The sequence below is a fragment of the Peromyscus californicus genome, unplaced genomic scaffold (assembly GCF_007827085.1).
Source record: "Peromyscus californicus insignis strain IS unplaced genomic scaffold, ASM782708v3 Scaffold_11__1_contigs__length_118956290, whole genome shotgun sequence".
Classification (NCBI taxonomy): Eukaryota; Metazoa; Chordata; class Mammalia; order Rodentia; family Cricetidae; genus Peromyscus; species Peromyscus californicus.
Genome location: NW_026294402.1, coordinates 100,206,886 through 100,448,543, shown reverse-complemented (window position 1 = coordinate 100,448,543; position 241,658 = coordinate 100,206,886). Strand labels below are relative to the sequence as shown.

The window sequence follows — 241,658 nt, the reverse complement described above, 5'->3', positions numbered from 1 at the left end:
CCTGACCACCCAGCCTAGCCTTTTTGGTGAGCTCCAGGCCAGTACAAAAACAACAAACACAAAGCAACAACAACAACAAAAATAAAAAAAAGGAAAACAAAAATTGAGTGGATAGCATCCAAGGAATAATGCCTGAGGTATCCTCTGGCCTTCACATACACGGCACACATGTGCATACACACCTGCACACACACACACATGCACAGCACACATGTGCATACACACCTGCACACACACATGCACACAAGAGCATGATAATGTGCACATTGTTTCATCGGACAAACATTCCACTGTAATTGTGAGGAGCTTCCTGAATAAGTAATTATATATTTTGGTTATTTAAGCCAAAAATAAAATCTGTTTTAAAATTATTTATGTGTGTGTGTGTGTGAGTGTACACTCCCATGAATATGTGGAAGGGATTATTGTAGCTTACACTTTAAGGGTACCATTTATCATGGAAGGGAACACATGTTGGTAAGAGTTGAAGCTGTCACACCGAATCTGTAGTCACGAAGCAGAGAGAGGTCAATGCTGTTGCTCATCTTTTTTTTTTTTCATTCGGTCTGGGACCCCAGCCCATCTGCCTTCAGGGTGTGTCTTCCCACCTCAGCTAAGCCTCTCTGGAGACATACAGACACACCTGGAGGTGGGTAGTTCTAAACCCAGTGAAGCTGACAACAAAGATTAGCCACCATAGCAGAGTAACCCCCGCCGACTCTATATTTCTTGGTCCCTGGGCCACTCCCTCTGGGCTCTCACCAGTTTTATAAGGCCCCATTGCACTTGTGGATGTTGCCAGGGGCATCGCTGCCGGGTTCATTACATTCCCAGGACAGTGCCTGGCACTTACAAGAAATCCAGTGAAAGGATGTCAGGACAGCTCCATCGTAAAAGATAAAAGATCAACACGATTTAGTGGCAAGGAGGAGAGTTGGCCTGAGTGATGACAAACCCCCGAAGTCAGCACTGTGCATCTGTGTACGAGAGAGACCGGAAGTTGGCAGTGTGTGAGCCGGGCTTGCCTGGCCGCCAGTGTGGCTGGCCTGGGAATTTGATGTTGCAGAAAGTATGGTGAGTTGTTTTGACTTTAAAAAGAGCAAACTGTTTTTAAAAATCTTAAACATTCCACAAAATATGATCGATTTGAATTCCCTCAAAAGGAATCATGGTATGTTTATTAAGCACCCATTTTACCAGAAGGTTTTTTTTTTTTCAGAAATGACCCGTGAAGCCCCTGCAACCTTACAGGACATGAGATGATGCACTTAGAACAGCTGGTCAGAATTATAGATGACTAAGAGTCCTGTGATATCTCTGGAAAACCTCATTCGACAGGCTGAATGCAATTCCCAACTCTTTGATCTGAGTGTGAACAGCATGGGTAAAATGCTGGTGTAGTTGGAAGTTTGTACAGGCCCTGCTCAGTCTTTCCAAATGGAGCCCCTTCCCACCTCTCTAGAGTAACCCATCCGCTCCAGCACCCCTCACCTGCTGCTGGGACCTTGGAGATCTGACCCCAGAACTCTGGTATTATTATTGTCTGCATTTCTTCCCTGGCTCTCTGTGAGAACGCCATACTAATCATTAGGAACGCGTGCCTTAAACATAATGGAGACCTAACAACCGTCTGTCTTCACACAAAAGGGACTAAATGAGGGAGCCTCTATCTTGTGGATCATAACCCTGTTGACCTTGGGAGAAGAGAGCTTCTCCCACGATTCTAGTTCCCAAACTGAATATGGATTCTGCGTTGAGAAAAGCTTTTTTGTTTTGTTTTGTTTTTTAACACCTAACACGTGGCCTTCACAAAAGGCTGCTGATAAGGAAGTTCTCATTGTTTTTGATGATGCTGTAGTTGGGAATTGGATATTTCCCCAAAGATCCATGTATTTTAGGCTTGGGTCCCAGTTGTTACCATAGAAAAGTGGAAGCAGCTTTAGGAGGTGGGGGCCTCCTGGGAGGATGTTAGGGCAGTCCTTAAAGGGGATATTGGGGCATTGGCATCTTCCTCTTTCTCTTTACCTCTTAGCTGCCACAGGGTGAGCCGTTTCCTCTGACACAGCACCTGTTGTGATGTCCTGCTTTGTCACAGGGCCAAAAGCAACACAGCCAACTGCTAACGAACTGAAACCTCCAACAATTTTAAGTTGCTTTATCTTGGATATTTATTCCAGCACCAGAAAGCTCATGAACACAGATGGGGACGCAGCTGTGCAGGGGACTGGCTCACAAGTGGACTGATTATGGTCTCTTTTAAACAAATGAGCAAAAAATAGATTAAGCTCCAGGATGATGACTGTTATGAGAATAGATTAATAAACAGCATAACTCAACTCTTACCAGTTCCTGGCATTCCTGTAAAACAAAATGAATTAACATACCAATGTCCTGGTCATGGTCCTAACCACCCAAAGCATATCTGGTGGCCCATGGACCAGCATGTCAGACTATCTGGGAGCCTGGCAGAAATGCAAAACTTCTGGACTCTACCTCATGTCTATTCTACTAGACTCTGTGCTATAACCAGATCCCCAAGTCATTGGTGTGATCATGTAGGACTGAGATGTGTTGGTATAGACATCATTTGCTTGAAGTTCTGTGGAGGACAGATGCATCCTGTAGCTCTCTAGTTCTGCATGGCATGGGGTGTGTTGTAGAATATTATTTTAAGGTGTGTTACTTTTGTTTATGTTGCATTTGTTTAACTCTGTGAAGCTGTGTTACTTTGCCTATCTAAAACACCTGATGGTCTAATAAAGAGCTGAATGGTCAATGGCGAGGCAGGAGAAAGGATAGGTGGGACTGGTAGGCAGAGAGGATAATAAATAGGAGAAATCTGGGAGGAGAAAAGAAGTAGCCAGAGAAGAAGGAGGACTTCAGGGGCCAGCTACCCAGCTACCCAGTAAGCCACGGAGTAAGAAACAAAGAAAGGTATACAGGAATAGAAGGAGAAAATCCCTGAGGCCAAAGGTAGACGGGGTAATTTAAGGAAAGCTGGCTAGCAATAAGCCAAGCTAAGGCCAGACATTTATAATTAAGAATAAGCCTCCATGTCTGATTTATTTGGGAGCTGGGTGGTGGGCCCCCAAGAGACAAAGAGTAAGAAAACAACCAACAACAGGGTGTGAGCATCTATCATGGAGCATGCACTGTGCTGGTGACATAGGATTCATGAGCTAACCAGGAATATTGAATCAGGAAGGGATGGTTGCACTTTAGCATGGTGATGCTGATGGTGAAGGTGGCATTCATGGGACCATGAAGCAAGAAACTTCATCTGGAGCCTGAATACCCAGGAAGGGGTCCTTTGGGCTGAATGAAAATGACTAGACATAACCAGGAAAAGCAGAAATTTGAAAGGAATTCGAGAATAGTTTTTCCTAGCTCTTTGTCCTCCAAAAGGATTTTGTCTGAACCACAAACACAATGTTTTGAAGGGGAAGGGGTGAGGAGAAGGAAGGTGATGGGAGAGGAAGATGTGGACATAAGCGTAGGGCAGTCAGTGAGAACCTTGTGCTGTATGCAGATTCTGCTTTGGAAGTATGAAGTGCTCTGAGGATAGGAAGGGGGCGTGGTTAGACTTGTTTTGAGGTTGGCATTGCCTGCTGCAGGGATAGGGAATTGTAGAGGGAGAGAACTAGTCATGGGGTTATCAGTTACTCAGACAGGAATGTGTAATGATCCTTAGGATAGAGACGGCTGAACATATAAGGGACATGTTTAAATGGTAAAATTATTGGGATATATTGGTTTGGACAGCAGAGAGAAGACTGGATGGGTAGACAATAATGTCCTTGTTCCTGCATCAGAGTGTCATGGACTACTTGGTCCAACACAGGTTGCTGGCCCTACCCCCCAAGAGATTTTGATTCAGAAAGTCTGGGAGCAGCCTGAGCATCTCCATTTCTAACAAGTTTGAAGAGGATTCTGATGTGGCTGCTCCCTGGCCCAACCTTGGACCATTTCATTTCATTAACCATTTCATTATTAGCTAAATGGCTCTCACTTTTCACAGCTTACTAGAGGCCCCTGAGGAGTTCTTTAAACCATGGATATCCGGTCCTCATCCCAGGGATCCTGAATGAATTGATGTGGGAGCAGCTTGATCATGGGCATTTTTAATGCTCCCAATGATTCTAATGTGCAGCTAAGCACCAGCTGAATCCAATGTACTATAGTAGGGATCCAGGCAAAGGAGAGATTTTTGTGTTTCTTAAGTTTATTAGAATTGTTTCTTAATAATCTCCTCACTTGTGTGTGTGAATGTATGGTGGATAAATCTCAGATTAGCATAATATGCACTGGTTATCATCTCAAAGGACAGATCCTAAAAAGAGTAAATGGACACCATTTCTACACTTTGGACAAGAGGAAAGAGAAAAAGAAAAACAAACGAACCCACACTTGTTGAGTTCCTACTATGTACCAGAGAGTGTAATAAGTACTTTATATACATTTTATTATTGATTGATTGATTGTGTGTGAGTGTATGAGTGCATGTGTATGTATGCACGTGCTCACTTGTGAACACACGACCTTTCATGGATGGGACTTACTTGTGGAGGTCAGAAGACAACTTGTAGGAATCAATTCTCTCCTTCCATTCTGTGAGTCATGAGGGCTAGAACTCAGGTCATCAGGATCGGCAGCCAGTGTTTTCCCCATCAAGCCATTTCGCCAGCCTGTGCGCCATTTACTTGAGTGCCAACCAGCAATGATAAGATATCATCACCTCCATAAATGACAGGACGCGGGAGGAGAAGGCCACACAGCACATGGTTAAGAAGGATTTAGATCTGGATTTGCCTGGTTCTCCCAAAGATTGTGGTTTTTTTCCATACACAGAAAAATCTCCGGAATCAGGCTCCCCCTGTCTTGAGGGAATCGCTATGTCATCCATGAAATAGGGATAAAAGCTTGGCATAGCTGGTGGAACGGTGTGAAGAAGTACCCACCACAGTGCCGGGCATATGCAAGAGTCTCCAACAACACGTGCTCTTAGGGCCGATCGATCGCTCTCTCATCATTGTCAATAAGCTGATGGGTGTGCACTAACACACATCACCGTTAGGAACTTGCCGCCTTCTTCAGCGTCTGCAACTACTTTCTGAAATTCTCCAACCAGTGGCTTCATCTTGTTTTGGTCCTCACTTAAAAAGAGCCCCTCTCTTTCTACTTCTCCCCAACCCCACGCCCACAACAACAACCAGGGTTGATCCCCAGCCATCCACTGCGGCTGCTGAGCTACGCTCCACCCCGTGGTGTCTGCACGTGAGAGTCCTTCTGCTGGGCCAGCAGGGTTTCTGTCTGGTGAACACATTTTCTGTGATAAATGGATCCCTCTGCATTTTTAGTGCTAATGATCTTTCTCTGTTATTTGACGCCCTATAATGATGTGTCCAAGGTGCAGTCTGGAGCCACCAAAAGGGTGCAACTTGTTCTAGGAGTTGGTTAGACGATACCGGCCTTGTGGCTGAACTTACTGGAGCCTCCACTTTTCTCATCTGTGAAATGGGTTTTGTGAGCCTCGGCTTGTGGAAAGTGTTTTCTACAGCGTCTGGCTCAGGACAGGGTGTCTCTTCAGAAGCTGGGAACCAGCCTTCATGACTCTCTCTGTGACGCTAATGACAGATAACCTTCATGGCGGGCCGAGGAACTTTGGGACGGCTGATCACGGCGTTTTAGACTTTGACAGTAGGTTTTGTCATTCTTATACTTCTGTCATTAGCAGATTTCAGTGGCACATTTCACTCGAGCACTGCTTTTTTTTAGTTTTAAAACTTTTTGAGAAATTTCTTATATGAGTACTGTATTTATATCATTTCACCCACCCTTTCCCCCTCCAACTTTTGCCATAGTACCCCACTCCCTTTCATTTTTTTACCTCTTCTTTAATTATTATTATGTGTATAGGCATATTTATGTTATAAATACAGCCTGTTGGGTTCATTTGGTGTTGCTCATATGTGTATGTGTTCAGTGCCGACCTCTTGGGATTGAATAACTGATCAGGGAAACATCCCTAGAGAAGATGATGGCCATGCTCTGTCCATGACGTTCCTTTCAGAAGGTGCCTCACAGCACCCGGCAGGTGGTTCAGCCTCTTCCAGACACGAGGGTGACATTCATGTCTGCCTGTGTACCCGGGTGGAAGGTGTTTTCCAATCGCTTGAAGACTCATGCATTCTCAGCCTCTTTCTTTCTCTCTCCTCTCTCTCCCTACATCTCTCTCTTTCTCTCTTTCTTCTTCTTTGGACATGTATACATGATCCGCATTCATGTGTGTATGTTTATCAGCACACATGTTTACATGTGTGGTGTCCTCTGTGATCATTGTCACTTTAATGTACTACAGTAGAGTCTCTTACTGAACCCAGTACTCACCAATTCTGGTTAGCCTAGCATGTTAGCTTGCTCTGGGATCTCTGGGTCTCTGGGGTCTCTAGGTCTCTGGGATCTCCTGGTCTCTGGGATCTCTGAGTCTCAGGTGTCTCTGCCCGTGTCTCAGGTGCTGAGATTGCAGGTAACCGACATACCTGCCTGCCTTTTATGTGGGTTCCAGGGGTCCTAACTCCTCATGCTTGCCCGGGGAGTAGTTTCTCCAGTGAGTCCTCTCCCCAGGTCCCTTCAGTCTCTTAGTGAAGGAAGAGGCTTTAATTCGGCTCATGGCTTGCGGGTGCAGTCTATCATGGCACAGAAGGAACGGGAGGCGATCTGGTCACATTTGAAGACATTTTCTGATGTTGGCATTGAAGTCTCTAGTTTCATCCCTTGCTCTTACAGTTTAAGTAATTTTAATTGAGGATGATTATTCCTGACAAGCCTTTCTGATACCCACAGTTTATAAATTTCTCCATTTTGCTAAGAAATATAGCACTCTCTGTGAGATGCTTCTCTTCAAAATAATTGTGTCGATTCTCACCCATGGTTGTGTATCTTCTCATTCTTTTTTTCTTGTGCATTAATGTTTTGTCATTTGTTTAAAAACTTTTTGGAGCCGGGCGGTGGTGGCGCACGCCTTTAATCCCAGCACTCGGGAGGCAGAGCCAGGCGGATCTCTGTGAGTTCGAGGCCAGCCTGGGCTACCAAGTGAGTTCCAGGACAGGCGCAAAGCTACACAGAGAAACCCTGTCTCGAAAAACCAAAAAAAAAAAAAAAAAAAAAAAAAAAACTTTTTGGTAAGGGAGTAATAGGTAACATTTCACAGGTGAGGTTTGGATCAGGTCATACTAAATTAGGATGGCTCCTACATCCCACAACTAGTGCCCATATTAGAAGGCTGGGTAAAGACCTAGAGACACATAGAGCGCAAGGAAGTACATGTGAAGACAGAAGCAGAGGCTGGAAGATGAGTCTAGAACACGTGGTCTGCTGAGAATCGTGGACAACTACCAGGAGCCAGGAAAGAGACCTGGGGTCTCTTTCCTGAGGGAATCTACCTTTGATCCTTGCTGCTACTTTGAGTTTGGACTTAGGTCTCCTCAGAGGTAATATAATGACTCTCTGTGGTGCTTTGTTATGGAAGCCCTGGCACACTAATACATGACTTGAGTATAAAATGTCAGGTTGAGCATCAGCTAGCTGCCTTTACTTTATGACAGTGGTGCTCCATGGCATTAGCATTTCCGGTATGTTCTGTAAAGTCTAATGCTCTTTTCTGTGCATACGTGTGTGTGTATGTGTGTGTGTCTGTGTGTGTGCCCATCCATGTGTGCCTGAGGGGTTATATAAGTGTGTGCCTGTGGAAGCCAGAGATCTATATCAAGTATCTTCTTTGATTGTTCTCTAACTTAAGTTTTGAGACAGGGTCTCTCACTGAACTTGAAGTTGACCAATTCAGCAAGACTACCTGGCCAGCAAGCTCCAGGGATCCTCCTGTCTCCATCTCCCAAGTGCTAGGATCTTGGGTGTGTACTACTGTGCCTGGCTTTTTATGTGAGTGCTGGGGATCCAAACTCATGCTTGCTCTGCTGACTAAAAGCCATCTGTCCAGTCCCTAATGGCACTTTATTCCTTGTTCCCTTGTACCACACATCTCAAACGTCTCTTCCTTTTATCCTTTAGGTGCTGGGGAGCAAAGCTAGAGCTCCAGGCATGCTAGGCAAGTGCTCTACCACTGAGCCACTCTCAACCTTCAAGAATTTGTCATTTTTTTACTATAGCGCCCTAAAACTCAATAAATGTAGTTCACAAAGGGAACCCAGATCTCTCCAGTATCTGTCTTAGGTTAGCAGGGTGGGAAAACTCAGCCTAAATGTTGGCGATGAAGAGAAAGGGAACTGAGTGTTGGTGTTCATCACTCCAGGCTCCCTGGCTGGTGACACAATGTGACCAGCCCCCTCCCCCTCCCCCTCCTATGATGGACTGCACTTCCCCAGCTGTGAGCCAAAATCAACTCTTCCTCTCTTAAATTGCTTCTTATCAAGTATCTTGTCAAAGGAGAGAGAGAAATAACTAGTATATTCTTTCATTTTCTTCCAATTTGGCAACCTATGTCCTTTATTTTGGAGAAAATTTCATTTCATTGTGCAGATGTTTCTTGCAGATTTCAATATTCCCTCCTGGGAGGGGAGCTTGGGAGACAGGAGACAATATATATATATATATATATATACACACACACACACACATATATATGATCTAGGGGACTCAGAAACTTCCCAGTCCCACGTGATGAGAATGGAAGGGAGAGAGACTGAGGAGACAGTTTAGGGTAAAAAGACCCCAGAGAAGAGTGACCAGCTTCTTTCTTGGCTAAAAGACAGGAATGTCCTTAGGCCTGCCAGCAGCAGCTCTGCAGCTGGAGGCAAGATATGCCAGAAGCCTCTAAGTTAAAAATGTTCCTTGTTCCACCATGGCCGGAGGCTGGAGATACCAAGAGTCTGGATTGTTCTTATCTCTTCTCCTTTCTGAGAAAGCCCGCAAGCACATGATTGGAACTGCCAAGTATTTCTGAATGGAAACTGAACAGATCTGCTTACTCTGTCCCATCTCCTCACCCCCGCCCTGAGGCTCAGTGGTATTCCACTCTCGGGGACCCTTCTGCTCAGGCTCCCTATAACAAAGTATTTCTTTCTGTGGTCCATGAATTTCATTCTTAAAATCTGTGACACAAGACCCTGAACGCCTCTGGCTTTGGTGGCCACTGAGTTTCCAGGACCCTAGCCCTCTTAAACAATGGAGTGAAGTCCTGTCCGTGTCACAGACAGGCTCATATCAGAGGAGAAACTATAGGCAGTAGATAGTCACTGAGGGGCAGGTGGCTCTCCTGTGTAAACTTCCTGCAAGCTGGGTTCCAGCAAGGCAGGTTTTGTGAGTCTTCGCCTGAGCTAGGGTGAGACTTTTCAGTGTTCTAGCTGGCTTTGAGTCACCATTGTTCTGTAAGCCGCACCCTCCCCCTCAAACTCATTTTGGACTTGGATGAGTTATTTCTTTACTGTTGTTTCCTTCTCCATCTGGTCTGGATGAATTCACTAATATATATATAGCTAGCATATATATTAGTGAAGAAAAAATATATAATATATATATTTATAACAGATAATATATTATATAATAATAATTAATATATATCTATCTCCTCTTTGGTAATTTTTTCTTTCTCTACCGGGGAAGATGTTATCTGCCAAACTGACCTTGCTAAGTTTCTGTCCTCTGTTTCTTATGCTCTACCCTTTTTATTCTCCCCTTTAGAGATTTCTGTGACTTCACTTACATATTCATTTTTCTCTGCAGTTGCTCATTCTGTTGGTTTAGGGCTTTCTCACACTGGAATCTTTATTCCAAAGTCCCTGATCTGTAACTGTCTGTGTCTAGAATATGGAGGAAATGTCTGACAGGAGACTGAGTGGAGGAAAATGGCCGACAGGAAACAGAGTGGAGGAGCAGGGAGGAAAATGGCTGACAGGAAACAGAGTGGAGGAGCAGGGAGGAAAATGGCAGATAGGAAACAGTAGAGGAGCAGGGAGGAAAATGGCTGATAGGAGGAGACTGAGTGGAGGAACAGGGAGGAAAATGCTGACAAGAGACTGAGTGGAGGAGCAGGGAGGAGAATGGCTGACAGGAAATAGAGTGGAGGAGCAGGGAGGAAAATGGCCGACAGGAAACAGTAGAGGAGCAGGGAGGAAAATGGCTGACAGGAAACTGAGTGGAGGAGCAGGGAGGAGAATGGCTGATGGGAGGAAACGGAGTGGAGGAGGATGGAGCTTCAAGGAAAGAAGAGAAATTTAAGAGAGTAACCAGTCTTCAGGCAAGATTTCACCCCCCTCAATTGGCTCCATAGTTCAAGCCATAAGTTTCATGGTGCCTGATGCTTTAAATACCAAGATTTCCAAAGGTTTTGAAGAAAGAATGATTTACATTCTATATCTTTTTTTTTTTTTTGGACACACAGTTTGCAGCTTTCTCCATTCTGCTAAGAAAATTGCCACTCTGAAGAGATTTTTCCCTCATCAATTCTTGTTCCTAGGTATATGGTCTCTGTATGAATGAATGCTTTATGTCATTTAAAAGTACTTCAAAAAGAGCTAGCTATGTGTGATTATTTGTCCCATTGAAGCAGACATTTCCTTCATTATTAAACCTACAACTTACAACAAAATTCTATTAAAATTTTGTATTTAGTCAGACTCTCCTCATAGTTAGGTTTCCTTTGCTGTGATAGAATTCCCTGACAAAAGTAGCTTAGGAAACAGAGGGCTTATTGTGGTTCACAGTTCAAGGTACAGACCATCATGGCAGGAAAGTCAAGGCAGCAGGACCTTGATGCAGCTGGTCATGCTAGACCTACAGTCATGAAGAGAGTGATGAATGCTTGTGCTCAGCTCAGCTCCATTTCTCCCTTCTGTACTGTCTGGAATCCTAGCCCAGGGAATGGTACCGCCCATGGTGGTTAGATCTTCTTATCTCCATTAAACTTAATCAAGAAAATCCCCCAAGAGGCTAACCTATGCTAAATAATCCCTCACAGGTGGGCCCAGGGGTTTGTTTCTATGTTCTGTCAAATTAATAATTGACATCAGTCATCATAATCATGATGCATGACAGACCTCTTTACTTATTCCTCTATCTGACTGAAAATTCTTTCACCAACATCTCCCGGGCTGCACCTGCCCATTAACCATCACTTTCTGCTTTTTAAAAAGGTTCGTTTTTATATATGTATATGTCTGTATGTGCATATGTGTACAGTGTCCTCAGAGTCCGGAAGAGGGTGTCAGATCCCCTGGAACTGGAGTTAAGGGTAGTTGTGGGCCATCAACTTGGGTGCTGGGAATTTCATTCCTATCCTCTGAGAGAACAGAATGTGCTCTTAACTTCTGAGCCATCTCTCCAGTCCCACTTCCTGTTTCCATGAGTTTGACATTTTAGATTCCACATATAAGTGAGAATGATCATTCTGTGTGTGTGTCTGGCTTCATATAACATCCTGTAGGCTTAAGCATGTTGTAAACAGTAAGAGACCCTCTTTAAAGGCTGAGTTGCATTCCTGTGTGTGTATATGCATATGCCATATTTTTTAAGTCCATTCATCACTAGTGGATGTTTGGGTTGATTTTATATCTTGACTATTATGAGTAGAGCTGCCTTGAACACAGGAATGAAGGTATCTCATCAACATAACTGATTTCATACCATTTGGCTCTACACCCCAGGTGGGATTACTAGATCATAGAGTATCTGTTCTTCTATGTTTTTGAGGAACCCCTATGTTTTATCTTTTCTTTTCTTTTGGATGAAGAACTGGCTAGCTTTTTCTCTTTAAACAGACATAGAAATGGAAGGCATCATTGCTGGCACATAGTGGCTCATACTTTCCATCGTGGTCAGTACCTAGCATGAACTGGATATGAAAAAGGAAGAAAGTCACAACTAGCTCAGACCCCACAGAGCCTCCTCACATGTTGCCCACGGACAGGATGGAAGATGGCTGAGAATGATTGTTTAGCTAATTCATCAGCTGGTTCAGTTTCAGGAAGTCTTCAATGGAGGATAATCCTGGACAACCACCAACTGTTCCACTGCAAAGGAAAGAAAAATGGGGTGCCCACGGGAGTCACAACCTCTCTCTTCCTCCAGGCAAAGTAACTTCTCTACAAGAGTGGGCGGATTGGAAATGAGTCTTTTCCGTGGTTTTCAAAGACACTTTATCTCTTTGATATCTAACTAGAAAGTCCCCCAGGAATAAGAAAACATGAACTCAGAGCCAGAATTCAGAGAGATAGGGACAAATTATTTGTGGCTCAAGAAAAGAATTCCATAAAATGTGTGAATAATTGCATTTGAAATGCTAACCGATGTTTTTGCATTCCCACGTTGCAGATCCAGCTGCCTGGTGTCTCTTGCAGAGGTACCGCCTGATAAAATGTTATTTCCTCAGTAGCCTAGGAACAATTGTTCCTGAAAAGCAGAAAATTCATTTAAAAGCACATTTGGGAACATTTTCAGTATTTCTTTCTGGTAAAGATGAATTTACACGTTCTTTTTGAAATAATATTGTCCCTTATAAAATACGGTGTCTATTATAGACGACTCCTTTTCTCTCCCCTCTATCCTTTCCTTCCACCCCACTCCCTTCTGCCCCCCCCCCCCCCCGGGGCCTGAGATAGCAAATCTATAACCTGTAGGGTAGGCCAGCAGCATCGAGATTTGGAGAAGAGCTGATGGAGCATTTAAAGTTTGGAGTCAGTCGGGAGGATTTCCTCTTCCTCCTGGAATCAGTCATTTTATTTAGCCACATTAGAAGAGGTCCATTCACATCACATCGTCAGAACTCTGCCTTACTCAGACTCTACTGATTTAAATGGTAATTGCATCGAAAAATACTTTCGTAGAAATAAGGGAAGGTGGTGTGAGCTTCCTCGCAGGGAGGATGGCCAAGCCAGCACAGGCTGGTTCGTGTTAAGGGCTCTCCCCAAGGAGTTCTAAAATAGTTGCCTCCCAAAGCTTAGCCATAAAGGGAGCAACTCTTCCTTTGTCCCATTCACCAACACTTGCTTCCTGTTATTTTCAGATCATATGATTACATAGAAAACTGTGCGAACTTTATTTTGTTTTTGTCAACTAGGATTATCTGGGAAGACAGAACCTTAATTGAGAAAATGCTATTCCCAGTTGGGCATGTAGGCAAGTCTGTGGGGCATTTTCTTGATTGATGTTTGATGTGGGAGGGCCCAGCTCACTGCGGGAGGTGCCATCCCCAGGTAGGTAGTCCTGGGTTCTGTAAGAAAGCAAGCTGGGCAGGCCATGAGGAGCAAGACAGTAAGCAGCACTCCATCATGGCCTCTTCATGAGCTCTGCCTCCAGGTTCCTGCCCTGACGTCCCTCGTGACGGGCTGTGCCAAGTAAGTGTGAGCTGAAATAGATGCTTCCCTCTTGACAGTTGCTTTGGTGCTGATGTTTATCACAGTGGTAGAGGGCAAAGTAGGACAAACACTCGAAGTCAGGGTAATGGGTTCTGACTGTAGCTGGTTGTACCATTATAAAAAAGACTACAACCTTCGATGTAGCAATAATCTTATTCGCATGGCAGTGTGAAATGTGTAGACGTAAGTGTAAGAAGAGATGCAGAGAAGCACAGAATCCCACAGAATAATGGAAAAGTAGGCAAAGCTCACGTTCTTAGAAGACAGAATGGGAGAAGGGTCCTTCCTCCTGAGAGCTGTATTGAACGTGTTGAGGAGGGTGGAGTAGAACTTGAGAACATTATTATAAATTTCACCTGGAGTGATGGGAACACTGCTATTAGGGACTGGTGAGATGACCCAGTGGGTAGAGGTGCTTGGTGCCAAGCCAGGTGAACTGAATCCAATTCCCAGTGTTTCAAGGTAAGCCCATCAGAGACCCCCACATAGACACTTTTAAAGCCAAATAGAAAGTCTTTATTGCTGCCTGGGGTGTGCCCAAATCATGCAGCTGCAATTCTCACAGTTTTTTGTCTTTTTGTGCACAAAACTCATATCATGGTTCACCCCATTCAGTTAGCAAGAGCAGTTAGCAAGAAGCAGAACTGTAGAAGCCAAAAATCTAGGCTGGTCCATTTAGGGATTTTCCTGGACCCTGGAACTATGGACCAGGTCTTTGACTGATTAGGTCTTAGTTCCCGCTTTGGCAGGTGTTGGGGTCTGTGTGTTGGATTTTAAGGTCAGAATGGTGACTTTAACATGATATCAGTTGTGCTAAGGTCTGGGACCTATTACACCAGGACCCACATGATATAACTGATTCTTGAACATGATGAGAACTGACTCTTGAAAAATCATCTGACCTGTATAGGTGCGCTGTGGGACAAGCATGCCAGTGTTCTTCCCTCCCCCTCCCTTCCCCCAACACACACAATAAAAATAGATAGATAGATGATAGATAGATAGATAGATAGATAGATAGATAGATAGATAGATGACAGATAGATGCATTAAGATATTTAAAAACTCCAAGTCACCTGTGTCCATGCTCTGGGTCCAGTTTCTCCCACAGTGCTTGTATTTATTTTGTTGACTTGTAAGAGATCTATGAATCAGGAGGATTTTCCTTGTAGACTTCTCCACTTCTTTTAACTGACAAAAGTCGGGGTCCCACTCCCGTGAAGAGTTTTATTGTCACTTGTTAATTGTTTGGTGAATTGTAACTCATATATGTTAAGGTGGCATGGGGCTGGCTCTTCCCCTTGTCTCTCACTGGAATAGTTTTAATAGCGATATGAACTATAAGTCTCATACTCGGACTGGGTTAAAAATGGTTTAAAAACCCAGCCTTCCTTGCTGGGTGGTGATTGTGCACACTTTTAATCCCAGCGCTCTGGAGGCAGGCAGGCAGATCTCTGAGTTTGAGGCCAGCCTGGTCTACAGAGCAAGTTCCAGAACAGTCAAGGCTACACAAAGAAACCCTGTCTCGAAAAACTCCCCTAAAACCAAAAAACAAAAATTCAAAGCAAATCTTTAAGCATACTTAATGGAAAATGAGATGTAGGCCTCATCACTTTGAACCTGGGCTCCATGGTGTCTTGATCAGTAAATAATGGCAGGTGTGAAATTGTGTTTGATTCTAGACTCAGACTTCAAAAAGCTGTTAGCTTCTTTGTCTTTTAGGATATTTCTTCTTTGAACTCAGCACTGTGTCAAGGAGAGGCTGAGAATCACATGATGAGGCCAGAATGGAGAGGCCCAGTCTTCTGGCCCCCAGTCCTGGCTGGCTAAGCTCAAGGCTGTCAGTCAGCCACACATATAATTGCTGTGAAAGTGGGTCCCGCAGCCCTCACTGAAGCAACGGGGTGCAGAAGGTGATTGCCCCTGCAGAGTCCTACCCAGATTAAAGTTTTATAGGTGAAATAAGTGACTACTGTTGTGAAAACACACAGCATTCCCTCTCGTTTAGCCCTTTGGGATCTACAATAACAAATGATCAATAGTCACCTGGGTTCCTTTTCTCATTGCTGCAAGTGACTACTGTCATCCCAAGCCTCCCAGTTTGGGGGTGGTTTATTCCATAGCCATAGATATAAATACACAAAAACATAGTAAAGTTTTCTTTCTTGCTTACACATCCATGTTTTTGTAATAGAAATGGACTCAGCCTCGATGTTCATCAACATGTAAATGCATTAGGACAATGTGGTTCAAAAACACAATGGAATTTTATTCCTCTGTTCGGGAAAATGAAATCACAACATTTGCAAGAAAAGGAATAGAACTAGAAATAATTGTGTTACATGTTCAGAGAGGGCTTGGCAAGGAGGAAAGTGGGAAAAGGATGTATGTGACTTGAAGGGAGCTGCTGAGGGGAGGGGACCAGTGGGATGGAGGTGATGAGAGAAGATGAGAGAGAGAAATGAGAGAAAAGATGATCAACCAAAGCAAACTGAATGAAAAGGCCATCATGAAATTCATTGCTTTGTATATTGATTTAAAACAACTAGTTAAAAAGCAAAGTTTGTTTCCTTTTCATGGTTCAGTACTGATGCAATTGTTAGGGAGCACACTTCTGAATGGTCATTAGAGGCATAAAGAGGATGTTTCTCCTTTTTCTGATGCTGCCCGTCTAGATGCAGCCACTCTATGCAGAAAGGGTAAGGGACAGACAAGGGTGACAAGCAAACTTCTTGAGCTGAGTTCTTGGGTCGGGAAGAACTCACACTCTGTATTTCTTTTGCTCTCACCATCACTCACGTACTCAGTCTTAGAAAGGAGCCTGGGCTCTGTGCTTCCTTGCTTCCCCGCAAGACCGCACTCTGGAAGGTGCAGCACCAATCATGGGTGGAGCACCTAGCTGAAAGGCACCCATCAAAGAAATAATGAACCATTGTCTACTATGTCATGTTTAGATAAATGTATGTATTGCATGATGTCTAAGTGAAACATGTCCACCACTCACATGCCATTCCTTCGTTGTGAAAACACACAGCATTCCCTCTCGTTTAGCCCTTTGGGATCTACAATAACAAATGATCAATAGTCACCTGGGTTCCTTTTCTCATTGCTGCAACAAAACACTTGATGAAAGCAGCTCAAGGAAGGAAACGAGAGCCATTAGCTAGTCTAAGGCTGATCTTGGCTCACAGTTAGAGGCTGCAGTCACGTGGCCGGGAAAGCATAGCATCGGGAGCTTGAGGCAGCTGCTCACGTTGCATCCCAAGTCAGAAAGCTGAGCAGCACCAATGCGCATGCTCAGTTAACGTTCTCCTTCCTGTTCTTTCCAAGTCCAAGAATAGGGCCGTACATGTCTAAGGTGGGTCTTCCCACATCAAACTAACCTAGACACTCCCTCACCGACATGTTCAAAGAGTTGTCTCCTAGGAGACTCTAGACTTGACAAGCTAATGATGCTCACTATCACATTATCTTATGCCGTTCTGTAACAGAGTCTCACATACAGGCTTATGGTTTTATGAATCAGTTAAGGTAATTTTTAAAACACAATAAAGCATGCCAGAATTTGAAAACTTAATATAAACATATGATTGTAAAATGTTTCTATTTATTTGTATGTTTTCAAGTTGAAATAATATTTTAGATATATTGTCTTACATAACATATTTGGTCAAAATCAGAAAAATGATAGCTAAATCTGTATCTTTCTAGGGCATGTATCTGATAATGAGGAGTTAAGTAATTTCCCAATAGGAAATCCATCATAGATAATTTACAGGGAAGCTTCCCAGGATGGCAAGTGACATGGAGAAAGCCCAGATCTTTGCTCTGTCACCAACTGAGGTGGCCTTTTTTGCCTCTTCCAGACTGTATTACTTAAGGTGGAAAAGAAAAGAGACTAGATAAATTTGAAGTTTATAAAAAGTATCATTTATGAGTTTGGACACAAGTAGAGAGAATGTTCCAGTATTAGAAAATGGAAAATATACCATGCTATGCATCACTGATGGCCAAGTAATAGTCTCCTCTGTGGAGCAGTACTTTTCCTCAAAGACATCAGTGGGAACTTTGGGCTCCCACACCTTCCCGTAGTGGTCTGGACTATCCTTGGAGCCAAACTTGGCTGAACCTGCTGGCCAGAGGTCATTGCAGCTGGACTTGCTGGCCTGGGACTTTCTTTTCTTGGAACAAGGGTGTGGGGAGGATCATGGGATTCCCCACCTGAGTATCGAGCTGCCCTCCCAACCAGCTGGAAGCAATTCTGCCCTAACTACATGTGGCCTCAAGTTCTCTGGGAAAGGCTGGATGATACAGGTAGGGAAGGATTAGGGCAGGCAGAGCCATCTACACAGCCAAGGGAAAGTCATTATCCACGCTGGGTGTGGACTTCAGTGTGGCTGTTTTATGGTCATCCATGCCCTTGCCCTTAACTCCTCATCCATTGATCTACAAGTAGACCTAATAAATTCATTGGTTTCCTTGAATGAACTTGAACTTTGATGGACTCACACCTTGGTGTGTCATTGGAGCAGTCGGAGGAAGGAGTAAGTTGTTTCTGTTTCCCCCAGGGAAGGAATATTAGCCACAGCAGTGTGGTGATGTATTGTGTCCCCCGATATACCGTGTCTCCCAATAAAATTTGCCTGGAGATCAGAGAAAAAAGCCAGCTACTATATAAAAGTCAGACAATTGTAGCACACGCCTTTAATCCTATCACTTGGCAGGCAGAGATCTGTCTGGATCTCTGTGAGTTCAAGGCCACACTGGGAACAGAGCCAGGCGTGGTGGCACATGCCTTAAATTTCAACACCAGTTAACCATGGAGGTCTGGAGGTCTGTACAGACAGACAGGAAGTGACAGCTGGGCAAGAAGAGGAAGTGATGTAGCTGGACAGAGAGAGCAAATCAGAGGGCAGAACAGCAAGGCACATAGGTGTGGGTAGACAGGAAGTAGCTCGCTTTTGGAAGCTGCGGAGTTGGTGAGGTAAGGTTAACTGTGACTTTCCCTATTTCCCTGATCTCTCAGGTTTTCACCCCTATATCTGGCTCTGTGTTTTTTATTTAATAAGACCATTTAGAAATTCATCTACATAGAAGCAACAGAAACTGTCCCAGACATTAGTAACAAGAAATAGAGACACACCTTAGGATAGTTTCCTAGGAATAGGACTTATTTCTAGATTATTTTCACCTCAGTTCAGCAGTCATATGAAGTCATGATTTCAGCAAAGAAAATGAAGACGAAAAGCACCACTTCCGCCCCGTGGGTGTGCAGGAGGGAAGTCCAGCAAGCATACTCAGCTCCGTTCTCAAGTGGCGCTAGTGAGAATACTCTAGCTTGCTACCTGCAAACAGCTAGGGAAGCTCGGGTCCTAGGAAATGAAGCTTTCCATCTTGGATCCATTGAACGAGTGTCTCAGGCCTTAGGAAACCATCTCATAAATGGCCATGACTTCTACAATGGCTCCACACAAGAATTCTGTTTTTCTTCCTCAGAACCTGCAGCCTCAGCAGTTTGGAAGAACACATATACATCTATGCATGGAGTGTGCATGTGTGTGCCTATACCTGTTGCTTCTCCACCAGGAGTCCCAGGATATGGGTGATGAACTAAGTATCTCTGAACATCTTCAAAGCTTTTAGAGAGCAGGTTGTGGGAAGAATTCTGCATCCAGTGCCAATAACAAGGCTAACAGGAGAAGTCGTAGAATGGAAAAAGCATTCAAGATGCAATGAGTTTTGTGGGACTGGGATATTTTTCTGTGGAGCAGAACCATGCACATTATGTAAAAGAATTTTCCTGAAATAAATAAAACCTGAGGTATACACACACACACACACACACACAGAGAGAGAGAGAGAGAGAGAGAGAGAGAGAGAGAGAGAGAGAGAGAGTCAATAATCTTCCTTAGAGAAAATGGCTGATTGGAGAAACATTGATCACTATAACTCAACCTCAGTCCTATAATAATATTCATTGATAGTTTCAGTGTCTCAATTATCCTCCTTAGTTCACTCCAGTTTATTGTAGAGACCAGTGAAAGCCATTAGAAGGGCTGGGGATTTAGCTCAGTAGTAGGGCACTGCCTAGCAAGCACATGTACAGACCCTCTCCACCAAAAGACTCTGGCTGATTATTAAGTGGATGAACCACATCCTTCAGAAATCCTGACTAACTTGTGATTATTTCAGCAATAGAGATTTGTTGTTGTTTCCTTGGAAGCCTGGAATTTAGCTCGGGCAGTTGAGATAAGCCCATCTCCTCTGCCGAGCAGATGATGGAGGAGAGCTTCTTCCGGGCAGGGCTTCCACCTCTGACTTTATGGGAAAATCTCACAAGTCTAATGACCCTTATCTGAGCTCTTATGACCATGTGCTCATCACAACACACTTCTCTCTAGACTCAATATTTTTCTTTTTCATGCTTCAGGAATGGCTGCAGAGTGGTGTGATCAGGAAGTTGGGGGGAGAGCTTTCCTGTGCTGTTCATTGTGCTTCCTAAAGCCTGTATCATGGGGGTCCTCTAGTTTCTTAAAGAATGCTTACACAGCACATGTATGCCTCCAGGGGAGGTCACACAGCCCAGGGATTTCATAGCTAAGCTAATCTATTGAAGTTTCATTATTTCAGTGTGAAACTATACACTCAAAAAAATGTGGTATCTGTACTTGTATAGGCATAACATGCCTTAGTTTAAAATCATGAATATTTAGAAAGTGATCGAAGATACTCAAATAAATTTTGCCTCCAAGTGGAGCCGGAAAGCTGGGTCCATGGTTAAGAACACTGGCTGCTCTTCCAGAGGATCTGGGCTCCATTCCTAGCACCCACATGGTAGCTCATAACCATTTGTAATTCCAGTCCCAGGAGATCTGGTGCCCCCTTCTGGCCTCTGCAGGTACCAGGCATGTACTTGGCACATAGACACAGGAGCAGGCAAAAGACTGACACACATAGAAAAGAAAAAAAATTGCCTCCAAGGAGTGCCATGCATTTTACCAAGGGATTTCCTTACAAATCCCTGAGAACCTCAGAATCACAATAAGCTGCTCCAACTTATTGGTGCTTTGCACTATACTAAGAAAAGTAAATTCAAGAAAGACAGTGTGCATATGGTATCGTTTATAGGTGGAGTATGGGGGTAAATGTCAAACTTGGAAGTAGAGTGGAATAGTGATCACTGGGGACTGAGGAAGGTAGGTGGGGTGAGATGTAGGTCAGAATGCACAAAGAATTGTAATATGAATAAGATTCAGCATGTAAATAGCATGGCGGGTACAGCCTAACAGTACTGCATTTTAGACATGGAATTTTATACACAGAAGAATGATCTTAAGCATTCTCACACAAAAATGATACCTATTTGAAGTGATTCATGAATTAGTTAGCTTGACTGTAATAATCGTTTCTCAATACATACATACACCAAATCATACTATATACTTCAAATGTATACAATTTTATATGTCAACAACTCTTCAATTAAGCTGAAAGAAAAAAAAAACTAAGGGGAACAAAAATGAGGTGATTGTGGCAGCGCACGCCTTTAATTTCAGCACTTGGGAGGCAGAGGCAGGTGGATCTCTGTGAGTTTGAGGCCAGCCTGGGCTACATAGGTAGCCAGGGTGATGTAGTGAGAGCTTGTTTTAAAAAAAAAATGAGGTAAAAATTAAAATGGGGTCCTTAGGGTGAGCTCTGATCCAGCAGTCCTTTTAGAAGAGGAGATGGGGGCACAGGGGCAAAGGGAAGAAGACCCTGTGAACACCGAGGAAGAGGAAGACCATGTGTAAACCAGAGAGCAGGAGCCTCGAAGAGATGATCGCATGAGTTAGCTTTTAAATGTCAATTTCTTCTGCGTAAGCACTAGGAAAACTTAGAAAATTGCAGTCTACGAGATTAACCTGACTCTTGGTGAAAAGAAAATACAACTAAGGCACTCACATTAGAGTTTAAACTTTCCTCATAGATTTTCTGTAACTTCTGAGACAGAGGGACTTGTAACGTGTATTAGATACTCAATCAAAATATCAAATCATTGAAGATTTATCCAGAAAAAACAGCACTTGTCAGATTAAGGTTAATCACATTCTAAACCAGCTTTTGATGTATTTTTCAATAATTTTTAATTAAATTCATTGTCAGCTCATGTTTGGATTTTATTTTAACACAGATAACTCCCAACCAACCCTATGCATATGGCTCAACTTCTCTGACCAGCAGAGGGATTCTTCTGCCATGCCCATTTCCCTGAAATATAGATGTAAGTGCTTTACAAGGGTAGATAAATGTTGGCCTGCCTCCATCATGAACACCAGGGGACCAGCAGGGTCAGCAACACTGAGTGACACAGTTTGCTCCCAGCTTCCCTGCATATAACCTCAAGAGGAGTTTGCATTCTGCTAGGTCCCAGGAATGCGGACCTCAATTGGGTCATTATTTCCCTTGCTGTTTGGCTGTTCCATAGTCCCAGGGGCTTGTCCAGGCACACAGACTGGAACATTATCTCCAGCAGATGTTGTCACTGTGCCCCTTTCCTGCCTCTTCTCTCCAAACTGGATTCCATATCTGCAGACTCTGCTGCCTGCTCCCAGGCCTGGCCACACTGAGTGCCAGAGAGTTCAACCTTCTGAGCTCTCAGCCAACAGCACACCAGGACTTGGCAGAGAAGTAGAGCTGGAGTATACTCTGCAGTTACCAAGCATTCCCCAGCGGGGCTGAGCTCCAGCTGTCCACTGACCGGTGGTCTCCTGATCACACATCCTGAGCTGGCTGCCTTGCCTTTTACTGTCGCTCTTCTCTTCTCCCCTAGAAGTACTGAATGCCTGCACACAAATCCTTGTCTTGGGTTCTGCTTTTGGGTGGGAGTGTGTGGGGGGGAACAGGGATGAGACAGTCTCCGTGCCGAGCACGTAGGAGACAGTAAAACTATTTAGCTGAATTGTACAAAACGAGAGAGGCTGAGAAATTGCACCTTTCTTTGGAAGTTCAATCCATCATGCATGCCTTGCATGCCAGCATGCTTTGTTTCTTACTGCCATGTTGGCTTCCTGCTTCATTCCAAGTTCCAATCTTGGCTTCAAGTTAGCAGCTGTGTTGGATGGCCTTCTTGGTGTGTGTTTGTGCACACACACATGCGTGTGCACATGTACGTGAGCCTGCCTATTTTATCCGTAAAACATATCTACGACATGGAGGCAACTCATTATTTCTCTATTATCACCCTGGGTCTTCAGATGGGGCTTTCTAGTACTTTGTGATGACTCAGAAATTAAGTCAAGGGAAAGATTTTGAGTCCCCTCTTGAGGCCAAATGGTCAAGGTGATGTATCTGAGGCCAACAGCAGCATCAACAAGGGAAAGTTGCCATGAACAAAATAAATCCAGGGGTCAGTGTTCAGAGTCACAAAGTCCAGTTCCCTCCCTTAGCCATCCTGGAGTGTTAAAGCTGGGCTGATTACAGCAAGGTTCTGTGATGGAAGGTCTGAGAAATCCTACCCTTCTCCTGGGTTATGTTTGCTTTCTGTTTCTTTAACTATGGAGCACTTGCCTTTCAGCCTTAAGAAGGGAATTTAGAAATTTCCTATTGAACATAATTACTCCCTAATGGCCTTTGAAAGTGAATTGACCACTCATAAATTATACAAGTGGAATAGATCACCCAGTGAGGGAATTTGGCTCAGTGTCTCTAGCTTCTTGCTGTTTCTGTGAGTGAACAGAGAAGCAACTCCACGGCCCTGCTTGTTTCCCAGCTGACCTCTGCAGCCTTCCCGCCCACAGCAGGAGCTTCAGCCTGTCTGGATTAGTTACTTTTTGTGCTGCCATGACAAATATCTGACCAAAGCCACCTCAGGAGGGAGGGGTTTGTTGTGGCTGATGGGAAGGCGTGGTGGCAGGAGGGTGAGGTGGCTGGTCACATTGCATCCAGTCAGGAGCACAGAGGGACAAAGGCTGGCACTCAGCTTGCTTCTCCTTTTTATTCAGTCTGGGACTCTGGTCTGTTCAGGGTGGGTCTTCCTGCTCTGTTAAACCTTTCTGGGAACTCACTTTGGACATATCCAGAGGTGTTTCCAGGGTGACTCTAAATCTGGTCAAGTTGACAGTGATTAAGTCATGTCACCTCTATCTTAATGAGGGTTAGTGGCAGGTGGGAGTCAATCTCCTGTGGTGAGTGGTCCAAATCCACCTGATCTTTGGCTTTCCTGTACCACTTGAGCATCCCATGTATGGAATATATAAGACTGCCCTAGAACTCTCCCTGTTTCCCAACTACTGGCTGTAAGACTCTTTCTACAAGCTGTCCAACAGAGATCTCTGGGCTGGGCTGTTTCCTGGTCTCTCCTCCCCTGGCCATTCCTTCATCACGAGTTGTCCTGTGCTGGAGTCTTAAGTTCTCTGGTCATCCTTAAATGACCTGTATTTGACCTCCACCAACCTCCCTTCTGCCCTCTTCTCTTCATCACTTAAATGTCAGCTAGTCCCAGGACTGTTACCTTCATCGTAAAAACATCATCATCAACAGAAGTCACACCATGTCACTCTGTTTCAAACCTCCATTTCTCACCACAACCTACCTCCTCTCATCTGCCACCTGCTTGACGTCATGTCCTCCTATATCTGCCTCATTACTGTCCTGCTTCAGCCACAGTGACCTTTTCTTTTTGCCCCAGTGCACAGAGCTGCTCCTGCCACACACAGGGTCTTCACATGGACTGTTCTCACTGCCTCTTCTGCTCCAGCTGTCTCCAGAGCTTACCTCCTATGTCTATTTAAAGCTTTCCAGAGCTGTGGAGCTTAATCCCTAGCTCTACAAAAGAATAAAACCAGTTATTTCCCCTACCTTCCAATAAGGTACTACTAGTCCCCCCAAGAATCCCAACAGAGTGATTTTCTTTACTTCGTTCTCTGGTGTGTATCATTGGGGTTTGGAACAGTGTCTCCCACAGACTGGATCTCGGTGTATCTCTTCAATGACTGAATGCTGAGGGGATGAATGCTCCCGGCACCACTGCACACACCTGTGGCTTTAGTTACCCAGGTCATCATGAACCCGAATCCACATCTCCAGTTCAGGACTTATACCAAGCCTGGACCTATCCCTGTCCACCTGGCTGCTGAGCATCATCACTTGAGCAGTTCCCAGACATGGGAAACACAGCATCCCAAATAGAATTCCTCTCTCCCACCTTCTTCCCTAGACCTCTCCCTCCTCCTGTGCTCATTGTCTCAGTAGGCGGAGTTGCTCATGCACAGCCATAATCACACAACTTTGGAGTGTCCAGACTCCTGTCACCTGCCCTGTGACGTTCAGTTTGTCACCTACCCCCACCCCTCTAACCTCATTGTATATCACACCCCTCCTGTCACCACTGGCTCCCTTAATTGTGTCTCATTCTGTCTTACTGTTCCTCTCCTCTCTACCTTTCTCATGCAACTCCAGGTCAAATGTTTATTTCAAGTACCATGTTCTTACTGGAGCCTCTGCCATATTTCCAGTGCACATAGCCCTTTATTAAACTGATGATTAGCTGATTAACCCATCTCCAACACTGGTTCTTAGGTCCCAAAGGCAGAATTTATTCAATCTGATTGTATTATTTTTATTGTCCTCATGGGAACCGAGGTATCTAGTATTTACCACATAGTAAGTATTTAACAAAGGGATGGATTCTAATAACCCAGTAAGATACCTGACTTAAGTATGCTACGTTTTTGAGCTTTAAACTCACCATGTAGCTGAGTATGACCTTGAACTTCTGCTCTTCCTGCTTCCACTTCCTAAATGCTGAGATTACAGGCAAGTGCAATCAAGTATTGTGTGTGTGTAAAGGGTTCATTACCTCAGATTTTACAATGGATTATTATTCATAATATAAAAATGATAAGCAAAAGAAAAAAATAGATAATTGTCCCCCATCAAATTGAAAATGTGCTTCAAAGGACACTGTCATGGAAGTAAAAAGAGCACATAATGGGAGAAACACTGATGTGGCATTGATGTAAAGGACTGGAAACTATGTGGGAAGCACTTAAACGTAATAATACAAAACCAGCCTAATTCATGTGGACCAAGTTTGGGCTGAGGAGAGAGATGGCTCCATGGTTAAGAGGACTTGTTCCTCTTTCAGAGGACCAGGCATTGGTTCCCAGCACCCACGTAGTCATTCACAACTATCTTTCAATCTAGTTCCAGGGGATCTGACACCCTCTTCCGACCTCCATAGGCACCATGCACAAACATGGTATGCATATATACTTGCAGAAAAATCACACAGATAAAGTAAAGGAACCTAAAAAGAAACTGAAATGGGCCAAGTCTCCAAATAGGGCATGGGAAGTTTCCCACACCACCAGAGACAGTCAAATCTAAACCACACCGTGATGGCTGTCATTAAAATGTCAGCTAACAACTGTGGAGGTGACAGCTAAGCAAGAAGGTGACAAAATCAAAACCCTTGTACACTGCTGGTGGGGAGGGTAAATGAGTAGCTCCCTGGGAAAAGTCCAGTTGTCCCTGAAAAGTGAAACCACGGAGGTTCCATCTCAAACACCCAGCAATGCCCTCCGAGGCATGTTCCGAAGAGCAAAGAAAACATATGCCGGCACAAAAAAATATAGCATGGTTACAGCAGTGCTCTTAATAAGAAAGAAGTGGGATTGTCCCAGAGGTCTACCAGTTGAAGATGTAACAGCCACATAGAGGCTATTATTGCCCACAAAAGAACCAAGTACCAACCCATGCTACAACAGGGATAATCCTGAAGCATACATAGAGGGCAAGATGCCAGCTAGAGTCACATGTGATTCCTTTTTTCTGAAATACCCAGAACAGGCAAATGCTTGAGAGACAGCGAACAGGTGACTAGGAGCCACGAGCCTGGGGGGATAAAGGATTGAGGACTGACAACCGGGAGGAGGGGTTCCCTTTGAGAAGAGATGTTGTAGCATTTCTAGCAGTCACATATATCTAAGAACATACTAAAATCATTGAAATTGCTGGATCATATAAGAATTATAGCTTAAGAAGGCCATTAGGAAAAATACATGTACATATGTAGGTGTGCAGATAGGTTATTACCGTAAAATGATTCTACTCTTCACAATGCTTGGCCTGTAGTAATTTTATATTTAATTTAATATAAAATATTTAATGTACAGACAGTTCCTGGCTTATGGTCAACCTGGCATTTTCTTTTGACTTTGACTTTGATATGCAAAAGCTATGTATGTTTGATAGATACTTTATTTTGAAATTTAAATTTAGGGTTTTTCAGGTCTGTCAGTACTGTCTTGCCATGCTAGGTATTGGCAGTGAGCCACAGCACACAGCTTAGCTCATTAAGGCCAGCAGAGTGATTAATCAGGGAGATGGCTTACAAAGATGTTCACCAGAATGAAGGATGAATTGGCAGGGCTTGCATGGGATGAAAGGGAAGAAGATTGGATTCTGGAAGATCCAAGGGAAGGTGATCTGGGTAGCTTGTGGATTTAAAGGGGGAGATCCAGCTGGGTTGAGGTCTGAAGACAGTTTGAAAGTCAGTATGGCTCATCCCAGGCTAATGGTAGCTGGCTTTCCCACAGCCCTGATTTATGAACTCACTGGTTCTTGAGTCCCACACTGTCAATGGCATGGCAGCTTGTCCTCTGATATAATTTATCTCTAGTCGGATGAGGTTGTCGTAGACTCCAAAAGTGCAGCCAAACACATATATCGCCCACACTTTCCCTTCAGTCACAGATGTTCCTGAGAAGGCTTGGAAGTGCAGCAGAGATCCACTGGCTGTTGTCTCATTGGGTCCAGAAATCATGAGCTGCACAATGGTGAAAACTTGGGGTCAGTTTAGGCAACTGCTTTCCTTTACAAAACTCATGAACTTCTCTTCTTTTTAATCCGAAATGGGTGATAAGACGCTCAGGTCTTTGAATGCTGGTCTCCATTGGATCCAGGTATGAAATCAGTTTGAACAGCCTAAGATCCAAAGCATGAGATCTGACATCAAAATACTTCAAAACAATACGTCACAAAGATCTGCAAGCCTTCCCGTACAGCTGACTAGCAGAGCAATGAGTTACAGGTCCTTGACTTCCATGAACCTTCTTGCCACACTGAACTCTTTATGAGGAGACTACAGAATGGGCAGTGTTCGAGTGTGTGGGACATTTTCGCAAGTGACTTTGGGTGGCTGGCGATTGATGAGAAACCCTGCCATTCAGAAATCTCAAATCTTCCTCTTTCAATATTGATCTTGGGGTCGGGGAGTGTACTCAGGTTCTAAAGTGCACTGTCACAAATAATAACCATAAAAGAATATAAGGACATGGGCTGCTTGATTTTAATCATTTAAGGTACAAGCAAGCATTTGAGACCTGCTACTGTTGATTTGTGATTCTAATGTCCTCTCAGCTGCCCTATCTCCAAACCATGGGAGGTAAAGAACCATCATTTTGAAGCCACCTGTCCTGATGTGGAGTCTCTATAACAGAACACAAAGTCTATATGATCCAGGACACGCAGTGAGGGACATTAATATGAGTCTTTATGTTCCATTAAGAAAGAGCCAGCCAGGCGGTTGTGGCACATGCCTTTAATCCCAGCACTTGGGAGGCAGAGGCAGGCGGATCTCTATGAGTTCAAGGCCAACCTGCTCTACAGAGCGAGTTCCAGAATAGGCTCCAAAGCTACACAGAGAAACCCTGTCTCGAAAATCAAAAAAAAAAAAAAAAAAAAAAAAAAGAGCCTAAGGGCCTGGCCAAAGGCCACAGTTGATTAAGTCACATGCTGCCAAACTTGGAGAACTGAGTTCGATTCCCTGGGACACGTAAGTAGAAGGAGAGAATCAACTCCCGAAAGTCATGTTCCACCACCACAATATGTAAGTGTAACTTTAACAACAACAAAAAGAAAAAAAGAAAAGAAAGAAAGAAAAAGTGAGGTTGAGGGTGTGGCCAAAGTTGCAGCTGGTGAATAGCCTGGCAGAGACTTAAGTTAATTGTCTGTGACAAACCGCTTCTAGCTTGAACTTGCCCTCTGGGAAGCCGACACTGTGCAGCACGGAGACTAACAGGTGGAGCGCATGGCAGAGTTAGGCCACTCCTACTCCAGCCCTGTTCTCCCACACACGAGTTCACCACCTCTTCATGCCTTTTTTCACTTAAGGTGACCACACAGCACGCTCTGAGAGGCAAATTCCAGTTCTCCTGAAGCAGGCTCATGGCCCCCTCTGTCTTTCCGGCTGCTGTTCATGTGTTTGGGACCCTCTTTTCCTAGCTTCCCCCACCTAGCTTAGCCTTTGGAATTCCTTTGGGAATTGGGCGGCTCTCCTGATCTCCAAACTTGAGATAGAATTAATTGCCTTTTGAGTTCTCACCCAGCAACTGCCTCTCATGCTCTGTTTCCAAGTTTGTCTCTGCAAGGAGACAGCGAGCAGAGGTCTCACAAGAAAGAGAGCAAGCAGGGTAGCTGTTTTCAGGACTCAATCAGCCAGCGCTTGCCCAGCGTGGAGAAGGGAGAAGTCCCCGCCACTCAAAGCCTCTTGGGCTACCTCGCTAGACCCCAAACTTCTTCAAGAAGTCTCCGGAGCACAGGCGAAGCTTCCTGGGACAGCGGTTAGCAAGGAGCCCAGAGATAGTTCTGGCGCCCCTGGCGCAGAGAGTGAAGGCAAGCCCCAAGCACGCCCCAACTTCCCCGCCCTCCGGGTTCCTCCAGGGTCTGCAGCCCAGGGGGGCGGTCCACATCGCAGAGAAGTGGGAAGGGATAGTGCCAGCCTCCAAGAACCCCTTCACACTTGCACTTTGTTCACCTCCCCAAGACTGGAGACACATTCTGGGCCCTGGGGACCCCCAGGGTGGGGAAAGCAACATTCATAAGCGGAGCTGGGGGCGTGAGAGCTACAGCCCGCGGGGACCCCGAGGCCAGAGGCTTTCCCGCTGCGCCTAGAATCACTTCCAGGATCGCCTGCTCTCCAGCGGCGTGCCGGGGACTGTGCGCTCTGGTTGTGCGCTCTGCAAATCCACCTCAGGCTGGGTAGAAGTTTCCCAGAGGTAAGTCAGTCCAGGAGCCAAGATCCTTTGGGAAAGCAAGAGACAGAACAAAGTGAACAAATGATCAGTGGTGGGAGGCAGGGATCAGCCAGATGAGAGAGGTTACAGAGGCCTGGGGTGAAGGAAAACATTCTGTTTAAAGGGCTTAAAAGCGCCTCTTTGGAGTTTTTCATCACCTCCGGACAGAGCGAGCCGCAGCATTCCCTGGGCTCCGTTAGTTTTTTTCTGCCTCAGGCCGTTGGAGACTCAGCAGCAGGAACAAGTCATTTCTCTGCTTGTGTTGGGAGTTCCCCACCACACACCCAGGGTTCCCCAGGGGTGAGAAGTGCCTCACCCAATAAATACTGTGTCCCCACAGCCGGCACAGGGCCTGGCTCAGGGCCTGGCGCCTGGCAGGCACATAGGGCCACTTAACCAGGAAAAGTCACTGCCAAGCTTGCAGGTACCCAGCTTCTAAATTTCCCCGTTCCATGTCACACAAAGCGATTAAAGACGACGTTGGGGTTTTGTTGGTGGTGCAGGGGTCAAGGGAGGCAGGCAAAGTGTGTCTTTTTAAAATTAATTCCCAGTGACACTCTGCTGTGAGTGGAGCCCAGGCTGCCTGGCTCACACTCAACCTTACAAGAGGTTCTGACCAGAGGAGGTAGAGGAGGAAGGGAATCTTGGAAGTAGGAAGTAATGTTCTTCGCTGTGTGGCCTCTTGTGATAGGATTTCTTGTGGCTGCGTTTTAGAAATCTCTAGTATGGAGATGTTTAAAGAGAACTTTTGTGAATGCCGGGGAGTCAGCAGAGAGACCGGGGGAGTGTTGAGGAGTTGCTGAATACCTAAGACTTAGGGTGGATCAGTAGAAGGCTTTTCTTAAGGACTTTTATTGCTTCAGAGTACAGATGTCACACTGCCCATTTAATTTTTAAAGATTTATTTATTTATTTTTTGTGTGTGTGCGCGCGCACGCACAGAAATCTGCTGTACCTAAGAGTGCTCGTGACTGGGGACCCTAGAAGAGGGCGTCAGATCCCCTGGAGTGGGACAAGTGGTTGGCGAGCTGCTGAAAGCAGGTGTGGGGGAACCAACGCAGTCCTGTGTAAGAGAGCTGAACACTCTCTTAAGGGCTGAGCCGTGTCTCTGGCTGGGCATCGCCCCTTTAAACGATCTAGTTGATGAGCACCGCTTTCTGTTTTATATTTTTCTTTGCGTTTATTCCCGTATGTAAGGCTTTGCTCTGGCGGTTTCTTCTGGAATAGCTTCCCGTCTAGGCAGCCTCTGAGTCTGGTGTTGGCACAGCTGGTTCCTTATGAGTAAGTCTTGCCTTCACACAACAGGGGCACTGAGGTGTGGGATAGTCCTGCTGTGAGCTCTGTAGGTGTGACAGGTGCTTTGTTTACCTGGAGATGCTGCAAGACCCAAGAACCCAAATCCAGCTCCTTCACTTCTCAGAGAGTTCTCCTCAATTTTAAGTGAGTTCAGCCAGACACGTGTAGCGCTTGTTGGGGACATCTTGAATCTTGCTGCTCCCCTGACATCTGCCTGTTCGTATGTTTGTACTGCTAGGATGGAACACATGCTCTTAGTTTTTAAATTAATTATGTGTATACCTGTGTGTCTTTGGATGCAGAAGATGTGCACTCAGGTCCTTAGGCTTGCGCTCCAAAGGCTTTACTCACTGAGTCAGTTCTCCAGCCTTGAGGTATTGTTTTTAATGTTAAATCCCAAGTATGGCAGTGTGAAGTTAAACTGTAATGCTTGTCGTTCAGTATCTTCACGGTCAGGGCCACGTTCACAAGAATCCGGAAACTTAATAGTTTGAAATAGAAAGCCTTACACATTCTCATCATTCTAAGAAAAACTGTTGTTTCCTTCCACCCTTTCCTAATATTAGAAATGCAGAGGTGGGATGCTCAGTGGGTAAAGACACTTGCCCCAAGCTTGGAGACCTGAGTTCTGTCCCTGAGACCTACAAGATAGAAGGGGAAAATCTTCACGCTCAAGTTGTTCTCTGACCTCTGCATATGTGTATATATATCATGGCATGTTCACGCAAGATAGATAGACAGACAGACAGACAGACACACACACACACACACACACACACACACACACACACACACACACACACACACACTGATGGGATGTAAAAGGAAGGGAGGGAAGAAGGGAGGAGAGAACCTGGATTAAGGGTTCCCTCCCACTTATAAGTTTGATATACTTAAATGCTCTGCTATAAGAAGTCAAATTTTATGATATTTACAAAGTTTTTGTTACGCATTCAAAAAAATGAACTTTTGCTTCAGGAAGAGAATCCTTTGGTTTTGCTAAGTCTTCTAGTGACATAATTCTGCAAGAATATTGTTGTTAAATGTAAAATACAATTGACTTGTCTCAATCCCTTCAGTCTGTGTTTTTAAGTTTCAGTATTTGCAATACTAATGCAGAGGATGTTTATTTAGTCACGTGGCAGTACTGACATGAGCTAATTAAGTCACCAACTAGGGACCAGGCTACAAGAACTGTGACTAGAAATGGGTGCTTTACCTATTCATCTGTATGCACTGTGTGCCACATAGTCCTGCTAATACAAAGGTCTTAAAAATGACAGTTGAACCCTCAGTAAATATGCCCTGCCTCACAACTTCTCAAACACTAAACATGATGTTGTTAGCAATATTCCAAGGTAAATAAACAGGGTCCGAGCTAACAATTATGCATTTGAAAACGATAAACGCTCACTCTGGCAGTCCCACGAAACCAGTATGATGACTACTACATTTTCCATGCTTTTCCTTACTCTTCTTGTTTTGTTTTGTTTTTTATTTGGAGACAGAGTCTTACCATGTAGCCCTGGCCTGGTTGCCGGGTGGTGGTGGTGCACACCTTTAATCCCAGCACTTGGGAGACAGCCCGGTCTACAAAGCTAGTTCCAGGACAGCCAGAGCTGTTACACAGAGAAACCTTATCTCAAAAAGCCAAAACAAAACAAAACAAAAACCATGGAGCCCTGGCCAACCTGAAACTTACTATATAGACTGGGCTGGCCTCAAGCTCATAGAAATCCTCCTGCCTCCTGAATGCTGGGATGACATGTGTGCATCACCACTCCCAGACTATTTATTCTTTTTTTATATGTGGCAGAAACATGACTTTTTCTTGGTAATTAAATGTTGAATAAAGCATTTTTAAAAGATTTATTTATTTATTATGTATACAGTGTTCTGCCTAAATGCTGGAAGAGGGAACTGGACCTCATTATAGATGGTTAGGAGCCATCACGTGGTTGCTGGGAATTGAACTCAGGACCTCTGGAAGAGCAGCCAATGCTCTTAACCTCTGAGCCATCTATCTCTCCAGCCTCTGAATAAAGCATTTTTAAGTTTCTTATTACATTTTATTTATTTTATGTGTTGGGGGGGGATGGGGGGTATACACAAGCCACGGCATGTAAGTAGAGATCAGAGACAACTTACTGAAGTCGGTCCTCTCTTTTCACAGTATCTTTCTGGGGATGGAACTCAGGTTGCCAGGCTCACCGGGTGCCTACTAAACCATGTCCCCAGCCCCCAAAACATCTTTTCTCTCCTTCTTTGACTTTTGTTTTTTACAGTAGGGAGTGGCCTAGTTTTGAGTGACAGATGAGCCGCTGAGTCCCTTTGACCTCCTGGAGCCTCGCTCTGCTCACCTGTCCCGAGGAACGTCGAGGCGTTAGGGAAGAAGGAGAAAATAGGAGAAAATGCGCCAGCACGAGTGCTCCTCTGCAGGAGGCTGGCGGGAAGGGGACCAGGCAGATACAACTATAGGGACAGCTCTGTCAGTGTTCAACCCGATGTTACTCGGTGTCACCAGCCCAGAGAACGATTCATTTCTGTGGACCACAACACATGATGAGCAGGAACTTGCCAAGGGCAATCTTGCTTTTTTTCTTGGACGTGTTCCAGTTCATAAAGATTACTTAAGAAAAAGCCTGTCACTAAGGCATGCAGCTATCCTGGAAGAGATGTTGCCCAGAGGGAGGGGGAAAGGTGGGGGGTTGGGTGTCTGTACTGAACTCATCATAGATGGGTTCTTGTATCTTAAGCTTTATGGTTTGAGGAAACTTTTCCCAGAGAAATCAGATTATTCCCGTAGGTAGGTGACTATAAAAAGCCCACTTGAGAGGCAGGAGAGATGGCTCAGTGGTTAAGATCACTGGCTGCTCTAGCAAAGGACCTGGGTTCAATTCTCAGAACCCACACTGTAGCTCACAACCGCCTGTAATTCCGGTTTCAGGAACTCTGACACCTCATATGGCCTCGGCTGGCTCCAGGCAAACACGTGGTGCCCAGACTCACATGCAGCTGAAACCCTCATACACATAAAAAAGGAAATCAATAAAGCATGTTTGCTGTTTTTGATTCCGTAGAGCATGGTTCTGTGATGCTGGAAATACCTTTCTAGTCTACCCCCCACCCCCATGTGTAGTTGATGTCGGGTATCTCCCTCAACCCCTATCTAGTCTCTCACTGAACCTCGAGCTCTGACTGACCAGCAAGGCTCAGGGAACCCCATCTCTGCCTCCCCAGCACTGAGACTGCAGTCATGTGTCCCAGCACCTGACTTTTTATGCGGAGGCCAAGCATCCCAACTCAGGTCTTCATCCTAGCCCTGCAGGCTCTTGAGCCTCTCAGCCCTTCCCCAGCTCCTCCTCTGACTGTCAGAAGAAGGGTGTGACTGTTGAAATGTAAACCTCTGTGCTGGGGTGGTGATAAACACCCCAAATCCCTTCCCTTGGAAGGCAGAGGCAGGAGGATCAGGAGTTCAAGGCTAACCTCAACTACATACTGAGGTTGTGGACAGCTAGAGCTACATGGGACACTGGCTAAATAGACAGACAGACAGACAGACAGACAGACAGACAGATAGATAGATAGATAGATAGATAGATAGATAGATAGATAGATTCTCCCCTACGTATGAAATATAGCAGCAGCATTCAGAATGTCTATTGAGGTGCACAGTGTGAGAGTACATTAAAAAAAATTCCATAATGTGAACCTACATTTTCAAGATTTTAAAGTAATCTTCCATAGCAACCCAAGGTTTTCAAGGGAAAGAGAGCAAAGATACAGAGATCCTTTGTCACATGGTGCCTAGTTAGGCACACCTAGTGAAGAAATAATAATTTCGTCTCAGTCACTCTCCTGGTTTCTCACACTCCTTCTAAATCTGGTCTTGGAGTGAGCTCACAGCCCTGGCATGGGAATTTGGAAGAGATACCCAGGGGCAGATGTGGATACTGTTTAGCCAACACAAACCATATGCCAAAGGAAACTATGTCCTGTGCCTTCCTTATCCCTAATGTTTCCCACAGTACCTGTCACTTAGCAGGTAGTCAACAAATATTTAGTAAATAAACAGCTGTTAAGATGGCTAGAGTATGTGTTTCCTTGAAAGTGGGGGCAGATGCTCTCAGGAAATTCAGTAATGTGCAAAACTCCATGAGGCTCTGAAGATCCTTAAGGTGTACAATCTCACAGAAAAATCTGTTAGCATGCAGAATCTCAGGCAGGATAAAGGAGGCCATATTAACACCATTCACAGCCCTGCTGCTGAAGGTTGGTCTTACCAAGCAAGAAGCAGATGGTCTATCATTCTGACTCTGAATCTCACCTTTGCCTGTTATTTTGATCAGCTAAGATAATGCTAACACTTAAGGTTTTTTACTTTGTTTTTGGTTCCAAATAACAAGTCTGTGGACATTTTCTGCTTTGCTTTTGGCACTGAGAGAAAACTTTTTCTCCCAATGTTCGAATGGTAGAGGAAAGAGAAGAAAAATAGAGCATAAAAATGAGTTTAGTTTAATGAATATGGGCCTCAAAATTCTCCTTAGCTTATGAGGTGTTAAATATGGACTTAGCATGTGCAGATGGGCTGTTAGTACTACATGCACTCTACCTTTAGAGGGCAGACGGTTTTGCCAGAAATCGTTGACAAAGGCATTTGTGTTGGCTTGAAAAATCATAAGCTAGTCAAACAGTTTGATTAATGTTTGGCAAGAAATTCTGACCCCAAGTCTCCATTAAGTGAGTCCAAACACAACTGAACTTTGAAGCTCGTAGCAAGTCATGATATCGGGTTATTATTGTTTAGTGAGGAAAAAAATTGTACAGAGCAACAAATGGTCCACGAACATCTTTTCGTACTTCCAACTCACACCAAGCTAGCATGTACAGGCGAGTGTGTAATCCATTTACTTCTGCATTTTCTCTGGGGGTAGTTAGAATTTGGAATGCTAAGATGGCATGCTTTCAAGCAGAGTTCAGACCTCAGGGTCCAGCCTTGCTCTGCCAGCTGGCAGATGACGTCAGAGCCCCAGCCATGTTCTCTTTGTTCATGTTCAGTGCATTCTGCAGACTTCTTCTCCAACTCGTGTGGGGCACAGCTGGGGCATTGAGAACACTGGGAGTAATGCTGTACCTAACATCAGGTTAAGGTTGGTGAGGAAATGCCCCATAACTCCTGAGGTCTGGTCTAGTCACTTTTCTCAGGTGGCCAAGGGACCAGAATTCCAGGTGCACATGGTGGTAGATTACTTGTATATTAACGATGGTTTCCTTACCTCCTCTGTCTCCTTTCCCCACTTCCATGCTTCTAAGAGTCCCTCCCCAAAAAACTCAGTATCTTGGTTTGTTTTTATTGTCAATGTGAACACAATCTAGAGTGATCTCAGTTCAAGAATTGCCTTCATAGGATTGGCTTTAGGCCATCTCTGTGAGAGGTTATCTTGATTTATGATTGATGTGGAAGGACCCAGTCCACTGCAGGTATCACCAATCCCTAGGTAGGTGGGCTGGGCTGTATAAGAAAGCTATCTGAGCATAAGTCAGTGACCGAACTGGTAAGCAGTGTTCTTCTCTGGTTCTTGCTTCAGTGTCTGCCCTGACTTCCTTCAATGATGAACTATGACCTGGAAATGTAAACCAAACAAACCCAATCATCCTCTAAGCTGCTTTTGATCAGAGTGTTTTTATCACAGAAACAGAAAGCAAACCTTTCTTGTCCGGGTCTGCTTGTGAGGAAACTGTTGTTCTGTTTTGGTGCACACAGTTGATGATGTAATTTAGCTAGCTTAAATATACTTATCTATAATCATAACTTTAATACCACTGGAGCAAAATATTAAGAATGAAATTCTTGCTTTTCACACTAGAGAACAGAATTCTGGGCCTAGCTAAAGCTGTTTTACTTGATTGGCTTCTTGGTCCTGAATTGCTCCTAAATTACCGTCAGCATTTTGGAAACTGTGTCATGGGACATGGAGGGAGGCTGTAAGGATTCATCATGATCTCAGAGTTGAAGGGAGCTTGCTGCAAGTCCATAATTAGAGAAATAGCACAAAACACTGTACTGTTCATGAGGTGGTTCCGATGTGCTCGTGAAGGTGAAACTGGCGGGTGGTCACCATTTGCTAACAATGAGTTCCTAGCCTCCCCCCTCAGGCCAGACTTCTCCTGAGCACTCAGCTGTTTTTTCAGTTTTTGCTCTCAGGGGGGCCACCATCCAGCTCCCAAATAAATACATGGAGGCTTATTCTTACTTATAAATACCTGGCCTTAGCTTGGCTTATTTCTAGCCAGCTTTCCTTAACTAATTATCCTACCTACCTTTTGCTTCTGTGGTTTTTCCTTTCCTTACTTCTGTGAATCTTACTTTCACTCCGTGGCTTGCTGTGTGGCTGTGTGGCTGTGTGGCTGTGTGGCTGTGTGGCTGTGTGGCTGGGTGGCTGGGTGGCTGGGTGGCTGGGTGGCTGGGTGGCTGGCCCCTTGAGTCCTCCTCTCCTTGTTCTCTTGCTCTTCCTTCTTCCTTTTTCTCCTTCTATTTATTCTCTCTGCCTGTCAGCCCTGCCCATCCTTTCTCCTGCCTTGCATTCAGCTCTTTATTAGACCAATCAGGTGTTTTAGACAGGCACCACAACACAGCTTCACAGAGTTAAATAGACAGGCACCACAACACAGCTTCACAGAGTTAAACAAACACAGCATAAGGGAAGGCAACACATCTTTGCATCATTAAACAAATGTTCCCCAGCGTAAACAAATGTAACACATTTTAAAATAATGTCTTACAACACTCAGCTCCAGATCTCTGATTGCCCACAAAGAACTTGAACCATACACACTGCAACCCCAACAACCCCACAGAGTGTTCAACTCCTTCCCCTCTTCCTACAAATGGCACAATCCAGTGGCCTCACCAGAAAGGCTCGAAGTAGCCTTGCAGCCCTGCGCTTTCTCCAGCCCTCGTGAATGATCCCATCTGATCAGTTTTCAGTTCCTAACAGTCTAATTTGATCCCAGTGATCTTTGCAAGCCCTGCCTTGTCCCTTGTAGAGTGGCTCCTGGTTCTAACAGTGACCCTGTGACACTTTGAGATGGGGTAGGGCATGTTCCCAGAGATGTAGGCTGTTCCATGTTGATATAGTTAGTACCTTTGGATGAAACCCAGAGGCAGAAAGGCATTGGTAATGCAGCTAAAATACCTGGCTTTTCTGATGTCTTTTTGAGCCCAGTGTGGGCTTTTGGGAAAGCAAGGACTGCCATAACTCTTGCACAGTTTCCTCAAAATGATCCTTCCTCCCAGCTGTCAACTTCTGCATTCCCTGAATCACAGCCAGGAATAGAGCTTTTTCCGAGAGTTTTTGCCTCAGTAAACTCCTCCCCCTGAGAATGCTGCCCGACTTTCCCCTTTCTCCCAGATTACTGTCAGCATCCGGAAGTGGGGCCATTAAGCATCTAATTGTCGGGCCTCCAGGGAACTGTTACCAGGGGGTTCCTAAAATGTTAGGCACATTTGCAGGTGATTTAACTGTCTGGGGACACACGGAAAATGGATTCCCAGGTTTATACCACTGGGTGAGGAAGATAAACTCAGATCTGTGAAGTGGGCAGCCCAGTGACATACATAATTGAGATAAGGGCCCTGTAGGGAAGTGTCAGGCTCTGGAGACTTTTAGGTATATTCTGCAAGTTGCTGCCTTGGTGACTTACTTAGGAGCTATAACAAGACCGTTTTCAAGCTGGCATGGCCAGAGGTGCCACAGACATACAAAGTTTGCAAACACCCCATATCCATAGATCCCAATAATTTTGGGACACAAATCACTTGTAATGAATAGTCACTATAAAGAAAATAGGTAAAACAATGATTAATGATGTTTACATTAGAGTCTCACACCATTTTCTCAGATAGACCTGACTAGATAAGTCCACAAATATTGTAATCTGTGGTGCAAAATACTTTATATAATTGCTCCCTCACTCCCCATGCCTGAAGGTTTTCATTTCTCTGTTAACTTCCTTCTTCCTTGGTGCTTCAGCAGGCCTTTCCACTGTTCTTCTTCTCTTCTTTTTACTTGGATGTGTGTATGTGTGGGCTGTGTATGGGTAGGTGTGTTTTCATGTTTATAGACACATGGATGGATGAGTGTACATGCATGTGTGTACACATGTGTGTAGAGGGCTGAAGTTGACATTGAGTGCCCTCCTCAATTACGCTCCTCTTTATTTATTGAGGTGGGGTCTCTTCTTAACCCCAAGCTCACCTCATTGTCTAGTCTTAGCTAGCCAGCTTTATGAGGGATCCCTTGTCTCTGCTTCCTGAATTCTGGGATTACGAGCATGCTAGTGCCTGCTCAGCTTTCACACGGGCACTGACAAGTGTTGAGCTGGGCCGTGCACTGAGTGTGCAGAGGGCATCTGGGCCGTGCACTGGGTGTGCAGAGGGCATCTGGGCTGTGCACTGGGTGTGCAGAGGGCATCTTGCTCTCCCAGCCCCATACCTGACAAACAACCTACTGGAAAGACAGTTTGCTGAGATATAGAGTTTCAGTGAGAGGGATGGCCTGGACCTCCCCTAGGGAAGGAGCTGGGGGTCTTTAGATCTTCACAAAGATCTTCTACCCATGGAGTTTTCTGTCAGTGAACTCAGAGCCTACAAAGAACTATGTGTACCAGCATTATCCCCCATTCCCAAATAAAGAAAACTAGGTTAATTGATGATTTATGACATGTATGTAGGGTCTCAAAGAGTCACTGTTCTAAGACCACAGCTGGTCAGTGGGAAAGATTTGAATTCAGGATGCAGCCAGACACCGGCCTCGACCACTGCTTTTCTACCCCGAAGCAAACAGTGGAAAACACGCCTCAGAAGCCTCGAAGCTTTATGCTGACACTTGAGTTACATCCTTACAGAACAGAACAGAAGTTCAGACCTCATTCTTTTATGGTAAGGGAAGTTTCCAATCAGTGGGCCTTTTATTTGCTTGTTTTGTAGAAGAGGGAAGAGAGAGAGAATGATCAACTTAGCCGGGATATAAAGCTTCCAAGTGGTTGGTGATGAGTGAGTGAGAAGCCACAGAACTCAGCAGCTCAGGGCCTGGGATGCCGTACAGCTGTAGAACACTTGCTTAGTGTGTGCAAGGGCCTGGGTTTGATCCCCCAGCTCTGGGGACAGAAGCCTCAGTGGCTTGAATCTCTGCCACTGAAACCAACTATGGTTAATATTTTCAGAATTCTTTTCTCCTTTTACTGTCTGGCTTAAAGCAATGGCCTAACAAATCTTTTCAAATATTTTTTGGTAAGTAAAAATGATTGGTTCTATCCCTAACTCCCCCAGGTTAAAATCCTTTCATAACCTAGTAATAAAGACACAACTCGTGAATGGGTCCTGTGCAGCCATGAGCAGTCTGGCCACTTCCTTGTATCCAGCTTCATTCATGGCTGTGCTGGCCAATTTTATGTCAACTTGACCCAAGTAGAGTCATTCTCAAAGAAGAAGCCTCCAATGAGAAAATGCTGGCACCTGACTGGCCTGCAGCAAGACAGTAATGCATTCTCTTGATTGCTGATTGATGTACGTGTGTAGGGGGCACAGCTCACTGTGAGCAGTGTCCCTACCTGGCTAGTTGTCTGGGGGGTGTATAAGAAAGGCTGAGCAATCCATGGGGAGCAAGCCAGTAAAGAGCATTACTCCATGGTCTCTGCATTAGTTCCTGCCCTCAGGTTCCTGCCCTGACTTCTCTCAGTGATGGAGTATTATCTGGAAGTGAAAGCAAAATTCTTTCTTCCCCAAGTTGTTTTTGGTCATGGTGTTTCATCACAGCAGTAAAAACCCTAGCACCTTCTGCTGTGTTCTGCTCATGTAGATATTCTTTTATACGCCCACCCTCGTGTGTGTGTGTGTGTGTGTGTGCGCGTGTGTGTGTGTGTGTGTGTGTGTGTATGTGTGTGTGTGTGTGTGTTCAGCTGTACTGAGTGTATGCACGTGTGTGCGGAGGCCAAAGGACATCCCTGAGAACCGTTTTAGGAGCTGTGCAGCATTCTTTGTTTTTCTAGGAAGCCATCTCTCATTGGCTTACAATTTGGCAAGTAGGCTGGACTGTCTAGCAAGCCCCGGGGATCTTCCTATCTCCTTCCTAGCCCTGAAATTACAAGTGCAGGCCACTGTGCCCAGGTCTTTTGTTTGTTTGTTTTATTTTTGTGAGGTCTCCGAGGATCAAACTCAGCTTCTAATGCTCGCGCAGAAACACTTTACCACTGGAGGCATCGCCCCTGCTCATCTTCCAATTTCTTGACTAGACAGTTTTCTTCCCACCTCAGAGCCTTTGTTTGAGCAATCCCTGTTCCTCGGCCAACGCCACACACCTCTTGGGCCTGGTAAACTCCAACCACTCTTTGAGCATTGTGTTCTCCTCCAAGCAAGCCTTCCCAGGTCTCCCTGAAATAAGTAATTCTCATTGTGTCAGTTTAGAATAACAGTAAATATTTATTCAACATCCACTCCTGTCCAAAGTCTATTACAGATGTTTGAAAATGATCTGAACAAAGTCCTACTTCCAGATAGGAAAGAAACAACAGAGAAGTCAACAAATAACTTCCAAGTGGAATTAAACTCCATCTTAGGTAAAGGATGAATTAAGGGGCTGGTAACTGATGCTATGGGCTGGGGAGGTGATGCTCAGTGAGCAGGAAGGACTCTCTGGAAAGGCAACATATGACAGAGGTCAAGGTCTCTGTGTATCTGTATCAGCATCTTTAAGTGAATATGGGAGCAAATTAAGCTAGCTGGGGCCATACCCAGGTGCATTTGTGTATGGGTCCCTTCAAGATCATGACTGAGAGGGAAATGATTTAGGTAGGGTAAGAATGAAACCCAGTTCAGAGCAACTTAGTTATCCAGTGCTGGGTCAAAATTCTGGAGTCTGATGCCGGGTGGCTTATTTTAGTTATATTTAAGTACAGTACAATTTTGGAAAAAAAAGTTTCCTAATGGCAGTTAACTCAGTCCCATGTGTACAACTAAGCTTAAGACTTGTTTACACTGAAACTCTTTACAAAGTACATATGGCTTCTTCCATAAAGAAGGGTTCTGTTGATTCAAAAACAGTGTTCAAGATAAGGGTCTAGGGAAGAGGACTGAGTTAAACATGCCTGTGGGAGTCAGGATTGGCCTGGCCCTGAGATAACACAGACATTACTTAAGTTGTTGAAAGCCCAAGTGCCATCTCTTACAAGGATGGGCTTATGGACTGAGAAGCAATGCTCATGATTTGGGGGTTGGAGTATGGGATAAACAAACATAATATTCTGGAAGATTGGAGTGAAGCCAGGACCTACATATAGCAAAGGATCACCAGGTTGTAAACTGCATCCTTTCCCAGCATTCTGGATGGAAGACAGGCAAACATCTCCTTCCTTTGAAGAGACAAGCCTGGGTGCTTAACTTTCCTGGGTTCTCCAGTGCTTACCTGTGCGCACAAGGACCTCTTACTATACATTGGCATGCTCAGGGAGTAAGGATATCTGAGTGACTGGAGTAGAGGGCTGGAAGGAGAGCTCCAGTAGATGAGATCAGGGCCCACATGGCCTGCACCATGCAGATCCTCCTAAGCCTTCTCTTCTCTTCTCTCTAGAACTACACTTTAGTCTAAGCATGATGGAAAGTCACCAGGGACTTCACACATAGCGCTTATCGATCTGATTTATAGTCTTCAAAGAATTGATTTCTGTGTGAAGAATAGATTAGGTCGGGGGGTTGTGCTGGTGCACTAATCCAGCTAGAAGCAATGGTGGCATGGGCATAGTTGGGAAATGGTGTTTGGAATGTATTTTGGAGGTATGGACAAAAAGAGATATTGATGGGTTAACTGCGGGGTGTCAGAGGGACTCTTTCTCTAAGGTATGCACCATAATTGTAACTTCATATTTAGTGCCCCCCTCCACAAACACAAACACTTCATTTCTTCAGTTGGCTGCAAGCTTCATAAGGGCAGAGCTCATGTGTGATTTTGCTTTGGGTATGTATCTTCTGCCTAGCACCTTCCTGCTATTTAGTACACGTTTAAAAAAAATCACTTGAATGCGAGAATGAATGAGTGGATAAAGATGTGAACTAACACTCATTTCATTTTGCAGATGGGAAAATGAGTCTCTGAGAGTTTAAGCGAAGGTGGTAACCTAGGACCTCTCAGTGTAGACCAGAGCCTGTGCCTCCACACCCTGCTTTCTAGAGGCTTTCTCTCTTTCACTTGAGTTCCTTTGAGCCCCATTCTCCTTTATCAGCAGGAGGGAGGGCTTACTAAGATGCACTTAGAATATTCCCCCTGGATAACCAGTCTGTTTAGCCAGGTGCCTACCTGATGTTGATAGCATCATTATTCCAATCACTTTGAGATGTCCATCCTGGAATGTCTTCCTCAGTGACTCTCCCCTTATTTTTTGAGACAGGCTCTCTTGTTTATGTAGATCCCACCAATTTGACCAGCCTGGCTGGCCAGGGAGCTCCAGGGATCCTCCTGTCTCTACCTGCCCAGTGTGGAGATTATAGACATATACCGCTGAGTCCAGCTTTTTTTCCCGTGGGTGCTGGGGATCAGAACTCAGGTCCTCATGCTTCTGTGGCAAGCACTTTACCAACTGAGCCATCTCCCCAGCCCTTATTTGTTGGAAGCTTGTTTTCTTCTAAGTAAAGGTCATCAGTGCTAGCTCTCCAAGGGTAGATGTGATCCAAGGACCTGAGGGAAGTCAGCCTAACCCATCTGACTCGAGTCGAGTCCTATTTTGAAAAGACACTACGAATCTCTTGCCAGGAGCCGCCGGGGTACTTAATCTCCACACAATAAGTTAGTCTTTCAAAATTGCCAGGCCCACAAGGGCATTTTGGACAAAATCAGTTGAAGAGAGCTCTCATCAAGAGGGAGAGGAGCAGAGAATTCAGTCACAGCTCCCCTCTGGTCTCTGGGGGTGAAGCAGCTGCCTGCAATGTAACTTTCCCAGGCAGGATCCCATTCTGAGCTTTCTAATTAAATTCCTGATATAGATGGCTATTTCATGAACAGCTGGTGAAATTGGATCCTCGCTCTGCAGAGGTTTCCCAAAGCACTTGAAAATCTCTGTGTGATTGAATAGTAATACTTAGCCCCAGAATGCAAAGGGAGGGAATTAAAGCTAACCTACCCGCTCATCATCCCAGGCCTCCGGGGCACAGTCCTCACTGGTCTAACAGCTTCCTAATAACTTACTTAGTTTATTACCTTTCCTCTTGGTTGTTTCCTACTTACTATTAAGTCAGTGTGGTTTACACTTCTATGCTTGTGTGTTGCACCTATGTGTGTATGTGTGTTATACATGTGTGAATGTGTTATACATGTTTGTGCATATGTGTATTGCATATTATGTGTGCATGCATGTGTTGTATGTGTGCTTGTGTGTCTGTATGTGTGTTATAGATATGTGTGTAATGTGTGTTTTGTACACAACTGTGCATATGTGTATGGATGTGTTTTGCATGTGTATGTGTACATATGTTTCCATGTGTTGTACATGTGTATACATATGTTTATGCATGTTGTACATATGTGTGTTGTACATATGTTTGCATGTGTGCACATGGGAAGGCCATGTGTCCTCTCCTATTGCTCTGCCTTATGTTTTTGAGACAGGGTCTCTCATTGAACCGAAGCTCGCCATTTGTGGTAACTGACTGGCCAGGGAGCCCTTGGATCCGCCTGTCTCTCTTCTCCTGTAGCCCCGCTGCTGGGGTTCAGCTGTGCGCTGGTATGTGTTGTGCTTTCCTGGCAAACACTTTACCCACGGAGCCATCTCTCCAGCCCAGTTTTGTACTTTGTTTGCTTCTGAAGTGGAGTGTCATGTAGCCCAGGTTGGCCTCAAGTTCCCTACATAGTTGAGTATAACCTTGAACTCCCGATCCTCGGCTTCCCCCTTGGAGTACTAGGATGGCAAGCATGCATCACCATGGCCAGGCTTACAGAGGCTAGAGCTCTTTTACATGCTCCAGCCTCGTGGAGGGACAGACATCAAAGAGGAAAACATTCCAATGAATGGTGCTGAGGAAAAATAATAAGATGCTGGGAAGGAAAACTCAGAGAGAAAGCCTTATTTAATGGAGAAGCGCCAACCGGGAGCAAGGAGGGATAAAAATGACAGTGTGGGGTCAGTGAGACCCCAGTCAGTGAGAGCTCAGCCAGTAAATACATTTGCCACCAGGATTGACGACCCCGGCCGGTTCAATCCCTGCAACTCACATGGTGGAAGGCAAGATCTGACTTCTGCAGATTGTCCTCTGACCTCTACATGCATACCATGGCGTTTGCATACACATCCTAGCACTTATGTGCCCCCCACACACATACATGCACACAAAAATAAACAAATGTAATCAAACCACTTTTAAAGCTGGAGAGGGTGGCAGTAGCCCGATGGGCACAGGGCAGGACTCCTCAAGCCTTGCCAGGCCTGTCTACCACTGGGGGCTTCTGTTAAACTGCAGATTCTGGTGCAGGGTCTACGCTGGACAATCTGTATTTTTAACAGCTCTTCAGAGATGCTGGTGATGCTGACCGGGGACCACACTTAGAGGGCAATGGAGGAGGGAAAAGTTGGCTGTTTCTGGAAAGAGCTACATAATAAGCGCTTTAATTCCGCAGTCTCTCAAGTGTGCCACTGTGATGGCATTGCAACTGTAGCTGGTTCACAAATAATCAGGTAAGGCTGTGCTCCAGTAAAACTTCAATTAGCAAAGCAGACACAGGCGTTAGACTGGCCTTGCAGGCTGCGGTGATTGACTCCAGCTCGGGAGAATCACGTGGCACCTGGTCCCGTTTCAGCTGAAACTTCTGAGTTTAAAAGAAAAAAATCCATCCACCCAGACCTTTCAGATCAGTCAAATTAGGCTTTCTAGGGTGAGGCCAGCTGTCTGGTGAGAGGTAAATTAGCTCCAGTGTGAGGACCGCAGGTTAGGGTACCTACCGGGATTCAAGACGCCTCACTCCACATCCTGGATCTTTGGCGTGTAATCTGTTTATCTAGTTCTGGGTACCCTGTACTGCATCTCTGTACCCCAGCATCTGACCTATGAGATGAAAATTGAGAAAAATTGCAGTGAATGTTGTAGTTGGGTGAGAAGAGAGAAAACAGTAAGGCAATTTCCACTCTGTGTCTGCACAAGGTAAGTCTTCAAAATGGAGAAGCCGCTAGCGTCCTGAAGGTGGGCCGAGCACGAAGTCTTTAACGTCTCCATGTTTTACAGCCTCCATCTTTAAACAAGTATAAACTCTGCCTCATAGCTTTTTTTGTGAATTAGATGATTGTCATGATAGTTTTCAGAAGTTATTAGTATTTAATTCAGGAGATGGTGGCAGGCTTCTTTCAGTCAGTGGAACTCTAAGCAAAAGCCAGAGGTTGCCCCCCAAAAGACAAGAATTCTCTTTGCAGATTGCCTCTGCCCTGGAGGCTGAACTTCAGCCCCAGTTGCCACTTCCAATTTGTAAATCTGGGACCTGCTAGGCCTTATGTGAACCAGTTCCTTAAATCTTTCCCACTCCAACCACACTCTGTTCTCCAGAAGAAGCCACTGTGCTCAAAATGCTCAGGTTCCTCTGTCTGAATCATTTATCAGTCATTGGCCTTTGTGCATAATGATGCTTTGTTACAGGGAACTGTCCCATCAACTGTCCTGTGGGGGTTTGAGCATCATCCTTTGTCTCTGTGCACTGGATGCCACTATTGTCTCCAGTCCCGGCTGTAAAAACCAAAGCTGTCTCCAAGTGTTCTGTAAGGGTGGAAAATTGTCCCCAGTCCAGACTCTGGCACCAACAGTGACAAAATTCAAGGCCCTTTTCTTCCTACTTCACCTCTGTGGAACCCAGAACTACATTGCTGCCTGTGGACACCACGGGCTCTTCCTCATCTGTATTTTCTCTCTGGCATCAGACTGTACCTGGGGCTCAGGTTACTTTCATGGATTACACATGCTTTCATGGTGAAGGACCCCACAGTAAATTAGAAGAGTGATGGTCAAAATACAGTGTCTAGACTAGACCACATCAGCATCTCCTGGACGCCATTAGATATGTAAACCCTAGCCAGAGCAACTCATACAACAAACTTACCACTTTCTACAAAACACAGCTCAAAACCCCTACCATCAAAGCGGGCCTTGGAACCCTTCCAGCTCCCACTTTCCCACCTGGTCATCAGCTTTCTAGGGGCTTTTCACAGCCCTGGAGACAGACTAGTGCTGCATTTACTCATCTCTGTAGAACCTTCTGGGAGGCAGGGGTGGTATTGAAAGAGAAGGGAATCATTTGAGTTCAAATCCTGCTGCTTTTCCACTTATGACTCAGAGTGTCCTTTGTAAGTTCCAGTCTTAGCATCTATAAGATGGGAGTGGTGGGTATACTTTATAGGATTTCTGGAGTCAGGATGGAGAGCACAGTCTTTCTGTATGGACACTAGCCTGTGGGGGACTATGTGCTTAGAACGTGTGACCTCAAAAAAATACCATATGAATGAATTTACATGTTGTATTTTGCATTTTAATTTATTTTGTTTGAATCACATTTGAAGTAATATGTAGAATCTTGCCTGTATCTTTGAGACTAACATACAAATTACCCAAGTGGAACTGTTGCCAATGCAAAGCAGTTTGCTTAGTTCTTGATTTCAAGTCAAGAACTCATAACTATCCCTCCCTGTCCCCAGTTGCCTCGGTCTTTATGCCCTCTGTGGACACGACTCGGTTCTTTCTTTAGAGCAGGGGTTCTCAATCTTCCTAATTCTGAGACCCTTTAATACAGTTCCTCATGTTGTGGTGACCCCCAACCATGAAATTATTTTCATTGCTACTTCATAACTGTAATTTTGCTACTGTTATGAAGCATAATGTAAATATCTGCTATGCAACCCTCATCACAGCAGTTGCAACCCTCAGGTTGCAAACCACTGCTTGGAAGCATTGAGCCGCTTTAGTCCTGATCTACTTCCCCTCCCCCACCCACCTGCATCATATCGTGTCAGGTCCATGTGCTTCACCCCAGCACACTGTGAGTTCCTTAGATCCAGGGCTGTGTTGATTGGGTTTGCATTTCCAGGGGCTCTAGACCAGGGCAGCCAACCATACTCATACAAGCAATGATGATTCTCTAAGCTCCAGTACTGCAGCTGCCTCCTGTCTCTGGGATGTCCCCACTCCATGATCTGTGGATGCCTCCAACTCAGCACCTCAAAGAACCAGACTTGGGGTTCTTCTGTATGTGCCAGTGACCTGTATTTGTAGAAGAATGCATTTCAAAAGCCAGTGGCTTAAAGTAATAGGTATTCCTTATGCTTCTGTGGCTGGCGAAAGTCTTGTGTGGGGTCTTGGTCAGCTGGTGGCCAAGGCTGTAGCCGTTGAGATCTTTTTCAATTACGTGCCTAACACCTGGGCTTGGCCGTCTGGTGCCTGGTAAGGGCCCTCTCCTGAGCTCTCTGAGCTCTCTGCATGGAGCTGGTTTGTGTTTCTTCAGGACATGATGGACTGGGCACCATCTCTTACATGATGGCTGGCTTTACCCAGCATAGGTGATCCTAGAGCCTGGTGTATTATAACACAGTTTTTATATTATAACACACATCATAACCACTAGGAGTGGAGCCCGTCCCGTGCCTACTAGCCATTTATATTACTCTCTGCTGTGAGTTTCAGGCTCATAACCATTGTCTGTCTGTCTGTCGGGATTGGTGGTGTCTATGGGTTTGTCAAAATACTTCGTATGTTCTGATAGTGCTGCTTCTCCTGTTTGGTCTAAACCCGACTGTTTCCTTGAGAATTTCTTCCAAAGACAAGATGCTTTTGGTTTGTCTTTTAGCAGGTTGCCTTTGGAATGGCTCTCCTGCGACATATCAGTTTAGTCTTAGCATCTAGACATCTCTTAAATAATATCCAAACCCCAAAGTTATCTTCCTTAATTGCTTTCTCCCATCTTTTCTTGATAATGCCAAGAACTCTTAGCGATGCTTTCTTTTAAAACATCCCGAATTTTCATGTTCTCAATTAGTTCTCAGACTGTCCCAACTAGTTCTTAGATTTATCTCTGTGCTTTCAAATTCTTTTTCTGTTGTTTCCTGCATTCCATTTTTTTTTTCCGACTGGTTTTAATTTTCTTCTCATTCAAATATATCCTTTAGTAGTGTTTTGGGTAAAAATCTAGAAGCAGTTTCTGTCATGAGTGAGGGTGACAGAGACACAGCTCCACCTTGTCAGATTTGGCAGCCTGGGGACTTCCTCAGCCTTTCAAGACCTGACTCAGGCCAAATATGGTTTTGTTGGTTCAACAAAGGAAAGAATTTTAGGACTAGCTGGTGTGAAGTGCAGTTATGGTTTTATAGGAAGAAAGGAGTTCATAAACAATAAAAGCATCGTCGAGAGCATGGGTGTGGGCTTCTCTAAGACGGAATTGTAGAGAGTAAGACACACCCCCATGTGGGTTTGGGTTCCTCAAAAGAGCCACAACTAACTATAACATTAGCCATAGAGAACATTTGGTGGCTTTCAAGTTGTATCTCGAAACCTTGCTGAGGAACTGTCTCTGCCTCCCCTTCTTTTCTGTGTTAGGTGAGACTGTAGGGCAGCTCCACAGACGCCATGCATGGATTATCGGATCACCTCAAACCAAGAGCCAGGAGGCTTCCCCAAGGGGTTTAGTTCCCATCCTTTCCCTGTAAATTAATGGGCTTTCTGGTGAGATTCCTAGATAACGGGCAGGTTTACGGCTCCGAAGAGAGGAAGTCTGGAAGCACTGTTTAATGTGCTGAGCTTCGTCCTTCATGGCTGGCAAGAGTTTGCACCAGGCTCCAGGGTGGGGAACCCTTCTTCTCTCAAGTCATCATTTTCCTGCTCTGTCTGTCCTGCCTCATTGCAAATCTTTTCCACATTTGTTTCTGATTATAAATGGTCTCAATATAAAAGTTTTCCTATGACAGAGATAGTTACGTTATTTTTCTGACATTGGTTGACGTGAATAAGAAGCCTTACAGTATATCCCCTTCATTGCTGATATATTTTACCACCTCAGAACTATTTATATTTCCTTGACATTTTGGTTGTGAGCCTAGCCTTTAATGGCTGAGCCATCTCTCCAGCCCCAACAATTTGTATTTCCCAGGATAAAACATTCTTATCTACAACCTCTTCAAAAATGATCCCCTCTTCCCAATCTCTTCCCCTGCTTTTCTAGTAGACCTGTGCCAGCTCTCACACCTCGTCCTTCACGCCATGTTAGATAATTGTAAACATCTCCTTGTCTTTGCTCCACTCTGGGAGCCCAGTCGTTTGCTTTCAGCTCCCTATATAAAGCAAGATCTTTACCAAACCCACTGGGTTTCCAGTGGACACTCTTTGCATGGGCTGGTGTTTTGATGTTTGCTTTCAAAGTCTGTTTTCTATTCTTGGGTTCCAATAGCTTTATGTCCTGTGATGGTTGCCGTGTGATCTCTGTGTTTTCCACAGTCTCTTTAAGTACCTTTCATGTCGTTTACAGCTGCATTCAGACGGTCTTATTGCCTCATGCCTGTGAGTGCTGCATCTCTTTGTGTTACATCCTGCCTCATCTTCCTGGGGTTCTTGCTTTTATAGTTAGATATTTTTATCCTGGTATTACTTCGATGGTGGTTCTTTTCAAGTGTATGAGAGATTCTCATGCACCTAAAGATGTCCCTGAGGAGTGGCTTTGCCTTTCCTTCTTGAAAAAAATTATTTATATATATATATATATATATATATATATATATAAATTCTTTGTATATACAGTGTGTTATGTATGATGCATGTTTGTGGGGTGTGTGTGTGTGTGTGTGTGTGTGTGTGTGTGTGTGTGTGTGTGTGTATGAATACAGGCATGCATGTGCCTGACACGGGATGCATGTGGAGGTCACAGGACAACTCAGGAGTCAGTACTCTCCTGCTGTGGCATGTTCATGGCAGTAACAGTAATCCTAAGACAATGGGTTCCAGGGATTGAACTCGGGCCATCAGGCTTGTGCAGCGAGTGCTTTTAGCCACTGAGCCGTCTGGCCAGGTCATTTTGTTGCAGTTCCTTGCTTTTTTTGTTTTTTCATAGAGTCTCACTTGGTAGTTTAGGCTGTCCTGAAACTCACTATATAGCCCAGGCTGATTTTTCTAAAACTAAAATCAACAGTAAAGCCCAGGAACATGGAAAAAAGAGATGACATAGTAGTTACTTCTGAGTTGCTGCCTGGACAGAGTGCTGAAAGGCAGTACTAGTTCATGTGTGCTTTTGGCTGTGATGAATTCAGTAGTTAATTGTTACCGTGTGTATTTGCTACAGCTCAGAATTAGACTGTAGGTGTCCTGTTTCCCACAGCATGGGCAAGCAAAGCTATCCACATTTGACTGACAGACTGCAGAGAGATCGTTGATAGCACCATGGCTCCTGGCAGCCTACTTAACCATTGGATTCAGTATCAGCTGTAGTACAGGTTGGATACTTTTTAATACTCTGTTGGATGGATAATTTTTAATACTCCATTGGATTGTTGAATTGTGTGGCCCCTAGAACAATGTCTGTCATATAAGTAAGTATTGAGTATTAGTTGGTCTTTCATTTTCTTTGATTTTTAGAGACAGGGTCTCACGCAGGCCAAGTTAGCCTAGAAATCACTGTCTAGCAAAGATGACTTTCACCACTGATCCTCCTGTCTCAGCCTCCCAAGTTCTGAGATCACAGGTGTTGACGGCACCTGGTTTGTGGGATCCTGTAGCTCACACCCAAGACTTTGTGCTTTCTAGGCAAGCACTGTGCCAACTGAGCCATATCCTTAGCTCGCTCTTCCTCATTTCAGGAATGGCCCTGTATCCCACCCATCATGGTTGCTCAAGCCAAGGGATCTCACACATCATTCCATGCTATTTTAGCTCAATGCAAGGTCAGAATGTGTTTTCCTTGGTTCCCCACTCCCATCTTACTATTGCTGGTGATACTCAGTATGTCAGCTCATGAAGGAAGCTCACCCAGCCTTGTGAGGCTTCTCTCTGTGTGTAATTCTTTTTCATGAAACCTTGCTTTTCTGAACTTGGATCTTAAGAAGTCAACCATTAGCAGATGTTTGGTGAACGTCTATTTTGTGCTTGACTGCTGGCTGATAAACAGGACCCGTTAACCTTGACTATACTTCCTACCATACTAACCCAGGCATGCTTTTGATTTAGCTACAGCTAATAAATATCACTGACGAATATTTTTTATTGCCTCGCTGGTCCTCCTGGGTTTTGTTGGACAGATTTCAGCCTCGCTGATGTCATTATTGGCTTTTGTGAATTGTATTGGTTTGGCTTTTGTGTATTTGGTGAAATACAGAAAACAGCAAATTGGAGAGAGGTCGCCTCTTTCCAGACTTAGTGGGATCAGCTGGAGTCAGAAGAGATCGCCTGGGTTGGTTCCCGTTCACTGATGCAGAAGACAACTTAAAGAAATGATTTCAAGTAAGATTAAAAAAAAAAACCCTTCGATCCTAGATAACCTAGGGCTTTCAGACACATTAGGTAAGAACCCTTCCTCTACAGAGAACAGGGCATTGGACCGAGCTTTGCCTGGAGGGCAGCAATGGCGCAGTGGAGGAAGCGCTGGACTAGGGCCTCTGGGGCTGGAAGCGCTCACCCTTGCCAGGCTTCAGACATTCCTCTGTGAGAGGGGATGGGAGTACTGTGAGCTTCACGCATATGTTATGAGGAGTTGGAGAACCAGTGGCCGTGAAAAGACCTCAAGGGGTGCAAAACTGTTGGACCCAGACAAGCCTGTACATGTGCTGAGGTTAGGAAGCATGCTGCTAACACTGCGTAAATACATCAAGAGTAACAGTTTCAGGGCTCTTCACACAAACCCCTTTACATTCATTCAGTGATGCGTTGGCTTCACTGCCGGTCTTTTTCTTTGCTCTAATAGTATTTATTTTTTCAATGTATGTATCATATCTACACATGTTATTGAGTCTTGGGTATACAGAACAGAATCACCTTACCGCCACCCAATCCACATTCTCATTCATGAGTCCTTGCAAGAAGTTGTTTATTAATAAATAAGTCCTACAATCTACTCATGAAAACTGGAATTTTAATAAATTCCCTCCTAACCCCACTCTCTCTTAGACCTGTTCTGGTTCATGCACAGACCCTCGCAGTATCTCTTCAGAACAGAACATTTGTTACGACTGATGAACCCAACTACCATGGTACTTCATCACTCAAAATTCATAGTTTGCACTAGGACTTGCTCTTGGGTTATACATTCCATAGGTCTGGCCAGGTTTGGAGTGACATTTGTCTGCTACCACAGCATCATCAAACTCAACATCTGTAAAACATCCCCTATGGTCATCCTGTTCATCCTTTGCCTCTAGCTGATGGCAGCCACTGATCTTTTAACCATCTTTATGATTTTCCAGAATATCATACAGTTAGAACAGCATATTGTGTTGCCTTTTTCAGATTGGGCTTTTTCTTGCTGGCAATAAACATTGATTTTTCTCTCTGTCTTTTCCTGACTTGATTGCTTGTTTCTTTTGCATAGTGAATAATGTTCCCTTATCTGAAGGTACCAGTTTTGCTGCTCCTTTGCCGGATGCCCCAGTTGCTTCTGGGTTTGACAATTGTGCCTGAAGTGGCTGTAGCACCCAGGGACAGGTTTTCCTGATGGCATTTCCATTTATATTGGTGCAAATGCTGCAGCATTAACTGGTTCTTATTATAGGAGTGCTTTTAGTTTTACATGAAACTACTAACTGGACCTGCAAGGGCTGTGCCACTCAAGAGTCTTCTTTTCACTTGAGCATTTCCCTGATTTATTCTTGTTAACATATTTGAGAACACTGAAATGTCTGTGCCTGTGTGTGTGTGTGTGTGTGTGTGTGTGTGTGTGTGTGTGTGTGTTTTACTATTTTAAAGGAAGTTGATGTTGTGCTTTTGTGTTATTTATTTCTAATATATCATTAATTCTTAATTAAAAACGATTCCTTCACATCATCTACTGCCATAAATTAATAAGCAAAGAGATACTGTTGTACATACCCCTTATTGTCGTAAGTTTCAAATAGTGATAAGTGTCAGATAGGGCTCAGCACTGAAACTCTGTCACCTTGTGGTGGGGAGGAACAACAGCACCTTGCTGTGGGATGGGCTGTATGTCAAATGTGTTGCTCAGATTGGTCAATAAATAAAACACTGATTGGCCAGTAGCCAGACAGGAAGTATAGGCAGGACTAACAGAGAGGAGAAATGAGAGAACAGGAAGGCAGAGGGAGACACTGCCAGCCGCCGCCATAACAAGCAGCGTGTGAAGATGCCAGTAAGCCACGAGCCACATGGCAAGGTACAGATTTATAGAAATGGTTAATTTAAGATGTAAGAACTAGATAGCTAGAAGCCTGAGCCATTAGGCCAAACAGTTTAAATAATATAAGAGTCGTGTGTTTATTTTATAAGTGGGCTGTCGGACTGCCGGGCCTTGGCGGGACCCAGAGAGAAAACTCTCCAGCTACAGCACCTCCAGAAAGTGAAGACACCCCCCCAGACTCCCTCTACCATTGGTAGACACATATCTAACAGAGATACACACCCCAGACTCCCTCACCACTGGTAGACACATATCTAACAGAGATACACACCCCCAGACTCCCTCTACCACTGGTAGACACATATCTAACAGAGATACACACCCCCAGACTCCCTCTACCACTGGTAGACACATATCTAACAGAGATACACACCCCAGACTTCCTCTACCATTGGTAGACACATATCTAACAGAGATACACACCCCAGACTCCCTCACCACTGGTAGACACATATCTAACAGAGATATACACCCCAGACTCCCTCACCACTGGTAGACACATATCTAACAGAGATACACACCTCAGACTCTCTCTACCACTGGTAGACACATATCAAACAGAGATACACACTAAGAGGCTCACACAACAGTGTGTAAGCTAATGTTGTTTATAATAGAAAAAAACTAATATAACCCAAATTATTCTCACAAAAGGGATTAACGAACTATTTTGTGTAAATACATAGACTAACACACAATAATGTAAAATGAGCAATTACAGCTTTTGAACTATAAATCAATCCCCAAAATCTGTAATAATGAAAAAAATATAAAATAGCACACATGGCATAAACCTATTCATTTACAGGTGGAGACCAAATGCTTAGTACATTTTTACATGATTTACACACATGCCTCTCCATCTACTGAGATAGAAAACACTAACAACTGGCTATCTAGATGAAGAATACACATAGTGAAGCATCGGTTCCTGGTTCTGGGCTGGGGAGATGGCTTGGGGGTAAAATGCTTGCTATACATGCATGAAGAACTAAGTTCTGATTCAAGAGTCCATGTAAAGCCAGGAACGGGTATTTCACGCCTTCATTCCAGGACTGGGAGGTAGAGAAAGGAGGATTCAGGGGCCTGCTGGACAGCAGCCTGGTCAGTCAGTGAGCTCCAGGTTCAGTTAGAGACCTGACTCATAACATGGAGAGCCATGGAAGACGATACCTACTGTTGACTTCTGGCCTCCACATGTGCGCACACACATACACACATGTGTACACACACGTACACAAGTACACGTACACATGTCCACACAGACATGGTTCGTTGCTTTATCTTGCTACTTTTCTGTAATTTTGAGACTTTCCAAAACAAAAAGACAAAAAAAGAGGTCAATGGTCAGCCAACATTAATGTATGTTGTTTCAAAGTACAAGCATACAGCATTTTTAAAAAATGATTAACAATTTTAGGTGGTGCTGCCTGAAAAGGGAGATGCTTGGAGGGAGAGAAGGCTTCATGGAAGCTTCTGAGGGTGATGAACTCTTCACCAAGGTGAACATATGTGACTTTCTCTTTCTTAAATTCTACTGGTAAATTCTACACATTTTCCTGGATATCTATTTCACAAGAGAAAAAAGGTATAGACATTGTGTGAGGTATACAAATTCTTTCAAAGAAAAATTGCTATTCACATGCTGAAATGGTTATTTTTAAAAAATTGGTTTGAGGCTAGCAAGATGGCTCAGCAGGTAAAGGCACTTGCCTGATGTTCTATCCCCAAGACCCACATGGTGGAAGAGAACCAACTGCCCCAGACTGTCTTCTGACCTCCACCTTCATGACATAGTATCCCTCTCCACATACACAAATGAATAAAAAAAAATATAAAACTAGCAGGGCAGTGGTGGCACATGCCTTTAATCTCAGCACTTAGGAGGCAGAGGCAGGCAGATCTCAGTGTGTTTGAAACCAGCCTGGTCTGCAGTGAGTTCCAGGACAGCCAAGGCTGTTGCACAGAGAAACCTCTCTCTCTCTCTCTCTCTCTCTCTCTCTCTCTCTATATATATATATATATATATATATATATATATATAAAACAAATTTTGCTTTGTAACAAGAAGCAAAAAGGAGCTTTTTTTTTTTTTTTACCAAGTAAGTCATTTACATGAACTCAATTGGGCAGAAGGCACCTGCCATAGACAAAATCTTACCAGTACTTTACACTTTGCTTCTCATGGAGGCGGCTGGCAGCGTCTCCTGACTCAGTCTTCCACTTCTCAGAATCCTCCTCTCTGCTTATCCCGCCTATTCTGGCCAATCAGCGTTTAATTTATCAAACAATCAGAGCAACACATTCACCACATACGGAAAGACATTCCCAGCACTTCACTATTGAGGAATGTTGTTCAATGTTTTTGATGAAACTTTCAAAGGCAAGAAAAAAGTAGTCAGATTTCACATTCTCAAACTGACTTTTAAAAATTGATATTTGGTGTGTGTGTGTGTGTGTGTGTGTGTGTGTGTGTGTGTGTGTGTGTAACATCACTACGTGTGGACAGTTTTACTTTTCTTTAACCGTTTTTAGTAGTTGTCCTAAAGTTTATAAAATTTATTTACAACCAACCCAAACCACTTTTAGATAGCACTGTACTGCTTCATGAGTAACGGAATACCTTATAAAACAAAATAATCCTAATCCTTTCCTGTGCCCATTCTAACATTACATCATTCATTTTACATTTATATAAGCACACTGTGTTTATATCTGAGTTTATTTAATCAAATGCATCATGGTTATTGTTACTTTGAGCAAACTGTCGTCTGTTAGAACAATTCTCTGGTGCTTCTTTTTTTGTTTTGTTTTTTCATATAGATCAGAACAATGCTATTTGCTTGCTGTCCTAAGAAATTCTTTTAATATTTCTTCAAAGCAGAAACTGACAGCTAATCTCTTACCACTAACAACACTTTCCTTCACTTCTTGTCTGAGAATCTTTTTTTACCTCTGCGTGTATAGTGAAATGATTGATAACCAAGTTAACACACCCGAGGTCTTCCACGGCTAGCCATTCTGTGTGCAAAGAGGATAAAAGTCGTCGATATATTAACCACAGTCATCGAGCTGTACATTAAACATCTCGACTCGCCCATTCTTCCCATGTGTGGATTTATATTCTAAGCTTAGGTTTTCCTGTCCCTCGCCAAGTACCCTCATCAGCATTTCCCTCTTCCCCCTCCCCTCCTTTTCTTTTTCTTTTTTTCTTAAGATTCCTCATATAAATGAGATCATGCAGTGTTTTTCTTTCTGTGTCTGGTTATTTAATGTAATCATCCACTGACAGAGTCTTTCCACACCCCCTTTTTTGAAGGATAACTAGTATTCCTCTATATAACATTATATATAAATCCATCACACTTAAAAAAAAAGTCCACCCATTGGCCACAGCCTAAGCTGCTCCTGTATCCTGAGCTATTAGGAATAATGCTGGAGTGAGCACGCGAGGGAAGATATGCCCAGGTGGTGACCGCACTCCCTTGGCTGTGTCCCGAAAGGGGCGTCTCTGGGCTTTTATGTTTAACTCCCTAGGTGTCCCTGCACTGCTTTCCACAATGGCTGTGCCGATGCGTGTTCCCAACAACAATATATATGTTTCTTTGATCACCCAACATTTACTTCTTGCTTTGGTAACAACCACCCTAACAGGTGGGAGGTGACATCTCTTTGAGTTTTGATTTGCATGTCCCTGAAAATTAGTGATTTTTTCCCCACATACCTGATGGCCATTTTTATCATCGGAGAAATTTCTACCCAGTACCCCGGTTCTTTTGACCCATTTTATAATCAGGTTGTTCATTCCGCTGTCACCACCAGCCTTCAGGCTCTCGGAGAGTGAACTGTGAGTTCTTTATTTTTATATTAACCCCTTACAGGCATGTAATTGACAAATGCTTCTTCCGCTCCATATGAAAGCTGTCTTTGTGTCCTGCTGGCTGCTGCTTTAGTTTGAAGTACTCCAATTAATTTGTTTCTGCCTTTGAAGGTTGAACTTTGATGGGATAGCTAAACGCCATTGCCAAGGCCACTGTCATAATAACTGTCCCCTGTTTTCATCTGGCCTTGTGGCTTCAGGTCTGCTACTTAGATGTATCATTTCAAGTTGACTTGTGTATGTAGTGTGAGTAAAAGGTCCAATTTCATTGTTTATGATGTGGATGCCCCATTTCCCCAGTTTATTAGAGAGTCAATCCTTTCTTGTTCTGTCTTCTTGGTGCATTCTCCTTAACATTTTTGTGGGGAGAAAGGATTTGAAAGCGATAGTCTCACACTGTGGCTCAGGCTGGCAATGAAGTCACTGTGTGTGCAGCCCAGGCTGACCTCAAACTTGTGGCAATTTTCCGGCCTCGTCTTCCCACAGTGATGGGATTGTAGGTGTGAGCCATCATGCCCAGCTATTTTCTTCCTTCTTTTGTTGTTTTTTTGTTTTGTTTTGTTTGTTTGGTGTGGGGTGTATAAATTGTGTGTGTGTGTGTGTGTGTGTGTGTGTGTGTATGCATGAAAGAGCAATTTATATGTACATGGGTATGCACACATGTGTGTGAGGATGCAGCAGAGGTCACAGGCGACATCAGGTCCCACTCTTACTCTCCACCTATTCCTTTGAGACATGGTCTCTCATTGAGCCTGAAGCTGTGCTGGTGGCTAGTAAGTCTCCAAAATCCCAATTCTTGTGTGGATTTTGCAAGGACCTCATGCAAGGATTGCGGACATGCAGGTGGCCATGGGTGGCCAGGATAGCAATCATGTGGGTAGCCACGAGTAGCCATGTCTGTTTCATTTGTTTGTTTGGTGCTGGGGTTTAAATTTAGGTCATCATGTTTGTGTGTCAAGAACACTCACCCACCGGGCCATCTCTCTGGTCCCTTCTTCATTTTTGAAGGACAACTTTGCAGGATGGAGCATCCTCTCAACTCGAGATATTTTATTTGTGCTCTTCTTGCTTTCATGGTGTACTGGCTGGTTTTATGTCAACTTGCCATAAGCTAGAGCCATCTGAGTGGAGGAAGCCTCAACTGAGAAAATGCTTCCTTCTAGTAGGCAAGATGGTATTTTCTTAATTAGTGATGGATGGGGGAGAACCCAGACCATTGTGGGTGGTACCACCTCTGGGCTGGTGGTCCTGGGTTCTATAAATAAAGCAGGTTGAGCAAGCCATGGGGAGCAAGCCTGTAAGCAACACTCCTCCATGGCCTTTGCTTCAGCTCCTGCCTCCAAGTTCCTGTCTTGCTTGAGTTCCTGTCCTGACTTCCTTTGATGATGTGGAAGCCACATAAACCCTTTCCTCCCCAAGCTGCTTTGGTCATGGTGTTTATCACAGCAATAGGAACCCTAACTAAGACACATGTTTTGAAAGAAAGTTACATGTGTGTTTTAATCTTTCCTCTTCTGTGAGTGAAAAAAATTATCCCTTTGGTTTCTTTCAAGGTATCTTCTTTATCTTTGATTTTCCTGAAGTTTGAGAAATAACATTCTAGTGTGATGTTTGGCATTTAATCTGCTTGGTGTGTTCTCTGTGGTTCCTGTGATATTTGTCACTAATTTGGGGAACATTTCACCATTTCTTTAAATATTTTTCTGTTTCTCATTCTCCTGGTATTGTTCCCCTTTCTGCAGTCATGTAGTTCTTCAACCTCTCGTCTTCTCCTTCCTCCTCCTCCTCCTCCTCCTCTTCCTCTTCTTTCTCAGTTTGGGAGGTTTCTGCTGAGATAACTGCATGCTCAGAGGTTGGACTAGTCTAGCAAGCCCACCCACGGCATCCTCCACTTCCGTTGCAGCGTCCCATTTCCGGGTGGAGACACTTCTGGTCCTTCACTGGCCTTGAAGTGTCTGATGTGTTCCTTGGCTTTTCTTGCTGCTATCTGTACTTTCAAATTCCTGGGCTAACTCCATCATCTCAGCTGTGTCTGAGTCTGGTTTAAATGTTTGCTGAGTCTCTTCAAGTTGTGATTTTGACCTTTTTATTTTGACCTGTAATGTTCTTGATAGTTGGATATGATACATGGGGTAAAATGAATTTCCATAAATAGGCATTCAGCAATTTGGTGGTCGATGGGGATGGAGGGGGCGTTCCATAGTCCTGTGGTTATCTCTTAGACCTGTAGAGAGCCTGAGCCTCCAGATGGCGAATTTAACTCATATTCTCAGCCCTACCTCTGTAGGGAGGGACTGACTAGCAGGAGTGGGCAGGTACTGGGGCCTTCCCATCTCCTGTGTGGATGGCTAACAAACGAAGGCTCAAGGGGCTGTGGATGGATATTTCCTTTTCCCCAAATGATTAGGCTTGGGGAAAATCCTAGGAGGTGAGAAGATCTAAAGATGAGCAAAATGCTCTTTTTATTGACCAGTCCTCTGAGATTTAGCCCAACTAAATTTTTCAATACTTTTTTAGTTGACTGATTCTGATCTGAACATTTTGTGCCTGTGTTCCTCTCGGACTGCTTCTGTGTTTCCAGTTTCGCAGTGGACAGTTACTATCTAATGGATTTGTGTTTTGATAATTCAGTCCCTGGTGCTTCACGTAGTCAAGCCCTAAAGGATTCCCAAAGTCTTTGTTATTGCTGCTGACGTCTGCCTGCCTGTGAGTCCGTCTGTCTGCTGTAGTCCTGCAAATATTCTACCACTGAGCTATATCCCCAACCTCCCTGCTCTTTAATTTACCTTTTGTTTTTGAGACAGGTTTCTTGTTAAATTGCCTAGGCTGGCCTTAAACTTACTCTGTAGTCTAGGCAGGCCTTGAACTTGCCTCAGTGTCCCGGAGAGTTGAGATTATTGACCTACACTACCAGGTCTGCCACTGTTTTTGGCTTTTCTTTGTTTTCTTTATTGGATTATAGAGGTTAGATGAAAGAACACTAAACTGTGGGCCTTCTGGACGCGAGGCTAGAATCCCTGCTTCGTATTGGACACCTAGGGAAGTGGGCAGCATTGTCTAGCATCGCGTAGCCATTTAGATATGAGCAGAGCCTCAATCACAAAGCTTTGGAGTTCACATTCTTTCCTCTCGGCCAAACACCTTAACACAGAAAAGTATGGATTTTACAAAGTGACAAGGTCACCTGATGACTTTGCTTGAGTATGATCAGCTTAGGAAACTTTATGAGATTCTGAAAAGTGTGACGTTAACAATTAACTTGCTCGAGCATTTTCTTTAGCATCCCTGAGGCCATATTCATTTATCTCGTCATGTGCCAAGGATTTATCCTGAAGCATCTTAACATAGACCCAAGGCCCCTTAGAACTTTCCCTTTGAGTGGGGTAGGAGTAGAACCACTTGAAGAAGGGAAATGGCAGCGCTGCTGGGGGTTAAGGAGGAAACAGCCACTTATCTTTAACACCCTGGCAAAGAGCCAAGGTTTCTTCCAGTGAAGGCGCTGATGATGCACTTCTGAAGAAAAAGAAAACCAGTGCTTAGAACTGAGATGTCCTGCATGCCTCAGTTAAAAAAAAAAAAAACAAAAACAACCCAGAAATGACGGTTGTCTTAATGTTGCCAGTGTTGCTTCTCCATTCCCCTGGGCTCTAAATTATCTTATTTTGTAGATGTGGCCTGGATTATGAATTGGCTCATGTTTGGCAGAAGTCTCTCTTCGACCTCTGATTCCCAAAACCTCAAGAGAAGGCTTGGTCAGGTTCTGAATACTCTGGGCTTGGAGCCAACGCTTGGGTGACCGAGCTAGCTTCGCAGCTATAGCATAAGTAAGACACACTCATACCATCACTGTAGAAATTTTACAAAGACTAGAATTTTTAAAAAACTATTTCATATCACATAACTTCCAAAAGAGCCACATTAACCTTGGCTTGCTTGATTCTGAATGGATGTAACAGAGCAGAATACGGATTAAAGAGACCCACATTTTTTGTGAGGCAATCAGCGCTATAGCAGTATGGTGAACCGTGCTGGAAATTCAAATTTTATGCTAATTACTCTGTCTTTCTCATTCTTTCTTCATATATACTTAAGCAATCAGATATTTTCAAAAAACCCATGAGAGAATCTGGTCATCTTTGGTGGCACACCAACATATTAATCATGGGCTACAATAAAAATAAACCCATTATCTTTGCCTTTTTTACTTGGGACTGAAGGCAGAGGTGAGCCCAAGCTTGGACTTGAAGATCCTTTCCATTGCTTGTTTTATCATAGTCCTACACACACACACACACACACACACACACACACTTGCTTCTTACATACACTAGTAATTCATATGCAGATGATACTTACTGTGGGCATTCTATTTTAAGGTATAGCTCCTTTAAAATGAAAAGGTTGGCTTAAAATCACCTCTTAGGAGCCCAATTCCAGCCCACTCATTTCCACTTGGCTAGGGCTGATGATTGACAGAGCTTCCAAAGTGTGAATTGTCTAGACTCTTGTGAAGGATTGAAACAGAGTCCCATAGTGGAGAATGTCAAGGGAGAATGGAGCAGGCGGGGAAACAAGGATAGAATTCCTCAGTCAAGAGTCCTTTTTCTGAACACGTGAGATGTTAAGCTTGAGGGAAACCCTGAAGTGGAGTGGAGTGAAGTGAAGTGGCCATAGCTGGTATTGTGAATACACATTTGGGTAGCAATTTAAGCTGGACACAGAAATATTATTCGCAGCTAAAAATGCATCAGCTCAATTTTTTAAGTGGGAAAATGATGAAAAGGCCCTCCATGTGCTCATATTTGTAATGTATTTAATTCGGTTTAACTCCATGATCGGTGTTCTAGGGTGGCTTTAGGCCAAGCTGGGATTGAGACCCTTGCTCTGTGTGGATCTAGGTAGATGGACACAAATTAAGTTCCTCATTCTAAGGAGTGAGACTTCCATCTTCCATCAAAACATAGCTCATGTTTCTTCTTCTCTCAGATTTAAGAATAAAGCACAAATCATTGGAATCCACTTAACTGTCCATCAACAGATGAGTGGATAATGAAAATTAAATTTATAAGATATATTATATATAGAAATACTATTCAGGTCTATAGAAAAATGAAATCACAAAATTCACAGGAAAATGGATGGACTTAAAATGTATAATATTAAGCAAGGTCACACATTCTTAGAAAAATAACTTCATGCTCTCTTTGTATGCAGAATCTAGCCAATAATGTATGTATATGTATAAACAAATGTACTTATGGGTACAGTTTAACATGAAGAAAAGAAAACAAGAAAGACAGATAATAAGGGGTTGAAGGACTGAATGCAGGTTATGGACACGTTATGAAAGGATATAATTGTTTTCCTAGTTCTAATTTTGTCATGAGTTTTTGTTTTTGGTTGTAGGTAAGTGTACAAAATACATTCAATAGTGAAAGTACAGACTCCAGTATGAAGTTGCAAAGCTTCTGTTCCAAATGTCTAACTGTATTGAGTTGTATAGTCTTTGGGTCTGGTTAATTGCAGTGCGTGATTTTATTTGCAAATTTTTAAATATATAATCTAAAATTAAAAATTAAAAAAAGAATATATAGAGAAAAAATAGCTGCACATGGCAGTACATATAATCTCTGGAGGCAGAGGCAGGGAGATCTCTGAGTTCAAGGTCTGTCTGGTTTACATAGTGAAACCCTGTTTCAAAAATAAAAATAAAAATAAAAATAAATAAATAAATGGCAATCGTTATCTATCTAACTAGGGAGGGAGGAAGGCTCAGTCATACCACAAGGGCACATGCTCATTTATGTTCATAGCAGCATTATTTGTGATAGCCAGAACTTGGAAACAACCTAGATGCCCTTCAACTGAAGAATGGATAAACAAAATGTGGTACGTATACACAATGAGGTATTGCTCAGCAGAGAAAAATAATGACATCATGAGGTTTGCGGGAAAATGGATAGAACTAGAAAAAATCATCCTGAGTGAGGTAACCCAGACTCAGAAAGACAAACATGGTATGTACTCACTCATAAGTGGATACTAGATATAAAGCAAAGGACAATCAGACTACAACCTGCAACTCCAAGGAGGCTGCCTAGTAAAGAGGACCCTAAGAAAGACACAGGGATCGCCCAATGACAGAGAAATAGATGATGAGATCTACATGAGCAAACTGGGGGTGGGGTAATGGAGGGCAAGGGTCAGGGGAAAAGAGAGCTTAGGGGAGAGGGAGGTCCCAGCTGGATCAGGAGCAGTGTGGGAGAACGGAGAGGGAGACACCATGATGAATGAAGACCCCAGGGGAATAGGAAGAAGCAGAGTGCTAGAGAGCTCCCCAGAAATCCACAAAGATACCTCCACTGTAGACTACTGGCAATGGTCGAGAGAGTGCCTGAGCTGACCTGCTCTGGTGATCAGATGGCCGAACACCCTAACTGTCATGATAGAACTCTCATCCAGTGTCTGATGGAAGCAGATGCAGAGATCCACGGCCAAGCCCCAGGTGGAGCTCTGGGAGTCCAATCGGCAAGAGAGAGGAGGGATTGTATGAGCAAGAGATGTTGAGACCGTGGTTGGAGGAAGCACAGGGACAAGTAGCCAAACTAGTGGAAGCCCATGAACTGTGAACCAATGGCGGAGGAGCCTCCATGGAACTGGACAGGGCTCTCTGGATAAGTGGGACAGTTGATTAGCTTGAACTGTTTGGGAGGCCGCCAGGCTGTGGAGCCAGGACCTGTCCTTGGTGCATGGGCTGGCTTTTTGGAGCCTGGGGCCTATGCTGAGACACTTTGCTCAGCCTTGGTGTAGGGAGGAGGGGACTGGACCTGCCTTGGCTGAGTCTGCCAGGCTGGACTGACTCCCCAGGGGAGACCTTGCCTTGGAGGAGGTAGGATTGGGTTGGGGGGGAGGGCTGGGTGGTGGGAGGAGGGAGAACGGGGGAATCCGTGGCCGATATGTGAAATTAAGTTAATTATAAAAATACTATAAAAAATAAAAATATAAATAAATAAATGGCAATCATTATTTAGGGAGGGAGAGGGGAAATCAGGATTTTTAACCCATACCCAGAATACAAAGGGTTTACTATGAAACACACCTGTACATTCATGTTGGGAGGTTTAGCAGTTTTAGACCGTATCACAATGAACAGTGCCCTGTCATGGCAGGAGCAGACAGGGTCCACTGGGACATGGGCAACAATGTATCCGCTGACTGTTCAATGTCTCGTTTCCGCAAGGTCTGAGGGCCAGGATAGCACATCTCTAAGCAAGCTTCATTTTCCTCCAAGGCACCTCACAGACTAGACGGCCAGTGAACCTTACTTATCCCTCACACCCTTTTCACACCGAGTTTATTATATAATTTTGTCTGTGGTCATCTCTGTGAGTCCTGATTCACAAATAACGTTCAAATGATTTTCCATGTTTTCCTTTTTTAGCTTTAATGTTGGGGATTTTTCAGCCTAGGACCTGAAAATCTGAAAATGCTGCTGATTTTGTTGCTGACAGTGATTTGTTTCCGTGTTTGTGTGAACCAAGATGATTCTGGTAAGAAAAAATGGAAATAGTTCCTTTCCATTATACACACACACACACACACACACACACACACACACACACACACACACACACGCATGCACTCAACAGCTGGTAAAGAGTGTAAGCTGTTTAAGTGAGGATATTTGCTTCACAGTGCTTGATTTCAGTGGTAGTGAGGATGGGGGCCAAGGTTTTGTCTTTTTGTGTTACCCTGTATTCTTTGGAGATCTTGAGCTACTGATACAATCTATGAAAGCTATCATTCTGTCCTTAATTCCGCCTACTCTAGGGAATTCTGTTGTTAGGTTAAGCACTGGAAAATTCACTATGTCTTTAATTATCTTGACTTGAAATGTTGCTTTGGCTAAATGTGCAAATTTTGCTGCAGTTGCAGCATGTTGGACTGTTACTTATAAAGGCATGCCTGTGTTTATCCTGGAGAAAGAGCTCCTAGCTGTCACTGTCAGTAATTTTGGTCAGTAACTCAGGTCCAGTGAAATGAAGTTCAAAACATCCTCTACCGCCTCCTCCAGCCCTGCTTAAGAAGTTGATGTATGTGGGCCAGCTCACATCCAGGACCCACCTACACTGGCTTTCATAGCTTTCACTAGGATCCTGACCTTGAAACAAGTTTAGTGGATATAAACTAGACTTAGCCCCTTAAAATATCATCATTTGATGCCTCTCTGAGCCTTAAGCTTTTAAAGAAGAGTCGATCTCCACCCCCTACCCACAATTTCATGGCTTAGACATAATAAAGGACCTGGAACTGTCGATTGCTAATCAGCCACATGTCTTTCCGACACAAGATAAAGGAGCTTCTGCATGAATAGAAAGGTCACTGATAGTCATACATCAAGCTGTCCCGAGCAGGGCTCTCTGAACTACCCAGCCTTCCCTTGGAAGCAGATCCTGACTGGCCCTCTGCTCATTCTCCCCCTGGATGTTGCTGGCTGTGTGATCAAGGGTAGAGTCTCAGATTGCTGGGAGTGAGGTCACTTAAAGGGTGAGAAAGGACCGATTGATTTATCTTCTGAGCTTTAGTCAGATGCTCACAGAGATCGAATGATGGAGGCCAGGGCTAGTTTCCTAGCAATGGAAGAAAAACCCCAGGAGTTATTATGACTTGATAGCAATTTATCTAGTAACCATTTGTGATGAAATCTTAAACTGAGGAGATAGCCTGGGCATTTGCTAATCAAGCCTCTTTATTTTGAAGTAGAGGAGACAGGCTCGTGCATATTGACTGACTTGATAATGCTCATAGAATTAGCTGATGATTGGCAGGCTTATCACTTAATTCAACTGCACTGCATTTTCTCTGATAACACACACACACAACTTCTCCATCTGCCTTTATGATAAAGTAGTGGAAGTTCAGAGATCAGACAAGCAGCTATCAGTAAATGAAACTAGTTTGGACTCTGATTTTCTAGAAAATAAAAATATAATTCCAGAGCCTAGCATAGTGATGGGCACATGCCTGTAATTCTAGCACTTGGGAGGTGCTGGTAGGAGATCAAGAGTTCAAAGCCAACCTGGGATACATAAAACTATGCCATTCATATATATGTATGTATATACACATATACACACATATATGTTTGTATGTGTGCATAATATATATTATAGACATATAATTTATGTGCTATTTATATATAGTTGATTGTATATTATAATGATAGCACATGATATATATAGATATATAATACTAAAGTCCTATACAGCTAGCAAACAAATTGTTAAAGGTTTTTATATTCCAACACAAAATATGTTTTTAATTGAAACCAAGATTAATCCCATTTCTCACCTCAAATTCTTTGCTGCTATCATATTTCATGTATGAGAAAATAAATTTGTCAATCTTAATGCTCATTCATATGACTTGCTGAATATATTATAAATAACTTTCCCACAGATTAAGCAAATCCTGTGTATTTGTGATATCTTAAACTTCATCAATTCAACACTTTATAATACAAAAACGATGTTTACAAATCGATCAGATAACCTAAGGCATTGCTTAAGTGAGAATCACAAGGAAAGACTTTCAGGTTTCGTCATTCAAACCAATTTAAAGGAGTCTGATGTTTTTACTCTTTACTCTTTGGGGGTACACTACCCAGCTCCCAAATAAATACATAGAGTCTTATTCTTACTTCAGAATGCCCGGCCTGTGCTTGGCTTATTTCTAGCCAGCTTTTCTTAAATTATCCCATCTATTTCTATATACCTTTCTTTCCTTCTTACTCTATGGCTGGTTGTGTAGCTCAGTGGCTGGCCCCTTGAGTCCTCCTCCTCTTGCTCCTTGATCTTTTTTCTCTCTTTCTCCTATTTATCCTCTCTGCCTGCCAGCCCTGCCTATCCTCTGTCTTGCCTTGCTATTGGCCATTCAGCTCTTTATTAGACCAGTCAGGTGTTTCAGACAGGCAAAGTAGCACAGCTTCACAGAGTTAAACAAATGCAACATAAAAGAACAAAATACATCTTAGAATCATTAATGTTCCACAGCATAAACAAATATAACACATCTTCAACTAATATTCTACAACAGTCTGATTCAAATGAAAACTTTCAGTGTATGCGTGTGTATGTTTAATGCCAACTGTGTGTGTATATATGTGTATGTGTGTATATACACAGTTGGCATTAAACACACACACACACATCCCCAGTTATCTAATTCTTTGCCAAATGATGCTCCTTATTGCAAAACTTAGCAATGAGAGGTTGTATAAAGCACTCACACCATGAAGCAAACACTTCTTTTTCCTGAGAGATTGTGTATTGTTAAGCTATTCTGTTCAGGAAGGCACTTAAACAGAATTCAAAGAAAAAACTAAGTTTCTGTTCACACACACACACACACACACACACACACACACACACACACACTCTCTCTCTCTCTCTCTCTCTCTCTCTCTCTCACACACACACACACACACACACACACACACACACACACACACACACACACACAGTTGGCATTAAACAGGGCAGACAATTTCTAAAACTTTTTGCTATGTTTATGACTTTATAGGCCCCAAGTATGCAGATGTGGTGTTTCTGGTGGACAGCTCTGATCACCTAGGGATGAAGTCCTTTCCTCTTGTGAGAACTTTCCTCAACAAGCTGATCAGCAGCCTCCCCATAGAGGCTGACAAGTACCGTGTGGCCCTGGCCCAGTACAGCGATGCTCTCCACAACGAGTTCCAGCTGGGCACCTTCAAGAACAGGAACCCCATGCTGAACCACCTGAAGAAGAACTTCGGGTTCATTGGTGGGTCCCTGAAGATAGGGAACGCCCTGCGAGAGGCTCACAGGACCTATTTCTCTGCATCCACAAATGGAAGAGACAGGAAACAGTTCCCCCCAATCCTGGTGGTGCTGGCTTCAGCCGAGTCTGAGGATGAAGTGGAAGAGGCTTCGAAGGCCCTGCGGGAAGATGGGGTGAAAGTCATCTCAGTAGGGATGCAGGAGGCTTCTGAGGAAAACCTGAAGGCCATGGCCACATCCCAGTTCCATTTCAACCTCAGGACTGTCAGAGACCTCAGTTTGTTTGCCCCAAACATGACACAGATCATCAAGGACGTGACTAAGTACAGGGAAGGAATGGCTGATGACATTATTGTAGAAGGTGGGTGTCCTTGCTTTATGCTGCTGTGATAAAACACCAAAAGTAACTTGGGGAGAAAGGGTTTATTTTAGTTTTCAGGTTTACAGTCCATTGTGGAGAGATGCCAGGATGAGCATTCAGTCAAGAACTGAAGCAGAGACCATGGATGAACACTGCTTGCTGGCTTGCTCTCTCTGGCTTATTCATCTACCTCTCTTAATACTCCTACTTGGCTAGGGGTGGTACCTACCACAGTGGGCTGGACCCTCCTACATCAATTAGTGATCAAGAAAACGCTTCATAGACAAGCCTACAGGCCAATCTGATAGAGGTGGTTCTTCGAAGTGTGTCAAATTGATCACAAATCTTAATCAGGACAGCAGGCTGAAGCTGCATGCGTAGGACCAATATCAAATGATTTTGAAAAAAAATATGGGAAGAGGGTTAAAATCCTGTGAATATCCCTTTCCTCCAATGGGTGGCATTTTCGGGTATTAAATATCTCAGTATGTTCAAGAAGATCCAGTGATTGTGGCTAATTTAAAAAAACCAAACAATAAATCCCACAGGGCTTAGTTTTCTATGGCATACTTAGCCCCAGACCTTTTAAAATCCTACAGCACCCTCTCCTTGCCACCCAGATTCCCCTCAGCCACCTCCCTGCGTTCTTGCTGCCATTTTATTACTGGCTCACTAAAAACAAATTTGTTTCTGGAGAAACTCAGCTTCTGAAACCACATAAAGAAACAAATGGCAAGGCTAAAGCCAGCCTCTGACAATCCAAATCCTATTCTGAAGCAAAGAACTAAAACGATATGGCTGCTCCAGTGCCAAGCAGCCTTGTGTAGCCAGAGTGGGGTCAAGTCTCCTGATTTCCAGTCAGGTAACATACACCCCCACATTGCCTATCCTACTGTTTGATTCTGAACTAGCTTCTGAGTTCTTCAGTCTGTCCTCTTGGTTAAATCAGTTTGAGATGACCTACTGATAATACAGAATAGGTTTTTTTGGTGGTAACTTATAAAAATATCAATCTTTACTACTAGTGTGTTTCCCAAATAATTGAAAATACAAGTGTGCACATTATCATCCTTTGCATTATTTAGAGCTGTTGAACATAGTGGAGATGATACTTAAATGTTTTTCACATTTAAAGCTGGTCTTCATTGGATGAATTTTATGTACTAATCTCCATGTTAAGTATATTGTATCATTTAATACCTATGCCGACTCTAAGGTAAACATGATGTCTCATGTTATAGATGAGGGAACTGAAGCTAGGAGCTTAGCTGAGATCTAGTCTTTGAACCGGGTCCCTTTCCTTTCAGCCTCACAATCATGCCATACCTTCTTTAAGTACACAGCTGAGTTCTGGTGTGTGTTCTGCATGTCTTATGATGCTCAGCCGAAGTGCCGACCCTCCTGTTACAATCATGCTCATTCATTCCTTTCCCTACACAGCTTGCCAAGGCCCTTCTGTAGCTGATGTCGTATTCCTGTTGGATATGGCCATTAATGGCAGCCAGGAGAACCTTGACCATCTCAAAGCATTCCTGGAAGAAAGTGTCTCTGCCCTCGACATCAAGGAAAACTGTATGAGGGTTGGTCTGGTGGCCTACAGCAACGAGACGAGAGTGATCAGTTCCCTGAGCATGGGTATCAATAAGACAGAGGTCCTGCAGCACATACAGGACCTGTCTCCCCGTGTAGGGCAGGCCTACACCGGGGCTGCCCTCAGAAAGACCAGGAAGGAAGTCTTCAGTGCACAGAGGGGCAGCCGGAAGAACCAAGGGGTGCCTCAGATTGCTGTACTGGTGACCCACAGAGCTTCAGAGGACAATGTGACCAAGGCAGCTGTCAACCTCAGGCGTGAGGGAGTGACCATCTTTACCATGGGCATCGAGGGGGCCAACCCAGACCAACTGGAGAAAATTGCATCCTACCCTGCAGAGCGGTTTGCCTCCAAACTGAGCGACTTCTCCGAGCTGGCCACCCACAATCAGACATTCCTGAAGAAGCTGCGGAAGCAAATCACACACACCGTCTCTGTCTTCTCAGAACGGACCGAGACCCTCAAATCTGGTAAAGCCTTACTCAGAGAAGGCTACTCTACAGCCTTCTTTATTCTCGCCTTTTGAGTGTTGTCTATAAAGAAGGGACTCGGGGGCTCTGAGGTAGGTGAGCAGAATGAATTCCTAATTTTAAGTTTAGGTAGGTACTGGGAAGTACAGCTTGGAGGACACTAAAATCTACTGAAGTGTGAGCATGGGCCCGCAAAGAGGGGTTTCCTCTTTAGCATGGCTTTAATTGGGCTGGTTACTTCAACATGTCCTGGAGTCATCATTTCTGTCTCCTCCTCCTCTGCTGATTTTCACTCTGCCTCACCAGGTCCCCTGATCTCTCCTGTACTGTATTCTTATTTACTTTGCTCTTCCTTTAACCCCCAGGGCCAAATTAGAGAATAAATGGTAAACATGACTTGTGTGGAAGACAAATTAAGTGACAATCTATTGCCTTCAAGTTTAGAGAGAGAAGGGTCTGCATATTTACATGTACATGATGGTTGTTTTATACATGTGCACATATATACCCATGGATGCTCTATAAATATTTTCATATCTGTGTATATGTAAGCATATTTGTATATATTGTGCAACAATTATTTATAGTTTATTTACTGTGTCACTGTATCTCACATTCAAGGTCATTGACAACATCCCTCCTGGATCTCAGGACTAGGAGTGGGCAAGAAGTAAACAGTTTTTTTCTAGATGATAGGAAAGAGAACTCGCATGCTCACAGTACCTTGTTACAAGCCATCTATTCCACAGCATATCACTTTCCTCTGAGTATTACTAATGGAGAAAAGCAGCTTGCAAAGAACAATTTCTAGTTTTCCTACACATAAGTATTTATCCTTATCCACGGCAGAGAATTAGGGTTCAGTCTCAAACTGTCAGAAGCAATTCATTTCCCCTGACTAATGCTGAGCCCCCATCCCAAGCTAGGAAAGCAAGTCTTTGGTGCCCAGAAACCATCCCCATCTTTCTTCTGAAGGAGCTTCTCCTTCCTATCTGCACTCGTTTCTCTTTTACATTTGCCCTGAATGATACATTCAACTTTCTGGTTCTGTTTTAGCCTGTGTGGACACAGAGGAAGCTGATATCTATCTGCTCATTGATGGTTCAGGGAACACCCAGCCCACAGACTTCCATGAAATGAAGACCTTCCTGTCAGAGGTGGTGGGCATGTTCAACATTGCTCCTCACAAAGTACGGGTCGGGGCCGTGCAGTACGCCGACACCTGGGACTTGGAATTTGAGATCAGTAAATACACCAGCAAGCCTGACTTGGGAAAGGCCATCGAGAACATTAGGCAGTTGGGCGGGAACCCCAACACAGGTGCAGCCCTGAACTTCACCCTGAAGCTGTTGCAAAAAGCAAAGAAGCAGCGAGGAAACAAAGTGCCATGTCACCTTGTCGTTCTGACCAACGGTATGTCCCGGGACAGTGTCCTGGAGCCTGCGCACAGGCTGAGAGAGGAAAACATCCGTGTTTACGCTATCGGAGTCAAGGAAGCCAACCAAACCCAGCTTCGGGAGATAGCGGGAGAGGAAAGGCGAGTTTACTACGTGCATGAGTTCGATGCCTTGAGGGACATAAGGAACCAGGTGGTTCAAGAGATCTGTGCTGAAGAAGGTAGGGATGATTCGGCTTGACCTTCAGACGGCAGCTCGCAGAGGGACACTGTTAGTCGGGGGTGACACACATTTCTAAGTTGGGATTATTGACCTGTGTGATTATATTTTCTCTCCAGAACACAGCAAAAACCCCATGGTAGTGTAAGTTAATATCTGAAGAGTGACAGAGGTATTTGGAGGGATTCTCTCTAATGAAGCCCTGCTAGGTTATATGATTAGGTGTCGTGTGTATAATATAAGCAAAGGTGTTCTGACATAGAGGAGCATGGCCATTTGATTGACATTTCATTTTATTAATGAACTTGTACGAGTTTCTCTAGAGCACTAAATCAGTAGCTTCTAATCAGGGTTTTCACTCTCTGAGGATATTTGGTACTTTGTAGAGACATTTTTGGTGTCTCAAGCAGGGAGCTTTCTTGGCATCTACTGAGTGAATGAAAACCAAGCTCTTTGCTAGCCATCTTACAGATCGACATTCAGAGCACTACTACAGTAAAAATGACCTGACCCCTGATGGTGCTGATGTTGAGATCCTTAATTACCAAGGAACAGAATAGTCTTGGCTTTTATTGCTTGTAATGCTTTATTTACCTATCTTTATGATGCACACACTGAGCTTGAACATAGAATTATTTGTGATTTGGGTTTTCCTGTGAATTCTTAATTTTTTTATATGCAACAATGCGAATAAACATCCCATTTCCTCCCACACAGCCTGCAGAGACATGAAAGCGGACATCATGTTTCTGGTAGACAGTTCTGGCAGCATAGGACCTGAAAACTTCAGTAAGATGAAGATGTTTATGAAGAACCTAGTGAGCAAATCCCAGATTGGGCCAGACCGAGTCCAAATTGGCGTGGTCCAGTTCAGCCATGAGAACAAGGAGGAGTTTCAGCTCAACACATTCAAGTCCCAAAGTGACATTTCTGACGCCATCGACCGAATGACTCTCATTGGAGAAACAACCTTGACAGGCAGTGCCCTGACCTTTGTGTCCCAGTACTTCAGTCCCAACAAGGGGGCCCGGCCCAATGTCAGGAAGTTCCTCATTCTCATTACCGACGGTGAGGCTCAGGACATAGTAAGGGACCCAGCAGTCGCACTTCGGAGAGAAGGTGTGATCATCTACTCTGTGGGAGTATTTGGCTCCAATGTCACCCAGCTCGAGGAGATCAGTGGGAAACGAGAGATGGTTTTCTATGTTGAGAATTTTGACATTCTGCAGCATATTGAGGATGCCCTCGTTCTGGGAATATGCAGTCCCCGTGAAGGTAAGCATGGGCACAGTCACAACAGGGCCAACCAAGTACTTGAACTAAATAGAGCTGTATTCAAATACCGTAAGTTGCTTAATTGAAATGTTTGTTTTAGTGTCTTTGACTTTTTGAGTTAAATGGTAGAAGCTGGGTGTGGTAGTTCATGCCTGTAATCCCAGTATGCAAGCTAAGACAGGAAAATGGCTGTGAGTTCAAAGCCAGCCTGGGCTATATAATGAGTTCCAGGCTAGTCTGGAGTACAGAGCAAGATCTTGGCTCAGTGCTTCCTGACCCCTCACAAAGAAAATAAATAAATCCACAAAGGAATGATTTTGGCCTACCTAACTTTCCTATTTGCAGAATAATAATAGTCCTAATGTGATTAACTATTCCTTTAAGAGAAGCGATCACCAGGTCTTATGTCAGGGTCTCTGGAAGGAGTGGACTTGTCAAGAGCTCTTGTGGAAGTGATCTCCTGAGGAAGTGCTTCCAGGAAGGGAGGAAGGAAAGAAAAACAGAAGAGGTGGGAGCTACACAAGGCAGTCACTTCAGCTGTGAGCTTAGTTTCAGTGCAACCCCATGCACAATGTCAGAACATGAGTCCTCCCACTGTTGGCCCAGCGTTCCAATGAGGGGCCCAGCCTTGTATGTCCTGTGCCATTAGGCCACATGTGGGCTGCTGACGAAACTGGGAGAGGAACATCACCTCCTGAGCAGAAAGACATGTTTGGCTTAGCATCTATTGATCAAATGAAGTGTTTATAAAAAACTGTCTACTAAATCCCACAAAACATGACTGTACTAAGTGAACTTGAGCAATAGATGCTTCCAGAGAAGTAAATGGCATACTCTTCCTATAATACTGCAGAGTAATGGGCAAACCAAAGCTCCAGGGTGTAGATGCAGCTTAGTGGTAGAGCTCTCTCAAGGTTATGGACTGAACCCCAGTATCTCAGCTACCCCCAAAACTAACAGAAGACCAACAAATATAAGCAGCTAAATTGTTCTGTGACCCCTGGATTTAATGACAGAAGCATTCTGAAAATTCACTCTGAAAAACAGATATTTTCAGACTTTCAAGGGAGAAGAGACATTGTCTTGTTGTTCTAGCAGTGGTTATGTTCAAATCCCTTTGTGGGGTTTGGTGGCTGTCATCTGTATTTGGTAGAAGGAGGACTACATCTGGTCATCTGGTTTTTGTTCTCTGGCAATGCCATCCATAATAAGTATAAGCTCTTTGAAGGGCTCCAATGCTGAGCAAACTTCCCCCCAAGTTCCTGAGTAATTTAAGTAATCTTCACAGCCAGCAGGCAGCTGGAGGGAACCAGTTCTTCAGTGGAGTCAGCTTTCCCGGGAATTTGATTTTGGCTCTGTACACATGGCCTCCAGTCAGTGTTGAGTACATTGGCTCTTGTGTTTTCAACAGTCCACCACACGGCTGGCAAGTGGCTCACAAAAGATGGAACTGTGAAAGCCAACTGGGCATTGGGGGAGTACTTTCTCACGGTTCTGTTTCTCAAGAATGGATGAGCTAACAAACATTTGGATTGTACTTTTTCTAAGACCCAGAGACAGCGTGTACTACCAATATAAAGTCCGAATGACCATCTTAAGACTCTACTTCTCCAGAAAGGATGAGTTAAGCCCTAGAACTCACAGTTGGATGTGATCCTTTAGATGAATTAGAAATTAGGTCTCTCCTGCTCTTCTTTGCCCTAGCGCTGACCTCAGGCTTCACAAGTTCACTGGAGTGTCATATTAAGACAACTCACTTGAGCTAAACGAGAACTGGCCTACTTTTTGTGATGAGACCCAATAATGGAACTAAATATTTCAAGGAAGTCAAAAAGGAAGAAACCGTAGGCTCAGAAACCAGCCTACATGGAGTCATGATGAAAATGTAGAGTAACTAAATTGTTTTTTTCTCTTGTCTTGTCCTTTCCCCAGGGATCCTAAGAAGATCTCAAGATCCCCATAACTTAAAAATAAACTTGGATAAGTAAAAGCATATGCGGAAGGGACCATTTATATGAGAAAATTTATACAGAGTTCTATTTTTTTAGTCTAAAGGTTGAGATTCTACTCCTGATGGTCTTGGTGGTCCTGGGATGGCCATTCCATCTCCTCCTCTCTCTGTAGTAGGTTTTACTCCATGCTTGCCTTGCTCTAAGAGCTCACCTGAGTGTTGCTAAGTACTGGCAGCACAAGCATGCAGGTATCTCTGTTATCCAGAGAGTCAACCATCTGATGCATAGTGTGTTCCTACAGAGAGAAAACTCCAGCCATGTAAATGGAAGTTGGGGGACCCAACTTCCCACCCTGAATCTCAAATGTTTTCTTTTCTTTTCAGAATGCAAGCGGATTGAAGTTTTGGATGTTGTGTTTGTCATCGATAGCTCTGGCAGCATTGACTATCAAGAATATAACATCATGAAGGACTTCATGATCGGCCTGGTGAAAAAAGCTGATGTGGGCAAGAATCAGGTCCGGTTCGGAGCTCTGAAATATGCTGATGACCCGGAAGTGCTGTTTTATCTGGATGAACTTGGCACAAAGTGGGAGGTGATTTCAGTGCTCCAGAATGACCAGCCCATGGGGGGTAACACTTACACTGCTGAGGCCCTTGCCTTCTCAGATCACATGTTCACCGAAGCCCGGGGCAGCCGTCTGCACAAGGGAGTCCCCCAAGTCCTCATTGTGATCACTGATGGAGAGTCTCATGATGCAGAGAAGCTCAATGCCACCGCCAAGGCCCTGAGGGACAAAGGCATCCTCGTCCTGGCTGTGGGGATTGCCGGTGCCAACAGCTGGGAGCTGTTAGCCATGGCAGGGTCAAGTGACAAGTATTACTTCGTAGAGACGTTTGGAGGCCTGAAGGGGATATTTTCTGACGTGTCAGCCAGTGTCTGTAACTCTTCAAAAGTTGGTAAGGGCTATCAATTAAGTTTTTCCTAATTTTTAAAAATAGAACCAAATGAGACACCAACCAGTCACATTTGGGAGCAAGTTTTCCTGGGAGAAGAGAAGGAACCAAAATTATGAAGTGGCTTTCCTACTGTATAGACTCTCAGAGTCTGACAGGCCTTCAAAGTATTTCATTTATCCTCTCCCCTAAGAGAAAAACATTTGGAAACACTTTGGCTTTCTCCCACCTGGACTCTTCTGACACTGAGAACTCAGCTGTTTTTGAAAAGACTTTATTTATTAGAACATGGGTTTACTTAGACGTCCTTTTAGGAAGTCAAACTCTGCCTCTTTGTAAGGGCCATCATCCATTACCTGAAGTTGTTCTCATCTTCAGGCCAAACAGCCCTGGTTTCTCCTTGCTTTTGTTTATGGTCCAAGTTCACTGAAAAAGCAGACTTAGGTATTCAACATTTCAGTCCAGTCTCTGAGGGCTCTATGCCAGAGCAGCTGGCTTTCCTTTGCCCGGCTTTCCATAGGGCAGCTAGAGATGACGTGACTGTGTGCGCGTGTGCACGCTCATTGTTTGTTCGTTCAGCTGTCATTGACACTTTTTATTGAGCTAGGCATGGTGCTGCTTACCTACACTCCTAGCACTTGGCAGGCTGAGGCAGTTTGAGGCCATCCTAGGCTACACTGAGTTCCAGGCTAGTCCTGCTATATCATGTGACCCTGCTTGCCTCCTTCCCCCAAAAAAAGTATGAAAGAAAGTCTTAGCCTTTTTTTTAAAAGATCTTTATTAGGAAGAGACAGAATTTGCTTTTCAAAAAGAAAGGCTAATGGGTGGAAAAACATAAGTAATTTCGTGCTTAAAAAAATTTTTTTTTATTAGAGGAATTGCTGTTGGTCCACAATTCCAATATGTGAATGCAGTTCTTTTTCAAAATTATTTAACTTTTCTGGGTTTGTTTGTTGGTTTGTAGAATGTAGCCACTAGCCTTTTTTTCTGGCAAACTAACAATCTTTCTATCTGTTATTAGGAACAAGGACAAATCTTTGCTTCCTTGTTGGCGAATGCTTAAAATTTGATCTGTCCTTCTCTTATTCTCTGTGAAAGTTGACAACTGCATTTTTGGACTGAAACTTCTCCACTGAGCCAGAAAGGCCACTAGATATGAATCTGAAGTGGAGGAGTGTAATGAGTTCATCCATTCCTGAAGGGTCTATTTGCCATATCTGCTTTTCCCCCTCTAGTCTGTAGGAAATCTGCCCTCGTTAGCCTTTTCTGAGACTACACTGAGAATTAGGTTGACGCTGAGGAGAGAGATGGCTTAGGGAATGAGAACACTTGGTGTGCAAGCCTGAGAAACTGAGTTCAAATCTCCAGCACCCATGTAAAAAGCTGGTTGTGCCTGTAAGCCTAGCTCCCTGGGGGAGTTGAGACATGGGGGTTGCTGGGGCTTCGATGGCTGCCAGCCTAGCTCCAGTTGCAGTGAGAGCCTGTCTTAAGAGATGAATGTGGAGAGAATAAATCAGAACAGCTGGTATCCCCTCTGGCCTTCATGCATGGGTGTACACACCTACACACCTATGCACTAATGTACATACACCCTACACACACACACACACACGCACGCACGCACGCATGCACACACACACACAAACACACACACACAATTTAAAAAATTAAGTTGGGTCAGTGTTGAGAACCCTGGGAATTCAAGGAAGTGACAGGACTTAGCAGAAAACTGACAGATACAGATGAGTGTGTGCTAGGCATTACATATCTACTAGCTGTAGTGCAAATTCTAATTGGTCTTAATAATAAAAACCCTGAGCCCTACAGTTAGCAATGGCCTCTTTTGTTGTTTGTTTTGTATTTGTTACAATAATGCAATGGAATAATCTGATTATATTGTATTATGTGCTCAAAACCACTTTTTCTTAAGTTAGTGTTTTTGCCTACATGCACCAGAGAGGGGAGGCTGATAGAAGAGGAAAGGCAGATGGAGAGCAGAAAGCATACTTTTAACAATTCGCCCTAATAAACCAGAAAAAAATTTATTGGACCAACTGGACCAGAGAGACCAAGTCAATAATATAGACCATCTGTGTCTATTGAATCTCTGTGCGAATATGTGTTAATGTTGTTTGCTGTGCTACTGCTGTCCCCAGCCTTCTGGAAAGGTTAGGCTGAGACCGCAGATGATGAGAGAAACTTTCATGTGGCTCTGCTGTCACTTCTCTGGCATGTCCAAACAGAAAATGGCACGAGACCAAATGGACAGAGCCAAGAGAAACATGGAAACGATGGCTTAGTGGGGCATGACTCCTGCTGCCTTTATGAAAGGATCATTTGTATTTATTTATTCACCAATTGGTGTGACCACAGAGTAGCGTGAGATAAGAGACCACTTTTCAAATACTCTTTCTGTAGAGCTGCAGATGTTTAATTTATTCCTGGCAGGTTAAAGAAAGAATAGTCTCCTGGTCTTAACTCATTTCCTTTCCTCTCTGTAGATTGTGAAATTGAAAAGGTTGACCTTGTTTTCCTCATGGATGGTTCAAACAGCATCCATCCGAATGACTTCCAGAAGATGAAGGAGTTTCTGGCATCAGTCGTTCAAGACTTTGATGTCAGCCTCAACAGAGTGCGCATAGGAGTGGCCCAGTTCAGCGACAGCTACAGATCAGAGTTTCTGCTGGGGACGTTCACAGGGGAGAAGGAGATATCCACACAGATTGAGAGCATCCAGCAGATATTTGGGTACACCCACATTGGGGAGGCACTCAGGAAGGTGAGGAACTACTTCCTGCCAGACACGGGCAGCAGGATCAACGCAGGTACCCCTCAGGTGCTGCTGGTCCTCACAGATGGCCAATCCCAAGACGAGGTGGCTCAGGCCGCTGAGGAGCTGAGACACAAAGGTGTGGACATCTACTCAGTGGGCATTGGGGACGTGGATGACCAGCAGCTGATCCAGATCACAGGGACAGCTGAGAAAAAACTCACGGTCCATAACTTTGACGAGCTGAAAAAGGTGAAGAAAAGGATCGTTCGTAACATCTGTACCTCAGGCGGTGAGAGCAGTAAGTATTGAGTGAGTTCTTCATTTCGATTTTCCCCACCGTCTTCGCTGACATTTTCCTCCAACTATTTACCTCCCTTGGGGCTGCGGGGAGAATTTAGATTTGTGCCTCTGGATTTCAAGTTGAACTTTTACACAGCTATGAAGTATATGTATTTTGTGAGCCATGGAATGAGAAACAGGGTGTTTGAGACCCTGTGTCTTCTATTCACACTGCTTCCCAGGGGAAACATGACTCTTCTGTGAATAGAGATGCTTGACTTCAGAAGGTGTGAGGGGGAGGCCATTGTTCACAATCCAGCTGCTTTCTGAGGTTGCAGAATGTGTCACAGAGAAAATGAGCTGCCTGATGGATTTTGGTTGCCTAGCAATAGGCCTACAGTGCAGGCGATGCTTCCATGTAGAGAACATCTCTAGGTCTATACCTTTACTATAAAAATTTACCACAGAGGTTATTAATATCTTCTTAAGAATGGCCATATCTGGGGACTGAAGAGCTCAGTCAGTCAGTGAAGAGCTTTCTATGCAATCACGAGGACTTGAGTTTGATCCCCAAGACCCATAGAAAACAGCCAGATATGGTGATGTGTGCCCGTAATTCCAGGCCTGGAGAGACAGTGGCAGGAAGATCCCTGGGGCTTGCTGGAAAGCCAACCCAGCCTAGTAAATTAGTTCCAGGTCGTGTGAGACTCTGTCTCCAAAAATATGGTCTGTGGTCCCCAAGGGAATGACATGAGGTTGACCTCTGGCCTCCAGGCACACATGTACATGCACACACATACACACACACACACACACACACACACACACACACACACACACACACACACACACGAGAGAGAGAGAGAGAGAGAGAGAGAGAGAGAGAGAGAGAGAGAGAGAGAGAGAGACATTTTAACATTTTCCTGGTAGGCTGAGTGTCTTGAAAGAATAGCTTTTCTTTTTCTTACAAAGACACCCTATGGATTGGTGATCACTCCATCTCAGTACCCATGGTAGACATCAACTGCAGACTTCTACCAAGGAAAGAAAAGCCACAGGATCCTTCAGAGGAAGACGTGACTGCAGAGACCTGCTCTATGCCATCTTTTCTTGTACAAGTTGCTTGTTTTTTTTGTTGTTGTTGTTTTAGGAGTTGAATGTTTTCGTTTGTGGAATGGGACTGAACAATACCAGGTTCATCTTTTTGAGGGTTATGTGAGAAATTGCCTAGTTCAACCTGACTCTCAATAAGTCTAACACTTGCCGTGGAACCATGAAGTCCCTCTCTATTAGTCAGGGTTCTCCAGAGGAACAGAACTGATGGAATGAATCTCTCTTTATATAAAAAGGGGATATATTTGAAGGGGTTACAGGCTGTGGTCCAGCTAGTTCAACAATGGCCATCTACTGACAAAGTCCAAGAATCCAGTTGGACTTTGTTGAGTTGTGGACTGAACAGTGGATGTCTCAGCTGGTCTTCAGTACATGACAGAATCCTGAAGAAGTAGGCTGTAAGGCCAGTGAAGGAATGGACTTGCTAGCAAGGGTGAGAGCTAGCAGGCAAAGAAAGAGCTTCCTTCTTCCCTGTCCTGTATATAGGCTGCCACCAGAAGGTATGGCCCAGATTAAAGGTGGCTCTTCCCACATCAAAAGACCTGGATTAAAAGAAGATCTTCCCACTTCAAATGATTTAATTAAAAAAATTCCTCACAGGTGTACCCAGTAGCTTGGGTTTTAGTGAATTCCTGATGTAGTCAAGTGGACAGCCAAGAATGGCCATCACACCCTCTATTTTTGCCTATCACTAACCCATTAAATGCATTCGTAAGGGCTGGCTGTTCCCCTTAGTCACCTTATTGGAAGGAATGAGCCTCCTTTTAGTGATTAATATGCCTACCCCACTGTAGCTACAGAAACCTTAAACTCTATCCAAGGTTTTACTTTTCCAGCCTGCCACAGACTGCTCACCTGCCATAAGAGACAAGGCCACATGTAGTTGACATTTCTTCCTTTGTTCCTGTTCCTTCTTTTCACATTATCCTTTCTCTCAGGCCTGTTTCCCTACTTGCTAGCTTTGGTCTCTGGCAATTCCAGAATGGGCTTGAGAGAAGAGTGGGAACAGAAACATTTCACTCAGAGGCACTTGGCAGGCACTGGTTTCCTAGTAGCCCACTCCTAAAGCTGGGTCCTGGGGTAAGAGCATCCTTGAAGATCTTCCTATTTCCCATCACCTGCATCCTTACAAAAGCCAAATTTTAGGGGAATATCTCTACTATTGCTCCTTTGAGAAGATGTTGTAGAATGATCTTTTTGTGCACAGTGAAGATTTTTCAGTTGGATTGGTTTAATAAAAAGCTGAATGGTCAATAACTAAGCAGGATTTTTGGAGCAAAGAGGATCCTGGGAGGAAGAAGGCACAGTCACCAGCAGACACATACAGGAAAAAGAGGTAAATGCCACGAGTCACGTGGCAACATGTAAATGAATAGAAACGGATCAATTTAAGTTATAAGAGCTGGTTAGAAACAAGCCTAAGCTATTGGCCAAGCTTTCACAATTAGGGAGCTAGCAGGCGAGACAGAAAAGTTCGCCTACAAGAAGAGATAGGTATGTCTGGATTCTAGATGGTCCCTGTTCCTTCCTCAGCCCCTGATATCTGGAGATCCCTCTGGCATTATTCTGCTGAGCTCTTTCTGTCCCTCCTCTTGAGTGGAGAGTCTGGGGACCCTGAAACAGTTTCTTTTACTGCTTGCTTATACCAGTTCCATGAGCCTCAATGGCAAGTCAGCCATGCCCATAAACACCAGAACTCACAGTCCTGGAAATGTCTGTTTCTCCTTTGCAGGAACCCTGGGTCTTATTCCTCAAATTTCCAGGCTAGGTTAACTAGAAGCTACTTTTTCAAGAGGAAATTTCTTCTCTTCTTGTGTGTGAGAAAGCTCAGAGTACATCAACAGCTCTCTCCAAAAGTACTTTCCCAAGCAAGCTCCAGCCTCACATCTTTTATGAGAACTCAATGGGTAGGTCAAAGGTTAAAGGTCGTGAAGTTGGTTAGGGACTACGGTCTTCCTGCATCTTGCTTTAGACACTGTTCTGACTTCGGAATGTGTCTGATTATTCCAGCCAAATCTTCTACATTAATTTTCTATTTCACAAGAGATACTCGTTTTGAATTATTAGGTAGAAAATTATCTTCAAACACTTTAGTTTTTACTTGAGTGCATGAGAAAGTTTAAAAAAATGGGAATCTTAACTCCAAGTAGTGTGATATTTTTAAAAGAAGCAGTTGCTATGCCAACGAGATGGCTCTGCCAGGAGAGGCACTTGCCCCCACACTGGCATCCTGAGCTCCATTCTGGAACCCACGGGGCTCAAGGAGAAAAATGGCTGCTGCAAGTTTCCTCGGACCTCAGCCCCATGCGGCGCCCCCATGAATAAATATTTTTAAAGCTTTTTTTTAAATTAAGGAAAAATCATGAATACAAAATGATAAAGTGCTCTTATGATAAACTTGAAGTCATTAGTCCAGCAAACAAGAATGTAAGGCTTTGTAGCCAAGCTGTGAGCTGAGGGCCGATGAGGCCAGAATGTGCATTGACTGATAAAGCTTCAAAGGCATGCACAAGGGTATTATGGGATGCCTGTTCTGAAATTATAAAATCCTCCAACCACAGAGGTCAGACAGTCGTTTGGTGTATTTCAAAATTAAGCAGGTTTTGATCTGGACATTTGCTTGGCTTGTTTTTTTTTTTTTTTTTTTTTTTTTTTTTTTTTTTTTTTTTTTTTTTTTAAGTGTTTCAGTATGGTTTGGGGGGCAGGGGATTGAATTCATGCATGGCAGGCAAGTACCCCTGAGCTACACCCCAGCTTTGTCTCAGTAACACATGCTGAGCACTGGAGCACAATTACCATTTGAGTCTTATTTCCCCATTCATAAAGCCTGGGCATGCCTAAAGAGTCTCTCTCACCATGCACAGTGATTCAGAATGCAGAGGAGGAGCAGCTGTGTGGAAACGCCCCACACAAATGTCTTTCTCCCCCCCCCCCACACACACACAACTGCCAACCAGCCCATCAACCAGCCCGTTTTTCCCACCGAGATACTTTCTTTACGACCACAGCTGCCTAATCTTATTTATGTACCTCAGCCTGTCAACACTGCCTCTTGATTTTTCCCCATTTATTTATTTATTGTGTGGGGGTGGGGGTGGGGCACATGTACCACACCACGCATGTGGAGGCCAGAGGACGACTTGCAGGGCTCAGTTCTCTTCTTCTGATGTGTGGGTTGTGGGAATTGAACTTGGATTGTCAGGCTTGGCAGGACCTTTCCCTTTCCCACCGTCTCACTGGCCTGCAACAGTATTTCTTAATACTAAGAATACGCTAAATAAAGACCTTGACAAATAAAGGAATCAGATAATTAGAATCAGCTTTTGGGACGGGCAGGGCAGGCGCAGCGAGACTATCATCTAATCTGCTCTTTTGTGTTCTTATTTTGAGACATACAATCTCTTGATTTTTGTGGTTAAGAAAAGTAATTTTCCAAGAGGGTAAGAGATTGACCCAATCCTGGAAAACTGAAGCTCAGCCTCCCACACCCCAGCTCTGCTCTGGCTCCACACGGCTGTGAAGAATGAAGTGAAGGAGTGAGAAGTGCACTCTCCTTGGCCACCCCCACCCTCACTGTTGCCTCCGCTTCTGCTGTCATTGTCCCTTTCCTGTTCTCAGCCTTGTGACCCTCGTTTAATTCTTCAAGACCTCTGTTTGAAACGCAACCTTATCCTTCTCCCTAGCTCACTTCTCAAACTATCCCTGCCTCCCGTGAATTTGAGTCACCACCGGCTTATTCCCTGTGAAGCGCAGCCTCTTCATAGAAGATTCTAGTTTCCCAAATTTCTCAGGCATGTCTGTCCATAGAGCTTTCTGGGCCAACACATGAGAATTCTCTTCTCCAATTTCTCCTCATTCCCCACTCTGCACTTAGGCATGTGGCTGCTCGGCCTGGACTTGTTCACCGAGTTCTGTTCCTTTGATCATGTTATTATGGAATCATTTGCCAATTTTTAATTAGACATGAGGGATTTCAACTGTTTTGGTCATAGTAGATGCCAGATATATGGACACACATACACACACACACACACACCCTCCCCCCTCTACAGACACCCCCCACTGATACACAGACACCACACACACACACACACACACACACACACCGTCTGAAAACTGCTGATTTAAGCAAAGCATACAAACATTTTATTTTACCAAATTTCATGTGTTGAGGAGGCAGTCAAAGGTAGGGGTGAGTTTAGCAGCTTAAACATTCTTGAAAGAAACGTGTATGTGCAGTTAGATTTTTATCCTTCTCAAACTATCCACCTTTAGGGAGCCCAGCTTAAAATACCAAGTCCATCCAATGTTTTCAATGCTGAAACTTCCCTGGAGTTAATAACAGCAAAGACCTTTAAATGCAATACCTCTCCAAGTCTCTAGAACCCCGAATGGCAGTGTCTTAGCTCCCCAAATGGCTGACTCCTGAAGACGGAGCCATCTTAGACATGGACAAGTTGGATAATGTGATTCCTGGTCTTTTTACCTGTAGGTCTGAAGCAAAATCTCATGGATTCTTTCCTTTTTTTCTCTTTCTCTCTTTCTCTCTTTCTCTCTTTCTTTCTTTCTTTCTTTCTTTCTTTCTTTCTTTCTTTCTTTCTTTCTTTCTCTCTCTCTTTCTCTCTCTCTTTCTCTCTCTTTCTTTCTTTCTCTCTCTCTTTCTTTCTTTCTCTCTTTTTTTCATATTGACTTTCTCTCTGGGTGGATATTAAAGATGGTCAAAATTGACCCAATGCTTCTAGAAAAATAAATGATCAAAACTTTTCTGTGACTTTTTGTTGTTGATCTTAGTGACTTTCTCTGCTCAAATGTTTTTACTTTTCTCTCACTCCTCTTATAATTTAATAGTTGTCAATGATCTCAGTTGTTAAGTAGTGCTATAGGAATGTGTTTTAAATAATTGCCATTTCCACATGATGCCTTAGAGTTACTTAAGAGACTGAGCGTATTACAATGTATTTTTAATGGCTAGAATAAAATCATTTAGCAATTTAGTTGTCAGAGAATCATCTAGATTCAATTCCAACTGGAAAAAAAATACATTTATACTTCTACAGGTCACAGAAGAATGAGTCTGTGGCTCTTCCCTGATCCGTGCTTTTCCTTGCTTTCCTGCTTTTTTTTTTTTTTTTTTTTTTTTTGGTTTTTCGAGACAGGGTTTCTCTGTGTAGCTTTGCGCCTTTCCTGGAACTCACTTGGTAGTCCAGGCTGGCCTCGAACTCACAGAGATCTGCCTGGCTCTGCCTCCCGAGTGCTGGGATTAAAGTCGTGCGCCACCACCGCCCAGCTGCTTTCCTGCTTTATAGCTAGAATGTAAATAAGACTTCTTGGTCCCTAGAGTTGGACGTGTGTCAGAATAACATTAGTGTGGTGTTAATCTAACAAGATGCTCTTCCCCTTGAATCCTAGATTGTTTTGTGGATGTTGTGGTTGGATTTGATACCTCAAGTCAACAGAGGGGGCAGACTTTGCTCGAAGGTCAGCCTTGGATAGAAACCTACCTCCAAGGCATCTTACGTGCCATCAGCTCGCTCAATGGGGTAAGCTGTGAGGTGGGCACGGAGACCCAGGTGAGCATAGCTTTTCAAGTGACAAATGCTATGGAAAGATACCCTTCGAAGTTTGAGATCTACAGTGAGAACATACTGAGCAGCCTACAAGGTGTGACAGTGAATGGCCCATCTCGTCTCAACGCAAATCTGCTGAATTCACTGTGGGATACATTTCAGAATAAGTCCGCTGCGCGAGGGAAGGTAAATGGCTTTAGTTTGTGTGCTGGTCTGTTGTTTTCAGTGAACTTTTTGCTAACTTCTTTTTTCTAAAAACCACCCTAGGTAGTCCTTCTATTTTCAGATGGATTGGATGATGACATTGAAAAACTTGAACAGAAATCTGATGAACTCAGAAAGGAAGGTAGGAATGGGGTTGACTATTTTCACTTATGTAGGCAGGCTTTTATTTTGTAGCCCAGGCTAGTCTGGAGCATCTTACGGAACCCAAGTTGGTCTCAAACTTGGGGTAGTCCTCGGCCCCTTGAGTATTGGGATTATAGGTGTGGACCACTCTGCCTGGCTGTTTGTTCATTTTGTAATCTCAGAACTCGACGCTGGCTCTTTTGTTTCCAGGTACCTTACTGACCCTGACTTTGCACTCTTTCTCTTCCGTATGGGCACGGTAGGGCAAACGTCCTCTCAGAACATTTTGATTTCTCACTGCCTGTCATGCTCCATGTATATAAAACAGCACACTGACCAGGGCCCCATGCTTCATCTCCTCTTACTGTGTTTGATCTTCCAAGCCTTTCCTGGAGTCTGTTCCTTTCCATCATGCCCCACAGTGTTTAATACTGCTACTCTGTTACATGGAAGTGAACAGGAACCGGTGACCAAGTAACATGAGTGTTGGATGACTTCCTTCTGACACTAACCATTTCCAGACTTGCAAGCTTTTTTGGACAAGTTTCCTCATGTGCTGGGGTTTTATAATTCTTTCCTTCAGCCCGCAGAAGGGCCAGCCATGATGCTTATGCAGCCTCAAGGCTCTGGAGTCAGGCATCTGGCTTGTTAGAACCAATGGCCTGCTGGACTTGTTCTTTGGCCCATTTAAAATGTGGGTCAGTAGAGGGAAAAAGTAACCACGTATTCTGAAGCAGGACCAGTCTCCTGTAAGTGGGCACTGCTGCTCTACCACCCACATCTCCTTTGCTGGCAGGATCACCCGGTCAGAGCTGTGCATTCTCTGAAGAATTGCCATTGGCCTGTAGGAGTCCCATCACCCAGAATGTTGCTACCCACTTTGCCCCTGGGCAGTAAAAAAAGTTGGACCTTGGCCTCAAGTGACATCAGGGCTCTAGAACTCTCTGAGGTCAAGTCAAAGCCAGGGTATTGCTTAGGTCCTGCCTACCCTTCTTTCTTCACCCCCTTTCTTCTGAGGACTTTTCAACACATTGTGTGTATGTGTCTGAACTGTTACCTCAGGTTCTGCTTCCAGGGAGCCTGGTCTAGTACAGGGCCGGCCTCTCAGGTTCACTAAGGTTAGTTGGTCAGAATCTCTTTTCTGCTAAGTTCTCTCCTTAACCTTACATTGCAGAGTATGGATTTACAGCCATACAGTAAGGGCTTTTATTTTACCCTTTATTTATATTTATTTATTTATCTTATATATTTATTTATATTTATAAAGCTGTCTTCTCTTTATTCTACCCAATCTTGGTCTTTGTTTGTGATCTCTAAACAGGTTTTAGTTAAGATTAAGGACAAGACTTTGGGGCACCTAGTTTGAGGTGACAGTGTTGTAATTTTGTGATTTTAAATATCTTGGCCCTCCTTTTGTGTGGTGTATGTGGAGCGGGGATATGTCTCTTGCCTGTAGTGTTAAAGTGTCCTCTAGGAAGCACTTAGGAATGTCCAGAACTCTACGACCGTTCTGTCTCCATCTCCCAGAGAAAACCTAGGAAATTTGTATCTGTTGTGGAATATTGCTTTAACTAGGCAAAGATGTGCTACATTTATTTATGTTTCATTTGTTTAACAATGTAAAATGTGTTATATTTGTTTATGCTGCATTTATTTAATTATGTAGAGATGTGTTGCTGTTTCATCCTTGCCTGCCTAAGGCACCTGATTAATTTTAATAAAAAGTCAAATGACCAATAGCTAGGCAAGAGAGGGATAGGTGGGGCTGGCGGGCAGAGAGAATAAATAGGAGAGATCTATGCTCGGAAGAATGAGGAGAACAAGGAAGAAAGAAAGGGAGATGCCCAGGACCAGCCAGCCAGACACCAGACAGGCATACAGAATGTACAGAATAAAAGGTAAAAAAAAACCCCAAGACAAAACATAGATTAAGAGAAACAGGTTAAATTGAGTTATAAGAGCTAACTAGAAACAAGCATAAGGTAAAGCTGAGCATTCATAACTAATAATAAGTCTTTGTGTATGATTTGGGAGCTGGTTGGTAGCCCAAAAGAAAGCCTGTTACATGTATCAACTTCAGATGATACATATATATATATATATATATATATATATATATATATATATATTATATCTTAAGAAATTTAGACTCTTTGAGAAAGTAACAAAGGAATGGTAGTGGTAGTATTCTCTTAAGAGCATCACATGGCTCTCAAATGGATAAAGAATACCTGTCCCTGGCTTCCCGTACACACACACACACACACACACACACACACACACACACACACACACACACACACACACACAGCTTCTATTGATGATCTGTTGACCTAGGAGACTGCTTTAGTTCAAGATCACATATTGGCATGTAGACTAGGCAGTCACCATGCAACAAGAGAGGAGAAAAGAATTAATGACAGTGGGCGTGGCTCTACAATTTATGCATGTAGATTGTGTAGCAGTAATCTTAAATGGTCTTATTAATAAAATCAAACCCAATGCCAGTTATTGGGGTGAATGCTAGAAGATCAGAGAAGCAGAACAAGCCACAGCCACCTCACCTTGCCAATTCCTCAGCTGATCCTGTTTCCTCAGACTGGGAGCCTCTGAGTCCTCGTCCGAATGGGTCTCAGTTTCTCAAAAGCCTAAAAGCTTAACCAGCTCTAGTTCCTGGTCCTCACGCCTTATATACCTTTCTGCTTTCTGTCATCACTTCCTGGGATTAAAGGCGTGAGTCACCACGCCTGGCTGTTTCCAGTTTGGCCTTGAACTCACAGAAATCCAGATGGATCTCTGCCTCTGAAATGCTAGGATTAAAGGTGTGTGTGCCACCATTTTCTGGCCTCTATATCTAGTGGCTGTTCTGTTCTCTCACCCCAGATAAATTTATTAGGGTGCACAATATTTTGGGGAACACAATACCACCACAAGATTGGGGTTTGAATTAGTTTAAGATTTAAAAGTCAAATGCCCTAGAATTTCCTCTGTGATTCCTTATTCTCACAACATTTAAAGCGTTTTCTTTCTTGATTCATTTTTAGCAACTGAGACATTGTTTTGAAAGTTGTGTGATTCATTTATTGAATGAGTCTGAAGGGAGCAGGATTGAATACTCCAATTCTGAGAATATTCACAAATAATAGTTCTGTGCATATTTCCTACATGTCAGTATCCCATGGATCTCATAACACTCACACTTTTACATTTCCTGAACTTGTAAGGAAAAACAGATGTGAATACACTTTCTTTTAACTAGTTCCATAAGCATGCCTTCCCTCACCACTAACACCCAATTCAGCTGCACAGCATTATCCCAGTTCACCCTACAGACTCTCTCCTTTTTGCTCATTCTTAGTCTAGAAGGGTGACCGGTTACCCTAGTTTTTTTGGGCCAGGCCAGGAATTTACAGGACTAACTAACCAGAAAAGTCCCAGGCAAACGGGAACAAGCTGGCCATCCACGTCTTCAGCCTTCCGTCCTTTCTTCCTGCCATTAACCACTGTAGCAGCCTGGCCTCAAATCCGGGCCACGCCCATGGCCCTGGGAGTACTCCCTCCCTCCTCTTCATTCAAACCACATAGTATGGGCTTTTCGAAGAAGGCACCTTGACTCAATGAAGCCCTTGGATATTTCTTTTTCTACTCTGGTATTTTGGTCTCCAGATCCCATCTGGAGAGTGCCTCACACACCCGCTGGAGAGTGAGAAAGTGCAGAGTTGCGCTTTATGCCATGATTATTTCCTCAGTCCATTTTGGTTAAAATGTCCTTGAGTGTAAGGCTTTGGAATTAGGCTCTGGATGAAAACCTAAACAGTCCAGTAAGTTAGGAACTGAACTACTTTAAGCCTTAGTTTTCTTGTCCATAAAATATGGTTCTAATCATATCTGAGTACCTATAGGGTATGAATAAGATAATGCATATAAATTATTTAACTGTCTTCTAGGCACATAGCAACTATTTAAGAAAGCTAACATAACTGTTAGCCAGGATGATTGCCAGGGTTACTTAATTCTTCGTTTTGAAAACCAGTCATTGGCAACCCTACACTCTAGCCCTAAAGTTTTATTTGAGATATTCTGATCTGTATAATTCTAAGGCTTATGAGATACTGCTCCAAGTGGCTGTCATCTGTTCCCACTTAAAGTTACAGCTGGAGCATCAGTTCCGGATGAGGTCATTGAAAGCATCCATTTTATTATCTGCATACGTGTGTGCCTGCTTTAGTTCATGTGTACCACATGTGTGCAGGGTCCTTCAAGACCGGAGGGGAACTGGAGTTACAGGTGCTTTGAAGGCACTATGTGGGTTCTAGGAAGCAGACCCAGGTCCTCTGCAAGAGCAGCCAGTGCTCTTGACTGCTGAGTCGTCTCTCTTGCCCTTCAACAGCCATTTCTGTTTATTGGTTGGTTTGTTTTGCTTTGCTTTTTTGAACAGACCTGGGGCTTGACCCTGGGGCACCACACATGCTAAGCAACTGCTCTCCCTGGGGGTTTTGCTTAAATGCAGATTTGAGTTCAGTAGATACAGATTAAGACCTAAGAGCCTGTATTTTTTTTTTTAATAGATCATTTTCACATGCAATTCTGTATTTGATTGAAAGATACTAGCCAATGTGGGTATATATCTCAGGAAAGTCTGTATTTCTGAGATGCTCCTGGGTGATTCTGACATTGTGGCGCTGAGAATCTTCCACGTAGGATAAAAAATGTAGCGCATTTGCTCTCCTGATGCATGAACCCCTCTGTATTTTAGCAAGCTGTGTGGACCTTTGGTTAACTCACTGGCTTACTTCAATAAGTCCTGTTACAACCTGCCACATCATCGCCAGTTCGCTTCACTTAACTACTGTGCTGTTGTTTACTAGCATCATATCATGGGGTTCAAGGATGTAGACCATTGAACGCAGCTGTTGGCTGAGGCTAGCGATTCAAATATGCTGAATGATTTAAGTGACCCCAGCCCACCTCACCTGGAGAATATGTTGAACAGGCCTGAATGCCCTCATAACTATTGCTGTGGATGGAGCTGCCGACACCAGCAACCTGGCTGACCTTCTCTACATTGAATTTGGGAAAGGATTTGAGTACAGAACACAGTTCACAATTGGTATGAGGAACCTTGGGAGTCAGCTGTCAAAGCAACTAGTAAGTTGAATCAGAAAAGGTTGGAGGGTTTAAGCAAATGTCCAACCACCACATAAGGCTATAGCCTTACCCTAATAGTTTCAGCCTTCACTTATCTCATATATAGGTGTAATATTGATGAGTATGGGTGTGAACTAATACTGACCTTTTAAGTAAAGACGAGATGGGCCTTTATGAGCCAGCCTAAGTAAGAACATGTTTGAAGTGTCACATAGTAGAGTAGGTCAAAGCATGTTCAGTAGACACACTTGGAACAAAAGAAGTAGTGAGAGGAAGAGCAACGAGAAAAATGAGATATGTAAACAGCACTGACTGTGCTGGCTGGATCATAACCCGTGAGTGCTGGGGCACTAAGATGAGCCTGAGTTGTGAAGAGGCCCGGGCTGTTCCCTCAACCAGCAGCTTCTCAGGTCCTGTGCTGCTCTGAGCATGACAGTATATGGTGACACTAGTGTTCAAGGTGTACTTTCTCTGCAGCATACCCTGTAAGTGACAGCCCATGGCATGTGAAGTTCAAGCAGAGAAACAGCAGCCTGCTCTGAGTGTGGGGGAGGGGTTAGAGGTACTAGGCCTCCCTGGTGGACTTTCGGAGGGAGGGACTTTGTTGGGTTGTCTCCACACTGCCAGACCCTTGCGCTCTGTTCTGTTTTTACAATCTTACACCTAGATATGATGCATCTTTACCATGCTATGTCAGAAATATATAGAAAATCAAACTTGAGTGTGAGTGTTCCCAAGTCTGTAGCGCATTACTGATCTTTAATGAGTGATTAATTATTTGGAATTAATTTGTTTATAATTTATAGAATCTTTACAAATTATATCAGAATACTTTCCAATGAAGGGATAGGTTGGTTGTTTTTTTTTTTTTTTTTTTTTTTTTTTTTTTTTTTACCCATGAAAATGAAGTACAGCATTTACTGCAAACTGAATTTTCCTAAAAATGAATCTGCTGGACCAATTGCAAAATAAATAAATAAACTAACACAGTGTTAGCTATTCAGGAGATGTCAAAATAAGTCCAGGGTGAAATTCACTCACATTTTAAATATATAATAATTTTGTTTTGGCTGTCACATAAAGGGAATATTCTCATACTCACACACTCTGGAGCAAATGCTTCTAAAATGGCATGAAGCTGATACTTCCAAAGTCACATCAAAGCTCTCCTGGATATATTTCCAGGGAACTCTGTTCCAAGCAGTGTTTCAGAGTACACTGTCAACTCTCTTAACAAGCTGAGATTTCACAAATGGAGCCAGGAGAAAAGAGCGTGCATTCATTTTGCTGAGCAAAGCATGTGGGGCAGAATATACAGAGCAGTCAGCAATTGGCAAAGCTCGGGTAAGGTGTGTTGACAAGAGGCAGCCCCACTGACCACTTAGTATGCAGTAAACGGGCCATGGCCAAGTCAAACACGTTCTGTTGGTCAGGAATTCCTCATATGGTAAAGATGTCAGGACTCAAAGGAGCGGTAGGAGGCTCCTGCCACCATGGACTCCACAGTGGAGTGCGTGTGTGGGACTGGGGAATCAATGTCACTAAATACAATTATCCTCATGTTCCCCCAGATCAACGTTGCAGAAAGAACCTGCTGCTGTTTGCTGTGCAGGTGCACAGGAGGGGACGGCGCCATGGGGGATCCAGGCTCAGCAGGGAAAAAGGTGACTTTACCTCAGACTTATGGTTCCCATCATTTGACCTGTAGCATGCCTTTCAGATGTGAGTTGGGGTAGAAATAGAGAGGCTTTATCTGCCAGCCTGAGCCTCTGGAGGATGCGGACAATTATGCTACTCTTTGCCTGTGTCAGATTAGATAGTTACCATTTTCCTTGGTCTTCTAAATTAGCATTGGTTGGAAGTTCTTTGAGAGGGGGTTTCAGGAGACACAGTCATCGGGATCTTTGATGGACCCAGTGTTCAAGCAGCAATGATAATGCAGAAAAATCGAGAGATCCTCATGCTGAATGATGAGGCTTCGTCCACACCACTAACTCATTTCACTTTCTCTTTTGAACCTTGGCAGTGATATGAAAATCAAGTCAATATTGTGTATAGTCTGCTGAAAATCAAACTGACTCAGGTCACTCTGCCATAGCAAAGGATGGGACAGCATTGATGGCCCTAGCTGTATATACAGAAATGGGCCAGATAGGTTTTTTTTTTTTCATAACCAGCACCACTAATTCATGGACTTCCTAAACAAGAAATACTTATGCATCCTTGCATAAAAATACTATTTTAGACATTAGGACATGTTCAAATATGTACACACACACTATGGGAAACATTTAATGATTTCAATACTGCTACTTGACATATGGTTTGGATGTTTGGCCACCATGCATAGCAGTATGGCTCCCCCATCACCAGAATCATGTCACTGAAGAAAACTTTGAATTAATTATTTCTAGAATGCTTGAACTTCATGGAAGGAAAATGGTAGAATTTAAAAATATATCAGAAACCAGAATAGAAGGAAATGTGTGTGGTCTGGTGTTCTATGTGTAGCAGCAAGTCCTAAAAAGGAGGGAAAGTCATTTTAATAAACAGAGAATAATTCTGGGCTGTCAAGAACAAATATATTTGTCTAGAGAAGAATGCCAGTTCTGTTGGTATTCCTGGAAACAGTGTGCTGGCACAGGTGTACACATGTGCACATGCATGTGCACACACTCATGCATACACATACACAGCTACCATCCCACATACATACATGCACAGATTCATATACATGGATGTATTCATGCACTCACACCTACATCCACAATTCCCTCCCCCATGTATATACACATGCACAAATATGTACACACACCCTTGAATAACTGGATACTTGTATGAAAGTTCTCATTCTTCTTGTTTGTCTAAACACCACTGGCTTGAGGTGGAAAACCAGGGGCATTTTCAAACTCTTGAAGTCTAACTTCAAAGTGGTGGATCTGCCTTGACGTCTCTCATTGTGCAGTCTGTAAAGTGCTCATGTTTTCTCCTCTTTCCTTTTTTCCAGGGACCCCCGGGTTTTAAAGGCAGTGACGGCTACCTGGGAGAAGAGGGCATTGCTGTAAGTAAAGACCTGTTACAGCTCACTTATTCCTACAAACACGAGAAGAGAAACAAAGGCCAGAGTCTGAGGGTTCCGAGGCGGCATCCGGGGTCTTTCCCGAGCCTCCTTGTGCTTGGGTAACACTTCTCCTTTAGGGTTATTACTCCACCACCTTCCTCACCTACATGGCACGATGAACTGGGTGTGAAAGGTAACGTCTTCACCATAGGCGCCACATCCCTGCCATGTGCCCAGGCCATTTGGTAAGAACTTAACCAATTCACCACATCATTTAGCAGGAACCCTTCCCTCCTCCCTCCCTCCTTCCTCGTTTCTCCCTCCCTTCTCCTCTCCCCATTTTCCTTCCTTCTCTGTCTTTCTTTTTTCCTTCCATGCATCCAGTCATACATTCGTTTGACAATACATATTGAAGCTCCTTACTATTCACTTCATTATTTACCAAAGATGTTGATACACATATCCATTATATATATATATATGCACATATATACACACACATATATATATACACATACACACACATATATATATACACATACACACACACACATACACACACACACACACACACACACACACACACACTCCATATGAGCACCCCGGAAATGAGAGAAACACAAAACAAGCACATGTAGTTCCTAAAGGCCCTTCCACACTAGTGAGAAGACAAACAAGATAACTGTGTCCAGCTGCTCTGCACATGGCTGTGTAGAGGCCAGGGGGTTGGGGTGGGGGGGGGGGGGGGGGGGGGGCGGCGACGCGACAGTATTGAGCAAGAATGGGAGCTTAATGGCTTAAAGACCACCAAAGTGAGAGTTGGGCCTGGGAGGAAAAGGCTGCAAAAAAGGGGGTAACAGTTGGGCAGACACTTGAAGGATGACAGTGAGTTTCTCCGGGTAAAGCATTTGGGAAATTGCATTACTGCAAAGGGGAGCCATGAGCTCAAGGACAGTAATGAAGTCACAGGATTGGGAGTTAGCAAAATGGCACGTGGTCAGCATGGCTGGAACCCGGGACACTGCAGAAGTCCCCTGGAGAAGACTGGCTTGTGTTGAGATAACGGACAGTGAGTGATGGTAAGCGTAGGAGTGGGAAGGATGGGGATGGTCTGCTCAGGCAGCATCATGGGTGATGCTCAGACCGAGGTCATGGGTCAAAGTCTTAAAGTCGTAGGGACCGGGCAAAGAGTCCTGAATCTCAGCTTAGGGCAGAATGGACACACATGCGAAGGAGGTTAAAAGGGAGCAATGTGGTGGCCATGTGGGGAGAGGGAAGCTCCACCCAGGCAATATGCAGGTGGCATCCAAAGCAAAGGGCTGTCATCATTGTAGCTCTGATTTACTTCCATTCTCTATTTTCATAGGCTTGAGTCCTGGAATGTAAGTCATGACTAGCCAGATGTTTCCTTAAAAATAAAATAAACTTGTCAAGTATCCAGGACAGATCCCAGATCATAATAGCACACACTCATCTGGGTTTGTGCCTTTCCTCTTTTCCTCAGGGAGAAAGAGGAGCCTCTGGACCAATGGGAGAGCAAGGTAGTAAGGGATGCTTCGGCACCAAAGGGCCTAAGGTAAGGATTATACAAGACCTCCTGATGTCATCTTAGCAGTTCATTGCACTTCCCATACTCATGCTGCTTCCTTTCTGTTACCAGGGAACCAGAGGACTCAGTGGAGAAGAGGTATGGTGCCAGGCCCATGTATTTTATTTATCCTTCAGTTATCCACTGAAAAAAATGTTACTTTTGAAATCATTAGTTATCAGTAGTTGCTACAAGTCAAGTCACTGTTGGCCTTCCTTCCTTACTTCCTTTTTTTTTTGTACCAGCCATTTTATTTAATTATAATATTTCTCTTTTCCCTCTCCTCCTTCCAAACCCTCTCATATTCTCCTCCTTTTTCTCTTTCAAATCCATGCCCTCTTTTTTCACTAACTGTTATTGCATGCACATATGTACATGTATATAAATGTAACCTGCTCGATCTATATAAGGTTACTTGTATACATGTTTTCGGGGCTGAGCATTTGGTGTTGGATTGCCAATTGCTGTGCTTTGCCCTGGGGAAGACTATTTCTCCTGCTCAGCATTCCTTAGTTGACTGTAGCTCTTTGTGTAGGATTGTGGGCTTTTCCCATCCACCTTGACATTTTTATTGTTGTTGTCCTTGTTCCTCTCATGTTTAGGCAGTCATACTGGTGAGATTTTTCTGAGTGTAGATTCTGACATTACTAGGAGACACTGTCTCACAGCAAACTCCCTGATCTTCCAGCTAGGTTTTCAAGTACTATGTTTTCACTCTTGTTGAGTGGGTCTCAAGTCCAATTAGAGAGTGGTTGGTTATCGCCAAGGTGTTCATGACACGATGCATGCTCATGGTTATCGTGCCGTACTGGTCATTGTGGTTGACAGGTGTCACAGCTGGGAAGGACTGTTGGTTGCCTCCCTCCTTTGGAAGCTTGCATGGTGCCTTCTGGTACCAAGAAAGTTAATCCTAAGGGAGGAGGCATTCAGGTCAGTTCCAGGTCTGGGATCTGGGTCTGAAGTGCAAGATGTCTTCAGCAGTGGGGACTTAGCTTCCACCTCTGTAGGGCAAGTAAGTGAACAAGGGCAGTAACAATAGGCTGTATGTTTTGAGAGTCTCTTAGACAGCCCTGGTCAACACTTCAAAGAAGGGCTTCTCATGTCTGATACTGAGGCTATTTTTAGGCAATCTTTGGCTCTTAGAAGAAGCATTGTCAGCCCAGGTGAGAAAAGTTCATTAAAACTATATATGTATGTTTATATGCTGAATTACTTGTATTATAGGTTTTTTGAAAGTAGTTAATAATGATTCATCACAGAGTTGTCAGACATCATTGTTATGTTACCTACTTCCTCCTCCTTCTGTATTTCCTCCCCTCCCCCTTCCTAAAGAGCCTCTCCTTTTCCCATTTCCCCTATTAGGTCCTATTCCTCTTTACCCTCTTCCTGCCTTCTGTATTTCCTCTCTCCCCCTCCCTAAGGAGCACTTTCCCTTTTCCCAAATCAGATTGCTGTACTCAGCTATTCCCCTCTCTATCGCTCCCTAGCCTCCCTATCCTGGCAATGGTCCCGTTTTACTTTCCTGGTTTCTGCAGTTGCTCCGGGCTATGTCCTAACGTGAAGATTTGGATCAAGAGCCCCCAATGAGAGTGAACATGCAACATTTGCTTTTCTGGATCTGGGTTACCTCACTCAATATGATCTTCTCTAGCCCCATCCACTTACCTGCGCAGTTCCTGATTTCATTTTCCTTTAGATGAATAGTATTCCATAGTGTGTAGATACCACAGTTTCATTACCAATTCATTGGCTGAAGGACATTTAGGTTGTTTCCATTTCCTAGCTATTGTGAAAAGAGCAGGCATGAACATGGCTGAGCAAGTACCTGTGGAGTACGATGTTGAGTCCTTTGGGAATACACTAGAGAGTGGTATAGCTGGGTCATGTGGTAGATTTACTTTTAGCCTTTTGATAATTCTCCACATGGATTTCCATAGTGGCTGCATCAGTTTGGAATCCCCCCAACAGTGAATTGAGGGTTCTGTTTTCCTTGCATCCCTTCTAGCATTTGCCATCCATCGTTTTGTTGGCATTTGCCTTCTGACTGGGCTAAGATGAAATCCACAGTTGTCCTGAGTTGCATTTTATTTCGGCTTCTCGTTGCAGGCTCTGTTTATTATGACAGTTTCTATTACTGAAAGTGATCTTTGACATTACCCAGGTGTCAGCTAATGAAGAGGCTGTTGCTCAGCACAAAACCCTTGAGACTGTTTCTGTTTGGTGTCTAACAGATGTGCTCTATGTTCTAATTGCATCTGTCTTTGCAGGGAGAAGTTGGGGAACATGGGATTGATGGATTAAATGGAGAACAGGTACAATGTTTGCCTTGTGTCCCAGATACCTTTCTCAGCTGGTTCTCTTGGAGAAAATGAGAATTTGAGCCTTTCCTCCTCCATTTTTTTAGGGTGACAACGGGATTCCTGGAAGAAGAGGAGAAAAAGGGGATGAGGGGTCTCAGGTAGGGATCCAAGACTCAGAAACTGTAAACCTCACTTGAGGTAAAGGAATGGTTTATGAAGTAAAACAACTGCCCCAGATGTGTCTACCAGCTATGGCTACAGACTTGTTTAGGGACAAGTATTCATGAAACCTGGTCCACATATGACAGTAAATAATAATTTCTCCTGTGTCTGATGGGTTCTGCTGTTCAAGGCTGAGCATGGCTAAGCTTGACTTGGGTCTATATAATATACATGTGTTTCTTAGCACATGGGCCATGCCTTTTCTGTGGAGGGCAACCACAAATGATAAGGCCTCTCGCAGCAACACTCCTTTCCCTTTCTCTTGATCCCTGTGGAGTCATACAGTACTCAGCAAAGGGGAAGGGCACTTACCTTTGATCCCAGCACTCCTCAGGAGGCAGAGACAGGTAGCTCTCTGTTTGAGGCCAACTTGGTCTGCATAGTGAGTTCCAAGACAGCCAAGGCTACAGTGAAACCCTATATAAACAACACACACACACACACACACACACACACACACACACACACACACACACACACACACACACGGTGGAGGGGTGGAGAGAGAGAGAGAGAGAGAGAGAGAGAGAGAGAGAGAGAGAGAGAGGAGAGAATCTTGATCACTATGATTGGATATCACTTCACAGTTATGTGAGAAAGGACCAGATACAAGGAGAAAAAAAAGTATTGGGACCACAGAAGCAGCACATTAAGAACATGAGGCAGATATTGACGGGGGTCTCTGGTATGAGGCAGCTGGGGAGGGAGAGTACATGACATTCCTTTCTATCTGGGACACAATGATAGCCGCCCCTCAGGTTTCTGCTTGGTCTTCACGGTGTGAGCAATTGATTTTGAAGCCACATTTTAGTAGTTATGAGATGTCTTTGGGCAAGTAGCATGAACTTCGAGTCTCTGATGCCTCATTAAAACAAAATATTTTTTAAATCCTTTGTAGAATAGTGACAGACAAGGTGACAAGTGTATTTGGAACACAGAGTTCACGAGTGCAGTAAATAACCGAGGTCATCACTGAGTTTCTTATTTGATGCCAAGAACTTTCTTTTTTGTAGTTCCTTTTTCCAAATTAAAAACAATCTCAGTGGAAAAATATTTAATTATTCAAACCAGAGAGAATCTAAGCCCTTTATGCTTATTAAGTTTATTAAAACCTCCCCTCTTGTTCTTATTCTGGTCTGCATTAATTTCAGGGAAGCCCAGGCACGAGAGGGGCTTCTGGTGACCGTGGAGCAAAGGGTCTACGAGGAGATCCAGTAAGTGCGCGGGGCTGCGCGGGGCTGCGCGGGGCTGCATGCCTTAGTTAGGGCACCCTTCCATAGAGGGGGAATGTTCCGTTTTAAGGCACTGTGGACATACTCTTGAGCTTGAAGTCCTAACTGGAGAAGTTAACTGTAGTTTCTTTGCCTATATCCTCTTCTTATTCATTTTTGTCCTTAAGAGTGAAGAAGGAATTCTAGTCCATTCAATTTTTTCCTAGGCACCTTGAAATACAGAGCATGGGAGAAAAAGTCACCTCTTTTTGTCTATTCCCCAAGACTCTGTCTCTATGGAGAAGGGCAGCATTGCCTTCTCAATCCAAGGATTCAGGGAGGATTCTATCAGGCGATCCTCAGGACGTTAAGGTACCTGCTCTTGGAAGGTTACAACCCAGCAGAGCAGGCACGACCCGCATCCATGTGTGAGCACACCACGTCAGTGGAAGTCAGGACCACAGGCTTTCCCCACCATGCCCACAGTTCAGTGAATCTCCAGAACCTCAGTGAACTAGGACTTTGTCAGGAAATCAAAGTGTCTGCTGAGCTTTTTGATGAGCTATAACACGCATCAGTACAGTACCCAACTGTAAAAGCGTGGGCTTGATCGTTGGAAGATGCCTGTGTGGTCATCACCCATGTAAAGAAATAAATCCCACCAGAATCCTGGAAGCCCCCTTGTGCATGCTCCGTTCACTCCACGGCCTCCTCAGGGTCATCCCGGCACTAGTTCAGGGTGTCAGTCTGAACTGCCCTTGAACTTAAAGTGAATGGGATCATGGTGTGTGCACTCTTCTGTTTCTGGATGCTTTTGCTTCACTTCATGATTGTGAGATGCTTTCATGTTGCCTGTAATTTATATCACTTGAATTCACTACTATATAGTATTGCATTGAGTGTTCATATATTTATCCATTCTATTATTGATAGATATGTGGGTTGTTTATATTAATATAGTACTGATGTGAATATTCTTTTGCATGTCCTTTGATATACAATTTATATCAAGTATATGGTTTAGGAATAGAATTTCTGGATGGTGACATGCATAATTATACATGAGCATAATCTTTACAGTTCCCAAACATTTATTAAAAAGCTTGTAGTGAGCTACTCTCCCACCACATGAACATACCATATACTGATTAGAACAGCCACAGTTTATAAAAACTGCTTTAAAAATGCTGAGGGAGGCCAGGTGCCTGTGGCGCACGCCTTTAATCCCAGCACTCGGAGGCAGAGCCAGGCGGATCTCTGAGTTCGAGGCCAGTCTGGTCTACAGAGTGAAATCCAGCACAGGCACCAAAACTACACAGAGAAATTTTGTCTACAAACAAACAAACAAACAAAATGCGGAGGGAGGGTGTGGGGACCTGAGTACTGATGGGACATTTGCCTGACATCCTCTTGGGTACACAATGTGTTGACTATAGAGGTGATTTGGTGTAATATGTGTCAAAACTGAATGTGAGGCATGTATTGAAAATAACTATTTAAAAAACAGGGGCTGATAAGATGGCTCGGTGGGTCAAGGCACTTGTCGTCAAGCCTGAGGGTCCGAGTTCAATCCCTGGGACACACTTGGTAGATGGAGAGAGCTGACTCCAGTAAATTGTCCTCTGACTTCCACACATATGTTATGGCACACAAGTGCCCACAAAGTGTGCACACATATGCACACAAATAAATAAAAATAATGAAGTTTTTTTAAAAAAAAAAAACAGGCATTTTTACTTGAAGATGACATTTTTCACTTTCCAGCATCTCCTGACAATTTCAAATAACTTCAAGGTATGTCATGTAGAGTCAGGAATCAACAAGGGTGTCATCTCACAAATGAGTAAGCGAGAGACGGCGGTTCTAGTGCGTGGGTATTTCAGTCAGCTAGACAGATGACTGCAAACTCGCTTGAGGTATTAATACACAATCTCCATTGGTTTTGGTCAGATGTCCTCTTAACTTAGTCTGCCATTGGCTGTGTGACTTTATAGCACTTTTCAAATCAGGTGGGCTAGAGGGCTCAGTGGGGAAGGAACTTGCCACCCAAACTTGACCCAGGTTCAATCCCCAGGACCACATGAAGGTGAGAGCAGAAAACTGACTCTAGAGAGCTGTCCTCTGACCTCCCCACGTGTACCACACATGGTGGTGGTCCTCCTCCTCCTCCTCCTTCCTCCTCCTCTTCCTCCTCCTCTTCCTCCTCCTCTTCCTCCTCCTCTTCCTCCTCCTCTTCCTCCTCCTCTTCCTCCTCCTCTTCCTCCTCCTCTTCCTCCTCCTCTTCCTCCTCCTCTTCCTCCTCCTCTTCCTCCTCCTCTTCCTCCTCCTCTTCCTCTTCCTCTTCCTCTTCCTCCTTCTCCCCTTCCTCCTCCTCCTCCAAAGAAATTGAATACCAAAAAAGAGATTTTTAACTTTGAAAGCATGCTGTATGACTTCAAGATGTCTGACAGTTCATCTCGCCAGAGCCTCTGTGGCATGCTGTTAGCCACACTGACCTTAGGTCTCAATGTGTTTAACAGTCCTTTAACCCTGCTTGGAAATCTGCAGCCCAAATTTAAAACAATTCTCTGTGCTTTTGTGTGTGTGGTTTTGGTGAATGGCTATTTCAGGAAATTTGGGGAAAGCAGTATTGACAGAATAAGTAGAACACAGATAGGATTGGGTTTTTCTCAGGAATGCAAACACAAGTCACACAAATTCCTGAAGGAAAAAAATCTAAAGATTTTGGAATTTCCCATTTTAACTACATAACCTTTTTTTGTTTAAGGCTGGCCTTGAACTCTGAATCCTCCTGCCTCTACGTCCAAAATAGTAGGATTACAGGTGTGTGTCCCCCGTGCCCCCACCCAGCTTTGAGGATGACTTTTTAAAATTTCATATAATACCAGGAGAAATCTGAGCAAAATCATTTCTCTGATCTACAGAGAGTGATAAGTTCATCACCTGACAATACATCATTACTAGAAGCTGTGTTTGATCATAAATTTGTGTGAGATGGTGCTCTTTGTTCTAGATGAATAGATTATAAAGAGATTAGTTTATGGTCACACTGACAGAGCAGCTCTCCTACACACAGAGGCAGGAGGTTCTGTTCCGAACTGCTGGTGTGTGATTCTTTTTAGGTTACCCTTCAAATTAAGGGCCTCATGTGTTCAGCGGAATAAAGTTCTAGACTTGAGCAGGGCAGATTCGCATGCACATTTACTCCCAGCACTCGAGAGGCAAAGGCAGGCAAGCTTCAAGGCTATCCTGGTCTACATAGAGTTTCCAGACCAGCCAAGGCTACACAAGAGAACCTGTCTCAACATAAATAAGTGGTGTCTTCCTTTGTCTTGTCTTCCTCAACAGAGTACAAATTTCCAGTGGTTTTATTTAGGTATATCCATGTTTGGTGATTTAAGAGACACCTATTTAAGCTTGAGGATGAAATGAAAATGTAGAAAATGATCTTGGTTTGGTGGGGAGAGGAATTAAATAAAATTTTCATGCACATTTTAGTAATAGCAATCATATAAAATAAATCCAGGTTCCTCTCTTTCTCCCTATTATCTTATAAGCTACTTAAGTCCAAGTCCAAACACCACTTTTTTTTAAAAAAAAGGCTTACTAAGTATCTGGAACAGTGCCTCCTCCCTGTTGGTGACTGCGAATTGCTTATTGATTGATTGGAGGTAATCTAGGGTACTGTCAGCGGAACAGCCCAGCAGCTGGTACTCAGCAGGGCTGTATCATTGCTCTTCCTTCTCAGCTTATTGGAGCATCGATTAACTTGACTGGCTCAATTGATGGTCTCAGCACCATACACACACAGTTGGTCCTTACACCCAAAGTTAGAAAGCTTTATGGTTCTGCCTGCTAAGGATGGTATCCCACAACGGTGCTGTTTCCAGCAAGTCACTGCTGGAATGTTTGAATAAATATTGGGGGGGGGGGACCCCTCAAGATTTTGGGTTTTTCTAAAAACCAGGGATGAGCATATGAGAATAAAGACATGGGGGCAACCAGGTGGTCATGTGTTCTGAGACTTTTGCTGGAGTGACATCAGCAAACATCAGCCCACCCCGGATGGGAGACCAAAGAAACAATTGCATCCAAGTCTAGCTTATGTACCGGTGAGTTTATTCGAGCTGCTTATGGAACATGAGTGAGGGCTTCTTTACAGGAGCATGGGTGACCTAGGGGCAGCTGTGTCACTGGAAGGCCACCCCAGCAAGAGAGGGGGACTCAACAGAATCTGTATCCCTAGAGCTCCTTGCCAGCTCATAGGCAGCCCCCTGGTGTCTCCCTTCCCCAGCAACTGTTATGTACAGTGTGGCAGGCATATGGTCCTCAGCATCATGTGTTGAACCCATCACAAGCAGTTAGCCTCTCCCAAGAGAAGAAGGTAAGCCTACTAATTCTCAAGTGCAGATTTGCCTAGGACTCATGGGAAAGTGGAAAAGCTAAGAGAAGGACTGGCTCCAGCCCCAGGACACAAGCCCTGTCCCCTGGTTTCCCTTGGCCATGCCTCCTGTGGTGAGGTCTTGCTTTCTCCCCATGTCTTCACCTTGGGTATCCACTCTGAGTCTGCTAAGAGCAAGCCAAGGGGCAAATCAAATACTTGTAAGCCACCCGTCACTTCATCCCATTTCTGTTCTCTCTGATGAATTTGCAATCTATTAAAAAAAATGTGTTCATTTTTTTCTTTATTTTCTCCTTTTTAGGGAATTCCTGGACTTGACAGTAGCATACAAGGACCCAAGGGCTTGAAAGGAGACCATGGAAGACAAGTAATTATGTGGGCATTTGAAAGTAAACTTGCTGCATGGGACTCTGCAGTGGTTGAGAGACTCAGGCCTTAGTAGTAGAATATGAAACACCTGGGGAGGAATTTGGAATATATACTCCGTACAGAAAAACTCTTGTAGAAAGGAAAAAAAATTCTTCATTCCTACTTATTTCTTGCTGTGAGATATGAGAAACATTGTTTGTCAACTTCTAAATTTGGTATAACTGGCTGCCCTAAGCCACACCCATAAGGTCTTCATGAATACAAACATCTAAACTCTGGCTTAAAAGGAAGGATTAGTTGATTTCATAGAAAGGTTTTTTGTTTTGTTTTGTTTTGTTTTCAAGACAGGGTTTCTCTGTGTAGCTTTGGTGCCTGTCCTGGATCTCGCTCTGTAGACCAGGCTGGCCTCGAACTCACAGAGATCCACCTGGCTCTGCCTCCCAAGTGCTGGGATTAAAGGCATGCACTACCACTGTCCAGCTGAAAGATGGTTTTTAAAGGGCTAGCAAAGTGTTGACCTTCCCAGGGTCCAGGGGACACACGTGCTAGGAAGACATGCCTCTATTAGCCTGTGATGGGAAGAGCTGAGGATGGTGGCTCCTCCCCCAAGGCAGATCTCCAGGGACTGTTTGTTCTGCAGTCTCACAAACCACAATTTAGTCTCCTTATCCTATTACTTAGAATTTTAAAAATTATGTGGATAATGTGTGTCTTTGGTTCCTCTTAGTGAGCAAGCTCCCTTGAGAACTCCCTGTAGAGAAGAACTACTAGCTGTAGGAAGGAGTTGATGGTGGTGCTCACCTCTTTCTTGGGCTTTGTTCATGACCCACTTTGTACTCTGGGACCCCACTCTATATAAACCTTGATTTTTCTCACTTGCAGGATATAGTGAAATTGCAGGCAGAGTTTTACATTGGGACCGCCAGTCAGCTCTGTCTCACCAGCTGCTCCCAAATAACCACACAAAGACTTAACGTTAATTATAAATGCTCGGCTGATAGCTTAGACTTGTTCTTAACTAGCTCTGATAAATTAACCCATTTCAATTTATTTACTTGCTGCCACAATTTGTTATCTCATTTTGCACACATCTTGCTTCCTCTGTGTCTGGCTGGCAACTTCCTGATTCCACCCTTTTTCTTCCCAGCATTCTCTCTGCTCCAAAAAAATCATGCCTAGCTATTGACCATTTAGCTTTTTTCTTAAACCAATCACAGTCACTTATATTCACGTAGTGTAAAGGAATATTCCACAGTGAATAGTCTAGTTTTGTGTTTTCTTGATTAATAAATTATTCCATACTTTTGCCCTTGGGGTAGGGGTAGGGAGACTTGGGGAAATTTTGAGGCTTTATTCATAGGAAGGTGTTAATCTACACATGGTAGGCAAAGAAGCAGTCCAAAGGTAGAAATCCCAATTGGGACCTGGGGAGATGTCTCACTTGGGTAATTGCTTCATGTGAAAGCAGGAGAACCTGAGTTCAAATCCCCAGTACCCACTTAAAAAGGTGGATGTTGTGGCACATACCTGTATTCCTAGCACTGGGCAAGAAGATCCTGGGCTCTTTGACCAGCTAGTACTGCTGGATCTCCGAACTTCAGCTCCAGTTAGAGACCCTGTCTAAAAAAATAAGTTGGAGAACAATTGAGAAAAACACTCTATCAACATCTGGGCCTCCACATGCACCAGGGTATATGTACACAATTCTGTATGTATATAGCCACATAAATGCATGCATGCACACCCACACATGCACAAAAGTCGCAACCAGTAGTGGCCTACCAGCCACATTCATGCTATGCTAAGTGATAGAGTAGAGATAGGAAGAGTGTTCTAACCCATGTCTCAAACATGAATTAGTGACAATGAGCAGCTGACACCGGAAACGATGGAGTCAGAGTTGGGCTGCTGTTCCCCGCGACCCACGTAGAGATGTGACTTATGAGCAATGGAAGGTAGTATCCCACTTCAGGGAAAGATGACTCCATCCCTGGAATGAGCCCTTCTGGTACAGGAGAAGATGTTAAAATGGAACCCCAACAGTGATGCGATGTTGCTGTCACACAACCTTTTGTTCCTCTGACAGGGCAGAAGAGGCTGGCCAGGCTCTCCCGGGACACCAGGCTCAAGGAGGAGGATGGTAAGAGCTCTTCAAGGAAAGGAGCTTCTAGACCTGGGGATCCCACAGCTTGAGCTGTGATGACAATGACTGACTATGGGGAGTTGGTGGGGTGGTCACTGGGTCAAGGGTGCCATCTCAGAATGGGGCTGGCCTGGTAAAGTCACTGAAGCTTGAATAAGAAAATGCTGGCTACATGGGAAATTACACACAGGGAAAGACTGCCACACAGAGCAAATGAAAGAGTGACTAATCAGGAAAGCTGCCAACTTGGCCTGCTTGATGAGTTAATTGATGTTGCCAGTGATGTTGCTTGATGAGTTAACTGATGTTGCCAGTGATGTTGCTTGATGAGTTAACTGATGTTGCCAGTGATGTTGCTTGATGAGTTAACTGATGTTACCAGTGATGTTACTTGATGTGCAAACTCCATTGTCTGCTAGTTTTTGTGACTATTAAGAAAGTTGGGAAGAAAATTGATTCTCCCTTCCTCAGCAGCCAATGATTGACAGCCTGAAGTCCTCCATCTGCTTTGGCCAGGCTGCTGCTATTGTCAAGACCTACATGCGCGTCTTGTTTAGGCAACTGCAGTGTTGAGATTGTAAAGAGTGTAGCATCCCTGTCATGTCTTAGGGTAAGGGGAGCTGGAGGGGTGGGAATAATGTTAAATATAGTATACTCATAGGAAATTCTCAAAAATTAAAAAAATGGAAATAATAAAAAAAGTTAGCAAAAAAGAGATAGAGAAGTACTGTTGTAGGCATGTAACTGAAAGTTAGATTAGGTTGTTGGGTGTCTTAGGGATTCTGAGGTTGTGATAGAACACCATGACCAAAAGCAACTTGGGGAGGAAAGGGTATATTTCAACTTACAACTCTCAAGTCACACTCCTTCACAGAGGCAAGTCAAGGTAAGAACTCAAGGCAGGAATTGAAGCAAAAGCCATGGAGGCATGCTGCTTACTGACTTGCTCATCTTGGCTTGCTCAGCCTGCTTTCTTACACAACTGAATAAAACCTGTCCAGCAGTGGCACCACCCATGGTGACCTGGGCCCTTCTGCATCAATCACAAATCAAGACAATACCCATAGACTTGCCTGTAGGCCAGTCTTATGGAGGCATTTTCTCAATTAAAATTCCTTCTTCCCAGATTTGTCTAGGTTTATGTCAAGTTGGCAAAAGCCAACCAGCACATTGTGAAACCCTTTGGGGGGAGTTTTAATTTGTTTTTAGTTGATTCTATTGGCTTTGTTTAAATGCATTCTTTAAAACATTCCATGTGTGACTGCTTAGAAAAACGCACAAGGATTCCAAGCAGAGAGCCTTTATCCAATAAGAGATTATTTAATGGAATTCACTTCCACACCTGCATTGCAGTCTAGATTAGACCAATTTTGTCTCATTTTGCAGCATTTTCTTTTCCATTCTTTGTTTAGATATCCAGCCTCCTTCGAGTTTCCTCCCCCTCCCCTCTCAAAACACATAATGTTTTCAAATTGAGCACAAATGAAAACTGGTTGAGTGGATGGGGCTTCTGATGCATTGTATTTTCTGGGCAGAAGTAGTTTATGAAACTAGCTCTTATACTCCATCAGGAAAGTATTTTTGCATCTGGAAGCACACCCATGTTCTTCCCAAGGCTAGGAAATGAAATGAAGGGCGGAGATGATATTGGAAACGTGCAGAGTGTGATTGTTAGCAACTCAATTTGCTAATGTTGCTTTCATGCATATGAGATGAGGGTTTGTCCTCTCCACTTGGCCTTCTTGAAGGGCATCCTTGAAGGCTTCCATCCCCCTGCAAAATGTTTTCATTGTGAAGACTATCACCCAGGAAATCCTGGTGTGAAGGAATGTGTATTTATTGTTTTATGGCCTCCAGGGACTCTATCAAACTGAACAGCTTCTAAGGAGGAGAGCCCCCCATTTGGGGGATAGATGCCTCTGTGTCATGCAGGAGTCAAAGCAGGACTTTCAACAAATGCCTCTTTTGGGCAACTCGGCAAAATAAAACAAAAAGACACAAACAATGACCCTGCCTTCAAGCCACAGATAAGGACTCTCTGGCCAACTACTTTTGCATCTGGACTGTAGGGAGGAAGTCCACATGCCACTTAGCTCTGAAGCCAGATCAGATTTCTCTCAAAATAACTGTCACCACCCAGAAAGAGCTGATGAATGCAGTTGTGCAGATTTTCAGTGTCGATTCTGAAAGGAGCAGGGGGTAGCCCCATACATCCCCAGGAGCAGAGGAGGCAGAAGGAATGGGGAGAAAGTGAACAGTGTTGTGTCTGTATCGCCTGAAACCGGAAGTCAGTGGAGATTATGACATAGACAAACTGCAGCCTTTAGGGCTTCATGTGAGTCCTAAGATTTGCCTAAATGCCAAAAGTTGGAGGAAGATGTAACCCTACAGTAAAAGCAAGAGTTCCCTTAACCCCAAAGTGTTGTAGACAGTGTCTTGATGTCCCACTACACCTCCCCAGGGGTCTTCAGTCCACAGGGGTCCTTTCCACAGATGGTTAATCTTTATTGTCAATGAATCAGATGATTAAGTAATCAAACTACAAAAGAGGGAAAAAAATCATGTCCCGAAGGCAAATTAAACCCCCCCCCACCACCACGTGAAGAGGAGTTACTTAAGGGGAAGTGGGACTCTGGCAAACAGCTCAAGTCTGAAAGAAATGAAGCCCACAGTTTTGCTCTGAATAAAAGCTCAAAACATTGACAGGACAGCTGGGGCGGTGGTGGCACACGCCTTTAGTCCCAGCACCGGGGAGGCAGAGGCAGGTGGGTCTCTTGAGTTTGAGGCCAGCCTGGTCTTCAGAGCTAGTTCCAGGACAGTCAGGGCTACATAGAGAAACCCTGTCTCGAAAAACAAAAGACAAAAACAACAAAAAAGAATTGACAGGACAGTAGAGGGAAAGATGCCAACTGGCGGAGCTTGGGGAGCAGAGGAAGAGAAGGAAGTGGAGATCTACTGGAGAGTGGAAATGTTGACGTTGGGCCCCGAGCTCTTGTTTTTACTTTTCTAGTGAAATTAAATGTATTACTTACATTTTTTCGATTTATTTTATTGTTACGTGTACAGGTGTTTCATCTGTATGTCTGTATGCCACTTTCATGCAGTGCCTGTGGGGGTCAGCAGAGAGCATCGGATCCCCTAGATCTATAGTTAGAGATGGTTGTGAGCTGCCCATGTTGGGGCTGGGACCTGAACCTGGGTCCTCTGGAAGAGCAACAAGAGCTGACCCAACTCTCCAGCCCAATACTGAAACTTAAAATAGCATGACCCCTTTTTCAATAAAAATGCCACTGTAGAGAATTCTGTCAGAAAAATCCCATATGTTTCAGGAATCATGGCTCTAAAAAGCTAATGATTACTTCTTTTGTCTAGACTTTTTTTTAAATGTTTTGCCTGTATGAATGTGTGTGTGGCTTGTGCCTGCTGCCCTCAGAGGTGAGAAGAGGGGGTCGGATCAGATCCCCCAGAGCTGGAGTTATAGAGGGTTGTGAGCTACCATGTGGGAACTGGGAACAGAATCTGGGTCCTCTGCATGAGCAGCAAGTGCTCTTAACCTCTGAGTCATCTCTCTGAGCCCTGCTGATGTTTATTTCTGCCTAGAGATTTTGGGGTGACTTTTACATTCATGTTTGATCTGCATTCATAAGGGTTTATTGGTTTTATAATTGCAATGAAGTTGTTATTCTTGAAAGAGAAAGAACCTGTCATTTCTAAAACAGTAAGATATAGGTAGATAATAGGCTGGAGCGCAGGGGGTGGGGCGGGGGAAGCTCAGTGGCCAAGTGCCTGTCTAATGTGTCCAAAGCTCTCGGTTCCATTGCTAGTGCTTGGTATACCTGCAAAATAGCATCTAGACGAAAATGGAGAGCAAGGAGGAATCCTTGGTGCAATGAAATTCTGCTGAATTGGCAAGTGACTGGAGGGTGGCCAGCAGTGGGGGTGGGGGTGGCATGCAGGGAAATGGATACCAGCTGACCCAATGTGATCTCTATTCACTTGACCAACACTGAGCACCAACAATGAACCAGCAACTCGCTGAGTACTCGAGCTCTCTGCAGGGATTCAGAACCATGGGGTAAACCACAGCCAAGTTTCTCCACTCCAGCACTGGCGGTTTTCGTTTGAAGCGTTGCTTGTGGTGAAGGGCTGCATTATGCATGGAAATATGTACATTTCTCCTTCAACTTTTGCTCACTGGGTGCCAACAGCACACCCAACAAGAAATGCCCCCAGACTTTGCTAACTGCTTCCTGGAAAGGAAGTGATGGAAAAGGAGGCGGGCCTGTGGGGTGAACAAGCTATTATCAGAGGGAGGCTAAGATACAGCCTGGGTAGGTGAAGCAGGGAGGAAGGACCGCAGCCAGAAAGCACAGCCCCAGGCATTGATGGGAAATGGGAGGGGTGGCTGTCTCTGAACCAGGCCGTGCTGAGGATTAGAATGGATCCTCTGCCAGGGGTAATGAGAAGCAACTGTAGCCTCAGACCAAAGCAGCCTTTCATTCTAGTTTGGTCCAGATTGCTTTGGTGGTGCTTTCTCCATTCATCCTTCTGGGAACCTCTTTACAGGCCTCCCAGAGTGCTCCAGGGCAGCATCATGGGAGAAGAGCCTGCCAGTAAGAAACAGGATTCATGGGTGTCTGCCATTAACACCCTGCTTGCTTCCTGGGGACTCTCGGTTTGAGATCAGAAAACAGGGTCCTTCATCGGTACCCGGAAAGCCAGGCTGAAAGGACCACAGAACTGGGGACTCTGTCTTGTATCATTTTCTTGTTCAGTCCCCTGAGGGGACTTTCCTCTTGATGTGTCCACTCACATTTGCTTTAAAGAAGAGTTAGGATGCCTGGGTGTGTGACTGGAACCCAGTCAGCCATTGAGTACACCCTGCCGGTATTCTGCGGTTTTCTTTCCTGTGCAAACCACTTGAACATGTTAGGCAAATGCTGCAAAATCATTTGCCCCGATTCCTCATCTGCTTTCTGTGTCTCCTGTTTGCCAAGGTCTCTCTCCCGTGACTCTGTAGCTTAAATCAGCAAGCATGCTAGGCAGCCTGTCCAGGTTTGTTCCCCTCACTTACGTCACCGTTAGATTAAAGTCTGTCTCCTCCATTAGGTCAAAACCCCCATGACTAGGGACAGGAGTCAGTCTTTACTCAGGGGGCGGGGCAGGGCTACCAGAGATACATGCCATTGAGCTCTTTCAAAATCAGATCTTCAAGTCCCATAGGAGCAGAGCTGGAGAGATGGCTCAGGCAGTGACATGCTTGCAGGCAAGCCGGAAGACTGAGAGTCCATGTCACATAGCCATGTGTGGTGGTGTACCCATGTAATCCCAGCCCTGAGAGGGAAGGCTAACAGAGTCTGATACTCCAGCCAGCCAGCCCACCCAGCCTAACTGGTGAGCTGCTCCAGGCCAGTGGAGAGACCCTGTCTCAAAACACAGGGTAAATGACACTTAAGGAACGACCCTGGAGGTTACCCTCTGGCCTCGGTGTACATACTCACACGTGGGCATCTACATACACAAGCAAATGAGCACATGCAAAAGGCAAACATCTTAATACACAGGAGCAGATACTTATGTTTCCAACCCTGGCAGTAGAGAAACATCCTCCGTGTGGGGATCTGCTCTACAGCCCTTAAAATCTACTGGTAAATTTTTGTTTTGCTAGAATATGACATTCTTCTCAGCTCCTCCACTGCGATCAGTTGTGTTCACGTGGAGCCTGCTCCAACCATGTATGTTAACTACACCACAAACTGAGCGGTGAGGGGCAAACTGGCCAGTCTCGTAACCCCCTTAGTTTCCCTCTTATCTCACACTTTTGACTCAACTTACCCTTGTTGCCAGTACCTACTGCACCTCCTGTTTTTCTGCCTTTTTGTCACTACCCAGGCTGTGGACACATCCCTTGAAACCAATAACAAAGAAATCTCTTCCTCTGCAGAGATTTTCCACATCGGACCAACTGGATGTGATCTGTCTTTGAAACTGTCTTTTCATCCTTAGCCATGTGCTGCCTCTGCCTTATAAATGTTTCTAGTATTTATCCATCCTCCCCCAATACTTAGAGTGAGCGTTTCCCAAGGTCAAAGACTTGGGGAATATGTGGGGGGAGGGCCCAAGCATGCACACATGCTTCATTCTTTCTTGGTCTCATCTATTGTCCGTCAAAGGGCAGCAGGCAGTTTTCAGAATGAAATGATCTACTGGTGGATAATTTTCTGAATGACGTGGAATTGAATTGGATTGGTACAATTCATTGTGCTAAAGGAAACAGATTCTTAAACTTTAAAAAAAGTATACGTGTGTGTGTGTGTGCGTGCGCGCGCGCGCAACCACATGCATACAGTTGCTTGTCAATGCCAGAGGAGGATGGTGGGTCTAAGGGAACTGGAGTTACAGGCAGTTTGTGAGCTGCCTGGTGTGAGAGCTGGGAACTGAACCAGGGTCCTCTGCAAGAGCAGCAAGTGCTCTTAGATGCTAAGCCATCTTTCCAGCCCTTTGAAAATGACGACTTCTTCTGTGACAGAGAATGTGGGCCTTAAAGATGACTCATTCTTGTTTGAAAGAAATGGGACACTTCCCCACGCACACCCTTTGCTCCTTAGATGACAACATAGTTTGAAATACACTTAGCAATGCTGGCCTGTCAGAATAGCTCACATGAGTTTCCAGTGAGATGGTATTGTCTGGTGGCTGTTGAATTTTGTGAACCCTAGATGGGAGTTTTACTCTGACTTTACTAAGTGACCAAGTCAGACAGGAAAATGTCATTATCTCTTGATTTTCTGAACTGTGGACTACTGATTGGGAATGCACCTTGAACCTTGACCTTACACAGAGTGAAAAATTCCCCTTCCCTGTTTAACAATGTTGTTTGGATTGGGTATTTTATTGATACAGTGGGTCAAGTCACTGTTGAATATTTGAGATGATTTCTGACAGCTAATCACATTTCTTGGCTCTATCAAGCTAGTTTGGCTCTTTAAATTCTGAGCTTTGTGAGCTTCTGAGTATTGTGGAGTTCCTGGAGGTGAGCCTCAGCTTTTCCTCTGGCATCCTGCCCTTTGGCTGGTCCATTCCTGATCTCAGACTTACTTTGTAGTTCTTGGGGGGAAAATAAGAAAGAAAATTCAGGTCAGTGTTGCAGCTACTGAGCAGCTCTGGTCAAGCTTAGTGAAGGCGGGTTGCAGGCTATGACCTGTTCTCCATGTATCTCTGGCTTTGGGTGCTGTATGATTTCAATTATCTACCTAGAAATTCAGGGTTGGCAAGAGCCTGTCTTCACAAGGCACCGACTAATGAAGGAGTTAGCTCAATGTGGGAGTTACATCAGTGCCTTGAGGCATCTGTTACCAATTGAAATCCTATGTATGCACCATCTTTTCTAAATTAAGAATATCTACTTTTCCTTTTATTTATATATATTTTTATTTATTTATAGGTAGTTCATGGCCGAAGGGGACATACAGGCCCACAGGTCAGTGATAATTTCTTTTTCTTAACTTCAGATGATAAACGACTCATGTCCAATCAAGGAGCTAGAATGAACATGGCAATATCTCCTCCCATCTTAACCTTTTGGTTTTGGATGACATTGGTTGTAGATAAATTGTTAGAAAACATTAGCTACAATTTCAAGAATTCAAAATGAAATGAAAATTGGGGTACTTTATTTAAAATTTTCAGAGAAATTATAAAACATTTAAACATGAAAATGATCAAAGACGCTATTTAGTCCACTGGTTAAACTTCATTTTGTTTGGCTTTTGAATACAAGTTCTAAGTAACCTTTCTTGCATTTGTATTCTGTGGTCCTCTCCAACTTACAATTTGTGTGAAACTCCCATATAAACCCGAAGAACACAGTGGAAGTTGTCTACAACTGGATACTCTGAGTACCCTGAAGGCGTAAATGGAGAGCTGTGTCACATCCCTTTTGTACATCCTGGTGATATATCCTACACTGTGCTTCATGAATACACAGTCTTTAAGAAAGAGCAGCTGCGGCTTAGATGTTTGTAGAACACACACGCTCAGATTAAAAGCATGGGGGTTAGTGATAAACCCACTCTCGGTCACACGGTCACACCAGAGTGCAACTCCATGATACTGAGGATAAAAGAAACCTTCAGTTTTTGCAAAGACTTTTCATTGCCACTGAAAAAGAAGTTTCTAATCTTGCACATGAAGAGATAGCATTAATAGATTAATAGGTTGATTCTTCTCCCTACAGGGAAATCCAGGCATCCCAGGCTCAGATGGACTTGAAGGTTCACCAGGACTTAAGGGCCCTCAGGTATACATAGAGAACACATGGGTGTGTGAGCAAATGGAGAATCTATAGCCTGGTTAGAACCCTTCATGTGGCCCTGCAGAACTACAGAGGCTCGGAAGTGTGTTCAGGTTAATAAAACAAATAAGCAACATCGAGTCTTGACTTGCACAGAATGTTGTCTTTTATCAGAGTTCTGTCCTCGTCAAGAGGTGGAAAGAGATGAACATGCTGGGCAGCCAGCCCCGTGCGTTCAGGATTGTTAGGATAATCCAGGAGTCCTTGAGCCAAGGAAAATGTTGAGCCTTGAATTTGGGGATTGTGGTCAATTTAACACAGTAATAGTTCAGCGTTGTATCTCTGCATGTCCATGGTGTTGAAACATTGGCTCAACTCAAGGAAAAATTTGTTCTGAGTGCAGCTGGAGGCTTCGGCAGGGTGATCTATAGTGTGGCACCCCGCCTGTCCTTTCCAGCTCGCTTCTCTGGGGAGCTGCCTCCAGCACTTTCTCCTTTACAAGGAGCAAGCCATGGTCGGCGCTTTGCCCTGGTCGTGTGAGCAGGGAGGCACGTGTGCCAGAGAGGGCGAAGCATAGCCTAGATCAACAGTGAGGCAGGAAGGGAGCACATGCTGAGAAGGAAGAAAGAAGCTGGGTTGGGATGTAACTCAGTGGTAGAAAGCGTGTGGAGCATGTACGGGCCCTGGATTAAGTCTCCAGCATGGAGGGAAAGGGATGGGGTGGAAGAGAGGGAGGGGAGGAGGGGGGAAGAGGTAGAAATCAGACCGCAAAATAGTATTTTCCCTCTCTGAACTTGGTTTTGAATGTATGAAAAGCAGGTGCACTGTTTGGCTTAGGCAGGACAGTCATTGGTGCTATTTTTCAAGGTTTTAAAGCAAGTACTTAAAAATAAAGGCATTATATATTGGCAGTTTGTGTAAGGAAGCTGGACAAAATACATCAAAACATCAGAGAGACACTTTGTGACATGTCGCCAAGATTTCAGCATGGTAAACAGCCTTCCTGTCAGACCGTTCTCCCTCTCCGGCTTGATTGCTTTTATTTGTCATTACGTGCCAGATGAGGAAGGTTCAATTTTCTTACTTTAGAGTGAGAAATCTTTGCCGTTGGGATCGTCAGAAAGCATCTTAATAAATTGACTGCCTTTATCTCATGCTGTGCAAGTCACAACGAGCATTTGTTCTTTCAGTCTATGGGCTTTTTTGTTTACAGCACAATGTAAAATGGAGCAAAATACCAAATACAGCACATGAAGAAAGTTTCTCTGCAACCTATGGAAGCCATAGTACATAGACAATAGAATATTCCAGAAGTAGAACTACCTAACTTTCATTTTGCTATGGAATGTATCTTCTTTATGGCCCATCTTGGTTGTGGTTATTGAATATTAAATGGATTTAAAGGTTCTAGTTTCAGGCTTACATGATTAAGAAAAACATTTTTCACATAAAAAGCATATGGCTTCTGAGTATGAAGGCTGAGGACAGTTACAAGTACTGAAAATCTCAGCTTTGGTGTGTTTCCTCCAGGCCCCACCTCCTTTGGCTATATAGGCTCAACCACCTCAATTTCAGACTGTCCTGTGGTGTTCCTACAAAGATGAAGAACCCTGAGACCTACACAGTAGCCACAGCATAATTTGACTCCCAGACCAGTTTCTGTTACCTTGACTTAGCATTTGATTTTTAATGTGCAAGTTTAATGTTGAAGCGTTCTCACTAAAGGGGAAAGTAACACTTTGATTCTGTGTGTTTAGGGCCCAAGAGGAGAGCCTGGTGAGAAAGGAGAAAAGGGAGTTCTGGGAATGAAAGGTCCTCAGGTGCGTAAGGAGAAAGCAACTGCATCTGGCCTTGACCTTGGCTTTAAGGAGGATGCTTTCATGGTTTTGTCTCTAAAGGTGAATCACACACAGCCTGCACACCATGTGTATGAAGTGTGACTTGAGTGTGAGAAGAGACAGCTGCACCATTCGCTGGTCCCTCGCCAGACAGACTATAGTAGCGGCAGAGGATCCCCTCTAGAGAGACCTCCTGCCTCCGCTTCTCAGTCTTAACAATTTCTCCTCTGTGCTACGTTGACACATCACATCACTTCCGGCTCACAAGCCACTTGGAGTTGCCTACTTCACCTCTTGGAGGAGCTAGAGAGATGGTTTAGTGGTGAAGAGTACTTGGTAATTCTCTTCCCAAGGACTCATGTTTACAACCTCCTGTAACTCCAGCTTTTGGGGATCCAAAACCCTCATTTTTTAAAAAAAATTAAAGTCTCCTGGAGAGACCAAACAATTTTATCACCTGGAACCCTATACTCTGGCTCTGAGAATCTCTGCAAGTGAAGACATGGTATTGATAATTCTAAATTCTCCTCAGATAACACCAGGGTTGGAAATGACTACCCAATAACCATGCTTCTCCTATTTCAAAGTGCTCAAAGAATCTCTAGGAGAGTGTGTTAGGATGCAGGTCCTAAGGGGGCCTAGATCGAGGCTTGGGATTCTGCATGTTCAGTGAGTCCCCAGTTGGTGCTGATGCTGCAGGTCTGAACCACACATTGAGTGCAAGGCCCTGTGTGGTCTTCTCTATGGCTAGCATAGTATATATGTATATATTGGTCTCTTTTGGCAGGTTGTAAGCTCCATCCATGTTAGTGTCTTGCTTATGCTGAATCCCCAGAGCCTGGGTCCACAGGACCTGGCCCAGCAGAGCTCAATACATTTGTGTAATGAATGAAGCAGTAAATGAATGAAGGCAACCCGGTTGGGACTTTCACCCTCCACTGTTAGCAGTATCAAGGAAATGCATTGCTTTGCATCCATTAGTTAAACTGGGCAGGGGCCCAGCACTTAAGTGGCTGTGCTCATCATGAGAATATTTAAGAGGCTGTTGGCAAAAAGTTGTATGCCATGACATACTGTTTTAAAATACATTCATAACTGCTCTCGATGATGTTTATTCCTGGTTTTGATAAAAGTGCTCTTTCTAAATGCATGAAAATTTCATAATTTCATAGCAGAATTAAACTGGTGGTAAAAACTCTTCTGTATTCACATCTTTGAATCATTAAAAGCCAGCTGGCACCAAAATGAAGATTTTTATTTAAAAAAAAACAGTACAAAGGAAAATGAATATCAGACAATTATCTGTTGATATCAAATATTGATGTAGATATGTAGATGAGTTGAAATCCAAAGTCCTTGGTCTTTCTTTTGCTCTAGGATCCAAAATGGTATCCAAGACTGTTAGTGGAGTAATTCTTCCATGTGCTCTGCAGGACACCTTCATCCACGGGTCCCTTTAATCTCGCTTTGGCAAGATGTGGCACAGTCATAAATCATCCAGCCTTTGGCATTGCCAGATAGTCAAAAACACCCTGTCTCTCTACCTCCACTTCCATTTGTCTGGCTGGAAAACCTGCCTTTCTTCTTCTGTATGGTTTTTATGGAATTCCCTGCTTGTTGGCTGGTTAAAAGGCAGTTTAAAGAAAAGTGGAATTTTCTGTGTTTGGGACATGATGAATGGTATTTCTAGATTGTTGTTTCCAGAGGAAATCCACGGAGACAGACACAGCCAGACGCACAGAGAGTGTTGCTCTTTGTTGGCTCTCCAACCCCATTGCCATAGGTCTTGTATTCTTTTATGGCACAGGGGGAGCCCTCCGGTAGAACAGTGTTTTCTAACAGCAGGCTTGAAAGCTTTCCTTGACTCGTATCTTGAAAGGGGATGTGATTTGTATTGATGGCATACCAGAGTCTTATTAAGTTACGCAGTACTCGGTGTTCTGCATAAATGAAATGTGCTAATCCAGCCAAAGCCGAAGTACTATGCCTAGGAAGATATTTTTGAAAGGAACAACAGATTCCTTTGTGCCTTCTTTTGTCCCATCTTTTATTGCCCTTAAGTCCCTTCTCTAAAATCTCCAAATGCTAGGAAACAAAGTGGAAAACTAGGTCCAAAATATTAATTTTACTTGGGGATGTAACTGTTCTTTGAATACGTGTTCTTAGTTAAATAACACTAGTAGCATGCACACCAACCAGGTAGAATTAGCTAAGCATTGACGTTCTTCTCTGTAGAACCAGCACTCAAGAGGGGGAGGTAGGGCGAACCCACCAGGCTCTACTGGATAGTTTCACATTCGTGGTCATTCTGATGGCCTTGGTTAAACTCAGTGGGTCACAAAACCAAAAGGGAATGAGGAAAAGGGGTTTGTAGGAAAGAGGAGCTGACAGGGGTGGAAGGGGGAAAGAAGAGGGGTGGGGATGAGGAGAATAATCAGACTACATTATGCTCATGTATGAAGCTGTCAAAGACCAATATATGCAAATCAATACTAATTTTCTAAAAGAAGTAGAGGTAGAAGGATTAGGAGTTCAAGCCTTAGCTACATGAAACTATGCTTCGAAAAACCTGACAGGGTGGGGAGGAAAGGGGAGAGGAGAATCATGGGAGGAGGGTGGACTGTTCCATGAAATGTGGAGACTATGTAGGGTTTCTATTGTCTTCACAGATAGTGGCGTAGTAGTCCTAGACATCGAATCTGGAGCCAGGCTGCCTGGGCCTGGTTCCAGGCTTATACCTTTATATCTTATCTGTGTGACCTTGGACAATCTATTTAACAATGGACGTATCTCCTGCAAAAGTATAGTCATAGCAGCTACCTCATTGGATGTTGTGAAAATTAAATGGTTTGATAGATATAAATGCTTGCAACCATTACTTGCAGAGTAAGGGCTGTATAAATATTTTTATTACTGCAATATTGTGTCTATATTGCCTAATTGAAAAGATGTATTTTTTTTACTTTTATTTGTGTGAGAGTACACACATATGTACACACCACAATCTATGTGTAAAAGTCAGAGAGCCAACTGGACTGGTTCTCTCCTACCATGTGCATTCCAGGAATTGAATTTGGGTCCCCAGTCTTGGTGGCAAGCACCATTACCCACTGAATCACCTCCCCAACCTGAAAAGAGGCAGCCTGTGGCATGGAATGTGGTTCATATTTTGAGGGAAACCCTGCCAGACACAGAACAATATGTAATCCATGTCACAATTGTCAGGTTTCACCATCCTGCAAGATCTAGGTTGGATGGTCCATGGACTCATCCTTTTTACTAATTTGACAAGTATTTACAGTAACTGCTTCCAAAAGGCAGGTCCTGTTCTAGGACACAAAGATGACACTTCCGTTTTCTAGCACTTTCTAAAAACCATTTCAGAATCTTTATCCTGTGCTCCCTGAACACACTTTTGTTACAGTGCTAGTTAGTTTTAGTGAAACTTTTTGATCTTTCTAATGTACATTCCATAGTTTGCAAATGAAGATAAGCACACACACACACCCCAAAAAACAAACAAAAACCTAGCCCTTGCCTGTTGTAGAAAGCACTCTTTGAAGGCCAATGTCCTTTGGAAAGCTTTCTTGAAATGTTAGACACTTCAGCAACATCTGTTCCTTGAGCAAAATAGTGGGAACATAGACTCTGTTTGGACACAGAGACTCACAAGGAAGTGTAATCATTTAGGCCACATCTGGACAGGGTTACTTTATTAATTTTTTTATTTACTAGTTTTTATTTGACGGCCGCAATATTTTTTTTTTCCAGAGCGGGATCAGCTCAGCTCATAACTCTTCTCCCATCTGTACTTCACGTTCCATAAGACATGTAAAAGTGTTGGGGGAAAGCTACACTTTGTCTCACTGTATCTGCCATCCTTGTTTCATTCCAGGGGCCTCCAGGACCCGGAGGACAAGCGGGGAATCAAGGCCATTTGGGAAGCCAAGGAAATAAAGTAGGTCACATTCTTTAATGCAGCCCCTCCAACGGTCAGTTTGTGCTACCCGAGAGAGCTGTGACTGGCTGGATGAGCCAGAGCCCTTTCAACACAAAGGAAAACACATCTTGTTGTCCCTAAGCTCTGGCTTGATTCTTGGAGAGCCAGAAATCTCTAAGGAACTGGGTGTGGACAGAGATGAAGTCAGGGACTCCAGCTCAGCATAATTGCATGAAGGGCCACACCCCATCCAGCTGACAGATCTCAGGAGGAAGGCGGCTCTGGCAAGGCCTTCCCTCCCTCTCCATCCTCTCTGCACCATCCCATCCTTCCTACCTCTCTTGTTCCCTCCTTCTCATGTGAACCTTTGCTAAGGACCTTAAGCTCAGGCTTCTGTTGTCCTGGGAAGTTGGGTACAGGAAAGCAGGGTCTTTGCCTCACCATTGTGTCTCTAGTGCTTAAAACAGTGCCTGGCCTGGACCAAGAACTTAGTATTTATGAATGAATGCAATTCCAGGAGCTATGATACATGGAGCATGAAATCAGACCCAAAGAATTTAGATTATCTTGAAGACAGCAATCTAGAGCAAAAGGAAGAGAGAGAGTAAGAGGCTGAAAATGAGGTTTAAGTAAAGTAGTTAGGAGTATTTCCGTGCTGGAAAAGGAGACATCAAAGAAGACCCAAGCTCTGAGAGGCCTTTAGAAGATAAACACTTTGAAGAAGCAGAGAGGGGAAATGGGGGGAGGAGGGAGGAACAGGCAGGCAGACATGGGGCTTAGAGCATCCTCGGAGGAATTATTTGAAGAATAATTATTTGCATGAGAAATTATGTAGGCACATAAAGAGCAATGTAGTCTGTGGTCACTGGTACAGCATTGTCTACTTGTTCTGAAGGGGTTGTGTAGACACAGCCAGACCCTTGGGAGATACTAAGTGGACATCCTAGTGTAGACTGTTCTGATTTTAATTTTTGAAGGCTGAGAGCTTAGAAATAAGGAGACTAGTTGGTCCCTCTCATTGTCTCCAAGACCAGCAGTGACTGGAGCATTTAACAGGATGGAAACTTAACATGTGATGGTTCCACACAGCTCTTCTCTAAGATAACTGGGGCAGAGGGAAAGGGCTACACGATCCAGGGATTCCGGTGTAACTGGTGACGCCATCACACCTGGAGAAGGTTGTGAGGAAGGGCGAGTGGAAGGATGGAGGGACTCTTTGGCTCTGAGGCCGGAGACAAGAGCTAGGCCTGCTTGGAGACGTGGGCTTCCGCATCATACAGATGAAAAGAACTTTTAATGGTGCCTGTTTAGAAGAAGCATAAAGGACACAGAAGACAAGGAAGGGGAAGGAAGGGAAAGAAAGGGAGACGATCAACCCGCACAGAAAAAATCAGGAAAGAGCCATCACCTCTGGTGGCTGACGGGCTCTGAAGATGAGGCCCCAGAGTGCCGCTGCAGACAGGAGAAAGGAAAGAGACTGGACTCCCAGGCGATGAACACTGTTTCAGTGCAGACAGGGATGCAGCGCGGCCATCGGCGCGGACAAGGAGTTCCTCCTTTAGAGGGGAGAAAAGGATGTCTCTGCTTGGGCCTGCCATTGTCTAGAAAAGCTTGGAGTGTGTTTTCAGTGGCAGGGGAGACAGCAGGGTGTTAAGGATTGGAGAAGAGGAAGGAGGGGAATGACAGTGTGAGGCAGACTGGAGAAGCTTTTCATAGAGTGCAGGGATTTCCTGCTAGAGTGAATTTGAGGCATACACTTCAGCCTTTGTATTGGAGAAGTGCCGGGGAGAGCCAGCGATGGAGGAGAGCAGGGAGCCATGTGAAGACAGTTCATTGGCTTGTGTAATAAGATACGAGGGTAACCAGGACAAGCACCTTCAGAAGGAGGAGGGGCTCTGGGGCATGTGGTGTGTCAAGAAAGTGACAATTTGAAAGAGGAACCATACAGGCTCTGTGTCCTGGGGTATGCTGTAAGGAAAATGGTGCCACAGAATAAAACTTCTCTTTGGATGAGGAAGTGTGTGTGTGTGTGTGTGTGTATGTGTGTATGTGTATGTATGTGTGTGTGTGTGTGTGTTTCAATGGATGTGTGCATAATGCATATGAAATGAAGGAACTCTATAGGGTATGGTAGAAGGGACCAAAAGAGGGCCACAGAGATGATGGAACTCAGAGCTAGGTAAGAGTGAGGGGGGAGTCATAGGCATGGAAGCCATGTCCATCAAGATCATTATTAACAACAGGAACCTTTAAGTAGGACAGCTAGAATTAGGGTCAGGACAAGTGCCCCAGTGCAAACGGCAAACCCAGATGGACAGATTCTTGTGTCACTATGGACTGAGATGAACGCCTCCCCGGGCCATACTCCAGTATGTTTAAACTCCGCAATCTTGCACTCCATGTCTGATTGTACCAGTAACTGAGTAACCAATTATTTGGTGCTGGGAAAGCCCTCTGACTTCCCAGCTTTCCTGCCTTCAAGCGGATGTCTCAAACTTGAGTCAGCTGGCGAGCTTTAATGCACATATTATTGGACTCTAGTACGAGATTCATTCAAAGCGGGCTGGGAACTGGCTTTTGTACGTGAGTCCTGCATGCTTATGGGAGGACAGGTGGCCCCCAAGAACACTCAGAGAAAGTGAGTCCTGGGGATGATGACCTCCATCATCCCCTCCCATTCTGTATCACCCCATACTTCAGAACATCCATTCAGAGTTCTCACACTGTGTGACCTTTCTGTTCTTCAGAATGAGTTAACCATCAACCTTAACAGTGAGGAAGTTTAACCAATATGACATCAACCAGGTGGTCAGGGTCAGCAGTCATTGGGTCATAAAACCACATTGCTTGTTCTACCCTTGATAAGATGCAGTAAGAATGGCATTGTACCTCTATGCTCTCCTTCCTCAAAACCCATAGACGCAGTCTAATAAAAAATAAAATATCAGACAGCCTCTAATTGGGAACCATTCCACAAAATACCTAACTGATGCTTCTCAAAGCTGTCAAGGTTGTTCAAAAATAAAAGTCTGTTAAACCGTCCCAGTCTGGAAGAATCTATGGAGACATCGCATTTGGGGAAATCCTGGGTACCTGGAAACAAGAACAAATAGTAGGTAAAACCAAGAGACTAAAGAATGGGTTTGGGGAGTACAATGAATCAGCATTGGTTGTTCATTGTGCTGAGCATGAATGACTGTGGCTAACAGGTCAGCAATGGGGGAAGGTAAATGTGCGGGGTGCTGGCGACTCACTCTCTCTCTGTGCATCCATTCTTTCTATATATCTAAAACTATTTTAAATGCATTGTTTTGTTTTCTTAAAAAGGGAGCTCATCTTCCTTCATTACCCCATGAGCATTTTCCCAAGTAGCTGAGGTTTCCCCAGACATTGCTGAGATTGGTTCATAAGCCGTGGTGGATCCTCGGCTTGTCTTCCCCGGCTGATCTACACTCGGGTCTCTAGGCTAATACATCTGCTGTCCTCATAGCTGAGTGATTTGTACAGGTCATCGTGGGAAACAATTTTTCTAATTTTTTTAACAGTAGAGAGATTCCTTCCTGGATCAGGATGAGGACATTTTCATGGCACTGAGTGGCTTACGATGGTGAACTACCCTCAACAATACATCAGACTTTCTGAGACATCAATGATAGCTGGAGGCCAGCTCTTTGGCCAGCCACAGCCATTCCTTACCCGTCATTTGTACAGTACGCAAGCCTGAATACAAGCCCATTGCCGTGACACGTGGGACTTTAACGGTGCCCTGTGCCATCATTTCTGATTTGCCGTTACACAAACCATCTAGTGAAAGTCGGGCGTGCTGATTCACACCTGGAATCCTAGTACTGAGGGCTGGGGTAGGAGGACTGCCACAAATTCACAATCAACCTAGGTCTCAGAATGAGATCCTGTCTCTAACAAAACAACTGATTTAGGACCTGTTCCATTTTTCTATTGAACAGGGAGAACCTGGAGACCTAGGGGGAAAGGGAGCTGCTGGCTTTCCAGGTCCTCGGGGCCTGCAGGTAGGCTGGTTTTCGCCACTTTTGACCAGGACTTTGGGACCTTTTACTTCAGTAGTGAACTGGTTACTTTCCTCTATACTGTGACCCAATACTTGATAAGAAGTAACAGCAAAGGAAAGGTTTCTTTTGGTTAGAGTTCAAGAGGGCTCGATACAGCATGGCTGGGAAGGCAAATAGGCAGCGCCACATGACTTCTGCTGCCAGGAAGCAGAGAATGAGCAGGAAGTGGGCTGGGCTATAAAAAAGCCTTAAGGTCTGCTCCTAATGGATGGCTTCCTCCAAGGCTCCACCCACAAAGATTCCACCACCCTCTTGAAGAGTACCATCAGCTGGGGACCAAGTGTTCAGACACACGGCCTATGGAGGACACAATTCACACCGCAGCAGAAAGATGTCTGCGCTGCATCCCTGGGGGATGCTCGGAAGAGCTGTAAAGACATGGTCTCAGTCTAGCCTTAGAGTGTTCTAGCAGTAACTGAGACAGGCGTCACAGAGGTTTCTGATTGGCCAGCTTTTTCAAGGCAACCGGAGCCACAGGCAAGATGCTCTTGGGATGAGATGGTAAAAACAGACTAAGCTTTCTATGTAGCATCTTCCCGTGACCTCCTCTGACCTTTTGTTTGCAGGACCTCTTTATCAGAGACCATTCCATCCTTTCGCCATCGCCCAGGGCTTCTACAAGCATCGGACAGTAGCCAGTGTGTGGGCAGTTTGCCGTGCTTGTTCTGTTCAGTGAACTGAAAATGGATTTGAGCTGAAGTATTAATGTACAGAAGCTCTCCAAAGAGTTGGGTCATCCTGCTGTGTACTTCTACTGAAAGTTTACAGGATGCCCACCTTGTTCTTTTGATGTTCCACAACAACTACAGAGTAGCTGTAATTGTTAGTTCTACTGTTCAGGAGCTTTAACACCATCATTGGTGTCCCTGTCACTCACCCAGCTAGAGGACCCTGCTTCCTAGCTGTCCCTGATGTTTCTCAAATCTATCAGTCATGTCCTCCTGTAGTAAGCCCACCTCCATCTCTAGTCTGGATATGCGTGATTAGTGGCTTTGCTTACAGGGTGACGACGGCAGCCCGGGATACGGCAGCCTTGGCCGCAAAGGATCAAAGGTGAGTTACACCCACTGAAGCGGGACCTAGTCTCTGTGCTTTTGCTTGCTTGTTTGGCTTGCCAGGGCTAAGAGAAGGAAGGCAATATATAATTAGTCTGGCCCAACTGAAAATCTATTCGACAGCTCACTTGTTGATGTCCTGTGGGCAGTATGGTGGAGAATCTTGCCAGGGTTCCAGGGGCGGGTGAAAACGGAGAATTGAAAACGAATCATCTGTGCTGCCCTGCGATGTCGTGGCTGTGGAACATGGCCCGGCATGCTCCAGCTTGAACTGCCTTTAATCTCAGAGGTTCTGGGTGGAGCTTCACTCAGGAGCCGGTTCACATCTTGTCTTCCGATTGTTATGATTGTTATGATTGCTTCAGTTATTAGTGAGAAATTTTGTAGCATTTTCTTAATGCATTTGCCCAAATGGTAACTTAAAATTAAAAATGATTATGTTGTTACTGGATATGTAAATGCCTGAAAATAAATAAGTTGACTAAAGCCAGTCATTTTGATATGCTAATAATGACGACTTTAAAACAATGATAAGTGGTTGGGAGGATGGTTCAGTAAGTAAAGCATTGCCTTGTCAGCATGAGTTCCTGAATTCGGTCCCTAGAACCCACGTAAACAGTGGTGTGGTAGTGGATACATATAAGCCCAGTGGTGATGGGAGACAGAAACAGGTAGACCTCCGGAACTTGCTGGCCAGTTAGTCTGGCCTACTTGGTAAAGTTCAAGGCCAGTGGAGACCCTGTCTCAAAATAAAGGCACCAGGCACCTGAAGACTACCACCCAAGGTTCTTCTCTGCCCTTGTCTACATGCATGCACACACATGCACATGTTCAGACCCCCACACAACCATGCTTATGCATGTGTACACATATAATCATCATGAAAAATACCCAATTATTATTACAAAATGCCCAGAAAATATAAACAAAAGTTAGAGATCCATGATAAAGATCTGAGAGATAATGAAATCTTTAGAAGAGTAGTCTAAAATAGTAGAAAGGATCAGTGTACCGCTAGTGGAGTCCCATGGGGGTGATCCCAGATGGTATTGGGAGGAAAAACCACAACGGCTAAAGATTTTTGAAAATTAAAACTAAAAAATGAGGACTTTTAATAATGTTCATTAGAACATAGAATAATTGAAAACATTATTATTCCACAGAAAAGGAAATTTTTAATAGCCTATTCAATAGTGACATTGAACATAGACTGTCTATAAAATTAATACATATGAAGTTTATTATAAAAATGTGTGTGAACATGGGGGACCACATGTTCATACATATGTAAGTGTGGAGGCTAGATGTTAACAGGCGGTGGGGTGGGGCAGGACTGAGCGGGGCTGGGGGTGGGTCTTCCTCTATCCCGTCCTACCTTATTTTTTGAGACAGGATCTCTCACTAAACATGGAGTTCAAATCCCTAGTACCCATGGAAATGGTGACTGTGGTTGTGATGCTTTTAACCCCAGCATGGCGGGGGTGGGGTAGAGATGGCTGAGTCCTGGGAGTTTGCTGGCCTAGTTCCATGTTCAGTGAGGGACCCTGTCTCAAAACTAAGATGTCGAGAGTGACAGAGGAAGACACATGACGTCCTCCTGGTCTCTACTGGCACACCCATGAGTGTGCATCCCTTTGCACACACATGCATGTACAAAAGAGAAGAAACTTTATTTTAGGTAACATAACATTATCAGATGAGGGCAGGTATTGGTGAAATTATTAAGGCAACTCCATGTAGTTAAAAGGGAAGTTTATTTTGTGGGGTAACTTACAAATGAAGGGATAGGTTACAGGGTCTGGGAAAGGTGTAGAGCAGTCTGGCAGTGTTCTCTGGAGCTGGTCTCCGGCGTCCAGGGTCCAGGAACCAAGAGAGCTCCCTCCTCTGGATCTGGGGTCTTCATCGTCCTCTCTCGGCTCGGCCTTGTAGGCGTGACAGTTACCGAAGCCTCAAAAGGGGTGGTATTTCCAGGTCAAAGCTGGACCGGCTACCCACTATAGGTAGGAAAGCTCTTCAGTGAGTCTGGCCAAAGGAAGGTAAGATGAAAGGTCAGGTCTGGATTCTGTTGACTTCCTAAACCTTTCCATCGAAACCCACTTGAGAAAGGTTACTTGTCACTCGGAGACACATGGCCAAGTGACCCTCTCTTCTTTAACATGCGCTTAGATAAGACTGAGGCCCTCTGTAATTCTCCAGGTAACTTTCTCCTCAAATATTTCTGCCTGTCCTCTTAGACTGCCATCTTGCTTATGTAACCCATGAGTAACCGAGTTTAGAAACTGGAATGTGTTTCTCCGATAGTGCTGCCTAGTTTCCAGTGGGTTCAGCCCTTCCTTGATGCACAGGCATATAAACAAAGAAGGTGGTAGAATTACAGTCAATATAAATCTACCTGAGCCAAGTGTGTGTGTATTGATTTCCTCTGTTGTTGACTGCAGGGACAAGAAGGATTCCCTGGAGAAAGTGGACCAAAGGTACGTGCACTTCACAGTCCAGAGCTGGGGACTCTATCTTAGGACAGTTAATGAGAAATAAATATTCCACTGCAGGGTGGGGTATCATAGGGAAGAGCTCCTATCAAGTTTAATATGATCTGTTTGTTTATGAATATAAGAACTTTAAAAATATTCCACTTTAAGTTTTTTAATTTATAAAGGGAGAAAGATAATCGTTTTAAACGTTTTCTCCTCAAATATTCTCCTTCCCTATTCATTGCTTAAGCACTGGTTCTCAATCTTCCTAGAGCTGCGACTCTTTAATTCAGTTCCTTATGTTGCTGTGACCCCAACCACAAAATTATTTTTATTGTTACTTCCTAACTGTTATGAATTATAAATATCTGTGTTTTCTAATGGTCTGAGGCCATCCCTGTGAAAGGGTCGTTCAATCCCCCAAAGGGGTCACCATGCACAGATCGAGAACTGCTGGCTTAAAGGAAAGTAAAATGTAGAGAAATAAAGCAGATGCTGAGATGTTACCTGGCTTGAGTTTTCCCAGTGTGTTTGTAGAAACCGCTGTCACGTGAGAAGCCGCAATGATAACCTCCACCTCGGTGCTTTCATTCCTCTGGAAAATTTTACTGAACTCCGTAAATGTCAGGCCCTGCGGTAAGGTCAGAAGACCAAACAAAAGGAGTGCTTAGTTCTCCAAGGAGCCTGAGTTCTGGTCTGGAAAACTGACCCATGGGCCAGTGATGACACGGTCTGCTATGGAGAGAGCAACACAAGGCAACATGTATACGACTTGACATCTGAGTCAGTTTACAGACATAGATACGCCTCTGTGACATTTGTATTTGATTTCAATAATAATTCTTCTTTTAATTTTAATATATTTATTTAGGGTGAAACTGGGGATCCTGGGGATCCAGGAGAGGCTGGCCCCAAGGGAGCCAGAGGCAAAACGGTAAGCTATCCAGCAGATAACTTCAGCTGCTTTGTGCAGATATGTCTGGGCAGAGAAAGAGAGATTGATGATGTTCACATGTATGATGAGTGTGTGTATGCATGCATGCCAGATGCGTGTTCATGTATGTGTGCATATAGAAACCAGATATCAATGTTAGGTGTCTATTTCAATCACTCGTCATCTTTTTCTCTTAATATTTTTTTTCAAAAAACATTGAAAGGATGTGAGTGTTTGCTTGCACGCATCTAAGCATGCTCATGCATGCCTATTGCCCACAGAGACCAAAAGTGGGCATCAGGTCGCCTGGAACTAGAATTACATGTGGTTGTGAGCTGCCACGTGGGTGCTCAGGAATCAAATCCAGGTCTTAAGCAAGAGCAGCAAGTGCTGTTCCCTGCTGAGTCATCTCTCCAGCCCTTCCATCCTATCGTTCAAGTCAGGGTCTCTCACTGAAACTTATACTTACCAATTCAGCTAGACTGACTGGCCAGCAAGCCTGGGTAGCCTGCCTCTGCCTCCTGGTTCTGGGGTTATAGGTACGCACCACTGTACATGGCTCTTATACGGGTGTTGGAGTTTGTCAGGTCCTCATCTTGTACAGCGAGCTCTTCAGCAGCGGAGCCATCTCTTCAGCCCTCAACTCCAGCTACTTTGGCAGAGCCTCATCCGTGTTAATGGTCATTAGAATTGTTACCTAGTCTTAAAAACTAAAAAATTAGAAAATGTGTGCATTTGGGGTTAAGCTCTATTTGTGGAATGAAAAATAGACCCCACACTCATCTTCCAGTGCCACCAAGAAGGCAATGAACTGTTTTTTTTTTCCTTTTTTTTTTTTTTTTTTTTTTGGTTTTTCGAGACAGGGTTTCTCTGTGTAGCTTTGCGCCTTTCCTGGAACTCGCTTTGGAGACCAGACTGGCCTCGAACTCACAGAGATCCGCCTGGCTCTGCCTCCCGAGTGCTGGGATTAAAGGCGTGCGCCACCACCGCCCGGCCGCAATGAACTGTTTTATCAACCAAGTTTACCCATTCCGTGGCCAATGTATCATTCTTAACCATGGAAATAAGATCTTTTAAAGGGATTTTTGTGATCCAAAGCAGGTTCTTGTATGATCAGTTTAATCCAGTCTTCCTAGCAGACTTGGTGAACACTAATATCCATTAACACCTTGCTTTTATTATCAAAGCTTTTGTTGAACTACTTTTAATAAGGTCCTCTCCTCGCTGACCAGGTGTTTCCTGTGTTTTGTGGGATTTCTGGGTGTCAAACCGAATGTCTTCCTAAGCTGATGGGAGAGTTGAGTATTGCCTGACATTTTGTGTGTCAGTTGCACACCACTCTCCACCATGTGTCACAGGAGTGAGCCTCAGGTTACAGACGGTTAGAAATGGAGGTGGCAGCCCATGCCTTTTATCAGTAGTAGGAAGACAAAGACAGAAGGATCTCAAGTTCAAGGCCATCTTGGGCTGCATAGTGAGCCCACGTCTCCAGAGAACGGAAGAGGGGGATAGAAAAAGGACGGAACACTTGCATTTATTGACTTTAGATTTGTTTAATTGAGATTTTATTGTGATGAGGCACGCTTAGGTCAATTGTTATTGTGATGTCTTTTATTGCTTTATTACAAAATAGAACTCAGGAGTTAAATGTTAGGGAATAAACCTGAGAGATCACGGAACGACAGAGAAATGGTCACCTGTTCTCTTCTTTACCTTCCCTATTGAAGAGGCCGGCACATCTCCCTCACCCCTCCTTATTCATTCTGTGTGTCCCTCTAGCTTCCTCTGAGTCAGCCAGAAAACTCTATGGTCCACTCCAGCCAGCTGAATGTGGACTCGGCCCTGTGAACCAAGGTCTGACTTCATTGGCTATCTCAGGGCAGCAACACAAACAGATCTCCCACAACAAACTGTCTCTCAAAGTATTTGCCTCTTTTCTTTCTGAACAGACTCATGATCGGAAAAAAACCTGTCTATGACCCTGTCCATGACAAGGTCTTAGAAGAACCCTGATACAGAAACATACACTTGAGAGTTTCCCGCTTTGTCTCCACAGTGAATTTTACTGTGATCTAGTTTTTCTCTACATACTCTAAGAGGAACTTTATGTATAGGGACCATGTTTGGAGGTTTTAAGGCTTCAAAACAAGGAATGACCTCTTCCCCCTGTTGCTCCCGAGTGGGAGAGGGGGGGAGGGATGGCGGTGGCTGCTTCCAGCTGTCATTCTCTTCCTCGTATGTGTTTTCGGATTGCAAGTCTGCCCTCAGCAATGATGAAGATGAATATAATTAGGAAAATAATTGGAAAAGACTTTCAAATTAATCCAGATGTCATCTGCATTGAAACGTCTCTGGATCATTTCCCTGGGCTTATTAACGGAGTGGTGTAGCCTTGAACACCAGCAGCATGCTAACAAGTGCGGCCGTTTGTTGGGGCCCTCCCTATGATGGCACAGTCTCTGAGTTTTAGTGCACTTAACTGCTAGGAGACGCGCAGGCTCGGTGTCTGGGCCTCTGGAGAGGCTTTCTGGTTCCTTCTTTGTTCTCCGTGTTGGACTCTGTAACTTCCTAGTTTCTCTCTCCCCAACTGCTTCCTTCCCTCCCCTTGACATGAGTAATACTTGGATTTGAAGTTGGAGTTTAAACATTGAAAATGTCCAGGGTTTCGCCTGGAAGAGCAAATGTTTTCTCTGGAAAGATTTAGCCTTCAATTATGAATGTTTTTTCAGGTCTCTTGGAGTTACTCTGTTCTTAGCGTGAGTTCACTGAATCTTTACCTTGACGTTTTTCTTTCTTTCTTTTTTTTTTATCTATAAGCCTGTTTCAGCTGTGCATATATGTATGTTTGTATGTGTGTTGAAAACAAAAACAAAAGCAAAAAAATCTTCAAACAGGTTTCAAGCAGGGATCTTGGGCCTGGGCACTATTGCCAACTGGGGCTGGATAGCCTTCACTGGGGAGGCTGCCCCTGGGTGGTGTGGGCTGTTCAACTGTATCCCTGGAGCCTTCCACTGGACTCCAACTACCACCCTCCTTCCCTAATTAGAGCAACCAGCATGTCTCCAGAAACTGTCGTCCTGTTGGACATTCCTGCTTAAAGAGTCAGACAACCTCTTAAGTTTCCTTACTTTAAAATAGCTTTTATCCGTCATCTTAAAAATGAATTTAAAGAGAGGCGACCCCAGACTGTGACCATGGCTCACTGGTAGAGCGCTTGTCTGATGTACCCGAGGCCCTCACCTCACCCCGACCCAGCACAAGAGAAAATGGCAGTCCCACCCTCTCTCCACCTCCTCCTATTTCCTTGTCTCCAAAAAAACGGCTTTCATCTCAAGAGGTTGTTTTGGAATTGGCAATCTGTTTGCATTCCTGCTTTTTGATGTTTGAGTTTTAGGTGATATGAACTTATTTCCCACTATAAAGTTGGGGGTTCCCCTCTCTTAACCTGACATTGATCTGCATACAGAAGAGACTTGCGTATGCAGCAGGCATATCCTGAGCAGCCTGACCTGCTTTCCCTGCTGCCTGGTGTCAGCTGCCACTCTTCAGCCGCCCTGCACCTGGCTCTGAGATCCCCTCCACTCACCCCTGTCAGCTCTCTCCCTCTCTTTCCCACACCCTCCTGGATTTCCCATCATGGAACACTCAGCCAGGAACCTTGTATTCATCACTTTTCTTATCACTGTAGAGAATGAAGGTTTATTTTAGCTCCCAGTATCAGAGGATTCAGTCCGTGGTCATTTGGTTCGTGTTTGGGGGCTCATGGGAGGAACACCACAATGGTGGGGGGGAACAGAGGAAAATGGAGCCGACTGGGGACCCAGTCGAAGCTTTAAGGCATATCTTTGCATGACTTTCTTCCTCTGGCTAAGCTCCACTTTCTAAAGCTTCCAAAGCCTCCCCAAATAGGGCCAGCATCTGGATACCAAAGTTCCAAACATAAGTCGGGTAAGAGGTCATTTCATGTGCAAACCCTGACAAGCTGCTAAGAGGACATGACTGACAGGAACATTTGATGATACTACCAGCATCTGAAAAGGACTTTTATTACCTCCAGATGTGTCGATATTTTGGCTAGTGTACAACTCTGGGCTGGAATTTTGAAGGCAGTTATGTTTTCTGTTATTTCTGTTATTTGTTCTTTGGGAAGTCTAAGGCCGTTCAAATCCTTGTATGCCAGTGTTTTCTCTCTGGAACCCCACAGGATCGCCTCTGAGTCACCAGCGTTTTAATCTGCCTTGGGTTTTGTGATCTGGCCATTGTTATCCATTTTCCTGAGCATGAAGCAGGCCCCTTGACCCTCAAAATATGTGTCCTTCAGTTCTAGGAAATGCTTATTATTTTGTTGATTTGTGTCCCCTGCCTCTAGTGTTCTCTAATTCTGCATTTTTGAGATACCTATTATTCAGTGTAATAATACAGTCCTTTAGTTTACTTCCTGTTGTATTTTATTTGTTCAACATCTCTTTGATGTTTTTCTCTCCTTTCTGAGAATGTTTCTTGATTTTATTTTTATAACTTTTTGTTGTTGTTGTTTTCAAGACAGGGTTTCTCTGTCTAGTTTTGGTGTCTATCCTGGATCTCACTCTGTAGACCAGGCTGGCCTTGGACTCACAGAGATTCACCTGGCTCTGCCTCCCGAGTGCTGGAATCAAAGGTGTGCACCACCACCACCCGGCATGATTTTATTTTTAATATATATCCCATACTTTACCTTTGTTGCTAAAATCTGACTGTTCCTTTTCCATAGTATACTATTCTTGTTTCATGATTGAAGCATTTTTTTCCTTATCACCCTGAGGATATAAATGAGTGCTTTTAGATCCTCTTTGCTCAACAGTCTGTCTTCTACAGTTTTCTTCTGTTTTGACTTTTATCTCTCTTATACCTCAAGAATGAGCTGTGTATTCACACTGAGAATCGAGTAGAAAAGGTCTGATTGGGAAGATGGAGGACATGATTGGAGTTTGTCAGATACGAATTCACTGGACAATGATCTGATGGAACTCTGTGCTTAACAACCCTTCAAATTTCTTCTACCTGTTTCTGGAGAGTACAGCTCTGGATGCCAGTTTTCTAGAAGACATAAGGACAGTGAGAGCTGGAGGCTCGCACTCAGTGTGCATATTTTCATTTGGTTTCCTGGTTCAGTGTGGTAACATCGGTCCTCAGCTCTACCCAGAGTCCCATCCCTGTTTTATCTTTGTTTTTCTTTTGCTGGTGGAGAAAAGTGTATCCAACGACCTGCTGAAAATGGAGAGTGGGGAATTCTTCTAGTGATTTCCCACTAACCCTCCTTATTTGGCTTCTTCACCTCTGCTTCTGAGGCACCTGGCCTCCAAAGCCTGAGTATGGTGACATATTGCTTGTAATCTGAGAAATAAAACTTGCCTGAAGATCAGGGGACAGAGCCAGCCACAGAGGTCAGGCAGTGGTGGCACACACCTTTAATCCTAACATTCAAGAGGCAGAGGCAGAGATCTGTCTGGATTTCTGTGAGTTCAAGGCCACAATGGTCTGGTTCTGGGTTTTTATTATAAGATCAATTAAGATTCATGCAACACCTGGGCCTTCTGGGAATGTGTGATACCAAACCCGCTGGTTCTCGATTTCTCTGCTGCTGGCTCAAGATTCAGATTCCTCAGATCTGCCAAGCCATCTCACACAACACTTAGCTGATTTCCAGGCTCCAAAACACTGAGACTTCCTCTTTTTCCTGTAGTATTCATTTTTACTCTAAAATCTATTGTTAAAATATTAGAAATGGACAAAAGTATTCAGTCTGCCTCTTTTTTCTCTTGAAGATAAACATACCTCTTAAATAAAATGAGGACATTAAGTTTTTTTTTTTTTCAATACTGTCAATATCATTTGGACCCTGGGGGACAGTAATGATTCTTTATTTCTCCACAGGCCATGCTTTTATAAATTAGTTTTTAGATAACTTCACTTATTACTGTAAAAGATATAAATCCTGTAGCATTAAAAAATTGTGTGTGTGTGCACACGCATGTGTGTCTATCGATGGATATATGTGTATGAGTGCAGGTGCATGCAGAGGCCAGAAGAGGGCATCAGATCCCCTGGAGCTGGAATTACAGGTTTGTGACTCTCTTGACACGGATGCCGGGAACCAAATTTGGAACCTTTGGAGAAGCAGGAGGTGATTTTAACCACTGAGAGATTTCTATAGCCTCTTCTCTAGTGGCATTTTGAATGAAGAAAACAATATCGTTTCTTCAACGAAATCTAAATGCTAGCCTTTTCTAGGACAAACTGTATTGTTAAATTTGCATAGAAAAAATTCTTAACATACAGTAAACAAGACAACAGTTGTTTCTGTCATTATTTTTGCTGTTATGTTCTTTTCGTTACAGCCAACTGTTAAATGTTTTGTTGTTGCTATTTTGGTGTGGTTGGTTTTGTTGTTTTCCCCTATGGATTTTGTGACTTAGCATGTGATCACAATTTCGTGTGTGTGTGTGTGTGTGTGTGTGTGTGTGCGCGCGCGTCAATTTAGTTACCTTCGTGTTCTTAAGAAAACCACTTTCCCTTGACTCAACAATCCTAGTCTTATTAATGTTCACTAATAATCAGAATTGTGTATATAACTTCATAATAGTATTGCTTGTTAACAGCATCAAACTTAAATGCCAACAGCAAGGAACAAATTAAATAAATCACAGAATTTCCACACAGTAAAATACCATGAAGTCATGAAAAGTGATTTTGTGTATAAGAATATTTAGTAACCAAAATATGTATGTATATATGTATTAATGAATGCTTGTATATATGTATGTAAATTTAAAAAGTAGCAGAGAGCCAGGCATGGGAGTACACACCTGTCATCCCAGTGTTTGAGAGACAGAGGCAGGAGGATGGTGAATTGGAGGCCAGTCAGGGCTGTACAGGAAGACCTTATATCAAAGAAACAAAACCAAAATTGAGGCATCAGGAAAAAGTATGATACAAATCAGTTTTCAAAAAGACATCTTAATACCAACAGAACAAGAAAAGTAGCAAAGTATTCATAAGTAACATTTGAAAAACAAACTGTTGCTGGGGACCCCCTTTTGAGTATTTTAGAAATCTATCAATTTTCTAAATTGATGAAATTTAGAAATTTTCTAAGATGAAAATGGATGGTTTTGCTTCGGGAGTTCTACTTTTGAAATAGTGTCAGTATTTTAAGTTTGAATTTAAACCATTTACATGATGTATAAAATATGGTTATAAAGTGAATTAATTCTGCTTTGAGGTATCTGCTGGGCTTCCAGGAGAGCCAGGATCCTCTGGGGAGCCGGGACCCCCTGGACGGAAGGTGAGAAGAAATATCCCCTGTGAGCGCTTTGCACCTTAGAGGTCAGTGCGTGGGCACGCCCCTCTCCAAGCCTATGTACCTTCTTCTCTGCTGCTTGGCCACAGTGTCCACTAGCCCATGTGTTCTAGCCAAGGAGAGTTTGGGGCCAATTAAATATGTCTCTTTGGAGGGAGGAAATGGAGAAATGAAAAATCAGACCAAAATGGGGTTTCTCTTTCAAAGTGTTTTCTTTTTACATTTATAGATTTATGTTTTGGGGGTGGGGCACATACCACGGCATACTTGTGGAGGTCAGAGAACAACTTTGGGAATCAGTCCCCTCCTTGCATGTGTGGGTCCTGGTGAATGAACTCAGGTCATCAAGCTTGGCTGCAGGTACCTGGACCCACTGAGCCCTCTCAGCAGCCTGAGATTTCATATTCTTATCAGTGAGCATGTTTATCAGTCCAGTCGCTGTCTCCATCCTACGTTAGCAAGTGATCAATGAATACAGTGGGTGTGTGCATTCAGAAGGATGAGCAGTAAGTGTGATTAAGACTGTGCTCCTGTGGAACAGATCTGGGAGTTTGGGTGGGGCACCATTGCATTTTTTTCATTTGTTGTTTCTGTTTGAGAGAAGCCAGACTCTCCCTGTTCCAGGATGGGATTGAGATAAGAAGTTAAGCCAGTTTTGTTCTTTCCACCCTTTACCCAGACACGCACATGTGTATATTCATTTGGGGGAGAGGTTGCGATTAGCTTTTCAGGTGTTTGAGGCTAGCCCCTCTGTGCATCAGCCTTGGATAGGAATGGTCTAGGCTCGGCTTTGACCTCTGCTCATGGTGGAAATACAACATAGGGTGGAAGACTCAGTCACAGGAAAGGCATCTGGGAACAGGTGACTCAGTCTTTGCTAGTTGTGAACTGAAATGCCTGCTCCAAGTCTCTGTGGGCCACCCTCAGGTGGGCAGCCCGGTCAGGTTCTAGGCTTCTCTGCCAGGACTTGGGGAAAGCAACCTTGGAGGCGTGTGTGCACTCAGTGTTCTCTTCAAGGGGCAGTGTGTGTCCCACGTGTGTTCTCTGCTCCCTTTAACTTCATGGGAGTACGCCCTTTTCAAAGGTTCCTCCGAGCAGTGTGGGTGCACATCCTGGCTACCGAGGTGTAAGTGCACAGCCATAAAACAGGTTTCGCTTGTTTCCTTTCCTAGGGCATGAAAGGGGCCCGAGGACTGGCTTCATTTTCCGTAAGTATCTCCTATTTCCACACGGTACTCTGAGTATGCCTTTACCTTTATTTATAAACTTCATGACCCAGAGATATGGTTAATTCTCCATGTTTTATCTTTGAACCACAGACATGTGACCTCATTCAGTATGTGCGGGATCACAGCCGTAAGTACTCTCCTTAAAATAACGCCCCCCACCCCACCCCCCACACATATCCCTCTGCACTCATGATCTATCAGCTTTCTTAGAAGGAAGTTAGGGAACTTGGTTCTCAGAACAGATGTAATTTACCAACCAGTCTCTTCACATGAGAGATGTCATGAGTAAATTTTGAGTCCACAGGGAGGGGGTGGTGCCTATTAACTACCTCTCTGGCTACCAGAGAGTGTGTTGGGGCCCGTTCCCAGTGCTGCGTAGTTATATACACTGGAGGCTTTAAACCTGTGGAAGACTGAGGTCAGAACTTCCCCAGTGGTCAAGTCAGTCAGGGAAGAGAAGAGTCCTACTGAGCTGAGTTGGAGATGATTGCTGACGTCAGATAGTATTGACAGGACTGAGTTGGCAGTATGAAGAGGCAGTTGTGACAATGTGGGGGAAGCCCTAGTTTGGGTTTCTGGTCTATTGCTCCTTTCCTGGAAAGATGAGCTTGACTGGGATTATTGATTGGCTTGTGAAATTCGTAATAACACTTGTTCTCCCGATAATTTTCTCAAAAATACAAAAAGCAAAAAGGTGTTCAGATTTGGCAAAAAGCTCTTTGAATTTAAGATCCTTGTAACAGGGTATATTCTTATCATTGTAAATATCAACTGATGTTGCAATTCTGTATTCACACCTTCATTGTGTCAAATGTTCATTTAAATATGCACAATGCTCCTTGAGTAAACACAGCAACTGAAAGGAGGCATTAAAAGTTTCTTCAAGGCAATTTTGGGAGAAAAAAACAGATAAAGTAGGGACCATTTCTATAGAGGGCGTTGTTGCTAGAGACACAGAACTTAAAAAACAAACGTTTGTACGTTCATATGTGTGTGTGTGCTCCTGAGTGTATGTGCACCACATGCATGCAGTGCCCATGGAGGCCAGAAGAGGGCATCAGATCCCCTAGACTGGGAAGCACACCCAGGTCCTCCGCAAGAGCAGCAAGTGTTCTTAACCACTGAGCCGTCTCCCCAGGCCCAGAGCCAGAGAATTTCAATGGCTCTAGAAACCGTTCAACCAAGCTGCTCAGGACTCGGCCTCTCTCTCCGTAGCAGAAAGGAACGCTGGTGGGAATCAAAACCTGTACCTTGAGTCCGTGAAGATAGGCTGTTTTGAGGTTGAATTAGCACAGTAGGTTTTTTTTTTTCCTGATGTGGGAGCCAAGTGGACAGTAATCATAAGTGGCAGAGCCACGAGCAGGGCCTGATCTTTCAAAGTGTGAGGGTTCCATCCAGCACACCTGGTCCAAAATACACAACATTATTTCAGGAGTATGACTTAGAACACAAAAGAGTTAAAAACTTCTGTACTTTTTATAAAAGCACATGACCACAGTCAGGACTCCTCCCAGACCTGGCCTCGCGGAGGAGGGGACCTCTGTGAATGAGTGGCCCAAGGCAGCATTGCCCAGTTGAACAATTTGCCCTGGTAGAGGTACCCCCTGCACCATTCAGCAGCCTCGCTGCCAGTCACACGTGGCTTTGGACACTAAAATGTGAAGAATGTCACCTAGAAGCTAAATTTTTCATTCAATTATTTGAAATTTAAACAACTGTGCATGCCTTGTAGCCAGGCACTACAGGTCCAGCCAATATTTGTTTCTTTCAGAGCACGTGTATCACTTTCAATTATATGATACACAAACATGTCCAATTACAGGGCGATCCTCCCAAATCCCCAAACATTTTGAGGGCTGACATAATGTCACAAGTGGAAAAGTTCACACCTCATGTGACAAACTGTAGTCAAAACATGGGCACACTAAATACAACGTATATACCCACCTTCACTTTACACACATCAGAACATATGAAACATAATGAGTTTTGACTTGAGACTTGGGTCTGCTCCCAAGAGATCTCATTATGTATGTGTGTAAATATCCCACCCTGGGAAAAAAAAATCTAGATCAGTAACACTAGTAATTCCAGCCTTTTAGATAAGAGAAACTCAACCCATGCAGGCATGTACTATGTGTACATAGAGACATATGCATGCAAATTTATATGTACATACGTATATGCATGTATAGCTCTGCATATATGTGTATGTATTTGAGCTAGGGATGTAGGTCATTGGTGGAGCACTTGACTAGCTTGGGCAAGAGCCTGGTTCAATCCCCCGCACTGCAGAAGACAAAAGGGATGTAACACAGTGGTAGGTAGAGTCCTTAGCTGGTCATTAGAAAGTGAGAAAAGCCCTGAGCTTGATCCTCATCACCCCTATACCTCCTTTTAAAAAACAAACAAAACAAGAAAATCAAACAAAAGACACATACATGTTTGCACATATATAGTTGATATCTATAGATCTGTACATGAGAAATTATGAAGAGAGGTTGGGACCATCTAACTTCCCAAATCGAGCTCAGCTCCTGCAGTGTCATGTCCCCTCTCAGAGGGTCTCTACCTCCTGCGACTGCAGGGTGTTGATTTATGTTTATGTTGTCCTGCCTCCCCTATCTCCTCCCCTCTGGAGGGAATCCTGCTATCCCAGGATGCAGGGCCCAGCTGCATTCTCTCCAGACTGTCTGTTGCCTTGAGTTTTGAGTTCGGCACACAGGCAGGCAGGGTTCCACTGCTCTGACTTCCCCATGCAATCTAGAACCCTGTTGTCCCACCAAGTAATAACCCACTCTCTCTTGTTCTTCCTCCCCAGCTGGCAGACATGGTGAGTGATCATCATTTGCAACATGCTTTACTCAAGCTCTAAGGAAGGATGAGGTCAAGCATCGTGCTTCCTGCCAGCTGCTAGAACTTGGACCCGGGCTTCCTTTGCTCACATTCGCAGCAGACCCTTGCCTCTAATGACTCATCAGCTGTAGCTGAGTTTCACTGCTGTTTCCCAACCAACTGAAAGGCCCTTTCGTTGTTAATAATATTCTAATGGCGTGCATCACCATTCACCTCCCTACCTGGTTTTTTAAAAATATCATTCCTCCCTCCTCCCTTCCCTCTTTCTCTCATCTTCTCTCTCCTGTCCTCTGTTCACTTCTCTTCTCACTCCGCCTCTCTTTCTCTCCCCCCTCTCTATCATGTCCTCTCTGTAGTTCAGTGATTAAGATGCAGAGGGGCAGAATGGAAGTAGGATCAGATAACGAGTGAGTGAAATGTGCAGTGGAGATAATGCTGAGACTTCCATAGCTCATGCTTAACATTAATTACCAACCTGGCTCAGTATCTTTTAGCCTCATTTTTTGTGTGTTTTACCAATGCTTATTACAGGATATGTTTTTATAAACCCATCATCAACCTGAGATATATATATATATATATATATATATATATATATATATATATATATCCCCTTATGTAAATTCACCAGCCTTTACCCTCTGCTGATTCATTCCTTCAACGAGGATTTATTCAAAGCCTCCTGTGATCTAGTCTCTTGTTTTCTGCTGGGGACCGAGTTGGCAGCAGACAAGATTCATGGAGAGTCCAAATAAAAAAAAAAAAAAAATGAAAGAATTCAGAATCTGAGATAACGCCCAGGCTGCACTGCAACCGAGTAGTGTCAGGGGCAGGGATGGATACTGTTTGGACCAGGAATCCTCTCTGAAGGGGTGAACTTGAAGTCATGACTAAAGGAGCCACCGTTTTCTAAGTGCATGGCAGGGGGATTCAAATCCCAACACCTCGGAACAGGGCAGACCCAGACATTCCCTAGGAAGCAACAGAGCCCAGTATCCCTGTGATACAGTGGGGGTGAGGGGTGGGGGTGAGGGGTGGGGGTGAGGGGTGGGGATTGGCATGTTAAAAACAAATGGAGGTGGAGCTAGAGGCTACATCAAGCTGGTTGTTGTAGTCTAATACATATGATGGACTAAAATTCAGCTCTCAAGGAAAATCACCAAGTTTGCAGAAAATAGATGGACTTACAATGTTAAATGAGGTTACATAATCTCAGAAAATCATGTTCCCCCTCATAGCCTGTCATATGTAGATAAACCAAGGTATGTGTGGGTACAGTATAACGTGTAGAAAGAAGAACAAGTAATGTCAATATTAGGCAGTAAGGAAGGACTGAGTGCACATGAAGACACATGTCATGAAAGAGGGGATATAAAGCTAATTGTTCTAGTTTTAACTGTGCCATGGAGTTTTAGGTTTTCTTGTGGATAAGTGGATAAAAATGTAATCGACAGTGGAAGTATAAAATCCAATGTGAGGCCCCACGGCTTCGGAATGGCTGCTCTGTGGCTGTTCTCACTGTAGAAGTTCGCTGGGGTGTGTGGACTTTGGCTCTGGCTAATCTCAGTTTATTAGGAAGAAGTTTCAAATAAAAAGTTGCAATTATTAACAAGGCCAGAGAATGAGTTGGCAGCATGTGGGATAGTAGACAGTGATGTCACCTGCTTTGTGGTGGCAGAAGCCATCAGAGTGTGCTCTCCAGAGTCCTTGGGGCTCCTGGAAACAGCATGCTGGCTTCAGGGCTGTACTTCGAATTAGCCCTTACATAGTTTTTTCCTTGGAATCTAAAACTTTTTCTGTGTTTTCAGACAGTACTGTTCATCTTTTCTCCCCTGCATCTCTAAATTATACTGGCATCACTGCTGGGTTTTGTACCCTGTACAAAACAACCCTAACAGAGCTAGAAGCACCAAGTCCAAATTTAGTTACGAGTCACCTTTTAATTGTAAAATTAGCATTACTTTGATTTTGAAAAACATGTTCATCCCACTATAGATTCAGAGGCTAATAAATTATGTCCCATCTCCCCTGCAATGGATGAGTTTGCTTTCAACATGTAGTATAACTGACCATGGAGTCATTCCTTTTGTCTGTGAAGCTTTGTAGTTCAAAGTGACCTTGAACTTCTGATCTTCCTGGCTCTACCACCCAAGTGTGGGATTGCAGGCATATGCTACCATATCTGTTTTATATGGTGCTGAGGCTCAAACCCAGAGCTTTGTACATGTCAGGTGACACCAGGCTGACTCAGCTACATCCCTAGACCTTTATCCTCCAGGGTTTGTTTTTTTAATTGTATAAGGAGTCTCCACAGCTATTCCTTTAAAATCCTTTTCATGCCGGGTGGTGGTGGTGCACACCTTTAATCCCAGCACTTGGGAGGCAGAGGCAGAGGCAGGCAGATCTCTGTGAGTTCGAGGCCAGCCTGGTCTACAAAGCGAGTTCCAGGAAAGGCACAAAGCTACACAGAAAAACCCTGTCTCTGAAAAACCAAAAAAAAAAGGGGGGGGCGGTTGGGGATTTAGCTCAGCAGTAGAGCACTTGCCTAGCCAGCCCAAGGCCCTGGGTTCGGTCCTCAGCTCTGGAAAAAAAAAATCCTTTTCACTTGGTTTTTATTTTCCTCATTAAGTGAAAACAATTTGTATTTTAACATGATTAAAGTGCAGATGCAGAAGACTATGCCTTTGAGCCAGCTCCTGTAGGGTAAAGGATATTTCCAAAAAGGTTCTAGTATGTAGAAGGAACTGGGTAATTAACTTACAGATTTAATCCCTAATCATGTTGATTTTAGACTGTTTTCTTTTGTGCTCATCTCAGGAGAGCACAGCCAGCTTTTAGAACAGCAATTTTAATGATTCAAGATGTAAACATTTAATATTTTATATGTTTTAATATTTGGGTTATTAATTATTTAATGTTTAAATGTTTGAATAGTTAGCATTTAAAATGATTTTGCTTTCCATGTATTGCTTTTAGGCAAACATTCTGCATGATAAGAGGCTTTTTTTTTTTTGTCTTTCAGAAATATCTGAGTGCCCAGTGCATCCAACTGAGCTGGTGTTTGTCCTGGACCAGTCCCGGGATGTCACAGAGCAGGACTTCGAGCGGATGAAGGGGATGATGGCTTCCCTGGTTAGGGATGTCAAGGTCAGGGAGACCAGCTGCCCCGTGGGTGCCCGTGTTGCCATCCTATCCCATAACTCCCACACCAGGCACCTCATCCGCTTCTCAGACACCTACAGGAAGGATCAGCTGCTGAGGGAAATCGAAGCTCTTCCTTATGAGAGATCCTCCGACAGCAGGGACATTGGCAAAGCCATGAGGTTTGTCTCTAGGAACGTCTTCAAGCGAACCCTTCCAGGGGCTCATGTGAGGAAAATTGCCACGTTCTTCAGCAGTGGTCAGTCGGCTGATATCCAGTCCATCACCACGGCTGCCATGGAGTTCAGTGCCCTGGACATTGTGCCAGTGGTGATCGCATTCAGCAACGTGCCGTCCATCAAGCGTGCCTTTTCGGTGAGCGTTGTATAAAACAGTTTTTGTTCGTGTACTTCACCAATATTCACAAACCTCATGAAGTCCATAGCTACAGTTTCCTGCCTTCAGAACAAGGTCATCCTGGTTAGCAAAATACAATGATAGATGCTTGATTGCTGATACCAGGCACGAGGTAAGCTCTACGTTCATTATCCTGCTGCGTTCTCACAACTACTGTTTGCGAGATTGGAAATCATTCTTCTCATTTTGTGGATGAGAAGACTGAGCCTAGAGAAGGTGAGCTTCAGGTGTGGGGTGGCCTTGTCAGGACTTGATGCTCAGTTGCTTGGCCACTGCTTCCCTAGCTACTCACCGCATTGCTTCTGCATCCAAAGACACTAAATCAGGAGGCTAGTAAACAGGTGTGGACGTCCTTTAGATGACCGTGGTAGTAGTCATTGGTAGTAGTCATTGCTGTGTGATTTTTTTTTAAATTTATTTTTTTTAATTTTTATTTTTATTTTGCAATACAATTCAGTTCTACATATCAGCCATGGATTCCCTTGTTCTCCCCTCTATAGCCCCCCTCACCTTCCCCCCAGCCCACCCCCCATTCCCACCTCCTCCAGGGCAAATCCTCCCCCGCGGACTGAGATCAACCTGGTAGACTCAGTCCAGGTAGGTCCAGTCCCCTCCTCCCAGGCCGATCGCTTGGCTGTGTGATTTTTAAAAGTTGCCTAATTAGGTATGGGGGCACACCCCCTTAATCCCTGCACTTGGGAGGCAGAAGCATGAGGATCAGGAGTCCGAGGGCTTCCTTACCTACATGGTGTGTTCAAGGCTGGTCTGGGTTATGTGAAAACCTGTCTCAAAACCCAAAATATAGAGGTCTAGAAGTAACTCAGGCAGTAAAGTGCGTTAGGACCTGAATTCAGGTCCCCAGCACCCAGCAAAGGCTAAGCATGAAACTGTACATCTGTAAGCCCAGAGCTGGACAGAGACAGCTAAAGGAATGGCTGAGCTCTAGGTTCAGCGAGAGACCCTGTCTCAGAGGTGGAGAGTGACTGAGACAGACATCTGCACAAATCACATGCATGTACAAATACAGAAAAGAACGCATCCATATATCACACAGCCACACAAACGCAAAGTAAACAAATAGGTTGATTTTTTTTTTTAGCTTCAGTTACGTAAAGGTTCCCACTTTATAAAAGAAAAGCCATCCCAACCGAAGCTCTTAGATTAAGGGTTAAACCCAGCATGTGGCATCCCTCAGTGAACCGCCTGTAATGGAGAGAGCTGTGCCTAGATTCACACTGTCCCATCCTCAGCGGCTTCATTGCCAAAGACATCCTGGCCCCAGCCTGTCCTTCCGGTCAGTGCTGTCCCGGCGTGATGTTGGGGTCGTTCATGTGGGGCTCCAGACAGCAGTACAAGAGTACTGGAAAAAGTGTCGTAAATAAGTCCCAACATCTGACAGTTATTTAGAGAGGGAGAATAAGGAACAAACATTGTCTTCAAGTGAAGACTTACAGAATGTTAGCTGCACTCCCACCTGACCAAGTGAGAGGCAGTGGTGAGAGGAAACTTTGGGTTAGGTCGAAGCCAGAACTTCCAGGAACCGTTCTGACTTATTGTGGTTGTGCATTTAGATTCGACCCAGTTGGTCAAAACATCACCCTCTTGGGACACTCTGGTACCGAGGCTGTCACTCTGCCATCTGTGTGTGACTGGTTTTTCCTAGCGACTGGAGGCTAGCACCATTTTCTCATGGGCTTTTCCAGCTCTGTAATTTCTGCGACAGCATCGAAGCAACAGGGTTGAAAGATACTTATCTGTGAAATAAGGAGAGTGGTACCTCGAGATGATGTAAAGAGTAAGTGATGTAACACTGTGCCTTGGGGCCTAGAACATTTTAGCAAGCACAAGGATGATCACTTTTCCTTTTTTTTTTTTTTCAGTAGCTTAATGACGTTTAATACTAATGGGGCCAGGGTAGCACAGGAGCTGAAATTGCTATTAGCATCACTGGACTAACTCACAATTCTTTAAACAGAAAAGGCTGAAGTGTCAGAAGAACACTCTGCGTAGATTATAAAAGGCTATGGCTGGGCTATGCACATAAGGCCTGGACATTCTGTAAGTGATTTTGGTGACAGAGTCCTTCCAAGTCCCTCAACTACTGGCTTTATTTAGCCACAAAACAAAGGACAGCTTCATAACCTGATGCAGACACATTGGTGGCATTTGTGAGAGGCATTTAAATGGAAGGGCTCCACCCACTCAGAAAGTACACATACAGAATATAACGTACAGAAGTTATTTTGGTTTGGGGTTTGTTTTTCAACTTTTGCATGTTAACAACCACAAAGATAGGAATCTAGTTTCTCTGAGTCTACCTAAATTTTCTAGAGACTGACTCTCTTAGTGAAGATCAATTAAAAAAAATCCTTGTGGGGTGCGCAAATGGCCCAGTGGTAAAGCACTTTGCCTGAGGACCAGAGTTTGAATCCCCAGAATCCATGGGAGTTGGGTGCAGTCCTGAGTCCTTACTCCCAGCACTCCTACAGGGAGATGGGGGCAGAGAGGGAACCTCAGAGGCTGATGGGCTAGCCTGGAGTACACAGCAAGGAGACCCTGCCTCAACCAAGGCGGAAGGGAGGACCTATACCACTGTTGTCCTCTGACACATGCCAAGAGCACACAAAGCTTCTTAAGTTTTTTATTAATTTTAAAACAAGATCAACAAGCCGTGTGGATCTGGGCAGCAGCAGGTGAGTGAAGCATCTGAAATGAGAATCTGAGAGACTGAACCCAGGTTGATTATTGTTCAAATGTTTAAGGAGGACTTGAGTTTGCTGGGGCTGCCCTGGGTTCTGAGGATATAAGAAGGAACTGGAGGTCCCTAAGCCCATTCTGCCATTGGGGGGCCTGGGTATGCTGTCTAGAGGGGCTTTAAACAGAGGCAGTGTGCCGCTGGCTAGAACCTGATGCCTGACTATAGGTGGAACGAAACCCCTTTGCTGTTTCTATTACTGCCTCTTCTTCCTTCCGTCCATTTTTATTCCCTGTGCTTTCCCTGTACTAAAACTATTGGTTTTCATTATTATTATTTTGTTGGTTTTGGTTTGTTTTTGAGACCAGGTCTCAGTATGTAGTTCTGGCTGGCCTCAAACTCACAGAGATCAGCCTGTCCCTGCCTCTTGAATGCCTAGACATTTTTTTTAAAGAAAAGAACTCAAAACTCTAGTAACACGGTATCTGAGGGCCATATTTTGAAACTTCCTTCGTATTTATCGTGGCTTATCTAAATCTCAGTTAGGCTGAAATCTGGTACCTGTGCAGTTATTTGTCAGAGACACTAAAGCCCTGGTCACCCTCAGGGTTTCTACTGCTGTGATGAAACACCAGGACCAAAAGCAACTTTCAAGGAAAGGCTTTATTTTGTTTATACTTTCACATCATAGTCCACCATGGAAGGAAGTCAGGACAGGAACTCAAGCAGGGCAGAGCTTAGAGGCAGGAGCTGATGCAGATCCCGTGGAGGAGGCCACTTACTGGCTTGTTCTCTATCTGTTCCTCAGTCTGCTGTCTTATAGAACCCAGGACCACCTGCCCAGGGGTGGCACCACTCCCTGTGGGATGGGCCCTCCCACATCAGCCATTGATCAAGACAATACCCCACAGACTTGCCTACAGGCCAGTCTTAAGGGAGGCATTTTTTTCAAATGTGGTTTGTACTTCTCACATAACACTAGCTTGTGTCAAGTTGACATAAAACTATAGCTAGCAGCCGGGTGGTGGTGATGCACACTTTTAACCCCAGCACTTGGGAGGCAGAGGCAGGTGGATCTCTGTGAGTTCGAGGCCAGCCTGGGCTACAGAGTGAGTTCCAAGATGGCCACAACTACACAGAGAAACCTTGTCTCAAAAAACCAAAACAAAAAAAACCGTATAGCTAGCACACTGGATCTCCCCCTACCCTCTCTGTTCATCCTAAAGAATGAAAACATTCCATCATATGAGAATGGCATTTTTTTTCTTATGTGCCATCTTACAGATTTCTGTGATGCCTGTGAAAGAAAAATGGTCCAGAACCATCCACAGAGTGGATGTCCATCCACTGTCCATCTGCAGCCTCGTCAGCTGTGCTCAGCCACCCTGGTGCTTCTTTGCAGTTTTCAGGAAAATAAGCAATAAGAAAACACAGAAACTTTTCATTTTAAATTCTCAGCTCACATTCAGCTTAAGGTTTTTTTTTTTTTTTTTGCTACTACAGCCACTTCCGTGGTAAGCATGGGATCATCGGTGACCCCTAAAACCGCATCTTTCAGACTTCATAAAGAGTCTTGCTGGGGTGTCGGGAGCATGCAGGCTGCCAATGGACTCTCCCTAACAGAACAACTCATTAGAGTCACTGAGGAAGATCTGCTTTTAGCTTCGTATCATCCTGCAGATAACATGATTGAATATGAGCATCCACTGTTAAGCAGGGTTGTCGCCAGAAATGTGGAAGTTATTACGCTGTAGACACATAGAGCACAAAGCTAGTTAGCAGATGGCAGCATTCCCTGGACAATATCCTGAGAAACATCGCTCCCAATTAAGATCCACAGCTAAAACTCTGAAATGGCTGGAGCTTAGAAGCTAGTTCCTGTTGGGGAAGAGCGAAGCTGGCACTGAGACCTTCGGGTCCCCATTCCTACCCTGGGCTCACCTTTGTCTGTAAAGCAATGAAGCTGGCTTATGTGGTTTCTAAATTTTCTTCTGGCTTATTCTGTATCATCCTTGCAGCCCACTCCCACCCTGATGGCTGACCCACACTCCCTGTGCTGACACTGGCTTGTTTCTAGTCCTTCTTCAGAGTCGGCCCTTTCTCCCAAGAACTCATTTGTGGGGCTGGAGAGATGGCTCAGAGGTTAAGAGCACTAGCTGTTCTTCCAGAGGTCCTGAGTTCAATTCCCAGCAACCACATGGTGGCTCACAACCATCTGTAATGAGATCTGGTGCCCTCTTCTGGCCTGCAGGCCTACACGCAGGCAGAACACTGTGTACATAATAAATAAATCTTAAAAAAAAAAAGGAACTCATTTGCATAGTCCATGAGCAATGCTGACTTTGCTGAAGATAGTGAGAGGAAGCAGAGCATTTCATCCACTGCTCCAAGTCCCCATTCATGTCACCACAGCCCCTTTCACTGCCCAACCTCCATGCCCACCCCCACATGGCACATCATGTTTTTTTTTGTTTTTTTTTTTTTTTTTTTTTTTTTGTTTCTTTGTCTGTCTCTGGCACACCCTGCTCCTTTCTACATGGATTTGGGTCTAGCGATATAACCCAAATCTTCAGTTCTCACAAGGTCTCAGAGTCTTCCACTCTGTCCCAGGAAGAATGTCAAGGCAAAGCAGTGGGCAGCCAGAGAGGAATCTGATGAGCACAAGTTCCTCCATCTGTTGTGTGGAGATTAAAAAAAAAAAAGGGCAGAAACAGGGATAAGCCTTGGGAAGATCCTCTCTTCTAATTCCCATCCTTCCTCGGTCCACAGATAGAATATGGCCCCCTGTGTCTCATAGACTCTTGCTTCTAGACACTCTTGCAGCCCAGGACTCTAGTTCTCAACTCCTCCTGAAAGGACAGTTCTGTCTGGCTCAGATGCCCTGCTCTGGTCCAGTTGGCTCTGGTCAGAGAAATGGTATAACCCTGAGTAACCAGGACCTCCATGGTTACACCTCTGTGGAGTAAGTGTGGGAACGAGACTTGCCGAGGAGAGGGGAGAGCTGTTTACTTAAGAGTCTAAGGATGATTCACTGGGAACAAACATCCCATCTTAGCCACAGGATGGGATCACTCTAATTTTTCTTCATCTGCTAATCATCTCACAGTTGACAGGCAAGTTGACTCTCCCTGGTCAGTTGGCGCATCCTTATCTTCTCTCCACACTCTCTGAGCTGGCTCTGGATTGGTGTTCAGGCCCTCATCACTGTTGAGGAGGTGCAAAGGTGTGGTTCACTTGAGACAGTATAGCTGCCTCTAGAGACTACCAACAGTGTCGAGTCGCTTCTGCTGGGGCACTAGTCAAGACTCTGCACCCTCCAGCTTCCTCGATGGGCTCCTAATGGTGATGCTGCAGTGAAAGGGTTGAGATGTGTCAGCGAGGAAAGCCACCGAGGCCTAGATCTGAACCTATTTCTGCTTCAATACCTAGTTCACAAGAGAAAGTCAGAACAGTGGCATGGCTAATTTTGGTTTTCAATTTGACAGTATTATAAAGAGCAACCTTGGTTCTCTGGGACTTGGGGTGAGGCTGAAGGAGGGGCGGAGTCATTCTTTCCCATAACTATCTTGAGTGTAGGCTGTCCCTTTTGATCAGCCATCCATCTCTCTGAGTTTCAGTTCCTCTTTGTGAAGAGTGAAGACAAGAAATGCCCTGGCTACCTGGGTGATGGGTATGAAACGCTTTGTGCTCCCTGCTGAGCCACATGGCACCGGGTGCCAGTAACTGCTTCACAATGGTGAGCTCTCAGCATCCTATTAGCAGTCAGGGAATTTCCATTTGACAGCTAAAGGGAAGAGTTGAGGGTTCAAACCAGTTGGGCCACCTCCCAGCAGCCTTGTGGGGCTGCCCTTACTTGACCTCAGCTCTTGAACAGTGCTGAAGATTCCTACCACCCTAATCCACTAAGCAGTTCTTCCTCTTGCTTCTGCTGCTTCTAGATTGATGACACTGGCACATTCCAAGTCATTGTGGTTCCCTCAGGGACGGAGTTCGCGCCAACATTAGAGAGACTGCAGCGGTGCACTTTCTGCTATGGTGAGACCCACGGGGAGAAGCAAATTTGATCAGGGCCTGCTAAGTGTGTTGAGTCACCGTTGGCAGGAGCAGCTGGAACTTAGCCATAGGGATACGCATGGCCTGGGGCAGACCACGCCGGGGCTTGGGGCGCACACTGCATCTTCCACAGATGGAACCTCTCAGTTGAGCGTGCAGGGCCCCTCCAAAGGATCCCAGCGGGAGGGTTACAATCCTGCCTCCTCTACTTTAGTGCAACTTCCAGGAAACAGTAATAATGTAAAACAACAGCAACCACCAAAAACCTTAGTCTGTCTCCTTGCCAAGTTTTTCATGCTATTGAGTATTTTATGTGTTTTCTAAATCTCAAATGTTCACAACTCCCAAGAAAGGCTTTAGAGCAACCTGGCACTTTCCTTTCTGGGTGGTAATTTGGTTTTGAGTGCAGTAGGAGTGGAAGACAGAAACCCATTCATTCTCATCCAGGAGTCTTCATAGACTCCCAAGTGTTGGGCATCAGAAAGATTTGCAGTATTGACTGTGGTGTGTTATACCCAGTCTTTTGGTCTAGCTAGGAACAGTCTCTCTCCTCTTCCATTTGATGTTCCAATAACCATGTGGAAACCACTGGGGTTACAGGTGGTCATGACAGCAGGCAGTCACCACATTTCTGCTATAGGCTGTGCACTGTTCTAATTACGCTGCATGATGCCAACTATCATGGTGACAATTGAGACTTAAGCTATTGGGTTTCTTATGTTCTAAGCACAGTTTTAATTGGTTTACATAAATTGTGTCATTCTAGGCTCATAACCACACTGAAATGTTTGAACTATTATTAGTGCCATTGTACAGATGGGGGAAATCAAATTAGAGACGTGATATTTTTCTCAGGGTTCCACACCCACATCAAACCCAGGAAAGCCGGCTCTGAAGTACCTTTAATTTTTGTGGAATGAAAGTCTCATTCTGTTCCCTGAAACTCTCCATTTAGACCTGGAGAAGATGTCTGCAACCTTCTCTGTGTGTATCAGTGGGGTGCTGGGGTTTGCTGGGTAGATGAACTCGAATGGAGAGTGTGATTCTGAGGAGAAGGGGACAGTTCTGTGTCCTCTGCAGCCCTGGAATCAAGCTCTCTGCTTACATATCCAGGTGCAGGTTGCACTGGGATTTTTGGGTCCTGTCACCCCTCCCCTCGACCCAAACCAGTGAGGCTCTAAGATTCATCTGCCCTGTGCATTCTTGGTTGCACGTCCTGAACATGTCCGCTCCAACAGTGTGCTGATGTATTGCACAGTCAGGAACTGCACATATGTGACTGGGGATGGAGTTTTGGCTCCATGCCTTGGCCTAAACCCTTGTTTTGTCTCCTAGGCATATAATGGAAGATATTTTGGCTGTCGTGTCCCACAATTAAAACCCCACAAAACAGAGCAAATGGGCAGCCTACCGTCCCTGGTAGTGGAAGCTGCTCTGCACACAGGTGACTGTGCTGTCATCTGACCATTATGTAGGCTCATAAAATCTCACCAAACTTCAGTCAGGGACTTAGGCAGAGCCATCTGTATTGAGTCCATGAGCAAGCAGGAAGCTAGGAAGTTCGCTCCACCCACAGGATCTGCATGCTAGCCATTAGGTTTTTCACTTAATAGTTGATACTTACGGTCCATGCTGGTATCCAAGTTCCACCGTACGCTTGTTAGTCCATTTCTCCATTTCCCCTTTGGTTTTGAAAAAACCCGTTCTCACCCTCAGCCATCACATTTACCGACAAACTAGACAAGACTATCAGCCTTGCAAAGATGTCTGGGTCAGCCTGATCCCAGTTAGGTACAACTACCTCCTCAGTTGTGTAGAGGAACTGTACACAACTAAGGCCCAGCAGTGGCCTGGCCAGAGGTGACGTCATGTTTGTTATGTGATAACCTAGGCATCCCAGCTCTCGGGCAAAGGGGCCATCCTGCTACCTCATGTGTCCTAATTCAGTCAGTTCTATGAAAATTAAGTGACTTCTAAACCCCTCTAACAACAAAACACTGACTCATGCATGGTAGCTCAGCAGGTAAATGTGCTTGTCCCCAAACACGACAACTTGAGTTCAATCCCCAGGACCCAGGTGGAAGGAGGGAACTGACTCTTGAAAACCATTCTCTGCCTCCACACACATGCTGTGCTAAAATACCCACATGGATACACAAATAAGTAAACATTAAAAAGAAATTGTCATTGACTTCATATACAGAAACTTCTAGAAATATGGTGCATCCTTTGTAATGACTTACTCTCCTGCTTCAGTTGGTTCTATGAAAATAGATTAAGTGACTTCTAGAATTCTCCCATTTCCCATTTATCATATTCCTCTGGACATTCTTTGTGGTCACATTCAATAAAACCTACTCTCTGTTTTTTCTTGCTATGCATGCATAATGACAGAGGCATATTTATAAAAATGACTTCACTTTATGGGAGAGCATTTTTATAAGGGGCATGAAGTTATGAACTCTTGCTTAAATTGAAATAAAAGATGCATTGCCTTTTAAAGCTTAATTTTCAAAGCAGATGAGTTTTTCACAGCTAGTGTAGTGACGGAGGCCCTTGGGTAAGCCTGCATACTGTCAACAGCTAGAGAGTGTGTTCTTACAGTATATTCTAGTATGTAGGAGATGAATTGCTCACTTCACACTTTAAAAACGTAACAGTCAAGATTAAACTTCCGTTGAACACAACTTAAAAAAAAATGATGGCATGGAATAGAGTCAAGAGTTCACAGGCTGGTATCAGATCTGGACCTTTTGTTGGTAAAATCTTACTCTTGATGTTAAAGACATAACTATTTTATTAGCTAAGACTATAGTTCCTAGATACTAGAATAGCTGAGGTAGAATCTTTCACTTTTTTTCCATATCTGCTTAGTAACTCCAAATGACTTGGATTGCAGACATATGCAAGCCGGATGCTTCTTGTGACCAAGCCAAACCACCCCCGATACAGTCCTATCTGGATGCTGCCTTCCTGCTGGATGGCTCCCGGCATGTGGAGAGTGCAGAATTTGAAGACATGAGAGACTTCCTGGAGGCACTGCTAGATCACTTCGAAGTCACTCCAGAGCCAGAGACATCTGTGACTGGAGACAGGGTGGCCCTACTGAGCCATGCTCCCCCCACCTTCCTACCCAACACCCAGAGGAGTCCCGTTAGAACTGAGTTCAACCTCACCACCTACAGCAGTAAGCGCCTCATGAAGAGGCATGTGGAGCAAGCAGTTCAGCAGCTGAATGGGGACACTTTCCTTGGCCATGCCCTCAGGTGGGCTCTGGACAATGTCTTTTTAAACACACCCAATCTGAGGAGAAACAAAGTCATATTTGTGATATCTGCTGGGGAGACCAGCCACTTGGATGAAGAGACCTTAAAGAAAGAGTCCCTGCGAGCCAAATGTCAGGGCTATGCCCTCTTCGTGTTTTCCTTGGGCCCTGACTGGAATGACAAGGAACTGGAAGACCTGGCCAGCCACCCTGTCGACCAGCACTTGATCCAGCTTGGCCGGATTCATAAACCTGACCATGGATATGGTGTGAAATTTGTGAAGTCCTTCATAAACTCCGTTAGGCGTAAGTCATATGTACAAAACTATCCTTGTACACAAGAGCCTGCTTGGTGCCCCCCAGAAGGACAATTAGCTGGCCTGTGTCTTTAAGGGCACTGCAGGGTCAGAGAGGAAAATATGTGATAATGGATGATGGGAGGGATGACTGGTGTCTAAGCATTTAATTTTCTGGCTCATCTTTTAATGCCTCTGGTTCCTATGGAGAAGCAATCCTAACAAGCAGCTGTCTACACATCTGTCTGCATGGAGAGGTGTAGTCTGGGGATGTGAGGTCACAGCCTGGGCTCCGGCTCCAGAGCAAAACACTTGCCATGTAACACTAGCATGCTGCCCTTTGGGGAGCAGTTCCTACAGCCAACACAAAGAGGCCAAAGAAAGAATGAAATAATTCTTGGCTTCGCTTTGACAAGTTCCAGAGTCAGAGCTGGGAGTGGGAGGGGATACCATTTTATCAGTTAGAAGGAAAGGGACGGATTTGCACAACTTCCCCCAGCTTCATGGCCTCTTAGGAGGTAGTGGTGAGAATAAGTGGGGCCCATGAGGAAACAAATGTGGGCTGTTTTTCTTAGAATGGGCATCCTGAAAAATAGGCAATCCATTTTGGATGCAGCATGATGGCGAAGGAAGATTCATGCCTGGATACACGGCTCAAGGTGGAAACGCAGTGGGTAAATGTCTCAGTGTTTTCAGAGCCTGCTGACTCTTGTCCCCAGGAGTCCAGATAAAGAAAAGGGTACACCCAGGCTGAAGGATGCTTGAGTGAGTGCCTGGCTATTTCCCAAACTTGTCATTCACTGTATTAAACAGTGAATTGGTTAAGGCTGTAGAGCTACTGAGCAGTCACATCCTGTTCAGTGTGAGTCTAAGATGAGCATGAACTATCAGCTGGAACTGGTTAGAGAGGCAGGGTTCAGGACCCGCCCCAGATGTTCTGAACCAGAAAGTGCATCTTATCAGAGCTCCCAGGAAATTCATATATATGAGATAGTTTCAGGGACACAGGTAGAAAGATCCCAGAGTGAAATTTATTTTGATATGTTCTGGAACAGAAACCCCAAAGATGAGCTAAGGGTGAGGTGTCGCCCTGAAGGGAGCCTTTCATAAGGGAGGAACAAAAGACTACTTGGTAGAAAGAAGCACGCTTGATGGCCCACGAGACTGGAAGACTTGACCTGGGAGTTCCTCCCTAGGATCCCTTAATTCTTCCTGATGTTTCATGCCAATGCGCCCAATTACAGGACCAGATGAGGTAGCACCTCCCACTCAGGAAAAGGGCAGGTAGCTCTCGTGGGAAATCAGAAAGCACTGTTAACTATGACTACGATGCAGCTGCCTACCCCATTTCCCGTGCTTTTTAGACATCTAGAAAATGCCATCTCTAAAATACAGCTGCAAAACTGCAGGAAATCACTTCCACCACAGGCCCCCACGGTCACACCCATTCAACACAATCGCAATCACTGGCCATCTACTTTGAGCCACTGGCTATTCAGGTGCTAGGCTTAATGAATAGAGTTGTCCACTTCCCTTGTGAAGTTTTGGAAGCCTTCGAAGTGTTTGTGACTCATTTGGCACACTGCCACAAAGTAGACAGCAGAGCACGGTCCACATCAGAGCAGCACATTTCCTAAGCAAAGCAAAGCTCAACAACCCTCTACTTGAGTTCAAACAAAACATGAAAACCCAAAGCCAGACCTGGTGGGCACAGTGCAAACATGTATTTCTCGTTCCTGAGAGGTAGAGGCAGGAGGATTGTTGTAAGTCCAAGGTCAACCCAAGCCACACAGTAAGACCCTACCTCAAAAAACAAAAACACCCTAGAGTTCAGGTACAGCACAGTATTGGGTCATACTGTCTCACATACTGCCCTTCCTGTAATAGCAATTTTGAAGATAGACTCTGTGGCAGCCTAGGAGATGCCTGTTAGTTGGAAGAACCCTGTATCACCAGGAAGGGGTGTGAGTGTGTGGTGGGGGGAGGGAGAAAATATGTGTGTGTGTGAGCCAGAAGACAGTTTTCGGGGTCATTCCTTAAGCGATGTCTACCACGTTTTTTTGAGACAGGGTTTCTCAGTGGTCTGGAACTTGTCAAGTACGCTGGCCGGCTGGCTGGCTGGCTGGCTGGCCGGCCGGCCAGTGAATCCTAGGGATCTACCTATTGCTGCCTTCCCAGTGCCAGGATTGTAAGTGCATGGCATTGGGCCTGCTTTTCCAGAACGATACTTAACCAATCTTTTTTACTTCATGCTTTCAGGGCATGTATAACACATTTTTAATTTTTTTCTATAAAAAAATAGCTTTTGCATTTTAAATGATTAAGGCACACTTTAGTGTTATGAAAAATTAATACTCTTCCAAATGAAGTGAGATGATGAATTAAACCCCAAGGCACTTAGTCTGTTGCTAACATAAAGGCCATAAAGGGACTACCCTGTTCCCTTTGCGTTTTGATACTCCACAAAAACAAATAAAATACCCTAATTAGTTCCTATCAAAGGCAAGAGCATTATTAGGACTGACGGGCTCATGTTATCTTTCACAATGGCTAAACGACTTTAGGAGCTACCGGCATCTCAGTGGTGGGGATTTCCCTGAGACATTTCTCATGCCCGGTGACCATCTTGATGGATGTTGGGAACTGAGGTGATAACTGTACGGAGCAGACATGCTAACAGCCTTCGTGAGAACCTTACCAGAGCCTTCTGTCTTTCCAGGTGGGATGAACAAGTACCCACCAGTCAACCTCAAAGCCAAGTGCAACAGACTCAGCCCTACCGATCCGAAGCCACCCCCACGCCAGTTTCGAAGGTACTGTGTGCTTGGTGTGATTTCATAGGTGGATATGCACCCCTCCTTATTCTTTATCTTCCTCCTTTCCTCCCCCTCCGCTCCCCCACTTTAGCTGGATAGAAACCAGATTAATATAAAACATAAATTATATATTAAATTATGATTTGAGGGAGTAAGATGCTTTTTAAATGACCAAGTTGATCTGGAAATAATGAAATAGGAGTATTTTTATTCTTTTAAATGGAAAGTCCAATTATTAAACAAAGCACCCAGTGGGACACCCCCAGTGGCAATGAGCATGTCCAGTGGCCAGATCTTGGTTTCTGAACAGCATTGTGCACTCAAAGGAACCAAGGTTTCTTGGTGCCTGAGACATACCCAGGATCTGGTGAGGAAACTCCAATTCTGGCCTGAGACAAAATGGAGTTACTCCAGGAAGCAAAAACATAGTAAGAAGCAAAAACATAGTAAGAAAGAAAGAAAAACAGTGTCGTGTCAAAAGGCTAAGTGAGTTGGTTTGATAAGACTCCCATAGGCCTAATCTTGGACAGCTGCAGCTCTAGAAAGAACGAAGGTAATGAATTAGAATGCACTGAGTGATTGAGTTAATGTATTACTGTATATATGGCATGTTCATGATCAAAGGCGTGTGTGTGATAGAGCATTCACTGTGGGGTCCAGCAGTCTGACTCAGGTTATCGGGCTTACACAGCAAGCACTTTACTACCGAGCCACCTTTCTGGCTCCATGCTGCATGTTTTAAATCTGTAAGTCAATATAGATTCTCAAAAAGAAGAGGAAGGAGAAAAACCCTTTCTTTATATAATACTAGATAATAAATCTAGAAAGGTAGGAATAGAAAAAATCATCAATATGTAATCATAATGCTAATTACAAATGTAGTAACTGGTAATCAGGATGCAACAATCATGAGTTGACAGGTGTCGATGCTACGTAGCTCCTGAGGTGCTGGTGCTGTGTGTGTGGTTCCTGAGGTGCTGGTGCCGTGTGTGTGGTTCCTGAGGTGCTGGTGCCGTGTGTGTGGCTCCTGAGGTGCTGGTGCCGTGTGTGTGGTTCCTGAGGTGCTGGTGCTGTGTGTGTGGTTCCTGAGGTGCTGGTGCTGGTGCTGTGTGGCTCCTGAGGCGCTGGTGTTAATGTGCATTCTGAGGTGATGAAGTGGGACATACGGTGCATCACCTGTGTGAAGTTCTTGCTGGAAATGTTTGACCCGAGGCTAATGAGGAGGAAATCGCTGGGCAACCCTGGGATGTGGAATTGTTAGATCATGGGTCTTATGTCATGAATAAAGGGATGAGAGTTCTGGAACGAGGGAATGAAAGAGACAGGGCAACCAGCTGTAATTCTGTGAACTTTAATTGGATCCTATATGAGAGAGGGGGGGAGGGGGAGGGGGAGGGGGAGGGAGGGAGGGAGGAACAGCCCATATAGAAGTGATTGGAGAACATCTGGGGAAATTTGAGTGTAGACGATACATTGAAGTTATTGAACTGTGTAGACTTCCTGGTGTGCAGAAGAAAATGTCTTTATGAGAAGCTTGCTAAAGAATTTAAAAACATGTATTTGTGCATGAGTGTATGTGCATGATGTACATGTGTATATGTGCACACGTGCATTATGTGTAGAGGCCTGAGGTCAATATCAAACATCTTCCTTGATCAGTCTTCTCATATGTGTGTAGACAGATTCCCTCCATGAGGTAGCTTGATGTTTTAGCAAGTCTTGCTAGCAGGCTTGCTCCAGGGATCCCGTCTTTATCTTCTGCCACGCTGGAATTACAGGCAGACTGCTGAACCCACCTTCATGGGTTCTGGGGATCTGAATTCCAATCCTTAAGCTTGTGTAGCAAGCTCTTAATCCACTGAATCATCAGATGGCTAGTAGCACTTTTGTGGTAAGCCACTGTGAACTAATACACATGAATCCACCCAGCCGCTGGCCGTAACCAAGCACCATCACCTGGCTCACGCAGGGCAGTGTGCCTCCCCTGAAGTGTGTGCATTCTGTTTTGTGTGGTTATCAGGAATGGGCAAACATTCCCAGGCTAGGTGCTAAGAACTGAGAAGCCCCTGCCTGGAGGCTCTGACTCCCCTCCAGCTGTGAGAGATCCAGGGGAACTGTCCAGCAGCAAATACTTCCTGAAGTCCAGCCTGACGCTGCCTATGAAGCCAGTCCAAGAAGAGCAGGGCTCCCCCTACTGCAGGTGCCCGGAACTGAAGAAGAGGGATCAGATAGGACTGGATGAGTGAGCAGACTGATATCTGGTGCAGAGGAGGAACCCTTATGGCTGAGGTAAAGGGGCTGTGGAAAGTGTGGCAGGTGTCAAAGCAACTTCAAGGAACTCTGGAGGACTGTGCATTTAGGCTTATCTCTCTGCAACTGCTGTTAATTTTGAATTTGGGTTTTCTAAGTTATGGAAAAATAAAGCCCTCATTCAGGACTTAGAGCCTCTGCTCACTACCTACTGCTGCCTTCCCTGGACCAGCCACCATGGCATCTTCTGTCTTGCCTGGCCTCTCTTTCCCACTCTCTTCATGAGAGGCTTGTGGCCAGGCACTCTGTATTGGGAACTTCCAGTTCGGGCTGGTGGCATCCCTACATTTGTCTTTGTCCATCTCCACTCAGTATTCCTAGCAAGAAGGTGGTGATATTCTGGGGCACTGTGTATCCAGGGCTAGGAGCACTAACTGAGAAAGGAGCTCAGCTTCTGGGCATCTGTCTAGAGGATGGCAGGCCAAGACATGGGGCGTGCGCAGGGAGGGGGTCAGCAGAAGGGTTTGTGTTTCCGCATGCCAGAGCTCAACGTTAAATGATAAATGAAAAACTGCCACGGGCAGGGAGGGGGAAACACCCATAGAAGAAGAAAAAGCGTTTATTCTGCCTTTTGGCTTGGATTTTTATTCTTCACTGGGATTCACAAATATGTAGCCAGCTCAGACCGCAAAGGCGGACATCAGAGCCAACCTACACATTCAAGAGGCAATTCTAGAAAGTGCTTTGTTGGAAAAGCAAGATAAGTGGGAAGAGAATCCACAGGGCTTTTGGACAGGGAATTTCTCCTCCACAATGTCATAGCTACACAAGAGGCGCAGCTTCTCCTGTGAATCTGAGATGGTCAAGTGGTTGGGGCATCAAGGAATTGAGATGTGAACTCTATACCATTGTCTGTGAACTCCCTGATGGTGTATCACCCGGAACTCCTCAGGCCTTCTCTAAGCAACCAAAGATTGTGATAAAAAGCAGCCACACGGCTGCTTCTGAGGCTCCCTGCCTGCATCTTTCAAGACTAGTGAGGCAGAAAGGAACACAAGGTTGAGGAAAATGGGATGCCTGCTAGGCACAGGGTCCAGCCAGCCAGATGACCTGCCATCCTGAGAGGGACCTGCATTGAAATTGTTAGATTATCCTGCAGCAGGGGTTTTGAGGAAGACATGCAGAAGTTGGTTTGTAGTAGATGGAGAAGAAAGGCCCTGACTCTCACCACAAGCAACTATGAAGACAGATGGCCAGAGGGTGAGACTGTAGGACAGTTTTTGTGTAAGCACTTAGCTCTGTTCCAAGATAGTAAAAGACACAAAGCCACCTACACACTGTGCCAGACTCCAAAATGGGGACCAGCAGAGCCTGCAGGGGTGGCTGGTAAAAATGGACAGCTACCACTGCCATCTGAACGACACATCTGCTGCATGTTTGCCTTCAAAAGTACATCTTCTGGATGCATGATATGTTAACATCAAAAAAGAATTTAGAAATAGAAGCAACCTTATCAGCTCAGTGCCTGAAGTCCTAAGTGCAGCATGGCCGCCTCCTGATTATCTACACAGATGGAGGAATCCGTGACCACAAAGAATGGAGAGCTACAGTTAGTATCCCGCCAGCCCCCCACTTTATCTAGAACATGCCACAGCAAGTTGAAAATTTGAATTATTTTATCCTTATTTCTGCCCTGAATGCCTGTTGTTGTTGGAGTCGCCAAAGAATTCCCCCAAACAATACACAATTGGAGAAAAACAACAAACGAGGTAGTCAAGTGATCCCTACTAAATGCCTTATCAAACACAAATGCCCATCCACAACACAGTAGAAAAAGGAAACTTCGAAGATGAGGCATGGGCTCAGTGAAGCCTTTGCCTTGCAAACACTGAGGACCTGCCTTTGGATCTCCAGAACCCACAGACGAGGCAGGTGCAATGGCTCCTGGAAGCTCATAGGCTACTTACTACCAGCCAGTGAGAGACCTTGTCTCAAATAAACAGTGGATGCTGCATGGGGACCAATTCCAGAGGCTGCCCTCTGACTTCCACGTGTGCATCTATGGGTGCACATACACACACGCAGGAACATACATATAAATGCAACAAAAACAACAGCAAAGAAACAGCTTTTAATATGTTTGACTCTTTTGAGAAAAAGGTACCAGGGCTGGGCTTAAAAGTAGTTGCCAATCTAATGATTTAAAAAACAAGATTTTTAATTATATGTATGTATGTATCTCCATGGTGGGTATGTGTGCATGAATGTGGGTGCCCTCAGAGGTCAAAGGCGTTGGATCCCTAGAGCCGGAGTAAGACAGGTGAGCTGCCCTACATGGGTGCTGAGAAATGAACTCTGCCATCTCTCGAGATATTTTTTTCCTTAACAAAACTAAGAAATGTGACGTAAAATAAAGGAGGGGTAAAAGGGAAGGGGAATGAAATACAGTAGAGATAACCAAGCCTTGAGAACAGTACACTTTAGACTCAAAGGAAATCTCTTGCAGGGAGTCACTCTCCTTTAGGGAAGTGGTCACTGGATGGTGGGTTGCCCAGGTCCCAGTGGATGGCTGCATACCCGTGTGCATGTAGACAGCACTATTTGGACTCAGGGTTATTAAGAACAAAAAAGGACATTAAGTTGGGAAAGAAATGGGATATGGGGTACTAGAGGAAACTAGAGGGTGGTGGTAGATGAATATGATAAAATGCATTGTAAAAATATATGAAAATTTTAAGTTTTAAGAGAATCTCATCACTTCACACCCCCAACTCCTTTCAAATCCTCCCTCCCAAATTCATGACTTATTGCTACACAAATATACACATGTGTGTATGTGCACATGCACACATGTGTATACAACCTCTGGGTCCATTTAGCATTGCCCGTATGTACATGTGTCCAGGGTTGATCATTTAGGATTGGACAACCTATATGGGAACTTGTCCCTGGAGGAAGCGGTTTCTCCCTCTCTCAGAAGCCGCTGACCACCTGCAGCTCTTCCCCTAGCATGGCAGCATGTGTATTTTTGTCCGTCCGTGCTGGCATTCAACTGGTGTTGCCATCATGCCGGACTTGTTCATGCAAACGTGCCACTGAGATAGCATGGGTGCATTTTCCCTGTCATGTCTAGGGAATACTATGTAGCAGCAGACACCCTGCTCCTCTGGCTCTTAAAGCCTCTCCACCCTCTTTCACAATGTTCCCTGCGAGGTATAGGGATTGCACTGCAGATGTACCTGTTGGGGTTGGAGATCTCACTGACTTATTATTCTCTGCATTTGAAGAGCTGTGGATCTGTACAGTCATGTTACAAAAAGAATCTTCTTTGGTGAGGGTTGAGAGTTACACTTATTGGTATAAAGGTAAGTATTTAGGTTAGGAATTGTATTAGTTTAGGGAAATGGCAGCAGAATGTTCTCTTCTGGAATCTATGACCTCTCCAGCCATGGGGAGTTAGCCAGATTTCCAGTAATACATGTGAATTCTCTCCCATTGGACAGGTTTTAAGTTCAACTAGATAGCTGTTGGTTATCTAACAAAAGGGGTCATTATTGTACCATTGGGGATACCTTGTTGGTCCAGTCATTGTAGTTCATAGGCTTTACACTGGGTAGGACTACCGATTGCTCCTATCCCTTGGCTGCTTGCATAGCACCTTTTAATACTGAGAGCTGCTCTTCAGGAAGGCTGCTTCCAAACCAGTTCCAGCCAAATTCCTCCAAGTCCTGTGTCCAAAGTGTATGGTATCTTCAGCAATAGGCCCTTACCTTCAAGTTTCCAAAGGCAACCATGGGCAATGGCAGTAGCTCATACTGATATGAAAACTTGTATTCTTCTGACCAACAACCTGAAGGGGACATTTCCCAAGCCTGACACTGAGGTTTTTGCCAGATGGAGTATGGCTCTTGGTGATAGTACCATCACTTCATGTAGTGACCCGTATACACATACATGTATATTTTTAAGTACACTTATGAAATGTTTCTATATGGCTATTTCAAAACTCTTTAGTGTTGTTCTCTTTCCTCCTCTCTCCCTGTATTATCACCCCCCAGTTAAAGTCCACCCCCCATTTTCCCATCGCCCCCTCATAACACCTGACTATCCTCCTCTTCAGAGCCATTAAAAAAAGAACTCCCCTCCCATGATAAATCATGTTCTATGCATACAGACAACTGTGACTTGGGAAAATTGATTTGTAATATTCAGTGTGGAAATGAGGGAAATACAACAGCAGCAAACCCGGGTAGGCATGAGGAGAGTGTACTAGAGCTGGAGCTGAGCCATGGCTGCTGTTCCACGGCTGCTGTTCCTATGCCTGGACGCTAGATCACCTTTGTATGTCCCTGACAGCATAGCTGCGAAGGACCGAGGGACACCATGAGCTGAGTTCAGAAGCCCAGGCAGAAGCAGTCTGTGGGGGACATAGTCTTCGCTGTTTTCTCACCTCATCTTCGTAGAAGAGAGAGAAAGCACATGCGTGGTGAGGCGTGGGGTAGGGGTGTGCATACGCTGGAGAAACGGAAAATTTACGTGGTTTTTTTCTGTATTTTCACATTGTGCTCATCCTCTACACACTGATGTTTGTAAGAGGGGTTGGGTATCTCTTAGAGGTAGTGCGGTAGTAGTTTGTAAGAGAGGTTGGGTATCTCTTACAGGTAGTGTGGTAGCAATAAAGTAGTAGATGAAAATGAATTCCACAGTTCTGATTTTGACCTTTGGTTCTCTTGAATTCTTCTCCTGACCACAATTCCAAGATCCTGAATTCTCAATGTCTTAAGTCAAACTCTAGTTCAGTGCAAGTAACACTGACCTCTTAGTCATAGGAATGTGGACCTAAGCTGTGGCTGTCACTGTCACCTCCTCACATGGCATTGGCATCTGCACCCAGATGAGAACCACGGTAGTGTGACTCGAGGACTGCAGTTGTTGCTCTAGCTTCTCACTGTTGGGGTCCTCCTGACCCCAAGACTTTTTATGCACCCGACAAACAGATCTATTGTGATCTGCATCGTACATAACACACCTGTCTGCCTCCCACAGGGCAGATAGTAGGCATCGGGTGTACAGCTGGATGGGGGACGGAGAGTGGCATCCACTCGGCCTGTCACTGGACAAACCCTTGGGGAGGACTATGTGAAGTGGCACTGTCCCCTGCAACTTATTCTGGGTAGCAGAAGTGTGGCGCGCAGGTCACGGAGTTGTCCATAAGCCACTGAAGACTCTGACCTAGCCAAGAGTTATGAGGAAGGTAATGTGCCTACTGAAAGGCAAACTGGGAGGTTTACAGTGAGGCACCATCTGAACCCAAATCTCAATAATTAGCAAGACCCACAGCATAAAGATTCAGATGGAATGTGCTCCATGAAGAAATTATGATGCTGGAATTACACCTCTGCATACTTTTTTGAGATGTTAAATTTGTCAGTTTCTGTTAGGCCAGTGGTTCTCAACCTGTGGGTCATGACCCCCTTGAGGTTGCATATCAGATATCCTGCATATCAGATATTTATGATTCATAACAGCAGCAAAATTACAGTCATGAAGTAGCAATGGAATTGGCTGGGGGACAGGGTCACCATAACATGAGGAACTGTATTAAAGGGTCGCAGCGTTAGGTAGAGAATCACTATGATAGACCAATGTAAATCTCCACTAATTTTTAGAACTTACCCTGGAGGGGGTGCAGTGAGGAGGAAAGGTAAATGTGGAGCCAGGAGGGCTGGACCAGGAGGGCTGGAAGGGCTTGCCTCACACGCTGTTCTCTTCTTTTGCTGTGCAGCTTTGTCCCGGGACCACAGAAAGCTATCCTCAAAGACCACAGGCCAGAGGCAGCAAAGCTCTTTGAAGATAAAAAGCGCCTTTCAAGCACATGGAGAGGGGGCAGAGATGCTATTTCAAGGCTTTCCAGAAACCCATTCCATACCTTTAAACACGGGAAAGTGATAAAAGCTGCATCCGCACATGGCAAATGAAGCGATCCAACAATTTAGGGATTAGCCATGGTCTGACTCTGAACTTAGAACCAAATCCACTCCTGAACTCCGAGCTGCTTAGCCGGGTTGCACACCAGCATCTGGATGGCTGCTCTGAAGGGCAGAACAAGCCTGTGGCTGTAGATGATCAGGTACCTCGACCCCCTACACTCACGGTGTTAAGGTCTATCTTGTAGGTTTACTTGATGACTCCGGAAAGACAATTCCAGCACTCTGAGAATGATATTTAGCAACTATTACCATTAGGAGATGGAAGAATGAAAGATGTGTTTTGAAAAGTTGAATGGAGACCTAATTTTGAAGTTGATTTCTTTATAGTGTATGCACATGGCTACAGGCCAATGTAAACTCTTCATTTCAAGCCTCTGTTACTTTCCAAGCCGCCATTTTAATGTTCATCTGTTTAATCAAACATCTTTAACACTGTGGAGTTCTCAAACAGTTACCCTAGAAATTGATGCTGTTTGCATGTCATGGTTTTGGAACTCTGACCTTCCCGACTTCCACTTTAGTACGGCACTGTCTTGGTAGACTGGCTGGCCTGGGGCAGCCTTGTGCCTGAAGGTTGTCTCTGGCCTTCTAAAGTTGTCTGTGTGGTCTGGTAAGAAGCAGAGTGACTCTCTCCAGCTCTCACTCTTCCTAAACTCACTGAGAAACTCACCAATTCTCCAGGAACCCGAGTCACACTTCTGGGCCTAATGTTCTATAGAGAACTTCTGCCAAGCTGTCTCAGTGGATCTCTGCTTTTTTTTCCCTTGCTATGGTCATTTATTAATTTGTACTAATCCAATTTGTTCCTTAGACAAGAAGAGTGACAACATACAATGTCGGAACTTGGGCTCCGAGTTCCTTTACCCCACTGAGCAGCACCAAGCCAGGCTGGCAGAGCTCAGAATGAAGCTTAAATGGCATTGAGCTTGTGGGGAGAACGGGGGTGTAAGAAAATCCTTGAAATTTTGGTTTATCAAATGCCAGAGACTAGAGTAAGTCAGCAGGAAGTCTTAGAGTCCAGTCTCTCAAGCATTCCATCATGCTTTGTCTCCTCATCCCCATCCGTGTCTTTATTCTTAGGAGGAGGGTATTTTCAACAACTAAACATCAGAGCGGCACTGTGTTGAGGCCTACTAGTCAGACCTTACCTCGGGTCACAGCCACCTCTCCAGTTAGCAGTGATGCTCGCTGTCAGGCGAATGTCCGTCTTCAGAAAGGAGGATGTGATTGGATGTGTGGGAAGGAGCTACTACAGCAGAGGCCCGTAGAGTGGTCAGATTTTCTTTTCTGTACTTCTGTTCGGGAAATCTGGAGGACGAGCCATGTGCAGTATTTTTTCTTTGAAACCCTTTGTACCACCATTCCTGGGGCAACTGCATGGAGACAGCTCCCAGAGCCTTCTGAGGAGCAAGAAGCCCAGGAGTAACTGTCAGTTTGTACTCAGGTGCACATCAGCTTCACGTATCCTAAGGTGCTTAGAGGCTCAGGAAAACTGTATGTTTCATCACAGGAAATTGCTGAGCAATATTTAAGAGGTATCTTAAAAGCAGGGGCTTTTCTGATTAACTTTAGTTGAACACAGATACTTTACTTATTGTTGGAGATACTTTGAAAATGTATTTTCTTCTGTGTTGGTAAGTATAGTACATTTTTAAAAACTGCTTGGTGATTAAAATTATTTTATCATCTTGGGTTGTATATTTAATCCTTCACAGACTAAGGGTCTGAAGAAAGCAGCCAATAATTCATTTTTTGAAAAGTCAGTCCCTGGCATTAGGGTGGGTCAGCAGTTAAGATCTGCTCCTACGGAGAGCTGGAGTTTAGTTCCCAACACTCCAACCGGGTGGCTCACGGCTGCCTGCAACTCCAGGGGATCAAATGCCCTCTTCTGGACTCCCAGGGCACCACACATACACATTTGTGTTTGTGCAGACAAACACAAATTAAAAAATTTAAAACCCCAAATTCCTAGATTTATGACTTCTGTCTCCAAAAAGTAGAAATTGGAAAAAACTAAGCTGACTCTAAATTTAGTAAGGCTGTGTTTAAGTCAAGAAACACAATAAGCATGTGTACATCTTGGCTTAAAAATAATTTTAACTGACTGCAATGGATCTGCCTCCCATTATCTCTAAACTAAGCTGTCAGACTGTAATAGTACCAGTTCAGGAAAATAAACTTCTTTCAGAGAGGGTCATCTGTGGGATGGGTAAGTAAATGGAGAACGAGGCCAGGTCTGTTAAGCATTCCTTTATCCAGCAGCTCATGCCTGAGGTCCATTCTCCATTGGACACTTACACACCAAACAACTCCCCGAGCCCCTATGACTCTGAATGGTGGCGGCACACAAGATGTACAACTGGGCAACGGGCATACCAAGCTTCCAAAGTCTACAACTCCAGGCAGAGCCAACGCTGCCAGCTTTGACCCGAATGACTGGTATTTTCTCACACTTCTGCAGTCTAAGCCCTCCAGAAACTGGGTTGAATCCTGGACTGACATGGAAAGTGTCAGGAACCAACTGGGGTACATAACAAGAGGGTTATGAAAACTATGCAGTGTGTTTGTCTACTCAGCTGTGTTTAGCCTCAAGTAACTAATTTCAAATTAGCATATTTGAAACACCATAAACCCTTTCTAATCGAAGAGAGTAAAATGTGAAGAGAATTGGGTCTGCATAGAAATCTGTCAGCTTCCAAAGTTTTACCTGGAACATTCTCTTCTTTTTCAGATTTAGTAAGTAATTCTCATTAGAAAATGCAAGCTGAAGGGGATTTTTGGTAGAGCCTGTAACAGTGATGGCCAGGCAGGGCCTCACTGCTCTCAAGCTGATACACAGGAACTCAACTGTAGTGGACCGCAGCCTGAGTTGTCTGCAAGGTAACAAGTAGAGGAGCAAGAGTCCTGTCCCGCTTCCTAGCAACAACCCAGGCCACAGTTCATCCCTGCTTCTGTTTACTACTGTAGTACCACCCCAAACAAATCCCAACTCTCAGGAAGCTTGAATAGCTTTACTTGCAGTTTGAACAGCATTTATAATAACAAAAGTGTTTACATAATAGCTTACAATTATTTTCCATACAAAATAAACTGACATCATAGTCATCTTCACTTTTTACACTTCTCACCTGTTCCATATACAGTGAGGACTTCCAGATTGTACTCTGGCCAACTCTTCAGAAATGCACATGAATAAACTCACCATGTCATCCTTAACCACTGTGGCTGGGATTTGTTTAGCCATGAAACAGTAATACAGACATGTCAAAACCATGTTCTCTAGAAATCCTTTTTTTCTTTTCTTGAATTATGGTACATTTAGAATTTTTACATTTTATACACATCAGAAGGATTTATTTCCACACCTTCACAATCCCGTCTCTAGAAGCAGTCACGATGAAGCCCTGAGTTGTCTGGAAGGTGGCAATATCTGTGATGATGTCATGATGTCCCACAGGAAGAGACTCTGGGCCCCTTCGAGGGGTGTCATCACTTGGTCCTACCTTCTGCTTATTCTGAATTTCCTGTTTAGGGGGTAGAAGTCAAAACAAAGGCCTGAAGTTAAACCCATGCCATGTTCTACCTCTTGACAATATTCCTGTGGCTGGGAAGTTAACCCCTGTTTAAAGTCACCATGAAGCAGAGTCCAAAGTGACCTCCTAGGTTCCCAGTCATCATCAGAGTGCATGAGTAGCCACTATAAATGGGTCAGCATATTAACAAGAAAAGAATAGAGATAAACACTTGATAGTCTAGCATTTTTAAAAACTCCTATGGAACACCTACTCTGGCCAGCACATCTGATATTCTCTAGGTCAATAACACATGCTTTGGAGGTCAACAGCCAGGCTGGGGTCTCCATTTCCTGTTTGTTAGCTATGTGATCTAGGACAAAAGACTTCCCTGTTACTAAACCTCCTCACCTGTAAAAGGAAAGTAGTATTTCCTAGGCCTTTTTTATACTGTGATAAAAGTTCACTTCTGAAGCTGACAGTCATGTACAGGGTGCACACACCTATACTCCCATCACTCCGGGGGAGAAGCAAGGACAGTGAACTGAGCTGTGTGGCCAGATCCTGCCTCCCTGCCCACTCTTCCCACCCACACACAGAAACGAAACAGAGTCCCGTACCTGGACGACTTCAGTGCCTTCTATTATCTTCCTGTAGTAGGACACAGATGGAGAACTAGTACTTCCTGCTACAACATAGGACCTTTCTGGGGAAACCAAGTCCCAGAACCTAGGGGAGAAGGAATAAATAACAGATCTACAGTTAATATTACTGGCTTACACAAAAAGGATTGGTTAATGTATCAGGAAAAGATTTTTCTAGAATCAATAGCATAACATTAATAGCTGTCTGGCAAGGTACTGATGGGTTTAACAGTACACGGCCAATACCTAGAACAACCTCTTATAAACTGAAGCATCCTTTCATGTTTTAAACCCGAAGCATTCTCTGAGACACTGCACCTTATTTTCATGTCTGAGCCAGCTGTTAACAGGATAGGATTTCCATCTGCAGGACTGCAGTAGATGCCATGAACACTGTGAGGCGAAGGCTTGAAAGAAACAGACAAGCAGTCAAATAAAAGACATCAGCGTAGTCCAGAAATGACTATCATTTTTAGTAGAAGTGAGTTAACTGTCAACAGCTGTACAGGCACCTCAAGACATCTGACCTGTGAATGGTCTCATCCTTTTCTATTGAGGGAGCTTGAGGATCTAACTAACTGCCTGGAAGGGCTGTGGGTGTAGCTCAGGGTGGAGTGCTTACACAGCACACGCACAGCCCTGAGTTCAATCCCCAATGTCCCCTCATCCAAAAAAAGACCCTCAGGCTGAGCATGGCGGTGCGCACCAGTAGTTCCAGTGCTCTGGGAAGAAGAGGCTAGAGCGTCACCAGCTCAAGACCAGCCTGGGTACACACTCAGACCGTAACTTCAGGACTACTTTGCATAAGACCTAATTAAGCGGGGGTCAAACCTTTCCTACGTTTAGCTTACTTGTCAAGATACTCCTGGCAACAAGACCAATAGATAAATCTATCCCAAGCACCACTCATCCAAGGTACAGATGCCCAATACTATCTCTAATCTAGAAAACTGGTGGTTCACCCTTATGGCCTGACCAGGAGCTACAGCTCACTGCCACACCCAGCATCACAAGAGGACCAGAGCACAGGTCACTCACTAGTCTGGGAATAGATCAAAATTCAAAGTTCATTTTCTAGTGAATGCATATTGCTTTTACACCATCATGTAGAGACAAAAGCCCTGCAGGGGACCCTGCAGACATAAGAAGACTGCATTCATTAGTGGGCTGTGCTCGATTTGTATCTACAGGAGCTCCAATGTGGGATCACAGACATCCAATGGAGCAGACCCAGCAATGTCTAATTTGTGTTTTCAATAACACAAACTAAGAAACTCATGAGAGAGCATGCAAGCTAAAATACCTACACATGCTCAGGATGGAGGTGACAGTAAACGCTGGTGACAAACCTGTAATTCGGAAAGTGGTGGTGCACTGCTGGCCCAGAGAGTCAGTCTCCTGTCCCCAGTCTCCATGTCCCACATGGAGACCTCATTGTTGCCCTGAACAGCTGACAGACAAAGACAAGAACTGTTAGCTCTTCCTTCTCATCTTGGTAGCAAACGCAAGGCAGCCTGTTTCTATTCCATCCTGCAAGAAATACTAAAATCCTTAAAATGACAGCACAACTCACCACCAGCCCGGGTGAGTGGAAACAATTGTTTTTGATAGCCTAACAGCAAATATCTATACTGCACTCCACCCAGGGCTTGAAGAGACTATGGAGTGGAAAGGCAAATCACACAGATTTCCCCTCAAGAATCTACAGCATAAATAAAGGAAAAAGAAAAGACACATGGAAACAGCATATCTTGTGGGCTGAGGCAAAACACCCACACAGACCCAAAAAGGCCGGACAGATGGAGCAGCAGGTGCTTGTTTGAGGCAGAATGAACTGAGGAGGAAAAAGTTCACGGTGTTTTGATCTAACTGAAGGATATTTGTGACAGAGAGTAGAGGCGGCTAAAGAGTAGAAACCATGGGCCTGACAGAGAATCTGTCCCTTAGGTACTGTGCTGGGGGAGTGACAATATCCCAGGGTTCATTATCGACGTCTACAGAGCTGGCACTATTCACTGTGAGCATTGTCCTGGGCACTGGGGGAAATATGCAGGGAATCCCCTATTACAGGGAGTTTCCACTCTAGTGGGAATACTAAACAGAAAGACGCAAAAGGAGCAGAGGGACGGAACCAATCAGCGAGGCACGCAAACCCAGGGGGTGATGGGAGAAAGCACAGGAGTGAATATTACTCTCTCTCTCTCAAGTTTGGCCTGTATGAATCACACCAGGCTCTTGTACCACCCAGCTTCGACCTGTAGCAGTCTAAAAGTAAAATGGCCCCCAAACAGTTTAAGTCCTACTCCTGAGAACCTGTAAATGTTACCTTAAATGACAAAGTGATTACTACAAAGACGGAACTAAGGACCTTGAGAGGGGTGAATTATTCAGGATCATCCAGTCGGCCCTAAATACAACCCAAGCATGCCTGTAAGAGGGAGGCGGACTCATGATCAACAGAATGGGCCTCGGTGCTGTTTCCGCTCGGAAGAGGGGACATTAGCCAAACAGTGTAGGAAGAGAAGCAGGAAAAGCAAGCAATGGAGTCTCACCCAAGCTCCAGTGTGGTCCTGACACATGCTGACTCTGCCCACAGAACACAGCTCAGACTTCTAAGTGCAGAACCAGTGTTAAGTCTGTGTTAAGTCACCAAATGTGAACAGCACTGATAGACAGGAGGGGGAGGGGAAAAGATCGCCCACCCTCACTGTGTCCCTCACTGTATCTAGAATCACGGTTTGGGATGAGGAGATGGCTCAGAGGGTAAAAGCACTTGCTGTTACACCACCTGATGACCCAATTGGTCCCCAAACTCAAGTAAAGAGCCACATGCAGTGGTGCACATCTGTAATCCCAGCATTCATACAGCCAGATGGTAGATGAAGACAGGAGAAATTCTTAAGGCAGCTAGCCTAGAGTATGTAACTCAGCAACAGAAACAGGAATGACCCTACCTCAAATCCAAGGAAGAGAGAAGTGACTGGAAAATTATCCTCTGACCTCCACATGTGCTCAGGTGCATGGGAGCCTGCTCATGCACATGCGCGAGTGCGCGCACGCACACACACACACACACACACACACACACACACACACACACACACACACACACCCATTATTCCCCTCAAGGTGGCTTTTCTAGTCAACATCTTTGTAAACTCCAGTAACCAGACCCTCACAACAACAACTGCCACACTCTACCACTAAGCACACGTCTTCTGTGAGGTCTCTCTACCCACACCTGTATACAAGAACCTTTAGAAAGAAGCTTGCCTTGCTGGGATCCTGACCGGATGGAAAAGCCCACATAAAGCCATTTGGACCACGGTAGAGTTTGGTGTTTTTAGGTGTATTAGCCTGTTTATCCGTTGCTATGACCTGAGCAAAGTGACTCCGGGGTTTATTCTGGCTCATCTTCTCAGTTCACCATGGCAAGGAGGGGAGAGAGGCAGAACCCAGTAGCTCGTATCACAGTGGCCAGGGAATAGCTATGCTGGCTGGCGCTCTCCTCTCCCCACTTTTATCCCACTGGGTTCCAGAGTATGGACTGTATATGAGAAAGAGGAGGACAGATGAAAACCCTAAAATGATCAGGAACTACTGCCGATCAACTTAGGTGTGCTGCCAGACCGAAGTGTCATCTCCAGTTCTCATGAGGTGTTTTCAACTATACTTCACAGATCGGGAAAATTAATTTCAAACATCTGTCCAAGTGAGGCTGGAGAATGGCTCTGTAACTAAGAGCACTGGCTGCTTTTCCAGGGACCCAGGTTTGATTCCTAGACTCACAAGGCAGCTTACAACTGTCCCTAACTCTAGTCCCTGTAGCATGAATCTTAAAAAGTCTTATTAATAAAAACAAACCCAGGGCCTGGTATTGGGGTGAACGCTGGAAGATCAGAGAAGCAGAACAGGCCACAGCCACCTCACCTCGCCAGTTCCTCAGCTGATCCTGTTTCCTCAGACTGGAAGCCTCTGAGTCCTCAGATGGAATGAATCTCAGCTGAATTGCTGCTCAAAAGCCTAAAAGCTTAACTAGCTCTAGTTCCTGGTCCTCACACCTTAAATACCTTTCTGCTTCCTGCCATCACTTCCTGGGATTAAAGGTGTGAGTCACCATGCCTGGCTGTTTCCAGTGTGGCTTTGAACTCACAGAGATCTGATGGATCTCTGCCTCCCAAGTGATAGGATTAAAGGCGTGTATGCCACCATTTTCTGGCCTCTATGTCTATCTAGTGGCTGTTCTGTCCTCTGACCCCAGATAAGTTTATTAGGATGCACAATATATTGGGAGACACAATATATCACAAGTCCCTGGTGATATGACACCTTCTGGCCTCCAAGGGCACTGCACACACAGGGCACACAGACAGGCATGCAGGCAACACACCCACACACATTAAAGATAGCTCCAGAACCCATACCAGAGCACTGAGTGACCAGTGATGGAAAGGTAGGGCACATGTGAGAAACAGAGATGCAGATCAGAAAGAATGGCTACTGAAGAGGAGCCCACAGCTCTTCCTCCTGACATTTCCAGGAAGATGCTGGCAGTTTTAACCAAAGTAGGGGGCATGGGTTTGAAAGAAATGAAAGATGAGAGATGGTGGAAGAAAGGAATGGAGAATGGTGGTACCGGTTGATGGTGCTAGTTCTGAACTTAAAACGTAACGGTGGGCCGCTTCCATATGAACAGAGTCAAGCACTTGGCTCATATGTGAAAGAAAAACTCAAAGAGCAAGGGTCTCAGCAACAACACACAATGTAATTCCCAACCTCGATGTCAGCTGCATCTTACCTGCGATCACCCAGGACTGGGACAAGGGGTGCATGGAGAGGCGCCGGATGCGAGCTCTGGAGGGATGACAGTGACTGGAAATCGGCAACTGGAACCTCATGTCCCAACACGCCATGGTACCGCTGCTCGTGCCTCAAGTTTAAAAGGCACAAACCATTAAAATCTAAGCAAAGACACAATGCTGCATTTACAACAATGGCCAACAGTGCTGCCTTTGGATGAATACATTTTTAGATTTTTGATTAAGACAGGGTCTCTCTATGTCTCCCTAGCTGGCCTGGAACTTGTTATGTAGACCAGGCTGGCCTCAAAATCACAGAAATACACCTGCTTCTACCTCCCTAGTACTAGGATTAAAGACATGCACAACCATACCCAGCCTGGATAAGGTGTTTTAGAACTGCCCTAGTCACTGAGAAAAAGGCTTTGTTGCCAGGCCTGGTGTCACAGACCTATTATAATCTTAGCTATTCTGGAGGCTGAGGCCTGCCTCAGCTACAGAGCAAGTTCAAGACCAGCCCGGGGAACTTGGTGAAACTATGCTTCAAGATAAAAACTGAAAACAGGATTGTGGCCATAGCTCAACAGTGTAACACTTGCCTAGTGTCCATAAGACCCTGGAATCAAGAAAGGGAAGAAAAAAGGCTTTTCTTCCATGAGGCTTTCTCCCCAGTTTCAAACAGCAGCCATGGTTGCCAAAGAACAGCCATAAAGTGCTTATCCTAATGCTATTATAGTACTGTCTAATGAATGTAAATTCAAAAAGAAAAATTCACTAAATACTGGTGCTGTTATTAACTGCCAAAGGCACCCACAAAACCAGAAGCTGTGGAGAAGATGAAACTGAATTTGGTGAGCCAGAACATTCAGACTGCCTGAAGAACAGCTCCAGCTTCCATGATTCCTAGTAATCACTGCAAAGTCCAAAGTGGCAGCAGTTTTGTGCTGTCATTAGAGTCCAATCAGCTCCATGTGTCCTTTGCCCCAAAACACTCTGCAGACAGGACAGGTGTAGGTGGCCAACCACCGCAGAAAAATGGGCGAGTGCCCACACAAGCTCCTCATGGCATCCTAAACTCTAAGAAGAATGGCGGCCCCTGTGACCAAAGAGCAGTGTCTGTCCCAGCACTGAGCAGCTGAGCAGAGTACATTGCTGGGTTGGTCTCCAACTCCACAAGAGAGATGGACAGAAGGACAGTGAGTCCCTCCATATCTCTTCACCACACCCCATGACGATGATGAAAACAGCCACAGGTGGCGTCAGTGCCCTCCCCAAAGCTGCTCAGGCGCCGAAGACACCACTGTCCTTCGCCAACTTGCTGGCTGTACACCACCTCACCTTCCGCAGTGCTCGGGGTGTCATAACGACAGAGTGTAAACTAAGGGACCCAGGAACCTAAACGCAAGTGCAGAGAACCTTGCCTTTTCTGGGTATGAGAGAAAGGAGAAAATGTGGTACCTTCAAGGAGTATATTCAAGGCACCATGCAGGAGGGACCTGGGGATATATGTCTATTAGCAGAGTGTTTGCCTAGCATACAAAGTCCTGCTTCCATGCCCAGTACGACATGAGCCAGATACTGTAGCATGAATCTTTAAAGTTCTTATTAATAAGATCAAACCCGGGGCCAGTTATTGGGGTGAATGCTGGATGGTTAAAGAGACAGAACAAGCCACAGCTAACCTCACCTGGCCAACTTCTTAGCTGGTCTTGTTTCCTCAGACTGGAAGCCTCTGTGTCCTCATATCCCAATGGCTCTCAGCTGAACTGTGCTGCTAGAAGCCTGAAAGCTTAACCAGCCAAATGCTCCTAGTTTCTGGTCCTCACACCTTATAGACCTTTCTACTTTCTACCACCACTCCCTGGGATTAAAGGCTTGCTTTCTGGGATTAAAGGCGTGAAGAGTCACCATGCCTGTCTGTATCCTTGAACACATGGATTTCTGCCTCTGGAATGCTAGGATTAAAGGCATGTGCTACCACTGCCTATCCTTTATGTTTAATATTGTGGCTGCTCTGTCTCTGACCCCAGATAAGTTTATTAGAATGCACAATATTTGGGGGAATACAATACCACAAGACACTGTGTTACCCAGTACTTGGGAGAGAGAGGCAGAAAGATCGAAAGTTCAAGGTCATTCTTAGATATTGTAGATCAGCCTGGATAAATTAGGACCCTGTCTCAAATATAAAAGAAAACACACAACACCACAGGGAAAATGTGACTTTTGAAAACAGGAAAGGGGGAAGAAGATGGTGAGAAGCAGTTCTAAGGCCAAGCAGTATAAGGGACTTTAGTGACATACAGAACTGTCACTACAATTAATGACAATGCATTCTGTATTCTAATTTCTGAAGGTTTTAAATATTTTTACCACAAACTATGTGAGGTGACAGATTTCCTAATTACCTGATTTAATCATTCATCAATATAAACATGTATCAAAATACCACATTGTATCCCCTAGATACAGTATTATTGCAATTAAAACTAGAATTTGTTTTTAATCAGCAATCCCACTCATGGGTATACACCTTGGAAAAAAGGAATTAAAGTTCCTACAAAAACCTACTTCTAAATGTTTATAGCAAATTTAACTCAGAAAAGCCCCAAACTAGAAACAATTCAATCATCCAACTGGAGCATGGGTGGTCAATACACAAATTATCTATAAATAAAATGAAAAATAATTTAAAACTCCTCATACATGAAAACAATGGAAAGCCTTACTCAAACTTTGTTTAGTGAAAAAAATAGCATGCACACTGTAGGATTCCGTTTCTGTGCCATTCTGGAAAGGGCATGAAGCAGTGGGGACAGACACTGGCTGAGTGGGTCTACACCGGTTAAAGACAATGACAACGATGACAACCGGGGAGGGTGTGGGAGAAGGGGCCTCACTCAGAGCTGCTGGGGGCACAAACTGGTACAGCCACTCTGCAAGTCTGTGTGGGGGCTCCTCAAAAGGCTAGAGATACAGCTACCATGTGATTCAGCTATACTGATCTTGGGCAAACACCCAAAGGACTCCATGATATCCTATAGAGACACCTGCTAATCCATGTTCATTACTGCTCTATTCCCAACAGCTAGGAAATGGAAACAGCTCTGATGTCCATGAACTCAATGTGGTACCTTATACACAATGACATTGTACTCAGCTGTAAAGAAAACTGAAATTAGGAAATCTGAAGGTAAAGGGATGGAATAGAAACATCATACTTAAGTAACAGAGATCCAAAAAGACAAACAGCTCATGTTTTCACTCTTACAGATCCTAGCATCAGATCTTAGAACTGCATTACACTTGGAGCACCTTTAAATCCAGGAAACTAGAAAGGGGCCATGAGGTGGGGAGGGACATCTTGAGAGAGGGAAGACAGCAGAAGACAGGTGATGTGACAGGGAAAGAGGAATAGGTGGGTAAAGCAAAGGAAAGGTGGGGTGGGGACAACACACTGAGAATCTTCAGCAAGCCATGTGGAACCTGAACGTTACAGGCTCCCAAAACACACACTCATACAAGTGCTTAGTTGGAGCTGCCCTACACAGTTACAGTGCTCCCCACAGAAGCCACAGCCGGCAAGACTGTAAGCAGTCATGGAGGACCAGGGTAGCACAGTGTCATGAACGCACATAGCTGTGGAAGTCTACACAGAGAAGCCAGTCAACAGTCCGTCCTGGAAAGGGGGGGGGGGGGGGGCTCATAATGCCTACCCCTACCTGAGAAGACAGGGACAGCTGATGGCACTTTAACCATGTTGCCTCAGGGTACCCAAGCTCCAGTGGATGCCCTCTACCCAGGCACATGGGCAGGACAACGAGACTTGGCAGTTCTTTTTTTTTTTTTAAAGGAGCATGAATTTGGGAAGGGGTGTGGGAGTGCACAGGGAGAAGTGAGAAGTGAGTATGTTCAAAATACAATGTATACATGTATGAAACTATCAAAGAGTAAACAATATATATTGTTTTAATAATTTTAAAAACTGGTTAAAGGCTATTTTCAGAAGAATCATTTGTATTCTGTTTGTGGTAAGGGTCACACTAGAGTATGTAATTTTCAGAACTTAGAAACACTTCAAAAACAAACAAAAGATAGATGAAAGATAGTATGCATCTTCAGTCTTTAGGGCAAAGGGAGTGGAAGATGGGAACACAGAAATCCATTGTTCTGCTTTCCCACTAGCCCTGTGATAGATGCTTCTGCTCACTAAATCTTCAAAGCAGCCTTTGAAGGAATTAGTCCCATTAGAAAATGAAGATGCTCCGACTCAGAGTTAAGTAGCTTGCCTGAGGTCACAGGGATTTAAAAGTGTTGGCTCAAACTCAAATGCTGTTTTCCTTAAGTTGGAGCTTCTCCAACAGCCCAGAGAACTCCAACAACTCTTAATTGCTGTGAGTCTAAGACAAATGCTCACTGAGAACAAGAAATCGTTCTCTGTTTTATTATACTAATTTCATCCTTTCAGACAATGTTTTGCTTGTGGTTTTTTTTTTTTAAATATACTTTCATGTAACCCAAGTTGGCCTTGAACTCACTATGTAGCTGAGGTGCCACTGGCCAACCACTGTAACTACAAGGGTGCACTACCCAACCACCGTGACTGCAAGGGTGTACTACCACACCCTGCTCAACTACACCCTTTATCCTACTTTGCGTGTGATGCTAGAGAGTATGGCCAGGGCCTTAGGCATATTAGGCAAGTACTCTCACTGAGCTACACTTCCAGCCTCATATAAGCCTAATAAAAGATAAACTGTAAGATATTCTATGACACAGTAGTTATGAAAACAAAGGGGATGGAAAAATCACCAGTAAAGACAACAGGAAAGCTGGCTTTCCCAGGATGCTACCTGCAGGTGTTGGTGGCATCCCAACACAGCGGTCGGCTTACCTATGCAGAGCCAGCACTGGTGGATGTCCACAGCAAAGGAAGTGATGAGACCTGACTTTAAGTCATGCTTTAATGTCCATGCATTGCTTGAAGACCTGAGGTCCCAGCCAACCAGAGACCCATTCACCGTGGCATAGGCAAGAACAGACTGTGCCCCAGAGTTGAAGTGATGCATGTCCACCACACATCCATCTTCCTTCTGATCCAGAATCCTACAGAAACACAGAAGTAAATACACAAGCTTTTCCAGACACTGAAAATGGAGCACTGGTTTCCACTTGAGATAAACTACCAGCCTATCCATAGCCAAAAAAGAAAAACTGGCCAGTTGGAGTGGCACACCCTTTAATCCCAGCGCTTGAGAGGCAGAAGAAGAGGCAGAGAAAGTATGATTTCTGTGAGTCTGGGGTTGACCTATCTACATAATCAAGTTCCAGGACAGCGAGAGCTAAGACCCTGTCTAAAAAGATAAAAATAAAAATAAAATAAAAATTATGTGACCTCAATGAGACAATTATAACTGACTATTTTTAAAGATAATTTCAGACTCAGAAGAGTGTAAAAAGTTTCTGAACATTTTTACTCAGTTTCTCCTCACACTGCCATCTTCTATAAACAGAATATTTACTGAAACTAAGAAACCAACCTTGTTTTAACACTAATAAAATCAGCTCTTTGTGTAAAATACAAGGATTATTACAAATACATAGATGGCTATGCATCTTCCCCTGCATTACCTCACAGAACCAACCGTCTGGCACCCTCTAAAGTATCCATTTGTATCTAACTCCATCCGTCCTCTCAACTCATGGCAAAGACCAATTTTGTTCCTCCCAGAATGTCGTATAATTGGAAACATGGGACAGATAGCCTTTTGAAGCTGACATTTTTCATTAGAAAACTTATTTCACATTCATCAATGCTGATGCCATGAGCTAATAGTTCACTTCTTCACATTGCAAAATTCTATTCTACTGTATGGCAATGCCAAATTGGTTTTTGGGTTTTTTGTTTGTTTGTTTCAAGCTGAGGTGCTTCTAAAACTAAAAAGAATGTCACAGGGCTGAGGTGCAGCTCAGCAGTTGAGCACTTGCCTAGTATACATGAGGACTTGCGGTTGGTCCCAGCATCACAGACACGGAAGAGGAGGAGGAAAGAACGGGAAGGGAAAAGGACAGGATTAAAAAAGTCAGTTGGTAAGTTATTTTAGTCTTGAGTCATATATACTTCGGCTGCATATCCTTTATTCTTAAAACTGCAAAAATCATTCTTACTTTCTGACCATACTGTAGACTACACTATGCTGACCTCTTCTCAGATAAACATTTATAGATACTCTACTTCTGACTATACTTCCAAATAGAAGGGTGATTTTTAAAATATCAAAATATAGTTATTAAATGGTTTGTTCCATAGTATTCTTTTTTAATTGTTGTGTGAGTGTGCGCACACACGTGCACAGTGCCCTCAGAAGCCAGATGAGGGCATCAGATCTCCTGGAACTGGAGGTACAGGCAGTTATGAGTGGCTTGACATACGTGCTGGGAACTGAACGTGGATCCTCTGTAATTTACTGATGAGCCATCCCTCCAGGCCAGATTCTAAAGCTTAAGAAGTATGATCACAGTTAATAGGGCTGAATGCTACAAACGGATGAGTAACTTAGGGCCAGGCTACTTTGGAGCACACTAGAGTCAGGCACAGTAAAATCTAAACAATCCAGCAAGGTCTCCCGACCTAGGCAGCAAACATTTGCTTAAAGAGTAGTGTATACAGTGCAAAGTGTTGTCAGCTGAGAGAACCATGAGGAGTGTGTGTCCCCTTTTATTGTCCGTCTGTGTGTCCTAGGGCACAACCATCACACAGTACACTCTGCCAATAATTTAAATGAACTCAGTAAGTATAAAGAGTCATCCTCTGCAGAAACAATTTTAAGGAAAACGGGCAGCTACTTGCTATTAGAAGCCATCAATATATCCTGGGCTAAAGCCACTCAAATATATTTAGTGATTATCCTGAAAATACACACTTTTTTATAAATGCAAAAGCAAAGCAACACAGAGAAACCCTGTCTCGAAAAACCAAAAAAAAAAAAAAAAAAAAAAAGCAAAGCAAGACACACCAACAAAGATATCCTAAGTGCCCCAACAGATACTCCTTTTTACCTTAAGCTACACAAGGATCTCAAGGCAGCATTTTACTAAATTAAAGTCTTATTTTGCTTTTTCTGGGGGGTGCACGACCTCTTCCCAGCATGCCTTTCTCAACCACCCTGCTTTAACAGACTCACTTGCCTGAAGTTGCACCTTTCAGTGTCTGGGTGCATGTACGCATGCACTTGTTTGCGCATACGTGTGTGAGCACGTGAGTACATAGTGTGCATTTATGGGTCAGAAGACAATGTTGACTGCTAGTCCTCAGGCACCCGCCACATTTTGTTTGAGACAGGATCTCTCACTGGCCTGGAACTTTGGTACACAGGCAGGTTAGCTGGCTTGCAAGCTTCCAGGGATCCTCCTGTCCTCTCCATCTCACAGCACTAGGGTTACAGGCATGCACCACTTTGTATTTGGGTTCTAGAGATCGGAACTTAGTCCCCTCGTGCCTGCAAGGGACTTTATCAATGGAGTCATTTCTCCAGTCTTTGTCCATTGCAACTTGATGCGTGCCTTCCAGGTGGGACATTACCACACTGCGCTCACACTGTCTGGGAACTTGTCTTTACCTCCCAGCAGACTACAGATTCTCAGAGAACACAATGGGGAACTGGCACAATGACTTAGTGGGTAAAAGCACTTGCCACCCAAGCCTGACAACCTGAGTTTGATTTCCAGAACCCATAGTGGAAGGAAGAACTGACTCCTCAAAGTTGTCCTCTAACCCTACAAATTCCCTGTGGAACCCATGCACCCAACATACGCCATAATTTTTTTTAACAAAAGAGAGAGAAAGAATACAATGTATCTATTTATATCTGGAATCCTTAGTGCATAACAATGGTCAGTGAAAAAATGCCTGTCTTTAACTTATTTTACATAAAGTTTAATCTTTATTAATTTACAAAGATATGAGATTCGTAAACAAAACCAATCAACATTTTATTTTAGAACAATAAGCAAATTTTTGTCTGAAAAATATTATCAAATTTAGACATTTTAGTGCCAAGCAAAAGAACATGAGTTTTCTTAAATGATGAACACTTGCTGTGCTCTGATAGTTAGACAATCTGGCTAATACCTGTGTCATTTAGGAAGATTCCAGACTAAGATGATAGAGTCCAGGCTGCCCCTGTCTGTCTGTGCACTTCTAACAAAGTGCAGAAATAAGAAGACAAGGCTCTGCCCTCTAAAGCTAAGCACATGAGTGTTCTGGGTCAGAAGCAGTTTCCTGTCCTTCGGGGCTTACAAGGATTGTACAATAGAGGAGCACCAATTGGTCCACACCACTCTGCAGTGTGGGGAGGTGGAAGTTACCACACAGTACACTTACATGCAAGGTTAAAAAGACATCGGACAGTACCTGCTTTGTAGAGGGTGGATTTTAGGAGACTTGGGTAACTTAGAAGCCTCAATTCCAAGAAGTTGGACAGCACCATTATCAGACGCAATGGCCAAGTAGTGGGAACCTTGGCAAAATGTTAGCGTCTTGACTCGCCCTCCAATTCGGCTGTATGTAAGAATAGACCTGAATGAAAGAAATATAAGACCATTTCTGAAACAGCCACAGCCATTATTGCTAACATTAATTCACATGGTTATTAACAAAGTTATTACTCTGAGGTCCATTTTATCCTTATGTTCTCTAAGAGTCAATGCACAGACCTCCTTTTCTTCAAATGTCCATCTTCAAGCACTTCTGTCCTATTATAGAGACTGCCCTTGCCCCACAAGTTCCAAACCAATTCTCCACCTTGTGCAACACTTTAAATCCCATATCATTCAGCTCTTCTATAGCTCTGAACATGCAAACTGTCACAGTTGGGAAAGCTCTAACTTCAGAAACAAAATTCTGTTCCCAGCTACCTGCACGACCTCTGTCATGATCTGTACCTCGGTTTCCTCATCCACAGAGTGCCTTACCTCGCAGGACCAGAGGAGGAGTCCACTGACCATCCACACATGCAGACTTGCAGTACAGCATCCGGCCGCACACACGCTGCCCTCTCAAGCTGCCCCAGCCTTCCTTGCTTGCTGCCATGCTTTCTGAGGATCTGATCGACAGGACGCTGCCATCAGCACCACCTAACCTGTCGCTCCCCACAGAATTTGTGTTATTTACACTTACTTTTAAACAAAAGTAGATCATTTGTTATTTTTATCTATCATTCTTCTCTGGTTCACTTTTTCTTAGTAACAGCTTTACTGTACTATAGACTACACTGAAAGGAGTCTATTTACTGCTAGTGTAGGAAAATGAAATTGATCTTTGCATAAAGATCTTACGTTCTGTCTTTTCATTTAATGTTTTTTTTCCTTATACTAGATCATGCTGACTGCTATCAGAAATAGTTTTACTTCTTTTTTCCCATTGTATAATATTACATACAAGTGTGTGTGTGTGTGTACGCGTGCGTGTGAGCACATGTACGTATTCCTTACCTAAATACCCTGGCTAGACCCTCCAGTGTAATGCTCAGTGGAATTGCCAAAAGTACTCATTCTTCTTATTTCTCATCGAGAATGCCTGCGCTCTTCACGGTGAGTACAGTGTCCGCTGTGGTTTGTGGCAATGGCTTTGATTATTTCTCCATTACTAATTTACAGAGTTGGTTTTAACTACCAAAGGGTGGACTCGGTCAAATGCATTCCCAGGGTCTGTAGACATCACGGGGTGGTTTCTACCCTTTCTTCTCTTCACATTTTGTATGCTCATTTCCATATGCTGAACTAGCCTTGCTCTCCTGGGGCAAGCTGTTCTTGTTCATAGAATATAATCCTTTCAGACTCCAGCCAGTTTAGAGTGTGCTGATGAGGATTTTCACATCCAAGCTGACTATGGCACAAGTCTGTAAGTCCCAGGTCATGTATCCTGGCTACAGTGTTAAGGGAATACCTGCTCACGGGCTGAGTTCAGAGTGTCCCCTTATTTCTTGGGAGCCCTTCTGAAAGATGGATTATAATTCTTTAAATGTTGAATAGAGTGCACCACAAAGCCCTCAGCCTGGGCCTTTCTTTGTGAGAAGACTTTTACTAACTGACTCTCGTAATTTTATGCTGTTTATGTGTTCTATTTCTTCTTCAATCACTTCAAGCAGCTGCTTCTTTCTATGAATTTGCCCATTTCATCCTAATTTTTGGCATATAACTGTTTATAGTAGTCATTTTTACTTCTGACCATAATAGCCCTGATATTATTCTGATTTGGGTAATGAGTCTATTTTCATTGGTTACTCCCCTAAAAATTTTCCAATTTCGCTGATCTTTATCAAGAACCGACTTTCTGCTTTTACTTCTATTATGCTTTTCTGTTCTCTATTTCATCTTTTCCTTTTTAGTCTCCTTCCTCCCACTTCCTCTGGGCTAAATCTGCTCTCCTCTGGCTAATCTGTTTCAGCTAAATTGCTGACTTGAGATCTTTTTTTAAAAAGTACAGATTACTATTTACAGGTATACATCTCCTCAACACTCCTTAGCCACGCTCCCATCTTTTGGGATCTTGTGTGTCTTCATTTCCATCCATCTCAAAGCTCTCAGCCATACGTTGCTTCATCTCCATACACATGCGAACTCCTCACATCCTCTCTATTGCCACCACCCAACTTCATCCACTATATCTGGAGAATATACTTTATACGCTCCATGCTTTGACATTCATTGACGCTTCTTTTATGAACTAATACATGGTTTAGTCTGGAAATACCCCATGTACACCTCAGAAAACACGTTCTATTCCAGTGTTGTAGAGTTCTTTTGCTCTCTGTCAGATGTGACCACTGGGCAGCATTGTCCAAGGCCTCTATTGCTGCGCCGCTTTCCATCACCCGGGTCGAGCCACACTGAAAACGGGACATTAAAGTCTCCTGCTATTGTGGGTCAACCGTCACTTTCTGCTTCACATACTTGGTTAGGTGCCTGCGTTTGTAACTGGCATGCCTTCCTGATGGACTGAGCTTTTACACAGTCAAATGTGTGTGGCTCAGGAGTTGTTTCTCTGAGGGTTTATCTTTCTCACCACCCCGAGGCGTGTGGTTTATCTTTCTGATCCTTTCAACCCATTCATGCCTTTGAATTGAAGATGTCTTTTTCTGTAGAGCATAAAAGTGGTCCCAACTGTGTCCTTCTTTCCGCCTCTTTCCCTCCTGATTAGTCGCCGTGGTTACTAATAGGGATGATGTATGTCTGACATTGTTCTATCTATTCCTCGTCTTAACTGGGTTTTCTCCACTGATGCCTTTTTTTATTAAATATGTTTGAATAGCATTTTAAATTTCTTGGTTTTGAGTTTTACTAAAAGTTTCCAAGCTTTTAAGAAGTTACTGAGAAATACAATTGACATCTTTTAAAAATTAAATAAACAGCAACTTAATTTAAACACACAAAACTCTGTTTTAATAATATATTCCTCTCTCTTTCTGGTCAATTATTGTCATGAAGTGTAATTAATACACTATGTTATAAACCAAGGGTGAGTATTGCTGAGAATAAAAATAACTTGCTTGGAGGTGTAAATAAAATGTTGGTTTAAAAAAATCTATACAATGGAGAAAAGAAAGCATCTTCAACAAATGGTGCTGGTGTAACTGGATGTTGGCATGTAGAAGAATGTAAATAGATCCATATCTATCATCCTGCACAAAACTCAAGTCCAAGTGGATCAAAGACCTCAACACAAATCCAGATACACTGAGCCTGATAGAAGAGAAAGTGGGAAATAATCTCAAATGCACTGGCACAGGAGACAACTTCTGAATAGAACAATAGCATGGGCACTAAGATCCACAATTAATAAATGGGGCCTCATGAAACAAAGAAACTTCTGTAAGGCAGAAGTAACTGTCAATAGGACAAAATGGCAGCTTACAGAATAGTAAAAGATCTTCACCAACCCCACATCCTACAGAAGGCTGATCTCCAAAATATATAAAGAAATCAGAAATTAGACATCAAAAAACCAAACAACCCAATTAAAAAATGGAGTGCTGACTTAAACAGAGAATTCTCAACAGAAGAATCTCAAATGGCAGAGAAACAAAGAAATGTTCATCATCCTTAGCCATCAGGGAAATGCAAATCAAAATGACTCTGAGATTCCATCTTACACCTGTCAAAATAGTTAAGATCAAAAACACAAGTGACAGCTCATGCTGGAGAGGATGTGGAGCAAGGGGAACACTCCTTCATTGCTGGTGGGAGTGCAAACTTGTACAGCCACGTTGGAAATCTATATGGCAGTTTCTCAGGAAATTGGCAATCAATCTACCTCAAGACCCAGCGATATCACTCTTGGGCATATACTCAAAGGATACTCAATCATACCACAAGGATACTTGCTCAACTATGTTCATAGCAGCTTTATTTGCAATAGCCAAAACCTGGAAACAACCTAGATGCCCCTCAACTGAACAATGGATAAAGAAAATGTGCTACATTTACTCAGCTGTTAAAAATAATGACATCATGAAATTTGCAGACAAATGGACAGAACTAGAAAAAATCATCCTGAGTGAGGTAACCCAGACCCAGAAAGACAAACATAGTATGTACTCACTCATAAGTGGATATTAACTGTAAAGTAAAGGATAACTATGCTACAATCCTCAGACCTAGAAAGGCTAGGTAACAATGAAGGCCCAAGGGGGGTGATGCATGGATCTCACTGGGAAGGGGAAATAGAGGAGATCTCCTGGGTGGACTGGGGGAGGGTGGGCATGGGAACTTGAGGGATCGGATTTTGGGGGTGGGCAGAGGGGGACAGTGCTGAGAGAGATGACTGGAAAGGGGGGCTTTACGGAGTTGGGTAGAAGCCTGATGCAAGGGAAACTCCCACAAGTCTACAAGGATGGCCCCAGCTAAGACTCCTCGCAGTAGTGGATGCATAGTCTGAACTGGCCATCCCCTGTGATCAGATTGGTGACTACCTTGTTGTCACTGTAGAGCCTTTATCCAGTGATGGAGACAGATTCAGAGACTCAGGCTAAACACTGGTTTGCACTCAGGGAGTCCTGCTGAGGAGAGGGAGAAGGGATGTAGGAAATGGTGTGTGTGGAGGGGGAGGGAGTTAGGAACATTGCAGGAAAACCCACAGAAATCCCTAGCCTGGCTCATGGGAACCAGAGTCTGAAACAACAACCAGGGAGCCTGCATGGGACTAACCTAGACCACACATGTGACAGTTGTGTAGCGTGGTCGACATGTGGGACTCCCAGCAATGAGAGCAGGGGCTGTCCCCGGTGCTATGACTGGCTCTTGGGAACCTGTTCCTCATGCTGGATGGCCTTGCCCAGCCTGAATACAGGGGGAGGTGCTTAGTTGTATGGCAGCTTGGTATGCCATGCTTTGCTGAAGCCATGGGAGGCTTGCCCTTTTCTGAGCAATTATGAGGAAGGGTGGATGGGGGGGGGGGCTGAGGTTGGATTGTAAAATAAATAATTAATTTTTAAAAAAGCCACACAAAACAAAAATAAAACTGCTACATACATCTATGATTCATTTATATTCTATTCAATGCAATGCCAAGAGAGAATAAACACAGAAATAATAGGTATAATGTAAAATCACAGAGCCCTTTAAACAAATACACAGCTAACCCCCCACCTTACCAGGCTTGTAAACAAGAAGTGGACTTCTAAGTTTCTTTAGTTGTCAAGGGTATTTGATTTGATAGCATTTTAGTTAATTATGCTCAATGAACTAATCACAAGAAAAGCAGCAGAGCGTTCCCCACATCTTTTCAATGTAGATGAGATTCCTTCTCATTTATAGTAGCTCTTCTGGCAAAACCAATTAGGCGAAGAGCAAACAGGAAAATGGAAGAATTAAATGAGAGTGACACGGACTGAGCAGAGGCAGAGGAGGGTTAGAAAACTTCAAGCTGGGGTGGGGGAGACAGATGTATCCTGCTGCCAAATCTAAAGTCCTTATAATATCACATTTATCAAATTCATATCCTGGGCATTTAAAGTCTCAAAGACACTGGTCATAAAGACCAGGCTCCAGAGCAGAGTGGGTCCTGTTTGTCTGATGCAGCTGTCCACCCCACTGTCCTGTTACTTCTGTTCAGACACTTTTCAGCTCTTCAGTAAATCAGGTGTTCAGCCATCAACAGATGCACAGTCTGGTCACTCCCACTGTCTAGACCCCATCTCCTTGCACCACCAGAGTGTACGAACATTCCTCCAACTGCTCTTGCCTTACCTTTTTCATCCTGCACTCAGGGCAGTCAGAGTCATTCCTCTGACATCTGGGATCATGACCCCCCTGTTCACAACCTTCCAAGACCCCCTCTCACTCAAAGTTCCCATGAGAGCCCTAAAATCCTACAGAACTGGTCCCTCCTCCTCCTCTCCATCTCTCCTGTTTTGCTCAGGTTACACAAAACTTCCTGCCAGGAATGATTGACCAGGTCCCCACCCCACCTGGGGCCTGTGAAGTCCCTGTTTCCTCTGTCCAGAACATTCAACATAACCTGTAGCTCTTTCTCCCTTTTTCGAATTCTTTCTTCGGATTCATTTTCTCTGTGAGGTAGTCTCTGGACAGTTTACTAGAGAATTCCAGCAACACTCTCCATTTCGTCATCATCTCCCACAGCTTTTCAATACTTTAGTTACACTTCTGGCTGTCTCACTTCCCACCGGATGGCCAGTGGCACAGGACTTGGTCCACAAGGCCCCATGAATCCCTTGCTCCTAAGCAGCTCTGATGCAGAGAAAGTACTCATAAGCACTGCTGATTTAGCTGATGAGGCTAACCCCTTCACATCACGTGATGTGTCACCTTGTCGTGGTAGTCTTCCCCTCCATCTTCTGACTGTTCCAGATTTTCACTGTGCCGTCATTTGAACATGTTGCAAAAAGTAGGTGCTCATCAGAGACCCTAATTCGATTTACAGCAGATTTGTGCTCGTGAAGATGTGCAACTAGTAGACCTTTAGGACGCCACCCTGAGACAAAGCAAAAGTGTATCTTAGACTGTGGTTGAGACACACGGTCACCTATCACCCTCTAGCTACAATTATCGACAACTAACTTTGGAGCAATTGGAAGAACTAATTGGTGAAAAGGTCCCCCAGCTAGCCCATCCAGAGGGGTCTACTGGACTGTGGCATGTTACTAACATACCAAGGCAGCTGCTCAAACAGCTTTAGAGACTCCACACCTGGGGCCCTTTTCAGTGTTTGAGAGATAGAGCAGCCCATTACCCCTCGGAAAAATACTGCCTGCTGATTTAATAGAATGGGGTACGATCATCCTAGCCTAGACAAACAGCTTGCAGGCCACTTTCTGAGCAAGAAACTTGCAAAACCCCAGCTTGGGACACTACAGTGAGCCAGGCTATAGCTGGACTTCACTAAGCTTTCAGCTTCTCAAATGTAACATGGGGATATACCACTTAACCCAAGGGGTAGGTATACACATAAATAACATGTGTGGGTCCAACACTGCCCAGACTACATGACCACCCAGGTGTCAGCTGGGCACAGTGGCACATGCATTTAGTCCCAGCACTTGGGAGGTTGAAAAAGTGGGTCTCTTTGAGTTCAAGGCCAGCCTGGTCTCATAGCAAGTTCCAGAAGAGCCAGGTTACTTAGACCTGTGCCCAAACAAAATGAACAAAAAAGGCAAAATGTCTAGATTGTTTATTTCTTCATTCTCTGCAATCACTTGTCTATGGTATAAACACACTAGAAATAGAAATTACATCCTCAGAATCTACATGGACTTCCTAGTACTTTTAAGATGGCATCTTACTTTTCTGTATTTTATTATGCATATTCTTTTGTGTATAATTAATTTCCCCAAAGTTACAAATTATGAGACCAACAATCATGTCTCATCAATGACCTCAGTGCTCAGCATAGGTCCCTGCACATAACTGGGGTGGTGCACGCCTTCAATCGCAGCACTCAGGAGAGAGAGGCAGGCAGATCTCTTGTGAGTTCGAGGCCAGCCAGGTCTACAAAGTGAGTTCCAGGACAGGTTCCAAAACTACACAGAGAAACCCTGTCTCGAAAAACCAATAAATAAATAAATACATAAATAAATAAATACATAAATAAATAAATAATACATAGCTTGTATAAATAAAACATTGTATATAGTTAATATTACTTAATTTTAAAATAAAACAAAAAGTTTTGCTAAAAATCAGACCTACAGTGGATGTCATCCCTGTGCCTGAGTGGTAGCAATGTCATTTTTAATGACTGTTTTCTTACCAAAAGGCAAAAATAAAACCAAGATTCCTGACAAATGTGATTTACTCAACATTAAAAACGAAGTTTCCCCTTGGATTGCTAAGTTGCCCCCATGGGAACACAAAAGCTAAGAAAGATATACTTAGTCTGAGGGACCATGAAGTCTACAAGATCTACAGGTTAGGCTATTCTATACAACCACTCAAGTGTGGAAAGAAGAAAAAAAGTAAGAATTCGACAATCACTGCACATTTCTATGGTTACTGAATAAAATGTGTAACTCCATTTATGTATGAAATGCCACCTGTGAAAAGGATCGTAACACAAGATTATGAGTAGTCATATTTTTTATGTTTTTAAGCAGATCTGGTAGGTAGGTGACATTCGCTTACATCATAGAAACAGCTTGAAGATTCCAGGATATTTATTTTGATAACAGCATCTGACTAGACTGCTTAGCACTTCAGTATTCTCTAAATCTTCTTCAAGCGCCCTCCACCAGTGCTTCCTGAGACCACATCAAGGCTCACAGGAATTCCTGCGAGCCCTTCACAGTCTAAAGGTAAGCACGCTATGCATTTCTTCTGTGTTAAGTAAGTTTCTACTGTCACAGCGGACATACTGAAATTCATTAATTTTTTAAAAATCTACAACAACAGAACCAAAGAGCAGCTGCCACACTACACAAAGTGGGCTGCTAATACAAGGGACCACATCCTGAGCCCAACATGCTCTCCAGTTCTATTAACCCTCTCAGAAAACAGGAACTGTTTTATCAAATTCTTTAAAAGTTTTGTGGGATTTTGTTTTTGTTTTTTATGTGCATGGGTATTTTAGCTTCATGTCTGTGCACCACATACATGCCTGGTGATCAAGGAGGCCAGAACAGTGAGTCAGATCCCCTGGAACTGAGGTTATGGATGGTTGTAAGCCATCATGCAGGTGCTGGGAATCAAACTCGGATCCTCTACACTACAAGAGCAGACAGGGTTCTTAACTGCTGAGCCATCTCTTCAGACCATTTTGCCAAATTCTTACTGTTGGTGATTAGCTAAATGCTGGCACTGTGAGTTACTCTGTTCTTTTCAACAGTCTCTGTATTTTCTGAATGGCCTAGCTTTTCTTTAGTAATAACACTATCAGAGGGTAAACTCCACAGTAATTAAAAGCAGGGGTTCACCCCTAGAAACCTCATGTTCATTATGAGGAAACGTGAAAGTGGGGGGAGGCGTGACACCAAGACAACACACCACAGCCCGCACAGCCGGGAAAAGGGAAGTACACACAGGCTACATTAAGTGCCGGCCTGAACGCAGTACTGCAAGTCGATCAAAGCTAACAATCCCAAGTCCACACATACTGACTTCAGGTTTCCTACCCATTGCTTCCCGCTCTGGGCTGTTTCTCCTTCTGGCTATTAAAGTACATGTTGCCTGGTGCAGGCTCAGGAGCCCTTTCCAAGGCTTTCATGAGCAGAAGTGTTTCAGATGTTGGAGGTTTCGCCTCCCTAACCAAATCAGAAATGCTAAAAGTCCTTAACTTTTGAGCTAAGGGTTTTTGATTTTTGATTAGGGATGCTTAATCTGACTCAGTTCCCACACTAGAGCCCAGGCTTGGGGTCGAGGCGAGGGAGCAGGAACACGAGTCCTCACCGGGAGGCGGTGGCTTGCTCTCCCACTCAGCGTTCTCCATCATCTGCTTGGCTATGCGCTCGGCATTGCACTGCTCACGCTTCTGCTGTATGAGCTGCTGAAGTTCAGTCTTGCAAGTCGTGATCCGGATCTGGTAAGTGGACGGCAGGACTGTGCTACTTAAAACCTGAATCACCGGCTTCTTACTGGGGATGTGTGTTACTTCTGAAACCTGAAAAGCACAGTAGAGATCCCTGTGTCACGGCATGGTATATTTAAGATTAAAATGTTCCCATTTTGCATCTATACATTATACCAGCTTCCTTAAAAAAACACTAGTAACCCAGGTGAAAAGAACAAGTGGAATTTCAGCAGGTCTGAGTCAGTTTCTTCTAATTAAAACATGACTGGTTGGGGTAGTTGTCTTAAGTTACAAACTCACTTCAAATACATCAAAGCCATTATAATATTTAACATGCACAGACAATCCGGAAACCTACCCCCAAAATATTTTTGGTTTTTGTTACATTGAAGGAAGAATAAAAAGACGTAAAATGTTCTCTGTAGCCTAATTATGATCTCGGTTCAGTCTTTAACCCAATTTCAGTTTGCTTTATTGGCAAGTGTCTCAAATGAATGGACTTCTCAGTGCTTGAGGAACTGGGTTTCCCTTGCTATAAAATTAAACCGCTCTCAGAAGCCGTCTTGCTTGCTCTACAGTACACAGCCTTTCTACAGACACAACAGCAGAACAAGACGCAGGCCTGAGGAGACTACAACCTACGCGACAGTACCTGTGGAGAAGTTGACAAGGGGACACAAACAGCAGCAGAGGACTCAGAGCGAGGTGGCTTCCCAGTCTGAACCACCTCGTGGTCACTGGTTTTAGGCAGGGCCTGTGGTATATTCGGTGGTTCCAGTGACCCAAACATGCTTTTCCATTCTTCATTTACATTGGAGTCTTGTTTTACATGTTTTCTAGCTATGAAAATATATTTGGGATAGTTAGTCTGAAGGTAAAACCAATGTGATTTGACTGTTACACAATGGCTCTTACTTCCTGTGTGTCCTTTGGGGCTCCATTTTATTCAGCTCTATGTCCCTGTATGCACGTATGGAGATGTGGGGATGTTCAACTTAGAATCTCAGCACACAAAAATATTTATTCACCTACAATTTTGCCAACACTAGGAATTGTCCATCTACATTGATCCAGGTAGAAAATGGATATATTAATTTGCATTTATTTATTTATATTTCATTTATAAGTATTCTATTCTACCAATTATTTGCTTAAATCCTTCACCCTTTTTCCTTTGGAGTGGTGGATTTTTTCTTATTAATCTGTATGGGTGCCTTTATATATAATGCATGTAAGCCATTAGTAATTAAGTTGCAAACACTTTATCCCAAGCTTATTTCAATATAATTCATTTGCTGCCCTAAAATATGATATAGGAACAGGGGGAATTTCAAAGGCATATATTTAAGTGAACTATACCTGCAGAAAGGGTGCGCACATGATCACATGAGCCTTACACAATCGATGTCACCGTCACAGGAGACAATAGTTCCAAATATCAAGTTGCCAAATGATGAAGGATTCTTTGGGCTCTACTCTTCTTTGTTTCATTGTTTATTTTAAATTCATCAGGCATTACCTACTCTAGACACTTGCATCTGGTTGGCCTCGAGTTAGCAGTTAAAGGGTGAGAAAACAGAGCGCGAATCATCCCTTCCTCAGGAGGCAGCATGGCCTCCCAGGTGAAGAGCTCTGGAGACAGGCCTCCATTTGACAGAGCTGTGACCTGGACAGGTGCCTTGTGCTCTCAGTTGGGACTGCACTCCCCGACCTTTCCTCTCCTGTGTCTACTTATTAAGTAACTGAGTCACTGCACTCAGTTCTCTATCTGGGAAATGGGGGGAGGAGGGCTGTATTTACTCTTTATTAACTAATACCAGCCTTATAACTAATAACAACATGATGAGCACACCAAGGTACTAACCTCGTTTCTCATCTGGTTCTTGTTTGGTTTTCACAAGATCGACCTGTCTCCCAGTGATGCCTAAGGCTGCCAAGTCGATTACACCTTTCTGGCTGCTGTCATGGAGATGGCTCTGGTCCACTGCATTAGCTTTCGCTCTGTTGGATTTCATCATGAAGTCCTTTAGTGCCAGAAGTTTATCTTCCTCTTCTTCGGTCATTCCCTGAAACCAAATTAAACCATGTATTTTGGGTTAATTTCAAAAGTAGAAACAACAGGTCTCAGGATGACTAATAAATGAAGGTTCAACTCCCAATTTAAACTGAAAAAGGACAAAGTGAAGCAGGAAAACAAAGAAGAAAAGATCACTACCGGCTCTTCTAGAAAACTCTGCTAGGGTCATTTTCTCCATCATATTATCTTTACATCTCAAATCCCATTGATAATGCTGTATTATAGGTTCTATAACTTCAATAAGGCAAGGGAAACAGATGTTCAGAATGAGATAGAAATGAATATTCAACAACTATTTCATACATTATTCAACTGGGAATTACAAAAATCAAAAGAGACACCCAAGCAAATTATTAGAACTAAGATGTTTTATCAAGTTTTTTAAGAAGTTATTTTTTTAGATTTATTTTATGAGTGTTTTGCCTGCATGTGTATATGCATGTGCTCCACATATGCACGCCTGGTGTCTGTGGAAGTTAGAAGAGGGCATCTCTTGAAACTGGAGTTACAGATGCTGAGCTACCATGTGGGAGATGGAACTGAATTAGAGTCTTCTGCAAGAACAACAGTTTTAAGTGCTCAGCCTTCTCTCTAGCCCTTTATGAACCTTTATAATGTCCATACGAAAATTTTCTACATCAGCTATGAGAAGAAAATGTTAATATTCCAAATAGAATTGTAATTTTTAAAAGTAAATACAAGACGGGAGAGGTGGCTTGGTGGTGAAGAGCATTTGCTGCTCTTCCAGAGGACCCAAGTTCAGTTCCCAATACCCACGTCTGCTGGCTCACAACTGGCTCTAACTTCAGCTCCAGGGAACCCAGTGCCCTCTTTTGGCCTTCACAGGCACTTGCACACGATACACACTCACAGAGAGAAACACACACACATAAATAAAAAATGTAATTAAATAGATAACATTTAAAAATCAAACACCCAAAGCATGGGGGTTCACCCTTGTAATCCCAGCACCCGGGAGGCTGAGGCCCAAAGACTGGAAATTCAATCCAGCCTGGGCTACAAAGATCCTGACTCAAGAAGAAAAACTAAACAAACACTCAAAGTATTCACAATAAAAAGGATCAAAGCTCTGCAGCAAAACCCAGAAGATATCACTGAGGACAGTACAGATGACCATACAATGGGAACACACACCAGGCCCTAAGGACCAGCAGACTTAGCACTGCTGGACTTCAGATCTTTCCTACAGGCTCAATGCAGTATCAAGGAACACACCAACAGGCTGATTTCATTTTATGAAGTGTGATTTCAGAAAATGCATAAAGAACTGTGTATGGAAATGTAAAGGACCAGGCATAACCAAAACAATCCTGAAAAAGAAAAGAGGACTTTGTTCAGACAGAACCAAGGCTAAGCTACAAAGCAGTACCCATCAGCACTTAGCAGGCGTCTGCTGCCAGGCTGACAGAGTAGCACTGCTCATCCAGCACTAACACAGCCAGGCTTCTGGGGACGGCCTGATGGGGGACAGTACTTCCTCATCCCGCAACTAACATGCGGCAGGCATCTGCTGCCAGGCTGATGGAGTAACAGGGACAAGATTCACCTCCCCACTTCAACCATGCTTAGAAGTGGATGGAAAAACATGAAATGACACTTCAGGATGAGAAAACAGGCAGCCCAGGGTTACAATCCCCAAGACGGAGGTGAGTCCTGCTCTTACAGCTGTCCAGAATCCTTTCTGGAGAGTTTCCAGGCCATGGGCATGGAAAAGGAACCCAGCATACAACAGTTCCCACATCAAGAATATACTACAAAAGTTAATGCAGAAGGGGAGATGAGTGGAGAAAACAGCTACACACAGTCAGTATGTCAGAGGGCTGAGGCAGGGGGGTGTCCTCAACTCTGGCTGAAAATTAAACTACACGTGCATACAGAGACCACCCAGGCCAGGAGAAGCACAACAGCAAAGCAACAGACCAATAATTCCCACAACAGTACGTGTTTCTATCTGCCAAAGGTGAAAGAACTTTCAGAAACACAGACCATTGTGTGCGTGGGTCCACAGAGCATCATGTAGGTGAGGCTAAGGGGCTGTATAAAGTATGCTCTGGACCTGTCCTTACAAAGCCTGAAAGCCAGGCTAGAAAGGATGGAACTGATTCCAAGTGTCCATAGACCAGGCCCAATGTTATGTAAAGGAATTCAGCACCAACAACCTGAAATCCACAACGAACAGAGAAAGGTTAGACGGAAGCCAACTGAGGGACTACAGAAAAACTCGATTTTATTATGCATCTTCTCAGGCTGCTTCAATTTCACACTTGTATCCACACAGTCAAAAATTACTAACGTAAAAATCCAGTCAAAAGTTTAAAATATATTTTTTTTAAGTAAGGAGTGGAATGAATCATCCTGTGTCCTTTATAGCCCCTTATTAAATGGATACAAAACAGAGCTCTTCTAGATGAGATCTAACTAAAGCATTCCCAAATGTGTCACCTCCTGCTGATACATCCTGCTGGAGAGATTCCAAGCCCCACATGACTGCTGTTCCAAAGGCATGTTGAAGCCTGCAGAACATGTTCTCAGCCGCAGAACACATGCCCACAACAACGGCACCAGGCTCTCCTAGAGGAGCCACCCCACCGGCAACACACCTCAAGTACCGAACTGCGCAAAGAAGGGCTGAACCCCAAGATAAAGGAGTTCAGAGCTCCCACTGGGAGAGGCTACAGCTCTCTTTCTCTTTAGCCCGGGCATTAGGAACTCAAATTCTACCTCCAGAGTCTCCCCAGGATCCAAGCCTCTGCTAGTGATGCTGGGAACCTAAACAGAAGACGGGCTAAAACCAGGGGAAAGGAGTAAACGTGGAGAAGAGAGCTGCTACACACAGGCTTCTTCATGCATCTATCAAACTCAAACAAGCCTGCATCTCAGGCTTCCTTCTCTAGAATCCGAGCAGGGGCGAGCAGCAGTGATGGACGAATCCGAGCAGGGGCGAGTAGCAATGATGGACGCAAGGTAAAGTATCAGCTTGAAAACCACCCTGTGCCCTGCAAGCGCCCACAGCTGCACCACGTCTCTAACTATAGCACAGAGATAACAACACAAGTCGCTGGCACTGTCTTTAAGGGCGGTCACAGAACACAGAAAGGACAGACAGCAGCGGACTCATCACGTGTCTTTACAAAATGGAAGCTAGTGGTTTCTGTCCTTTGTACTGGGCGCCTACATTCTGGCCTCATCTCACGTCTGCTGGCAGCAAGTGCCCCTGCAACAGAGTGTCAATCTCCTCACCCTTTGAGCCTCCTAATGCTATCAACAGCAACAACTTAAGACAGGCTAGTGTGTTCCTCTTTCTCCACTCAAACACATGTGATGAAAATGACAAATACGCCAAGCACTGCCTTTCAGAGGCACCAAGGTCAGACAGGCTAGTGATTTTATCACGGATGCAACAATGGGAGCTAGCACTGAGGGAGTGGCGGTCGCAGAGGCACCTGGGAAAACAATAGGACCAGGAAGACTAAGAGAAGTGGAGGGTGCTTCCCAGTTCAATTCCTAGCAACAACTTCATCAATGAATATTCAAGGTCAAGTAAAATACATGACAACATTTATACTACAAAGCTCATCAAACTCTGATGAGCCCTTTGTGTTGTGGCAAGTGCCTTTAATCTCAGCAGAGGTACGGAGATCTCTCTCTGAGTTTGAGACCAGCGTGGTCGACGTTGTGAGGTCAAGCCAGCCAGGGTTACACAGTGAGTCCCTGTCTTAAAAACAACCTCTCAAACTGAGTGTTTTTTTTTTTTCAGGTGAGACATGGCTGGTAAGCAAGCTCTCTATGAAAACCCTCTGCAGAGCGTATGGTGGTCGTCCCTAGTCTTTATTCTCTGTTCATGGAGTACCAGCAATTACAGTCTTCATTCCGATTTTGACTCTAGATCCCACATATTCCACATAAAACAGAAAGATGAATCTAACTCAGTGTATCAAAAAGGCCCTACCAATGCCAAATGAAGTAAAAGCGTTTTTATTAGAAAATTTTTTAGTTTTTACAGGATTTGTTAATTGATCCAAATTCAGACATAAACACAACAGTAAACTGCTGGCTTATTCAACTGAAGACCCAAGGTAATGCAACTGTTTGCACACAGTAAGAAGATGTGAGTGTGGACTGGGATGAGAGACTATCGTGTCTGTGTTCTGAAATATTTCTTCATTATAGTAAAGTACAGACTGAACTAAAAATAGTACTTAAACTCAAGGCTCTTTCTGTTCTCGCAGCAATCACAAAAGGAAGTTGATAGTCTCCCGTGACTCCTTATTCAGTCTAACTCGGCATTTTAGGTCAAGCCTGCTCTCTTTCCAGAGCTACCAGAGAGAATACACAAGATGCTAACAGGCAGATTTATTTTCATTTGTCATGATAGAACCTAATCGATGCTTCACCACTGTCATGAAACCTGTTTACATGTAAGGCCCGAGGAAGGCACACACCTGTGAAAGCAGTTTCTTCAGAAGCTGCGCTATGGCGGGGTCCTCAGGTGGAGGGCAGTCGAGAAGAGAGCCATGTCGCTTCTTCTGACGCATGTGAAGATGTCTGAACAAGCTAGTGATGTCCTTAGACCTCAGAGCATAATCAAATATAGAGCGACTCACGGGCTCTTTTAGAACACTGAGCAGGACAAGCTTCCTTTCAATCTATATGAGAAAAGTAAAGGACGGTTAGTTCAAACTACAGTACATAGAACAATTACTTCCAAACCCAGTAAGCACAACCTGTGGAGAGTTAACAAAAGTATTTGTTTTCTAAGAAAATAATGTTTTGTTTTGTTTATTAGGAGATAAATAAGACACTGGCCAGCTTTAAAGACCTAAGTGTTTTCCTGTCTTTCAGTATTACCACTAGAGTACATATCTGTGTCTACTCCACAGAAGACTAGTAAACACCCAAAGGCAAAGGTTTCAGAAAGTCAGAGCAAGCCATTCCTGGATCTGCAGAGGTCAGAATACTTCCCAGACCTACAAGTCCACCCCCACCCCACCCCGCCCCGCCCCGTGGTTCACAGGCCTAAGACACAGACGCTGGCCAGAGATCCAAGTAACCACTGCATGGGGCCTCCCTTCAGTTACCACATTTCCCCGAGAGATCCAAACCCTTCTGCAAAATATTCTCTCCAGAGTTCAAGACTTCTTTCTCTTAGTGGCCTGTAACACTTTTCTGGTCAATGCATATATAATAAAAAGGATGGACACTACCAGCAGTGACCAAAAGGACTCTTGTTTTTCCTGTCAATGTTGGGATATAGAAGCCAAGTCTTTGAACATGTAGGCAAATGCTCTACCACTGAGCTATATCCCAGTCCCTGGTTTTATGAGACAGGACCTTACTATGTAAATCACACTAACCTTAAATTCTTTATGTAGCCCTGGCTGGCCAAGAACTTACAATCCTCCTGCCTCAGCCTCATGGGAACTGGCACTGTAAGTGTGCACCACCACACCCAGACCTAAAGACCGTTCTTTGGATATAATTAACTATTGCAGCTGGAACTTAAAGGGTCCCTTTGTCTAATCTCAAATGAAGAAACAAGGGCTGGAGAGATGCTCAACAATCATAAATGCTTACTGCTCTTCCAGGACCTGAACTGGGTTCCTAACATTCATGCTGGGAGGCTCACAACCATATCTAACTCTAGCCCCAGGGGATCCAAGGCCTTTTTCTGGCCCCTGAGAGCACTGTATTCACGTGTACAAACCCACACTGGGACACACACATAAACTCAAAACTAAAACTTTAAAAAAGTTTACATTTTACAACAAAGAAAGGTTAGACTTATGAAACATGAATAATTAACCTCTCAATTCTTGATCCTGGCTTTGAAAAATATAAATCAATGATAATACAAATAATAAACTAAGTAAGAGTAACTAGCAAGGGCCAGAGAGATGGCTTAGGGTTAAGAGCCCTGGATGGTCTTCCAGAAGACCAGGGTTCCATTCCCAGAACTCAGGGAGGTCAGAAGAAGGTCCCATAGAACCTTCTTCTGACCTCCCTGGACACCACACACACAGGTGGTATACAACATACATTCGTGTAATACACCCACACACATAAAATAAAAAAGTAGTACAACTTTAAAAAATAAAAATAAAAGTAGATGCATTACAAGATATCACAAAGAAAATGGAGTCTGAACTTCTGTGTGCCATACTGTGTATGACGTAACAGCCTCCTGATAGTGTCTCTCCTACAAGGGAGGTCAGTTTATTAACATTGTTAGCTCAAAAGGAATATGAAAATATTACAGACCAACTTAAATACATTTGATGTTAAGGACTCTTTTGATATAAAGGACTCTTGAGACATAATTGGAAAGGACTGGTCACAAGCTGGAACCTGTGTACCTGTATTACTGGTTGAGTAATATATGGGTCAAGATAAGGCATCAGCTTGCAGTAGACATCAGCAGTACTTATTTGATGAGCTACCACTGTGATAAATCCCACTGCACCATAGCGTATCCACAGATTAGGATGACACAGGAAGGGGGCTACAAGGGGAAGAAGAGAAGATACCAGATCAAACCAGATTCACAAAACTTTACATTTTAAGGTCATACAAACCCTTACATTATAACCATTTGATAAAGACATCAAGCTTCAGTGTAACTAGAAAGTTCTTGCACATATTAGCCTGAAATAAAAACTCAATAATACCGCCGGGCAGTGGTGGCGCACGCCTTTAATCCCAGCACTCGGGAGGCAGAGGCCGGCGGATCTCTGTGAGTTCGAGGCCAGCCTGGGCTACCAAGTGAGTTCCAGGAAAGGCGCAAAGCTACACAGAGAAACCCTGTCTCGAAAAACCAAAAAAAAAAAAAAAAAAAAAAAAAAAAACCTCAATAATACAAAGTTATAACACTCCCCTATCATACTTACCAGCCATACCATAAAACCAATCTCCTTTGTAAAATTTGTTTTTCAGAGTTGAAAGTGTATTAGCACATACTCATTTGTAGCACTAAATTAAAATCTATTGGACAGACACATAAAAAATCCCAACACCACACAGACAGGAAGTGATCCACTTTACCCTATGTGTTCAGGACAGCAGCTACCATACGAGAAGCAGAGACATGGGGGCGGGAGGAGGGGAGGTGCAGTGAGTAACGTTTCTTCTCCAGGCCATAGCATTGAGAAAACAATCCGATCCATCTGACATTCTTTTTAGTGCAGGGTTTGGTCAAATCTAGCATATAACTCATAATTTTCATTACAATAATGATAATCATGTCATCATGAAAAGTAGAACACATCATGTCCATTCTTCAGTGTTCACACTAAGATTAACCAAGGAAACAGAATGTCTTCCTTCTTTTTAATAGTTTTATGCACTAAGCCTAAATCATTTATTTCAACTAATCGAAGTCACAATAACATGACTTAGAATAAAATTCAAACTTCTAAAACACAATAGTTGCATGAGCTCTAAGTATGCAAAGATATACTCAGAAGTCCAGGGGAGCAATGACGTAACTCTGTCACCATGTACGTGAAAATGAAAGACAAAGACACGTTCAATGTCCCTCTCTTCAGGGCTGCCAAGACAGCTCAGCGGGCAAAGGCTCCTGCCGCCATGTCTGACCACCTGAGTTAGAGCCCAGGGGCCCATGAAAAGTGAAAGAGAGAACCAACTCCACAGAGGTGCCCTCTGACCACACAAGCATGCAATGGCATGTGCAAGTGCACATATGCACACATGCATGCCCTCGAGCGCACACAAAGACACCCCCTCACACAAAGTAAAATAAAAATCTCTTCAAAGTTCTCACACGGTCTTCTCATTACCCATGAAGGTTTTGATTATTTCACCATCCACACACAGCCCTGACCCATGTGACAAGGAAGGACTGGTGCTCTTCCCTTTGATGTAAAGAAGGAAAATGGGCTGAGGATGGAGTTCAGTGTAGGGTGCTTATCTAACATGCACAAGGCCCCAGAGTTCAATCCCAACACCTCAACAATCCAGAACAGTAGGAATTGGCAAAGCACTGAGAACCTTTTGAAAGCACAGAGCCACGATGGCATGATGGGGGTTGGGTGCTGGGCAAGATCAATTACTGATTCCAAGCTTCCCCACGTATGTGCTTCCTGTGCAGCTGTCGTACATAAGCATGCCTCTAGCAGCCCCTCAGTCAACGGATGCTAGCAAAGGGGCATGTGCTGCACAGCCAGGCTTGCTCTCCTGAGCTTTGTACCCCGTGAGAACAGCTGGGGCAGCCTCAGCCGTGACAACCATGGCCCCACAATGAGACAGAAAGATCATGTTCAAAAGACAAAGGAGATGCACAGCCTGAAGCAGAGCCACCCACACAACCCTAGGTGCCTGACAAGAAACACACCTCAGTGTTTACTGAGACTCTGTGGTTAACAGACACACTGCATTATTATAGCAGTAATTAGCTGACAAAGTACATCAAATCCTTATGTCTGAGCTGAAAGAACTCAGAAAATACAGCATCAATCTTTCCTCTCTAATATGCTCCAGTTCTCTGGTGCCAAGCATGAGGAAAGCAGAGAACTGAGGATTATCTAAGAAGGAATCACAGTTCTTAAGACCACCTCCAAGGAAACCATGAGAATCACCATCAAGATCACCACCGCCATGCTCATCTCAGAGTTACAACACTAAACCAGTGTGGTGGCTCGTGCCTGGCATGCCCACACTGGGGGAACTGCAGCAGTTCAAGGCCAGCCTGGAACTTTAGTGCTAATAATTTGCTTAAAGATACACAACATATAACGTACATAAATCATTGTCTCAAGAACATAAAATACAGGAGGAGAAATTAAAGTGTAAGGTTTTACGTAGGAAAATGAAATTTATGCAACTTTAAAGATTCAAAGCATAGCACTTTAAAAAAATCATCAAATCACGAAGGAAGATGCAAGAGCGTAAGAATGATAGAGGGATTCTAAAAACCATCAGAATCAGTAACAAAACATTAATGTGTCCTTATTAAGTACTGACTGTAAATAAAGATGGATTAAACTTACAATCAAAAGACAAAGAAGCTGAATAAACAACGAAGAAAACAAATGTAAAGACAGACAATACCAAAAGCCTGTTTATCTTTAAGGACACATATATACTGCAGGCATAGGGTAGAAAAGTATCTTTACCAGTTACTCATCTGATAGAGGGTTAGTAGCTAGACTACATAAAAACCTGAAACACCAGACACCAAGCAAACAAAGAATCCAAATTAAAATTGGGGAACAGAACTAAACAGAGAGTTCTCAAAAGATGAAACAAGAGAAATGGCCGAGAAACACTAAAGAAATGTTCAGCATCTTTAGCCACAAGGGAAATGGAAATCAAAACTACTGAGATTTTATCTTAACTCAGTCAAAATGGCCAAGATCAATAAAACAAATGATGGCACATGCTGGCGGGATGTGGGGAGAGAGGAACACTCACTCACTGCTGTGGGGTGCAAACTGGTACAGCCGCTACGGACATCAGTTCGGCAGTTCCTCGGGAGGTAAGGATCAATCTACCTCAAGATCCAGCCATCCTGCTCTTGGGCATCTACACAAAGGACTCTACATCCTACCAGAGACACCTGTTCATCCATAGTCACTACTGCTCTAGTTGTAACAACAGCCTAGTCTGTCAGCTGAATCACAGATAATGAACATGTACATGTACACAGTGGAATATCAGTCAGCTGTAAAGAAAGGAAATATAAGTTTTCAGGTAAATGGATGGAGCCAGAAAAAAAAAGAATCATGAGTGAGGTAACACAGACCCAAAAGGACAAATATTGTGTTTTCTTTTGTATGTATTCTTACTCTATCAGAATGAAATTATATGAAGTTATTCCCACACCCAAATTTCCCATTCAAAAACAGAAGCTTACCAATATCACTGGCGAATTCATAGACATGAGGTTTCTGCAGCAGCCCTAACTGGCACATGCAGGTCAGGGCATTGAGAGCTTTCCCAATGACAAACTCCTCAGCATCACTGAGGCCTTGCTGGAGCAGGGGTTTGAGGATGGAGGAGCTCTGCCAGCCAACGTAGGCGGCAACACCTGAAAGAGAAGGCAGTGTTACTGTTACTCCACCCCTGAAAGAGAAGGCAGGGTTACTGTTACTCCACCCCTGAAAATGCGCATCGCCACTAAACCACGTGCGACAAAGGACACAGCGGGCCACTCATCAGAACCAGGGAAGAACCACACTTCCTTCCCAGTACAATAAACGAAAAATCCCCAGAGTCAATCATCCAGAAATTTGGGGACACCAGAACTCACAAAAGAGAAAACACAGGTCTCCCCAAGCTGTCAATAATAAGAAAGCAAAAATGAGTCAGTTTAAGACATGCAAGGACTATAGAGGTTTACCTCCTAGACAGCCCTTCCTCAGAAGTTTCCTGAAAACAAAACTCTAACAAAATAAACAGGAGGTGGAGAATCCACAAAACCACAGAGGTAGCCCCAGGGATTCAAGGAGGAAAGCCAGGGACAAAATCCTCCAGTCCAGTTAGACATAAATTATTTCAGCGACATCTAGGGCTAGAGAGGTGGCTCGGTTGGTCAAGTGCCTGCTGTGGAAGCATGGGGACCCAGGTTTGAATCTCCAGGCTATCACCCTGGCACTGGAAGGGGAGGCAGGGGAATCCATAGAGCTCACTGGCTGGACTCCTAGAGGGCTGGACGGTCCCCAGCTTCAGAGAGACCTCGTCTCAAAGCAGTGAGGTGGAAAGTGACCACAGGAGACACCTGACACTGATCTGTAGCCTCCACGAACACTCACGTGCGTGTGTGCACACACACACAATTCCAAGAATAACATGAGGAACAAATGAGGTACCTTCCAAGCAACAAACAACACTGGCAAGAAAGCAGACTACTGAAGGCAGGGAAGACAGCAAGCAAATCCCAAACTGCAGAGCAAGGAACAGGTCGCTTCTAAACATGGAGTCAGTTAAAATGCATGATGAATCTAGTCACTGACAGACGGAAGACACCTCTGCTGCAGTAACCTCTAGTGCAGGGCGTGATCACACCAGAGCCCTCTGGAGTGACGAGCTAACTCTCAGTCATTAAAACACATTCGTGATAATGTAAGTGCTCTCCTGATCCTTTAGAGTAAGTCTATTTGAAAACACCTTATTTTAATTATAGAACAGAAAGTAAATGTTCACTACGGCAGTGAAAGTATGAAGAATTAACAAAGCAAGGGGAGGGTGCACATGTGTGGAGGGGAAGGCCATTAATCTCGTTACACTACAAATAAAAAGCAGGGCAATAACAACATATGAAAGTAAACGTCCAAAAGCTGAGGAACACGAAGAAGTGAGCAGCACTGTAAAAACAAGGGAAATCTGTAGATGTAACCAACCTTCTTATTAAATAAGAAACACAGAACCAATGCAAAGAAGAAAGCCAAGAGGTCAGAGCTAAGAGCTAAAACCTTACCCTTCCTCCTGCGGTGGTCCTACCTCTCTGAACCAGAGCTACCCCTGTGTTAAAGTCTTTATATAGAGTTCCTGTCCTGCCTTCTCATTGGTTGTAAACCCAACCACATGACCGCCTCATCACAGCCTGTCTGTATAGGCCTCCAGGTTTTCTATGATTGGTATTGAGATTAAAGGCATGTGTATCCAATAATGGCTGTATCCCTGAACACACAGCTACTTACCCAGCTCTGCCTACCAAGTGCTGGAATTACAAGCGTACACCACCACTGCCCTGCTTTCCTATGGCTTGCTAATAGCTCTGACCCCTGGGCAACTTTATTTATTAACATACAAATAACATTTTAATACAAATAAAATATCACCATAGAAATCAAGTGTGACTGCAAGTCAGCTAAGGAGCCCTGTGTGATGACACACATGATCATCGTCATCCTGAGCCCTGTGCGGTGACACACATGATCATCACCCCAGGATGATTCTGTGTTGGGCTGCAGGATAGTGAGTTGAGGCCAATCTGAACTACACAGTGAGACCTTGCTTCAAAAACCAAAACATATCAATTATTTTTAAAATATACTTAAAAAATTAAATTAAAAGAGAAAAGGTCTTGCATTAAAAATGAGTTAATACTCTATAAACTCCAAAAAACCCACAAGCATAAATTTAACTTTGTGCAAGAAAAAGAACCAAAATAATAAAAGATAATGTAAAATACAAACACAGAAACATCAGAAAAAGGTTTTACAGCTTGACTAGCAAGCAAAAAACATACATGCAAATCTGTTACTTTACCCTTTTAACAAGCAAAAAGTAAAGCCTACTCCTGGCTGGGAGTGTGTTGGGTGTGTAGCACCTAAAGTTGATGGAGCAAAATTAACATAAAATATGTCAATAAATTAGAAATATGTTCATATTCTTTGTTTATAGAAAGAATACTTTATTGACTGGGTGGGAACTAGAGTGCTTCCTATGAAAGCTATGTTCATATTCTTTAACTCAGTCATTGAAATAAGCTGAAATGTATGTATGTATGCATGTATGTATGTATGCATGTATGCATGCATGTATGTATGTATGCATGTATGTATGTATGTATGCATGCATGCATATATGCAGCAGGACTGTGCCCCTTAGTTCAACTTGACAAAGGGTAGGATCTTCTGGGAACTAGGACCTCAGTGATGAACTGCTGCTGTGGATATTGCTTTATATAAATAAAGCACTGATTGGCCAGTGACCAGGCAGGAAGTATAGGCGGGACAAGGGAGAGAGGAGAATTGAGGAAGGAGGAAGGAAAGGGAGACCGGCTGGAGCCACCGCCAAGACAAGGAAGATGTAAAGTACCGGTAAGCCACGAGCCACGTGGCAAAGTAAAGATTAATAGAAATGGGCTGAATATAAGAGTGAGAGCTAGACAATGATAGGCCTGAGCTAATGGCCAAGCAATTTAAATAATGTAAGAGTCTGTGTGTTTGTTCTATAAGTGGGCTCTGGGACTGGCGGGACTTGGTGGTGGGAGCTGGAGAAAAATTCTCCAGCTACAAATGGCGCCCAACGGCTCGAGTTTCCACCTTAAACCTGAAAATATTTAATAACCAATTCTAAACAGAGCCAAAACCAGGTTCCTGCTTCATGTCTCATACAGGCAGCTAGACGCCGCAAAACGCGGGTTTGAACTACTGGCGGGTTCCTGACCAGCAGTATGGCGGAAATAAGGCATCTGCCAGCAGCACATTACGCTGTGTGGTAGATGTAGTCTTTACTAGTATATATTAAAAAAAAAAAAAAGAGGTTTCTGGGCTACACGCTACTTTGATAAGAGCGTAGACCCACTATTTCTGAGAGTTACGGCTCCCAGAGCTGGCGAAAAACGGACCACCACCATGTTGGGAAGCTAAAGTGGGCGGAGCCAACAGCCACAGCGCTATTTCAGTCTTAGAATGCTGCAGTTCAAAGCAATAGGTTCACAATAAGACTGATTCAGATGAAATAGTTTATAATGTGTGTAAAATGTACGTAGGCTTAAAAGAGAAAAAAAAGAAATATATACAGTTATATAAACAAATAGATAGTTTTTAAAAATAAAGTCTTTAAACAAACATTAAAGGTAATAAGCCATGTAAAGATGGCTATCACACAGATAATCTGGATTATGTTGTCTTTTGATATTCGTAACTGAAGAAAAACATTTGATTGTAAAAGCTGTTGAGTTATGCCAAAATGTAAATTTTAAAGGTACATTGACTTCAAAATTTGGATATAAGGATATGCTGCTTTGGAAAAGAGTCTCTGTTTTTGTTTCCACAGAAAGCAAGAGGCTATGGATTTGTTCCAGATTAAGATACATCAGGTTTGACCAGCCAAGACGCCCTGAAAGGTCTCCAATGACACCATGGCCCAGATGATCCAACATCCAAAATGGTTTCAGGCAACTGGCTCAGACGATACACCCTCATGGACTACTCCATAATCCTAAAATTTTCTTTGTGTCCCCCTAATATACAGCGCCCCCCTCCAGCAGGAAGTAGTAAGAGAAGCTACGCCCAAATTCCCAAATATACCAAGCTGGCTTTAGAGATGGAATTGGCTCACTCCCCCTCTAAACCCAGACATATTGCTTAAAAAAAAAAAAAAAAAAAAAAAGGTTAAAAGATTCTTGTGTCCCAAATCAGAAGAGCCCTCTGATGTGGGACAGAAAAAAACCAATATTTTTATTTAAAGCAGGTTGATTATAAATACAATCTCTTTCTAAAAAAAAAGGGGGGATAGTTTAGATATGATAGGATGAAAGGGTAGATTAAGGAACCTACTTTTAAAGAGTAACAACTTGTTTAAAATGTTTTACATTGCTATAGATTTTAGTTTATTGATACAAATTTAAACTTAATTTTGTTATACTGTATATATATTTCTATTCTTGTTTGAGGTATTATGTTTATGTAGCTCATTTAAAATTGTAATGGATAATTAAAAATAGATTAATAATTAGTCATCTATGATAATCATATTTGAGTCATGTTAGTTAAGTCTTCTAGGTATACATAGATATATTTCAAATAGGTAGTCTTCAAACACTTCAAAGACCTACAGAATATGGCATTTAAAATGTTTTAAAAATTTAGACTTTCTGGACAATGAGACATGTCTGCTCCTGACAGCACCAATTTACTTCAGAGAAGAGTATGGGCATCAAAGACATTCCATATGGAGTTTATCTTCACCTTGACAAAAATAGCCATTTGGACAAGAAACTGTTCTTGCCTGGACTTCTTGATCAACTTGACATACAGGACCCATAGAAAGGTAACCACTGAACTTTGCTTGACAAAATGGTCCTTCAGGTTCCTGATTTACAGAGAAAACTGCAAGACATTCTACAGGACACAAAAAAAAGTGAATGAGAGACTCTAGGCCTGCGGGCTGAAGACTGATGCCCCAACTTTACAAGAGAACTTTGAATGACTGTCCAGGCTGTCAGCTGTCTCTGTCTACCCTACAAGACTCCTGAAAGTTGCTTGCATCCTTCTCCCATTTCTCAGGTAGTATTATATCCTTCTGAGGTCTTTGATGTGGCTAAAGACTAGATACTTACAATTTTCCTTAGTTATGATAAAAGATAAGTTAGATATAAAACCTTAAACTCACAAATATAAGATAGATATCTTCTTTTATATTATAACTATAATTCTTACTTGATAATTATTTTGGTATATGTAACATTACTATGTTGAAGTTAAAACCTTCCTTTTTGAAAAAGAAAAAAAGGGGAAGTGCTGTGGATATTGCTTTATATAAATAAAGCACTGATTGGCCAGTGACCAGGCAGGAAGATAGGTGGGACAAGGGAGAGAGGAGAATTGAGGAAGGAGGAAGGAAAGGGAGACCGGCTGGAGCCACCGCCAAGACAAGGAAGATGTAAAGTACCGGTAAGCCACGAGCCACGTGGCAAAGTAAAGATTAATAGAAATGGGCTGAATATAAGAGTGAGAGCTAGACAATGATAGGCCTGAGCTAATGGCCAAGCAGTTTAAATAATGTAAGAGTCTGTGTGTTTATTTTATAAGTGGGCTCTGGGACTGGCGGGACTTGGTGGTGGGAGCTGGAGAAAAATTCTCCAGCTACAAACTGCCTCCTTCAGCTTAGCCTATACAATGTGTGGGTCACTCTCTGGATTAATGATTGCCGTGGAGATGCCTGGACCACTGTGGGCAGTGCCAGCCCTGGGCAGGAGGTTCAGTGAGCGGCATTCCTCCCTGGCCTCCGCTTCAGTTCCCACCTCTAGTTTCCTGCCTTGAGTTCCCACCCTGACTCCCTCAGCGATGGACGGTCGGCTGTAAGATGAAATAAACCCTCTCCTCAAGTTGCTTTTGGTCATGGTCTCCATCATGGCAACAGCAAGCTCTCTCTGTGTAAAAGTCTCTCTGTGTACTCAAGTGGAACTCAAACTTTCTATGAAAATTTTATACTTCTGTGACTGGGGAGATGGCTCAGTGGTTAAGAGCATTGACTGCTCTTCCAGAGGACCCGGGTTCAATTCCCACCCCCACATGGTAACTCAACTGTCTGTGGTTCCAGTTCCAGGGGATCTGATACCCTCATACAAACATTCATTCATGCAGGCAAAACATCAATACACATAAAATAAAAATATTTTTTAAAAAATGTATACTTCTGGGGCTGGAGAGATGGCTCACTGGTTAAGAGCATTGGCTGTTCCTCCAGAGGACCTGGGTTCAATTCCCAGCACCCACATGGCAGTTCACAACTGTCTGTAACTCCACATAAACATACATGCAGGCAAAATACCAATCAACACACATAAAATAAAAATAAATAAATTATTTTTAAAAAATGTATACTTCTAGCTACAGAGACTAATAAGAAATCAGTCATGTACTAACAATGTAGTAGACAATAAGCTACACTATATGACAGGTATAAAGCTCACTCACCTGAGTAACAGTGACAATGGCTAGCATCCTGTCTCAGAACAAAGCCCATGAGGCAGCACGTGATCATACTCAAATACCTAACCATGCTAATTCCTCACATAAATATGTAAGATTCCCTGCATAATATGACTCAAAATTAAAACTAATGGGTGATCTCAGCACTTGGGAGGCTGAAGCAAAGCGCTTAGAATTCCAGGCCAGCCTGGGATACATAGTAAGACCTTCTCAAAATAAAAAAAATAAAAATAAAACAACTAAATATTCAAAATATTTCATTAAAAGTTCAAATGAATTTTGATAAAATTATCTAACGGAATAAAAATAATAGGAATCTATTAGAGTATAGTTTCAAAGATCAATTAGAAATGTTAGGAAATACTTAGATTTTTAAAATATAAAACAAATTAGGAAGTACTATTATCTACAGTACCTAATATCAGGCCTGAAGACCTGAGTTCAATCCCTAAGTCCCACCTAGTGGAAAGAGAAGACCAACTCTCAAAAGTTACCCCTTGATCTCCACATGCACACCATGGTACATGCACCCCTCCCCCAGCAAAATACATTTAACTAAAAAAAACTTCTAAAAAGAAAATTAATGTCTGTTGTAGAAAATTTGACAAATATGGAAACTTTAAACCAAACAATCAGCTGCTATCCTAGCCCAGCAGATGATAGGCATCATGTAACTGCAGCCTCTACCTTAAACAGACTGGTTTCAGTTTCTGTCCTATACACCAACCGGGTCACACTTCAGGCAGACCTGAACTCTCTCAGTCACTTCCACAATACTTCATGCCCTTTCTCATGTCACTGTTCTTAACGATTACATGCTATTTCTTCACGTCACTACAATGCAGATTAATTAAACTGCTCCTTGATCAGTTATATTACAAAGGAACATGAAGATGGACAGAAGTACTCAGAACTCTTCACTAAACAAAACTTGATAATATCATTACCTATCTTTCAAACCAATGGAAGGATCTGAGAGGGAATTTATAATTTTACAGATGAATTTAAAAACAAACACAAACATACCAACTATACTGTCAAAGAAAGCTCCACGCAGGTGCCAATCATTCTTATCATTTAGGAAGGTGATCATGTGGGACAGCAAAACATCATTAGCTTTCTGACGTCCGAAGAAGACACACAAACGTGTGATTCCATTTTCCATTAAAGTTTGTTTCACGATATTTTCAGGGTCGCTTAACAAAGTGACAACTTTCTGCTGAACCATTTCATGTAAGGCTTGGAGCTCTAAAAAAACAGAAACAAGGATCAATTTTCTCCCACACATGTAGACCAAACATTTTGTATTTTGTCATTTTAGTTGAGACAGGGTCTCAATTCTCCAATGTGGCCTCCAGAGTGATGAAATTACAGGAAGGGCCCACCCACACCCAGACCTGTCTTCTTTCTTTCTCAGTGGAGTAATGGAACGATGGCAGAAGCGTCCACACAAATCCTGTATTTGCTAAGCTTTCCTACTGTTCAAAGGTCAGCAGGTGGGATGCTGTGAGGACAGATACGACCCCACAAAATGTCTCTTGGTTTATGAGCTCAAGAAGAAATGGAGGAGGAAGCACCAGGAAGGAGAGTTCATTACCTCCCCCAAAGATTACCTCATGCAAGGTCATGAAAGTACCAGACTGGTCCAGCATGTAACTTTCAGAAAACATTTTAAAGTAAGTTGATTTCATATATGTATTTTATGTATATATGTATTTTGTATATATGCATATACATATGTACATATGTATTTTATGTCTATCATAAGTCCTTTATATGGTTTGAGCAGCCTTCCTCTCTGACCATACCTCCTACTCATCCTCATCTGTCTACCTAGGTGTCTGTCTGTCCCTTGCTAAAGTCCCCATCTGAGAGCACTGGTCACAGTCCTTGCCATTTCCTACTGTTCCCTAGCTGCAGAGCACATGCTTAGCCACCTCAGCTGAACGGAAGGGAGAAAAGCAGTCCGACCCTGCCCAGTGCTTCCCAGGAAAAGCTGATGTCTGGTGGGGAAAACTACACGCTCACAGCAAAGGAAACGTCAGCTCCTCCAAAGCTGTGATAGCTAAATTCATTGTCTGAAAATGCTCCCATTTTCTTTATGACACACCACAGCATACGAATGTATAAACTAGATTTCTCTAATCATTCTCAATTTAAACCAGCACAAAGCAGATTTAATTCTACTTCTAAGTCTTCGGCTAAAAACCTGTTAAAAGTTTTTTTAGATACAAAGAAACCTAAACCACTAGACTCAGTGAGTTTATCATCATGTGTTTCTTTATAGTAAAGAGGGAACTTTGATATACAAACCAGAGATATCAATTACTAATGAAAACAGCTCATAACTAAGGATACTCAACACTATTCACGCAAGAAGAAAGGGTTTAGGTTCTTTAGTGATGATGCTTCCATTTTTTAATGAGAATCACATAATTCAGCTGGCTTTATTGCTCACACGACTCTGGCTGAAGCAAGTGTGGCATCTCCAAGCACAAGTGGATCGTGTCCAGTTAACAGCGTGTGAGGACAGAAAGGACAGTGTGCCAGGGGTCCGTCCTCCCAATACTCGCTGCTCCTCCATGTCACAAGAGACTAATGAGCACCAGCTTTTGCAAGTTACCATTAACGACTTGGTGCAAACGATGGGAATTCTGAGAGGAGAAATAACACAACCTGTGTCGTAGTCTCCATTTGGATGCGTGGCTTCGTCTACCTCTTCACTATCCGGGTCGTTCTCCATGTTGAGAGTTTTTAGCTGCACTAGCTCCAGGAAGCGCAGAGCTGTTTCAGCCAATAGGGCGATGTTTTCTGTAAGATACCAGCAGAGCAGTTACAGTCACGACCTCCATCTTCAAGCTGCTCACAACTTTTCCTCCCAAAGTCCTTTAACTTTTTTGACACAGGGTCCTATGCAGCCCAGATGACCTTAAACTGGAGCTCCTCCTGCTTCTGTCTCCAGAGAGTTGATGACTACAGGTCACGTTAGGCCCAGAATCCCCAAGTCCTTATACAGCTAAATATTACTCAAAAAATCTGGAAGAAAAGCAGGATTTTGCAAGTTAGCCCTTAATCAGTCTCTGTAATTGATCTCATAATCTATGATAACCTCTAAACAAAAAACAAAAAATTCTGTATATGCAGAAACTGTCTAAAATAGAGCCTTCGGTTCTAATGAGAGATAAAAAGAAAAAAGTCAATCCTACCACAGAGCTAGTCTTTGAAGGTGTCCTGATAAGTTAGTTATTAGACTAAAATAGAAACATCAGCACCAAAGGAACATCATGTGGGGCCTGGGATCAGACAGACCAGGACTCATCCCTCAAGCCTGCCACTTACCAGCTTATTGTTTCAACAGCCTCAGTTTGTTCAGGTAAGTGAGGAGTCACGACTACCTTAAAAAGTCATCACTAAACTTACTCAGCCATCGTCAGACAGCTGTCCAAGTGATATTCTGACGTTCTCAGGGGACAAGGGTGAGCCTGCTGGCCACACTTCTGTCCTGACCGTCTTTACTCTGACAATCTGAGACTGACTGATACTCTTCACCACTCAGTGTACCCCGTTCTCACGTCTACTATCACACCTACTGTCACTTACATCTGTTCCTCACTATTCTCCTGTTTCTAGTTATCCCTATTCTGCATCCTCCCTCGCCCTCTGCTCTGTGCCTCACCTAAGACTCTAAGTAGGAAAGACTACACTCTCCTTTCTTAGCAATGAATAACACTCACCATACAATGACCACCTGAAACTGAAAGTAAGTGCTGGACATCAAATCCGCAGCCTTACACATGTCCTTACTTTGTAATGTCTACGAAGTCAAAGCCACCCTACAATAGTCTATTCAGTACAGCACTTCTCTCCATCTTAGGTCCCCACCATGGCCAGGTTCAACATTGCTCAAAATAAAACAAAAACTTGGGCTTGGAATATGGCTCAGTCCATGGTGCTTACCATGTAAGCATGATGACCTGTGCTCAGATCCCATCATCCACGTGAAAAGGTGGATGTGGCAGCACAGGCCTCTAATCCCAGTGCTGGGCAGACAAGAGACAGGAGGCTCTAGGGCTTGCTGGCCAGCTGGCTGAGCCAAATTGGTGAGTTCCAGGTTAACTGTGAGACACTGTCTCAAAAATTAAGGTAGAGGGGTTGGGGATTTAGCTCAGTGGTAGAGCATTTGCCTAGCAAGCACGAGGCCCTGGGTTCGATCCTCAGCTCTTAAAAAAAAAAGAAAAAAGAAAAAGAAAAATTAAGGTAGAGATAAAAAGACATCCAACGTCCACACCTACCCTTATATGTACATAGATGCATACCCCCAAACAGAGAGAGAGAGAGACAGAGACAGAGAGAGAGAGAGAGAGAGACAGAGAGAGACAGAGAGAGACAGAGAGAGAAAGAAACAGAGAAACACTACATAAGCATGATGCTATCCCACAATACCCTAACAGGAGAAACTAAGGCGAAGGTGTAGCTCAGCAGAATACTTGTGTATCAGGTAGCACAAAGGCCTTGGGTTTGATCCCCAACACCAAACAAACAAGAAATGGATGGGAGATTTCTAAGTCAAACCTGACAATAAGCCAAACTCTAAATAAACATATCTACTTCCTGAGTACCTGTGCACTGTTCTCAGTAGAACAGTGGGAAGCTCTAGGCCTCTTCTGCAGAAACTCATGTCCCTCGCAGAAAGTGCCATCACACTTACATACTTTAAACACATCTTCCCACTTACTTCAAATCGTCTCTACACTCCGTTTCCAACTCCTTACAGCACCTAATGCAATGCTATGTAAATAGCTGTACTGTATTATTTAGGGAATAACCAAAAAAGCCCATACATTTTTAATAAAGACTTCTCTCAAACACTTTCAATCTTCAGCATGCTGAGTCCATAGATACATAACTCACAGACATGGGAGGCTGGGCATGCACCTTTATTATGAAAGACTCTTTCCTGGGCTTTTTCAAGTTTGGGTAGTTTAATTCTCCATGTAAGTCACACTTTTAAGTTCACTTTATATAAAATATAAGTCTATGCCAGCATCTTTTGAGATGAAAAAGAATACTGCAAAGAAAAACAAGGTGGAGTTTAAACGTCTATACTTACTGCTGTGTATAATTTAACTATATTTAACCACCAAGTTCAAAAAACGTTCCTGCTTCTACTCAGGTGGATTTCTTTCTCACTGAAAGGTGCTGTCTCTGACTCTGAGTTATGACGGACTCTCAGAGAAACCAAAGAAAAGCACTACTGTCTGAAGGCCAAGTTCTAGCCCTAAAGCTCCAGGAACTAGACATTAGACCAGAAACAGGTGGATCACAGCCCTGTCACTCAGTCTTCTTAACCTTTAAAAAGAAGGTAATACACCTTACATAAAGCTGCTGCAAGAGTTAACGCAAAATCTCATAACCAACTCTTGCAGTAACCTTGAGCAATCAATGTCTTGACATCAAGCAGGGTTTTGAATACACAGCAGCTACTGCTTTCATGCTAGGCCTGGGAGAAACTGGATGTTAATATGTTAACATGGTACCTGCACGTCAGAACTTTACCTATATGACAACCGAAAACAGGTAAGACACGCTAAGCCAAAAATAGGGTCATAAAATGAAGATAAGAATGATATACATTGGGTTTTTTTTAAAAAACAAAACAACAACAACAACAAACCTTTGTTTCTTGTATGTTAGTTGATTTACCTGATTCCCAAATGAATTAGAAACAGGCTGTCACAAAATAATAAAATCCGATGTTCAGATGTGTCTTAAAGAGCTCCTGAACTTGTAGGGCTCACATTATGCCTCCACAATATACAAACAAGAACACAAACAGGAAAGATCAGGAACAATAATGCATGCATTGAAACCACCCAACAACCGCCAAACCTCTGGGGTTGGGCCTAGATAGAAAATGAGTGCCCAAAGACCAGTTTTCATGTATTCTATTAACAATGACAGGCAAAAAATAAACAAACTAATAAGCACACAGCTTTCAAAATCATGGCAATATCATCGCCACATGTGTGCTACACATTATGCACAAAGATTTCAAAACAGAAGGTCCATTTTCCATTAGATCATAGATATAAATTATGGATTATGTAAATGTCTCAGTGATATTTCCCATGGTGAAGTAAGCATTCAGAATTAGTTCGAAGAGCTAAAAACGTGAATCTTTACTGTTAGGCTTTGTGAGGGAGCACTCTAAGCAGAGCAAGTAGGTGTGCATGGCATACCCATCTCATCAAGATGTCACGCATTCTGAGCGCTAAAGTAAGGGGAATGGGGACTTAACTCAGAACCTTCCTTCAACATCACGTTCTTTCTCAACAGCAACAGAATGTTCTGCCCTGAAATAAGAGTGTGTGATCAGGGAAACTTTGAAAAGGCTGCAACTCTAAATCAGAAGCAGGTACTTGCAAACATGAGCCTTCCTCCAGCTAAATGTACTATTCCAGGTCAAACTGTGAGAGTCCACACGGTACACTTCTTCATTTGATAATTCTAATCATTTTAAATGCAAAATTATACCCAAGGAACAGATTAGCTATAAATATTAGTATGTACATGGATATACATATTCATAATTTAAGAGCAAAATTCACACAAGGAATTCCCAAAGAGATCAAAAAATCAAGAGGTATGACAGTCAGTACTTGAAAAACATGTGCAAGGCTGTAATTAGGACAATGAACTCTTACCAGCATAGGCCAGTCTGACGATAGTAGCATCATCTTGGGCCAGGTGAGCTATGCCTGGGAGAATGTACTCTGGATAGATATTGACATCATTACGAGGAACCTCTTTGACAAGGGCAAGAACTTTGGTGAGCGTCCTCAGGGCTTCTGCCCTCACTCTGGGAACAGAGTCATTGCTGAAATGCAACAAGTACGGAGTAATGCGGTCCAGAAGGATCTCTACGCTCAGCTTCGGGGCCAAATGGAGAATGAGCTCCAAGGCAGCCAGTTTGGAGTCACAGGACTTCAGCGTCTGCAGGCAGGATGTTATGACAGACACCAGGACAACCAGCCCACTTTCCTTGGGTTCCCCTTCTGCTTTTTCTGGCAAATCGTGTCCACAAAGATTGTGAATAATATTGCCCAAATCCTTCCGTATAACCAAAATCCGCTCATCTGCAGAGAGGAAAGTTTCCTTGGCAAACTGAGCCATGTAAGGCTGAAGGAAAGTGTAAAATATCTCAGGGAAAGCATTGCCACGCTGCTGCTTCAAGTAATCCTCAGCCTCCAAACGCTTTTCTGGCTCACGATGGATCATCTGAGTTACCTATGTGAAAGACAAAGAGAAAAGGGTGCATTTTAGAGCACGAAATGAAAGCCAGATGGAGTGGCACACACCTGTCAGCCCAGCACTCCGGAGGCTTGGGCTATAAGATGAGTTCAAGACCAGCCTCCTGAACTATGGTAACAAGTACAAGGCCAGCTTGGACTACAGAAGATCCTACACACACACACACACACACACACAAGAAGAGCAATTACGTGTGATTTAAAGAATTCCTAAAGTAATTTGAATTATTCTCTTTGTTCAACCATTTTTTTTTTTCCTAAACAGTATATGAACATGCAGCTCTGGCTGGCCTGGAACTCACTATGGAGACCAGGTTGGTCAGGCCCACACAGAGATCCACTATCTCTGCCTCTCCTGAGTCCTGGGATCAAAGGCATGTACCACCATTTCCAGCTATCCTTTCTCTTTAGAACCACAAACTGTGTCTCTCATCATCCCAGAAGGCAACAGGACGTTACATACTAAGGTGCACAGACAGTCTGGTATATAAGAGGTCACACCCTGTTTGATATTTGTGATTAGAAAAGCAACAAACCTTCAGAGAAAAACAAACAGGCGCAGTTGTACACACAAAACAACATGAATCTGCAAGAAATTATAGGACACCTGAGTCATTTCAGAGCCCTAATTAAGAGTTCTGCTTTAAACTGTACTACCACAAATCCCAAAGATTAGCACGTGGCTTAAGTGTAGTTTGGTCCAGAGGAGAATCAAAGGGCTGGTATGTAGCTCAAGGAGAGAGCACTGGCATCACTGTGTGAGGTCCTGTGTTAGTCCCAGCACTTCAAAGATATACAACACTAGGGTGGGGAGATGGCTCAGCACCTAAGAGCACTTGCTCAACTCCCAGCACCCACATCAAGCGGCTCACAACCATTTATAACTTCAGATCCAGGGGATTTAATAACTCTGAACTCTGCACTCATATGTGCAGGCACACACACACACTCTGAAATAGAAATAAAATACTTAAAAATGTGAGAAAATGTGAACACTAGAAATAATAATATACCTGATATAAGAACATAGATTGATTTAATATATAAAAAAAAACAGTTCGATGTTTCTACTAGTCAAATACATAAAATATCATAAAAATGTTATCTGCAATTTTGGCTTTCTTTTTGGATTCTAACCTAGAAACTAGTACTGAACTTAGGGGGATCAAGTGTACCATGTGGGAAAATGATCTAAGAATTACTTTTACATTTGCATTAACGCCTTGAAGATTAATAAACAAACTGACTTTCCAAAGACACGAAGCTCCTCAGTGAAATGACCTGGCAAGTGGCGGCTACAAGGGGGAGCAGGAGGTGTGCTTCTTACCAGAGCTACGCTGGCGTCCTCTGGAGCATCTTGTTTCCAGTATTTCCCTTTTTACTGCTCTTGAGACAGTCTTCCTCAAGTCCAGGCTGCCTTACCACCACCCCTCTTCACCCTCCTCCAGCAAACACATTCCAGGCCAGTGCTGACCCCCGAGCTACAGCCCAGCACCTCCTGAGCTTTACTGATTTTCAGGTAGGGATCTGCTGAATTCACTAAACTGGCCTTAAACACAGTCTGTACCCTCAGGCAGTTCCCTTTCCATGGCCTCCGAAGTAGCTGGGATTGCAGGCGGATGCCACCAGACTGCATGCTTCCCCACTTAGAATTCTGCAGGGTATTCTGACGTCACCGTAGCCTTTATACAACCAGAGTCACTATCACAGTGGCAGTTACTTTAAAAGACGCCTCAAACAGTGATCCAGACATCTGACCAGATGCCCTTGCACACAATTCCTTGGCCTGTACTACCATAACCAAGTGACTGTAGCTCCCCTTCCAGGGCGGCCCACATCTGCCTCCACGGGAAGAGGCCCGCTACTGTGCTCTGCTCAGGCTGATGCCCACTCAGCACTATGGACATCTGTCTTCTTCATTCCTCACCAGCAAGCTCTATCTCAGAAGGCCCCACCCACCTCCAAATCTGCCCAAAGCAGGCAAGATTATCATGGAACAACAGATAATGGATTCACATTTCTGTCTTTTTTTCTTTTCTTTTTTGAAATGTCAAATGTGCTTTTTGCCTAAGGGGTTAAAACAGTACATTTCTTTCTAATAAGGTGTCAAAGGCATGTTTATCAGTACTAGGTTTTGCTCCAAATTTGTTGTGGAGGAGGGACTAAGTGTGTGGCTCATGGCTGTCATCCCAGCACTCTGGAGGCTACGGCAGGAGGCCTGCCCTGAGTAAGCTAACACAGAGAGTTGCAGGCCACCTAGGACATATTCCCATTAAAACTGTATGGCAAATATTTGTAACATAGTTACCAATTCTCTGATACTGTGATCTTCAATTTTATTTAGCACTTGCTCAGGGAAAAAATGTCCATTTCTATATGCCAATAGTTGAGAGAGGTCAAACAATGGTACACCTTCCGTGAAAAGCTCCGCTATCACACAACCTGGAAAATCAGACAGAATTCCATTAGAATGAGATGAAGAGATCATTTAATACAGATCAGAATTCAGAAAAATCAGAACACTCAAAATGCAAAGACAACTGAATTTAAAAGTATAATGCACTATACAGGCCACGTCTAATGGTTTGAGCATCAGGATATAAGCATAATGACAATCGTTCACTTTTTCTCCTTAAAAAAACATATACGCAAATAGGGAGTTTAAAAGCCACAAGAAACCCTTTAGTACAAGAGTACAGCATTAAGCTCAGAAGTGCTAAGCAGTGTCTAGGGGTCTGTCCATCACTAAACAAGCAGCAGGTGCTGCCTAGCAGAGGCACGACTAACACAAGGCAGAAAAACCCTGCCTTCACCAAGCTCCCCTCCTAGAAAGGAAGACAGAACATAACCCCTGAACAAATTTCATCTGTAGTGCTAAATATTGCAAACATATACCAAGTGTTTAAAAATGCGGGAGTAAACTAGAAGGGGAAATAATTCAACCATTTTGCACTAACACTCTTCAATCAATAATTTTTTTAAGTACCTAACATTCTCAAAAGCACAAAGCAATTTTCTTTTTATGTACACAGCAGTTTTATTGAGTCATTCTATGACATGCATTTACCAAGTCTTATAGACCCTTAACAAACTACCTTACAGCCTTGTACCTGCTGGGCCCTAAGTGCTAGTGGATCGCAGACCTCCACCTCCTTCAGATCACTGTCAGCCAGCAGTAAGTCCTTTCCTAATTATCTGTTTAAGATGTCAGGGGCCACTGGGTCCCAGCACTTGGAAGGCAGAAGCAGATGGATCTCTGTGAGTTCAAGGCCAGCCTGATCTACAAAGTGAGTTCTAAGTCAGTCAGGGCTACAGAGAGACCCTGTCTCAGAAAAAAATAAATAAAACAAAAAGAGACTGTAAGAGCCACTACAGCTCCTCCATATTCCATACTCTTTTTTTCTTTCACTATTATTGTTCTAGTGAGTGAAAATACTAGCATTTCTAGTACTTCACTAGCATTTTTCCCCACAGTACCCACTGGTAGACCATTTTAAGTTGCCTGTTTATTATCTCTGTGCCCATTAGAATGCAAACTCCACAGGATGTTTTTCCTAATTTTTGTCCACTGAAAAACCCGTCAACTAACATAATTCTGATACATAATAAACATTCAGTAAATTTGTTAATTCCTATTTATACATATTATTCCTATATAATATGTCTATTTTGGAATAAAGGATTTCCAGCAACAGCTATTTTTAAGAAAAAAAAATACATATCAAGTGCCAAGGCCAGTAAGATGGCTCAGTGTATAAAGGCACTTGCCACCAAGTCTGCTGACCTGAGTTCAATCTCTAAGTCCCACATGGTGAAAAGAGGGAACCCATTCCCACAAGCTGTCTGACCTCCAAACACAAACCAAGGTATGTGAGTATTTGCACACTACACTCCCTTGCAGGTTCTCTTGCACTGTGTTTCCATAAAAATAAATAAATGTAATTTAAGAATATTTAATTTATCATATGTAAGCAGGAAATAGGAGATCTGAACAACACTGTAAACCAAGTAGCTCTAACAAACATCAATACGCCATCCTACCCATGACAGCAGAATGCAAATTCTCAGGAGCCTACAGAATATACACTCTCTAGACCACCTCAGCTAACCCCCAAAATGACCCTCACCGCTATGGTTTAGACAAAGTGCCAGTGTACTCCAAGGCTTCCTGTGTTGAAATCAAAGCCCCACTGTGAGGGATTATGGAGAAACCTTACTCTGGCAATGGTGTCAGAGCTGAGGCCTCTGGGAAGTAATCAGAATTAAATCTCTTTGACTGAATCCAGGAAGCTTCACAAGAAGAGAAACCAACACACAGAGACATGTGTACATACTCTAACCCCATGAAACCAAAAGCCAATTTAACACTGTCTTTTTTTAATTGACTTGGGCGGGGTGTTTTATCTCAGCAATAGAAGAGTAGACAAGACAACTCCTAAATAATTAATGGATCAAGGGAATTTAGGAGAGGTGAGTGGTGGTGCATTCCTGCAATTACAGCTAAATGGAAGGCCACATCTGTAATCCAGCTACATAGAAGGCCACACCTGTAATCCCAGCTACATGGAAGGCCACACCTGTAATCCCAGCTACATGAAGGGCCACATCTGTAACCCAGCTACATGGAAGGCCACATCTGTAATCCCAGCTACATGGAAGGCCACATCTGTAATCCCAGCTACATGGAAGGCCACACCTATAACCCAGCTACATGGAAGGCCACATCTGTAATCCCAGCTACATGGAAGGCCACACCTGTAACCCAGCTACATGGAAGGCCACACCTGTAACCCAGCTACATGGAGGGTCCAATGGGGGAAGAAAGTTAAAGACCAGCTGAACAACTTAGCCAGCTCCTGTGTGAAAAGTGCTGCAGATGTAGCTCAGAGATGCTGTGCTTGACTACGTGATGTGGGAGCCTGTGTCCGTTCCCAGTGTTGGGAGGAAAATCAAAAGGAAATTACAAAGTTCTCTGGGATACAAACAAACAAAACTTTACAGAGACCCTTCCTAACTCAGGCCTGGCAGGATGGCTCCAGCAAACAAGGGAGGGCCACTCTGCCATCACCCAGAGTCTACTGTCAACTCCTAAGTGCATCTGAGGAGTGGGCTTCGAGAAGCGTGCCCCCAGGCACTCGGAGAAACCCAGAGCTGTGTCGTGAAGGACCCGGGAACTCCAGATGTGCGCACCGACAGCAGCAAAGCTGTCGGGTCAAAGGAATAAATAAGCAATGTTCCCTATCACAGTTATGAACATTAGTCCAGAAACCATAATGAGGAGTCACCAAACAAGCTCTACACCATGGTAATCTGTGACCCTGTCACCTGGTTCAAAATCTGCAATCAATTAAGATGTGGTCTGATAAGTGTCAAAGAGTTACAAAACTTTAAAAAAACAAAACTAGCCGGGCGGTGGTGGCGCAGTCTTTAATCCCAGCGCTCGGAAGGCTGAGGCAGGTGGATCTCTGAGTTCCAGGCCAGTCTGGTCTACAGAGCGAGTTCCAGGAGAGCCAGGGGCAACACACAGAAATTCTGTCTCGAAGAAAAATAAAAAAACACTCATACAGGCCTAGGGAATGGCTCAGTCAGAAAATCACTTGCTTTGCAAGTATCAGGCCCTGAATTAAAATCCTAGAACCCACATAAAAAAACCTGGGTAGGGTGGTACATGCCTCTAATTCCAGAGCTGAAGACACAGACACAGAAAAGATCTCTGGGGTCCACTGACCAGTGAAGCCTACATGGTAAGCTCCCTGCCCAGAGAGAGATCCTGCCTCAAAAAATAATTAAGAGTTGGCAGGGAACTTACCACAGTGTGGAGGTCAGAGACAACCCTGGGTGTGCTTCCTCAGGCACTGTCCACTCTGTGTGTGTGTGTGTGTGTGTGTGTGTGTGTGTGCTTGCGTACATACATATATACATATACACACACACCTGCACACACATGAATATACACAGACAAAAAAAAAACCCCAAACACCTCTGAGGGACTCAACTAGTCCTTTGAGTAAATGCACAGCTACAAACACCAATATCACACAGATGCCTGGTAGGAGCATCACACACTGCTTGAAACAAACTACCCAAACTAACTCCCAGTCACTCCGGAGGCCTCAGCTTGAATCCCACCACTCTAACTGAGACTTCTCTGACACTGCCTCCCTCCCTGTCACACCCACTCATTTAACTGCGAGTTTCTGTAAAGGTATCTTATGCGCATTACCACCATAGCAAACCCAGGGTGAGATGTACTTTTTCTCCATCTTAAAACAGTCATGGAGCATCCTTTCATGTCACCAGCATGGGAAAGCATGTTTTGAATGTTTACATGAATGAAAAGCACTTTGCATTTTCTGGTCACTTAAGCAGGGCCAATGAGGAAATCGTGTATCTATATGAAAACAGTACACGAAGGCATACTCAGGAATGTTTGAAAATCTGGCAACTTACAAAAAGCTACGTTTCTACGCTGGACAGTTAAAATATGCAAACGAGCTAACTCAAATACCTGCTGAGAAGATGTCCATGGCTCTCTTCAACTCTCCCCGAGTTCTCTGATTGCTATTTAGGTCTACCAGTGGAGTGGAGGGATCTCTCATATACTCCAGCTCGGTGGCAAACATACCACCATCCACGAAACGTTCAGGAGCTATATAGCAAGTCCTCCTGCGTGACGTGTCAAAGAAATAGTTGAAATCTGCTGGATTGTCCTCCGGAAGATAAGTTGGCTTAAAACTGGCAAAATCAGTTAGAAGCACCCAGTTCCAACTGGTGACCATCACGTTCTCGGTCTTGATGTCCCCATGTCGGACTCCAGATTTGTGCGCTTGGTCCACAGCTGTCAGGATCTGGAAGGCGATCCAGCGCTTCTCGATGTTGTTTAAAAACGGACGGGTACTGATTCGATCGTAGAGGTTGTCTCTCACATACTGCCTAAACAGCATGGCTGCTTTCTCGGATGCTTTCTCTGCTGCTTTCTGGAAAGGTAGGCAGTTCTGTGCAGAATGAAGCCTGATTTTCAGTTCCTCCAGCTCTTGTTTATAACTAGTCAAAGGCAACGTGGGGTCTTGAATTGCAAAGACCTTCACAACCACCAGGCCTTCCCGGTGCTTTGCTCGAGCAACTTTAAAAAACCGAGTACTTCCCAGGCTCTTATCATATTCAAAGTCATGGATATCTGAGAAATAACTCTCGACAGAGAGAATCTGGGAAGGAGCAATGCCAGCAAGTTGATTTCCCATAATGACCAGCACCTCTGAGTCAGCAAGTTAAGATGCAATGCCTATTTGAAAGGGTAGGAAAAGGGGGAGACAATGAATATTAAAAAGGGAAAAAACAAAGAAGCAATGAGTTTGCCATTATTTGGCCTTTTCCTAAAAGACAGGTGCACTGTTTTCTACTGAGGGTATATGGAAGAGCATCCCAGAGCAGTCTCAAATTCAGTAAACTATATAAATAGATTTTACTATTTTTATCTAAAAAGGTGGTGCTATTTCGTGCCATCTTTTCCAGGAGCTGAACTATGTTTTGTTCTGGGTTTTTGTTGGTTTGGTTTGGTTTTTCTGAGCCAGGGTTTCACTGTGTAGCCCTGGCAGACCAGGTTGTTCTCAAACTCACGAGGTCCGGTGGCCTCTGCCTCCCAAGTGCTGGGATTAAAGGCGTGTGCCAACCACCGCCCGCCTTGAACTATGTTTAAACAGATGCCTTCAAAGTTTTTATTTTTTGTTCTGTGATAAGGTCTTACATAGCCGGGGCTAGGTATGAAACCCCCTACAGAGCCGAGAGTGACCTCCTGCCTCCACCTCCCAAGTGCTGGTATCCCACCATGCCCAGTGTGATCCCTTCAACGTCAAGCTAACGATGTTAAAACGGATTCACTGATACTCAGATTTTAAAGTATGACTGCACCTTTACTGTGTTCAGTACGGTGTCTGGTGCTATGAAAGTCCCAAAAGTACTGTATGACTCAGTCTTCGTCTAAGAAAACTATAGCTTACTTGTAGGTAAGAAATACATTAAACGCCTAAATACAAACACCTGATACAAACGGGCCATTTAATCCCTGAGAGGGTCAGACTACAACCTACGAAATTAGCATCACCTGAGCCCCTCCAGCCTCATCGCGGTGTGACCTCCCACCACCTAAACCAAGGCAAACTCCTCTGATCTGATGAAGAAACCCCGCCAGAGACATTCAAGAAAAGTAAGCCAAAATGCAAACCGCCCCAAGTTACCTAATCCCGTATTTTGCAGGAACTGTCTCCCTACCCCAGACTTAGCACTCAGGGAAACATTTACCCCAGGCCTCTGGCAACTCAAAAGTCGCTGACAGATCCCAGGGAGGTCTTGGTAGAGCTCTGAGGGGCTTGGGCGTGAGGTAGTCGGCGAGGAGAATGTTTTCTGTGAGGGGCCTTCCTTCAAACGCAGGACTTAGGTAGCTGGGGGAGGAGCGCGGAAATGTCCAAGATCTAGAGCTGGGGGTGAGCAACTGGGACAGCGAACACACTCGGGACTCCGGACACCCAGCAGCGTCACCGCCGGCTCCTCCCCTGCCGCCCTGGGCCCGCGCGTGTTCGAGTCCCCGGATCCCCGGGCCTTTGCACCAGCCCTGGACGGGAACGGTGCCAGTACCAGTCCAGGAAGACTACTTCACCTGAGGCGAACGCTGAACTCCCGGGAAAGCCGCCGGGTTGACCTCACTTCCTGTTGGGAACGGAAGTGACGGAGTGAGGCTTGCTGGAGCGTACAGTAGGAAACTGGTTGCTAGGAAACGAGGGAAGGGGCGTGGCCTCGCTGCCCCAGGCAGAAGTGCTTTTCTCTGTAAAACTCTGGGGCTGCTGGCTCTAAGAAAACTTACCCGCGTACTTAGGAAAATTAATACCCCAATCAAGTTGGATTTCGACTCTATTGAGATGAAATTTATGTGTAATAAAGTTCATCGGTTTAAAAAGTGTACAATTGGTGACGCGCCCCTTTAACTCAGGAGACAGAGGCAGGTAGATCTCTGTTTGCTTGAGGCCAGCCAGGGCTACAAAGAGAGATCCCTTCTCCAAAATATATATATTTATTTTCTTGGTATGGCCCAGCCAGTGCAGTCTGACCCCACAGCAGTAGTAACCGCTTGCAACGAACCTACACAACACTGGGCATTTTGATTGGAATTGGGAAGAAATCTGTGCTCTACCTCTGCATGCTGAAGTATTGGCTTCTAAGGTATTCTACGAGAGAAATACTCATTTTCTTCAATTGAGTACCCACTGAATACCCACCAGGCTCCATAGGTAGTTGAAAACTCATTGCCACATAGATGATCCTGCCTAAACTCAGTGGGTCTTGAGAAAAGAAAAGAAAAAAAAAGTTTGAAAGTGCATAAGGAGGTTGGTTAATAGGAGTGAGGGATTACATTAATCAGAATGCACTTCATACTTTATACATGTGTGAGATTGTCAAAGAAAAAAATTCAAGTTAAAAACATTTTTTCAAAGAGTCAAGATTCACTGTTTTAATTTTTTCAGTCATTTTTAAAAGCAAAGTCTCATTCTGTATTCCTGGCTGGCCTGAAACTGGCATCCTCCTGCCTCAACCTCCTGAGTGCTGTAATTACAGCTGTGCATCACGGTAAGTAGGGATAGATTTTAGCTGGGGCTGTGTTCTAATTTCCTTTCTATTGCTGTTGTGGTGGTTTGAATGAAAATGGCCCTCAAAGGGTCATATATTTGAATGTCTACTCCCTAGATGATGGACTATTTAGGGAAGGATTAGGAGGTGTGACCTTGTTGGAGGAGGTGTGTCACTGGGAGTAGGCTTTGAGGTTTATACTGCCTATCCCAGGCCGTGTTTCTCTCTTCCTGCTTCCTGTGGACCAGGATGTAGCTCTCAGCTCTTTCTCCATCTCGATGCCTGCCTGTGTGCTGCCATGCTCCCTGCCATGATGATAATGGTCTAACCCTCTGAGACTGTAAGCAAGCCCCCAGTTAAATGCTTTCTTTTTTAAGAGTTGCCTCCTTAGAACCAAGGCGGTGGTGGGGGGGGGGGGGAGCAATGGTTTTTAATATATTTTATAGAGCTATAATTGCTATGATCTGTTTCAGAACTTTTTTATTACACCAAAAATGAAAGCCTGAAGCTGTGGGCAATCACTCCTCACTTCTCCTTCCCTCCTAGCATGAGACAATCATACTTTATGTGTCTATAAGATTTTGCTTATTCCGGACATTTCACATGTGGAGAATAAAACATGCAGTCTGACTTCTTTCAATTTGCCAAACACTGACTGTCGCCATGGCTATGGTATGTCAGCCCTCCATTTCTTGTTCTTGCCATGCATCCCCTTGTGTGGCTATGGCACATTTTGTCATCCTGTTTGCCAGCTGGTGGATATTTGTTCCACTTCTTGGTTATTGTGAATAATGCTTCTAGGAGCATTTGTGTGTTAGACTGTATATCATGATGTGTTTTAAATGAAAATGCCAAGGACAGGAAATGTAAACTCATATCAGAACCCTGAGTTTAACATTTTGAGAAACTGCCAAATTGTTTTCCAAAGTGCACACAGTGTTTACATTCCCACCAGCACAGTGTGAGGCTTCTGATTCCTCTGTGTCCTTTCTGACAGTGATATTATTTATCTTTTATTACTATAGCATCCTAGTATGTGCCAAGTGACATCTCCTTGTGGTTTGATTTGCATTTCCCCAAAGACTAATGGTGTTGAGCATCTTTTCATGTACCTGTTGGTCATTCATTTATCTTCTCTGAAAAAAAAAAGTCTGTTTAAATTTTGTCAAAGTCTTGGGGTATAGCTTGGTGGTTGATTGCCTTGCCTGCTCAGACACTGTAGACAAATTTCTAAACAGTCTTATTAAATAAGAAAAACAGAGCCAAATACAGAGGTATAAACCATAGAGATTAGAGCAATAGCCGCCAACTAACCTTAGCTCACCACCTCGCCGTAGCTTCCCAAGAGAGCCTCTTCCTGTCTAACCTGAGCCTTTATTGCCTTCCTGTTCTGTCTTCTCATTGACTCTGAGCCTAGCCACATCACTTCCTCATCACTGCCTGTCTCTACAGACCTCCAGGTCTCTATGGTTGGTACTGGGGTTAAAGGCATGTGTCACCATGCTTGGCTCTGTCCTTGAACACACAGAGACTCTGCCTGCCATGTGATCGGATTAAGGGTGTGTGCTACCACCGCCTGACTTCTGTTTATGGCTATGACCTCTGATCTCCAGGCAAATTTTATTTATTAACATACAAATAAAATATCACATTTCAGCACAAATAAAATATCACCACAGGGCACTCATTTAAATCCCTTGGAATCTCAGAATAAAGTCATAAATACTCGTATTTAATTGGTTTTTCTCTTAAAATTTTTAAACTTTTTTAGATTTATTTTATGTAGACAAAGGTGTTTTGTCTACATGTGTGTATGTGCACCACATTCATGCCTCATGCCTCATGCCTATGAAGAGCAGAAGGCATCAGATTCCTTGGAACTAGAATTACAAGTTAGATATGATTGTGAGCCACCACATGGATACTGGGACTCAAACCCAGGTCCTCTGCAAGAGCAAGCACGCTAAATCTCTGAACTAGCTGTGCATAATTACACACGCCTTTAATCCCAGCATGTGGGAGGCAGAGACAGGTGGACCTCTGTGAGTTTGAGGCCTTCCTGGTCTACATAACGAGATCCTGTCTCAAAAAACGACTAAGAGCAGACTCATAAGACACTTACGTTTATAGCATTCTGGAAGTGCATCCTCACTTGTAGGCTAAAGTTTACAATCCTCGGCTTGTTGACAGCGGATGGCTTCTAGAAGAGGGAGAGTCTATTTTCTTTAAGGGTGTGTTCTCTGGACTGTTGTTCATGCTCCAATGGATGGCCAGGAGATATTTCAACATTGTATCTATAGTTCTGATTCATACCATGTGTAAATGCTTTAAATGGCTCTCTCCTATGAAAAACCATACTGGCAACACAAATTGGATTCCATGGGTTATGGAGAGAGAGAGGGAAAGGGGAGAGGGGAGAGGGGAGAGGGGAGGAGAGGGAAGGAGAGGAGGAGAGAAGGACCAGGGGAGAAGGGAGGAGAGGGGAGAGGGGAGGAGAGGGAAGGAGAGGGGGAGAGAAGGACGAGGGGAGAAGGGAGGAAAGGGAAGAGGGGAGGAGAGGGGAGAGGGGAGGAGAAGAGAGAGGGGAGGAGAGGGGGGAGAGGGACGAGGGGAGAAGGGAGGAGAGGTGGGAAGAGGGGAGAGGGAGAGAGAGAGGGAGGAAGCTAGGAGCAGGTGTAGAGGTAGAGGTAGCTCTGGGAGAGGGGAAGAGGGGTGTTAAAGTGATTCTCAAAGAATTCTTTTTTTTTAATTCTCAGCTTGGCCTAAAGACTCTGCATGATTTGACCCCACTTTCCCCACCACTGCTGGCATCACCCACTGTCCCTCTCAGTCCCCAACTCTGGCCTTCTCCTTTTTTATAACCAAGCACAAAGCCTCCATATTCATTCTTCACTCATCTTCTAACACTCTTTCTGCTTATCCAAAATCTGCCCATATTTTAAGTCCCAAATCAAATGTAAACACCTCAGGAAGGTCTTTCCGCATTGCCCCCTGTATTAGTCAGGGCTCTCTAGAGGAACAGAACTTATAGAATGAATACACACATACATATAAATATATATGGGGGTTATTAGAATGGCTTAGTGTGGTCCAGCTAGTCCAACAATGGCTGTCTACCAACAGAAGGTCCAAGAGTCCAGTAGTTGTTTGATCCATGAGGCTGGATGTCTCAGCTGGTCTTTAGTATATGCTGGAATCCCAAAGAAGTAGGCTTTAGTGCCAGTGAAGGAATGGACTTGCTAACGAGATTGAGAACAAGCAGGCAAAGAGAGAGGCTTCCTTTTTCCACGTCCTTTATCTAGGCTTCCAGTAGAAGACATGGCTTATCTTAGAGGTGGATCTTCTCACCCCAAAAGTGATTAATCTGGATTAAAGATGTGTCTTTCCACCTCAGAGACCCAGATTAGAAGTAGATCTTCCCACTTCAAATAATCCCTCACAGACGTGTCCATTTGTTTGGGAGGTTTAGTCAATTCCAGGTATAGTCAAGTTCACACCCCTGTTTCATTCTTAGGGGCCATGCACTTTCTCAGCACTTAGCTATCCTTGAAATCACTGGATGTGGGGAAGTAATTATTTGTGTAACATATCATTTCCCTACAGACCTAGATGGTTCTTGTTCAGGGCCTCTTCACCCCTAGAACAGTGTCTGATATTGAAAAAATTGTTGAATTAATAAACATGGCCTTTATAAGGTTTATGACCACTAAGGATAAAAGTATGCATTCCAGGACTAGGGATGTTTGCCATACCTATAGGAATTAATACAAGCACACAAATTACTAGGGGAGATTGTAATATCACATGTATATTTCTGATTTATAGCATGTATATGAATGCTTTGAACATCTTTCTAAACAGTACTATGAAAAAGCAGTACATTTGTCGTGATGTAGATGACTCCTACTTTTCTCCATTTGCACTTGCCTACGATTTCATTTTGTGGAATAACTCATGAAATATTTTTGATGCTTTGTGTGTGTGTGTGTATGTGTGTGTGTGTGTGTGTGTGTGTGTGTGTGTGTGTGTGTGTGTGTGTGCTTGGTTTTGGTTTGCTTTGGTTTTGGTTTGGTTGGTTGAGGTTTTGGGTTTTCATGTGCTTGTTTTGTTTTTAGTTTTTGTTTTCTTTTTTCTTTTTTTTCTTTTTTTTTGAGACAGGGCTCACCATGTAACTCTGGACATTCTGGAACTCACTATATAGACCAGGCTGGCTTCAAACCTGCAGAGATCCACCTGCCTCTGCCTCTGAAGTACACCACCATACCCAATTTTTGTTTTTTGTTTTGTTTTGTTTTTTAGTGTTTTTAATATGCACTGATAGAATTTCCTTTTATTTCCTCTCCTTTCTATTATTTTTCCTTCCTACCTTTCAGTCCTGCTTCCCTGGTTCTGTTTTGTGGTACTGAAGACTGACCCTGGGGTTTTGCCCATGCTTCGTAAGCCAACTATATGTACCACTGAACTATATCCACAGCTTCTCACTGTTTCTAAACAGAAATTGTGGCTTCCCCTGGAAGATTTTCTCAAGCAAATTCATTTAATAGTGTTTAGAATAAATTTTTAAAAATTAAATTTGCTTGTTACATTTTGTTGCTAAAATTCCTTTCCTGAGAGATGCATAAACAATGCCTACCCCTCTTCCTAAGGTCCCGATGAGGTACAATTCCACCAGAGTCCTCCGGAGGAACCAATGAGTTTATTAGACTTGATTAGAAAGTGATAGACGAGGGATTACAGGCAAGAGCATTTGTGGGTGACCTTAAAGCTGCCACACTGGAAGTCTGCACCCTACAGGGGTGCTCTCCCATGGCTGTGTAGATGGAAACCCTCGCCCTCATCATTCCCCACCCTATCCTTTAGCCCCTCCCACAATACTACATGCAATAAAGGTTGGGAGGGGCGGGTGAATACTCAGGTGGGCATCCCATGGCCCACCCTGCCCCTTCCTTCCATGAGGGGAACATTGACAGTCAACAGGTCCAGCTGTGGTGATCTTTTTCTCACAGGCCCAGGAGAAATCCTGAAGATGGTGGCAGTTTGGCCCCAAGAACAGTCCTGTACAACACTTACGAATAAAAATTCATAAGCATGGGAACCAGCAAACATAGGTCCATTCTCTAGCCATTGGCCACACGTATTCCTTGAGGCAACACACCCCAAATGTCCCTTTCTGCAGAAAAGAGATTTTTTTTCTGAGAGTTGCTGTTCACTCAGGACCATATCTCCCATCCTTTGCTTCTAAGTGGGCCCCTTTTGACTGGTTTTTGCTATTGCATGAAGTTCAGGTAGAAACTATGCATTTAACTTTCAGGTCAATGTCATTAAGAAGTGATTGGCCTCCACTTTCTCTTTCCCCTTCAACTGAGATGCGGTGAACTTCAAAGCCCTCTTAATGAGGTGCTACAGGATGACGGGAGCCTGTGTTTGTGGATTTCAGCCTGGAAAAGGACTATCTGTTGAACAGGCAAAATTATGTGAGATTTTTGCATGAGCCAAAGTAAATGATTAAGTCAAGAATCTGAAATCTTGGAGTTTACTTTTTTCAGCAGTTAGCCTTGCCTCCCCAAGGACATTCACTGGATCCATCCCTATCCAGTAGTAGCTCTTCCCGGCTGCTCACCCCACCAAGGCTTGCCCTGTCCTGTGAGGTATCCAGATGGACTCTTCTCTCTTTGAATTCTAAGAAAAAGGAGGTTTAAAAAAAATAATCTCTGTTGTAAACACCACATGCAAACAATCCCACATGTAAAATGCCATGTATCATTGTTACCTGGCAGCCTGTAACATAGTAATTGGTTTCCACAAAGTCATTTGAGTCTTAAATCACTGGTTGAGAAGTTATGGGGTAACAGAATAGTTGCATCTCACACAACCATGGAAATAATTAGAGTTTACTTTTTACATCCCCAAGGATCCATGTCGTTAGGATTGGTGGTAAGCACCTTTACCTGCTGGGCCATCTCTCTGACCCTGAAATGTTAATTTTGAAAGCTAGCATTTGCTTAGGACTTAAAATATGCTAAACATTAATTCACTTGAACTGTATTCCAATTCTATGAAATAAATACTTTTTAAGTTTTACTTATTATTGTGTGTGTGTGCATATGATGGTGAACATAACACACACACACACACACACACACACACACACACACACACACACACACACGGGTGGGTGCATAACATGGCACATACGGAAGTCAGAGGACAACCCTTGGCAGTCAGTTCCTTACACCACAGGACCTGGGATTGAACTCAGGTCACCAGTCTTGCACAACAAGCCCTTCTACCTGCTCAGCCATCCTGCCAGCCCAGCCTTTTCTGTTCCCATTTTCCAGCTGACAAAACGAAGGTACAGAGAGTGATTAAGTTATAAATTACATATAAGTTATAAGAGTTACTATGATCATCTCCCCGGTAGGTCAAACTCTGAAATCCTGGTATGCTAGATAAGAATTGTGATGCCTTTAAAAGACCAGGTGCTAGATTTGCTGGTGATTTTATTCATTAGTAGCGACTTGTGTGCACGGGTGCACAATACCCAAGCACAAGCTTGCAGAAACTGTAGGACAACACCGAGTGGCCCCTCTATCACCCTCCATCACTGAACCTGGAACTCATCTCTTTTTATTTTTCCAGCTAGGCTGGCTGGCCAGCAAGCCCCAGTTGACCTCCCTGTGTCAGCCCTAGCCAGTACTGGGGTCGCAGGTGTGTGTGTGTGTGTGTGTGTGTGTGTGTGTGTGTGTGTGTGTGTGTGGGCCACAGCTGGCTTTTTACTTGGGTGCGGTGGATCCACACTCAGATCTTCCTTCTCTGTGTGGTTCTATGTAAATACCGTGCGGTTTTGTAGAAGACCCTTCAGCAGCCATAGATTTTGTCATCTGAGAGCGTCTCTGGAACTGGTCCCCCACAGATGTAGAAGAACAACTGAATGTTTATTCTTCCATGCTGTTTCATACTGTAGATACTGTATAATGGGAGGGTACACGTAACATTGGCGACTGGGATGTGTATGTCAATAGGTATGATCAAGTGGAGGCTATGAGTCTACAGAAGGTCTTCGTATAGGTGATGTGCATTTTATTGATTGGTGGGTTTGCACATATTTGACTGGGAGAAATGGTCATTTTGCCAGGTCAGATGCGGCACACAACACCCAATCCCAAATAGCATCTCCTTTGTCACCTTTTGATGGAGTCTGAGCAGGATGACTAACAAATACACACAGGGGGGTTTTGTTGTTGTTGTTTTTGTTTTTATGAGACAGTGTTTTTCTGTGTAGCTTTGGAGCCTGTCCTGGAACTCCTTCTGTAGACCAGGCTGGCCTCGAACTCACAGAAATCTGCCTGCCTCTGCCTCCTGAGTGCTGGGATTAAAGGTGTGCCACCACTGCCAGGTAGCATACACACTTTTGATTGATAAGAGTCTGAATAAGATGACTATAATACACACACACACACACACACACACACACACACACACACTTTTGATTGATAGAGTCTGTGTAGGGTGATGACTACAGCACACACACACACACACACACACACACACACACTTTTGATTGATAGTCTGTGTAGGGTGATGACTACAGCACACATACACACACACACACACACACTTTTGATTGATAGAGTCTGTGTAGGATGATAACTACAGCACACACACACACACACACACTTTGATTGATAGAGTCTGTGTAGGGTGATGACTACAGCACACACACACACACTTTTGATTGATAGAGTCTGTGTAGGGTGATGAATACAGCATACAAACCACACACACACACACACACACACACACACACACACACACACACACCCTTTTGAAAAAACAGTGCTTTACTCATACTGCAGTTGCAGTCAGCCTGGCCCAGAACTCCACTGTCCAGGCTGGTCGCTAATGCTCCATGGTACTCCTTCCTGCCTCAGTCTCCCAAACATGAAGATTGTAGGCATGAGTCTCCAAGCTGAGCTTCCCATGCTTCCTCACATGGCCACACAGCTTCATACAATGAGCAGTGAGGAGAAATCTGCCAACCACCCATTTTTACCTTCGCTCTTCTGCCAGTCTTGAATATAGTGCAATGCCCAGAGATATGGTGTGATGGACTTAAAAGTTACGAGGACAAGGTAAATATAGTCAGAGAAGTGATGGCCTAGAAGCAAACTGTGATGCTATTCTTGGTTGTCAACTTGACTATATCTGGAAGGAACTATAATCCAGAAATGGAGGGCACACTTGTGATCCGGACCCGAAGGCAAGAAGACAACATGCCTTTGATCCCGGTCTTGAGGCTGGATGATACACGCCTCTAATCTGGGCCACACCTTCTGCTGGAAGGACAATAGAAGAAGGAACAGGTGTGTTCATTCTTCACCTGCTTGCCCTCGCCTTATCAGCACATCCATTCCTTCACTGGCATTGGAGCCTACTTCTTCAGGATTCCAGCATATATAGAAGACCAGCTGAGACACACAGCCTCGTGGGACTGAGAAACTACTGGATTCTTGAACTTTTTATTCACGGTTAGCCATTATTGAACTGCAGCCTGAAAATCATTCCGATAAATTCATATATATATACATATATATGTATATATATGTATGTATATATATATGCGCTATAGCACACACACACCCTTTTGATTGATAGATTCTGAGTATGATGATGACTATAGTACACACACACACACACACACACACACACACACGGCGTGGGGGAGAGACAGAGAGATTCATTCTCTAAGTTCTGTGACTCTAGTGAACCCTGACTAATACAAAAGCTTTGAACAGTCAACAGTCCTGCTCGCTACACTGTTGGCTGGATTTCTGCTGTTTGTACCAGCGGATCTTCCTTTGCTGATACAGTGCTATAAAGAAAAAGTTAACTCGTTCATCCTGTTCTAGAGCTGTTAAAGTCATCTAATTCCAGGGGACGTCATTGTGCAGAGTTTGCAATTATGCTGGAGATGGCTTTTAGATTCCAGTCTGACCTTTACAGTTCTCTTGTTTGCAGCAGGTGGTTGTACCCATGTGGCTTGAAAAATAGAGCTAAACCCATGGCCTTTAGTTCATGTGTCTCACGCAGCTGAAAGTGGTTTGCTGGGGAGAATGAAAATGGCCCAGAAATGTTAATTGATTCAGTTTGACAGTGCTTGCCACATCATAAATCAATAGCGCGATGTTTGTGGGAGCAAGTGATAAGATGGTGGCGTGGAGGAAGGGGATGGGACTTTGAGGATGGGGTAGGGGGTTTATTTTGTTTTGTTTCTAACATACCTCAGGAGGATGGAGGTTTGTTGTCCTCGTAGGATGCTTGTCTGTGGTGGGGAAGGGTGGGCAGCATCAATATCATGAACTGATCCTAATTCCAATCCATACCAGGGTTTAAGTTTAAAATACACACACACACACACACACACACACACATGCATGAACATGCACACACACACACACACACACACACACACACACACACACACACACACTATTCTCTCTTCTGGCTTCTGTGAATCTGGGGATCATACAGGGATAGGTTGTCTATGCTCCATGATGTCTGTATCTTTAGGCAGAGACTTACACACTGAGGTTGAAACCAGCTGATAAAGGGTTTTTCCATAGGTTTGGAGGTTGGTCCTGGGTGTGGAAGAATCCTCCATAGCATAGACTGTCAGCCACAGTACCCACACATAAACTTCCCATGGTTTTCCTCACAATATTACAGACTGGTTCTGAGGGTAATCACCCAGAAATCAGAAACTAGGTAGAAGCTGTGTTGCTTCCTATAACCTAACTTTGGTGAGGTGATATCTTATCCACTGTTATATAGTAGGGGGAACATTTTACAAAGGTATACCCAGACTCACAGGAAAGGAACACAGACCGTCCTTCTCCAACACACACACACACACACACACACACACACACACACACACACACACACACTTCTTTCAATTGAGGCATATCAGGACCACTTTATGGAAAAAGCTAGGAGAATCACATATTCGTGTGTGTGTGTGTGTGTGTGTGTGTGTGTGTGTGTGTGTGTGTGTGTATCTCCAGCCAGGTTTGGTAGTGAACACTTTTAATTACAGCACTCAGGAGGCAGATGCAGGTGGATCTCTATGAGTTTGAGGGCAGACTGGTCTAGATAGTGAATTTTAGCCAGCAAGGACTACATAGTGAGACTTAGTCTCAAAAACCACACACACACACACACACACACACACACACACACACACACACACACTGAGAGAGAGAGAGAGAGAGAGAGAGAGAGAGAGAGAGAGAGAGAGAGAGAGAGAGAGAGGCACGCACTACCGTTGAAAAGAACCAGCTCTCACACTATTATCTTACCCTACTTTGATAATGAACAGCCATGCCACATACATAGGTGATTTGTTTTTATTAGTAATATCCACAGACAGGAAGGTGGAACTTATTTGCCACTGGCATCTAGTCAGAGATTGTGCTAAAATATCCCACAAAGTATAGAATATTAGCTCCAGGGATAAAAGGGAGGAGGGAAGGGAGAGAGGGGGAGGGGAGAATCTGACGCTCGATTCTGACTGAGAAGTCCTGCCTCAGGATGTTAGCCACTATACAAGTTCAGAATGGACAACAGGCAGAGAGGCCTACAGAAAACATAAAAACCTCCGAGAGGGGTGGGGAGATGGCTCAGCCATTAAAGTGCTTCTTGAGGAAGCACGATGAGTTTAGCTCAACACTCTGGAGTTACTGATGCATGCTATCTGTGGTGGTTTGAATGTAATTGGCACTATTAGGAGGTGTGGCTCTGTTGGAGTAGGTATGGCCTTATTGGAGGCAGTGTGTCACTGTGGGGGCAGACTTTGAGGTTTCCTATGCTCAGGATACTGCCCAGTGTCTGCGTCTGCTTCCTGTTGCCTGCAAGAAGTAGGACTCTCAGCTACTTCTCCAGCACCACGTCTGCCTGCACACTGCCATGCTCCCCACCGTGATGATAATGGACTGAACCTCTGAAACTGTAAGCAAGCTACCCCAATTAAATGTTTTCCTTTATAAGAGTTGCTGTGGTCATGGGGTCTCTTCACAGCAATAGAAACCCTAACTAAGACCCTATCCCACCCAGCTTTTTCCTAGGGCTGAAGAGGCAAAGACAGGGGAATCCCTGGGGCTTGCTGGCCAGCCGGTCTATCCGAATTTGTGAGCTTCAGGTTTAGCAAGAGACCTTTCTCAAAAGATTAGAGCAATTGAGGGAGACAATTGAGGTTGATCTCTGACCTCTACACACACACACACACACACACACACACACACACACACACACACACACGTGTGCGCGCACACGCGCACGCGCACACACACGCACACACACGCGCGCGCACACACACACACACACAGACATACACACAGACATCTGTACGTATATGCACACACAAATACACGCATACACCAACGCGTTGAAAGCCTTCCAACTGAAATACCTAATTTGGTTTTGGTATTTATGTACTATGTGGTCTACAATGGGCAGAGCTTGTTCGCTGATCCCATATGTAATGTGCTGAACACTGTGACAGCTGTCTGTGAACTAAGGGAGCTCCCTAAGTGTACAGCCTGTGATTCGTACCTAGTATACTTTTATACTCAGAACGCACTTTGTCACACCATTGCTTCACACTCGGTGCCATGTATTCACATGCTGCTTAAAAGAGTATTTGTCTTAGCCGGGCGGTGGTGGCGCACGCCTTTAATCCCAGCACTCGGGAGGCAGAGCCAGGCGGATCTCTGTGAGTTCAAGGCCAGCCTGGACTACCAAGTGAGTTCCAGTAAAGGCGCAAAGCTACACAGAGAAACCCTGTCTTGAAAAACCAAAAAAAAAAAAAAAACAAACAAAAAACAAAAGAGTATTTGTCTTTCTGTTAGGTTGACATTTTCTTCCATATCCTGAAATCTAAGCATGGGGAAAATACACAGTCTTAAGGTAGGGCATGAGAAGATGTCATGTTCTTAGGAAGCCTTACACAACTCTGCCTTTTACTGAAGATTACACACAATCCTGACTTTGCTGTTTATCCTTTATCACGGTGGTCATTCCTTGCAACTAAAAAGATACCTAGTTTTAAGAGCTAGCTCTCTTATAAAGCTGAAGTCCTCAGGTTTTTCTGTCCCTCCTCAGCATGGCCCACTGGCCGCATACAAAGCAATTCTAACTCACCAGTCAGCCCTTTTCCATTTGATAACATCAGCAGTTTTGCCCAGGGCTTCTTCTCCCTCTTTTGATGAACAATAGCTGAAATAATGGCCCAATTCACTTTTAAAAAATCTATTCCTGGTGGCTTCTGCAGCCCAATCCCATATTAACCCAAGCCTTTCCTAATTAAACCGAGGCCATTCAATTATGCGTGTTAATAATGCGATGATTTTTAATAGTATCAAAGTGAAAGAGATTCATTAGAAAATTACTTAAAGCAAAGGAATGAAGGTAAGTTCAGAGGAAAGCAAATTCAGATCTATTTGAATATCCTGTCTTAAATATATTTCCAATCTCTTTAGGGAGCCCAGGAGAGTCCACTGAGTTTCTCAGAGTCATCCTAACATGATCCGATGTATCTTGAGCCTGTAAATGTGATTTGGGGAGAAACGCTGGAAATACACCATCAGCTGCAGAGAACAGTGAAGCCATGTAGAACTCAAAGCCAGGAAGATTCTTGTTCTCGGAGTGTGTTCAGAACCTCTCTAGGGCTTTTCAG

General features: G+C 44.0%; 2 protein-coding genes across 4 annotated transcripts; one reads left to right on the top strand and one right to left on the bottom strand.

The window, feature by feature from the left end:
* The first annotated feature begins 65,483 nt into the window (after nucleotides 1–65,483).
* On the top strand, nucleotides 65,484–169,404 carry Col6a6 (collagen type VI alpha 6 chain). Its single transcript, XM_052719030.1, has 36 exons — nucleotides 65,484–65,547; nucleotides 68,579–69,175; nucleotides 70,616–71,236; nucleotides 72,293–72,853; nucleotides 73,570–74,127; nucleotides 76,463–77,038; nucleotides 79,537–80,106; nucleotides 86,610–86,953; nucleotides 87,035–87,113; nucleotides 92,109–92,263; nucleotides 93,835–93,927; nucleotides 95,271–95,324; nucleotides 96,829–96,900; nucleotides 96,985–97,011; nucleotides 99,180–99,224; nucleotides 99,317–99,370; nucleotides 100,586–100,648; nucleotides 105,349–105,414; nucleotides 107,503–107,556; nucleotides 115,004–115,039; nucleotides 115,796–115,858; nucleotides 117,610–117,672; nucleotides 121,586–121,648; nucleotides 125,596–125,658; nucleotides 126,721–126,771; nucleotides 129,212–129,247; nucleotides 130,116–130,178; nucleotides 137,440–137,502; nucleotides 138,690–138,725; nucleotides 138,837–138,873; nucleotides 141,568–141,579; nucleotides 144,625–145,118; nucleotides 151,794–151,890; nucleotides 154,808–155,479; nucleotides 158,189–158,282; nucleotides 166,321–169,404. Exons 1-36 carry the CDS (start codon nucleotides 65,484–65,486, stop codon nucleotides 166,511–166,513), a joined length of 6,789 nt encoding a protein of 2,262 aa, XP_052574990.1. The 3' UTR covers nucleotides 166,514–169,404.
* A 117-nt stretch (nucleotides 169,405–169,521) lies between these two features.
* Pik3r4 (phosphoinositide-3-kinase regulatory subunit 4) lies at nucleotides 169,522–228,014 on the bottom strand. 3 transcript variants are annotated; one of them, XM_052719047.1, is made up of 20 exons: nucleotides 227,961–228,014; nucleotides 225,816–226,589; nucleotides 221,616–221,749; nucleotides 218,702–219,284; nucleotides 214,674–214,808; nucleotides 213,024–213,245; nucleotides 205,466–205,639; nucleotides 201,951–202,096; nucleotides 200,040–200,243; nucleotides 195,364–195,565; nucleotides 194,152–194,339; nucleotides 193,379–193,589; nucleotides 190,307–190,472; nucleotides 183,894–184,058; nucleotides 180,375–180,586; nucleotides 175,480–175,611; nucleotides 172,031–172,131; nucleotides 170,928–171,088; nucleotides 170,658–170,766; nucleotides 169,522–170,049 (listed from the first exon to the last, which is right to left on the bottom strand). In XM_052719047.1, the coding sequence occupies exons 2-20, from the start codon at nucleotides 226,546–226,548 to the stop codon at nucleotides 169,879–169,881; spliced, it is 4,149 nt and encodes a 1,382-aa protein (XP_052575007.1). In that variant the 5' UTR covers nucleotides 226,549–226,589; nucleotides 227,961–228,014; the 3' UTR covers nucleotides 169,522–169,878. The 3 variants fall into 3 exon arrangements, with proteins under 3 accessions (XP_052575007.1, XP_052575004.1, XP_052575016.1); XM_052719044.1 differs by lacking the exon at nucleotides 227,961–228,014 and adding an exon at nucleotides 227,606–227,954; XM_052719056.1 differs by lacking the exon at nucleotides 227,961–228,014 and adding an exon at nucleotides 227,606–227,954 and having other exon boundaries at nucleotides 171,000–171,088.
* Nucleotides 228,015–241,658: the final 13,644 nt, after the last annotated feature.

Bases quoted from the DNA above. Each gene is read 5' to 3' on its own strand.
- Col6a6 (XM_052719030.1), top strand. From the start codon at position 65,484: ATGCTGCTGATTTTGTTGCTGACAGTGATTTGTTTCCGTGTTTGTGTG. The intron at 77,039-79,536 runs GTAAGGGCTATC...TCCTCTCTGTAG, and splicing joins CTGTAACTCTTCAAAAGTTG to ATTGTGAAATTGAAAAGGTT. The intron at 105,415-107,502 runs GTAATTATGTGG...TTCCTCTGACAG, and splicing joins AAGGAGACCATGGAAGACAA to GGCAGAAGAGGCTGGCCAGG.
- Pik3r4 (XM_052719047.1), bottom strand. From the start codon at position 226,548: ATGGGAAATCAACTTGCTGGCATTGCTCCTTCCCAGATTCTCTCTGTC. The intron at 205,640-213,023 runs GTATGTTTGTGT...CTTCTCTTTCAG, and splicing joins TTTCTTTGACAGTATAGTTG to GTGTTGCCGCCTACGTTGGC. The intron at 190,473-193,378 runs GTGAGGACTCGT...GCTTTGTCTCAG, and splicing joins GAGCAAGCCACCGCCTCCCG to GGTGGCGTCCTAAAGGTCTA.